The 288,358-nt window shown below is 34.6% G+C and overlaps 1 protein-coding gene across 2 annotated transcripts; it reads left to right on the forward strand.

The window, feature by feature from the left end:
- The first annotated feature begins 119,508 nt into the window (after nucleotides 1–119,508).
- LOC149548225 (hydroxyproline-rich glycoprotein family protein) lies at nucleotides 119,509–237,448 on the forward strand. Of its 2 annotated transcripts, XM_089792272.1 has the most exons (4): nucleotides 119,509–120,594; nucleotides 140,876–141,025; nucleotides 169,268–169,453; nucleotides 237,016–237,448. In XM_089792272.1, exons 1-4 carry the CDS (start codon nucleotides 119,653–119,655, stop codon nucleotides 237,109–237,111), a joined length of 1,374 nt encoding a protein of 457 aa, XP_089648398.1. In that variant the 5' UTR covers nucleotides 119,509–119,652; the 3' UTR covers nucleotides 237,112–237,448. The 2 variants fall into 2 exon arrangements, with proteins under 2 accessions (XP_089648398.1, XP_089648399.1); XM_089792273.1 differs by lacking the exon at nucleotides 169,268–169,453.
- The last annotated feature ends 50,910 nt before the right edge of the window (nucleotides 237,449–288,358 follow it).

Raw genomic sequence — 288,358 nt, forward strand, 5'->3', positions numbered from 1 at the left:
TGAAGGCTATGGATTATGACATAGAGGGCAATCTCCCGGAGAAAGGTTATGAATTGGATACTCAAGATGATGCAGAGGGGGGTTATGAGAGTCTAAAAAGAGGATATAGGTGTAGCTGTCAGAAGAAGAAGAAGAAGATTGTTGAAGGCAGTGACTCTGAGCATGAAAGTGATTTTGTGGAGGAAATGGTGAGAGATTCCAGTAGAAGAGGAGTGGGGGTAAAGGAAAGGGTTTCAAGGGTCACAATGATGGTAGGGCTTCTACCCCAATTGATGACGAACCTCTTGCTCATAAAATGGAGAGGAAGAGAAAATATTTGAGGCTTCAAGGGGAGAAAAGTCAAAATGATTTGAAGATTGTGGAGCCTGAGAAAGAGGATGAGGGGGATCACGAGAAAAATCTAGATTCTAAGGTTAAAACAGAGTGTGATTGGTTTTCCCAAAGGTTTTTTAGGAAACCCAGGGACCATTCTGAAGGAGATTGGCATCCTCAAACAAAAAATGCAATTTATTGGCAAGGAAGTGAAGCAGGTTAGCAAACTGGCCAGAGGAGAGCGTACCTTAGGACAACATATTGGCTGGCTCTTGGAGGTAATTGGAAATGCTAAAGAGGTTAATAACCTTATGCACAAGATTCCTCAGCTTGAAGTTAAAAATAGGGTGTTGGAGAAGGCTAATAGTGATAATCAGGTGAAATTTATTAGACTAGAAGCCAAACTGAATAATATTGAAAAGATGATCAAGCAAATGGTAGACAATAATAGCAAATCTCTAAAGGCTATGGCTGATAAGGTGGGCTATCTTCTAAAAAGGTTTGAGCATGAGAAATATTAGGATTCCCCTTCGGTGGTAGAGAACCAAGGTCCTAGTAAATGCATTGGAGCTCACTCTAAGAAGAATGAGGAAGTGAACAAGATGGAAGAGGTGAAGGCCACTATAGAGAATATACATATTCTAGTAGACTAGGTTGTTGACCTGACAAAGACTATTTAACTAGTCGAGTCTTAGTCTTTTGTTGTCTTTTGGTTGTCCTTCATAGCTTGGTTTTTGGTTGGCCTACTATTTGCTCTTCTTAGAGGCCTGTCTTTTGTTGATATGTGAATTTATTCTCTATTGTTAGATTTTTGCTTATCCTTTTAGACTTCTATTTTTTGTATAAGGTTTTGGGTCCTTTAAAACCTATTTTTACTTAATCAAAATAGTACTTTTGGTGGAATTTGTGACCTTGCTCCAGTCAGATCTAGGGTTTCTATAATGGCAGGAGTCAACTTAAAATTTGGTGCCTTCCATTCCATGCCTTGAACCAACATGTTTGAACCTCTTTTTTTTTTTTGCTGGTGGATGCTATCTTTGCTCGGTAGGGTTTGAGAGAATACAAAAACTTTGCGCAACAATTCACTCAAATTTCTTGAATGCTCTAAAGATCGCTCTAGAGAGATACTTCTTGAAAATTTATGGTGAGAAATGACATTGATTTCACACTTTTATCAAATTTCTCCTTTCAAACACCATAAATACCTAGTACAATTATTTTCTCAAATGACGAAATGTCATCCACTTCACTCACATTGAATACTCGGTAGTCCTTCATGACTTGGTAACCATACAAAAATTAGTTACTCCCGACCTTGCTAGGTAGAGTCTACAACCCAACCTTGCTTGGTAAGTATAGTAACTTGGTAGTGACTTCTATCTCTTACTTGGTGATCCCTTTGCATCTTGAATGTTGATATGGATCTTTTATTTTGTCAACTAGAACTGATATTAGATGTCTTCTTTAGTATCCTAGTTCCAATTCTCCTTTGAGAAATCAAGTGGAAATGGTGGAGTCACCCAATTCTTGAATAACGTGATCATCATTTCTCAAACTTGCATTTTCAGAAGATTTTGGAACCCATTGTTGTCTCATCTATTTTCTTATGTTATTAGCTTTTGCCTTCTTTTCATCTTTAATTCTTCCAGTATTCATACAGTCCTTAGTAAGATGACCAAGTTCTGTACAAATGAAACATCTTCTGGTAGTATCTCTTTTCTTCATGTGATGTTTTTAAAAATTCATTCAGATGTGTCCAAATTCTCCATAGTAATCACATATGCACCAAGTGTTATAGTCCCAACCAAATATAGCTTTTACAATTTGTCCTGTTGGATTTAATATCTTAGTTTTGCATTTTGATGAATTGTGCCCATGCTTCTTACATTTGTGACATTTGCCTTCAAATTTTGGTTTCTCTTTGTATTCATTTGCTCTATGACCATGCTGATTACAATTGTAGCATTTTCCATTGAATTTTTCTTTCCCATTGCTCCAACATCTATTTGATGTATGACCTATCTTACCATGGCGACTACAAGTAGATCTTTGATTCTTTTGAGCTCCTTGCTTGGATGATTCACCTTCTTTTGTATATCCAATTCTAGCTTTTCCTTTTTGTCTATAATGACTTTTCTCATTCAACTAATTCATGTCTACTTGATATTTCATTATCCTTTCATTGATTTTCCTTTCAGTGTTTGGATCATTCTACAATCTTTCATTCTCTAATCTTAGATTCATGATTTCTTCATTTGCATTGGTGAGTTGATTGATGAAGTCTACTTATTGAATGGATGGGTGCTAAATTTCATTGTTCTTTCCTTCTATCTCTTCTTTTATCTTGTTTTTCTCTTCTATGACTTCACACAACCTTACTAACTAAATTTCTTGCTCTCTTCTTAATTTTCTTACTTCTTCTTGAAGAGTATTATTCTTTTCCAATAGTTCTTTGATTGCTTCATCAGCTTCATCTAAATTGCTTGAATGGATGTCTTCAATTCTTTCTTCAATGTAGAGTGGATCATTCATCTGTATTGCAAGATCTTTTCTTCTTTTTAGGGATTGAGAGAGTTTCTCTTTTGCTTTCTTGAGTTGTCGAATAGCCAATTCCAAACCTAGCTTCTCATTATCAATAGCCTTGTCAAGTTTGAATACCTCCATTGCTTTTGATCTTTGCTCAAGTTGTTAAACTTTTCTTTGAGAACCACAAAGCTCTGATTCCAATTATTGGAAATATTATGATAGGCTAAGTTATTAAGAGGGGAAGGTTGAATCAGTTACTTATAAAATTTAATCCATAATTAGAAATTAATCCTTCATGTATATTCTGATCTAATTGCATGCATGAGAAACTGAAAACATTAAAGCATTCATAACACTTTTGACACACAATTTTAGTGACCCAGAAACCTTCCAAATAGAAAGTAGATCTGGGGTGGGGATGATACCCACAAGCTTAAGTACTATAGTATAAAGTTATCCTATTAAGGCTTACAATGATCACTTCTGATGAACTACCCTCTTAGGAGCAATAAGGACTGCTAGGTCCACCTTGCAAAAGGATTTATGAACATACAATGAAGTATGCACTCGGTAAAGAGATTTACACAAGACTATTAGGTCTACCTTGTTAAAGGATTTGACTGATCCACCTGTTAGGATATAGTAGTAGTTAATCTTTGATCTACAACTTGGTTTGTTGAATGAGATTCCTCTGAGTGTACAAATCACCTTGCTATGATGGATAAATCTTTGTTGCTCCTTATATTGTTGGTAGCCTTTGCAATTCACTCTTTTTCTTCTTTGATTATTACATTACTTTCATGTCATGTCATATATTTAATGTGACACAATACATTACATATATTCCAATTCAATTTACAAATTACAAAATTGGCTTCAATACAAGTTTACACAAGAATCACAAAGTCGGCCAAAGTGTAGAAACTTGGGTTCTGAAGACTGACTCGGTGAGGTTCTGATTCTTGGCATCCACTGTCAATGCTCAGCATCATCATGCACTTGGCATACATAGAAGCTCAATCCATACTAATCACTTCTAATTATTCTTGAACTTAGTCTACACTAGTGACTCAACAAATACTATGAAACTTGGCATATAAACTGAATCACTTAATTCACACTACATAGCTTGGTCAATGCTATCACTACAAGCTTGGTATAAACTAAGTCACTTGGTTAACACTGAGTAGTTCAATTAACACTAGACTCACATCACATCAATTGTGAACTTGGTAAGCACTACATAACTTAGTTTGCACTGGTAAACTTGACATAGACTGAAATGCTTGGTTAACACTATTAACTGCTCGATAGATACTTAAAATCTGAATAAGTGTATGTCACTATTAACAAACATGAATGGAATATCAACACAACTTGTTGAAATTTCTCACAAGCATATTGAGGAAATGGATGGACAAGATAAACTTCTACAGAGGGCAAAGAGAAAATTTGAAAATAAAGTTTGGAGAAGGTAGCATAGAGGATAGCTAATTATCAAGTAGAATTATCTACTATTCTCGCAACATTTGGAATTTATGTAAATAATGTTGTTTCATTATTTATGAAACTAGATGATACATCTAAATTCACTAAGGAAATAAAGGAAACATTATTTAAGATAGATGTTGACATGAAGGTAAGTGCACATCAGTTGTCACTTGTTCCTAACTATAGTTTTGCACATTTTGTAAAAATTAGATATATGTGATATTGCAATCAAGATTTAACTGTGTGATTTTGAGTCAAACTCATTGACCCATGTTTCATGAGTAGTTATTCAACATGAATCCATATCTCATGAGAATAAATGGAACACTTAGCACTCATTGGATCTAGGTGATGCTCACAGGGGTGAAGCACCAAGACTTCTCGGGAAGTCCCAGTGCTTCACCCCTATGAGCATCACCTAGATCCAATGAGTGCTAAGTGTTCCATTTATTCTCATGAGAGATGGATTCATGATTAATCACTACTCATGAAACATGGGTCAATGATTTTGACTCAAAATCACACAGTTAAATCCTGATAGCAATATCACAGTTTGACTTGCTATGGAAATTACCTCCTACTTATCAATTAAATATCTGATAGATCTCCAGGCAGAATTATTGAGGGAAGAAGATAGGATAAGGGCCACACTAGAAGAAATACAAGGCATAATACTTCCCAACATGGATGCAATGGAAAAACATATTGAACATACAAAAACATTGATCCATGACAATAATTTCTCTATAGCTAATCACATGATGGAACTATTAGTGGAGGTACAAATAGCTTTGCATGCATCAAAAGTTTTGCAAGAGAATTAGGACAAGACAATGTTCATAATTTTGAAGATACACAGTGATTTTCTTTCACATTTTGGTGTTATCTTTTAGTTATGCATATTTTTGGCATTTGTGTCAAAAAATGGGGAATATAGAATGTATATCATATGAAAATTAAGAAGGAATGTATATGGGAATGTATACATACAAGAAGGAAATACATGTATAGTATGAAAGATGAATATACAAAGCAAAAAATGTGTTTAAAAAAACAACTTGGAAAATTAAAAAAATAGAGTCAGAGGGTACCGAGTAGCGGGAGACAGTAGTCAAAACTGAGTTCCAGACCCAGACAAGTTGATAGGGGGAATTTTGACTTGAATTTTGAGTTTTCAGTATTTTTGTATGATAAGTGTTTTTTTCACTAATGCCAAAGGGGGAGATTATTAACATTAAGGTCAAACCATTTGTCTATTAGTGACTTAACACTTAGTCAATTGGTTACATTACTACCGGACTCTACAGTTGCTACCAATCTTATCATACTACTAGCAATGCAAACCAAGTGTTTCAACTACTACCAAGCCAACCGGTCTGATTGTAGTTCATGTCAAGTTTCATAATTTCTACCAAGCACCTAAGATAGGATATAGTGCTAACCAAGCTCTGTAGTGCCTACCGAGATCATAGTGTTAGTGAAGTGAATAAAGGTAGTGTTGACCAAGCATTTCAATGTCAACTGAATCTACCAAGTTCTTCATTATTTGTTGAGTCATCTAATGTTGATCGAGTTCCTATTAACCCAAGTGATCACTATGGACCAAGCATCAATGTCAATTGAGTGCCAAAGTTTATCAAGTGTTGTAAGTGTTGCAGAGTATTAGAAAATCACCTGAGTGGTCTTTAGAACCCGAGTTATAGTAGGTAGCCAACTTTGTGAAGATTATTTGAATTTAGTATTGTAGCCGACTCTAGAAGGTAATTTATTGGATTGGTATATATATGTAATACATCTTTTCATATCCAATGAGATATAACATGGAAGTGAATGAAGAAAGCAGTATGAGTGTGAATTAAGAAGGCTACATGAAGTATAAGGAAAAGAAGAGTATTATCTATTACAATCATGTGTCATTGTATTTCAAAGGAATCTCATCCTAATAGGTACATCAGTCAATCTTCCAACAATGTGGACTTAACAGTCTCATTCTAAATCTCCTAATAGAGCGCATACTTCATTGTATGTTGTAAATCCTTTCACAAGGGGGACCTAACAGTCCTTCTTTCTCCTAACAGGGCAGATCATCAAAAGTGATCAATTGTAAGCTTTAACAGGTTAACTTTATACTACAATAATAAAGCTTATGGGTGTCATCCCCACCCCAATTTTACTTTCTATTTTGGAAGGTTTCTGGATTACCAAATATTGTGTCGAGTGTTATGAATATTTTATTTCTTTTAGTCTTTCATGCATGCAATTAGATCAAATTACACGGTGAATGTTTAATTGGTGAATTAAAGTATAAGATCTATTAGTTCCTGATTCAACCCCCCCCTCTCTTAATCACCCAATCTATAATAAATTTCCAACAAGTCTATATGCCCTTATGCTCAATGAATTAGTAACCTTGTTTGTTTTCCCTTTCTTGTACTTAAAGGTGAATGTTAATCTTGTAGGATTTCTACCCACTTCTTATGTTGGTGACTCAACTTATCATCTGCATTCAAGAAACTCAATACATGATTGTTTGTGTAAGCAATAAATTATTTAGGTAAAAAATAATACATCTATTCATTTAAGGCTTGAACCATTACATATAGTTGAATATCAGAGGAAGAGTACTTCCTCTTAGCCTCATTATTTTTTTCACGCAAAAAATGCTATTGGACTTCCTTCTTGGCTCAAAATTACACCTATAGCCATATTGGTTGCAACACATTCTAACATGAATGTCTATCTTCTTGAAATAAGGTAACACCAAGATATGATAATGTACCATTAGATCTACTATCTCTATAGCTTCCTTTGCAACTTGAGCCTCACATTTTCTCTCCATATCTAGACTCTCCTTGGGACCTTTAGCTTGGATTCCTTCATCCAAAACCACCACTTCCTCTGAAGTTCCTTCCTCCTCTACCTCTTTTATTCTACTCATCTTTTCTTTTCAGATTCTCTTCTGCCCTTAGGGCCAATTGAAAACACTTGTTTATTGTCTCTGGTTCTAGGATGCTAATTTCATCCTGAATGCATATTCTTAAACCTTTAAAATGTTTGGTTGCCTTGTATGATTCTTCCTCTTGTCTCGACCACCTGAGACTTAACCTATCACAGCCGATTTTTCCTTATCCTGATAAATTGGCATTATTTTTTCCACTTGGATTTGTCCATAATTTTATCTTTTATAAAATTATTGAATGAAAATTATTTTTGGTGGAGTCTTTGTAATGCAAGAATTAGTTATAAATTATTGCAGACCACTATCTTTTTATTTATTTTTATGCATTGGGTTGCTAGTGATTATTGCGGAGTTATGGGTGACTCAGGGGGAGAAAATGATGATGTGTAGCCATAATGAGAGGGATGATGGGCTGAATGAATGGCATAAGTCTATGGGTTTTTATGGTTTTAATGGGATATTTCATGTTTAAGATGAAAAAATGTTTACTATAATGCTCTATATAAACCTATAAATGCCTTGTTTTTCTATAAGTTTCATGACATTATATAGCTTCCTGGATATACTAGTATGGTTAAAACTTTATAGAGAAATGGGATTATATGTGTGTAAACTATAGATGTGCATACCTTTTTCCTTTCTTACTTTTAAATGTGTAGGTTCCTAATAGCTATGTATTGTGACCAAGGATTGATGTATGCATTATATGTCTATCATAAATTAATGGAATGAATATGTGTTGTGAATAATTAAAAGTGTACTAATTGATTACAGGAATAAGTCAAAAGAAGGAGGGAATATGAAGGAGTTAATAGCATTTTTATGTAGCCACCTGATATTTATGAACTGTTGAAGATCAAGTCAGCTTAACTACCAATTGTTGCACAAATTCAGAAGTCATTATGTCTTTTATTTGCTAAAAGATTCATTCCATCAAGATGTGTACCATGATGTTGTAATTCATTACATTACTAAGTTCTCGTTGTTGAAGCTAGATCTTAGGAGGTTAGTTTTTTGTAGTTGATTTAAATAAAGTTGTTGAATTCAGACCTTGGATATAGCTTAGTGGAGTTTGTAACTGCAATAGCATTTGTCAGATATAGACTATCATTTTCAATTTGTATTATTCTATGAGTTGATATCTATAAGAATTTGGTATAGCTCTGATACCATGTAAGCATTTGCCTAACGGCAAAATTCACCCAGGAACTAAGAACTCAAACACAAGCACAACTGTAGACCAAAAATGGACATGATCAATTAATCAAAGTATGTCCTAATACATTGCTCTATTTAGTATGTGATGAATGTACACACTAGGAGTGCCTATCTATAAAGGCCTCTCAGGAAGCACCTAGAATGTCTCTAGAAACAACTAGGAGATAAGATAAGCATTGACATCTAAGCACACACCTTATCCAACATTCTAGATGAGTGGATAAGATTAGAAGGTTGTAAACACCATGTGCTTAATTAGTGTGCTAACTCCTATGTTGTAGACAACATGTGCATAAAAGAGGTGCAGACCCCTATGTTGTCAACATGACAACTCACAAGAGTACACAAACTCCTAGGTGAAAAATAAATAAATAATAATAAATATGCATAAACCTAAGTAAACTTAAGTAAGTGTAAATAGTAAATACCTATTTACACAAACACCCCCCCTTAAGGCCCTTAAGCTTATGACTACTAGGATGAATGCAAGATGGGTCCCAGCTACTAGGCCATGTTAGGTACCCATGTACATAATGAAAATGCAAATCTCTCATAAAGTGAAGAAAGAGGGAAAACCTCATGGGAAAAACCCTCTCCCAAAAAGAGAGATGAAAGAAGGATGCATGGATGGATGGAGTGATCAAGACTGCCCAATTACAACATACATCCAGTATATACAAAAAAGAAATGGAGAAGAACAAAACCCCTAAGAGGAAAAAGTCCCCCCCCCCCCAAAAAAGAGAAGAAAGAGACAAGGTAGTCCCCCCCCTAAAGGTAGTGTGTCAATCAATGAGAAATGCTCTAACATAGAAGCTAATTCATGACCTTTGAATGATGTTCCTCCCTTTTGGAAGAAACAAATGTAAGGGTATAAAGGAGATGTGTCCTCTGTATGGAGAAGGAATCTCTAAGATGAATGGAGAAGGTATAAAGGAGATGTGTCCTCTGTATGGAGAAGGAATCTCTAAGATGAATGGTGTCTCTAAAACCTGTTCAAGTGTTCCTATGTTGATGTCAATGATGGCTTCCTCCAAAACTACTGAGAAGAAGTGTAGATCAAACAAGGAGTGATTGTGAACCTATCTCAGGAAACCAATAGTCTTCTCAACAAATGAAGAGACCTCTTGCAGATGATATACATAAGTATCCACAATCATGCCAACCTGGAAAGATTGATCATGTAGAGCATGGACTTGAGGGTCAGAGTGGGCCCTCACAAGAACTATAAAAGAATCATCCTTAGCAAAGAGAAGTGGTAGATCATCAAAAAAGTCTTCCATATCTATTGTGTGTGACTCCAAGAACAAAGCTAAAATGTTTGGCAAGAAATCATCACCTGGAAGACCATGTGTACCCTATAGTGCTAAAGTACATGAATCTATTATTGTGGCAAAAGAAGAAGTATCTATCTCAAAAAGAAGATGAATATCATCAAGAATGTCTCTCACATCTTCAATGTGAGACTCCATGAACAAGCTTGCAAGGGTGGGAAGGAGGTCTTCACATGAATGTAGTATAGGAAGAAATAAAGTATCCTACTGCATTGAATCTGAAGCATCTGTGGCTGGAATAGGATCAATAGGAGCAATAGGAGTTGGAGGTGCGATCTCATATGGAGTTGAAGAAACCATAGTGGAGTGACTGGATGTAGAATATTCTCTAGAGATGGAGGATCACATGGATCTCCATATGTTTCCCAAATAGACAACCAAATATCATAAGGAAAATGTGCCAATCTAAGAGGAGCAAAAGATTCCTTACTCATACTGTTAGATAGAAAGCAATGAAGGTTGACAACATATGTCCAATTAAAATGTGGTGGCAATGTAGAGAGATAAGGAAGCAATTTTTGATGTCTTCTTAAATGATCAACTATCAAAGTACTCCATTTGTGATAGTTCCTTGTTGTCAACTGTGGTCTAATACCAAACTAAAAAATCTGACAAGACTCCATGAGATCAATCAATGAACCTCCAAGAAATCAAAGAACCCCCCTAATGTATGATTTAGGCACTTGATAGCCACTTGCCAATTTAGGGCATATTTCTAAAAGTAGTATTTTTGTCCACAGAACCTATAATCTAATTATAGATCTAGAAAGTAGACAAAAAAATGCACTTTCAAAAAAAAACAAAACCTGATTTGGAGTCCAGATGAGCTTGTACTAAGCATTTTAAGTGGCAAAATTTGGGATTTGCGAGTTGCAAAAAAATTCAGGAATAGAGATGTCAAACCACTTGCACCAATGTGTAGATCATGAAATTCTACTCCAAAACAAAAAAAAATTGCTCACAAAAAGGAGTCTATATGAGCGAGATATCGCTATTTGAAAATCATTGCTGCTGTTATTTTTTCTGAATCGTCGTCGGGCCTCCAAAAATCAAATGGCTCTAGATTTTACCTCAGATGTCCGATTTGGATGAAACAAAATTTGATCTGGGGGTTTTTTGACCTTCTGAATGTGATGCAAATATTTGATTTGCACCAGCAAGCTTCAAGCTTCACCTACAAAAAATCTCTCCTATGGCCCTATGGCCAAAAAAATTATAGAAAATAATGCAGATCCAAAAAAATAGTAGAGATGCAGATGAAAAAAATGTAGATCTGAAAATCAAATGTACAAATCTGAAATGATCATACCAATTCTGAAAATTATTCCTTCAAGTGCCAGTTTGCAAAAAAATTTGCCTCACAATCGACTTTGGCCTAGGGTAGGCCACTTTATAGCTAATTTTTACTAAATCAGCATTCTGGACACAATGACAAGGTCAGATCTGGCTCTAGACACTCCCAATTTTTGTGGTATTCTAGAGTCAGGCTATGGTGACGAAGCAAGAATGGTCTTGAACGGCTATGTGATGAGAAAATCTCCAATCGCTCTGATACCATTTAAGAATTTGGTATAGCTCTAATAACATGTAAGAATTTGCCCAAGGGAAAAATTCACCCAAGAACTAAGAACTCAAACACAAGCACAACTGCAAACCAAAATTGGATATGATCAATTAATCAGAGTATGTCCTAATACATTGCTCTATTCAGTATGTGATGAATGTACACACTAGGAGTGCCTATATATAAATGCCTCTCAGGAAGCACCTAGAATGTCTTTAGAAACAACTAGGAGATAAGATAAGCATTGAAAACTAAGTACACACCTTATCCAACATTCTAGATGAGTGGATAAGATTAGAAGGTTGTAGACACCATTTGCTTAATTAGTGTGCTAACTCCTATGTTGTAGACAACATGTGCATAAAAGAGGTGTGGACCCCTATGTTGTCAACATGAAAACTCACAAGAGTGCACAAACTCCTAGGTGACTAATAAATAAATAATAATAAATATGCATTAACCTAAGTAAACTTAAGTAAGTGTAAATAGTAAATACTTATTTACACCAACAATATCAATACAAGTTGCTATTGTTGTGTTTTAGTATTTGAAATTTACATATGTAGTTGTTCACTCACCCAAGGGGGGCCACTTGGCGAGTGAACCTAGTTGGTAGAATTAGCTTTCATTGTGATAGGATTAAGTTAAAACTTTGTTGTTCTTGCAGCCATTGGTAACAAAACCAATAGTTGTTCCTATAGCAAAGGCAAATAGTATATAATCTTATTTGTATTTCATTTCTATTGGTTAGCTAAAAGTTTCTTACACTTGCATATAGATTAAGTGTTTATGTTCTTTGTTCTATATGATAGAAATGATAGTTAAGGAGCTTTAAATTATATACTTTGTGGATATAATTTCAAGTTTATGTCCCCGATTGATTAAGTAAATGGGTCTAAAGAGTAGTTTTGGATGTTATGTTGGATGTACAATCCATATGCATAAACCTTAGTTTCTATTCAATCATTTTACCAAGTATTTTTGGCATTTTTGTTAGGGATGGTGTCAATTTAAAACTTTTATCAGGATTATTTTTAGGAGTTTCAATGCATAATCATTTGTTCAAAGTTTCATTTAAAGTTCAACTTAGTATTACTTTATCTACATGCATAGGTGAAGAGACCGTCTTGTGATATTTCTTCCTCAAAATGACCCATTCCAAATAGAATAAATTGTGCACCCTGAGCAAGAAGACCAACACCCTAAAGAAGATCAACCCCTTGAAGAAACCCAAGTTGTTGCAAAAGAGCCTGTTGGTGCCTAAATTAGTAGATTAGGTTTCCTATAGAATGATGATCCAATTATGGAATTCCTAATTTAATTTTGCAATTGATAGGTTCCACTCAAATGAATGTGAACCTCTACAATTATGGTTGTACAGAACCAAGGCTGGTAGGCCCATACCTCACACCCTAGAGGCTTTTTAGAGCAGATAATTTGAGGATCTGGGTATTTTATAAGATTTTAAAAGTTGATAAAAGTTTGTAGTAAATGATTTGTTGATATTTTTCACTTGGATGTATGTCCCTTATGCTATCAACATGAAGACTCAAAACTATAATCTATAGACTAGTGCCTTAACCGATGGATTCTTTATCATTATTTTATTAATCATTCACAATATTTAACGTAACCATCATAGACAAATGATAAATCCCTTTGAGATAAATTGTTATCACCTTAATGATGTATGAATTACTAAAATTCTTAAGAAAATTCCAATACTTAATCTTATTAAATTTAAATCCCCTTAAGAGCCCAATAAGATAGCAATGCAAATTAACTAGTCAATACAATATTATAGTTTTCCAAACACCAAAATCCCTTAATGCATTCAATCAATTGGATAGTCAATTAAAAAAACTTGTAAATTTGATTAGAGGAAACAAAATTAAAGATAGGTAAATGATATCACCAAAAGACCAATCAAGCACATGAATCCTTGTATTGAACTTGAAATACTTTCACCACAAATTATATGTGTTGCTGGTGCATATAGATGACAAAATTCAGAGTGGACAATAGAATTGGTTTCTCTCTATAAAACTATATAAACAATGTCTGGTAATGAAAAACTATCTTTTCCAAATTTGGACCTTATAATTATAGACATTGAATTGGTTACAAAATGAAAGGTTATGACCCTTTGTTTAAAAAATTTGAAATTATCGACTAACTAATAATCAACTATCGAGTAAACAAAACAAGTTTATAAAAGAGATTCATAATGTTGAATTTGATGATGATTCCTTAATGAAATTATTGTATTGTTTAATTTGTTCATGATATTTATCATCTTCGAGCAAATTCGCATCATTAATCACCTCTCGGGCTTTAATTTCAATCTCAAAAGAATTCTTCATCTGCTGGCTTATTTTTGTCATCTCTGGGTCATCATTTGTTGCTACTCCTAGGGCCTGGACCTACATCACATGGCACATTCCCATCCATGTCCCCTAGTCAATTGTATTTCATTGTGCATCATGCCTTGATATAATACCCCATATTCTATCACCAATTCTTCAAACAAAATGAAAAGTGGCTTTGAACTCTTGCAAATATGCAGTGTGATATTTGAACAATTTTTCTACTTCTTGTATGTCTTCATCCTCTACAAGATTATTCTTTTCCTCAACCAAATTTCTTGTATATCTTATTATGTTATAAGGTCATAGGTTTATATGCATTATATAGATCCCAAACGTGCCCTAATCTAATTAGCAACATTCTAAAATGGTTTCTCAATACTGTGCCAAATATCTCTTTGTGAATCATAGACATGTCCTTCAGTTTTTTATTTTCTTCTTATAACCTTTTCAATTCAACCCTCAAAGCATCATCAGATGACTAAATCATAGGTTGCACCTGTGACTTTCTTGATTTGAGCATGTTTTCATGCAATGCTTTCCAATTGTCTCTCTCAAATGTCATTTGCTTCATTTGGGCTTGATTAAACAAAGCCATGTAAACTTGCATACCTATTGCTTTATTAGGGTGTGTCATGCCTACCTTTAGTGTCATCAAATGTCCAAAAGTATGGTCTATATCAATAATATGTGGCCTTTTGTGTGGAGGGTATAAAACCCACAATAACATTAATCTTTCATCTTCTACAAACCTTGAACTAGTAATTACATCTTTGACCCCTTGCACATCTAACTTTGCATCTTATTTCCCATATTCAATTAGACTATCAAAAATTTCAGAGGCACTCAAATCCCATCCAAGAAAAACCATGATCCCTATTTCATTTTAAAATTATCTCCCTCTATAGTCAAAATCATGTGTTCTACTTTCCTCTTAATATCCTCCAAATTTGTCATTAGCTCCTATTCATTTTTTGAAAAGATGTTCTTTAGATTTAATGAAAGCATAATCACTTACAAATTTACTACATTCAAGGATTCTCTTATCCTTTTCAATATCTACCTTGTCAAGCACTTGAATATCATGTTCCAAGGCTTGAAGTATTGGCCTATCCATAGTCCTTTTTATTGGAACAGGGGAGTCTGGTATACTTTGAATGTCATCTTTAAATTGTTCCTTTGCTTGTTGTCTTTGCTCTTCCAATTCTCTGTTTTGATCTTGAATCTTTTGTTGTACTTTCATCCATTCCATGTTCTTAAAGCTTTCTTCATACTCAATACCCTGCTTAATGTAATCACCCAACTTTTGTGATTTTCTACAAGCATGAGTATATCCTTCTGGATCATAATGACTCCATGGATCCATAGTCTATACATGATACTCATTTTGCAACTTCTCACCAATCTTATCATAAGATTCTTTGGCACAAATAGTAAAGTCTCCAAAAGACAAAGTGGCTAGGATAAAAATTTATTTTCTTTACTTCCCTCTAAAATGTTGTTTACTGTACTCAAACATCTTCCTTACAATCTCTAGATATTCAATCTTTTCAAGCACTAATGTTAGCAATCTGAATGGTTTCCCTTCAAACCCAAAAACTATAAAACAAGTGAAGTAATCATCGACATACCAATCTCCCCAATTATGTTTGATCTTATCTCCCAACCCATTGTCTTTAGGTCTCAGGAATCTCTTAATATTAGAGCTAATAGACAGAAAAGATTGATCTCCAAATAGAGTGTATAGAGGCTAGACAAAATGATCCTCAAAGATGAGGTAGCAAAAGGCACTGTATCTATAATCTCATACTGGTGTCCACATTTGAACTAGCCTCTCTTCCCCATTAGTTTCCCTCACATTTAATTTAAAATTTGCACCCCACGATCCTCTTAATTGACCATAGTACAAAATCATATGCATAAGTAGAGATTAATGCCCAAAAGTAGGATATTTAACATCATCAAAATTGACAAAAGAGGTATGAATGTTATCAACAACATACTCTACATAATCATAAGGTTTTGGGCTCTAGCATTTGAATGTCAGATGCTAACACCATAGGTCCAATCTCCATCAAATTAGGAACTTCCATTCCTCCTACTTATCTTCAAGATTGATATGACATGAGTATGTCTTGAACATATTGATATTAAATAAAGGTCCATCTATTGTAGTCAAGGGCTTTTTGACTATTTTGTGCAACATAAGTTTCCACTACATATATGAGATATCTGATCTCTCATATTCATTCTTCAATTCTATGAATGATAAGTTTTTAGTGAGACTGTTTGTTAATCTAAAAACTACATTCAAATAATTAATTGATATCTCCATGAATTTATCCCTGGCATTATCATATATGCATCTATCATTAGCATTGTATTTGTTGATGGTGACCTTAAGAAACTCCATATTCACAATTACATTAGTTGTTGTCAGCTTCCCTAAATTCATCTCCCAAGGATGAAAAATAGGTGCCTTATAGTTTATTCTAACTTAGTGATAAAGAAAAATCTCATATCCCCTAGTCCCAGTCTAAATATATCCAACTTCACTATATTTGTCCTCTATTTTGTCTGGAGAATCGAACTTCTTCTTCTAGACTTTGGCCTAACAAAATCCAATTGCTCAATTAAATATTCATTCAATTTTATAGGTGGGACTTCATCATCTACTTTTTGCTTCTTTTATGCCTTTCCCTTTTTCACCTTCTCATTTTTTCTCTTTTGTGTTGAACTGGAGCTTTCCGTGTTTCTTCTCTAAAATTCCCTCTATAATGATGTTCTATAAAGTTTGTATGTTAACAAAAAATCTAACAGCTTTCCTTTGAAAGTTTGTGTACAAAACTAGGAATGATTTCCCTTTTATTACAAAACATCCAGCATTCATGCATTTAATCTCCCACATGAATCAAAATCATAAAGCCTTTTTTGATCATTGGAACACTGCATTGACTGTCAAAAGTCACTTCATATAATTACCTTTGCACCTTATAAAATGTATTCAAACATTCAATCATTGTAACTCTTACCAAAAAATACATGCATACCTCTAATCGATATATTTCAATTCTAAAAATAGAGAACTATTTTTATTTTTATGTTTTATCACTATAGCAATGACAATAATTCTATTGCTTATTACTATACTAAAAGCCATCTGTCTACTATCTCCAATAAATGTTCTCACTATTAGATATGGTGATCAAAACCCTCAATCATCGATACAAGTTTTACATTATCGCTATAACATACAATGATATGCCAAAGCTCATCACTAATCACTATATCTCTATTGCTCCAAATGTGATCCGCGATAGACCTATTGCTATAATACATGGTGATGCACTCTTAACAATTTACCTTTTTTTTTTGTATACTATAGCAATCATTTAACTTCATCACTCATCGTTGTAGCACAACTTGTCTTCTTTTGATCACTAATAACATTGATCATTGTATCCTATAGTATCAATCTTCAATGTATCACTAATTGCCAAGACTGAAACCTTATTACATTGATTAGTGATAATTACTGAAAGTTATAGCTATTGACATTAAGGTCAAATCATTTGTCAATTAGTGACTAAACACTTATTCATTTTTTCATAGTTTCTACCGAGCTCCATATACAGAAAGAATAGTCTCTTGAGCATAGCAGAGTCTACCAAGCTTCAAAAGTAGATATCAGTTGCTACCGAGCTCATTAATGTAATTGATGAAGATTTTAGTGCTAATTGATCTCTATAGTGTTTACTGAGTTTATCAATGTCTACTGAGTTTATCAATGTCTATTAAGATATAGTGTATTAATGAAGAAAAATGAAGGTAGTGTTGACCGACCTTTAAGTTCAACTGAGACTACCAAGTTCTTCAGTATTCATCAAGGTACCCAATGCTAACTGGGTTCCTACTACTCTAGAATGATCAATGTGGACCTAATAGTCCTTATTGCTCCTAACATGGAATATCACTAGAAGTGATCAATTATAATATTTATCAAGCTAACTTTATACTACAATACTAAAGCTTGGGGGTACCATCCCCATCCTAGTTTTACTTTCTATTTGGAAGGTTTCTAGGTTACTAAATATTGAGTCAAGTGTTATGAATGTTTTACTACTTTTAATCTTTCATGCATGAAATTAGATCAGATTATATTATAAAGGCTTAATTGGTTATTTAAACTACAAGTTTTATTGGTTCTTGATTCACCCCTCCCCCTTTCAGTTACCTAGTCTATACTACATTTCCAATAAGTGGTATTAGAGTATTGGTTCTTACATCAGAAGTTTAGTAACTTGAAAAAATATCAGAGGCAATGGAAGAATATAGACTAGAGAAAGCTATTGAAAATGAAAATTTGGATCTATAATTAGCCATGGAACAATTCAAGAAAACAAAGGAGCAGCTCTTTCAATCCCTAAAAAGAAGAAAAGACCTTGTAGCACAAACGAATGGCAATCCCTACATTAAAGAAAGAATTGAAGATATTTGTCAAGATAGAAGTTCAGATGAAGCTGATGCAACAATCAAAGATCTACTTGAGAAGAATTTTACTCTTCATGAAGAAGTTAGAAAGGTTAAAAGAGAACAAGAAATTCAATTAGTCAAAATGTGTGAATTCATGGAACAAAAGGACAAAGCCAAAGAAGAAATAGAAGAAAAGGACAATAAAGTTCAACTGCTATCTCTTCAGCAAATAGATCTGACTGATTAACTCAATGACATAAATCAAGAGATTATCAACTTGAGGACAAAGAATGAAAGATTGTAGAATGATCTTAGCATAGAAAAGTAAACCAATGAGAGGGTGATGAAATATCAAGAAAGCATGAATCAATTGAATGAGAAAAGTCAATTTAGATAGAAAGGAAAAGCTAGATTAGGATACGCAGAAGAAGTTGAATCATCTCGGCAAGGAACTCAAAAGAATAAAAGACCTACATGTAATTCATGTGGAAATATGGGACATACAAAAAAATAAGTGTTGGAGTAATGGTAAACCAATATTTAATGGAAAGTGTTACAGTTGTAACAAACTGGGACATAGAGCAAGTGAATGCACAGAGAATACTAAGTTTGAAGGAAAGTGTTTCAAATGCAACAAACAAGGGCACAAATCTTCAAAATGCAAGACCAAGAAATGGAACCTATCAAAACAAATTATTAAAGCTATATTTGGTTGGGATTACAACAAATGGGATAGATGTCACTATTGTGGTGAGTATGGGCACATTGGAGAAAATTGCATAAAACATCACACAAGGAAGAGAGGCACTAGAAAGAGATGTTTTATCTTTACAAAACTTGGACATCTTGCCAAGAACTGTATAATCCAAGGAAGAGTTGAAGATTAAAAGAAAGCAAAGGCTGACAATATCATAAGTCAAATGAGGTAGAAATGGGTAAAGAAGTATCCAGAGAATGCAAGCCAAAGTAATGAAAGTGTTGATACCCAAGTCAATGAGTTGGGTGACAACCATTTCAAACTATTTATTTATGGAGATTACTAGAACTATGATTTGGAAGGAGATATCTCACATTAGTTCCAATTAGCAAGCAAAAGATCCATATCAGCATTTTAGATGCACAAGGATCATTGAGTTAAGATGATAGCTAAAGTGATGTCTTAGATCTTATCGAGCATGGTCAGGTTGCAAGACCTAACTAAGCTTAGATTTAGATGGTGAGATTAAAGTTCTTGCAAAGTTGAAGAATCTATCGAGTTGAAGACCCTACCAAGTTTAGAGACTTTGCCAAATTGAAGGTATCTTCTGAGCGATGAACACTTAACTAAGCTGGATAGCCTATCACTGAGATAACTATTGTATGATGCATTAATGATGAATTTAAATTCAAAATTTTGTTAAAAAGGAGAAATCAAAGGTTTTTGTTTCATCGCAAATTTTCAGAGCTAAGAGTGAAGAGTACTCTAGAGCCCCCAAGTGACTTAGAGCAATTTCATCGAAGTTTACTCCTACATTTGAAGTATTATCGAGTACTATGGCATCTTCTAGTAGCAAAGTGAAGGAAGGCTTGGAGATCTTGGTCTGAGGTGTTGACTTTAAAGCCCCTGCATTCAAATTGAGTCCAATGATTATAGAAGAGCTTGACCCAGTTGGAGCTCAATTGCAAATTCCTCCTAAGGTACTTCTAATTCACAATATTCATTCGTATTATCACTATTATATCCAAGAATTAGGAATTCTAGAAATGAACCAGGCATATAACGAGTTGTGTGTGGATGGGAATTTGAAACCTAAGCACAAACATTTGTAAATGAAAGGTTTAACACATATCTTGCACATGCCAAGAGATTTTCAAGGAAAGTGGATTAGATTTATTCTAAGCTGAGTTCATGACATGCATTTATGGTTGGATCAACCAATTTAGATCACCAAGAAGATGATTCATAGAATTATAAGGTTGCCTATGCTTAACAAGGAAAAAACTATCAAAACCCTAGGTCAGGTCAAACTAGTTAAAAGGACTCTTGCTAAGTGGGATTGTAGAGGGATGAAATTAAATGGTGTAACTAACATGGAGATCAAATTTGGCATCCATTTTATTGCTCACAAGATCAACATCTCGAGCCACCTGAACAACATTTTGTGTGAAGCTATTGACCTGTCATACAAAGTGGTGAAGAATAACTTGTCTTTCAACCTTGTCGAGTTGCTATTGAACCAACTAAGCAAAAATATGGAGAGCATCTGAGTTTTGAAGAATAATCTGTGTAAGTTTGGATCACTTTTGACCTATTTGTTCTTTTATGTACAAAATATTTTCCCTTCCAAAGGAACTATGGCATGAAAGAAGGATACACCTATTATATATCAAATTAATGAATTCATATCTGAGATGGGTGATAATTTTGAAACATTTATGGATGCATATTTTGAGACTTTTAAGGAGAAAATGTAAAGTAGATACCAAATTCCCAAGAAGCTAGTGGAAGACTATGAGCAAGGTATATGTTTTCTTGTGGATTGTGACAAAGTACATATCTAGGTAGTAAGGCCAAGAGTGGCATGGGTTAAGCCTCTTGGATATGAGGTTACCAGTGATGGTATAGGGGATATAATTAAGGCTCTTATAAATGAGCCAGTGGACCCCAAGACACCATATTTTGGTACCTATGAAGAAGCCAAGGTTAGGATTTTATTGGAGATCAAGCTTCCTCAAGCCTTGAAGAGAGAAAGAAAGAAAGTTGAGAAAATCTTGAAGGAAACCAAGAAGACCAGCTCTCCTCTTTTGCTAATAGAAGGCAAAGAAGATGACATTGAAGAAGAGGAAGGAGAGGATGAACATGCAAAGGAAGAAGAACTTGAACAGAAGAAAAAGGGGAAGGTCATCATAACAAAACTTTTCAAAACCTCTCCTGCAGTCTTCACAAGGTGATCTGCAAAATCCAGAAAGGAATTAAAATTGTAGGATGAAGATGAAGAAGAGGAAATAGTCTTCAAGAAGTTTGCCCCTACCTTCAAAGAAAGACTAAAAAGGCTGCAAAATGGAGGAGGCATGGTAGATTTCAAATTCCTCAAGTATGAAACAAGAACTAACGAAGAGCAAAAACTAGTTAAAGAAGCCTTAGTGGCTAAGACCGCAAAATGGAAGTACTCTCTAGAGGAATTGACCAAGCAAGTTCATGATGTCTTACTGAAGGCAATTAAACCACAATGGGATAATATAGTAAACATTTCCAAGGACATTATAGAACAAACCCTAAGAAAACTTATGTCAAGTTTATCTAATAAGGAAGTGAAGGAATCCCTAAAGAAGAATGAAGAAAAGATGACCCCTAAGTTCAATGCATTCCTGATCCTATCAAAAGACATTGAATTTGTTGTGAAATCTAACACAATTGCATGGAAAAACATCTATGAATACACAAGCCTATTGAGGAGGTTATGCAAATAGATGATGTCAAGAAAGATAATGAGGAGATAAGTGATGATGAAATTGATGAAATTGATAATGTGGATGAAGAGGTCATTATTGAAGAGGATGAAAGCGATCGAATTACAAGTGGAGATCTTCCTAAAATTCAAAGTATTGAAGATGCAGATCTTCAGAAGATAGTAGCAAAGGTAATGACCTCCCTTCCACTCTCTTTGAGCAAATCCATGGTGCAATCTAGCTCAGAGAAGGCTACTACCGAGTCAATTGAGGTAAACACTATTTTACCAAACATCTAATTGATTGTTGGAACAACTCTACTAAGTGAAATGATGAATTTTATCACTTCATCTACTAAGCAATAGGCTCCAATCATCTCAACAAAATGACAAATCGAGTCCCAACAAGGTACTACAAGTATTTCTACTATTAGTGTTGTTTCTACTACAATTTATATTATTTCTACTATTATTTCTACTATTGCAAGTGCAATGATAGTTGAGGTTAAGCCTCAACCAAGCACAAAGGAGTTGAGAAAAGGAAAAGAGATTTCCTTATGCTGAAAAGGGTCAAGAGGTAGAAGCCTATAATGAGGAAACTGATCTAGAGGAAGATATTGTAATGCCAGATTGGGATCTTTCCAATCTAACCCCTGATCAAATGGATACCCTCGGTGAGCCATGGAAGAGAAGGGCTAAACAAAAAAAGCTTAGAGAAGAGAATAAAAAGGAAAATCAAGTTTATGAAGATATCAAAGGCATATTTATTGATGCACTATACATTGAAGTTGATAAAAAGCAACCAATTTTGGATCAACTTGTTAACATTTTTTACAAGTATAATAAGGAAGTGAATGGACAAGAAAAACAAGTCACCCAATTCTAACTAAGTTTCTACTACTCTAGAGTGATCAATGTGGATTAAGCATCAGTGTCAAATGAATGCTAGAGTTTTTTGAGTTGATAGTGTTATCGAGTGTTAGAATACCACTCAAGTGGTCTTTAGAACCTTAGTTACAATAGTAAGCTGACTTAGTGAAGGTTGTTTGAATTAGGTATTGTAACTAACTCTAGAAGGTAATTTATTGGATTAGTATATATGTAATACATCTTATCATATCCAATGTATCAAAGTGAATCAAGCCAAAATTAGTATGAGTGTGAATTAAGAAGGCTACAAGAAGTATAAGGAAAAGTAGAGTCTTATCTATCATAGTTAGGTGATCATTGTATTTCAAAGGAATCTCATTTAGAAAACCGAGTTGTAGATTAGAGATCAGTTACTAATTTATCCTAACAGGTGCATCAATCAAATCCTCTAACAAGGTGGACTTAAAAGTCTTTTCCAAATCTCCTAGCTAAGTGCATACTTCATTGTATGTTGTAAATCCTTTCACAAGGTGGACCTAATAGTCCTTTTTGCTCCTAATAGGGAAGATCACCAGAAGTGATCAATTGTAAGATTTAACAGGATAACTTTATATTACAATAATAAATCTTGTGGGTATCGTCCCCACCCTAATTTTACTTTCTATTTCGAAGGTTTCTGGGTTACCAAATATTGTGTCAAGTGTTATGAATGTTTTATTGCTTTCAGTCTTTCATGCATGCAGTTAGATCAGATTATATTATGAAGGTTTAATTTGTGAATTAAAGTACAAGTTTTATTGGTTCATGATTCAGCCCCTCCCCCTCTTAGTCACCTAATCTATACTACATTTCCAACAACAACGACATCCTTCTTTTATCACTCATCGCTATATCCACATTATGTCTTCCCCATATAGCGATAAACCTAGATCACTATATGACATAGCAACACCTCAGCAAGTTTTTGAAATTGACCCTAGTGTCATCACTATATGATATAGTGATGCCAAATGTTCCATTGTTGTAGCTATAGAAATATGCACAAAAATTAGGATATCTCTCAAAATTTCAATAAGATCATAATTTGGATCAATTAGTAGGGATTGTCATGTGATAAGTAAGCCCTAGGAGTGAAATTTGAAACATGAGCCTTTGACTTTAGATGGTAAATTGTAATTTTTTGCCAACACAAAGAAATGCAGTAAGTGATTCTTTTATTTGATCATAATCATACAATCAACCTAAGGCAGGAAAATGGTAAATAATTAATAGTAAATACATAACGATCAAAGCAAGTAAAAGGTGAAGAAATTTTTGTAAAATATTGAGTTCCACTAGTGGCTCTAATTGGGGACATGCACCCATTGTGGGTGCATTGAGAATTTAATTATCTCTGGAATAAGTAGACCAATGATTAGACTAAGAGAGAAAAAACAACAACATAAACAAAACAAAACAAAACAATAAAAAGAGAAAAAGGACTAGGAGTACACTTTATTTTCAAATTTCAAAGAAGAAATTTTTTAAGTATTGACCATGAGTAGATAATTCTTGATCATATCCATCAATATCCTGCAAGTAATAAGAATCCTCACCATTTTTACCAGTGATAACATATGATCCAAGCCACAAGGCCTCAAATTTTCCATGTTTTCCTTTGTCTTGGTTTTCATTCCATTTTAAGACCCAATCCCCTTCCTAAAATTTTTTGCATTCTAGTCTTTTTTCATGTAATATCTTCACTTTCTATTGCTGCCTCATATTTTGCTCATGAGTTGTCCTCCTATTCTCTTCAAGTTCAGCTAATGCATTCAATATTTCATCCAATGGATCCAATTCTTCCACACCCTCTTGATTTATAAAATTATAAATATGTAGTAAGTTATGTAATGGCATTCTTGCTTGCTTTCCATATACCATTTCAAAAGGGGGGAAATCAGTAGATCTCTTAACTGTTATTCTATCTGCCCATATAGCCAAATTGAACTTGGAGTCCCATGCCTTTTTATTCTTATCCAAAATTCTCGACTTAAGTATGTTATTATTGCTAGATTATGCTTTTCCATTCCCTTGTGGGTGATAAGGAGCAAAGTAAGATATAGTAATACCATAAGTTTTATAGAATTCAGCGAGTTCTTTTTCTCTAAAACACATAGCATTGTCAAGAATACTTTGTGAGGTATTCCAAACCTACAAATAATATTCTCCATCAAAATTTTCATGACTACCTTATGAATAGACTATCTTACTGGAATAGCTTCAACCCATTTTGAAAAATAATTTGTTGCAACTAAAATCCATCTATGTCCTCCACTTGATTTTTTTTTAATTTCACCTATAAAATCAATTCCCCAAATTTGAAATGGTTCTCCTAACTGCATAGGCCTCATGGGTAAGACAACATTAAACTTTAATTTTCCAAAGAATTTTTGACATTCCTCACATCTTCTAACAAAATCATAACTATCTTTAAATAGTATTGGCCAAAAGTAACCAACCCTTAGAATTGTATGTGTAGTAGTTTTAGTAGAGAAATGGCCTCCACATACTCCTCTATGCATTTCAAACAATAAATTTTTAGGCCGATAAGGATCCACACAAACAAGTAATATACCAACTCTATTTTTCTAGTAAAGGTCACCCTTAATAAGAACATATTTTTCAGACTGCAATTTTATAGTTCTTTTCTGACTGTCTGTCTTTCCTTCTTTAAAACCCATAGTTCTTAGGAAGAAAAAAACATCAGTATACCAAGGAAATCTTTCAATACTTATTTTACTATGATCTACTTCAATATGATTCACTTGATTAGCTTCTAATTTTGATTCTTCCATTAGTCTAACCAATCCCTATCCTTCAACTAGTTTAGTAATTTGTATGTCTATATTAAATTCTTACACCTAGTTAATCCATTTGAATATTTTACTAGTAACTTCAGATTGCTTAAAAATGTCTTTAACAACAATATTAGGAACATATGCCAGTATTTGAGCACTTACCAAGTATGGCCTACAAAACTTTACAACCTTTACTAGGGCATAAGCTTGTTTTTTAGTCATATCATAGTTTAACTCATATGCTTGCAAACTTTTGCTAAAAAATGCAATGGGTTGCTCATGACCATCCTCATTTTTTTATAATAGGATAACTTCTATAGTATGAAATGATGCAAAGGGAAATAGTTGGAATGGTTTAGAAAAATTAGGGGACCTTAACACGGGAGCCTCTTTAATAGCCCGTTTTATATCTCCAAATGCTTTCAGGGTTTCATCATTCTAGGAAATCTTTGCATTTTTATTCATGATTTTAGAAATAGGCTTGACTAATTTTGAAAAATTTGAAACAAATCTTCTAACCAAATTAAATTTTCCAAAGAATGATTGAATTTCCTTTGGAGTTTTTGGAACTTTTATCTTATCTATGATAGCAACTCTCTCTGAGAAAATTCTTACCCCTTCTTTGGATACAATATGACCAAGCAACTTTCCTTTTGTAATAGCAAAAGGACATTTTTTAGGGTTCAAAGACACTCCATATTCCAAAGCTCTTTCAAAGATTTTTTTCCAAATGTTTACAATAATCCTCCACTTTCTTAAAAAAGGTTGTGAGATTATCTTGGTATACTACCATGATAAAATGAATCAAACCATTAAAGGCTACATCCATAGCTCTTTGGAAAGTAGTCCCTACATTTTTTAATCCAAAAGACATTCTTGCATACACATGAGTTCCCCATAGTGTAGTAAATGTTGTCTTGTATTATTCCTCCTCCTTCACCTTGACCTAGTTATATCCTCAAAATCCATCCATCATGGATAATAATTCATTCCCTATAACCTCCTACAACAATGCTTCCATATTAGGGAAAGCATAGTTATCTTTAAGAAATGAGATATTTAGGTTTCTAAAGTCCCCACACAATTTGATATCACCATTGTTTTTTCTTACTAGGACCAAATTAGAAACTTGTATTGAGTGTCTAATTGATTTAATTATCCTAGCATCCCTCATTTTGATCAACTCCTCCTTCATCTTGGGAGAAAGAGTAGGATTTATAGGCCTTTTTCTTTGCCTAAAAGGCTTGGCATCATAATTTAATTGTACTTCATGTTGCAAGAGGTCTTCTCTATAAGCTTTAAGGTCATCATATGACAATGCAAACACATGTATGTATCTCCTTAATAAATTAATGATATCTTGCCTAATCTTAGAAGTCAATTTCTTCCCTATAAACACTTCCTTAGGGGGCATTCAATCCCTAGATTTATTATTTCAACATCTTTTTCATCTTTAATAGTAATCTTATCTTTTTCTTTAGCATCTTTGTTATTGAATACCCTTTCGAGTGCTACAAATTCTTTAGGAATTTTGTTGGTTTTCAACTGAATGATCCATTTACCAAATAACATTTATTTCCCATTAAATTCTTCTACAAGATTATTAAATTCTATAATTTGGTTTTTATACCTTTCTTCACATGTAAGAGAATTGATAATGTCCCTATCATCTTCAAACACTTTCCAATTGTGCACATTATCAAAAAATGTTGCCATATTCTTTACTTCTATCTATGTGATATCTGTGTAAGGAATACTACCTTGTCTAACTACCAAATTAGCCAAAAAATCTGCTAAAACATTTTTAGATATGTCTATCCAAGTTATATTAAATGCATCAAATAGTTCAATAGTACCCATTCTTCATTCTTGTATTGCTTTGTCTTATCCTTTTCTATAGCAAATTTATTTCTAACTTGAGACACAATTAAGTCAGAATCACCAAAGACATTTAAGATTTTAATATCATTTTTATTTTCTATCCTTAATCCTAATAGAAAGGCTTTATATTCAACTATAATATTGTTAGTACACTCAAAAGATAACAAAAATGAACACTTGAAAGTTTTACCTTCAGGAGAAACAAATATTGTACTTGAACTATTTCCTTCTTTGGAACATGAGCCATTAAAATTTATCCTCCATATTTTCTCATGATCTATGAAAATGCATTCATAAATGGCACCCACCTTTTGTAAATCTTCCTTAGTGATACTTACTTTAAAATTGTGTATATCTGTATGGCAAAAACAAGTCACATAATCTAGATTTATGTATTCCACCAAATATGTTGACCTAAGTTCACTGTCTATCTTGACATTATTGCCATTCACTAGGATAGTTGCATAAGATAAATCCAATTGAATATTTCCTCATACTAAATTAGACCATTGTTTAGACAAAAGCATACCATACATAGCAGGAACCTCCACTATTGTAATATCAGTTTTATAAACCTTTTTAGGACAAGAAGGTAATCTAAAATCAATATCTTTTATAACTCCCACAACAGGGACAGATCTATTATACATGGCATAAAATTTACCATAAGGAATATCAACATCTAGATTTGAACTTTTCATCAGATCAATAGCCATAGTATTAACAACTGCTTCTAAATCAATCATGTAATTTTTTACCAATTTATCATTTATGAGCAGATTTAAATAAAATATATATTTTTTAGGTGTCTTTTGAGCATCTTCTTTTTCTTCTTTATGACTTTGTACTTTAGATATCAATTTAAAGCTTATTTCTTGTAATGTGGGAATATCATAATTTTCATTAGGGGAACAATGAATTTTACTTGAGATAAAGCTTGAGCTATGAAGGAATTATTGTTGGATACAATTGTCTAATTGTGTGTTGCCTTTGATGTTACACAAATGTCATATCAGTTGTTTGTCTATGCTTACCAAGCTCACTTGGTTAGAAAGATAGTTTCTCTTGTCTACCGAGCATTCCTGGAGATTACTTTGCAAAGACAATGTCTATCGAGCTCACTCGAGTGTCGAAGGAAATTATAGCTAGAAGCAATGTTAACCAAGGTCTCATGGTTAATGAAGGAAAGTTGGTCAAAGTTAGTGTTCACCGAGTTCACTCGGTTGCCAAAGGATTTTGCAAGTTCGCAGTGTTTACCAAGCATCTGTTGGTCAACACAGGAAATCTTTTTAGGATCAGTGTTTACCAAGCAAGGTCGGCCAATGAAGGATTTTGTTGTTTTGGCATAAGAAGTTTAATTATCTTAAGTAATATTTCTAGCCAATTGAGGTAAAAATTATTGGTTATTATAAGTTGTAAATGAGCTGACTTGATAATCTAGATGATATATATTAAAGGTCAAGTTGAGTTTCTAAAGTACGAGCAAGTGTGCAAGTGTATTGATTGATTAAGGAGGAAAGTGTGTGAGCGAACTTGAAGGATGGTCAGCTATCCTTGTGGAGCAACAAAGTAATATTTGATTAGGAAGGATCTAATATCAAGAAGAATAGAGATCTATTATCATCAATTCAGTTGCATCTCAATTAGGTCATTTCATTGTTACTTTCTTACCATAGTAGCAGTGATTCCAAATCTCTTAATAGAGTTGGTTTAACAACCAGTTGTAAATCCTCTAACAAGGTGACAATTCCATTGAATTATTTCAATACCTCTTGCTAGGCCACTCCTAACAGGGTGATTAAATCCTCTAACAAGGTCACACCTAATAGTGTGTTTTGTAACCTTTAACCAGGTTGGCTCCTAAGAGGGCTCACTTCAAAAGACTAAAATTTTGTAACTAGTTACACTGGTGGTTTTTCCCATATTGGGTTTCCACATTAAATCCTAGTGTCTCATGTGTTCATGTTACTTCTTTTATTCTTGCAAGTTAATCACTGTGAATTTTTAAGTTTGGTTAAAAGTAAAACATACTCTGCATTTATCGAGTTATAGCATCTTTCAGTATGTTTACCGAGTGACAACAATAATTAGTTTTATTAGACATCTAAGGAATCTATGAGAAATGTTTTTGTGCTAACTGTTTCACACCCCCCCACCTCTTAGTTACTCCATCTACATTTCCAACAATTGGTATCAGAGCTTTTGGTGCTTGTAGTAAAGGTTTCAAGGACCTAAGCTAAAGATTAGGATGTCTTATAAGAGAGAAATTCCAAAGCTTAATAGAGAAAAATTTTCAGCATGGCAAGGACTCATGAGACTTCATTTGGCTTCCATTGGTGATTCAGGATGCAAATATTTTGATGAAGAATACACAACTCCTACTGGTACATTATCTGTTGGAGACATTGCTGAGAAAAAGAACCATAATACCATGATGATAGATATTGCATCTACTCTTAGCTATGAGGAATTTGATGATATCAAGGACTACAAAACTGCTTTTGAAATGTGGAACAAACTTAAAGAAATTTATGGTGGTGATGACAATGTGAGGAGAGCCAAAGTTGAAAGCCTTAGAGGATAGTTTGATCATATGAGAATGAGAGAAGATGAAAATGTTGCCAAATATGTGGAAATAATCAAAGCCAATGTCAGTGCAATCAAAGCATCTGGAGGAGAAATCAAGGAAGAAACTGTTATAAGTAAAGTTCTCAGAACATTGCTTCCTATCTATGCAATTAGAGTATCTTCTATTCAAGAAAGGAGATGTGAGAAAAATCATAAGATAACTTTGGACACCTTAGTGGGAAGATTGATAGCCTTTGAGCTAGACAATTATGATAATTATGTTCCAGCTTTCAAGAATATTGAATCTGCATTTGCGTCCAAGCTTTCACTTAAGGAGAAAGGAAAGAAAATAAAGGACATTTAGTCAAAAAGTGAAGAAGAATTAGAGGAAAGTTTTGATAGTGACCTTGAAGTTGTTGAAGCTCTACTTGCAAGGAAATATTCTAGAGGCAGAGGAAAATACAAAGGTAAAGTTCCCTTAATTTGTTTTTCATGTAAAGAAGTTGGTCACATTGGTGCCAGGTGCCCAAACAAAGATAAGGATGAAAAGAAGTCACAAGTACAATTGCAAGAAGGATTTCAAAGGTCATAAATAATTCAAGGACAAAGGTAAGAAAACTTGTTTTATGGCTAAATATTTTGATAATAGTGAAGATAAAATAGTTTACATTATTGTGAAAGATGAATCTGATGATGAAGAAGATAAGATGGCACTTATCTCTCATGTGAGAAAAAATGATACATGGAAAATAGATAGTGGATGTTCACATCATATGACTAGTGGCAAAACAAAGTTTGAACATTTTGAAGACTATGATGGTGGTAGTGTAAAGTTTGGAAACAATGAACCTCGTTGCATAAAAGGGAGAGGTCAAATCTCATTAACCAAAGTACTTGTATGTGACAATGCCTATTGGGTTGAAGGACTAAAACATAATCTACTAAGTGTGGCATAGCTAATCAACATTGGATTCAAGGTGGAATTCATGCATGGAAAAGCAAGACTTTTGGATGACAAAGGGAAACTGATTGGATCAGGCAAACAAACAAAAGGCAACCTATTCTATCTTGATCTTGGTGATTGCTCATGTTTTATTGCTCCAGTTGATGAAAGTTGGTTATGGCACAGAAGGTTGTCATGTAAATTTTGATAACATGGTGAAAATAAGAAAATTTAGGAAAGTAAGAGGCATTCCTAGTTTGAAGAAACCAGATGTTGGTTAATGTAAGAATTGTCAAATTAGCAAAATGGGAAAGACTAGTTTTAAAAGCAAAAACTATCAATCTGAAGATATGTTGGAAATTGTGCATACTAATTTGTGTGGACCTATTGGAATAGAAAGCTATACTGGAAAAAAAATTCTTTATTCTTTTTGTTGATGACTATTCAAGAATGATGACTGATATGTATCTTAGAGAAAAGTCTGAAGCATTTAAGAAATTCAAATGGTATTTGGCAAGAGTAGAGAAAGAAACAAGGAAAAGACTGAAATGCTTAAGATCAGACAGAGGTGGTGAATTCATCTCCAATGAATTCAATAACTTTTTCATTGAAAGAGGAATCAAAAGATAGGTATCATGCCCTAGAACTCTTGAGCAAAATGGAATAGCTAAAAGGAAAAATAGATCCATCATGGATTGTGAAAGAACTTTGATGATTGAAAAGAACATTGCTATCAAATACTAGAAGGAAGCTATCAGCACTGTAGTTCATACCTTAAACTGAGTACAATTGGAGAAGGACTCATATAAAACTCCCTATGAATTATGGTATGGCTACAAACCCAATGTAAGTTACTTGAAAGTATTTGGAAGAAAATGTTATATCTTGAAAAAATTTAGAAAAGGAAAGTTTGATGTGAAAGGTGATGAAGGTATATTCTTAGGATATTCTTGTAGAAGTAAGGCATATAGATGTTTGAATTTGTCTACTCATAAAATCATAGAAAGTGCACATGTGAGAATTGATGAGTTTGCAAAAAGGACTAAAGAAGAAAGCAAAAAGGAACTAGAAGATTACAGGAGATTTGTTTACATTGAACCTAATACATTGCCAGACACATCTGTCAATAAAGAGGCTTCTACTCCTGAGTCTTCTATAGTCATTGAGTTACAAGAAGTTCAAATCGAGTCACAAGGACCTAAGTCATAGTCTAAAGCTACCGAGCCAATGCCTATCGAGTCTAAAGGACTCGAGCCACAAACAAAACAACCAAAGCCAGAAGTTGAAATTCAAAATGAAGATAGTGGAATTCAGTCAAAAGGCAAAGAACCTATATTAGCCAAGTATGTCAGAAGGCATCATGCACCAGACTAGATTACTGGAGATAAATCAGAAGGTACTATAATAAGAAATAAGCTAAAAGGTACATGTTTACTTGTTGATTTTGAAACCAGAAATGTTAAAGATGCATTGGAAAATGAAAGTTGGATTAAGGCTATGAATGAATAAATAAAGAAAATAGAGAATAAAACTTGGACCCTTGTACCTAGGGCTAAAGATAAAAATGTGATTGGAACAAAATGGGTATTCAGGAATAAGTTGAATAAAGATGGTAAGGTATCAAGAAACAAAGCTAGATTGGTATGTAAAGGCTACTCTCAAGAAGAAGGCATTGATTATGGTGAGACTTTTGCTCCTATTGCAAGATTGGAAGGTGTTAGGACCTTACTTGCATATGCAGCACATAAAGGATTTAAGATATATCAGATGAATGTTAAATCTGCATTTCTCAATGGTATTCTTGATGAAGAAGTCTACATTGAACAACTAGAAGGTTTTGTTGATCCAGACAGAAGGGACATGGTCTTCAAATAACACAAAGCATTGTATGGTCTGAAACAAGCTCCTAGAGCATGGTATGAGAGGTTGCATAACTATCTTATACAGACTAGTTTCTAGAGAACTAATGATAACAACAGTTTGTACATCAAGGAAGGACCAGATAACAAGATTGTATTGGCAAAAATATATGTGGATGATACTTTATTTACAAGGAATGATGATCTATGCAAATAATTTTCAGAGAAAATGAATAAAGAGTTTGAAATGTATGTTTGGTGAGATTAAGTTCTTTGTTGGATTGTATATACAGAAAAGCAAGAATGGTATCTACATTACTCAGTCTAAGTATATCAAGGAGATACTCAAGAAGTTTGGTATGGAAGATTCTAAACCAATTGGAACCCCCATGTGTACTGGATTAAAGCTTACCAAAGATGATGATTCAAAAGAGGTAGGTCAGACCTTATATAGATCAATGATTGGAAAATTACAATATGTGGTTCATACAAGACCTGACATTGCTCTTGCAGTTGGTATAGTAGCAAGATTCTTAGCTAAACCCACAGAAAATCATATGATGACAATCAAAAGAATCTTGAGGTATTCGAAAGGTACTGAAGATTATGGTCTATGGTATAAACTTGGAGGATATCTGAACTTGAAAGTGTTTACTGATGCTGATTGGGCTAGAAATCTAGATGACAGAAAGAGTACAAGTGGTGGAGCATTCTTTCTTGGTAAAAGATTGGTATATTGGACAAGCAAAAAGCAAAATTGCACATCCCAGTCCATAGTAGAGGCATAATATGTTGCAGCAGTAGTGAATTGTTCTAATATTGTTTGGTTTAAATAGTTGTTGGAAGGCATGAAGGTTGAGATCAAAGAACCAGTTGTCATGTTTTTTGATAATGCAAGTGCAACTAACATATCTAAGAATCCAGTGATGCATTCCAAAACCAAGCATATTGCTATAAAATATTATTTTGTTAGAAAATTGGTGTAGGACAAAGAAATCATATTGGAATATGTGCATACAAAAGAACAGATTGTAGACATATTTACCAAGCCATTACCTAAGGATGCATTCTTGTATCTAAGAGGTAAGCTAGGGGTCATTCCCCTATCTAAATCTCACTAAGTAAAGATTTAGTGATGCATCAATAGGAACTAATTTGAAGATCAATTAGTTGATGTTGCATAATCAAGAGAACATTGCATATGAATAAGTACTCAAGGTACATTAATACTCATTTGGTATGTGTTTTCTTTGGCATGTGTTATCAAAGAGGGAGAGTTTACTGTCATATCTTTCTGAAATTTGTTTGAAGAAAGAAAATATGTAATTCCTTCACAGAGGGAGATTACTGTATATGAAAACCTTGTGGTATAAATATCTAAGAGAGAAACTTTCCATCAAATAAAATCTTGTTTTCAAATTTCATTGTGCTATGACATGTTGTGTTGCCATCAATGCCAAAGAGGGAGATTGTTGGATACAATTTTCTAATTGTGTGTTATCTTTGATGTTACACAAATGTCATATCAATTGTTAGTTTGTGCTTACCAAGCTCACTGGGTCAACAAGATAGTTTCTCTTGTCTACCGAGCATTCCTAGAGATTACTCTGTGAAGACAGTGTCTACCAAGCTCACTCAGGTGTCGAAGGAAATTATAGCAGGAAGCAATGTTAACCGAGCTCTCATGGTTAACGAAGGAAAGTTGGTCAGAGTTAGTGTTCATCGAGTTCAATCAATTGCCAAAAGATTTTGCAAGTTCATAGTGTTAACCAAGCATCTATTGGTCAAAACAAGAAATCTTTTCAGGATCAATGTTTATCGAGCAGGGTCAGCCAATGAAGGATTTTGTTGTTTTGGCATAAGAAGTTTAATTATCTTAAGTATTGTTTCTAGCCGACTGAGGTAATAATTATTAGTCATTATAAGTTTTAAATGAGTTGACTTGATAATCTAGATGATATATATGAAAGGTCAAGTTGAGTTTCTAAAGTATGAGTGAGTATGCAAGTGTATTGATTGATTAAGGAGGAAAGTGTGTGAGCGAACTTGAAGGATGGTTAGATATTCTTATGGAGTAGCAAAGTAATATTCGATTAGGAAGGATCTAATATCAAGTAGAATAGAGACCTATTATAAGCAATTCAGTTGCATCTCAATCAGGTCATTTTATTGTTACTTTCTTACCATTGTAGCAGTGATTCAAAATCTCTTAACAAAGTTGGTTTAATAGCCATTTGTAAATCCTCTAACAAGGTGACAATTCCATTGAATTGTTTCAAGACCTCTTGCAAGGCCACTCCTAATAGGGTGATTAAATCCTCCAACAAGGTCACACCTAACAATGTGTTTTGTAACCTTTAACCAAGTTGGCTCCTAATAGAGCTCACTTCAGAAGAGTGAAAATCTTTAACTAGTTACATTGGTGGTTTTTCCTATATTGGGTTTTCACGTTAAATCTTGGTGTCTCATGTGTTCATGTTATTTCTTTTCTGCTTGCAAGTTCATCACTATGAATGTTTAAGTTCAGTTAAAAGTAAAACATACTCTGCATTTATCGAGTTGCAACATCTTTCAGTATGTTTATCGAGTGACAGCAACAATTAGTTTAATCAGACATCTAAGGGATCTATGAGAAATGTTTTTGTGCTAACTGATTCACCCCCCCCCCCCCCCCCCCCCCCCCGCAACCTCAATTACTCCATCTACATTTCCCACAGTTATAGTCAAGAAAATTCTTACTAACAGATTTCTTGTCATCTATTGTCTTTGTAAACTTTGGTTGCTCTTCCTACTTATTAATATTCTCCAAAGATAAAGCAATCTTGAAGGCTTTTTGTAGGGTGGTAGGATTTTCTTTCCTAATTTCATAGTTCATTTTGTGATCCAAAGCATCTAAGTAAAAGTCCATAAGAAAAATGTCAAGTGGCCTAATGTCTCTTGGCACCTTATTTAACATTTTATTGAATCTTCTATTAAATTCAAGTATAGTTTCATTTTGATTTTTCTTGATACTAGTTAATTCATGTGACACAAAAGAAGGATCATTATGGTTACCAAAGTGTTTAGTGAGTTGACCAACACATTCCTACCAACTTCCCAAAGACCCATCAAATAAACTTCTATATCATTCTATTGCATCTTCAGTTAAAGATTGGACAAATAACTTCATTAGGACATCCTCATTAGCTCCACTCATTTCCTTGATTACTACCTTCAAATTTATACAATGAGTTTCAACTGACATTGCCACATTCCCAGAGTAATTCAAAATTGGAGTTATTAAATCATTTGATATGGGATTAGGAAATCCAAATATGCTATAGAAATCCAACTATCTATATCACTCTAATGGGAAAAGAGCCCTAACATTCTGATTGAACCTATTTTGTTGTCTTTTTTTTTTGCATGTTCTAATTATAGTTCATATTTATTCCTCTAGGTTGCCTATTATTGTGCATATTATTGCAATTGTATGCATTATCGTTATTCTAATTATTTGCAGGTTGTCTTGAATTTCTATCAATATCTCTTCTTCTTTCAGCCATATGTGGATGATTACCTACCCTTATCCACATCATTTTCTATTCTATGTCTAGGATGATTATCAGGGAATCTATGAATACCATTCCTACCTATTCCAAGTCTTTCTTCTTCTCTCTTTGGCCTAATTCTTTATGCTTATGAAGTAACACATTGATCCTTGATTATTCCAATCAATCATAGGACCTCACTAGGTTACTTTTTAAAGCTCTTACTGCTCTCTTAGTCCTCATGAAATTTGTAACTTCTTTAATCATTTTGCCTGCTTTAGCATCACCTTCTTCATAATCTTTAAATTCATCATCTAAGGACTAGTTTTCTAAGAGGGTTTCATGAATTTGAAAGAAATTAGTCCTTCTTTGAAAAGGGACATGTTCTTGAAATTTATTTTCATTCTTGAGATTATTTTCTTCTTGGACTTGAGTCCCATTAACTCTATCATCAGGAGAAAGGTCTGTCAATTTCTTAACCACTTTTCCACAATTTTCCAATATCATGTTTGATACATTCACTACTCTTCTATTATGCTTCTTAGGAGTATATTCTTGATGTTCACCATTGTGTGTAGATCTTCTTCCCCATATAAACTTTATTGATACTCTTATGAAAACATCCTACTTTCTAACTACCACTAGCTAATTGTTCGTATACCTTTTAATTGTAGAGTTGCCACCTCTATTACAGAGGAAATTTTAAGATTTATTCTTTTGGGTTTTATCTCTCTAGTAGGGTGCATAAAAAATCCTTTCTCTATATGCTTGATCTTGAGAAACCAATAACTTTTGGGTTACTTTACAATGCTTGATTGTGCAAACAACTCCCTAGTAGAGTTGCCAATTTTTTGGTGTGCAAATTAGTAGAATATATTTCCTATAGAATGTTGGTCCAATTATGGGAATTCCTAATATCAATTTTCCAATTGATAGGTTCCACTCAAAACAATGTGAACCTCTACAATTTTAGCTCTACAGAACCAAGGCTGGTAGGCCTATACCTCACACCCTAGAAGCTTTTTAGAGAAGACAATTTGAGGACCTAGGTGTTTTAAAGGACTTTAAAAGTTGATAAAAAAAATTGGTTGTAATAATTAAACATATAAATGATTTATCAACCTTTTTCACTTGGATGTAGGTCCCTTTTGAAATCAACATGAATACTGAAAACAATAATCAATAGACTAGTGCCTTAACCAATGGATTCTTTATCATTCTTCTATTAATCATTCACAATATTTAATGTAACCCTCATAGACAAACAATAAATCCCTTTGAGATAAATTGTTATCAACTTAATGATGTATGAACTACTGAAATGCTTAAGAAAATTCCAATACTTAATCTTATTGAATTTAACTCCCCTTAAGAGCCCAAAAAGACAACAATGCAGATTGACCAATCAATACAATATTACTATTTTCCAATCACATAAATTTGTTAATGCATTCAATAAATTTGACAGTCAATTAAAGAAACTTGTAAATTTGATCAGAGGAAACAAAATGAAAAAGATAGAAATGATATCACCAAAAGATCAATCAAGCACATGAATCTATGTATTGAACTAGAAATACTTTCACCATAAATTACATGTGTTGTTGGTGCATATAGATGACAAAATCTAGAGTGGAAAATAGAATCGATTCCTCTCTATAAAACTATATAAACAATATCTGGTAATGAAAATCTATCTTTTCCAAATTTGATCCCTATGATTATAGACATTGAATTGGTTACAAAATGAAAGGCCATGACCCTTTATTTACAAAATTTGAACTAATCGACTAACTAATAATCAATTGTCAAAGTATACAAAACAAGCTTATAAAAGAGATTCATTATGTTTAATCCGATGATGATTCCTCAATAAAAATTGTTGCATTGTTTAAATTGTTTCTGATATTTATCATCTTCAAGCAAATCTGAATCGTTGATCACCTCTTAGCTTTAAATTTAATCTTGAACATTTGCTCCATTTGATGGATTATTTTCATCATCTCCATATCATCATTTGTTGTTAATCATGCATCACATGACACATTCCCATCCATGACTCCCAGTCAATTGTATTTCCATTTGCATCATACCAAGATAATACCCCATATTATGTCACCAATTCTTCAAACAATGAAAAAGTAGCTTTGAACTCTTGCAAATATGTAATGTGATCTTTGATCAATCTTTTTGCTTCCTCTATGTCTTCATCTTCTGCAAGATTATTCCTTTTCCTTAACCAATTTCTGATATGTCTCATTATATTGTAAGGTTGTAGGTTTATATGTATTATATAGATCCCAAACCTTCCCTAATATAATTAGCAACATTCTAAAATGATTTCTCAATACTATGCCAGATATCTCTTTTTGAATCATAGACGCATCCTTCAGTTTTTTTATTTTCTTCTTGTAACCTTTTCAATTCAACCCTCAAAGCATCATCATATGACTAGATCATAGGCTACACCTATGATTTTCCTAATTTGAGCATGTTTTCATACAATGCTTTAAAATTGTCTCTTTAAAATGTCATTTGCTTGATTTGGGCTTGATTAAACAAAGCCATGTCAACTTGCATACCTGTTGCTTTATTAGGGTCTATCACCCCTACCTTTAGTGTCGTTAGATGTCCAAAAGCCTAGTCTACATCAATAATATATGGCCTTTTGTGTGGAGGGTATGAAGCCCACAATAACATTGATCATTCATCTTCTACAAACCTTGAACTGATAATTACATCTTTGACCCCTTGCACATCTAACTTCATGTCTTATTTCCCAAATTTAATTAGACTATCAAAAATGTAAGAGGCACCCAAATCCCATCTAGGAAAAACCATGATCCCTATTTCATTTAACAATTGTCTACCTCTAGCCAAAGTCATGTGTTCTACTTCCCTCTTGATATCCTCCTTCGAATTTGTCATCAGCTCCTATTCATTTTCTAGAGGGATATTCTAAATACTCTGCCTCGATATTTTCCCTCTATAATTGTATAGAGCAACAATGAATTCTTTAGATTTAATGAAAGCATCATCACTCACAAATTTACTAGATTCAAGGATTCTCTCATCCTTTTCAACATTTACCATGTCAAGAACTTGAATATCATGTTCCAAGGCTTGAAGCATTGGCCTATCCATATTCCTTATTATTGGAACATAAGTGTCTGGTATACTTTGGATATCATCTTTAAACTGTTCCTTTGTTTTTTGTCTTTGCTCTTCCAATTCTCTATTTTGATCTTAAATATTTCATTCTACTTCCATCCATTCCATGTTCTTAAAGTTTTCTTCATACTGAATACCCTAATAAATGTAATCACCCAACTTTTGTGATTTTCTACAAGCATGAATATATATCCTTCTAGATTATAATGACTCCATAGATCCATAGTATACATGTGATACTCATTTTTCAACTTCTCCCCAATCTTATCATAAGATTTTGTGGCACAAATAATAAAGCCTCCAAAAGACAGAGTGGCAAGGATAAAAAAATTTTTACTTTTCTTCCCTCTAAAATTTTGTTTACTGGACTCAGACATCTACCTTACAATCTTCAGATATGCAATCTTGTCAAGCACTGATGCTGGCAATTTGAATTGTTTCCCTTCAAACCCAAAAACTCTAAAGCAAGTGAAGTAATCATAGGCATACCAATATCCCCAATTATGCTTAATCTTCTCTCCTAGCCCATTGTTTTTAGATCTCAAGAATCTCTTAATATTAGGGCTAATAGACAGAAAAGATTGACATCCAAATAGAGCGTACAGAGGCTAGACAAAATTATCCTCAAAGATGAGGTAGCAAGAGGCATTGCATCTATAATCCCATATTGATGTCCACATTTAAATTGGCCTCTCTTCCCCATTAGTTTTTGTCACATTTAATTTCAAATTTGCACCCCACAATCCTCTCAATTGACCATAGTACAAAGTCATATGCATAAGTAGACAATAATGCCTAAAAGTAGGATATTCAACATCATCAAAATTGACAAAAGAGGTATAAATGTTATCAACAACATACTCTACATAATAATAAGGCCTGGGCTCCAGCATTTCAATGTCATATGCTAACACCATAGGTCCAATCTCCATCAAATCAGGAACTTCAATTCCTCCTACTTGTCTACAAGATTGATTTCTCATGTCCAAGTATGTCTTGAACATATTGATATTGAAAGGAGGTCCATCTGTTGCAGTCAAAGGCTCTTTGAATATTTTGTGCAATAATAGTTTCCACTGCATATATGAGATATATGATCTATCATATTCATTCTTCAATTTTGTGAATGATAACTTTTTAGTGAGACCGTCTGTTAATCTAAAAACTTCATTCAAAGAATCAATTGATATCTCCATGAATTTTTCCTTGACATTATCATATATGCATATGTCATTAGCATTGTATTTTTCGATGATGACCTTATGCAACTACACATTTACAAATGCATTAGCTACTATCAGCTTCCCTAAATTAATCTCCCAAGGATGATAGATAGGTGCCTTATGGTTTCTTCTAACATAGTGATAAAGAAAAAACTCATATCCCCTAGTCCTAGTCCAAATATCACCAACTTCATTGTATTTTTCCTCTATTTTGTCTAGAGAAGTGAACTTACTTCTTCTGGACTTTGGCTTGGCAAAATACATTCGCTCAATTAAATCTTCATTCAATTTTCAGGGTGGGACTTCATCATTTTCTTTTTACTTCTTTTATGCCTTGCCCTTTTTCACCTTCTCAATTTTCCTCTTTTGTGTTAAACTGGAGCTTTCCATGTTTCTTCTCGGAAGTTCCCTCTACAATGAAGTTTTGCAAAGTCTATATGTTAACAAAAAATCTCATAGCTTTCCTCTGAAAATTTGTGTACAAAACCAAGAATGGTTGCCATTTTATTACAAAATATCCAACCTTCGTGCATTTAATCTCCCACATGAATCAAAATCATAAAGCCTTTTTTTATTGTTGTAATATTGCACTGACTGTGAGAAGTCACTTCATGTAATTACCTCCATGCCTTATAAAATATATTCAAACATTTGATCGATGTGATTCCTATCAAAAAATACATGCATCCCTCTTATCGTTATATCTCAATTCTGAAAATAGCAAATTATTTTTATTTTTATGTTTTATCATTATAGCAATGATGATAATTTCATCACTCATTGCTATACTAAAATTCATCTATTTGCGATCTCTGATAAATGTTCTCGCTATTAGGTATGGTAATCAAAACCCTCAATTATTGATATAAGTTTTACATTATTGCTATAACATACAATAACATAGCAAAGCTCATCAATAATCACTATATCTCTATTGCTCCAAATGTGATCCATAATATACCTATGGCTATAATACATGGTGATGCCTTCTTAACAATTTACCTCTTTATTGTTGTATACTATAGCGATCATTTAACTTCATCGCTCATAGTCACAGCACAACTTGTCTTCCTTTGATCATTGATTACATTGTTCATTGTATCCTATAGTGATATCCTTCAACTTATCTCTAATCACCAAGACCAAAACTTTATTACTTTGATTAGTGATAATCGCTGAAATTCATAGCGACATCCTTCTTTTATCACTCATTACTATATCCACATTATGTCTTCCCCACATAGAGATGAACCTAGATCGGTAAATGACATAGTGATGCCTCACCATGTTTTCAAATTGACCCTACTATCATTGTTATATGATATAGTGATGTCAAATGTTTCATCACTATAGCTATAGCGATATGCATAAAAATGAGGATATGCCTCAAAATTTCAATAAGGTCAGAACTAGGATTGATTAATAGGGATTTTCATGTGATGAGTAAGCCCTAGGAGTGAAATCTAAAATGGGAGCCTTTGACTTTAGATGGTAAATTGTAATTTTCTACCAACACAAAGAAATGCAGTAAGTGATTCTTTTATTTAATCATAATCATACAATCAACCTAAGGTAGGAAAATGGTAAATAATTAATAGTAAATGCATAATGATCAAAGCAATTAAAAGGTTTTTGTAAAATATTGAGTTCCACTAGAGCCACCATTTGAAATCATGTTGCAACCTATCATGTAAATATCCCTTCACCCTCATCTAATGAATTATTAGGCTTGAATAACCTTTTTGTTGCCCTTGTATATTAGGTTAACCCTTTAGCCATTGTCATTTATCAGCAATGACACCTAGAATGACTCAGCCAACATTTCCAATTCCCATACCTGACCTCCAGGATAACAATAATCTTTAAAATATTCCTATGTCTGCACTTCCCAAGTTTTATGGCTTAATACTAAAGACCTAGAAACCTTTCTCTTTGAACTAAACATTATCTATAAAGGGTATGACTATACAACTGATGCTTATCAACAGAAATTGTTTCCCTCTACTTTGAAAGAGGCAGCTCTAAGATGGTTCATAGGTTTAGGAGCTAATGTTGCAATGGACTAGGATGGAATGAAGAACGTGTTTCTTGCTAAATATAAAGATTATTGTGGAGGGAGTATGGGAGCATATGATATATTCAAGATGCAACAGAAGGAAGATGAGCCTCTTGAAGATTATGTTTCAAGATTCCTTTATAATTTACAAAGGAATACTAAACATTAGCTGAATGAGTCATCTCAAAAGCATATTTTCTTAAGGGGTGTAGAGGAAACTTGTGTGCAAGCCCTAGACTTCATGGCTAAAGGAGATATTACACAAAGTACATGGGAGGATATCAAAAGGTACTACAAGAATTGCTCATGGGCTAATGTTAAGAAAGGAAGATGAATTCATTCTAATTCCTTGAAGAATGGTGGAGTTAGTGTCAAAAATGGATCTTTCAAATTTTCTATCTGATTTCAAGAAAGACATTATTAATGATGTTGCAACCTAGTTGGATGCTAGTTGAGTGTTGCTCTCATTGTCAAGAGAAGAAGTAGAATTGCAAGTGTAATGGTTGCTAATTTAGATACTTAACAACAACATATGTCAGTAGAGTTCAAAGCAATTGATGAAATGGAGATATACTATACATTTCTTAAAGGAGACCATGGGCTTAGAGATAAGGTATGCCTGAAGACCCTCTCCAAAATTTTGGGAATTTTAATGATCAACGGCTGAATCCAAACTTTTTAAACCCAAATCACTAGAATCCTTCTTGGCCTCATCACTCTCAATCTATGTGGAAAAACCAATCTTGGAAAAAACCTCCACCTGACCAATGGAAATGATCAAAATAGTAAGCCCCTCCACAACAACAAACTTGGCAACAGCCTAATAAAAATTGGCAACCACAATCCAATCAATAGCAAGCCCCATAGAATAATTAACAATAGTCATCTCAGTGGTCACCTAATCAATAGTATAATTCCCTGCAACAACCTTAGCAACAAACTTTAACTCCACCTCCTCCTATAACCAATAACCATCCACCAAAACAAACTTAGTTACCTACTCAGCTAACACCAAATCCAAATAATATGACTACTCAAAAGATAATGTATTCTTCTAATGATATTCAATAAAAAACCTATTCAAATAATGATATACACCTTAGGTCTAGAAAAACTCTTCCAAATCCTAAAAGTCTAGTAATTATAGAGGTTACTTAGAGGAAGTCTCGAATGAAGAATCCCTACCTATTCCATTACAACCTCTTGTAGCTAAATCACCACCATTTCCACAAAGACTTTTTCAATCATCAATTCCTCCTTAAAATCTTATTGTAGGATAATTTCTCACTCAATTGAAACAAATGATAGTCAAAATAGCATTTCTAGATGCCCTTAAGGAAACTCTAGCATATAGTAAAGCTATTAAAGAAGCCCATATAAAATAACTTAGTAGAAAGTGTAAGGACCCTAAAAATGTCCATGTTATGGGTCAGTTATCTGGCCTTATGTTGAATAAATCAATAGTCCCAAAATATTTTGATCTAGAGAGCCTTGTTGTCATAGTACACATCAATGGAGTACAGGTACAAAATGCTTTGATAGACTTAGGTGCATCTATTAATATTATGACTAGGGAGGTACTTCTCCACCTTAATATCATTGGTATTAGAGAAACCCCTACCATACTTCATCTTGTTGACAGTTCTACAATTAAACCTAATGGCATGATAGAAGATATCATGGTTACTTTGGATCCTTGGGAGTATTCAATGGATTTTGTCATTTTATCACCTAAAGAAACTGTTGGTGTTTTTAAACTATTAAGTAAAATAATACTTAATACCAAGATAATAAAGATCTCAATAACTTAAGGATTAGCTATTTCCTATAAAAAGTTATTTGTCCTTCAGATCTGGACCCAACTTCAACAAAATCATTGTTACTAAAATTTTCCATATGCGTAAAATTTTAAGTATACATGCAATAAAAGTACAGAAATGTCATTCATTTCATTTCAAAAATGGAAAACGTCCTTGTGTTATTCATTTTCAAATATACATTTGATGTTTTCAAAACAATGAAATAAATTAATATTGCTGGAAAGGAAAAGATCTCACACAAGCCGTGAGTATAGCTACTAAGTGTAGACACCTAAATTTGATTACACTGCTTTAGTAATCCTATTTAGTTATCTCTAAAGGCATCATTAATTAAATTCCTATTTAATTAATCCTTTGCCATCCCTAGCTGATTAATTTAATTAATCATCTATAGTCCTAATTGATAAATCAAATAACCTATTATTTATCAATTAAATCCTTTTCTCCTATCTAATTCCAAAAATCCCCATTTATTAAATAAATCTATTTAATAAATAAAATCCTCAAATCTAAAAACCCCTAACCTATCTCTAATCCTCCATTTAGCCTAATCCACCCCATCCACCCATACTAACCAAGCTTAGCCACTAACTCACCCAACATCATTAATACCATCCACTTGCACATCTCTAACATCCCTAATCTAATCCTAAACCCAAGCCTAATCCACCCCCTAATGTTGTCACATTCCCTAAACAAGTTTAAGACTTTCCTAAACCAAATCAAAGTCTCCCCTCAAAAATCCCAACCACCAAGTCATGAGTGCTATTACAAAACATAAAAGACTCTTACAAGCCCACTCATGACTCTTACATCCATCTTCCACACTCTTCCCTCTTCCACACTCATTCCTCTTACATCTCTCTTACATACTCAACCCCACTCATCATGCCTTTAACCAACCCTTTACCCTACCCTCTCACACTCATCCTCCTTGTGACAAGTGTCACCTTCCCATTGGTGTTAAACAAGCACAATCCATGTGCTCCCCTTTGAGTGCATCTTAGCCCTCCTTAACCATCTCCCCATCCTTGCATCTAAGCCCTCCATCCCTCAATCCCTTAGCCTATAAATTGAATCCAATCCCAAGCCATTCAACAACAATCTTTGAGCTAAAGTTACCATGCTATTTTGAGAACCAAAGCCATCAATCTTACCCTTATAATGCCAAATTGAGAGCTCACAAAGCTACCAATTTGCCATTACCCACCTCCATTGAAGCAGCTTTGAGCATCTTGAGCATACATCCACATCAAAGGACACATCTACAAAATCAAGAAATCATGGAGTGTTTTCTCTTGTGAGTTTTGCACTTCTTGTTTGCTTTTCTTTGTCTAAACATATATGTGAATTTAGTTTTGGTTTGTGAATGTTTACTTTATTGTTAATGTTCTTTGCATACTAAATCTTGTTCTACATTTTGGCACACCCAGTGCATACTACATCATCTAAAGTCTAGTCTCTCCTCTTCTTATTCGAGACTGGGGCAACCTTGTTGCTAAAACATCTTCCTCGTGTCTTCTTCACTCGAACTTCTTTGAAATAGTGTTGTCTCAACACTATGTCAAAGAGGGGCAAAATGTAGACACCTAAATTTGATTACACCGCTTTAGTAATCCTATTTAGTTATCTCTAAAGGTATCATTAATTAAATTCCTATTTAATTAATCCTTTTCCATCCCTAGCTGATTAATTTAATTAATCATCTATAGTCCTAATTGATAAATCAAATAACCTATTATTTATCAATTAAATCCTTTTCTCCTATCTAATTCCAAAAATCCCCATTTATTAAATAAATCTATTTGATAAATAAAATCCTCAAATCTAAAAACCCCTAACCTATCTCTAATCCTCCATTTAGCCTAATCCACCCCATCCACCCATACTAACCAAGCTTAGCCACTAACTCACCCAACCTCATTAATTCCATCCACTTGCACATCTCTAACATCCCTAATCTAATCCTAAACCCAAGCCTAATCCACCCCCTAATGTTGTCACATTCCCTAAACAAGTTTAAGACTTTCCTAAACCAAATCAAAGTCTCCCCTCAAAAATCCCAACCACCAAGTCATGTGTGCTCTTACAAAACATAAAAGACTCTTACAAGCCCACTCATGACTCTTACATCCATCTTCCACACTCTTCCCTCTTCCACACTCATTCCTCTTACATCTCTCTTACATACTCAACCCCACTCATCATGCCTTTAACCAACCCTTTACCCTACCCTCTCACACTCATCCTCCTTGTGACAAGTGTCACCTTCCTATTGGTGCTAAACAAGCACAATCCATGTGCTCCCCTTTGAGTGCATCTTAGCCCTCCTTAACCATCTCCCCATCCTTGCATCTAAGCCCTCCATCCCTCAAGCCCTTAGCCTATAAATTGAATCCAATCCCAAGTCATTTAACAACAATCTTTGAGCTAAAGTTACCATGCTATTTTGAGAACCAAAGCCATCAATCTTACCCTTATAATGCTAAATTGAGAGCTCACAAAGCTACCAATTTGCCATTACCCACCTCCATTGAAGCAGCTTTGAGCATCTTGAGCATACATCCACATCAAAGGACACATCTACAAAATCAAGAAAGCATGGAGTGTTTTCTCTTGTGAGGTTTGCACTTCTTGTTTGTTTTTCTTTGTCTAAACATATATGTGAATTTAGTTTTGGTTTGTGAATGTTTACTTTATTGTTAATGTTCTTTGCATACTAAATCTTTTTCTACACTAAGTTTCTTTTATAAGGAAATACACAAATAGATACATATGAATGAAAGAAAGAAGAGTAGAGATAACCAATCATTGCATGTTGCTTTGACTGGTTATGAACTCTTTCCCTAGTGTACTTGTCTAGCTTCAAGTTCAACGATCTCCAGTAGCTGCAAAAAACATGAAAGCAACTGATGTTAGATCCCGAAGGATCTAAGCAATGACTGCCTATCTCAACAACTACACATACTCTATATGTTGATGCATCTCATTATGAAAGAAAATCAGCTAAAAAAAAAAGTTATTTGTGAGTGTCACGAGCCCGTGCTCGAACCTCATAGAATATTATGCTACAGGATTACAACAATAAATAATGGTTGCTATCGCAAATTTCAAACATGTTTACTACTACAAGAAAGCATGAGAGATAATCAAGGAAAAATACTTCAAGCTATACTGAAAAGTTTCATTGCAAATTCAAAACATGTTGCTAAAGTGTTTTAAAACTTCAAAGACAAATGTATTCAGCAAAAGGATGTACAACTACAGCACAAGAAGACAGGAACTCATATTAATGCAATTGATTATAATGGTCCTAGTTACAAAAATCATTGCATGTGTTATTTCATAGAGTTAGATATTCTTTTGAACCTCTTTTCCATCAACACTTTGGCTAATATTCAACTTAGTAGCCATAGGACTATATAACAGGTGAAACAAACAATAAATAGGAAAGCATCATTTCAGCATACATATATCCTACGATTGAAGGAATATTATTTAAAGCAAATGAGGACCTACATTTAATATGCCAAGACATAAATGTTGCTCACATGTATAGAAACATCCATAAGCATACACTATTTGAACTGAAATAGGAGGGTTGTAGTGGACAGCCTACTGAATTAAGCCGATGATAAATCATACTCCTTAGCTATAGTTGCTACATCATATTGTATTGATATAAAGGAAAAATTTCATCTAGGGAAAGTTAAACACCTTTCTTATGCACTGATAAATGATTCTTCAGAAGAGATTAAAGTGCATTCAACTAGATTTTTTATTATTAAGAGCCTGAACCATCGTAATTTGGAGATGTCAATTAAGAAAGGAATTTGAGCAACTCAAGTAATGAATGAACCTATTTTAGAGGACAAGAAAAAGTGCAAAATATCTATTTATGATGGTCTTTCTTCAGAAAAGGTTTCACAGGGACTATTCCAATGCTGAGGTAGATGGAAAATACATATCCAGCCTTCCATCTTAGGTCAGTTGGCCATTAACTCCGATTATGTACCCATGTACATAGTATCCACCAGTCATTTCATTCAAGCAATACATTCTTCCTAGAGGCATGATATCAAATATTGTTTTTAGCTTCAAAAAAACAAAAATATTCTACATCAAAGCCAGTACAGTACAACAAAAGCCAGAGTAATAGGCTTGATAAAAATGTTGTAAGGGAGATTTTGAAAAGAGTTTCAGTCATAATACAAAATCCTAAACAGAGAGGTAGTATTAATTTCCTACACTGAGGAAGGGCTTGCAACAGAAAATTGTCCTAAAATTAGAGAAGTTTGTTATAGGTGGTGGTGAGCCATTAGATGTTCTAATGAATGGCTTGATGCAAAGGGTTTAACAGGTGTGTATGCTCAATTTCTGAGAGGAATTTCTTTTAAATACTAGCAACATTTCAGTGCACATAATATCTTCAAATGGGAAGATCAACTTTACAACAACACATTAATCTTGCAAAACTAGAAAGAAAAGGAAAAAATATATTTATTGCTCTCCAATTGAAGAAATAGAGAACTCAGGTTCAGTACAGCCATCAAACAAAATAAAATGAAAACAAGTGCATTGATAACAATAAATGTTCATCATTTCATTACCAATGAAAATGGTTCCAACAAAGAACTATGAGTTTAAAATGACAAATAATCAAATGGAGTACTAACTAAGTCGGCTTTACAAAGGAATTCCATGAACACTCTTTCAAAATTATAAGCAAAGGAAAAGTGAAATGTTGTTGTAATCTACAGAAACCCATCTGGATTTGCAAAAAAATAACAACTTCAATACCTTTTATGGTAGCTTAATCTTAGCACATAGCAAATACATTACACAACAAAAAATAAAAATAGTTTGTATGCATATAAGTTCCATAACAACCACTAGATTTGGAAAAAAGAGGATTCGCTACCTAATTATTAGCTCTTTTTAAAAGATTGATCTCAATGAAGAACTAAGATCAAGTCACCTATTCCTTAAGTTGTTAAAAGTTGTTCTAAAGATCAGTAATCAGATGAATGTTGGTACCATTCATGGGGATGCTCAAGCTTTTAAGCTTGACACTTTTCTCAAACTAGTTGATGTCAAAGGAACTAGCTATTGCACTTTGTAGTCCATGAGATAATAAAAGTTGAAGGTGCCAGTGTTGCAAGTGAACAGCCTGTAAACAATTTTGCATCTGATAACATAAATGATAAATTGCACACTCTGGGTATAGAAGTAAAGAGTTGGAATGATAATGAAGAAGAAATGGTTAAACTTGTTGTAATCATAGTAGAACCCATGTTCAAATTTTTAAAAAAATAAACCCAGGTAAGCTGAAGTGTATAGATACCACATGCACAGTAAATACCATGGTGGTTCAAGCAAAAACAACCCATTCGGGTTCTCAAAATGCAACTTACAGGCCGCTGTATGTAAAAGAAAACCAACTCTCATAGATAAGTAAGCAGCAGATACAGCAAGTGTTCATGGCGACAAATGAAAATGAATTCATGTGCAAAAACATATATGCAAAATGGCAAGTGTTCATAGCAGCATCTAGAATACAAATGGAGTTGAAAAGTGTTATAAGATTCAACAAAACAAAAGAGTTGCAATAACTTTCTTACCTCCATAGTCAAGAAAAAAGTAGACCCAGATGTAAAATGGCAGCCATGAACTTCCACAAACCCTCATCTCTCCTCTCCAATATTCGACATCTCCAAAACATAAGAAATGAAATGAGTATTAGGTTTTTTTTTCAACCCTTTTTATGCCCTATGTAGTTTTCCATAATATTTGAAGTTCGCGAGTAGAAATATCATGGGATTTTTATCCCTTTTTCTTATTTCACATGAAACAAAGTGCGAAAGGGGCTTTTATTAAGACTAGATTTTATTCTTTTGCATAATATGTCACATTGTATAAGAAATAATATTAATGTCATTTAATATTATCTCTTTTTTTAAAATGCAAAAAAAAATAAAAGAGGGGAGTTTTAATTTTAATTTTTTCTTTTGCAAAAGTATTACTGTAAAAGAGAAATATTTAAATGACATAATTATAATTCATTGGATTTTTTTTTTTTATTAATGCAAAAGGAATAAAATGGGTCATCTTGTTCCCTTGTTATGGTCTTTAAGTTTTAAAATCAGTTGGGAACCTTTAGAGCAAAAATAGGCTTTATGGGTCGAATTTGACCTTATCATAACAATTAAGTGACATTTGCTAACTATTAAAGCCTTTTTAGAGATATTTTAAGTGATTCATAGGGTGCTTTGTGACTGGATGGAGCTTTGTTGGCAAAAACATCATTATTTCATAAGGTTCAAAGGCCTGATTTGGAGGTTATCTTTCTGCATATGACCCAAGGAGTTGGGATTGTACTTATTGAGTTTGTTAACTCATTTTTGGAGGAGTTCTGATTTTATTATAGAGTTTTTGAGACCTCATTCTGAGTCCTAACCTTTATTGCAGGGTCTATAATTCAACATTTTGGAGATATAATACCAGTGACAGCAGTGTGATCATGCTCTATGGAGTTCATTGTTAAGTATTTTCCTTTCTGCAAATTATGTGTGTGTCTTTTGAATGACTTGATGGTTTAACTTGTGAATGTTTCACTGTTCCTTGTCTTTATGTCTCATTCTAGCACCTTTTTGTAGAAAGGTAAGTTTTCTTGCAGGTTATGATATGTGTTTGTAGGTGAAATTAATCAAAGTGAGGTGTCAGTTTGTCCTCCTTTTATCATTTCAATACTGAAACCTTATCATAAATCATTTGTGCAAGTCTTTACAGGAAGAAGTGTTTTATTTGCATTTCATATAGTTACATAATCCTCTCTGTTATGTGTTTGTTACATCTTCATAATCACTTTTGGTGTATCACCTCCTTAGTTTAAACTTTAGGTTTTAGGTTTGCTTTTAGCAGTTTCTTACCTTTTCCCTGCAAGTTTTCATTGAGTTTTAAGAGATTTTCATTGAAATATTAAATAGGAGCCGGCCTAGAACCCGGAGGTTGCATTTCATTACCGAGTCTCACATAGTGAAATGACTTCCATGTTAAGTAAGGGTTACTAAACTTTTTCAGTTCAGTTTAGGGTGCAAATCCTAAAACTTAACAATCATAAAATATTTTCTACTCTTTGGCTCTACAAAACCAAGTCATGTGCACCTAAGGGATAAAAGATTTTCAATCTAATACTACATACATGTTTCACTCATTCCATGACATTTGACAACAATACCCATCCCTTACAGTAGATTGGTCACAATTCTTCTTAGATTTATAGGTAACTATGGACAATAGCAGCTAACTAAGACTCAAAAATTAAAACATAAATAAGTGCTGACCAGCTTTGAAATTCTTCCAACATTTAAGTAAAATTGATTTGATTTGATTTTAAGCTTGATGCTTATTCATGATTTCTTCATCTATAAACAGATCAGTGCCTTATCCTTTGGGGTTTAGAGTCTATCCAATTTCCAGACCTAATTGACTGCATTACAATAAATGTTATCAGCAATTCTTACTAAAAACTCATTCTTATACACATCCTTCCTACTACCATGGAAATCCTATCAATTTCACTAAAAAATTTACTTAATTCATTGAATTAAAAGCAATAGTGAAAAGACATACAATTCAAGTTGAGTGCATTCAATTAAACAAGCTTTGCTTATACAATCTCAAGACATCTAAGTAATAACAATGGAGACAAGATTCAAGAAGAAAAGATATGGAGACAGTTCATCTTTATATTAATTTCCTTTGAAAATTGTATTTAAATTGTAATAGAACTCAAAAATGACTCAAGATAAGACATAAAGATCCTGTAATATCAAGGTATTCTTAGACATTTGCGAAAAAAATATATCATAAAGTCTGCATCAATAACATTGGACTGAACAATACTTAATAGTGCTAAAATTGTAAATGACTCAGACAATTTCTCTAGCCTTGGGATCTCACTTATGGAGGGTGAGATGCAACAAGCTCCAAGCATAGAGAGCTAACAGTTGTCCTTAAGACAAAAGATATTTACATTTGTTGCTATCATAAAAAACAAAATTTGTGCAACAGGAAAGCTTTACATTATAATATTCTTTTGGTGGGACCACTTTCTGTTACACCTTTTGTTATTATGACTCTTTGGAATATGTATCCATTAGTTTTGTTAGTGATGTGTCTGGATTTGATTACTACATATTTACTTCAATTCATGGCTCTCCATTTACATCATCATTTACTGATAATACAATCATTAAATGTGACTCTTCAGTTGCTATGTCATCAATTGGAATTTTTGTTCTTATCACTGAGGGTGATTGTTCTATTTTGTCTTCTTCTACTGAGGTGTCATTTGTGTGACTCTCTTCCTGGCCCACACCCTCTTTTTCTATTTCCATTTGTTTTGAAGATACAATGTCTTCCCTCCAATTGTTGAAAATTGTATCATCGGGCCAATCAAAATTTAAGATTTCACCTTGCTTTTTTATCACGAAGCCTCTTATTTTGTCTATTTCAACAAATTATTTTCTAATGGTATTCTAGAATAGTTGTACTTTGACAAATTCTTCATTGGTCATTGCCCACAACACATGCCCATTTTCATTAATGACTTCGTTCATTCTGTGGCATAGTAAATCATCCAATGCTTTCCCCCACTCTTCCTTTTGTTTTATTTTATCAATCTTTTTGAGTGCACTAGGAAAAAGATCAAATTTCTTTCCTATATAGTTAGAAAGGAAAATCTTTATTCTCTTTTGAACGGCAACCTTTTCTCATCAAATTCTGTCTGATTGTTTTTTATATCAAAAGTCTTCTCTATTTGTTCACAAGATAAATTGATGACTGAGATACATATAAGAGTAATATATTTATGTATTTCAGTCCATTTTTACACAATGGGCTTCAGGGTATCTTCATCTCTTCTTATCTCATTCCACATATCTAGGATCCCCACCAATTGGTCACAGAATGTTGGCTAGTCAATCTTATCTACTAAATATAAGATTGTTTTTCTGAGTTTTTCTTCATATTGATTATTCAGCTCAACATGCAATTCCCATAACTTATTCTTTTCTTTTTCAAAGTCCTCTGTAGTATAAAAATTAGGCCTTTGTGGAGTATTAGGCAACTCTATAGTTGGAGTTGATTTAAATGGCTTAATTGGGAGGTGAGGGTAAACAATTCTTGGCCTTCTAGATTCTATGACCTTCCTCTTTCCTAGTAATTTATCCATTTGAGATACTTGAGTTTCAAGCTTATGTATCCTATTTCCTCTTTCCTCATATGCTTTTAATATTTCTTCAAATTTTTCATTAATTTATAGGAACTTACATTTTTCTTTTTGAGCAACCACTGAGCTGAAATCCACCACTTCTTTAGTCATTTTGGTCACTTCTTCGCTATCCACTTCATCAGCTTTATATACTGTATGAGTATCGATATGCTCTGCATTGGAGATTTCTTGTATCCTAGTTTTATCTCTTTTTTTAATGGACCAAATTACCAATGCTTGGCAGTCATTGCTATACTTCACTCCTTTATGCACCTACAAGATTTCCTCTTTTGTTTTATACTAGACATCCTTCTCTATTCTAACAGAGTCAAAAATCATAGTATTCACTATGTCCCACTTAGGTAATATCAAAACACCTGACTCTTTCAATAATTGTCTTCCCCACTAGGGGATCAATTGTGCAAATTCATCAAAGAAATTAGCCTTAACCTCTTCCTCAATCTTAGAGTCCAACTTACTTGGTTGCTTTGCTTCTATTGATTTGCATTTAGCCTCAAAATTGTCGATGTTTCTTCTCCATAAAAATTGTGCAAAAGCTCTAGATTTTACAAAACTCTCATCATCAATGAACTTTTGAGAGGCTTGTGCATTATAGGGTCTATCCCCCTACCTCTATAGTCAGCAACAGTAAGGTCAAAGGATGGCATAGGAGGCTCCTTAGGCACTCCTCCTTCAATATCAGCAGTTGTAACAATTGTGTCCCCTTCCCCTCTAATTTGCCTTAGTTGTTCTCATAGAAATGCTTCATTATCTATTCTAAGTGGAGACTGGGATGGTGAGTATTCTCCTACTAGAGAGGATGATCCTTGTTCTAACTTTGGTTTCTTGGGGGCACTTGTGTCAGATGGGCTTTCTGATCTTGGCCTCTTGTAAGGGGGGATATACTATACATTCTGAGCCACAATATATCCAGCCCTTCTTTGCAATGTATACTGCCCTAGAGTTACAATCATCCTACTCTTTAATCTTCTTTCTACCTCAACAACTCTATCTAGATATTGCTTTGTAATAACACTTTTCTACTAATTCAAGGTTTGCATAAATATAGCAAAGTTATTCATTAACATATCCATTTTGGCCCCCAAATATTTCTTATCTGCTAAAGGATTATATGCGGGCTCAAAAGCAATTATAAAGTCAAAGAATTTACTATAAACTATCCACTTTTCTTTTCTGACTTCCTACTCTTGTAATGAAAACACATTTCTGATGACATCCTCTAGGAAATACACAATTTGTGTATGAGCCTTAGCTTTATTTCTTTCCCTAAGGAGGTCATAGAATCCCTCTAGATCAATATAGCGAGCATGTGATTGGGCCATTTGATATTTATCCAAAAAAAGTTTGTAGACCTCTCCATACCTTCTTAACAAACACAAAATCATGCACAACAGTGACCACTGGGAAGAATGTACCTTTGGCTTTTCCTAGCAAATACCTTTCATCAATTGACCCAATCTGCCATAATAATTCTGCAATTCCTATCTTTAAAAGCACCTGGTAGGGTAGCACATGGGGTTTTTCCAAGAAACCATAAACTCTAAAAATAGTAGAAATAGGATATGGGATGATATCCCCCCAATTATGACTTACCAATAGCCCCTTAGCATGATCCTTTGGTCTTATCAGTTCTAATACCCTAGGGTTGTGGTATTTTGAGACTATCCACCCTTAATAGAAATCTAAGCCTTGAAGCAAAATATCTATCAAATCTAACAAAACTGGCATCTGTGACCTCCCATGTCATGTCTGCGCTCCACAAATGTACTAGGAGCTTCTCTCCATCTCTCTCCAATTCCAATTTTATCTCTTTGGAGAAGAAAGTAACCCCTTTATACAGACATATATACATCAACAAAGAGTACCAGCAAAAAGGCCTATTAACCTTACCTTTTGCTATTCCAATTAAACCATTATGAATCTCCTCAACTAAAAAGGTAGCAAAATCCAGAATTGAACTTAACCCAAACTGCAGAGTTTGAGCTATGATAAGAACAATAGAACCTTGAATATGATCTTGCTCATCCATTCCAAAGATCTTGCAGAGAGAAAAATATAAAGCCTGAGCCCGAGGATTAAAATATTTTTTCAGCAATTGTTCAGGGGTGTTCAATGTGACCAAATGCAATGACCCAATTTTAACAAAATGTTGTTGTAGCGGTCCTCCTCTTAGGTATACCCTCTATGCATCATACCTAGCTTGAAATTATTCCAAATCAATTTTCTCATGGACAACATGGTTATGGTTGAGCTTGAACACTTCTCTGATCAATCCAAATGAAACCCTAAAAAGGTTTTCCCCTACATGGTTTTTTACAATTTTGGTAATTGGATCATATTTTTTAGCCATATCTATTAACAGGCCACTATCAAAGAAGACTCCAAGGACAATTAGCTTCCCTATATCAAATTCCCAAATGTTTCTCATAGGAGTATCCAAATTTCCCTTTGCGAACCATTTCTTGAAAAGCTCTAAACCTCCCACTAAAACCGTTGCATCCCTCAAATAATTTGCCTTATCATAAAAGCCCTCACTGACATGTAACCTAGGGTTTTTAGGAATGAATTCTTTACACTTAGTCAATTCATTTACTAATAGAGGTAATTGTTCTAAAAAATCATCATGGATAGACCTTTTCAAATAGTTTACTTTACCAGAAAATTCTTGATGAGGAGGTATTTTCTTAGTCTTACCTTGGCACGGTTATAATTTCTCAACTTTCAAGAGTTTCAAACAACTTACCCACCCTTTTCCTACTAATTTTTCTTTGGTGAATTTACTCTGTAAATCACTGAAAAATCGTAAAGAATTTTGTGCCCTAGCTCTGGAAACACTTGCACTCTAATAATTTTGCAATTTTATAGCTCAATAATGGTGAATTTCAAATTATATCATAGCATTAATCTCACACAAAGTAGCATTGACCAGAATTAATACTGCACAGTCACAAATTTGCTCCATATTATAAAATTTGAATTATAACTCTTGATCCTCAAGCATCGACGACCTTCTATAAAATCTAAAAAGTTGCATTAAAGCTTTTATAAAATTTGCCATGCATTGAACAGGTGCATTCCCACATTACTTAAACCTTGAGCATTTTCATAATGCGATGAAACATTGACCATCAATCTTCCAAAGATCAACGATCATGAAAGATCATTATAACTTTGCAAATAAAGCTTCAAAAAAGTGGCCCTATTGGTACATTCATCTCTAGCCTAGCAAGTACATGTATTATCCTACCAATTATTGTGTTCCATTTCATTACTCTTTTTCACCCTAGTGTGACTTGACAACCTTTTAGCAATAGGTCCCACTATACCACGTGGCGTGCAGACACTTCCCCACTTTGTTTAAAGTTCAATCAATTTGGTAATGTAGATAAGTGCTATCTGTTGATCTATCCAAGATCAACAGTATGATAAATCTTGCCCTTTTTTAGATCCAGTCAACCATGTTAACCAATAAATGCATTATTTTGTGCCAACATGTCTAATAGCTACCCAAAGTACATAAGTCATTATTACCTTTCAAAATTGTGGGCCCATGATATCATCACATGCCACATGTCAAAGAGGCACTTACCTACATTAAAAAAAATTCATTTACTTTCACATTGCGGACATGTGCTACCCGTTGATCTTCTCAAGATCAATGGTATACAACCTGTGTCTTTTGAACTGCGTGAAATATCCTTTGTGACACCATCAAGGATAGGTGTCACCAAGGCCCTTCCCCACTTTGGTTAAAATCCTTGCATCACGATGAAGTGGTAATATGCATGTCGTTGATCTTTCAAAGATCAGCAGTTCAATGACATGATAGAAAAAAGCAACTCGACTACATGGCTCAACCAATGACATCACTGGAAAATTAAACGTGCACTAATAATTCTAGAAAAGTTCTGACAAGTAGTGAAAAAGTACTAACAATTTCTAGATTTTACAGTGCAGTAAAGGCTTAATGTCACCAAATGCTACGTGGCACCAAGGTGCTTGCCTGCATTACATAAAAGTCATACAAATTCACATTGTGGGCATGTGCTCACCATTAATCTTAGAGAGATCAATGGTTGACCAAAACAAACCATCACAGTTAAGATGCTTTGCAAAACACTTAAGAAAGATAACCATAGTTAGAGCATGCTTAAAGTGAAAAAAGTTTATTTCATGAAATTAATAAAATGACCTTGGGAAAAATGAAAACTTAGGATAAGATTTTCCCATGCAACTTCATTGAAATATTACTTTTGATTAATTTTGAGGGCTAGGGCAACAAAACAAAGGTTTATGAAAAAAAGTTAAACATAACACTAGGGTTTTTCAATATTTGGTACAAAAATATTATAAACGGTGAAAAACTAGGCCAAGATTAACTTTAGGAGGTTATCCATTATCCTAGGATGACCTTGGTTAGCCATAGAAGATTGTTGCATTGCTTGTAGATTGAGGGAAATGACCATAACTAATAGATCCAATGTTAAGAAGTTGGCCTTATATTCTCCCACTAAATCACTCTTGCAAGATGATCAAGTTGTGTGGCTTAATTTAGGAGATGGTGAACCTAAGGTAAAATCATTAATTTAGCTCATTATAATTGAAAAAAACCCCTTAATGCTTCCTTACAATGATGATGATGTCCTCGTAGCCATCCTATTCAATGAATATGGTGAAGATTCCACTTTGTGTATTGACCAGAGTTGTTCATTATAGAAAAATCTTCCTCCTAAAGATATACCCCATTTTCTTGCAACCACTAGTTACCTTTATACCTTGTTACCTCATGAAATTAAGTCTTCTAACTTCAATGAGTTAGCCATGGTTGATAAAGTCACAAGACTTGAAGTTAGCCTAGGAGAGGAGCTTAATATCAATAAGAGTCTTATTCCTAACAATTTCTAAAGTACACTTAAGCTACTACAAGAAAACTAGAAAGTAGTTGCTTGGAATTACATAAACATGAAAGGAATAGACCCAAAACTTTGTACTCATAGAATTTTCATCACACTTGAATGTAATCTGTGTTGACATTACAGTCAAGTTTGTTTATTAGTGATACACACACTTAATCAAATGGTTATCAGCTAATGAGCTTATCTTGCAGTTTATAGTGTTAACCAAGTAATTCAAGATCTACCAAGTTCTAAAGTTGCTATCGAGTTCCAAAAATAGTATTCATTTCACACTGAGTAGTATCTACCAATTTGGTGATTATTAATGTAAATCAAGCTTCATAGTGTTTACCAAGTTTCTCAATGCAAACCAAGTTCTCCAGTGTTTACCAAGTTCACAACTTCAGTGACATGAATCTAGTGTTGACTGAGCCAGGATGTGTCAACCAAGTGATTCAATTTATATCAAGCTTGCAGTAATAGTGTTGACCAAGCTATGCAGTTTCAACCAAGTGATTTAGTTTATATGTCGAGTTTCACAGTGTTCACCAAGTCACCAGTGTAAATCAAGTTTAGACTACTTGGAAATGATTATTATGAACTGAGCTTCTATGTCTACTAAGTGCATGATGATGTCAAACGTTGACAATGATCACTGAGTATTAGAACCTCACCTAGTTTGTCTTAAAAACTTGAGTACCAGCAGTTGCACTGACTTTATGTATTTTGATGGAACTTATATGGTAGCCGACTTTGATGAATTGTAATTTGGATTGGTATACATGTAATGTATTGTATCATATCCAAAGAAGCATGGTATGAATAAATAAAAGAATTAAGAGTATAAGTGTGACATAAGAAGGCTACAAGTAGTATAAGGAGCAGCAAAGATTCATCTATCACAGCAAGGTGATCATTACACTACAAAGGAATCTCATTCAAAAAATCAAAGTTGCAGATAAGAGATCAGCCACTAGTTCATCTCAATAGGTGGAATAGTTAAATCCTTTCACAAGGTAGACTTAACGATCTTTTGTAAATCTCTTTGTCGAGTGCATACTTCATTGTATGTTTTGTAAATCCTTTGACAAGGTGGACCTAGCAGTCCTTATTGCTCCTAATAGGGAAGATCATTAGAAGTGATCATTGTAAGCCTTAACAGGCCAACTTTATACTATAATATTAAAGCTTATGGTTATCATCCTTAACCCAATTTTGCTTTCTATTTGGAAGGTTTCTGGGTCACCATATTGTGTGTCAATGCTTTAAGAATGTTTTAATGCTTTCAATTTTTTATGCATGCAATTAGATCAGGATACATATGAAGGATTAATTGGTTAAATATGAATAAGTTTTATTAATTCCTAATTCACCCCTCCCCTCTCAATAACCTAGCCTATCTTATATTTCCAAAAATCCTATCAGATAGCCCCAATGAAGAGTTGATCCAGGATTACGTGATATTGTAAAAATTGAACTGCAAAAACTTTTCAATGCTAGATTCATCTATCTTATTTTTTATAGTCAGTGGGTCTAACCTTTGGTAATTGTGCCTAAAAAGGTGGGTAAATGGTGAGTATGTGTGGATTATAGAGAACTTAATAGAACAACTAAAAGGAATCATTTTCCTTTACCTTTCATTGATCAAATTCTTGACAATTTGGTTGGGAAGAAGTATTTATCTTTCTTAGATGGATTCAGTGGGTATAATCATATACAAATAGCACCAAAAGATCAAGACAAGACAAATTTCACTTGTCCCAAGGGCACATTTACATATTTAGTAATACCATTTGGATTGTGTAATGCTCCTCTTACCTTTCAACGAGAAATAATAAGTATTTTCTCTTATATGTTCACTAACTATATGAAAATCTATATGGATGATTTCATTGTATATGGCTCTACTTTTGATGAAGGTAAATCCAATTTGGATAAATTTTTGAAAAGATGTCAAAAACATAACCTTCCATTAAACAATGAGAAATGTTATATGATGATGGAGGAAGGAGTTGTATTAGGTCACTACATTTCTTCCAGTGGCATTCAAGCTGATCCTCAGAAGATAGAAGTGATTAGAACTTTGCCTACACCTACAAAGAAAAAGGATGTTAGAACCTTCCTAGGTCATGTTGGTTACTATAGGATATTCATAAAATATTTTAACCAAATAGCAACCCCACTCTATGATTTATTAAAGAAAATGTTTGAATTTTCTTGGAATTCAGAACATGACAAATTATTTCAGCACCTTAAAGATGTCTTGACTAAAGCACCTATACTCAGAGGTCTCAATTGGAACACTTCATTCCATGTTCACACCGATGCTTCATATTATGCTATAGGATTTGTGTTAGGACAAAAAGAAGGGACTCTAAAACATGTTATCTATTATATCAATAAAAATCTGCAAGGAGCAGAACTGAACTACACTATCACAAAAAATGGAATTGTTAGCTATGATTTATGCTCTTAACAAGTTCAAACATTATATCATTGGATATGAAATATGTGTGCACACTAACCATGCTACAATCAAGTACCTCATGAATAAACCTACTATTTCAGGAAGAAAAGCTTGTTGTTTATTGCTTATATAGGAATTTGATATAAAAGTAATAGACAAACTAGGAAAGGCTAATGTTGTGGCAAATTTCCTTTCAAGATTGTAGGTCTCTGATGATCCTACAGTTATTGATGATAATTTCCTAGATGAACACTTGTTCTCTTTAATAATACATAATCCATGGTATGTTGATATTACCAATTATTTTACTATAGGTAGAACTCCAACTCATTTCTCTCCCAATCATAAAAGACTTCTAGCTAAAAAGAGTTTTATTTTTTCTTGGATAGTTGGTTGCATGTTTTATATTGGACCTAATCAAGTTATGCACAAATGTCTTAGAGAAGATGAAACTTATGATATCCTATGAGCTTTCCATGATGAACCCTATGGAGGACATTTTGTAGCTAAAAGGGCATCATTCAAGATCCTGAGAACTAGATACTATTGGTCGACTCTACACAAGGATGCAACAAAATATACAAAGAAGTGTGACAGATGTCAATGTATACGAAGACCAACAAAATTAGATGAAATGACACTACAACCACAAGCAGTTGTTACACCATTTGACAAATGGGGAAGAGATTTTTTTGGACCAATTGATCCTCCATCAAAAGGTAAATCTTGTACTTTGGTCTATATTGATTATGTTACTAAATGGGCTGAGGTGAAACCTATAAACATGTTAGGGATAACAATGGTGAAAAAATATTATATGAGTTCATCTTTACATGATTTAGAGTCCCTCGAGAATTAGTGACTGATCAAGGTGCCCAATTTACTTCAAATATGATTACTGCATTCATGACTTAATATACTATTTGGCATGGTGAATCTTCTCTTTACCATTCACAAGCTAATGGATAGGCTACAATAACAAATAGAGAGCTCAAAGCCATCTTAACAAGAATTTTTCAAATACATAAGAAGGACTAGGTAACCAAGCTTTTATAGGCATTATGGGCATATAGAACAATATGGAAGAAAACAACATGACTTACTCCTTTTGAATTAGTCTATGGAAAAACAACCATGATATCAATTGAGTTTGAGCACAAAATACTCTGCACTACATTGGACCTCAATATAGATCTCCATGTTGCTCAACAAGATCACATCCTACAGTTGAATGGACTTGATGAGTATTAATAATCTATGTTTTATAATATTGAATAAATTCAAATGCAATGTAATAAATGGCATGATAAATTTATTAAGGATAAGAAATTTAGTGTGGGTGACTAGGGACTCCTCTATGATTCAAAGTATCAACACAATTTGGGAAAGTTATAAACCAAATGGTTATGACCATATGAAATTGAAGTAGTCTATGATAATGGAGCAATATAGTTGGTTACAATTGATCCTATTCGGTTCCAACTTCTTGTCAATGGGCATCGACTCAAAATTTATAATAAACTACAGACCAGAGAAGCCTTTATGTAGTAGTTTTCTTTTACAAGTTCTCCTACAGTAATGGTACCTAAGTCTCCCACAAAGAATTCCTCATTAATTTGACTTTGATCAAAGTTCATAATAAATCATCTCATTCTCCATAATAATTGCATCTCACCCTCATTCTCTCTCACCTATCCATCTTATTTTTCTACTTCCACAATAGGTATGCAATGATACAATTTTTCAACCCATTGCACAAGTTCATACCATGCACTTTTTTTTCCCATCCTTATTTATCTCCTTTAATTTCATGTATTTAAATTTTTATGACATTTTCATTCTTTGCTCACATTGCAAGGTTGGGCCTATTTTATTTTATGTTTGGAGGGGGGGGGGGATTGTATGTGTTACATTTTTTTTTTTTGCATATAAATCTTATGATTATTTGATAAGTAGAATTTTGTACTTTGAGTAATTATTTGAAGATATGCCATATCATTCCATTTACACTTATCAAGTCAATGAGACACTTGCCTCCTTTTTGGAAAGTATGTACATAACCTACATTTATGGAATAAAATGAGGATGAAAGGTAAAAGTTTAATGATGAAATGACATTATTATATGGTAGGTTGTTTTCCCAAAAGATTTAAACCTTTTTGTTCTTCGTTGTCTCTAAAAGCACATGCTTTGCAAATCTTGAATTTGTTTCTCTATACCTACATTTGTTCTCTGAGTGTGTAAGTTTACATTTTAGCATTCTGCTAGTATAACAATAGGGGTTGACTTGATACATCATGAACCCATAGTTCATCACATCATTCTCCAAGACAATTTTTGTCATCCACTATTTGAAAACCATGGTTAGCTCCAATATTTTTAGAAGCTCACCGCTTGGGATGATGGAGTTGCTTTCTAGTTTATGAATTCATTGAGTAAAGGGGTAGCCATGGTAAAATGGCTCAAGGTCAAATGCAGTCAAGAGATAACCTTTGAAGTCTCAGGGTTTCCATTAGAAGGAGAATTTTTTTAAGAATATATGGATCCATGTAAGGCGAGGGCCCAATTCACCTTACACATAGATGGGCCATTAGAAGTGTATTGGAAGCAAGGAATGAGGAGGCTTTCTATAAAAGAACCCTATAATTAGTGTGCCCTTTATATCATGAAGTACATTACATGCGAGGTTAGGTATCAATGGTTGCAAGGTGTTCCTTTCAAGCTCCTTAGTTGTTTAAGGCATGATAATAGACATGTCAACCTTCTGCACTTCATGTTCAACCTACTAAAGAAATGGGTTGTATATGTGCAAGAAGGTAAGCCTAACCCAGTCTCATTATTTTTTGATTAAATTGATAGTAGAGTGGACTTTAGGATGAATTTCTATTGTTGATGGACAAGTTAATTCCAACATTTGGGGGACATAGGGGTTTGGGATTAAGAAGAAGGGGTTGCTACTATAACTAGCACTGTAAAAATTATAGAGCAGAATGTATCTGATGAACTCACATCTAGGTAGAAAAAGAAGAACATAGTAGAGAGATCACCATCCTTCTATAAAATGGAAAAAGGTAAGGAAAAAGATGTTCAAGAAACCCCCACTTCACCTTAATTCAAAGCTATATAAAAACTAGGTCTTCTACACATAGGGTTGAAAGTGAACCAGTTTAGGAGTAAGAAGTTAACCTATATCACACACAAGAGTTAGGAGATGTTCATGACAATGTTGTCACTCCCTCACCCTCTGTTAAGAGAAAGGAAGTTTAGAAGGAGACTCTTGCAACACATGCTAAAGGGGGATCTTCAAAGAAAAGGAAGAAGGTGTCTAAAATTCTTGTTGAAACACTTGTGAGGAGGAGTGAGAGGATTTCTAAAAATTATGTTTCAATAGATGCCCCTGTAGATAACATTCCTCAAATCAATATCTTTAAAAATGATGAAGAAATTCTTGAGCATGATAAATCAAAAGAATTAAGAAAAGATTTAGGAAGTAAACCATAGAATCCTAGCAAGTACTAGGAGGATGTTGTTTACATTGGGGATGACAGCAGTGATAGTGATCTAGAGCATGATAACTTCGTGATCCAAAGGAAAGGAAAAATCTCTCACGTTGTATATTAATCTAAGAATGGTGGTGTTTTTGTTTCTAAAAATGAATCTATAGAACCTATAATTAATGATCCTCAAAACTTGGATAAAGGTTTTCCTATAGTCAATAAATATAGACAAGAAATTTATTAAGGAAATAACTATTGAAGGATTGGAGACTTTAGTTCAGGCTTCAAAAGAAATGGAAGAAGACTCTTCATTACAAAAACCACCTCCTAAAAATATTGAAAGAGACATTGTGGTATGGAAAGGAGAATCTACTACTAAAACTCTTATTGAAGGAACTGATGGTAATAATGATTTCGAGTGGGAAGATGTTAACAATTAAGGATCAATTCCCCCACTTGACCTCTCTACATGATTAGCAATAGGAATGATTTTATACCAACAATTTTTTACAAAAAAGGCTATGTGGTTAGAAGAGAAGGGATGCAATGAGTTATTAATAATCAATATAGTGAATTATTGGATCAGGAAGACAAGATTATGGTTTTGGAGGAAAAAGTCACTAAATTGACTACTTTGATTATTGAACTTCTTCAATGTAGACCACCAGCTCAAGTCTATACTATGTTCCTAAAGGAGTGGATGTTGAATTATCAGATGACTCAGATAGTTCAAGGTCTTAATTATTCCCTCAATACTCCTCATGAATTTTATTATGCCTTCCAACAATCTCTCGCAACCATTAAGAATTTTCTATGTGAACTATATGCACACAATTTAATTGTTCCTAATGATAGGGAATTGTATCCCTTAATATATGTGGGGGATATCCAATTAAGAGCATTTATGTCTGGATTCAAAATGAGATCACTAGAGAAAATCAAGCTAAACCATATAGAGATGCGAAGGAGTTAGAACCATTGTATCTGAGGCCTAAGGGAAGGGATCGATAGACATATTACTATGAATTTTTTAAAGTTACAAATTCTAAGAATATTGAGAAACACATGAAGTTGTTTAGGACAATTACTTATTCAAAATTTAGAGAGATATAAGCAAATGAGTTACAAGAAGTAGAGAGGTCAATCATTCAAACATGGATAATACTTTATTGTGACTTGCAGGTTAAGGACCACACTCTCCCTATAATTTCATGATGGCAAGTAGGTGAACATCATGGTATGTCATGTTGGGACACACTAGGGCAAGTTTCTAGATTCCACTTAGGTTCCAACCTCCTCTACTAATGCATCCACTTCTAGGGATCAATGAATATTTTTATGCACATGACATGGTTTCTAAAGTACAATTCTAGAAAAAACTTAAAGATTCTAAGGGATATCATTAGAGTTGGTAGAAAGGAGGAGTAGGGTTCAGTGTTGCAGAAGATTTCAAGTTAAATGCTAGGGTTAGGAATTACATCTTGTTTGGAAGAACAACCAATTATAAGTTGGGGGGAATGATGGGCTGAAGGAATGACATAATTCTATGGGTTTTTTATGGTTTTAATGGGATATTTCATGTTTAAGTTGAAAGAATTTTTACTATAATGCTCAATATAAACCTATAATTGCCTTTTTTTTTTATAAGTTTCTTTTGTTGAGTTGCATTTAATATGGTAGGTCGCCCCACCCATTGAATACTTATAATAAGAGGGTGATTTTCTATATTTTATTGACTGTAATAGAGGGATCTCTTTTTTTTTGCCCATACATTTTCCAGCAAGTTTGAGCACCTACAGGCCTCTATTTTTTTTTTGTTGGAGTTTAAGTCTTTATCAAATTTCTCCATTGATCTTGAGACATGGGTGTCAATAGATTGGTGAGTCTATACATTGCATATTACATCTTGAACACAACCATAAATTAATCAAATGATTTGCTTATAACATTTTTATAAACTTACTTTAGTTTCTCTTCCTTTGTTGTTGGATCAATACAATTCTATTTTCTTTCACATACAAATGCAACAACTGTATATGAATCCAAGTTTATACATAATGCAACTAATTACTCTATGGGAATGGAAAATAGAAAGATCACAATGGATGTTTAAATTCTCTATAAATTCATATGCATATATTTTCTCCATACCATTCTAATGTCTATTTGAACTCAGCCTTTCCTAACATAATTCCTTCATATTCAAGATTAACATTCAACACTCTCAATACATCATACAAGATATATGATAACTCAATACATTTTTCCTTTCTTTCTTCAATACATTCCAAGGCTTGAGAGTAAATAATATAGTCTCACACAACCAAAATTCTCTCTTACATATCCCTTTCCATTTTTTTTTACTTTCATCACAATAACATGCATGAACAAAAAGGTGGTGGAATTGGCTATAACACGTTTCACACAATGAGAAGACCATTTAACATACATTACGCAAATTTCCAAGAAACAAGAGAGCAATGCAAGGAAATTCTCATAATCTTTTTTTTTTCTCTTATTATTCATCCTGGTTCAAAGGCTCCACTCGGGAAAGAACCAGTAAGAAAACCCGAGGTCATTGCCCAATACTTCCAAATATCCAATCCATTTTACATCATTTTACAACTCAAATAAATCTCTACAAACTTCCAACATGTGCTATCTTCCAAATAACTTCAAGTTACAATAAATAATAATGGGGAAGACAACACTGAATCAAGGTGGATAATCACAACAAGAAACAATTCAAACATACACCCCAAACCCGGTTTACACAATAGATCCATACATGGAATCAAAATAGGGGGGAGGTGGATTTTCCCAATGGGAGAAGTCAATCACCATTCCATTACATAGCCCTTTCGGGGCTTCAATTTTAAGAATTTCCATTCTATTATAAGGCCCTTTCGGGGCTCCAATCACAAGGGTATTCATTTTCTCTTCATACACATGATTTCACAACATCAATAAGGAAGGTGATGACAAGTAGGGGCCCATACACCCTACCCTTTTTCCCTCCTCTCACCATGAAAGGAGACTCTCACCAATGAGGTCCAACTAAAGCCCTACCCCCATACATGGCCACTTCTTCCCTATCCAAGGGTGAGTAATGCCATCACAATCCCCATGAACTCAAAGAACAAGGTCTCAACAAAGCAAGAAATGAAATCCAAAACAAGATAAAATTCCCTCCAATATCCTCCCAATACACACAAACCTATAAAGACAAGAACCTTTACAACACTATAAACAAGATTCAAACATGATCAATAGAATGAAAGCTAAGCCCATGAGAGAGAAATTCCTACCTCCACAAGTGTTATGGCAACAATGGAAGTTTGAGAAGAGCTTCTTTCCTTTCTCCTTCCTTCAATCTTCAAGCTTGCTCTCTAAACTAGAGATTGGGTAACCCCCCTCCACTTCCTCCAAAATGCCTCTAAATAAGAATCTACTTAACTAGGCTTAAGGTAAACCCCTTGGTGGAGTCAAGGTTACCAACCTATGAAGTGACAGCCAATTTCGAATTCAAGCAAAGATGGAGTGTTTGAGTGACCATAAAGGTCAACCAAGGAGACTTGGGGAGTGGAAACACTCCCAACCCATACCCTTACCCCTAGGGTACTTAATTTTGAAGTTTTAAAGACTTAAGGACTTAATATAGGCAATAAAACTAGGGGAAACAAACTACCAAAAGAAAATACACCTAAAAGATGGACTAGGTAAAAAAAAGAATAAAGCACAAAATAAACATGGGGTTCAGCTTTTGTCTTCCCATTGGATTTCCCGGCTAAATTTTCTGCACACTCATTGCACACGTCAGTAATTCGAGAAGCACATGTACATATATATATAAAAATACGCATCAACAATTTCATGAAATTTAAAACATCCATTCTTCTATAATCTATTCATTCATCTCATTCTACTCATTAAAATTGGAGATTCAAAGTGTTAGTTTGCATTCATTCATTTTATCAGCATATACGTTATAAAACATTTAACTACAGAAATCAAACATCTGAAATAAAGCATCATACATCATAATCAGCAAAATAATGTTCAGTGCCACAATAATGCTCTGACATATCGAGCCATAAGTATCACAAAAAAAAAGAAAAAAAATAGAGTATCATCGAGGCTAGGATGGGTCAAGGCGAGGCCTCACATCCTCCCCCACTGGGCATGAACTTCCTCCTGGAGTTCATCAAAAAGGTATGGGTACTGAGATTGCATCTGTGTCATATCCTCCCATGTGGTCGTGACCTCATCGTAGCAATCCCACTGGACCCTAACCTGGTCCATCTCTCGACCTCGAAGTGCTAGGGTCCGTCGGGCAATAATACGGATGGGCTCCAGCGCTAACTGGCCGTCCGACTCCACCTGCAAAGCATACCAATCTATAATATGAGACTCATCATAGATATATCTTCTAAGTACTGAAATGTGAAACACATCGTGGATGCGTGACAGGCTAGGTGGCAAAGCTAGACGATAGGCAACTGGTCCTATCCTCTCTAGGATCTCGAATGGCCCAACGAAACGGGGTGCCAACTTAGAGCCCTTTCCGAATCGAATCAGACTCTTGTGTGGCCGCACCCTCAAGAAAACTCTATCCCCCACCTGATACTCTCGATCCATCCTCTTCGCATCAACATACTTCTTCTGCCAATCCTGTGCCTCTTTCAGGCGCTGTCTAATCAGAATCACCTGCTGCTCCATATCTTTAACTAACTGAGGTCCAATAGAAACTCGATCCTCGATCCTGTCCCAACTCAAAGGCGTCCTGCAAGGTCTCCCATACAAGGCCTCATAAGGCGGCATACCTATGGAGGAATGGTGCCCATTGTTATAGGCAAACTCAACTAGGTGGAGGTATTCCTCCCACTTGACCTGATGATCCATCACGTACATACGCAACATGTCCTCCAACACCTGATTCACTCGCTCAGTCTGCCCATCAGTCTGAGGGTGGTACGCTGTACTGAAATTGAGCCTAGTGCCCAAAGCTGACTCCAACTCTCTCCAAAAAGATGAGGTGAACAGTGAGTCCCTATCAGAGATAATCTTATGGGGAATGCCATGAAGTCTGACAATGTCTCGCAAAAACACCTGAGCTATGTCCCGTGCTGTGTACGTAGTATGCACAGGTGAGAAGTGAGCAACCTTGGTCAATGTGTCAACTGTCACCAAAATGGCATCATGACGACGAGAAGACAAAGGAAGACCAACAATAAAGTCCATAGATATAACATCCCACTTCCACTCTGGAATCTCATGAGGCTGAAGGAGCCCACCGGGATGACGATGTTCTGCCTTCACCCTCTGACACTCGAGGCATCTCGCCACTATGTCGACAATCTGCGCTCTCATGCCTGGCCAATGATACAACTGCCTCAAATCTGCATGCAACTTCTTAACACCAGGGTGTGCCGCATAAGGTGCTCTGTGAGCCTCAAGTATGATGAGCTCGCGCAAACCCCTGATGGAAGGTACATACACACGTCCTCTATGACGCAAGAGTCCATCGGACTCCAAGGAGTACTCTGAATACTTCCCCTCCAAGGGTCTCTGAGAATGCACAACCTAACTAACCTCTGTATAAAGCTCATCTGCTGGCAAGTGCTGTAAAATCTGCTCTCTCAAATCGGTGCCCGTAGTCATAGATGAGAGCTCATGGCGCCTTCTACTTAAGGCATCTGCAACTACATTCTCCTTTCCCTTGATGTAATGTACATCAAAATCGTACTCGCAAAGGAACTCCATCCACCTTCTCTGTCTAGCATTCAGGTTTGGCTGTGTGAATAGGTACTGCAAGCTCTGATGATCGGAATGAAGTTCAAATCTGTGACCTAGTAGGAAGTGTCGCCACTTCACTAATGCATGAACCACAGCTGCAAGCTCTAGGTCATGAGTAGGGTAGTTGAGTTCATGAGTCTTCAACTTCCTAGACTCAAAGGAAATAGGTCGACCATCCTGCATAAGCACTGCCCCAATGTCATCCAAAGATGCATCAGTGCACACCACAAAGTCCGCCGATGGGTCTGGTACTGCAAGAATAGGTGCACTCGTGAGGGCCCTCTTGAGCTCTAGAAAAGCTCTCTCGCACTTCTCTGTCCATACAAACTTCTTTCCCTTCCTCTGCAGCGATGTAATGGGGTGTGCCAATCTAGAAAATCCTGCAATGAAGCGTCGATAATAGCCTGCTAATCCCATAAAGCTCCTCACCTCAGTGACACTAGTAGGTGCAGGCCAATCCATGATGGCTCTAATCTTCGATGGGTCTACTGAGATACCATCGCCTGATATGATATGGCCCAAATAATGGATCTCTGATCTGAAGAATGCACACTTCGATAAGCTACCAAACAACTGATTCTCTCTCAACTTCTGCAATACCTGACTCATGTGTTCCTCGTGCTCCTCCTCATCACGAGAATATATCAGGATGTCATCCAGGAACACAACTATGAACTTATCCAAGAAGGATCGAAATACTCCATTCATGAGGCTCATGAATACAGCTGGAGTATTTGTGAGACCGAATGGCACCACAGTGAACTCATAGTGTCCATACCTAGTACGGAAAGTGGTCTTAGGGATATCACTTTCCACAATCCTCAACTGGTGGTAACCTGACTTAAGATCAATCTTTGAAAATACACGAGCACCCTGCAACTGATCAAATAGGTCATCAATTCTGAGAAGGGGATATCGGTTCTTGATGGTTACTTTGTTCAATTGCCGATAATCAATGCATAACCTTAGTGATCCATCCTTCTTCTTAACGAAGATCACTGGTGCACCCCAAGGTGACACACTAGGTCGAATATGCCCCTTCTCTAGGAGTTCCTCCAACTGAATCTTTAGTTCACTAAGCTCATGTGTAGTCATCCTGTATGGTGCTCTCGATACTGGCTCCGCGCCTGGCACAAGATCAATATGAAAGTCTACTGCCCTAGGTGGGGGTCTACCAGGGAGCTCTGAAGGAAAAACATCTGCAAACTCCTGCAATATAGGAAAGTTATCAAGGGATGGTTCCCCTTCTGAGTCTTCCTCTCTGTCACTAATGGTGATTGCGAACAGCTGACACCCCTTTCGCATGCACCATCTAAGCTGCATAGCGGATATCATACGAAGGGATATGGGTCTCTTAACCCCAAGAATCACTCTACTGATACCATCATCATCCACACATTCCACCATCTTCTGTCGACAATCCATCTTGGCGCTGTGGGCATAAAGCCAATCTATGCCAAGAACAACATCATAAGAACCTAGTGGGGTAATGCGTAGATCAGACACCGTGAACGTGGCTCCCATCTGAATCGGGCAACTATGCACCATGGATCTAACTGACACTCTAGCTCCTGAGGCTAACTCTACCTCCCAACCGACATCCTGTCTAACTGCCACTAGCCCACAACGCTCCACAGCAAAAGGAGATATAAAGGAGTCAGTAGCTCCTGAATCAAATAAAACTGTAACCATGCTACCCTGTATGATACCTGTAGCCTCAATAACTGTAGCCTGATGCTCAGCCTGGCGGTTGTCAACCGCTGCGAATACTCTGTGTGATCTGCCTACATCACCAACTGTCGGCTCTGAAAATGCCCCTCCCTGAACACTAGATGATTGTCCTTATGGACACTCTCTAGCTATGTGACCCATGCCACCACAAGTGTAGCATGGTCCCCGTGTATAAGGTCGTGCACCCTGTGAACCAGTCTGCTATGGCCCTCCTGACCTGCTAGACCCACTGAAACCACCCCTAGAAAACTGCTGAGACTTCGCTGGCTGAGACTGTGGGGCCTGTACTTTCTGATCCTGCTTCGGACCCTGTGAGTACCACTACTTGGGCTTGGAGCCCTGATAACCCTGTGAGGATTTTTGGTGCTGCTGCTGCTGAGGTTTCTGTTGCTGAGACTGTTGGCCCTTAGAGGACCCTGCTGAGTAGTTCTGATTTCCCTTCCAAGGGGGTTTCTATTGGGTAGAGTTTCGGTTCTGAGACCGATCTTGTGACTCCTGTCTACTCCGAGTATCCTCTGCAACCAAGGCCATCTCAACTACCTGTCTGAAAGTAGTAGGAAAAGCCATACGCACTGGACCCTGGAGAGAGAAATTTAGGCCCATGATAAATCTATGCACACACTGTTTCTCGTCCTTCATGTACTCGACATATGGAAGGAGCTCGAGAAACCTGCTCTCATACTGAGCTACAGTGAGACCTCTCTGATGAAGAGAATGAAACTCCTCTATCTGCTTCTGCCTGAAATGCTCAGACAGGAATCTCTCCAAAAAAGTCTCCCATGTGAGAGTATCCATGCTCATCCCTCCGATCGTCTCCTCCTGATGCCACCAATTGGAGGCATCTCCTCTCAACTGATGGACTGCAACACGTGCCTTCAGATTACTCCCATAGGGACGTAATCCAAAGCACCGCTGGAGGCTCTGCAACCAAGCCTCAGCCACTGTCCCCTCTGTGGAACCGGCAAAAAGTGGGGGTCCAAGACGTATCAGCTCTCTGATGTCATCTGCTATGTGTCTAGGAGGTCTCTCGGGTGGTGGTACTCTCTGATGAATGGACTCCCCCTCATGCTCACCTTGCCCCTCAACCTGCCTCGGTGGGGGACTCCTACTCCTCTCTCTACCATCGGGATCCTGTGCTTCCCCTTCGGGAATCTGCTGAACTGGCTGTGCTACAGGTGGGGGTAGTCTCTGCTGAACTACACCAATCAATGTTTGAAGGGCATCCAAAATGTCCTGATTCGGGTTCTGAGGTGGTGGTGGTGGTGGTGGAGGTGGTGGTCCATCCTCCTGTCTGACTCCACTACCTCTCGCCCTATGACCTCTACCTCGGCGGTTGTTTCGAGTAACAGGAGGCATCCTACACAATGAAAGTTTTTAATTAATTTCAGAAGCATAATGGTTTAGGTTCCTAGTGTTGAAACCTGGCTCTGATACCAAAATGTCATGCCCAAAAATTATAGCCAAAAACACACCAATTTTTTTTTTTTTTTTTTTTTTTTTTTTAAAACTTAAGTGCACTAAGTTGACACTGTTAAGTTCACATGAAACAAGGATGCCAAGAAGACGATTACACGAACTCTTAACAATTCAATTGATTCAGTTAACAACTAATTTTATTTAATTAGAAGGCCCAATTAATTAATAGATTTAACAAACCCCTTTAAAAGATTTACATTCTTAGAACATTAGTAAATTCCTTAGATACAATTTATTTCAATTTTTGCATATGAATTAATCATCAACTTCGACAAAGGAGTAAAAATAAAATTATCATTCAATCTAAGAGTTAATCTGGGTTGCATGTCCCTACAATTGATATAGATCAAATTTTAAACTATATAATTCTAATGTTTAAGACATATAAATTTAAACTACATTTTACTAACCACGAAAATAAACTTCTCATTAAGAATTATTAAACTAATAATTAAACTTAATTAAGTTATCCTTAATTACATTAAATAATAATTATATTTGCATTCACATAAATTAATAATTAACGTTACAAATTAATAATTAATAATTAAACAAATAAAACTATTTAGAAAGAATCTTTAATTAATAATATTCATTAATTATTAAATTTGTTAAGTAAGTATTATTAAATTTATAAATAATAATGAATTGTAAATGAACTTCACTAATACATATTATAAATTAAACTAATAATTAAATATAAATAAATTTAAAAAAAAAACTAATAACAACTATTTTAACTAAACTATATTAAACAAAATTTAATTCTAACAAAAAAAAAAAAATTTAAAAAATAAAATGCGCTGCCCCACGCATTGATAGGCGTGGGGGATCCCACGCAATATATGCGTGGGCCTCACGCATACATATGCGTGGGGATCCCACGCATTTAAATGCGTGGTCCTCACGCATGTGTATGCATGGGGACATCCACGCATACGGGTTATGGGGCCGCCGGGTACGAGCCGCAAGCTCTGCCCGAAATTCAATATTTTATAAAAAAAAAAATTTCTTTTGTTGAGTTGCATTTAATATGGTAGGTCGCCCCACCCATTGAATACTTATAATAAGAGGGTGATTTTCTATATTTTATTGACTGTAATAGAGGGGTCTCTTTTTTTTTGCCCATACATTTTCCAGCAAGTTTGAGCACCTACAGGCCTCTATTTTTTTTTTGTTGGAGTTTAAGTCTTTATCAAATTTCTCCATTGATCTTGAGACATGGGTGTCAATAGATTGGTGAGTCTATACATTGCATATTACATCTTGAACACAACCATAAATTAATCAAATGATTTGCTTATAACATTTTTATAAACTTACTTTAGTTTCTCTTCCTTTGTTGTTGGATCAATACAATTCTATTTTCTTTCACATACAAATGCAACAACTGTATATGAATCCAAGTTTATACATAATGCAACTAATTACTCTATGAGAATGGAAAATAGAAAGATCACAATGGATGTTTAAATTCTCTATAAATTCATATGCATATATTTTCTCCATACCATTCTAATGTCTATTTGAACTCAGCCTTTCCTAACATAATTCCTTCATATTCAAGATTAACATTCAACACTCTCAATACATCATACAAGATATATGATAACTCAATACATTTTTCCTTTCTTTCTTCAATACATTCCAAGGCTTGAGAGTAAATAATATAGTCTCACACAACCAAAATTCTCTCTTACATATCCCTTTCCATTTTTTTTTACTTTCATCACAATAACATGCATGAACAAAAAGGTGGTGGAATTGGCTATAACACGTTTCACACAATGAGAAGACCATTTAACATACATTACGCAAATTTCCAAGAAACAAGAGAGCAATGCAAGGAAATTCTCATAATCTTTTTTTTTTCTCTTATTATTCATCCTGGTTCAAAGGCTCCACTCGGGAAAGAACCAGTAAGAAAACCCGAGGTCATTGCCCAATACTTCCAAATATCCAATCCATTTTACATCATTTTACAACTCAAATAAATCTCTACAAACTTCCAACATGTGCTATCTTCCAAATAACTTCAAGTTACAATAAATAATAATGGGGAAGACAACACTGAATCAAGGTGGATAATCACAACAAGAAACAATTCAAACATACACCCCAAACCCGGTTTACACAATAGATCCATACATGGAATCAAAATAGGGGGGAGGTGGATTTTCCCAATGGGAGAAGTCAATCACCATTCCATTACATAGCCCTTTCGGGGCTTCAATTTTAAGAATTTCCATTCTATTATAAGGCCCTTTCGGGGCTCCAATCACAAGGGTATTCATTTTCTCTTCATACACATGATTTCACAACATCAATAAGGAAGGTGATGACAAGTAGGGGCCCATACACCCTACCCTTTTTCCCTCCTCTCACCATGAAAGGAGACTCTCACCAATGAGGTCCAACTAAAGCCCTACCCCCATACATGGCCACTTCTTCCCTATCCAAGGGTGAGTAATGCCATCACAATCCCCATGAACTCAAAGAACAAGGTCTCAACAAAGCAAGAAATGAAATCCAAAACAAGATAAAATTCCCTCCAATATCCTCCCAATACACACAAACCTATAAAGACAAGAACCTTCACAACACTATAAACAAGATTCAAACATGATCAATAGAATGAAAGCTAAGCCCATGAGAGAGAAATTCCTACCTCCACAAGTGTTATGGCAACAATGGAAGTTTGAGAAGAGCTTCTTTCCTTTCTCCTTCCTTCAATCTTCAAGCTTGCTCTCTAAACTAGAGATTGGGTAACCCCCCTCCACTTCCTCCAAAATGCCTCTAAATAAGAATCTACTTAACTAGGCTTAAGGTAAACCCCTTGGTGGAGTCAAGGTTACCAACCTATGAAGTGACAGCCAATTTCGAATTCAAGCAAAGATGGAGTGTTTGAGTGACCATAAAGGTCAACCAAGGAGACTTGGGGAGTGGAAAACACTCCCAACCCATACCCTTACCCCTAGGGTACTTAATTTTGAAGTTTTAAAGACTTAAGGACTTAATATAGGCAATAAAACTAGGGGAAACAAACTACCAAAAGAAAATACACCTAAAAGATGGACTAGGTAAAAAAAAGAATAAAGCACAAAATAAACATGGGGTTCAGCTTTTGTCTTCCCATTGGATTTCCCGGCTAAATTTCCTGCACACTCATTGCACACGTCAGTAATTTGAGAAGCACATGTACATATATATATAAAAATATGCATCAACAATTTCATGAAATTTAAAACATCCATTCTTCTATAATCTATTCATTCATCTCATTCTACTCATTAAAATTGGAGATTCAAAGTGTTAGTTTGCATTCATTCATTTTATCAGCATATACGTTATAAAACATTAAACTACAGAAATCAAACATCTGAAATAAAGCATCATACATCATAATCAGCAAAATAATGTTCAGTGCCACAATAATGCTCTGACATATCGAGCCATAAGTATCACAAAAAAATTTTAAAAAATAGAGTATCATCGAGGCTAGGATGGGTCGAGGCGAGGCCTCACATAAGAGGAGTAACGGAGGGGGGGTGAATCAGTTACCACTAAAATAAATCCTAGATCCCTTAGATGTCAATTATAAAATTAAAATTGATTACTACTGATACTTGGCAAACACACAAAAATTATTGTAACTCGGTAAATACAGAGTGTGAATTATTGTAGCTTATCTTAAGATGTTATAAGTAATTTACTTGCAAGCATGAAATAAATAACATGAACCCAATAGACACAAAGATTTAATGTGGAAACCTAATTTGGGAAAAAGCACCAATATAACTAGTTATTGTTTTTCACTCTTCTGAAGTGAGCCCTATTAGGAGCCAAACCTATTAAAGGTTACAAAACAAATTGTTAGGTGCATGGTCCTATTAGAGGATTTAATCACCCTATTAGGAGTGGCCTTGCAAAAGGTCTTGAGACAATTCAATGGAATTTCCACCTTGTTAGAGGATTTACAAATGGTTATTAAACCAACTCTATTAAGAAATTTTAGATCACTACTACAATGGTTAGAAAGTAACAATGAAACAACCTGATCGAGATGTAACTAAATTTTTGATTATAGATCTATGTTCTAGTTCATGCTTGATCCTTCCTGATCGAATAATACTTTTCTACTCCACAAGAATATATGCTCATCCTTCAAGTTTGCTTCCTCTTCTTATCTCTTTCAACTCATTCAACCTTCAACTCACATACTTTGAAATCACAACTTGACCTTTTACTTATACCTTTCAGATTGTCAAGTTGGCTCAAATACAACTTAGAACAACCAATATTGATCACCTCAGTCAGCTAGAATCAACAGGTAAAATAATTAAGATTTATATGCCAAAAATAAGAAAATCCTTTGGTAGCTGACCCAGCTTGGTAGAAACTGATTCTGAAGTGATTTCTTGTGTTAACCGACAGAAGCTCAGTTGACACTATAAACTTACAAAATTTCTTTGGTAAATGAGTGAGCTCAGTTAATACTAACTCTGTTCAACTTTCCCTTTGTTAACTGAGTGAGCTTGGTTAACACTCTTTCCTGCTTAACTTCCTTCGACGCTTGAGTGAGCTCAATAGAAACTACCTTTTGCACAGAGTAAACTCAGGAACACTCGGTAGACTAGAAAAACTATCTTCACTGACCAAGTGAGCTCGACATGCACTGACTGTCAACTAATATGACATTTGTGTAACATCAAGGACAATGCATAATTAATCAATTGTACCCAACAAGAGTATGCTCTTCACCCTTGTGGTGAATCAGAAATCTTGACCCTTGATCCAATTTGTGGTAGTTAAAATCCTTTAGAGGGCATGCTGTTGGACAACCTAAGAGGAATGACCCAAGTGGGGACAAGCTAATACCTAACTCTTCCAACCCATTATAAACTCAAGGCTATCAAGGACACAAAACCTTGCTAGATGTATTGTTTGTCTTCAGTTAGTGTGATCACTTGTGGGATTTCGACCATGAGGAGATCACACGGAAAGAATTCTTAAGGTGCTCTTGTGAGTGTCCCACCACAAGGTGGGTGTCCCTTAACTGGGTACAAGAAGAACATTACGAACAAAAGCCCTTTCTAAACAATCTAAGTTAGTAGATACCCTATTTTTCCACTCAACTTCTTAGTGCAAGGATCGATCCTAGTGGATTACCCAGATCACCCCAAGATTTTACACTCACCATCTATGTTCCCTTGGTTGTGCTTATGGCACTTCCATGACAAAGCCAATGTCTCTTTTGGGCAACCACTTGGTGTGAGGCAAAGGAGCATCAAGCATGGGCCAACTTGTTGAGTAATGAACCGTGACTCTAAGGTAGATTGCTTGGCTAATGTTTTTGAATGTGTCAATTGTGTAAACGTTCTTACAAATCAAACATATCAGTAAAATTGATAGGAAGGTTGTTTTGATATCACAAATTTGTATTGGCAAGGTTGTTTTTACCCTTGTTCAATTGTTTGAGCCATGTTAAAAATACCCTACCATTTGCAAATATTGTTGTTACTTGACATGAACTGAAACCTAAAAATTTCTGGTCCTAAAATCATCTAACTGTCAAACTAAAACACAACAAGTTGGAGACAAAACTTGTCATTTTTTTAACATAAAATTGGCACTTTATCACACATTCTCTAGAGAAATGTCATGTGATAGTTTTTTTCAAAAATTGTATCACCCTACTGTTATAGATCTGGTCACCCTACTACACTAAAATCTATCATCCTACCCCATATGAACTATCGCCCAAAGAAAAAGTGTCACACTAGTACTATAAGTTGTGTCATACGATTTATTGTGTTTTCCTACTATTGCCTAGGTTCTGAAAGAATATTGCCTGAGCCTTTTTGTTGTCAAAATAGAGTTTATGTTCCACTTTTTCTAATCTAGGGTCTTGTTGCTTGAGTTCTTCCTGGTCTTGGTCACACATCTGTATGTTAGGTGTTGTACAAAGTTGAAAAGATTAGTTTAGTCCATCATATGTAAGTCTCAAATTGTCATTTATGATCACTTGTTAAAACTCGGTTACCATTCTATGCTAGTTATTCTCTATTGAGCTTCTTGCTTGCTCATTTGGATCAAGTCACTAGTGCTATAAATTCTTGAGCACCTTTGACAAACCATCTATTCTACCTTGACAAGTGATTATTCTTGATTATAAGAGCTTCAAATCTAAAACACTTCTCTCATCCTATTAAGAAAAGATAGATCCTTACATGTCACTCACAACAAGGTTCCAAGTTGGTAACGGTAGTCATTCCCCATTCATTTTCACACAGTCAGAGACTCCACATAGGCATCCTCACGGACAACCTTGTGTGGAAGACCCTAGTTCTAGTTAAACACAGATGACCAACATTCAACACAGTCCACTTTATAATTTTGAGAACCCATTTGGAACACCCTTTGACACACCCATGTGTTAAACACTTTGACGAACATGCATCCTGATGAAATCGAACACCACTTAGAAGAGAAAACATGTAAAAATGAAAGACTTTTGGAAATTATTCATGCTAGGGAAAGAGTGGATCAACAAGTTGGAGCTAACCATCATACACACAATGAGGAAACTAGAGGAGACTATTATTACAATTATTTTGACCAAATTCCCATTGATGGCAACAATGGAAATTAGACACCTCCAAGGACTCCTAGAGTCAACATGGGAGCATATCTGTCACCACCCAGACAATCACAATCACATCATGAAAGTGAGGAGGAGATCACTAGTGAGGATGTTGTAAGATTTCAACAAGATAAGCTTGCCCAAAAACTTATGCTAAAAGCTTTAGAGCAAAATGGGGATCAATACTTCCAGCATATGGTAACAAAAGGATGGAAGATCCCCCAAGATTTCGATGTGCAACAAATAATCCAAAAATGAGAACCTACTGAGGCTAAAATATTGAGAGAAGAAATACAAGAACTAAGGAACCAACTTGCACAATTGCAAACTTCCAAAGAGCCACCTAAAACTTCATTTATCGAATCAATATGTACTCTTCCATTTGATAGGATTTTATACATGTCTCCATTTCCTAAAGATATAGAGGTTCCTAAGTATGACAAATACGATGGAAATGGTGACCCTCACAATCATGTGAGGCATTTCTATGCTAATAGCATGGATTTCATGCGTGAAGACTTCTATCTTATGTGTTTGTTTCCTAGAAGTCTAAGAGGGCAAGCTATGGAGTGGTTCACAAAATTGAGTCCCCCTCTCAAAAAATTTGATGTATTGGCACAATGCTTTATCCAACAATACTCTTACAACATTCAACATCTCATAATTGTGTTGGACTTATGCCAAATCAAACAAAAATAGGGAGAACTTTTTGCAACATACCTTCAACAATGGAGATCGCTATACTCAAGGTACCCTCAGCAAGTTCTTGAAGCTGAGAAAATTGACATTTTTGTCAACACGCTTGTACCTAAGCTATACTTTGACTTAAGAAATAGTTGTTCACATCCCTTAATGCAATGGTTGAGAGTGCATATCACATTAAGGATGTTGCTATCAAGAAGGGTGACATTGTTGTGAACAAAGACAAAAATAACAATGGAAATGGCAAAGACAAAGGCAAATCTTGGAATAAAAACAAATATGTTGTCAATGATGGAGTAGTGAAAACTCCTAAAACCAAGGAACCTACATCTAACCTTTCTAATGCTATCTATGCTACAAAACAACAAGAAGGTTTGAAATCACAAACATATGACAATGGCTCTAAGTTTACCAAAAAATGACATGTTTATACACCAATGGTTGAGCCTTATGAAGTGGTCTTAAAAACCTTAATTGCAAACAAGCTAGTTACTTTACCAGATACTTCCCATCCCTATGACCCACCCATCAGACCCCCGTCATGGAGAAAGGATCACAGCTGTAGTTATCACATAAGCAAGGGTCACAACATTGAAAATCATTTAGGGCTCAAAGACATAATTCAAGATCTCATTAAGGCTGGTAAAGTTTTCACAAATGACCTCATTAAAAAAATTTACCACAAAGATTTTAAGTAATCCTTTTCTAAATACAAGAAAGGTGAAACTTCCAAAGTTACTAAAAAGAATCATGATGCTAAGATCAACCATGTCTATGCTAACACAAACAACATTATAGGCATGCTTGAGCCTGTTGAGTATTTATGCATGGCAAGTTCTAATGATGACAACTGACTTGAAGATGAAAGACCCAAAGTTGTCCTAAAAACATGTAATGTTCCCCAGCACCATGATGACACTAGACCTGGAGTGGTACTCTGAGTGGTCGAATCTTCCTCTTTACAAAGTGAAATGCTTAACATCGTCACTAGGGCGCAATCTAAAGTTGTCCTAAAATTTGCTCATGATCCTAAGAATGCTTCATCTTCTAAACAACCAACTACTTCCAGGATTTGAAACTATGACCTTGTCAACCAACTGCAATGTACCCTGGCTCAAATTTCCCTTTTTGAGTTGTTATAATTATCCCCTTTGCACAAGGATATCCTTGAAAAAGCTTTATGTTCTACCAACATTCCCATGGATATTGGTGTGGAATGATTCCAAGCTATGGTGAACCATATCTCTTCATTTCAATACCTCACCTTTTCTGAAGAAGATGACCAAGCTCTTAGTCATCCCCACAACCTTGCTTTCCATGTCAAAGTCCAAATCTTCCATACTCATGTTCATCAAGTCTTGATAGACAATGGTGCAGGGTTGAAAATCATTTCATTTAATGTGATCCAACAATTGGGCATGTCTAAATTTTCCATTGACCCTAGGTGCAAGATCACTATAAAAGCTTATGATGAGGTCAAAAGACTTTCCAAAGGTCTAATTATACTTCTAATTAGAGTTGGTTCAGTAGATAAGGATATCATTTTCCAAGTCCTAGCCATACCACTTGCATACAATTTATTGTTGGGATGACCATGGATTCATGACATGCAAGCAGTACCCTCTACATACCATTAGTGCATCAAGTTCCCTTTTAATGGTACTAAAATAGTTGTCCACAATGATAATTCAATGTCTATCAACACGCTATCTACTACAAAAACACTGGTTCCACATAATCACTCTTCTAATTAGCTGACATCGTCCTTTACAGAGTGTGAATAGAAATTGAAAATCATGAGCCTTGGTATACACTCTAGAATCTATTGTTGCTTTGCTAGTTTCCCCTTGGTCTTATGGGAAACCTTCTACCAAAAAGAAGCCTTCTCCTTCTATAATGACTCTTTTTGGCACCTTTGTGCAATCTTTAGTTCCCCTAGAAGTGGAAAAATAAGAACAAGCAATTAAAGGTTGGATATATAAGGAAGAGGAAGATGAGGAGGAAGTCACAGTCATTACTCCCATTTCTCCTAAATGCTATGGCAAAGGATATAAATTTCTTGCAAACATGGGCTATCAGGGTTCCTTAACTGGTAACAACAAAGCTCTAGTTGAACCTTTAAGTCTTACTCAAGGTTGTGATACTCAAGATACTGTTGGCCTAGGTCTTGGGTTAGAAGACAACATACCAACATTCGATCAAAGAGCACTCTTGTCTAGCAAATTGAAGGATGATGATCCTCCCTTTGTTGTTGCCACTTCACACGATGAGGACTTTATGCCTATAACTTCTCTTTTTTGGGGACAAAAAACACTAACTACCAATAATGATGATGAAGTTTACACTTCTCGACAACCAGAAAAAGATGAATCTAACCATGAAGACATGAATAGAGGATGAATTAGACAAAATATTGCTCGTCTAATTAGAGATTAGAGTACAGACTCTCATGAGCATGAATGGAAAAACCTATCAGATGCATCTTATAAACTAGGACTGGATGTCATTCACGCCTATGTAACTCAACTGAATGTAGTCAAAGTGTCTAGTATAGGGTCAAAAAAGTTTGGCTCACAACATGCTTTAGTGGATCACATTGATCCCTCTAGGTCTATTCTTGATCTGGTTTCCTTTGCAACATTCACTATAGGCTCAACTTTGCATGTCACCAGAGATGACTCTTTTCATATTAACAACCTTGAAGTTTCCACATCAATCTCATTGATTCACCCTGATCTTATAGATTGCTCAGTTCAAAATCAAGGACCTAAAATACCATCTTTTCAAAATGACTATGAGATCACTTGTTACCTAAATGCCATTGAACCCATCACTTCTTCCACCAGTGAACCCATGGTTAACATGATAGAATCAGATATCAAGTACCTCATCCATAAAATTAAAAGAAAAAACAAGTGGTCAGATGGCAAAAACCACATTGTGGCGGTATTTGAACCTTTAAAAAGTAAAAAGAAAGATGTATATAATGATGAAAATTTCCTTGAGGCACCTGCAAATGAGGTACTTGGTAGGTACTTGGTAGTCTACCAAGCTATTTTTAGGACAGATCTTTAGTTCTCATCGAACCTACACAGCCTATCAACTTGGGGATAGAGGAATCTCCCCAAATTATCCATGTGGCTCAATCATGGTCAATTGAGGAAAAGGATAATTTTGCTAAATTCTTTCAAGACAAGCAGATCAATTTGCATGGATGTATTCAGATATGCCAGGGCTTGACACAGATCTTATCATGCATCATTTATCTATCTTTCCTGGTGCAAAACTTATTAAACAAAAACTGAGAAAGATGCATCCACATGTAGCCCTATTAGTCAAATTAGAGTTGGAAAAACTCCTAAGTGCAAACTTTATTGGAGCTATTGACTATGCAAAATGGATTTCCAACATTGTGCCTATGTCTAAATATGATAAATCCATTTGAGTTTGTACTAATTTTAAAGATCTAAACAAAGCATTCCCCAAGGATGACTTTCCACTACCACACATAGACATGATAGTGGACATGACGACAAGTTATGAAATGTACTCCCTCATGGATGGCTTTTCTGGGTATAAACAAATTAAGATTGCTCCAGTTGATCAAGTGAAGATAGCTTTTACATGTGTCTGGGTTACTTTCTATTGGAATGTCATGCCCTTTGGGCTCAAAAATGATGGTACTACTTGTCAAAGAGCAATGACCACCATCTTCCACGATATGATGCATAAAAATATGGAAGATTATGTTGATGACACATTGGCTAAATCTAGAAAATAAGACACACATCTTGAAAACCTTAGTCTAATATTGGACTGTATGGAACAATTTCAACTTAGAAGATTGAACCCAAAAAAGTGTGTCTTTGGTGTCACATCTAGAAATTTGCTAGGCTATATTATCTCAACAAAAGGCATCAAGGTTGATCCTGAAAAAGTTCAAGCTATCATGGAAATGCCTCCTCTAAGAAATATTAGTCAACTTAGAAGTCTGCAAGTATGTCTACAATCTTTAAGAAGATTCATTTCTTAGTTGGTTGATAAAGCTCAATCTTTTAACAAGAATTTGCATAAAGGCTCTACTCATATCTAGAATGATGAATGCCAACAAAGTCTAGACCAAATCAAAGGGTACTTGGCTAAATCTCTAGTTTTGATGCCACCCATTCTAAGAAAACCTTTGATCTTATATATCTGAGCTACAACTTCTTCTCTAGGAGCATTGTTAGCCCAAAGTGATGAGACTGGTAAGGAACGAGCTATATATTACATTAGTCAAACTTTAGTAACTCATGAAATGAACTACACCAATATTGAGAAATCTTGTTTTGTAGTGGTCTTTTCTTCTCAAAAACTTTGACATTACATGTTGGCACATACAGTTCACCTGATTACTAAAATTGATCCTTTGAAACAGTTTTTGAGCAAAGTTGTGCTTATTAAACATCCAGCTAAATGGATGATGATTCTTTCAAAATTTGACATATAGTATATCGAATGTAAAGCCATCAAAGGGCGAGCCATAGCTAACCAATTCATTGATTTTCCACTTGAGGATACAACACCCATGCAAATTGAGTTTCTAGATGACTCAATTATGTACATCACTGAGAGAACTTGGAAAATATTCTTTGATGGTTCTCATACACAAAATGGCGCTAGAGCAGAAGCCTTGTTTATTTCCCCTCATGGTTATATGATCCCCAAATCCTACAAACTCTTATTCCCTTGCATAAACAACATTGTAGAATATAAGGCATTAACAAAAGGGATCAAATTGGCTCTTGAATAGAGAATCACTAAATTGCACATCTATGGAGATTCTCAACTCGTTATAAACCAAGTGAACGATGAATATCAAACAAAGAATAAAAATTTGATACCTTACAAGAAGTTGATAGATGCTCTAAGGAACTATTTCACGTTTGTGACATTCCAGCAAATTCCTAGAGCAAAAAACAAGGTTGTTGATGCTATGGCCACTCTAGCATCTATCCTCCAACTACAACAACATGAATCGTGATTTGAGTTCCTGGTGGAAGAACTACATCATCTTGCCTATGATTCCTCAGACAACCAAGTAATCTGCATTGTTGTAGGTCATGATTCCTCTTGCTACACAGCTATCTTCTCTTACCTGTATGATCAAGTTACTCCTAAAAGCCTAACATGCAACCAAAAATGCCAACTCCTTCGCAATGCTTCACATTACACTTTGGTCTTCGGTGACTTGTATAGGAAGAGTCTACACGAAATGTTTCTTAGGTGTTTAGATCTAGAAGAGTCTGAAAAGGCACTTGCTAAAGTCCATGACAACATTTGTGGGGCACATTCTAATGGCCTTGCACTTGCTCAGAAATTGCTTAGGGTAAGTTATTATTGGCCAACCATGCAAGTTGATGTCACTCGTTATGCCAAGTCCTATAAAAAATGTCAACTTCATGGCAACTTAATTCATGCTTATAAATGTGAGTTGATTCTCTTTGTGACATATTGGCCATTTCAACAATGGGCCTTTGACTTGGTAAGAAAAATTCATCCAAGTTCATCTAGTGGTCACAAGTTCATCATTACAACAACTGAGTATTTCACCAAATGGGTTGAAGTTGTACCACTATTTGCTTCTATATGCAAACATGTTGCCTTGTTTATACTGAACCACATCATTTGTCATTATGGTATTCCTTCCTCCAATGTTATTGATAATGGAGGATAATTCAAGAACAAGGACCTAAAATAGTTGTGCAAGAAATTTTAAATCAAACAACATTGGTCCTCTATCTACTATCCTCAAGGGAATGACAAAGTTGAGGCCTCCGACAAAACATTTCTAAAGACCTTACACTGCACAATTCATAAGTCTAGGAAAGATTGACACCTACAGATAAATTTGACACTTCGAGCATACAAAATTACCATTTGTACTCCTACAGGGGCCATGCCTTTTTCTCTAGTCTATGACTCTGAGGTCATCCTCCCATTAGAAGTTGATATCCCCTCCTTGTGAGTTTCCTTACATGGGTTCATAACTGATGAAGACCATAGAGCTATGCAAGTACAAGAACTAGAGACTCTTGATGAATGTCGCAAGGTTGCTTTTGATCACATGATGGCTTATCAAAAGCGCATGTCTACTCAGTATAACAAGAAAGTTCACCCTCATGAGTTTCAAGTAACTAAACTTGTGCTTAGAGAAAATCTAAAAAATCAATAACATAGAGAGTAGAAGGGAAAGTTTGAACCTAATTGGTTAGGCCCATACATTATCACAATAGTATTTGGATCTGGTGCTTATCAATTGTCTACTCCTAAAGGGGAAGAACTTGCAGAGCCTATCAATGTCCTACATTTGAAGAAAATCTGTGCTTAGAGGCTCGCAACTCCCCTATCTTTTACATATTTATGATCCTAAAAAAAATCCTAAGAATCAGAAAATGTCATGAAAAATGATCATCTTAGTGAAAACCTAGCAATAGGTGCTTTGATGTATCACCCGAAAAATCCAAAAATTGAAAATTAAAAAAAAAAATTGAAAAAAAGTCCTAAAAAAAATTCTACCAACTGGTGAAACCTGGAAATAGGCACTACTTGAGACCCTTGCACCTATGTCTATTAGTCTCAATCACCCACTTCACAACACATTTCCTAACTTGGGATTGTTTTGTGTCCTCGTCTCAAGTGTCCTTGTGCATTAAGGTTTCTTTGGCAACTCACAAATTAGTGTTTCTCAACACTCCCCCCATGACATCAAGTGTTTCTCAACACTTTAGATAGTTTACTTACAGTCTCTGATGTCACGATATTTCTCACTATTAGAATCAAGTCTTGAATAAATGGCCAAGTGACTTACACACATGCACTTAAACACTTAAACGACTGAGCTATGATGATCTTTATTTTCTTTGTGTGCTATCTATGACAATTTATTTGCTATATGTTCCCTCCCTAATAGTCTTTGAAGGATGTCATTGACTAGAAGACTAGGGGCACGAGGCATGTTTTCTTGATTTTTGCTTGTTGGTATACATTGCTTGTCTATGGTGTTTTCGAGCATTCATGCTTATCCTACTTGACACTTTGACTTACAACGTATTATCCTAACACTTATGTCTTGATACAAGTGTAATCTTGTTATACTAAACTTAGGAAATCTAATTGCATAGCCATCTTGACTTACATGTCTTTGATGCTTAGATTGGATTTCCACGTACCTATCTGATATCAATCATATTCATATCTTCATAGTTATACTAGTGATGGTTGTATGAACTCATGATGTCCTTAATAAATGCTCAATGATTAAATTAGAGTCTAAATGTTATGCACTTCTTACTGTTGAACCACTTTGCATATTAGCTTGCATTATAGGTTCATTCTCTAGCATCGCTTTGCATTCCTGCATATGGGGAGAGCTCTCTCTTCATCTTTTCTCAAACATGTTGACTAATAGGTTTTATTTTTTTTTTGCTTTCTTCTAGATCATGTATTTCCATCTTCTTGATCTTTCACTTCACCTTTTTTTGTATCCTGTCATCACAAGGGGTTAATCTAAAAATCACATTCAATCTATCCAAGTGTTACATGTTTCAAAAACATAAGCCTATATCATACACATGAGAGCTCAACATCATACTAAGAGAGATAGATGAGCATATCCACATAAGTATAAAAGCAACAGATACATGAGCAAGAAACAAAAACGAAAACATCACATGAAAAGTTAAAATGTTGAAACATCCATCAAAATGAGACAAGTACACAAATATGTCGATCAAATTTAGTATCTCATATATATCAATGTGTCACAATACATATACAAATGTGAGATCCAAAATCTGGATATCTGTCTCAAAATACATGGAGTACACTCAAAACGGTCAAAATTGCCAGCCTAGACCTAAGACTGACTCGCACCCTCTACAACTGGTGATGGCCCTAGTGTAAGAGCATCTCTCCTATTTGATGACTATACCACACCGTTTGATCACCCTACCTTCTCTAAATAGTCAGGAAGTCCCTTCCATGGTGGCACCACACCCCAATAGGTGCATAATAGTATGCAGTGCATGCACCATGATGCGACACCTCTCATTTAGCAACATCTCACTCCCTACAAAGCTCCTCTCCTTGCACCCACTCATCCATGAGCTACTGATCTCATACTGCAATGGTGACTTGGGTTGCTTGTAGCTCTACCTTCAAGGTCTAGATCCTCGCATCATGGTCAACATCTCCCCTAGCAGGTTGCTTTGCCTGTGCCTCTATCCACACCACTCTTAGTTACCTTAGTGGTACCTTCTCCTCCTCCTCCACCTCCCTAGCAGCCTATGCCCACATTTGTCTCCTCTTAGATTGGGAACTATACTTGAACTCCATCTGTCTCCCTCCTCTTCTATCACCTTCTCCACATTCCCTTGTTGTGGGCAGTGCATTTGACTCTGTAAATTGAGGAAAAGGATGCCTTTTGCATCTCATATAGGTAAGCTGGATCTTCCCCTACATTAGCTACATCTGAACAATAATCCCATGAAGTCTAAACAAGGTTGTTGTCTCTTGAACAACCATATAATAATCTAGCATAGGTAGCCATCCTCATGTCTCATCTATACGGAAGTGAGCATAAGTAGTAGTCTCCACGAAGATCACCTGTGGCTCTGCAAACTAACGCCTTACCTGGCTAATCACAAATCTCTCCATAATCTCTGAGTGCCTTCCTATTAATGGTCTACTATATTGCATATACTCTAGCTCCAAAGCATCAAACTATCTATGGCACTCTCGATAGGACCACCATGTGAAAGCTGTCAACTCATTAAAAATCTATCAGTAATAGGTGACATCCCTACTGTAGGTCTGTGGGACAAATCCTATGTATCCAAAACTGTAGGGCTAACTATGCTCCTGTGGCTGCACTCATGTTCGAATAATAGCAATGTGCTCTCATGCCCAGATCTGTGCTAACACCACTCTGCATGCCCAAGAGTGACCCTCATGGTACACTATCTCATGAATCTCATGATACATGTCTACAAGAATAGTTGGCCCTTGTGCCATCCTGTGAGGTTGCACAATCAAATTTGCTACTAGTTGACCCCATCCCAGTGGGAAGCCCTTTTGGCTCCTATCTATCACCAATGCCTAAGTAACTAGGAAGCATAATAAACATGGCAATGGGTAATCACTCACATACTCATTAATGAGTCACTTCCAACTCAAATGATAATCTAAGATGGTGACACCATGAAACATATGCTACATTGTTGACTGCCCCTCTATCAAGGTCTTATCATAATACACTTGCAACATATAACCAAACCTGGCATCAGTATACCTCGCATCAATATCAGAGCTTGAAAGCATAACAAAGCAATCAAACATATAACTCACTGGATCACCATGGCAAGGTACTCAGAGGATGCAATATACATCCTCTAAGGTGATCGAGTCCTCTTCGGTCAATAAGTGAAAGGCGTACGCTTGTGGTGCCACCACTTAGTGAGCATAGTTAGTAATTCATGATTCACCCGTATATGGGGCATACATGTGACCAATCTCAAGTCCATGCTAGTTGTGGTGGTAGTCTCATCACCCATAAAATACTCTACAACCCGCAACCCTAGCACTTTGGGGGTTCTGATAAGAAGTGCAGGAAATACCATCTACAGCGCAAGACATGCAAACATCAGTAAGACATCCAAAAAATGATTAACACACACAATTCAATGTAAAAACTACTTTAAAATAAGTTGTGTGACATTTCCTACTATATGCAAGCAATATAAAATGTTGATTAACCATCATGTGATATTACTTGGTATACCAGTGAGATGCATTTCTGTCGTGTGACATTTCACACCAGTTTGTGTGACAAACAGGTATGCTCCATACGTCATAGTTTTGACTACCTGTGTGATATAATTTTCAATGTGAAGTATCATGCAATATTTTCTAAAGTACTTATTGCTCCTAATAGGGCAGATCATCAAAAGTGATCATTGTAAGCCTTAACAAACCAACTTTATACTAGAGTATTAAAGCTTGTGAGTATCATCTCCACCCTAGTTTTACTTTCAATTTGGAAGGTTTTTGGGTCACCATATTGTGTGTCAAAGTGTTATGAATGTTTTAATGCTTTCAAATTTTTTTGCATGCAATTAGATCAGAATACATATGAAGGATTAATTGTTGAAATAAGAATAACTTTTATTCGTTCCTGATTCACCCCTCCCCTCTTGGTAAAATAACCTATCTTATATTTCTAACAATTGGTATAAGAGCTTTATGGTTCTCAAAGAAGTTTAACAACTTGAGCAAAGATCAAAGGCAATGGAGATATTCAGACTTGATAAGGCTATTGACAGTGAAAAGCTAGATTTGGAATTGGATATTGGGAAACTTAAGAAAGAAAAGGAGCAACTCTCTCAATCCTTAAAAAGAAGACAAGATCTTGCAGTACAGATGAATGATAAACTCTACACTGAAGAAAGAATTGAAGATATCTATTCAAAAATTAATTTAGACAAAGCTAATGAGGTAATCAAAGAACTATTAGAAAAGAATAGTAACCTTCAAGGAGAAGTTAGAAAGGTGAAAAGAGAACAAGAAATTTAGTCAGTAAGATTGTGTGAATTCATGGAAGAAAAAGACAAGGCAAAGAAGAGATAGAAAAAAAAAAAGAAATTCAACATCTATTCGTTCAATAGGCAAACTTCATTAATCAGCTTAATAATGCAAATGAAGAAATCATGAATCTAAGACTAGAGAATGAAAGATTACAAAATTATCTAAACACTGAAAGACAAACCAATGAGAGGATGATAAAATCTCAAGCAGACATGAATCAGTTGAATGAGCTAAATCAATATAGATAGAAAGGCAAAGTAGAAATTGGATATACAGAAGAAAGTGAATCATCCAAGCAAGGTGCTCAAAAGAATCAAAGACCTACTTACAATCATTGTGGTAAGTTAGTTAATACATTAAACAAATGTTGGAGTGATGGTAAAGCTAAATCCAATTAATCCTTCATATGTATTCTGATCTAATTGCATGCATAAAAAATTAAAAGTATTAAAACATTCATAACACTTTGATACACAATATGGTGACCCACAAACCTTCCAAATAGAAAGTAAAACTAGGGTGGGGATGATACCCACAAGCTTTAATACTGTAGTATAAAGTTGGCCTATGAAGGCTACAAGACGTATAAGGAGCAGCAAAGATTTATCTATTATAGCAAGGTGATCATTACACTACAATGAAATTTCATTAAGAAAATTAGAGTTGCAGATCAGAGATTAGCCACCAGTTCATCCTAACAGGTGGAAAAATTAAATCCTTTTACAAGGTACAGTTAACAATCTTTTGTAAATTTCTTTACTGAGTGCATACTTCATTGTATGTTTTGTAAATCCTTTGATAAGGTGGACCTAGCAGTCCTTATTGCTCCTAACAGGGCAGATCATCATAAGTGATCATTGTAAGCCTTAACAAGCCAACTTTATACTACAATATTAAAGCCTATGGGTATCATCCCCACCCTAGTTTTACTTTTTATTTGGAAGGTTTCTGGGTCACCATATTGTATGTCAAAGTGTTACGAATGTTTTAATGCTTTCAATTTTTTATGCATGCAATTAGATCAGAATGCATATGAAGGATTAATTGGTGAAATAAGAATAAGTTTTATTGGTTCCTGATTCACCCCTCCCCTCTCAATAACCTAGCCTATCTTATATTTCCAATAATTGGTATCAAAGCTTTATGGTTCTCAAAGAAGAAGTTTAATAGCTTGAGCAAAGATCAGAGGCAATGGAGGTATTCAAACTTGATAAGGCTATTGACAATGAAAAGCTAGATTTGGAATTGGATATTGGGAAACTTAAGAAAGAAAAGGAGCAACTCTCTCAATCCTTGAAAAGAAGAAAAGATCTTGTAGTATAGAAAGAAAGAATTTAAGATATTGGTTTAGAAAGTAATTCAAATGAAGCTAGTGAGGCAATCAGAGGACTGTTAGAAAAGAATAGTAACCTTCAAGAAGAAGTTAGAAAACTAAAAAGAAAACAAGAAATGTAGTCAGTAAGATTGTGTGAAGTCATGGAAGAAAAAGAAAGGCAAAAGAAGAGATAGGGGAAAAAAATGAAATTCAACATCTATCCCTTCAATGGGAAGACTTCATTAATCAACTTACTAATGCAAATGAAAAAATCATGAATCTAAGATTAGAGAATGAAATATTGCAAAATGATCTAAACACTGAAAGGCAAACCAATGAGAGGATGATGAAATCTCATGTAGACATGAATCATTTGAATGAGCTAAAACAATACAGATATAAAGGCAAAGAAAGAATTGGATATACAAAAGAAGGTGAATCATCCAAGCAAGGAGCTCAAAAGAATCAAAGACCTACTTGCAATCACTGTGGTAAGTTAGTTTATACATCAAACAAATGTTGGAGTAATGGTAAAGCTAAATTCAATGGAAAATGTTACAATTGCATTAAGCATGGTCATAGAGCTAATGAATGCAAAGAGAAACCTAAATTTGAAGGCAAATGTCACAAATGCAAGAAGCATGGCCATAAATCTTCTGAATGCAAAACCAATATATTGAACTTAGTAGAATAGATTGTGAAAGCTATGGTTGGTTGGGACTAAAACACATGGTTCAGATGTCACTACTATGGAGAATTTGGATACATTGGAGCAAACTATGTAAAACATCATGAGGTTAAGAGACACCACTAGAAGATGTTTTATTTGTACAAAACTTGGACACCGTGCCAAGAACTATATGAACACTAAAAGAATTGAAGATGAAAAGAAAGTCAAGGTTGACAACATAAAAAAGAAGATGAGACTGTAATGGATTCCAAAATCTTCTAAGAATGCAAGTCCAAGCCATGAAGCAAGTCACTCAGGAATTGGATGACTCAAGCATTTCTACTTGATCTCCCACAGGGATAACTAGAACCAAGACTTTGAAGTGGACATCTTACATTAGTTCAAGTTAGCTAGAAGGAAAGATCCATACCAGCATTACAGATGCAAGAGGGTCATTGAGTGTTTAAAGAAAATCAAGACCTTACCGATCTAGGTCGGGTTGCAAGACCCTGCTGAGTAAGGTCAAGATATACTAAGTCATTGTGTGGACATTGAGTTATGGTTGACTCTGCTGAGCACTAAGACCAAACCAAGCAAAAGACAATATGTCACCAAGAAAGTGATCATACCAAGCATTTATGGCAATTGGAAAGTGAAATTTGTTAAAAGGGAAGAAATCGAATTCATTTGTCATCATGAATTTTTGAAAATTCATTTGCGAAAAGTGATTTATGTGCTTCCAAATGATCTATTAAATTTGTTGCTAAAGATTTTTATGTTTTTAGAAACCCTACCGAGCATGGCATCCTCTAGCAACAAGAACAAGAAAGGATCCAAGATGTTGGTTCAAGGAGTCGATTGGAAGGCACTAGATTTCAAGTTAAGTCTGAGAATTGCGAAAACACTTTATCCAACCGGAGCTCAGCCACAAATTCCACAAAAGGTACTACTTTTTAATGATATTCACTCACATTTTCATTGTTCAACTCAAGACATTAGAACCCTAGAGATGGATGGAACTCTGGAAAAGAATGGTGCATTAAAATCCAAGCATCAACACTTGGAGACCAAGGGTTTAAACCACATTCCACATATGCCTCGAGACTTCCAGATAAAATGGATAAGGTTCATCCTTATCCATGTACACAACTAGAAACTATGGTTGGAACAGCCTATTTTAATAACAAAGAAAATGATTCATCAAATCACAGAGCTCCTAATGTTGAAGAGGATTAAGACTACCAAAACCCTAAGTTCAGTAGAATTGGAAAGCAAAACTCTTGTCAAATGGGATGGAAGAGGTATGAAGATCAGTTGTTTAATTGAAATGGAGCTAAAATTTGGAATCCATGTGATTGTAAATAAAATATATAGCTCCAATCATCTCAACAACATATCATGTGAGGTAGTTGATCTGGCTCTCAAGGTGGTGAAGAACAACATGTCCTTCAACCTTGTTGAGCTTATGTTAAATCAATTCAACAAAAACATGGAGAACATCAAAACTTCAAAGAATAACCTGTGTAAGTTTGGTTCACTCTTACCCTATCTATTCTTCTTTGTGCAAAAAAATTTTCCCTCAAAAGGTTTAGTCATATGGAGAAAAGATGTACCAGTACTATACCAAATCAATGAGTATATAGTAGAGATGGGTGAAAACTATGTCAGTATCATGGATACTTATTTTGATTCATTTAAGGAAAAGAAGAATAACATATTCAAAATTCCCAAAAACTTGTAGAAGAATACAAGGATGATGTTTTTTTATGGTAGACTGACAAGGTATACATTCAAGCAATCAAACGTAGAGTGGTGTGGGTTAAGCCTCTAGGCTATGAGGTTAACATTGATGACACCAAGGACATCATTGAGGCACTATTGAATGAACCTGGATCCCAAGGCTATATATTTTGGTATGTATGATGAAGCCAAAGCTAGAATAGAACTTGAAATAAAGCTTCCTCAAGCAATTAGCAAAGGAAAGAAGAGGATAACAAAACTGAGGGAAGCAAGTTCTACTCTTGTATAGATAGAAGGAAACAAAGATGATGCAGAAGATGAGGTAGAAGAAACTAAATTAGAAGAAGAAGAGCCAGTCAAGAAGAAAGGTAAGGTTATCATAACCAGACCTATTAAGTCATCTACTATAGTATTTACTAGAAGAGCATCTAGATCAAGAAAGAAATTGAAATTAGGTGAAGAAGAAGCAAATGATGTTATATTCAAACAACCTCCACTCACATTTCAAGAGAAACTAAAAGAAATTGATTTAGGAGCTAGCATGGCAAACTTTAAATCACTAAGATATGAGTCCAGGAATGTAGAAGAGAAGAAGCAAGTTGAAGACATGAGTATGTCCAAGTTAGGTAAATGGAAATATTCACTTGATCAACTTGTGCATCAAATTCCTAATGAACTAATGGAAAGAATCAAACCAAGATGGGAACATGCCAAGAAAACTACAAAGGATATATTTAAATAGACTCTGAGGCAGCTCATGTTGAGTCTTAATGATAAAAAAGTGAAAGAATCCATGAAGAGGAATGAAGAAAAACTTGCTTTGAAATTCAACACTTGCTTGATATTGGTGAATGAAATTAAACATGTGGTGAAGACTACTACTACTTGGAAGAATATCTACAATCTTCATCAGAAGAGTGATTTTGTTGTTCATGTCAGTGATAAAGATGATGATGAAAATGACAAGGAAGAAATGGTCAATTTGTTGAAAAAATTGACTAATTGTGTATTGTCTATGATGTTACACAAAATTTCATATCATTATCAATCGGTGTATGTCAAGTTCACTTAGGCAGTAGAGACAGATTTTTGTGTCTACCGAGCATTCCAAAGTTTGCCTAGTTCAAAAGGTAGTATCTACCAAGTTCACTCGGGCATCTCAGGAAATTCTACAGAAGATGAGTGTTAACCGAGCTCACTCGGTTAATGAAGGAAATGTGGGATGGAACCAATGTTGACCAAGCTCACTTGGTTACCAAAAAAACCTTATTGGTATGCAGTGTTGACCAAGTTTTAGTTGGTTAACATAGGAAAATTGTTTTTGAGTTAGTGTCTACCAAGTAGGGTCGGCTAACGAAAGATTTTGTTATTTTGGCATATTAAGTTCAACAGTAGAAATACCTAGAGTTACCAAAATTGATGTAGAGAGAAGTGCTAGCTGCTCGATAGATGAAGTGCTTATCACTTCTATCAATGCAGTGTTGACTTGGATGGGTGCAAAAATTGATTGAGTGCTTGTGCTAACTGTGTTTGCCACAATCAATCCTGTTGAAGCTTTCTTTGGGCTTGATGTTTTTAGAACTTTGCTTGGAGAATGAAGAAGTAAGGTTATGACCATTGCAGCAATTTTTACTAGGTCGGTCTCCTTAGTATCTTGTACATCTGGTAAATCTTCCTCGGTAGCTTCCTGTCCCTGCCCCTCTTCCTCATCATCTACATTATCAAAATGTGTAACTTCTTCAGCATCAATTTCTTCATCCTTTTCTAGTTCATCATCATCATCATCTTTGTCATTGACACTAACTACAAAATCATTCGACTTGTGAAGAAGATAAACATTCTTCCATGTGTTTGTAGCATTCTTCACTACATGCTTAATGTCTTTCAATAGTATAAGACAAGCGTTGAATCTCAAAGCAAGCCTTTCTTCATTTTTCTTCAGAGATTCCTTTACCTCCTTATCATCCAAATTTGGCATGAGTTGCCTTAGGGTCTACTTATATATGTCTTTTATAGTCTTAATGGCATTCTCCCATCTTGGCTTGACATTCTCCATTAGAAAATTTGGCATTTGTTGAGCAAGTTGGTCTGGAGAGCATTTCCACTTACCCATTTTAGTTATTAACATATCTTCTATTTTCTTTTGCTCCTCTACAGTCTTAAACTCAGACTTTAGTGCCTTGAAATTTTTTATGCTAGATCTTGATTCTAGTTCTTTCATCCTTTCCTCAAAAGTAGGTGGAGGCCTCTTGAAGATTACATCTCCTCCTTCTTTATCTTCTTTCTTCTCAGATGATCTTCTAGTAAACACAACAGTAGATGTCTTGGCAAGCTTGGTAATAATTACCTTACCTTTCTTCTTTAATGCATCTTCATCATCTGATTTCTCTTCATCTTATGCTTCATCTTCTTCTTTGCCTTCATTCAATAGAAGAGTGGAACTGGTTTTTAGTTTGGCAATTCTCTTCTTTCCTTTGTTGACTGCCTAAGGGAGTTTGATTTCAAGCTCAATTCTAGCCTTTGCCTCATCATAAGTGCCAAAGTATGCAACTTTAGGGTCAATAGGCTCATTAACCAGTGCCTCAATAATTTCCTTGGTTTCATCTATGTTTACTTCATAACCAAGAGGCTTTACCCATACTATCCTTGGTCTAACTGCTTGAATGTATACTTTGTCACTATCAACCATGAAACAAGCATCATTTTTGTAGTCTTCAACTAGTTTCTTAGGAATCCTGAATCTGTTATTCATCTTCTATTTGAATGCATCAAAGTAGTTATCCATAACACTTGCATAGTTTTCTCCCATTTCAGCAATATACTCATTAATATGATAAAGAACAAGTACATCCTTTCTCCAAACCATTGTACCTTTCGATGGAAAAAAAATTTTGAACATACAAAAATAGACAAGTCAAAAGTGAACCAAACTTACAAGGATTGTTCTTGGAAGTTCTTATACTCTCCATGTTCTTATTGAAATGGTTCAACATCAACTCAACAAGGTCAAGTGGTAGGTTATTCTTGACCACCTTGTATATTGAATCCACTGCTTCACATGACATGTTGTTCAATTTGCTCAAACTATATATCTTGCGAGCAATGACATGTATCCTGAACTCGAGTTCCATGTTAGTAACATAGTTGATCTTTATTCCTCTTCCATCCCACTCGACAAGGGTTTTCTTCTTCAGTTCGACCCAACTTAGGGTTTTAGTCATTTTCAATTTTCTCAACATGGGAAGACCAGTGATCCTGTGGATCATCTTCTTAGTTATCAAAATAGGTTATTCCAACCACAACTGACCATTATGCACATGATTGAGAATATATCTTATCCATTTTACTTGAAAATCATGTGGCATATGCAGAATGTGAGTTAAACCTTTTGTTTCAAGATGTTGATGCCTAGGTTTCAACACACCATTAACACATAGTTCCTTCAATGATTCATCCATCTCCAGTGTTCCAATGTCTTGAATAGTACATTTGAAATGTGAAAAAATATCATTGATTAATAGTACCTTTGGTGGAATTTGTGATTGAGCTCCACTCGCATCTAGAGTTTTTGTAACAGTAGGAGTTAACTTAAAGTCTGGTGCCCTCCATTCCACACCTCGAACTAACATGTCTGAACCTTTCTTTGATTTGCTACTGGTGGATGCCATCTTTACTGGGTAGAGTTTGAGAGAATATGAAAATCTTCAATAACGATTCACTCAAATTGCTCGAAAGCTCTGAAGATTGCTCTGCACAAATAGCTCTCAAAAATTCATGGTGATAAATGACTTCAATTTCACCCTTTTCATCAAATTTTGCCATAAATGTCTAGTATGATTGTTCACTCAAACAACAAAGTGTCATCCACTATGCTTGAGTTGAATGCTTGGTAATCACATAAAACTTAGTCACTCTTGACCTTGCTCAGCAAGGTCTACAACCCAACCTTGCTTGGTAAGACAATAACCCAATCTCACTCGGTAATGAATAGCATCGTTTGCTCAATGATCCCTTTACATCTTGAATGTTGATTTGGATCTTTCAACCTATTAACTGGAACTAATGTGAGATGTTTTCTTCAGAATCATAGTTCCAGTTCTTCTATGAGAGATCAAGTGGAAATGGTGGAGTCACCCAATTCATGAGTGACATCTTCATTAGTGCTCTGACTTGTATTTTCAAAAGTTTTTGGAACCCATTGTTATCTCATCTGCTTTCTGATGTTATCAACTTTGGACTTCTTTTCATCTTCAATTCTTCTAGTATTCATATAGTCCTTAGCAAGATGACCAAGTTCTATACAAATGAAACCTCTTCTAGTAGTATCTCTTTTCCTCATATGATGTTTTACACAATTCATTCCAATGTGTCCAAATTTTCCACAGTAATGACATCTGCACCAAGTGTTATAGTGCCAACCAAATATAGCTTTTACAATTTGCTCTACTGGGTTCAATATCTTAGTTTTGCATTATGATGACTTGTGCCCGTGCTTCTTACATCTATGACATTTTCCTTCAAATTTAGGTTTCTCTTTGCATTCATTTGCCCTATGTCCATGCTGATTACAATTGTAGCATTTTCCATTGAATTTTGTTTTTCCATTGGTCCAACATTTGTTTGATGTATGACCTATCTCACCATAGTGACTGCAAGTAGGTCTTTGATTCTTTTGAGCTCCTTGCTAAGATGATTCACCTTCTTCTGTATATCCAATTCCTACTTTTCCCTTTTGTCTGTAATGACTTTTCTCATTCAACTGATTCATGTTTGCTTGAGATTTCATCATCCTCTCATTAGTTTGCCTTTTAGTGTTTAGATCTTTTTGCAATCTTTCATTCTCTGATCGTAGATTCATGATTTCTTCATTTGCATTGGTGAGATGATCAATAAAGTTTGTCTATTGAAGGGATAGGTGTTGAATTTCATTGTTCTTTCCTTCTATCTCTTCTTTAATCTTGTTTTTCTTTTCTATGACTTCACACAATCTTACTAACTGAATTTCTTGCTCTCTTCTCATTTTTCTTACTTCTTGTTGAAGAGTACTACTCTTTTCAAATAGTTCTTTGATTACTTCATTAGCTTCATCTGAATTTCTTGAGTCTTGTCTTCAATTATTTCTTCAATGTAGAGTTGATCATTCATCTGGATTGCAAGATCTTTTCTTCTTTTCATGGATTGAGAGAGTTGCTCTTTTGCTTTCTTGAGTTGTCCAATATCCAATTCCAAATATAGCTTCTCATTGTCAATAGCCTTGTCAAGTTTGAATACCTCCATTCTTTTTTATCTTTGCTCAAGCTGTTAAACTTTTCTCTAAGAACTACAAAGCTCTGATAGCAATTGTCAAAAATATTATGATAAGCTAAGTTACTGAGAGGGGAGGGGTGAATCGGCAACTAATAAAACTTAATCCTTAATTAGTAATTAATCCTTCATGTGTATTCTGAGCTAATGACATGCATGAGAAATTGAAAACATTAAAGCATTCATAACACTTTTAACACACAATTTGGTGACCTAGAAACCTTCCAAATAGAAAGTAAAATTGGGGTGGGGATGATACCCACAAGCTTTAGTACTACAACATAAATTTGGCCTGTTAAGGCTTACAATTATCACTTCTGATGATCTTCCCTATTAGGAGCAATAAGGACTGCTAGGTCCACCTTGCAAAAGGATTTACAAACATACAATGAAGTATACACTCGGTAAAGATATTTACATAAGACTGTTAGGTCTACCTTGTTAAGGATTTGACTAATCCACCAATCATGCTAAAATAGTAGCTGATCTCTGATCTGCAACTTGGTTTGCTGAATGAGATTGCTTTGAGAGTAGAAATCACCTTGCTGTGATAGATAAATATTTGTTGCTCCTTATACTATTGTAGCCTTTGTAATTCACTCTTCTCTCTTATCTATTTGTTACATTTCATTGTACCATCATATTGGATGTGTTACATATATATCAATCCAATTAAAAATTACAAAGTCGGCCCAAATGAAGAAACTTGGGTTCTAAAGACTAGTTCGGTGAGGTTCTAATACTCGACATCCACTATCAATGCTTGGCATCATCATGCACTCGGTAGACATAGAAGCTCGATCCATATTGATCACTTCCGAGTAGTCTTGAACTCGATCTGCACTGGTGACTCAATGAATACTATGAAACTTGGCATATAAATTGAATCACTTGATTCACACTACATAGCTTAGTCAATGATATCACTATGAGCTCGGTATAAACTGAGTCACTTGGTTAACATTGAGTAGCTCGGTTAACACTAGACTCACATTACATCAACTACGAACTTGGTAAGCACTGCACAACTCGGTTTGCACTACTGATCAACAACTTTGTAGTAACTGCTTAGCGCAAATTGAATATTGTTCAAGGGACTCAGTAGCAACTATAGAGCTTGATAGCAACTAAAATGCTTGGTTAACACTATTAACTGTACAATATGCTCGGTAGATACTTATGATCTAAATAAGTGTATGTCACTAATAACAAACATGATTGAAATTTCAACATGGTCTTCATGTAGAACTCATTTGATACAAAACCATTTTAAAAAAATATAGATTTTTTTTAAAAAAAATTGTAACATTTTTTATTTATTGAACCATTGGGATCACATATGGGGGATCCCATCCCCTTGGTAGAACATTACATTTATAATATCCATTGTTAGACAAGCCAAATTTTTTTCTCTAAATCCACGCCAAACCCAAACCTCAACCATCAACAACGAAGCCAAATATCTCCTTATATCTCCCTAATAACTTCCTTATCTCTTCATATCTCCTAGCATCATCCTTATCACTCCAAACTCCTTATGTCTCCCTAGCCTCCAATCGTTGATGACTAAGAGCAATAGGATCAACTGAATAGAGCACCAAGTGGCTACACCTCCACAAATAACACCACGGGGGGACAGGCTGACAAGTCCACCATTTAACAACATCAAGGAGGCATGCAGAAATTGCACACCAAGCACATCACCGACAAAAGGAAAACACAGGCGTCAACACCACATATAACACATGAAACAAGAAAGCTGTCGAAAATCAAAACTAAGATCTCATGCTACCAAGGCTCGTGACATTACTATCACGTTGTGGGGTCATCCCCCAAAAAATAGATATTTTGATTAAATATAAAGATAACTTATCAAATTATGGTAATTCAAAATTTGAGTTTTAATTAACTGGTATAGACAAATTAATTAATTAACTAAACTTAATTATTTAATTAATTTTAGGAAAATGATTTAGTGATTAGAATATTAGACTATATAGAAATATAAATTATTAACTAATAATTAAATTACAATTAACTAGAAGAATGACAATGTATTAATGTTAGTTTGTAAGTATGCCCTTTTTTGGGTGTCTACACTACCATATTTTAGAATTATATCTTTAGTAATCAATCGAGGATTCATAGGAGAAACCAATAACTTTTCAAAAATTAAAAGGCCAATTAAAAAGATTGAAAATATTATTTTTGGGAATGAATATATATTAATAGGACCTTCCATTTAAAGAAGAAAAAAATGAAGGAGAAGAGGAGGAAGAGGAAGAGGAAGATGAAGATGAAAAGGAAGATGAATAGGAGGAAGAGGAAGATGAAGAGGAGGAAGATAAACATGAAGAGGAAGATGAAGAGGAGGAACATAAACAAGAAGAGGAATATGACAAGGAAGACAAAGAAAAGGACAAAGAGGAGGAAGAAGAAGAAGAGGAGGATGAGGAGGAGTGGTAGAAAGGAAAGAAGAGGACTAAGAGGAGGAAGACAAAGAGGATGATGAGGAAGAAGAAGGAGAAGAGGAATAAGAAGAAGAAGAAGAGAAAAAGGAAAAAGGAAAAGGATGGGGAAGAAGAGCACAATGATGATGAAGAAGAAGAAGAGGAGGAGGAGGAGAAGAAATAATAAAGAGAAGAAGAAGAAATGTCAAGAAAGATCAGGAGACTACAATTGATTTCCCTAGTCTACCCTTTCGCACATCTATTTAAAACTATTTAAATTTAAATTATTTTAATGTTAATTTCTTATAGATGTTATAAATTTGATGGTACATCCATACATGACTTGTGACTTAAAGTTTATTATTATAATTAGTATTTAAATTATTTTACCATTTATTATTTTAATTTTACTTAAAATTAGATTTAATTTTTTCTTTCCTTGTGTTGTCTTGCATTTGAATGATGGATCAATAGTGTGATCCAAAACGCTAATGCTAAAAGATTATCATATAATCAACTCCAAAAAAAAGAAAAAAATGGTAATGTGAATTATGGAAATCTAATAACATTTTTTTTGCTACTGTAAAATTGTTGATGTAGGTAAAATACAGTCTTACTTGATGGCTTGCATAAGGAATGTATTGAATAATGAGGTTTCAAAGAAAAAAAGGCTATTGCTTACATTAGCTCCTACTTACGTATGCACATTCATCATACATGTATCAATAATACATTTAGTGTTCATGATTTCCATTAAAGAAATGCAAACATTGCAAGGACAAGTATTGACAAATTTGAGGAAAAATTAAAGGATGTAAGTTACATCTTAATCGTTGAATTCAACTTCATAATGCCAAAGCTATTATTAAAAATAGACAACAAATAAAGATAGGAATCTCCTCACAATCAAGACATGTACCTTGGAGGAGTGCCATAATCCTTTTCGATGACATTGAAAAATTATAACCTATAATGGATAAGCCTATCTACATACACATCACATTCAATTGCTAGAACATTATGGGGATAATTCACAATAGTAGTCACCCTAAAGAAAATATTTTGATAGAAAGATGAAATTATAATACATGCGCAATTTTTTTGGGATATTGGGTAACACATGAGTAATAAAGCCAAGACAAGAAAACTTATTAGTAGGATAGAGAGGTAGGGCATGACATTCAAATCCATATCAAGGGTCAAGTCGCTAAGAATCCTTTGTACTTAACCAATGTTTTCCTTCGAGAGATACTTAAAAATGCAAAATTATTTGTACACAATTATAATGTAAAATAATAAAGTCCACTTGAAAAGACTTTCTATGTGACAAATCAGAGATTGCAAAGTCAAACAAATCATCTTCTCCATGTACTTGTTAATATGCATTTTACTATGAAAGTAAAAAATGAACATCTTCATTCTTTGATTGGTTTATTGTTTCTTTATGGTTCAATAACATGCCAATTTTATATCTCTTTATCGACATAACCATTACACCTCATTTTAGTGAAAATGCTAGATTTATTTGATCACTTATCATAATTTTGATTAAAAAACTCTTAAATAAAAGACAAAAAACTTCACTCACGATTAGGTAGGAGGTTCAACTAAAAAAATTAGAAATAAATATTTTTTGTAAAATTAAGTATTATTATTAATGCATTGATAAATAGAAGATAGATTCACTTCATCACCTAAATAAGTATTACATTCATTAGTAAATAGATTCTTATGAACCATTATGAATCATTACTTATAAAACATGTGTTAATAAATTTGAGTTCAAAAATAATATCTCGATCTCCATACCTTCCATTCCTCCTTCCACTCATGATGATATTAAGGGGAAACGAAAAGGTACTTTTATTTTTCCCACTATTATTATATATTACACTACCTTTGCTTGTGATTATAGTGAAAAATATCCTCCTTTTGAAGATTTAAAAAATAACTATACTATAGGATATCAAATTATTACTAAACAAGGTTACCAATGCTTAGGACTTGGTATTAATGAACATGGTAGTATAAATCCTATTCATATCCATCCTAAGAAGAACAAACATGGTATAGGTTATTCTTATTCCAATGAAGTAGCTCCTATTCGACCTCCTCTTCATCTTCTCTTACCTACTCTTAGTCTTGATTATCCAAATACTCATCAAGATGTAGCTTTAAAGGTGTATATTCAATTAGTTGTTGAATTGAATTTTTTATCATTCATCTTGAAGAGACCCTTTGTTGGATACAATTGTTCAATTGTGTGTTGTCTTTGATGTTACACAAATGTCATATCAATCATAAAATAGAGTTTACCGAGCTCAGTTGGTCAGCAAGGCAAAAGACAGTTATTACCGAGCTTTCAAGTTTAAGCAAGGAAATTTAGTTGTTACCGAGCTCACTCAGTCATCAAAGGGAAATATGGCAGAGACGGTTCTTACTGAGCTCTCATGGACAGTGAAGGAAATTCAGATCTTACCAAGTTCACTCCAAAACCAAAAGATTTTGTAGATTTTGCAATATTAACCGAGCTGAGATGGTTAACTGGGGAAATTATTTCTGGAAGTAGTGCTTAATGAGCAGGGTCGGCCAATGAAGGATTTCATTGTTTTTTGGAATAAAGTTTATTTGCTAAATGTAATATTTGTAGCCGATTGATGTATGATTTACTGGTAAAAGTAACGTGTGAATGAGTCGACTTGATAATCGAAATGGTATATATAAGAGGTCAAGTTGCAAATTCTAAGTGTGTGATGGATTTGATGTAATGTGAATGTGAAGGAGGACTAATTATTGTGAGAGTGAATTTTGAAGGATGATCAGAGATCATTGAGGAGCAACAAAGCTATATTTGATCGAGGAGGATCTAATGGTGTGAAATAGAGATCTATAATTAGCAAATTCAATTGCATCATATTCAGGTCAATTCATTGTTACTTTCTAACCATTGTAATAGTGATTTCAAAATCTCTTAACGAAGTTGGTTTAACAGCCAATTTGTAAATCCTCTAACAAGGTGACAGTTCAGTTGAATTGTTCTAAAGAACTCTAGCAAGGCCACTCCTAACAGGGTGATTAAATCCTCTAACAAGGTCACACCTAATAGTGTATATTGTAACCTTTAACAAGGTTGGCTCCTAACAGGGCTCACTTCAGAAGAGTGAAAATTGGTAGCTAGTTACTTGGTGGTTTTTCCCATATTGGGTTTCCACGTTAAATCTGGTGTCTCTTGTGTTCATGTTATTTACTTTTGCATGCATGCTAATAATTATGAATGCTTAAATATCAGTAACAACCCACCTCTCCCCTGGAGGTCCCCATTTCGCCCCCAAAAGAGATGATAGAAATCATGGTTGAAAAGGGGGGGGGAGGCCATCAGGAAAAATAAGAGAAGAGCCTGGAGCAATTTCAATATGGATAGTGTCAGTATGGGCATTGTTAGAGAACCTGCAAAAATCCAGGTGTTGGGGGATCTCGACAGTAGCACCCACCCACCTTGACCCAACTCTTCTGGTTCTCTTTGACAATGTTCGTGAAACGGGTTTCAACTTTCTCAACAATGCAAAGAATAGCCTGATTGACAATTTTCGCTCCATTAAGTGGCTTTTTCAAGAAATTGAGACTCTGAAGGACATGTCCAACCAGACCAACAACAGGGGGGATGTCAAGGATCATGACGCCAGAGGTAGTAAAGACCAGGTGGACAGCCAGGAAAAAGACAAAAGCCAGGACCCTAGAGACAATTAGGAGGACAGAATCACCCGGCTCGAGCAAAAGGTCCCAAGGCTGGATTCCATCCACCAGGTTGTGACTAAATAGATTGTGGATACCCTCCATACCTTGAACGAAAAAATTGTTAATCTGGGGGACTATCTGACCAATACCGATCTTGTGGGGAACGTGGAGTAGAGTACAGAGCACAGAACCAGCTGGGAAGATCCTCAGAAAGAGACTGGAATCCAGGAAAGTCAGGGGGACTAGATGCATTTCCTCCCCACGATCCAGGAGGAAGAGGCTAACCAAAAGGAAAGTGACGCTATAGAAACCCTGTAGGCAATGGAAAAGAAGGGACACTAGTCTGCCCGCCAGGCTCTGTTCCTGGCCTTTGTTTCTTAGGCTTTGGGCCTTTTTGTTTCTGGCCTTTTGAGGCAGCTTTTTTTCTGTCTTTTCTGCTTTAATTTGTTTTCTGCTGTAAAACTTTGGGTTTCAGGATCCCTGTAAAACCTGTTTTCCTAATAAAAAAAAAGTTAATCTACCAAGTTACAACATTTTTGTGATGTGTTTACCGAGTGACAGCAGCAACTAGTTATTTAAGACATCTAAGGGATCAGGATTTGTTTTTGTGGTAACTGATTCACCCTCCCTCTCAGTTACTTCATCTATAATTCCAACACCCTTTTCAAATTTGCATGTCCTTTTCACTACGATGATTCTCACATGTTTTCTGATTCATAATTTTGATTAGCCTTTATTCTCACCTATTGGGGTAGATTTCCCTTTTGTTGTCTAGTGTGGAGCCTGATTAGTCCCCAGATTAGAGATTGTTAGTTTGTGATGACTAATCAAGCAAGTACTATATAATGAATTTTTTTTTTGGGGGCTATTTCATTGGCAAGATTGGGCTGACAAATTGTAACAGACTATAACCTAAAGTGGTAAAAATCTTGTATGAAATGGCTGAGGGTTAAGATTTTCGTAATACGTTATGTGATAGTAGCTTCTTGCGATGGTATTGAGTTGTACGGGATTACAAATTGTAATCAGGTTGTAATCATTGGATAATAAAATATTGGACTCATTGTTTGGTGGATGTAGCCCAGGGATTAGGTGAGCCGCGTTAAATATTTGTGCCTTATGTTCTCTTTTGTGCAATTTATTATTTTATGATATTGGTTATATTTGCATGTAATTGATATTCATGTTCATGGTTAATCCTAATACCTTTTTCTTACATAATGTGCATTAGAAATCTCCCAATAGGTTTCTCTTTACTGTCCCTTAATTGGGGAGCAAGGCTTCTTCCTTTGTTTCCTTGTAGGAATCTCTTCTTCCTCCTATACGTGGGTTTTTTTTTTTGTGAAATCTTATGTGGGAGAGAGTTTTTTGTCCTTTTTGGAATCTATTTACTCTCTTAGAAAAAAAATTCTCTCTGCTTATATCTTCTTCTAATTTGGTGCACATTCTTGCACATTGCTTGGTAGTATTTTCTCATTACATGTTTATGTTCTTCTTTCCTTCTTTGGATGCATTATCTCTATATGTTGTATCTCTTTGCACTACATGATTGTCAATTCCTTTATTCACTATGTTACTTGTTTTTTGTAGGATATTCTTTAGGTGCTATAATGACATCATTTGTCTTTCTATTTCATTTCTCTATAGATTTTTATTAATTTATGATGTGTTCTTATCTATGGTATGTCATGCATTGTTACATGAAAGATCCTATGTCTCTACCTAGTAATGCCTTTTCAAGCTTTGGATTTCAATGCTTCTCATTTAATGATCCTCTATAGTTTACTTCATATGTGATATCTTTCCTTGTGGCTCATGTTGTTTATAATTGATTATCCTATGATGTTTCTTGCTTTAATTCTCTTTATTGTGTTGTATTATTTTATGATACTTCTTGTTGGATATGGGGTGTTTGTGTTTTGTGCATGACTATTGGTTTTTGCTTGTGACTCATCCTTATATCTTCCAATATTTTGTTATGTAATCCACCATAGACTTCCTTTTTTTGTGTCACACTTGCAAGGCAGGATGCTTTTTATATTCTTTATCTATTTTTTATAAGGATCTACTTTCCTTAGGCTTAAGTGGAACTTGTTTATTATGTGACATTGTTCTTTATTTGTGAACGATTGAGTATTGACTATGGATTCTCTCTTTTTCAAGAGGTGTATGTCCTACACCATCACCTCTTCTTTATCAAGTAAGGTTATGTCCATTATATACACTTTCCCTAGCTTTGAGTTAAAGTTAGGCATCCTTCATCCAAGGATCCCTATTCCACCTATACATAGGGGGATAGATGCATTCTTGTTCTTCTTACCCTCTTCTTGGAGATGTTATCTTGATCAATAAATCCTCTTTATGTACAAGTCTTTTCATTAAGATTTCTCCCTTTTGAGGATCCTCTTTCCATAACTAATATATCCTTTTTATGATTGATTATGTTCTTGGCTTGTAAGGGTTAAGGGTTGTATGAGGTAGGTATCCTCTTTCTCTTCCTTCTCATGTCTATTATAGATGTGATAAGGAGGGGGGAATACATACAACCTCCTTGTACATAGTTTCATCTCACAATCATGGGGTAGCAAAACATATTTTTGAGTATATCTTGGAGTAATTTAGCCTTGTGAGATTTGTATGCTTTCTAGATTATCCTCAAATCAATGCATTGTTGCTTCATCTCTTTTGCACACACAAGCACACATGTTAAATCTCATATTTGAGTAACACATATAAACTTGTTAAATCTCATATATGAGTAACACGTCTAAAATATATGCTAGATCTTGTATATGGGTAACACATAAGAACTTGTTAAATCTCATATACAAGTAACACGTTCCAGACACATATGTTAAATCTTATATATGGATAACACATAAGAATATGTTAAATCTCATGTATAGGTAATGCATTCAAGCACAATATGTGAAATCCTATACATGGGTAACAAATTCTTATAGGACCATGTTGTGGTGATACAAGGGCGTTGATCTATGGGTGGAACTTTGGTGGATTAACTAGTGGGCTACCACCCCATTAGACCATTCAATACCATCTTTTGCAAGAAGCTCCTCATGTGGTTCATAGTAGGGTGGCCACCCTACTGGGTGAGGTAATCATTTTTCTCTCCCTTCTATCTTTTGCTTTCATGCTAGAAATAGATCCTAAAGCTATGTTGTTAATAATGTTGCACTTGCATTTGTTATGTCATCATTTATGCTCTTGTAATAGCTTTTCAAATATGATATTACTAGGTAGGTGGGATATTTATTCACCTAAGGTCTCTTTCACTGGTTGACTTGGGTTTGTTTTAGTACTAATCCCTTGTTGTGTCTTTGTCTTTTTGGCTTTGTTTCTTTTCTTTTTCTTATTGCACCCTTGTGCAAAAATGCAAAGTTGTAACCCTTTGCCTTGGGGGCTCATGACCCTTTGACTAAGTGACTTTCTATCTCGTTGTGAGTTGTCAAATCCTTCTCTTCTATATCTTCTCTAATTTACTATAAGTGTGGTTGACCCACGCTCTCACTAAAGTGGAGGATAAATGTACCATCTTAAATTGGAAGAACCTCAATTTAATGTTGACTTAACACATTTAATGTGAGGTCGTCATTTATTGGCATTTCCCCCCCTTTATTCTCATTTATTTTCATTTCTCATTGAGGTAGGATATAACGACTTGGATACTCCATTTCCTTCATCCAATCAATTGGGATCTATTTTTTTGCATTATAACAAGCTTTTCTAAAAAAGTGCACATGATTTCTTGGATCTGGAACCTATTTTAGGACCCCAAGGGAATCCCAAGGGTTCTGGGCCTTGATTAGCAAGAACATAGTGCATCCTTGTTCAATTAGGGATGTGTGCATCCCTATAGGTCCAATTAGGGACAGTGTGTGTCCCTACCTGGACCCTATTTTAGGTCCCCTTCTCAAGTCTTGTGTCTAGATTAGTTCGAGGTGTTAATTTTGAGCTATAGTCGACCTGTACGAAAAATTTATTCTAAGATTTATATAAACCCATCCATTTTCCTCATTTTGCATCCATGAATCATATCCATAAAGGTTCAAGGATCCATTATGCATACTAGCACTCAATCATTCTTCAAGCACTCAAGGCATTCAAGCAAATTCTCCATTAAAGATCAAGATTCAAGCATTTAAGAAATTGAAGAAGTTTATGCAAGATCTATCATTTTCAACATTCAAGATCTCCCTTCATACATTCAAGATCCTTTGCAAAATATTCTACATTCATCCTTCCATTCATTCCTAAGGCTAAATTAAAGCACATTCATTCATGAAGGTTTTTATTTATTTAGATTCCCTTTCTTGTGATATTTGAAGTTGAGTCAAGGCTATTGCATCTACATTCCTAATTACAATCTATATTCAGGAGAATATTCGTAGATTTACATTTCTTCGTGTTAGATCTATTTTCACTACTTGGTAAAATTATCAGTTTTCTATCTCAATTGAAGGTTAATTCCTAAACTGGGGTTTGACTAAGGCCCCCCCTTCCCTCAAAAAACAAAACAAAAACTCTTTATTTTGTAGGTTGCATATCTTAGAAGGAAGAATAGGTGGTGGATTTGGATACCCTTTTTGCTGAACTTCAAAGATTTGAAAGTTGTTTCACATTCGGGGACTGCTGAGCAATTTTCACTACATCCTTGTTGGCTAAAGTCATCCCTACTAAAGTTGACTCTATCAAACAATCGAACAATTGTTGGGTTTTGTAGATCTCACAGTTTTCATCCCATAGAAAAAGATTCAACCATTTCAAATATTGTTTGATAGCCCATTTATAGGTTTGTATTTTGAAAGGCACATCATATTTCCTTTTCCATTTCAATACACTTTATCATCTCTTTACATTTTAGCTTTACATTGTATATCTACTTGCCTAAAACCCTCTTAAGGTGTAGGTGAGGGAGAAGTAAGTCCAATTAATTCATCCTCTTGCATTAGGCTATGCATTGACACTCTCTTTTAAGTTTATTAGATCTACATTACGAGGTGAATCTTGGTTTTCCTCCTTCATTAGTTGTTAGTGTGGTTGATTATAATCCCCCCCACACACATAATGATTTCAACATTTGGTCATTTTTGGACTCTTTTGGTACTTGTAATTGATTAGACCCTTGAGTGATATGGTGTCTTATATTGTTGAGTTTTCTATAGCTTCATGTTTTCTATTGTAACTTTCAAAATTAGAAGTCCAATTTGGTCCATTTTGACAAGTGGCAATTGTACACAGATAAAGTATAAAGTGCCAAAACATTTGTTTTGGGGGATTATTTGATTAATTACATTTTGGAGGGGTGTATTGATTAGTACATCATGGATGAAGATGGTTTAATTAAATTGACAATACAAAACTATAAGCATTGGAGTGAATTAGTTCTCACTTATCTTAGTGAGCATAATGCATTGCCATATTTTTGTGGAAGAACTTCCTTACAATAAAGTCATTGTGAGAATAATTTTTTGTACAATTTTTTTTTACATATGAATATAAAGGTTCTGGATTCACTTGAAGACATGATGGCAACTCATCCCCATAAAATTTGGATATATCTTTGGGAGATGTACAAAAACTCACATGTTCCTCCATTCTCAAAAGATCTAGCACCTCTAGTTGCAACTCTTACTTTTCGTATTGAGATTGCATCTATTGTTGTTCTTGATGATGATATAGACACTTACATCAAGATCTCCCTTCTTGAGATTTGCAACTTTCTATATATTGAAACTCATAATCAACTGGTATAAATTGAGCTTTGATTTTAGTCTTCATCCTTTCCCAAGAGGATATCATGTTCTTCCCTTCCTCAATAATTTCTCCTTATAGGTTATTCCACCATGTGAGGGTAGAACCTTTTAGGTTTTCCTCGGATAATTTGACCCTCTTGTCCTTTGGAATGTATGCTTATATTCACAATAGTTATTAAGGGCCCCAATCCAATCTATTACCTCTTCTCCATTCATGCTTCCATTGTACATAGGTACACTTTTTATGGCATCTTTATTTAATAATTGTAAAGATTCTACAAAGACCTTCTGCTCTCTAGGTAGATCCACTACTTGATTAAGAGTCTCTTCCTCCCCTTGCCCCTCTTCTTTTCCATTGGGTTTACCCTCATTTTCTTTCTCCTTACCCTTAGTTATTCTCAACTCCCCAATTTCTGCTTCAAGCATCTCTTCTGTCAATTTCTTGACTGCATCTTGATACATACCCTTGAGAGACATTTTTCTAACCTCTTCTTCTCCTCCTTGTATTGGTACACACCATAATTACACTTCCAAAGTGATCAATACAAGCTCTAATACTAATATGATGAGGAGACATATATACTAAAATGAGGTTTGTTTAGGAAGTCTCCAAACATACCAAAATGGGTTATAACCCTAATCTCTTTGGGACCAAAACTAAAATCCAAGGTGCTTTATAGTGTCTAGAGACAAATTCCAAGACTCCAAGTCCAACCTTCATAAATTTGTATTAAAAGATCCAAGAATACTCTCTCCTCACTCTCACGAGTATGGAAAATATGAATAATTTACCAAGAGAAGTTAGGGTAGGACATTTGAGACTTCACCTCCTTCAAATTAGATGCAAACTATCTAGGTTAGACAATACATTCTTCCTATAAGGTGATACCTTGCTAATTAGATCTGATAGAGACCTAATACCAAGTAGCTCTCCTAATGCACTTTCTCCTATGTAATTCGAATTATTTCCAAACAATATTACAAAAAAATTGTAGATTCTAGTAAAATTTTGGGAGTACTTTGATATTCCAAAGAATTGACTTGGGTTCCTCCTTTTGTTAGGTCAATCCATACCAATTCAAACAAATCTAATTAGGCCTAATTGACACATTTACAAAACAACTACCCTTGTTTCTTCTCACATCTCCAAGACTGTGTTTGGGAAAGTGTTGCCTCAACTCAAAATCACCTAACCACTCTTACTTTGGGTTCACCCACACTCATTCTTTCTCATAGATCAATTTTGCATCAAAATTACAATGAGTCACATGGAGATGCTTGGCTAGGGTCCACTCTTTCTCTCAACCCCACTTAGCTATTTGTGTAAAGAATTTTGGAACATTGAATGTAATTCCTCTACTTGTGTTTTCCTAGAGTTCATTTAATTCCAATGGTGAAAACTCAAGGGAGAGGTATTTTAATGAACAAACCTTGTTAGGCCTGGGGTTTTAGACCCAATCTTGTGAAATTAGACTTTTCTACCTTCAAACCACTTCAAACAATGTTAGATCAGTTTTAGGGGTTATCTAACACATTCATCGACTCTTCTAGTTGTTTTTAGCATAAGTTGTGCAACACCAAGAGTTGCAGAAAAATAAGTAAAACCTGCTTGTTTTCAATTCAAATTTCTTCAACATGGTACTAAATCATAAAGAGCACCTACAAATAGCCTTAGATCAATTTTCCTAATAAAATTTTAAACTTATATTATCTTTGAGTGAATTGAAGTTGTCTCTTATCTTCCAAAAGTTGTTGATGTTACGAAAAAGTTGTCATGCAAAATTTTGACATCTTTTGCAAAATGTTGCAACTTTCGTCAATTTATGCATTAGGACTTCAAACTTGACCAATTTTTTTCTCAAGTGACTAAAAACACCATAAGACCCTATCCACCCCATTTCTAGCCCATCAAGGACCTATTGACCAAGTTTGACCATGATGCTTATACATGCCTATCATGTCATTGGTCTTACAAAAAGTGTCTTATTACATTTCTACTTGGTCCTTAAGATCTTATTCTATCTGAATCCTATTATATCCTTAACACTCATGACATCCCACGAGCCTTCAAGTGCTTATTTGGTCTTCATGAGGCGCTCCTACAACATAGACTCATTTTTAGAATAGTAATTAATTTTATTAAATATAAAAATAACTAGTCAAATTATGTTAAATCAAAAATTAAATTTTAATTAATTTATAAAGACTAATTAATTGATTTTAAAAACTTGGTTTTAAAAATAATTTTAGGAAAATGATTTAGTGATTAGAATACTGAACTATAGAAGAATATAAATGATTAATTAATAATTAAATAACAATTAACTAACAAAACAATAATAATGTATTGATGTTAGTTTGCAAGCATGTCCATTTTTGGGTGTTTATGTTACTACATTTTACAATTATATCTTTGTTAATTAGTTGAGGCTTAATAGAAGAAATCAATAACTCTTAAAAAACTAAAAGGCCAAACAAAAAAGATTAAAAAAATTCTATTTGGGAATGAATATATATTAATAGGATCTTCCATTAAAGAATAAAATGAAGAAGAACAAGAGGAAGAAGAAGAGGGAGGTGAAGGCAATGAGGAAAATGACTAGGAAGAGGAAAAGTAAGAAGAATGAGAGGAGGAAGATAAAGATGAAGAGGAAGATAGAGAAGATGACAATGAGGAAGAAGAAGAAGAGGAGGAGGAGAGGAAGAAGAAGTAGGGAAAGAAGAGGAAGACAAAGAGAATGATTAGGAAGAAGAAGAAAAAGAAAAAGAATAGGAAGACAAAGAGAAAAAAGAAGAGGAAGAAGATGCAAAAGAATAAGAAGGAAGACGAGTAGGAGGAGGAGGATCAAGAAAGATAAGGAAACAACAATTGGTTTCCTTGCTCCACCCTTCAACACATCTATTAAAACTATTCAAATTTAAGTTATTTTGATATTAATTTCTTATAGATTTTATAAATCTGTTGGTGGAGCCATACATGACTTGTGAATTAAAGTTGATTATTATAATCTCTATTTAAATTATTTTACAATTTATTATTTTAATTATAATTAAAATTACACTTACATTTTCTGTCCCTGTGCCCTCTTGTGTCCTAATGATGGATCAATAGTGTAATTCAAAACATTGATGGTAAAAAGAATATCATAAAATTGAATAAAGAAAAAGGCAATAAATAGTAATGCGCATTGTGGAAATCTAATAATATTGAACATTTAATAATTTATTGCTATTGTAAAAATGTTGATGCAGGTAAAAGACATTCTTACTTAATAGCTCACATAAGGAATGCACTAAATAATGAAATTTCAGAAGAAAAGAAAAAGTCAATTGCTCACACTGGCTCCTTCACGTGTAACTACATTCAAGATATATACATCAACAATACATTTAGTTCTCATGATTTACATTAAAGAAATGCAAACATTGCAACGACACACATTAACAAATTTGAGGAAGAATTAAAGGAAGTAAGTTACATCTTAATCGATGAACTGAGCTTCAAAGGACCAAAGCTGCTATTAAAAATATATAGCATATAAAGGTAGATGTTTCCTCAAAATAACACATGTACCTTGGAGGAGTCTCCATAATCCTTGTTTTTGACCTTGCACAATTACCACCTATTATGGATGAACCTATCTACACATTACATTCGACTACGAGAACATTATGGGGACAATTCACAATAATAGTCACCTCAAAGATTATGTTCTAATAGAAAGGTGAATGTACAAGACACGTAAAATTTTATTGGATATTAGTGAACGCACAAGTAACAAAGCCAAGACAAGAAAACTAACAAACTCTTACTAAGGCACACAAATAAACAAGTAAAATTAGACGAAGGAATATTTTGACAACTCAATGCACCTATTTGCCACCAATGAAGTAGTCAAGCTACACAATAGAATGATTTTAAATTTGTTGAAATGACCTCTAGCAATTAACATTATACCAAGCACCATGAGCGTAAAAAAGAACACAACAGACGATGAACACCTTAAGAAATAGACCCTACTTTGTACTTTGTAGAGGCCAACACATCATGCAAACAAAAACCATTTAGACAAAAGTAGGGCTTGTGAATGGTGCTCTTGACGGAATAACTCAAGTTGTTTACCATCTTGGTTCTAGTCACCTGATGTTTAGATGTATTTTGTAGAAAGAATTAAACATTACCATGGGCCACCATGTGATAAAGATGACTTCAAAGTTGCATCAATTATTCTTTTATCGCTAGGAAATCGATGATAAATACCACTCACTATGACATGAGCTATAACCATACCCAAATCCTAATTGTTGACACTATATAAAGCTACAATCGACATTAGTAGGATGGAGAGGCAGGGCATGACATTCACATCCATGTCAAGGGTCAAGTCACTAAGCAACCTTCACACTCAACCAATGTTTTTGAAATTAAAAGCGACCAAAAGCAAGGTGGTCGGCCCTTAACAGTTAAAAGGCTGGTAACTAGCACATTACCAACCAGTAACAAAAACAGACAAAAAGAACAAGAGAACCAGCAGTCAGAGACAAGAACCTAAAACCAGAGAGCTAGAACCAGAAAGGAACCCTAGCAACTAACCAAAGTCCAACGAGGCACCCAGGCCAAATAAAAACTTAATTACAACTGATAACCAACAAAACTATAACTGTCATAACAGTATATAAAGTCTTTGGATCCATGGACCCCATAACTGAACAGAAATAAAAAAAAGAGACTTAGATTTTTTTTTTCCCTTTTCCTCTTGCATGAAGAAGAATTTGGGCCCAATCGTTAGCAAGGAACTTAAAGAGTAATTTATTATCCTCCATGTCCAAGCCAGCTTCCTCCTTCTCTTGTGCCAGCAATTGGAGGGTAGTTGCAGCAGCATGAGTAACTTTAAGTCCAAACTTGGAGAAGGTGAAAAACCCCTCCTCCAAAGCTTTGACTCTTTCCTCCAGGTTTCTGTAATGCTCCTCCACCGTCACCGTCTCCTTTTTATGCTCCTTGACCTTCTTAGCAGCAACCTCCTTCATTTTCTGTCCCTTTGGTTTATCCTGCAGCACCCGTGAGTTAGAAGAAATCTTTGAATTTTCCTTGACAGGGGAAGAAATGGTAATTGGGGAGTTATCCTTTTTGCTCATCTCATCACAAAAAGTAAAGGGTTTAAGTGAGAAGCTAGCTGAAACATGGGTTGTCTCAGTATTCCTTTCTTTGCCATCCGACACTTGAGTTTGAGTGTCATCCATCAAAATGTTCTTAGAATTGAAACTTTTTTCCCCCTCCTCATTATCATCATCCTTTTTAGAGTTGGAAATGCTTTCCTCCTCCCTTCTGTCACTGTTATTGTCTGAGCTATCTTCTTCAACTTCCTCAATAGGGTATCTAATTGACTTCTGCTTACACTCAACCAATGTTTTCCTTAGAGACATACTTAAAAATGCAAAATAACCTATACACAATTTTAAGGTAAAATGAAGTCCACATGTAGAGACTTTCAGTGTGACAAATTAGAGACTGCAAAGTCAAAGCAATCATCTCCTCGATGCACTTGTTAATATACATTCTACTATGAAATTAATAAATGAATGTTTTGATTCTTTGATTGTTTTATTGTTTCTTTATGGTTCAATAACATGCCAATTATATATCTTTCTATTGATATAACCATTACACCTCATATTAGTGCAAATGCTAGATTTATTTTATCACTTTGAACACTTTGATTCTTTGATTGTTTTATTATTTCTTTATGGTTCAATAACATGCCAATTATATATCTATCTATCGATATAACCATTACACCTCATATTAGTGCAAATGCTAGATTTATTTTATCACTTCGAACATTTTGATTATTTGATTGTTTTATTATTTCTTTATGGTTCAATAACATGCCAATTATATATCTCTCTTTATCAACATAACCATTACACCTCATATTAGTGCAAATGCTAGATTTATTTTATCACTTATAATAATTTTTAATTTTAATTTTTTCATAAATCAAAGACAAAAATCTTCAGTCATTCAATAGGAGGTTCAACTAGTAAAATTAGAAATAAATATAAAACTAGAAATAATTTATTAAAATCTTAATATACATTAAAGTATAAGATGGATTCACCTCATAACCCTAATAAGTATGACATTCATTAGTACCATTACTCATAAAACAGATGTAAACAAGTGCCACATAGTGGCTTAGTACTTGCCTTTAGTTTTAATTTAATAAATTTATTATAGTATATAAAATATTTTAATTTAAAAAATGTTATAAAGTTATATTTTTCTATAACAATATTAGTTTAAATTTAAATTTAAATTTTATTTAAAAATATAATTATTGATCTATATGTTCTATTGCATTTCTTAAATGATAATATAATATAATTAATATCATTTTAAAATATTTTTAATTGAACGACAAAAAATTTATAAAAAAGATAATAAAATTAAAATATAAAAATACATTAAAAAATTAATAAAAAAATATTTATATATAAGAGCTAAATGAATTCATACATAAAAATACATTTTTTAAAGATCGCTAAGAGACCAAACCTAAGGTTAATTATTATTATTTGTTGTAGTTAATTATTTTGATTATTAATTAATCTTGACTAGATTTGAACCCAAGACCTTCCAATTTATAGACTCAATTCACCGTCGTTGTGTTGTAGGTTCTTGCCTTTAAACATTAATACATTCACATTAATAAAAAACAAAGTATTAGTTTTACACTTATCAAATTTGATCCATATGAGAGCTAAATAAATTCACCCAATCAAATTTAAGAAAAATATTTTCTAAAAATTGAAAAGTCAAAAAATTTGCATAATTCTACCTCAGAAATTATAAAAAATTTAATCACTAGTTAAACTTAGCCTACGGCAAGTACTAATATCGCAATCTTCATATAATTAAATTTTTTTTTTTTTTTTCAAAAGATGATATGTTGCCACAGAGCCGAGAGTATCCTGCATATGTACACTCCTATGCAGAGAAAAGTATTGGGCGGGATTAATGAGGTCTGGTAATGCCAGGATGCTCGAATCTGATCGGTGTTGCTGCAAATAAATTGCTAAACCTTCATTTTGCTTTTGGTTCTTTCCGTCGTAATGAATAGCATTGGCCGAGTAGTCCTGAAATCAAACAATTTGCCCTCTCACTGTGCAATCTGGAGTGCCCCATTTTCATCCGGGGCTGGCGGAGGCCGAGGGGCACCCTTTCCCTCGTACAGAATCATTGGCAAACCGCCAGACGAGAAAGCAGAAGATGAATTACCACAGTCACCATTGCCTGCTGGAAGAGGCGGCGGAGCCGCATTGCCTTCACAGGACAGAAGAGCCGCCCCTGCGAGCGGCGATGGTAGAGGACGAGAAGAAACGGAGGATTTAAATGAAGCATCCCCACAAACTCCATCATCACAACAACAGGTAGAGGAGACGGATGAACTTTACAGCCATCCACCGCAAACGCCTGTAAAATCGGTCTTTATGAAACGGACATCAGAACCTTCGAAGCCCTGGGAACCTTTAGGGCGGGGGATGCCTGCACGAGAAACACTAGGTGGGCAACGCACGCCCATAGGCGAAGAAAACCGCCATGCCCGGCCTGTAAGAGGGGCGATTCAGGGCGTGGGGCGTCAGGCCCTTAGACGGCCTGTAGCACCCGCATCGGCAGTTCAGAGGCTCACTGGTGAAGATGCTGTCAAGCAAGCCTTGGATATTTTGAAGAAGCGGGCGGAGGAGAGGGGTCTTACTGAGGGCCCTACGGATATGAGGGGCAGGGGGGCAATGAGAGGTAGGGGTAGTGGCAGAGGCAGAGGCAGAGGCAGTGGTCGTGGACGAGGGGGACGTGATGACGAGATGCCTGATATGGAGGATGAACCAGATGCCCTGCTTGTGGGCGACGATGCTGTAGGAGAACGTTTTGTGAAAAGAATTGGGGAGGATAAATGGAAGGAGATTGAAGAGATTATTGAGGACGTTTCCTCGGATATTCTTCCACCAGAATCAGATGAGGATGATTATGTAGAGGCTCTTCACACCAATTTATCGGTAAGGTCGACCATATGCTTGTGTTGTTTGTCAGTTTGATTCGTTTTCTTTCCGTATGCTGTTAGTAGTTCGTGGAGATTGGAGGGAGGTACCGTATACATTCATTGGATCTGATTGAATCCATAGCAATCCTTTGATATTGGCTGAAACTTTGCTTGTTTTCTTTTCTGTTAAACCCTTAAACCCATTCACATTTGGAGATTTTGTTGTAGGGCTATGGCCAAGGCAGATGCCAATTTTGTGGTATTAATACTTTTAAAAGTTGGAAGCAATGCATTGATAATCTCATCTTTCTTAGCCACATCTGGTATGATCATGCAGTCATTACTTAAAAGAGAATAAATTTGTAGCAGTATTCCATGAATAGAATTGAAAGAAACAGACTGCCTCTTCAATGTGGGGTACTTTATCCAAATTCAGTGGAATCCTCAGACCAGAATTCACCAGATCCTGGATATCTACGTTGGGCAATCACTGACAATGTCTACAACATATTCAACAAATTTTCCCCAGATACTAATGGCACTAAAGCTTTTGATGCAGGAATACGAACTCTTAAGTTGCACTAAGTTGCACATCTTCTGATATAAGGCACAAAGACAGAAGGATTTAACCAATCTTCAGTTCCGCTGCTGATTATGGAAGGCTTCAGGCGAGAGAGAATGATTAGGACAGGAACCAAACTTGGATGCAAGCTTTTTCCCAGCTTATTTTATCTCCTATATTGGGACACACCTTCTAACTGCTTTGATGCATCACGTAGCTCCTTTAGAAGGAAAGGATGTAATGTTGGTACCTTCAAATACAATTTTTTTTTATCATAGCATTAACTGTTATCTAAAATGCAGTTGGCTGAGTAACAATCTAGATTCCTGAAACAAGAAAATTGGAATCTCACATAGTTTTAAAACACAGAAAACAGAAACAAATCAGTGTCGCTGAAAGCTTTAAACAGGATTAAAGCTATTCAGAATCTATTACTTGACAATTCATTATCAAGACATTCTCCCGATGGCTGATACAGACTACATATTTATCTTGATGTAAAGTTTTGAACCGAATGGGCCAATTACATATGAAATAATCAGTAGACTGTATGAGAAATACCGGTGGAAAAATTCAAACCTAGTCATTGCACGACGTGCTGATTCTTGTTTATGGCCATTTAGAAAACCAATCATACGATGAACTAAAGCAGTGAAGGCAACTGTGGCACTATTTTGCGCTTCCCAATAATGTGAAGAGAATGAGTATATTGCAATTATAAGGACTTCTGCACAGAAGCCTGAAATATCTGTGGACAGATTTTTATCATGAAAAGCAACCTTCAGGGCATTAAATGCATGTACCATGGGCACCACACCTTCATCTCGCTGCTTAGAAAAGTTTTGAAATTCTTCATTTACCATATGTGTTATGTCTGGCAGAGATCGAAAAGGTACAGAATACATGATTTATTTTCCTCATCCAATCTTGGTGGATCACAGTTTGAGTCACAATTTCCAAAAAGATTATCTGATTTTGACAAAAAAGACTTTGCAAATCAATCAACCACCTCAGTGCTGAAGGAAGAAGCTTTTTGGGTGTACCGTCTGGCTCTGAATGTAAAATTGCAATAAATGCACCTGGAATCCTTGCACTCCTCCTCAACAGGTCATTAGCAGTTTGACCCTTTGCAGTTGTCCTTTCCATAAGTTGTTTCATCCATGTTTCAGGCATCTGATTTAACCTGAAATTTGAAACCATGAGAAATATCATATAAACAAACATAGTTCAAAAAAAATATAGTCAGTTCAGCTCATAAAAACTAGGCTCTGTAACAAAAAATTAATGAGAAGAGAATGAAGAGGAAATTGTAATAATGTTTTACTTTCAACAAAAATATATATAAAAGAATCACAATTATTATAGTTGATCAAGCATAAAATTACAGAACCGGCATATATATATATATATCTGTTTGTAATTTTTCCTGTGCGATATATCAGGGTTTTGTTGTCGGGTCTTCTTACCTAAAACAGGCTAAGGAAGTCCTAAGCTCAACAAAGAGACCAAAAATGCTCTTATCTTAGGATTTCAGCTAAGATACTGGTGCGTCTGGAAAAGTTGCAGGTGTGGGTGTGGGTTCTTTTGGGTGTGCCGGTGCTTTTGGGTGCTGCACTGGTGTGCCCAAAAAGTTGTAACGAATACACCAAAGCCAAAGGTGCATTGGTGCTAAGTTTGGATACTGTTTTTGATGGGTGTATGAGGTTGATATGAGAGGTGATGGTCGAGTTGCCTATCTATTTAGCTAATTCATTGAATAGCCTGCGGTTGGAAGGGCAGAAAACTACTGCGATCAAAATCTTGCTGCTGGTTGACTGGGAAGAGAAGAAAACTGCTGCGATGGAGATTGTGGTGGCCGTGAGCCTGAGTTTGACTTTGAATAACTTTTTGCAGATTGTACTTCTCTTTTGGAGACATCAAACCAGTGTTTAAATTTTTTACAGGAAACTTTTGATAATGGCTGCTTCGATGCAGCTGGTCTTGGGAGTGACGCAGGGCAGAGAAGGGTTCTTGAACTGAATGCTCTTGGTTGACGTGGTGCAAAGTAGGCAATAAAGGCATGGAATAGTGTTGCAGGGAGTGGAGTTATATTAATAGTAATATTATTATTTTTTGATTGGTAACATTATTATTTATTGAAACATTGGGATCACATGTGGGGGACCCCATCCCCTTGGGAGAACATTACATTTCTATAATCCATTGATCAGACATTAATGCCTCATTACATTATATAGCCTGCACAACACATCACATCATACTGAGAAATTTCCTGTAGTCAGTCAACGATCCCTTGTCACTCCATAGCTCCTTCCTCCTTATCCCTCCAACCCTTATCTCTCCATAGCATCTCCTTATCCCTCCAAGGCAATTAACTGCCACCACCTTATGTCTCCCAATGCTAACGACAACACTACTCCATCTCAGCAAGGCGCGAATGTGTCTGAAACAGAGAAGGGTTGAAGATGTGGCACGAATGGCGGAACAGGCTGGCAATGGAAGTCAGCAGTGGCGACAGGGGCAAGGCCGGAACAGCTGTCAATCCAGACATCGGTCACCTCGTGAAACGCACATGGGAGGCAGCAACTCTCACGTGGGACGAACAATTTGAAACAGCAGGCAAGAAGTTTCAAATGCAAGACCTCAATCAACTGACGCTTGTGACATAACTGTCATGCTGCGGGGTGAACCCCATTAATAGTAATATTATTAGACTTATTGTAATAGTAGTTTAATTTTTTTTAAAAAATCTGCAGCAATATATAATCTAATACTTTGAAATAGAGGAATTCAAAGGCAATAAAAATTAGATATAATAAAATAGATTATACACACACACACACACACATACATACAATATACACACACATGCACCCAAATGGACCCAAAATAAGAAAATAAAAATTTCACACATCTGCGTATCAGAACCCTGCACCCGCATCAGCATCAGAACCAGAATCGGTAACTTAGGATTTCAGTGAAACAATAATGGATAAGTTGCACACAACCTGCATGGAGCTCAGAAAATTAATTTTAAGACTTACACAACCACACACAAAACAAATACAAAATTAACCCAAGAATACAGAAGCAGGTGTCCCTGTCCCCAAGGCATTTCGGGAATGGCAGGATGACAAGAACATCCCCTGTCTGGGAAATTACAGTAAATGAGGGAAATGTTCCCATGTCATTCGAGGATGCCTAGCCCTCCCCAGGATGGCTGGGGGACATTTGAGACATCACAAAGACAGCTAGGTGTCCTCCAAGGCTGGGGAGTATCCTAGTAGTTGTGCCATTTTATATTATTGATTTATGCGGTTTCTGATTTTGGACTGCTGTTATCAATCATATATAGCCACACTTTAGCAGATTTTAAGATAATTCCTATGTTGTTTGTAAGGGGTTTAGCCATTAAAACTACTTAAACAATTATTCTAGCCACCATACTACTGTTTAGAATGAGGTTTTACATGAATTATGACTGCCACAACTTCATTCCTGCTTGCATACAATTTGATTTGCTCAAATTGATGAGGTTTTTCTGCTCATTTTTTTTGAAATTCACAGGAAACGTTCTAGGAACTTGGGGGCTTTGGAAAAAATAATCGGGGATGCCCATACATGTTAAAGTTTGGCAGATTTAGATTTAGGAAATTTTAATTTTAAATTTTTGTTTCATAGATGCATAATGTAGTGCTTTCCACTTGAAATGGTATGATATATCTCTATTGTAACTTGTAATATTGATTTCTGTGTGTTTCGAGTTACTCTTACAATGAATATGAATATGATATAAAGAGGCATGTCTCCCGTAGAGACAAGTCTCTTCTTAATATCTTAACTCACATTGGTTATTGCTTTAACATATATCACAAATGATACTTGCTTAATGTATTATCATAGATAATACATACATACATATATCTCATATATATAATATACATACATACATACATACATACATACATATATATATAGAGAGAGAGAGAGAGATAGAGAGAGAGAGAGATCAAATGGTTGAGGCCGATAGGCCATTCAAACATTTGATTTCATCGATTCAAATCATCCAATGAAAGCTACAACATTAACAATACATCCTAGGGACCGTTGGGGATGCCTTGGAAATCCCCGAGACAGATGGGCGTCCCAATTAGATAGGCAATGTTAGCACTTGGAAAACATTTTTCTTGTATAAAACTTTTAAATTTTTTTTTTTTGAAGTGGTCTCGTCCTTCCAAGTTCACCCTAACATGCGTATTGTTGTTTGGCACTTAATTCCTGCTATTTGTGGTCCTCTGATTAGTATTTGACAATATAACATTAAGAATCATGAAATTTAGAATGTTGTCACAATCGTGCTACACGCTTAGAGACGATTTGCAAGGTGTTGTTAAAGTCTGAAAAGTGCATTACAGACCTAGAGCAGATATTTTTATGTCAGTTTGTGGCAATACATTAGTGTTGGGTTGGTCTTGGGTTGATTTGGGTCCTTTGTGGAAGATGGGGTGAATATTGGAGGTTGTATCAAGGTACCATCTTACTGTAACAGACCTATATCATGATTGGAACTGTATAGCAGACCTTTTTATATTAATGTCAATCCACTCACAATGAGTTGGAAGTGTAGTTTTAGGTGTAGTTTCAGAATTAAATTATAATAGTTTGTTTCAATTTGAAAAATAGGCTATTTTTTGACAGTGAATTCTTAATTATGTTTTTTGGGTTTGTTTCAATATTTTATGTTGTTATTATAATATTACATGCACGCTGACAATAACTTCAAATTATGAATGTATATTGAGCATTGAGTTTGACTATTCAAATGTTGTAAGGTTCTATGATGTTTAAATGGCATGTTTATCCATGTTTTCATATGAATGTTGTTAAGTTTGTAACCAGATAATCCACAGGTCTGAATGTGTAGACTGAATGTGCAGACCGCACTTGATCTTCTCATCTTAAATATCATATGTATGGCATTAAGTATATTCCTATACTCTTCTTGTGAGGCGGAGACTTCTTAAAGGGTTGTTGATATTCAATACTAATCTAACACATTGTGTTAGTTAGTGATTAATATGAATTATCTTGCAGATCATCGATTCCTGGGAGAGGTTATATGTGCCAACTTAGGAAGGGACGTCCCTTTGAGTGACATGCCCTTTAGTCATGATATTTAGGGAGGTTATTGTTGTAGTTTTGGGTACACAAGTCTGCTCCTTCAAGCAAAAATATCCAGCCAATTTATTGTAGAGATAAAACTACTTTCAGATCAGAATAAAGATTGACAACTACTTCATCCATCAGAATTTAAGAAGTTCATTCCAATAAAGGATAGATTTACAAGTCTGATCAAAGGCACAGAATTTACAGAAACTTTACATGGTATCAGAGCTTTGGTAGTCAAACCTAGGCTCTGCAAAAATTCAGTAATCAGACTTCATATATATCTAGCAACTATCTCCTATCTTCAATGGCATACACAATTAGACCCGAGGACAGGTTTGATGGGAAATAACACTTTGATGCTTGGAAATTTAGAATCGTGATGATTCTTCAAGAGAATGATGTAAAACAATTTGTTGATAGAGCATCCAAACAACCTCCAGTTGAACCTCATAAATCTATTTGGAGCAGAGGAAATAGAAAAGCCATTCAAATCATATTAGATGGAGTAAAAAATGATATCGTACCCATGCTTAGAAAACATCAAACTACATTTGATATGATGAAAGATTACGAAATGCATATGAGGTCAACAATGCAACTAGGGCTCTTGCACTGAAAAGGCAACTAAATCACATTCAGATAAAGAAAGGAGAATCAATGAATTCTTACTTCCTAAGGGTTGCCGACATTAGAGATGAAATGTCAAGTATAGGAACCCTTATTAGTGACACAAAATTAACACTAATGGCTATAGATGGATTACCAAATTCATGAGAGACTTTTGCACAAGGAATAAGTGCCAGAGATAATCTTCCTGATTTCAACAGACTTAAGAACGATTGTCTTCAAGAAGAATCCATAAAACTAAAGAAAGGAGGGAAACTGAAAACAGAAGATGAATAACTGCATGTCCTTAATACAAACTCCTATAAGGGCAAGAATAAGCATTTCAAGAAGAAAAAGGGAAATCAAAAGAATGGGAAACCCAAGAAAGATCTATCCAAGATAAAATGTTTCAAATGTGAAAAGTTTGGACATTATAGATCTAATTGTCCTGAGAATGCTAAACAACAAGCAAACTATACAAATGTAACTAGGGAAGAAGATACCTATGATCTTGAGAATCGTGTATTGTATTCATCACTATCAAATGAAATCTCAAATAAAGCATGGGTAATTGATAGTGGATTTTTTAGACATATAACGGGATACAAAGAAGCACTAGACTCTTTATCAGAAAAGGTTAATGGCGAAGTTACCGTTGGTGATAATTCGACACATTTTGTTGAAGGAATTGGAAATTACACCTTGAAGCTAAAATCTGGAAATTCTCCTCTTCTCAAAGGTGTACACTACGTACCAAGAATTAAAAGAAATCTAATCTCAATTACAACACTAGAAGATGATGGGCATAATGTTGCATTCGTGGTCAACAAAGTAATAACTTGTGCAAAAAACTCCTCAATCAAGAAAGCAAAGTTGATTGGTCAGAGATAAGGATATATGTATGAATTGAATACAGAAACTAGTCGACCTATTCAAGCCTTAATTCATGAAGTTGTAGACATAAATGAAATATGACACAGAAGATTAGGGCATCTAAATTTCAAAACCTTGTCAACTATGGAGAAGATGGTTACTAGGTTACCTAAACCAAATAAAGACCACTCAAGCATATGCAAAGGATGTGCTCTGGGTAAGAACACCAAAAGTCCATTTCATGATAGCATTAGAAAAACAAATAATGTTTTGGAATTAATTCATTCAGATCTATGTGGACCTATGTTTGTTCCTTCTCTTGGAGGATTCTGATATTATATTTTGTTCATAGATGACTTCTCTAAGAAAACATGGATTTACTTCTTAAAATGTAAAGAATCAGAAGAAATCCTAAAGAGATTTAAAGAATTCAAAACATTAATTGAAAACTTATCAGGACATAAAATTAAAACCTTTAGAACTGATAATGGAGGGGAATACACCTCAGATTTGTTTAAAAGGTTTTGTAAAGAATCAGGGATTAAGAGGGAGTACACTGTTCCTTATAATCCAGAACAGAATGGGGTAGCAGAAAGAAAGAATAGAACAATTATAGAAGCTGCTAGAGTATGATTTTTGATCAAAATCTAGAATATTATCTTTGGGCAGAAGCCTCTTGTACTACCGTCTATATCCAAAACAAAAGCCCACATTCTTACATTAGAGATAAAACTCCTGAAGAAGTATTTACTAAGGTCAAACCTAATATAAGTCATCTTAGGATTTTTGGGTGTCTTGTATATATCCATGTTCCAAAAGAAAAGAGAACTAAACTAGAACCCTCTGGGAAGAAAGATACTTTTGTAGGGTATAGTGAAACATCTAAGGCATATAGGATTTTCATACTTGGACAGAAAAGTATTGAACTTAGTAGGGATGTAATTTTTGAAGAAAATCTAGCATTCAAAAGAGCCCTAAGTTCTGAAGAACCTTCTCCTTTACCTAGTTCTAAAAGAAATAGTGAATCTGGGTCCCAGAGGGAGAACTTAAAAGAAATTGAAGATGAAATTCAAAATCTAAATCTTGAAGAATCTCAAAATTCAAAGAAAAGACCACTTTGGGCCATTAAAATAGTCGAGGCAGCTCAAGACTTTGCTGCACCTTCTGGAACAGTTAGAGAAAGCAAAAGACCTAAAAGATTCTCTAGTTATATTGCAAACATGAGTGATTTATCCAAAACAGAACCAACCAATCCTTCTGATGCTATTAAACATACAGCTTGGAAAGAAGCTATGACAGAAGAATATCAATTTATTATGAAGAATGATGTTTGGGAAATTGTTCCAAGACCTAAACGAAAATTTGTTGTTTCTTCCAAGTGGATATTTAAAATAAAGCATGCCGCTGACGGTAGCATTGAAAAGTATAAAGCTAGATTTGTAGCTAGAGGATTTTCTTAGAAAGAAGGGATTGATTATGAAGAAATCTTTGCTCTTTTGCCAGATATACCTCCGTAAGAGCGGTCTTAGCAATTGCAGGATCGAAGGGATGGAAAGTACATCAGATGTATGCAAAAACAACATTCTTAAATGGAAAGATTACAGAAGAAGTATATCTGGAGCAACTTGAAGAATTTGAAACTCATGATCCTAACATTTTTGTTTGCAGGTTCAAGAAAGCTCTCTATGGGCTTAAACAGGCTCCAAGGGCCTGGTATGAAAGAATTGATAAGTATCTCACCGGCTTAGGATTCTCCAAGAACGAAGCCGATCCAAATTTATATTATAAAAGAGATAAAGATGATATGATAATTCTAATACTGTATGTTGATGATTTACTAATAACAGGTGATGATCATCTTATAGATCAATGCAAGAAAGATCTAACTAGAGAATTCGAGATGAAAGACTTGGGACTCCTTCATTACTTCCTAGGACTGGAAGTACGACAAAATTCTGACAGTATCATACTTAATCAAGGGAAGTATACATCAGACATTTTGAAGAGATTTGGAATGTGGAATTGCAAGTCTATGTTTTCTCCAATGTAGACTAATCTACATAAACTTAAAGAAGCAGCTGCAGAATCACCTTCTATAGATTCTACTCTTTACAGACAGATGATTGGGTCCCTTATGTACTTAGTAAATACAAGACCTAATATTTGCTATGTTCATAATACCTTAAGCCAGTTTATGTGTGAGCCAAAGGAGATTCACCTAGTTGCAGTTAAATACATTATGAGATACTTACAAGGCACTTTTAATTTTGGACTCAAATACGAGAAGGTTGGCTTAGATTTACATGGATTCATTGACTCAGATTGGGGTGGAAGTGTTAAAGATAGGAAAAGTACTTTAGGATGCTATTTCAGTTTAGGATCAGCAATGATATCTTGGATATGCAGGAAGCAGTCTTCAGTAGCTCAAAGCTCTACATAACCCTAATACATTGCAGTAACAATGACCTCTCGAGAAGCAGTTTGGCTAAGGAAGTTACTTGTGGGATTATTTGGGCAAGCCATGAATCCTACGATTATTCATTGTGATAATTAGAGTTCCATCAAGCTTTTAGTGAATTTAGTTTTTCATGATAGGTCCAAGCATAGTGAAATTCCTTACCATTATGTAAGAGATATGGTAGATAGGAATTCTGTAAAATTAGAATATAATTGCATTGCAGATCAGACAACAGACATTCTCACCAAACCTCTATCTAGAGTGAAGATAGACCACTTGAGGAGAAGACTTGGATGGTTGAATTGTAATCCATTTGTATTCTTTGAATTGTTAATAAAATAAATTTGTTTGTTAGGCTATTGAGTGTTATGGGCTCCACCATCTGTATTCATTATTTAAGAGGTGACGATCTCTGAGATAATGAACACTTGTATAAAAGACATTATGAGAGATGACGATCTCTTAGATAATGAGCTAAACAGTAGGGTTCTACTGTAAGATCATATTGTGATGTAGACATTGCTATGTCTATGAGTCACAATTTGGATAAAGGAAGAATTTTATTATTCTTCAGAGTTTATCTTGTGTTTTGGTAGATCTTAACTCAGGATCATGTTGTGATATAAGAATACTAGTATCTATGAGTCACAACTTGGATAAATGAAAAACTTAAATTGTTCTTTAGATTTATCCTGTATCTTATCACTAGTAGCAGTGATTTGTCATATCGCAGGTTTAGTAATATGACATTGTATCATGTGTTCTATGATACCACATACTCAGAAGATTGAGGTAGATATAGAGTATTAATTCTTTCTTATTCATCTTTATTGATGTTGCTAGATATGATATCTCTATGTATGATTATCAAGTTAAGAGGGAGTGTTAAGTTTGTAACCAGGTAATCTACAGGTTTGAATGTGCAGACCGCACTTGATCTTCTCATCTTAAATATCATATGTATGGCATTAAGTATATTCCTATGTTCCTCTTGTGAGGCGGCGACTTCTTAAAGGGTTGTTTGATATTCAATACTAATCTAACACATTGTGTTAGTTAGTGATTGATATTAATTATCATGCAGATCGCCGATTTCTGGGAGAGGTTATATGTGCTGACTTAGTCATGATATTTAGGGAGGTTATTGTTGTAGTTTTGAGGACACACAAATACATTTAAGTCTGCTCCCTCAAGCAACAATATCCAGTCAATTTATTGCAGAGATAAAACTACTTTCAGATCAGAATAAAGATTGACAACTACTTCATACTTCAGAATGTAAGAAATTCATTCTTCAGCAATAAAGGATAGATCTACAAGTCTGATCAGAGGCACAGAATTTGCAGAAACTTTACAAATGTAATGTATATGCGAATTTCCCTATATTTCCCTTTGCTGCTGTCCCCAAACTTGGCCAAAAAAATTACAGTCCCAGAAACTCGTCCCCATCCCAAAAACTTGGGGTAATGCTGGTTGAAACTCAATAAAGTTATTGTATTGCTCAATTAGAGGTTTTATATATTCTTTAGCTCATAATGAAAATAGTATGGTGCAGCAAAAACATGGTGGTAGACTTATAAGATAGCCTTTAGCATCACAAGAGATTGAGGATATCCTCAAGCATAGGAGAGAAAACTCAATTTGCTAACAAATCCATAGGAAGCATAACATGACTCGGCTGAATTCTTTTTCTAAACTGATTCAAGAGTGGAAGGACGAAGTCATGGATCTCCTCCTTTGCCTCCCTACAGTTTGCATTCATTTGTTGATAAATTAAATAATCCTTCGCACTTTTTTATTATTTCCCCTGAACTGATTAAAATGTTTTCAAATAAATGATTAAGTTTCAAGTGCTGCATGAAAATGTTCTCATGATTAATTCATGTATTGATATTGGTGCTATCACGTATTGACACATCTCTCTCTCTATAATATATTTTGAAAATGTCATATGGCCCTCCTGAAGCGCATCGCCTATCCTCATCCCCAAAATGTAGTGGAACATAGAATTAACCTTGTTGTTTGGCAAACAACTATAGTACACCACCTGTCATGCCCCCCTCTGGTCAAGGAATGTACCAGATCACAGCATTAATAAAAGCATGAACATGACCCTAGGATGTAGACCGGTTGCTAAATTGGAGGACACAAATGATCGATGCAGGTTCAATCCTCATCCATGAAAGATCTGGTTTACCCAGCCACACCAGTGCGGGTCCCCTACAGGTTATTGTGCAGCCTAGAGGATTAGTCTCACCTAACCTGGACTGAGTCGGCAACAGGGTTGCAAGCCATGGGGGCACCTCTGAGATAACAAAAAATAAAAATAAAAGCATGCTTACAGCCTTATTGATTAAATCAAACTGAAGCCTTCAAACTGTATTCTAGACAGCTGACTAAAAGATGACAGTGATTTAATTAAGAGTTGTTTTTTATTAATTTGAAAGATATAATCAATAAAAATAAATAAAGAGTATCCTAGAATATAAGATAATTTAACTGTTATTCAAGAGTCAAAAGTTGTGACTCTTTCAAAAGGGCAAAATTATGAAAAGGCACAACTCCTTCCTCATATGGGAATATATAAAAGGGACAAGGATTCATTTGGAATGGGCATCCAAAAAGGATCAAGGAAATAAAAAGAAAATATGTGAGAAATCTGATTGTGAAAGTTGTGTCCCTTTCAAAGGGCAGAAATAATAAAACGCTGCACTCGTTCAAGGGTGCTAATGGTGAAAGGTTGTGCCTTTTGCTAAAACGGAATCTATGATAAAAAGGTGAGACCTCTTCCTCACATTGAGACATATAAAGAGAAGGTTCCTTTGAGGAAAGGGGAAGATTGAAATAAATAAGAAATGGAATACACAGCAGATTTAAATACATATATTGTGGTCTTGAAATATATGCATTATACTGTAATTCAGATTTAAATGACAGTCCTCATTAATTTCTTTTATATGTATATACATTACTAATACATGAAAAACCAATATAATTAATGGCCTAGCACTTAGTCTTCCACTTACATCTTCGAAATTATTGGAGTTGGTGTAAGGAGAAGTAGAGTTATTCCTCACAAGTTGGGTATGTCCCAAGATGAGGGTCAAGGACATGTATTTCTAAAGCCTTGAGGGAGAAGTCTCGAGATGGGTATGAACATGTGTTCCTGAAACCTTGACGAAGCCTGCTTGTAGATGATTTCCGAGCACCCTATCACAATTATTCCACCAACCTTTGTTAGAGTTAGGAAAGTAGTGAGGATGAATCCAAAATATAATTGGTTCTTTATCACATTATGAAGAACTAGATATTTAATAATCTCAATAACTTAACACATAATAATGTTTGATGATGTCTGTAATTATTGGGAAACAAGTAGCCTCCTCCTAGTAGGGGGCATTACAATCGGTATCAAAACTTCGATCCTGCTATCCTATAGGGTAAAGATGAATCAATGAATCATCCTCAATATGAAGGAATTTAACAGCAATTGTTTTCATGTGATGCTCTGTGTTTGCTTCATACCTGATGTATTTCTACATATCTTCCAATGCAAATGCAAATTATGGTGCTGATATCCTCTCAATACAAAACTCTAGTTTGTTCTCTAAACAATTACAGGGGTTGAACAAACACAATAGCAAAACTTAAACAATTACAGGGGTTGAACAAACACAATAGCAAAACTTCTATAAAGAGAAGAGGAACATCAATACCAAGAGAGGACTAATTCAACCTCAAGAACAAAAGGGAAGACCTCATTCTTTAAAAGGATTGCAAGTGTGTGTGACCATTATGTGGAAAACAAACTTCTGATTGATTCACATGAAGAGATACTAAAAAAGGTTGAGAATTGATATAATCAAAAAATTGAGGATCGAGTATGGCTATGGACAATGGACATATATGTATACTAAGCTACAACCATATTAAGTATTTGTTAGAAATAGGGAATACTAAGAGGGGGGGTGAATCGGTACTCCCAACACTTTTTACCCAATTAAGGATTTTAGCTATAAACCATAAACATGCATCAACAAGTAAACTAAATAACAATTAAGAACATCCCACAAAGGAATTCATAACATCATATTTTATTAACTAGGGAAACCATAGGCAAGGGAAAACTTTGGTGGGGATGGTACCCACAAAATGATGCACTAATAAAAAACTAAATTGCCGGTTCTTCCCCATTTTCCTTTAGATACTGGTACGATACGTATTGGAATCCGATACGTCCAAAAAACCCTGTGGAATCAGATAGGGTTTGATTTTTACATCTTTGCAAAATTTGATGACGTGGCGATTTGACTGCGATTCTAATTGATTAGGTGGCAATTTGACTTAGGTTTTTAGTGTTAGTGTTTGTCTTTACCGTGTTGTTTCTCTCGCAAAAGCCCTAATGTGGATGGGGAAAAGTCTTTACATCCTCCGCTGCAGAACAAAACGAAAGCTTGGAAACTGCGTTGTTAAAGTTTTTACAATTACCTCGACAATGACAATTGTAGTTGGGAGGACGGGAATTGTTGCTAACGTCAATTGGGAGGACGGGAGTCGCTATAAAGTCGACTGTTATCAAATTGTAAACAAAAACCTTGCCACGGGAGTCAAAAATTTGCGAGCAACGAAAGTCAAAAAATCTAAATCATATTCAAGCTTGTGAGCGGACAAAAACCTCTAAGTTATGTAAAATATTTATGTTTTAAAGTTGTAAACTATGTTTATTGTTTTAAATTTATTTGAAGTTCAAGAGTTTGAAATATCATATCTAGTATATGATATTTAAGTTTTTACAGTTTGTATATAATATTTAAGTTTTTAAAGCTTTTTTAATGTTAGGTAATATTATTCAAGTATTTTAAGTTTTTATAAAATTGTATATAATATTTAAGTTTTGAATTGTAAGTTATTTTAATGTTAGGTAATATTTAAATATAATATTATATAATGTCTAGAGTATTAAAATGTTAATAATGTATATTTTTATTGTTTATTAATTTAATATTTATATAATAATATTTGTATTGTAATTTTAATGTTATAATAATATAATGTTACTATATATAATATATTTATTATTTAATGTCCAAAATAGAAATTAAATTTGTTTATTTTTATATTTAATAATGTATTATTTAATCATTATTATTCTTTTTTTAACTTGTTGGTTGTTGGCTTTTGTAGACAACATAATGACAACTTCTTCTACTACTCGACTCAAATTCAAGACCGATTTGAATTCACCATTATGGAAATAATTCACAATAAAAAGCCAAGTAAAAGGAGGTGGAACATTTGATTGGGAATGCAATTTATGTCGTGGAGAAAACTAGCTCCTACATCTGTGTGAAAGCCCATTTATGTGCCATTCCCCAAATGGGTATCAAAGCATGCGTAGAACCAGATGAAAAAGGATTACCACCTCAACAAATAGCAGGTTTCATTAGAGAGCAACAAGAAGCAGATGCAAGAGTTGGACGTGCCACAAACCATCCTTTGTTGAAACGGAAAGGAAGTTGTTCAAGGCCCCCACCTTCTCCATCTCATAGTGACTTTCTTGATATCATAGTAGAGAACCACCCGTTCTTGGGCAGAGTTGAAGAAGAACCTCTTATTGGGAAGAGAAGCAAGGGGTCATTGGAGAGAGCATTCTAGAATGATGCTAGGGAGATTGTAGATCAAGTTGTTGGAAGATGTGTATATGCAAACGGTTTGTCATTCAATGTTGTATGCTCACCATATTGGCAGGATATATTGAGAAAAAGCAAATGAGGCTCCGCTAGGGCGGATAGGGCCAGGTTATGAGAAGGTACGCACCACCTTACTAGCAAGTGAGGTAAAAAACATAGACAATGCATTGACTCCCATTAAAAATTCATGGAAACAAACAAGGGTGTTAATTATTTCTAATGGATGGAAGGATACCAAAAACCGGCCATTGATAAATGTGCCCCAAAGGGGCAATGTTTCTAAAGGTTGTGGATTGTGAGGGATAGGTGAAGGATGCACAATTTATTGCTGATATCCTTATACAATGCATCCAAGATGTGGGTCCCAAAAATGTTGTCCAAGTAATAACAGACAATGCAAAGAACTGTTAAGCTGTAGGTATGTTGATTGAGAGATGTTTTGAACACATCTATTGGATACCTTGTGCTGTCCACTCTCTCAACCTAATGCTACAAAAGTTGGGTAGGAAAATAGATTGGATCAAACAAATCTACGCCAAGGCTGAAGAGATTCAGATGTTTGTCACAAATCATAACATGTCACAAGCCATTTTTAGATCATATTCACAGTTGGAATTGTTGAAGGTAATTGAAACACGTCAAATTTTCAATTCAACATTTCACTAGTAATATGAACTTACCCTATAAATTTGATAATTATATCTTTGTATTTTAAATTTGAAATTTAATTCTTGAATAGGTTGTTGAGACTTGATTTGCATCCAACACAATTGTCTTGAGGCGACTTGTGGTGGTGCAAGAGGCACTTGCTGGCATGGTTATTGGTCAAAGTTGGTCTGTATGGAGGCAATCCAATTCGGAAAGGGCAACAAATGTAAAGAGAATGATCCTAGATGACATGTGGTGGGAAAGAGTGGAATATCTTCTTATTTTCACCGAGCCCATCATGAGCATGATCCGTTTTGCTGACATGGATCACCCATGTTTGGGAATGTCATATGATGGCATTGACGCAATGATTGAGTTAATGAGAGATGTCATCAATAAAAAAAAGAAAGATCTTGAAGAAACTTTCTTTAAAGAAGTGAAATTAATGTGTTGAATAGTGCAACAAAATGACCACTCCATTACATCTTCTTTCATTTGCATTGACTCCAAAATTTTATAGTGATGAAGTTCTCTCTCAGCCAACAAGTGTACCACCATACAGAAATGGAGAAGTAAGTGATTGATAATGGACAGCACTCACTAAACTCTTCCCTAATCGTGCAATGGAGGATTTAGTTATAGCTGAGTCTGTTGATTTTGTCCTCTAGCGGTCAAAGTGTTGCTGCTATCTGTGACAAGTACACAGAGGATGCTCATGCTTAGTGGTACCTTAATGGCTATACATCACCACACCTTCAAACTCTTGCAATCAAACTTTTGTCTCAGGCATGTTTCTTAATCTTTATTCTAACTCTCTAACACTGTTAGTTTGTCAATGTCACAAATAAAGTTATTTAACTTATTTTTATAGTTGTAACTCTCTAACATTGGGACAAATTTTTAATACGTTGCTAGTTCTTGTTCAGCTGAGTGAAATTGGAGTACATACTCCTTTATCCACTCAATGAAATGCAACTGACTGGCAGCAAGTAAGGCAGAAGAATTGGTTTATGTGCATTCCATCTTGCGCCTTCTTACTTATAAACAAAATCAGTACAAGGAAGGGGGCACAATGTTGTGGGATGTAGATCCTAGGAGAACTGCTTTAGATTTTTCAGTCACCACACCATCTTTACCTTCTGTGGAGGCAAATAGCCAACGTGCTTCTAGCTGTGGAAGTGATACTGGGGCTGCATGTGGTTCCACTGATCTTGATTTTCTTGATGACCTATACGATACTGATTACTAATCAGTCTAATTGTATTGTTTTGACAGTTGAATAGTTGAATACCGTATAAAAGCTACAACATAGCCATTTCAAGGAGTGATGCAGAGCCAAGAGCAAAGGTATCAGAGTCAGAGCACAATGAATTCGATATCTATCATAACATTCAAGTTTTGACAAATTAATATGAAACTAGACTTATGGTAAATCATGTTATAAATGTGCTACTGCAATATTTATGGTAGTTTTGGTTCTACTCTTCAAGCTGTATACACATGCACATATGTATAATATATACATTTATGATTTTTGTATGTTATTTGTATAGACATATCTAGATGTACCCAAACCCCCTTCCCAGAAAATTGCCGTACCCACGTACCCGTACCCGTACCCGTACCAGTAACTTAGATAAAAAATATCTTGTAAAGGCTTTGGACTCTATTAGGAGTATTACATACATTTAGTACATATGTCCCTGTCAGAGGACTATGACCTTGTTAGAGGCCTCAACCCTATTAGGAGTTTTAATACAAAATGAGCTTATTGGTCTTACAACAATATACAACTATCACAAGTAGTATAAAGATGTTACCAAAACTAACTATACTGATATCTTAAATATCTGATCAGTCATTTGTGTTCCTTGCATCGAATCATGCCCATATAACCTCTACTCTGCTCTGAACATCAAAAGTTCAAAACATACTTATTCCAGCATAAACAAAGATCACATAACATAATCATGTGTTACTTCAAATATCGAAAACTTCTCCTTATATACCTTTTTCCTTAACTCTTTGTCCTGTCAGCCTGAATAACTAACTTACATGTCTCCAAAATATGTTATCACAATCTGCTAAGTTAAGGTAAATGTCTAGGTATACATTCTCCTTTAAAGTTAAGGTATATATCTAGGTATACATTCTCCTTTATTGCATTTATCAACTTGGCTCTGATACTGTGTTAATGTTTGTCTAGAACAATGATAAACAACATTAAATAAAAGAAAAAAATAAGTACAAGAGACACAAGACATTTATCATAGGAAAACCCTTCAACTTGAAGGGAAAAACCCAGGCACACCAGAAAATTACATATAGAATTGAGAGACTCTTCATATCACTACTGAAGGTCCCTTCAATTACCAAAACAAGTCTCTTCTTATTTCCAAATGCATGCCTCTTTGCATGACACATGTCTCTTCATATATATTATCCCAAATATTATCATGAATATCTTCTTCAGCTGAAGATGACCATAATGGTCATATTTCTATTTCATAAAATCAGAGATAAAAATCTCTATTGCAGTTACAATCTTCAACAAATCTTACCACCATAAAAGAAAATAACTTCACAAAAATAAGATAACTAAGTATGCCATAAAGAAAAGTGGATGGATAACTACATTATAATAGAGTTGGAAAGAGAAGTTATGAATGTCACTTCAAGGCTCTATATTTGTCACTTTAAATTTTGTATTAATGTGTGGCTCTGTCTCATTTGTCATGACAAGATGTGTGTACCCCAAAAAAGGTGACATTCATAACAAATAAGTGCCATTCTCATATTCTTTAAAGGAATATGGCGACATCTTGTAAAGAAGCGGCACTCCAGAAATCTTTGCTAAAAGGCAAACAAAAGTGTAGGACAATCTAAATTCATAATTTTAAATCTAATAGTAATCTTAGCCATTTCAAGGACAAAGTCATCTTGAATGTAGGAAAAAATTCACACACAAAAGGGTAGAAAGATTCAATAAGAGATTTCAGTAAAAAATAAATTAATTTATCCTATGGCTTTAGGATCTAATAAGTAAGACTTTATTGACCAGAAAAAATCAATGCTATGTTGCTAATAGACCAATATACAGAATGTCTAATATGAGTCATCGACCAAGGCATGCTTTTTTTCTCTTGACAAAATGCATTATCTCAGGGTGATCTGCATACTGCATATCTAAGATATTTAAACATCTTGTCAAGGAGAAGAGGTTGCATTGATTTTTGCCAATTTTGGATGTATTTGAAATTACTGTTTTGTTTCTACCTCCACTTATCAGTAGAAAAAGTGAAAAAGACAATAGCAGTAACAATGTTTTCTGCAGGCCCAGATTTCAACTGTGCCCCACAATAATTAGTGGCAACAGCATTACTTCTCTTATATCTCAGACTTTCTCAAATTGTTTCCTTTATTCCTTAGCACAGAAAATTCCATCAACTTGCTGTAAAAGATTTGGGATAGAATTGGATTGTATAAGATTACAAGCATAATTACTCCAAACTAACACATGCACGTGCATAAACAAGCTATAAATTTATACTGCTTCCCTTGATGTGTATAACCATCAAGCAATGTGACAACCATCAGAAGATGTTTCAAATGCAATAAACAATATCAGGGTTGAATTCTGATGCCTACTACTCAATTGACAAAGTTTTGAGAAAATCTGGATCAACAAACATACAGCAATACCAAGCAGTGTTTGTGCTAACAGAGGAGTATGCTAATTTATTGATATTTGGGAGATTAATCTTTTAATATTTGATTCTGAATTGGCATAGGCTTAAGTCCATAATGGTTCATTTAATTTGCAATACATTCTAGCAATAATTTTACCATCAGAAGAGGATGCTATAATATCATGACACTTGAATCCCTGATGCTTACTTTTTCTAAATTGGGAAAACTGTAGTTCCCGTTTGTCAATTCCAAACCATCTTTGATCTGAGGAGAATTTGAAAAGCGGCAGCGGCACAAAAGTATCAACTCTGCAATTTCTTGGTGGTAGTCTGTAGATAATATCTAATAATGTTTTTTGTTTCACTACCTCGGGTGTCATAGATATTTATTCACTAATTTGAAGTTTACTTGACCTTGTGCATCTGCTTGCAATACACACATTAAGATTTCCCAATTTCTAGTCATTTTCATTTTGCCTTTTCTTTCCCGTTGCCTGTAAAATATCATACATGGAGTATTACAATGGCTGTCAGCAGTCTGATGAAGCATACACTTTGCTGCTAGTGTTGACTATCCTATGGTATATGTGTTTTGATTGCAGTTGGAGTTTGAACCTGAATATTATATGGAGGACTTTGGAACAAACCCAGATATTGATGAGAAGCCTCCTATTTCTCTTAGAGATTACTTACTGCAAATGAAACCTCTTATAGTAGGAGCAGAGGGAATAGAGAGTGAGGAGGAATGGGAGGTATGCTCATTTTTCTGGAATTGTATGTTTCTGCTGCATTTGAGAATCATTGAAATGTGCTCCTTTATCATATCTGAAACTCTTCCTGCACATATATTCAGTGATGTCATAGACATCATTTTCCTGGAAAAATCTAAACTGCAAACAATTATTAACAAATGTGTCAGTTCATTGGATAATTTCCTTTCTGATTATATTTTTTGATACAGAAGTAGTGAATATGTAGATAAAGGGAGCTTTGTTATGTTCTTCTAAGCTCACTTAATATTTTTACTCTCTAGCCAAGATAGCAGCCTAATAACATTAACATATGATTCAGGATGGCAAAGCTATTTCAAGGTTTATATTTATTGTTGAACAGTTTTTATTCTGCTGTACATCAAGATCTTCTATATTCCATTTGTGAACTTGTGGTTTAAGGACTGTTTCTGATTGTATAAATTCATTTTGATTTCATTAGCTGTAGAATCAGCCTGATAACATTAATTTGTAATTGAGGAACACAGGAAACTATTTCAGGGTATGTTGTTAGTGTTTAAATGCTTTTCTTCTTTCATTTCTTGATTGTGCTCATGGAGACATGCTATCTCATTCTGTAAGAATTTTGCTGAGACCAAATTAAAAGTTGCGTGTTTGGAGCTTTGGGTTACATTGAAACCTTTGGAGTATAAGCGATTCAGGTCAAATGGATGGTTAACCATTATTATGGAAAAGGATTCAGGCCAGATTGATGGTTAACTAATAACTATTATTATGAAAAAATATGTGAAGTAGCATATGATAGTAGAGTTGCTGCACACTGTAAAAGCACATATCCAGGTGTGATTCTTAACTAATAAATATTATTATGAAAAAATATGTGAAGTAGCATATGATAGTAGAGTTGCTGCACACTGTAAAAGCACATATCCAGGTGTGATTCTATTTGTCTTAAAATTTCATGGGAGAATCTGTAGCCTACATTCAACTTATTATTGTTTCAACTCACAACAAAATGAACCAGCAGATGGTTGGGCTGCTTTGGCTTGATAGTTATTTATTTATAGTTACAGGATGTTTTTTCATGAGCTTGTAACTACCAAACATAATACATATAAAAAAATATTCTAAATATTTTTTTGGTATCTAAGTGGGTGTCTTTGCGACCCAGCCCAGTGTCTAACCTATCTTTCCGTGGTCTTACTTATTGCCAAGATGGGGTCAAGAAGGGCCAAGTGGAGGCAAGACTAATCCCACTTGGCCACGCAGTAACCAGCATGAGACCCCCACTATGTGTGAGGGTAAATTGGCTTGGGTAATGTATGAGACTAGAACCTGGATTGATCGTCTGTCTGTCCAACAGCCCGACCAACCAGTCCACACAAAATAATATTGTAATATTTTTGTAATGGTTATCTAAATTGGTATTTATAATCTTCTTTTTATGACTTTTGTCTTTAATTAGTTTGAGGAAGTTTCCTTTCTGTGTTTAGTTCTCGATTGTTTCCGCTATGGAAATATCTTCTTGTAGTTGTTTATTTATGGAGTATTCCTCTCCTTTGTTGTTCAATATTGAACATCAATCGATTATCATTTCAATGGTATCAGAGCCAATATGATTTTTGGCGAGTTTTTAAATTCCCTTTTTTATAGCTGGGATGAATTTCTTGAAGCTTTAAGGATTTTTTATGAAATTTTTTAAAGGTATCTATCCTAGAAATTTTTAGAAGTTTTTCTAATAAAGCTTAGATCAAGTGTTTTCTGCCGCTCCTATGTTTTCTTTGTGTCTGAAAGTGTTGCAACTAGTTGAGCTTCTGACGTGATATGCAGATCTCGGCCTGTGTTTTGTTTTTGCACTGAGAATTTGAAGGTTTATTGCAGTTTTTAGGAGGGCAGCTGTATTTTCTTTCCTGTGACAAAGGATTTCCCATGACGACTTCTTTTTTGTGCCCCTGTCAAGGTTTGCTGCAAAAGGTTTGCAGTGGGTGCTACTTTTTCGAAGAGGATGAAGCCTTCCTGGCACTGTTTCTTAGATGCAATTTGCAAGGATCAGGTCATTACTCAAAGGGTTTCAGTCTAGATTTAAAGGGCTTAAAGTTTTCCTACATAAAGTTTCAACAAACCTTGAGTTTTCTGTGTGGATTTCTTCGACAACTATTGTTCTGTACATTTCTTTCAAAAAACATGGTGGTTTTTCCTGGGTTTTATACAATTTTTTCCACAACTATTGTGATTTTTTTGTAAAAGCTTTTACTCAATTTTCCCCAAAATTGTGGTTTTTCTTTGGTACGGAATTGCTGCTTTCTAACACTTTTTTGACAAAATCGTGTGTTATTTCAGCATCACACTGAGGGTTTGATGATTTTTCCACAAAATCATGGTGCTATATTGTAGCAGCATTTTTTTGATGATTTTTGGAGAAAATTACTCTTGCAAAGCTATTTTGCTGATTTCTTATCAACAAAAAATGATGTTGCTTTTGATAAGCTTCTTTTTATCCCAGTTTCCATGATCTTTGTTACTTGACATCATGTTGTAAGGATTATGGTAAATTTGGTCATATCCAGAAGTTCTGAAGCACCAGGGAGGGTCTCAGCAGTAGGCTCATATCACAGAGCATTCTAAAGAGAAGGGGGCAGCCTTCAATGTATTCATGGCCAGATGACTTGTAGATTATGTGAAGTCTTGTGAAGCATGGTTAGAAGGATGGCCATTAAGGGAGGGCATTGACACTGTAATATTATTATAATGGTAATCTGAGTTTGTATTTAAAAACTTCCTTTTATGGCTTCCGTCTTTAGTTAGTTTTAGGAATTTTCCTTCCTGTCTTTAGTTCTCAATCGTTTCTGTCATGGAAAGGTCTTCTTGTAATTGTTTATTTAAGTAGTATTCCTCTCCTTTGTTTAATATTGATTACCAAAGCAATACAAACATTCCAAGAAGACATGCCAAAATTGTTGAAGTGGGGTTGGATTGAAGCTAAGGAGGAGTACTGCATATATCTTTGAATGAACCCAATTGAAATAGAAAATTTCTAGCTCCTGGATTTAAAACTAAGATCTGATTAATATGCACCAACTAAAATCTCAAAATGCTGAGCAGAAACTTGACATAGAAGTTTGAAATATTTAATTTCTGAGATCTGAAAGACAAAAATAATGTACGAATAAATCTTATGCTACTGTTGAATATTGCTGAAATTTTGCTTGAATTTATGCGACAGTTGAATATTGCTGAAATTTCGTTCTAGTACAAGCAATACATGAACGGCCAAAACACTCATCCAAGCCTTCCAGTTGCAAAGATAATCAATGTGTAGTGTATTTCAGTGATGGTTAATCAACTTTTCACAATTTTAAAAAGTATTCATCCTCTTATCACAAAATGTCTTACCATAATAACAGACAATGAAGGCTCAACAAAAACACTATCCTTGGTATCCTCTTAAAGAAAAATCACCATAATTATAGGCAGTGAAGGCTTTCCAAGAATAACACTATCCTTGCTATCTTTCTAAAGCATTATTTTGCTTTATTCTTTGAATATAGTCTATAGGATTTCCATTACTTTATTTGTATTATTCCAGCCCACCAGAAGAGATTGCTTCTTTATTTTCTATTACTTTTTCAACAATAGCTCTATACTTTTTCTTCATCCTGCTTTTTAGGACAGGTTTACACTTTATTCTCATCCACATTCCTAGAGTGAACTTGGACTCATCTCATTTTCTTATGCAACGTTGGTCTCATTATGTTTCTACTTCTAGATTACCTAAACCCTGAAGCTATTGCTGTGGTTTGCTTGTCTCTATCTTATGGAAACCAAGTATTGGCCAACTCTTAATCATATTCTGTATTTATTTTTGTCTTTGTTGGTTGTCGTGAGTTGGTCTTGACATGTAATTCTTTCATACAATTACGTAAAAAATAACAATTAACTTGCATCGAGCAAGTTTCCAAACAATATTTTGTCCTGTGATTCACATATGCACGAGAGTGAACCTTGATGACTCATGTAATCTTTGGGCTTCTTTTTTAACAACCACCATTGTCAAAGAATTATAGCTAGAATGACTTAGAAGGCATTCAAAAAAACCATATTTTAATAAGTGTCCATTTTGTAATACAATTGGGTTTTATATCCTCAATGCTTCTGCACTTGTTTATGGTCTCCACAAAAAATAAATAAATAAAGTTTCAATAACTACTTTCTTTGATCTTCTTCGTAAAACACAGATTCTATAAAAGACATATTTCATTAGGTTTTTTATTAATAAAGTCTCCATGAGCTTCAATACTGGTCAGGACAGGTTAATTGGATATGTACTTCCCTGAAAACAGATCCTTCTGCTAGATATTTTGGCAACAAAAACAGGGAAGTTGTTATGATACCCCACTAAAATGAGCACAGTTGAAATAGAAGTGCTATAGGAATCATAAATATTGCTACATCAGATACTTTTGAGGAGGATACTTTATGAGTGTGTTTATGATAGCCGTCTAGTTCACAGCATTCAAGTTTGTGCTCATTTTTGTCATCAGAAAGATAGGCTTAAAATTCTTTAGTAAGTTTGTATACAACAATTATACAATTTTTCTTGAATCAGAACATTATGGTAAAAGGAAATTTATATTTCTATACAAGTTTGCATTTTATAAATCCTATTCAAGGGCTGATTGATGGACATTGGAATCATGATTAACGAGATAAATAGGAGGCAACAGCTAAGAAAAGGAGTACAAGTAAAATTGAACTTTTATGATGTTTCTAAAGGTGATTCTGGTTTAGCTGGTGTAGGCTTTGTGGTAAGAGATGGGCAAGGAAGATTCTTAATGGGATTCTCTTAATATCGATAAAGAAAGAAACAATGATGTGGAAGGGTCTGCTCATTTGATAGGTTTGTAGACCATAGCTAAAGATGCTTATAAAAAAGTTTGGAATTGAGAGAGATTCTCAAATAGTGGTCAATATTGTAAGAAGCAGCATACTTTCTCATTGTCAGTTAGGATTGTGTTGGAAGGAATACAGATTTGGAAAGAGAAACTAAACGCACACTCCACAACACATCGCTCAATAGATCAAAATAGGTATCAATTTATTAGCTAATAGTGGTCACTTAAACCATTTCCCTTGACCAGTTTGCACGATGTAAATGATTGGAAAAATCTTAAAAACATCATAATCAAAGAGTGCTCATCATAGTGTTATATGTTTTATGTGATGCATGTTTGTATAGGCATGGCTGATGACATCTTAATTGTAATTTTATGTCGCTCGTGCACAAAGCTCGTGCCATTGAAGACAGCTTGTGGAAGATAAATGATGAACGTGGTTGGCTTCCTCCTGATGACATTTTCATAAGATCTTTTGGTGGAAGAAATTGGAGCAGCTAGGGATTGTATTTGTTCCATGGGTTCAGCCAATTTATGGTTTGAATGACGTGCGATTGTGAGGCTAGGGAAATGATGTCAGACAACATATTGTAGAACACCTTTAATTGCTCTTCATTTGCCTATTTCCAAATTATGAAATCTGTTTTAGGGTCACAGAGTGTTGTGGTTATAGGATTCTTTCATTTATGGGCTATGTGTTGGCAAGTGTATTCTAGGCAGCCATGCTAGTGTTGCCATTGATGGCATCTTTGGTGTAGTCGCTAGTGATGGTGACAAGTTTTGGTTAGTCATGTGAAAGTTGTTTCAGTTCAGGAAGGGTACACGAAGTACAGTTCGACAGTTTTGGTCAGCGATGATAAATGATTTATCAAATGCGTCTAACAACTTGAGGAATATGTTATATGGGATGTTATGGTCTGCTTCTATGATTGCCGGTGTTAGTATGTGACACTGAATAAGATATAGTAGTGCGAAGTGGCACAAGTCGAGGGAGGCAGTGATATAAGACAGTTCTTGGTAATTGGATAAATTGGCTTAGTAAATTGAATTGGTTTACCAATTAAATTACTTAGCACTGAAGGGATGACATCCAATGTCTTAACTCTTCGATAGCATGATCTAGTTTTGTTTTTTGGTAACGGGTATGAACATGTTTGGTAAAGCCTTATTGAAGCTGATTAGAATAAAGAATTGAAGTGGTATAAAGGAAAGTATTTGGTATGAAAGGATATGGATGGTATAAAGGAAAGTATTTGGTATGAAAGGATATGGATGATTATGATATCCTCTTGTGATATGTGAGCCTTGGTGCTGGATGTCAAAATAGAGCAGATGCGCATTTCATTGGAACTAATCAAGCATTGTGATGCTATGTAAAGTTAATTGGGTATAACTCAACTTTGATGTAATATGCTATTTTAATGGACAGTGAGTCCTCTTGAAGGTGACTTTAAACTTCACCCTTCATGAATTGTGCTCAGGCAGTGAGCCTTTTGTTCTCATCAACTCCTAACAGGGTTGTGAACCTTTTAACGGAGGTTCTGTCCTTTTAACATGGACACATTTTCATTAGTGCATGATCTTGTGGGTTCAATCCCCATCAGGGTTTTCCCTTGGCCAAGGTTTCCTCTTACAAATCATGTTGTTATGAGTTCTCTTGTTGTGTATGCTTTAATACAGTGCTTGTTAGCATGAATGTCTAAGGGAGATTGATGAATGATATGTTATTCTTAAAGGGCAGATTGTTAGCATGTTTGGAGGGATGATTGAGTGCTTATGTGTTGCATTCATGACTTGGTTTATCATTGATGTCAACATATCAGCTTTCTGGATTGAACAGTCAGAGTTGCAGGCATAGTTTCGTTTAGTGCAGTTGAAGGATGTAGATTTAAGTTTAGTGGGGTTAGCAGAGTGTTGTTGGATATGTCTTTATGATATATCTATGTATACGAAAAGAGTTATAAAGATTCGAGTGAGTTATAGCAGTTTTATGGAAGACTGGTTGCAGACCAGTATATAGGAAATAGTATGTTGATGTTTGAGTTGTATCTTTCTTTCTGGTATGGTTAAAGCTTGTTCAACACGTTGGATTGGATTTTGGTTAGAGACATGTTCATGATTATGTGTTAGAGGTAGTGGAATTGGAGGATCATTCTGTGAAGGTTGCTGAAAAGTAATGTGTTGTATGTACACTATTAGGACGACTATGTTATGCAACTGATGTAAAATATATTGTAGTGTGTGAAACTTAATTGTAATATCTTATTATGGTCCTATATTACTCATTGTACATTGGGGAAGCCTCAAGGTTGACTCAATTAGTTGTTTTAGGAATCGGTATAAAGGAAAGATGTTTTCCTTGGTTGTAATCATCATGTGTATGATCATTGTAGTATGCAAACTTGATGAGATCAGAGCAGAGGATGATATTGATGAAATGTTGAGAACTTGAAAGGAACTATATTGGCAAGATAAGTTACTATATTAGTTAGTTCATTCTTGGATATGTTATGCTGAATTATTTAGTGAGAGCAGTTCTGAAACAATTTGGACAATGGGTTCAATTGATATTTTATCAGCTCCTAATAGAGTTGAAACAACTCATAACAGGGTTGAAACCTTCTAACAGGGATTCAAAGTCTCCTAACAGGGACTCATATGTACTGATTTTATTGAATTGACCCCTAACAGGGTCATATCATTTCACAAGGAACTTTCGATATTAGTACATCATCTTGTGGGCATTATTCACATCGAGGTTTTTCCTAGTTAACATATCTAGTGTTATTGTGCATGGTTATCCTCTTGTGGTTGGTTTGTCTTTTGGTTATATGTTTAAGTCTTGCTAAAGATTATTTAAAGTGCATAACTGATTCACCCCTACCACCTCTCAGTTATATCAATGGACTTTACTTTTTGACAATTGGTATCAGAGCATTAGGTCCTTGAAGGAAAAGTTTAATAGCTTAAGGAGATCAATGGCTACATCCAGGAAGGAAAGTCCGAAGTTTGATGGAGTAAACTATGACAATTGGAATGAGAAAATGACGACTCATTATGGGAGTTGAACACTGGATGGTCATAAGGGAAAGCAAGACAACAATCGAGGACAAAGATCTGGAATCATGCACAGAAGAGGAGACAAGTCTATTTATGTACAACATGTATGCTAGAGAAGCATTGCTATCAACTCTTCCAAAATCAGAAGATGTTGAGGTTAAAGGTTTATAACTTGCACATGCTATTTGGATTAAGTTACAAAGTCCATTTGACGTGATAGATCTGTAAATAAATCTGAATTTCCGAATTGGAAAGATATGTTTGTTAGTGCTAAGAGCAGGAAGATGAATCAATTAGGGGATATTTTGCTAGGATATTCGAGATTGTTGTAGGGATTAAGAGTTGTGATGGAGTTGTCACTAAAGATGATGTTGTGTGGAAGATTTTGAAATCTTTGCCACCTGCTTATAAGAACAAGGTAGAAACTATTGAAGAGATTATTCCTATTTCACCTAATTTTACCAAAGAAACACTACTTGGGAAGTTGTAGGCATTTGAACAGAGATTGAAAGTGGAACAAGGAGAAACCAGAACGGAGACAAAGTTTAGTGTACAAAAGGACAGAGCTAAATCAACTAGGAGTGTTAGCACAAATGGAGATTATGCTACATAATGGGCAGTCAGGTAAGAAGAAAATAAGAAGATTGATGAAGGACTTGCATTACTTGCATAAGGGGAACCTAAAGGTAGGAAAGCTTTTGCTTGTTGGACTTGCAAAGAACTTGTCATTTTTCATTTCAATGTCCTAAAAGAGAAAAGAAGATAAAACCTAGGAACCCTTACAAATCTAAGATCACAAAAGATTGCTTTTTTGTTGATGAAGATGATGAATTTGATAAATTTCTTAGAAAGTGATAACGAGGATGATGAAATTGGATTTGTTGCTAATAGAGAAGAGAGTCTGAAAAAGAAGAAAAAGAAGGAAAAGAAGAGAAAGCTTTAGTATCACATGTAGAAAAGAAAAAGTTTGATTGGATTATTGATAGTGGATGCTCTCATCATATGACAAGAGGTATGAATAAATTTGTGGAGTTTAATAGTTATGATGTAGTTAGAATTGGAAATAATGCATCTTGTCCTATTAAAGGAAAAGTATCTATTACTCTTGATGGGAAAACTAACATTGAGGATGTCTATTTTGTTGATGGATTGTGACATAATTTTTTGAGTGTTGGACAACTTGTTGATAAAGGTTACCAGTTGTAATTCATAGAGAAGACATGTGCGATCAAAGACAAAAACGGTAAATTGATTCGAATAGGTACACGGACTAGAGGTAATGTTTTTCAGCTGAATCCTATTGAGATGACATGTTTGGTATCAAAAGATGATGACAGTTGGTTTCGACATAAGAGATTTTGTCACATTAACTTTGATAACGTTGTGAATATAACTACTGCATTGTTATGGCAAAACAAAAGTCGAGTTCATTTCCAAGCAAGATGTTTACGACTTCAGTAAAGTTGGAGATTATGCACACAAACTTGAGTGGTCCTACAAGAACTAGAGCATTCTATGGTGAAAGGTACTTTATGCTTTTTATTGATGATTTTACAAGAATGATGTGGGTAGCATTTCTTAGAATAAAGTCCGAAGCTTTTAAGAAGTTAATGTTATTCAAGAATAAAGTAGAGAATGAATCAGGATTGAAGATAAAATGTCCAAGATCAGATAGAGGACGAGAATTTATTTCAAATGAGTTTAACATCTTTTGTGAGGATAATGGAATTAAGAGACAACTTTCAGCTCCTAAGACACCACAACAGAATAGGATAGTAGGAAGAAGAAACAAAGCTATGATGTTTGAGAATAATAATGTCACTTTTTGGAGAGAAGCAATGAATACTGTAGCATACACAATGAAAAGGGTACATATCAGGCAAGGTACTGGTAAGACACCTTATGAACTATGGTTTGGACATACACCTTGATGGAGCTCAAAATTAGTCTCCATTCTTGACCAGGATGAGCCATATAAATTGAACAGAGAGGCATCGACTATGAACACAAAAATGAATTAAGACGGCAACATATTCAGTATGTGTATGTGTAGTCGTGAAAACCCGAGGAGAGAATAAACAACAAACGAGACTATACCATCACGAGTCTGATATGCTCGATAATAAAAGGCTTTACGACAAGGTGTGTAGGGCAAACATCCATTCCATAATAGCTTCAGTCAAAAAGACATCGGAGATCAAAAGGTACGCTTTTGTTAACATAGGAAGTCTGAAACAAACCCTGTCGACAACGTATGCAGTTTGAGCGATACAAAGTTTGGTCCTGATGGAATATAGATAATCGACAATGATCAAGATTAATGAAAATAGTCAGGAATCTCAAGCACTATTGGAGGCATCAATAACTACAACCATCTTGTATCTTTCTCTGAGAATGATATATATTTGTGCTCTAATCATCGTGATTTTTCTTTGTTTGCAGATGAACATAATCATCGTACTGTTTTTCTGCTATCGGGGTCTAAAGAAATTGAGGGGCTTGTTAACAAAGACATCATAATAAAGTCATCTCGGATGGAAAATCACCATGGAAGCTCGTAGGTAGGATATGGCGGATATGCCATGATGACAAGGATCTTGATGCTCGGTTTGTTTTATCTGAATATAAAAGCTTTGAGTGCCTCGATGGCTTTAAATATATAAAATAATGCATACTTAACTAGTGCATTAAAACATTGACTTAGAAGGACCTTGCAAATTATATTTTGGAACTACCTGATTAGTTGCTACAAAAGGGTGTGATGGTTGAAAATGTCTTTTCATTGTTTATAAATACAGGATGTAAAATCAAGATAATATACAATTCATATTCATATACAAATCTCTAAAATTTCTACATACTCAAGTTATACATGCACACTTGATATATTTATATTATATTCTTTTATCGGCGAAGATTAAGTGATTGAACAAAGCTCGTGGATTTGAATTATTGGGTAAATTTTGTGCGGTCCTATATAAATTTGCAGTAAGAAGTGTCTTTATTGCAATTTTATTTCTGGCATAATTATTTATTTTAAATTTTGGAGTTGAAATATTATAGAGTTTCGTCCTTTATAATTATTGTTTAAATTCTATAAATAAATTATATGATAGATAAGTGGACAGGGTTAATTATAGCATTTTAAAATCGATCATCATAGATATTGTGAAATATTTAATTGTTCCTATATCTATGTCTGGTTTGTCTCCCAACCATAGGAGTTAAAGTGCATTCTAGACTAGTTTAAAATTGCGTCTATATATTTGATCCGTTGCGTCTTGATTACTAGATTGTTTATGGTTAAAGTGCATAGAACTTTATAAGGTTGTATGTAATAACTTATAATATTGACTCTGTTTGCCCTTTAAATTTTGCCATTGGTCTTTATGTTATTCATAATTCATAATCCATATGTTGGCAATTATTTCACATCTTTTCTTTGAAGAAGTAGTATATTCATTTGTTGCATTAATCCATAATTATTCTTATTTCAAAACATTCATATATTCATTTATTATTCTTAATTCATTAGTTGCAAATTTTTTTCTATAATCCTTGCCATTTGGGAAGTTTTTATTACATTAAAATTCTAAATCAATCTGTTATAAGTATCTTGGATTGGAGTGATTTGTTCAAGATTAGGTCCACCCGCCTTGGCCTTGCAACGCCAGAAGTGTAGAGAACTCGGATTACACCGTTCAGTTTCATCAAGTCAGCCATAACTACCTGGATATCCCAGCATCGAGTTGGCAAGACTCGTAGGATTCCAATCTGCGGTTGTGGGAATCAACAAATTGGTGACTCTACTAGGGAAAGTTGCAGAACAAACCCTAAGATTTTATGATTTCAGACCATTAAGAGTTAAAATTTATTTGTTTTGTTAAAGTATTTCGATATATTTGAAATCTTTGTAAGTTTTTACTTATATTGAAGTGCATTTGATTTCAAGCTTTTTTTATTTTGTTTCGTAAATTTTTATATGCTATGCGAAGATTTGATCTTGTAGAAGCATCGCATATCTCTTCTTCGAGCCTTTGCTACAGGTTTGATCTTCGATAAGGTGTACTCTACTAGCAAGAAGAACTTAGATTTTTCAAGACGATTTATTTCCCCCATTTGGAGGTGCCGATTCTATTGTGTTTTTATTGGTACTTCAACAAAAGGAGTGTCAGGTCATTAGTGACTTTGCCGAGGGAAGTGACTCAGAGAGATGTACTTTTCTTGTTGTTGAAAGAGCGGACATTGTTATGGCAAAATGTTCCAACTAAAGAAAAGGAAACAATATCTTCCAAGTGAAGATAGACTGCTGGACCTGGGAAGATTCAAATATGATCCTAATGGTTTATATTCAAGACTCACACTTATTGCACCCAAATTCTATGGAGATGTGCTCTCAATCATTTGAATGCTTTCTACGAATTCTTACATGCATACGAAGTGGATTTGGAAAGTCATGCAATGAGGCTTTTTGTTAGAACCTTGAAGGATTTTGTGATGGAGGCATTTAACTTATTGCCTACACAAAGTATTTTATCATGGAGGGAATTGAAGCAGTGGTTCCTTGCTGTATTCCATGATCAGGAAGAAGAGAATACGTATGAAGAACAAAGTTGCAACATTGAAGAGGATCTTGACGTGTCTCCACTTGATGCCTTTGTCAATTTGGAAATAGTTGAAGGGGAGTCTTCAGCACATTTGTTTCTGAGGATGACAAGCATTTATCGTGAAATACCACCAACCATCATGCCTCCATGCAAGGAAATCATATAAAATTACGTGAGTTAGGAGTCTCACCAAATGACTCTGATTTGACTTTTCCTTTTCCCATAATGGAAGAAGGTGGTGACAATGAGGAAGAATGCATTGAAGTAAGGCAAGAACATTATGATATTTTAGATTCAAATATATGAGAAATTTTGGATCCAATTGAAGAAGAATCCAATCCGGTAAGGAATTAGACTATGAGAAATATGGAAATGAGGAAGATGATTCTCTCTGTGTGGACTAGATTTCAGCCTTATTAGACATGGAATATCAATACCATGTTGAAAGGGTGGTCAAATTTTTTCAATATATCAAATTAATGAGACAACAAAGGTGTCCTTTGAAACATTTAATGAACAAGAAAATTCATTCATTTTGGCAAATCCATATTATTTTCATGAGGAAGAAAACAATGAACCAAAAGGGGCATGCATTTCTCAGAAGGATGACATGTTTGTTGAAGATGACAAGAAACAAGGTAAGTGAAGAATAATGTTTGACATCTCAAGTTGAACCTAAGACTGTATATGAAGCTTGTAAAGATGAGTTTTGGATAAAGGCTATGTGTGGATGAGATCTCAGCCTTATTAGACATGAAATATCAAAAGCATGTTGAAAAGGGTGGTCAAATTTTTTCAATACACAGAGAAAAACAAATTGAGACAACAAAAGTGCCCTTTGAAACATTTCACGAACAAGAAAATTCATTCATTTTGTCAAATCCATATTATTTTCATGAGGAAGAAAACAATGAACCAAAAGGGGCATACATTTCTTAGAAGCATGACATGTTTGTTGAAGATGACAAGAAACAAGGTAAGTGAAGAATAATGTTGGATATCTCAAGTTGAACCTAAGGCTGCATATGAAGCTTGTAAAGATGAGTTTTGGATAAAGGCTATGAAAGAAGAACTTGAGCAGATTGAAAAGAACAAGGCATGGGAATTGGTCCCTAGACCTAAAGGCAAGAATGTTATTGGCACAAAGTGGGTATTTGGAAACAAGAGGAATGAACAAGAAGTGGTAAAAAACAAAGCAAGATTGAAGAAAGCATTGTATGGATTGAAGCGAGCACCTAGAGCTTGGTATGCAAAATTGGATAAGCATTTACAAAATTTGGAATTCAAGAAAGCTAGTAAGAAATTTTGAAAAGAAATGAAGAATGAATTTGTATGAGTATGATTGGGTGCAAATTATCAAGCAAGGACGAGTCAACTAATGCAATACAAACAAGATACAAATCTATGATAGGAGGATTGCAGTATTTGACTCATGCAAGACTAGATATAGCTAATGCAGTTGGAATTGTGGAAAGATTCCAAACAGATCCTAAAGAGTCACACTTGGCAGCAGTAAAGAGGATATTTAGATATTTGAAGGGAATATTAGATTATGGCTTATGGTATGACAGATCACAGGACTTTACTTTAGTGCACATATACTGATGCAGATTGGGTAGGAAATGTGGATGACTAGAAAAGTACAAGTGGTGGAGCATTCTTCTTGGGAGGAAGATTGCTTTCATGGTTGAGTAAGAAAATTGCATATCACAATCTATAACAAAAGTAGAATATGTTGCAACAAGAAACAACTGCAATCTAATTATTTGGATGAAGCATATGTTACAAGACATTGGTATTGAATTTCTAGATCCTATTATCATTCATTGTGATAATACAAGCTCAATTAATACGTCAAAGAATACAGTGTTACATTCAAAGACTAAACACATTGCAATAAACTTTCATTTCTTGAGAGAGAAGGTAGTAGAGAAGGAAATCAGATAGGATTATGTTAGCACAAAGGAACATATTACAGACATATTCACTAAACCTTTGGCTAAGGATACCTTTGAATACTTGGGAGCTATGCTTGAGGTTATGCCTCAACCTTCTTCAGAGGAGTTCATGTAGGATTCCATCAGTCCAGTAAATTTAAAGCTTATTCTTACATCTGGACTGCATGCTTGGTGATGCTTCTTTTGGGGGAGTAGTCACTGTTTGAGTAGAGTTATTGAGAACTCTTGAGTATTGTTTAATAGTGTCTTTTGACACTTGGTGGGTTTTTTCAGATTGCTTTAGAGATGATTGAACTTTGACAATTGGCATAATGACACCTTTGTCATTTATGTCAATATGGGAGAGATATATATGATAAACCTTATTCATCTATGGGGAGAGTAACATGAATGGGGGAGAGTAATGTATGATTGAGAAAGTAGATGAGGAACAAATATATTTGGTATTTTTTACACTTTGATATTTATCATCATATGTTGCCATCAATGCCAAAGGGGGAGATTGTTGGCATGAATGTCTAAGGGAGATTGACGAATGATAATGATATTCCTAAAGGGGAGATTGTTAGCATGTTTGGAGAGATGATTGAGTGCTTGTGTTGCATTCATGACTTGGTTTGTCATTGATGTCAATATATAAGCTTTTTGGATTGAACTGTTAGAGTTGTAGACACAATTTAGTTTAGTACGGTCAAAGGATGTAGAAATTTAGTGCGGATAGTAGAGTGTTGTTGGAGATGTCTTTATGATATATCTATGTGCGGGAAAAGAGTTATGAAGATTTGAGTGAGTTATAGTAGTTTTATAGAAGACTGGTTGCAGGCCAGTATACAGGAAACAATATGTTAATGTTTGAGTCGTATCTTTTTGGTATGGTTAAAGCTTGTTCAATGGGCTTGAATTTTGGTTAGAGGATCATTCCATGAAGGTCACTAAAGTGTAACATGTTGTATGTTCATTGTTAGCTGTGTTATGTAATTGATGTCAAATGTATTATAGTGTGTGGAACTTAATTGTAATATCCTATGATGGTCCTATATTACTCATTGTACATTGGGGAAGCCTCAAGGATGACTCAATTAGTTGTTTTAGGACTTGGTATAAAGTAAATATGTTTTCCTCGGTTGTAATCATCATGTGTATGATCATTGTAGTATGCGAATTTGATGAGATTAGAATAGAGGATGATATTGATGAAATGTTGAGAACTTCAAAGGAACTATATTGGCAAGACAAGTTACTATATTAGTCTGTTTATTCTTGGATATGCTATCCTAAATTGTTTAGTGAAAACAATTCTAAAGCAATTTGGACAGTGGGTTCAGTTGACTTCTTATCAGCTCCTAACATGGTTGGAATCTTCTAGCAGGGATTCAAAGTCTCCTAAGAAGGACTTGTATGTACCAATTGTATTGAAATTGGCTCCAAATAGGCTCACATCCCTTCACAAGGAATTATCTACATTAGTACATCATCTTGTGGGCATCATTCCTACCAGCTTTTCCCCTTGATGAAGGGTTTCCCTAGTTAACAAATCTTGTGTTATTATGCATGGTTATCATCTTGTGGTTGGTGTATCTTTTGGTTATATGTTTAAGTCTTGATAAAGATTATTTAAAGTGCATAACTAATTCACCCCTCCTCTCAGTTATATCAGTGGACTTTACATTCTAACTGATGGCATTCAAAATTGCAAGTGAAATTTGATTACCATATTTAGGAGTTTTGCTAAATGAACCCTATCAATGCCTTTTGTGCCTAAGTGTCGGGTTGTCATTTCGAGTCATGTGGTGTGTTTCAAGTGCTTATTGTTGTTCATTAAGTATATTCATGCACCTTAGGTCATTAGTTTGAAGTTTCAAATCATTCGGTGAGGTCTTGTTTTGAGCACTTGTCAAATCTGCATTTTCCTTCTAAGTGTTAAATAGAGTTTGAAAGGCTAGTTTGCGTTTGAATTGGTTGAGTGTCATGATTCGCCACTTTGCGATTGTCTAGTATGCATATTAGAGAACCTATGTTTCAAATTTCAAGTTGTTTCAATATGTTTTGATAAGGTTTTGAGTTCCCCAAAGTTGGTTGTTTATTGTAATCTTGCTGATGCACAATGTTCAGAATTTTGGGAAGCCATGTTTGATAGTGAATATTTTGTGACTTGTGAAGTATTTTGGAGAAATGTTCATACCACTATGTTGCAGTCATAAATGACATCCTATGTTTGCAAATTCAGGGTCTAATGAATCCGTTTGATAGGTTTGCCAAGCTGATTCTGTTTGCAAAAACTTAAAACTGCCCAGTTGTCTTTTATGATAGTTTATCAGTTCCCTGTTTGACTGACCATAACTTTGACCCAGTTGACCCTAATGAAGAGATTCTTTTCCAATTGCATTCTAAGAGTCAGAGACATCCTATGTTCTAATTTTGAGGCTGTGACAAATCCGTTTGACTAGTTTTCAAACGTGATTCCAGATGCAATTCCTGAAGTTTTATTGGTATTAAAATGTACAGGTTGATTGGTAGCCCTGTTCAGGATGTTATAACTCGGAATCCATAATAGATGAAGCCAAACGGATTCACCACTATGTTCTATTCTGAAAATACTTCCAGTATGCCAAATTGCAAATTTTCTCCAATCTGTTTGCATATTTTCCCAAGTCCATTTCATCAAAAATCTTTGTTTTGACTAGTTGTTTGGTTATGTTATTCACAGAGGTCAACTTTGTAGGCTTGCCAAATGCACCCAATTATTTGTCATGAGCCCAAATTAAATATTTATACTCCCCTTATGAAAGCCTGCCAATGACCTGAGATTCATCTCCCCAAGTTGTCGTTTGACTGATTTTCCAAGCCAAATCCAAAAGATTTTTATCGTTTCTAAGATGTTTGAATCCAGAGTAGTTTGGAGAAGGCAACATTGAGAGTTAGTAACTTTTGACCCTGGCACTGTCATGAGATGAGATTTGATAGGGTGAGAGTATGTGGACCAGAGAACATGAATGCAAGGTTTCAGGGCTTGTTGTTTGATTTTATCAATTTTTAAGGTCAATTTAAAGGCTTCCTGGCAGAAAATAATAGTTTGCAAAAAGGTGGAAAATGAGTTTAAAATGACCAAATGGTGATCGATTCTAAATCTAATCAATATGGTGGATCAATCAGAGTAGTTTGATGAGTCAGTTGTTTGAAATGCAATTTTTTTTAGCAGGACCCACTTTGGGGTCCGACTGATTTCATCATAATGCTAAGATAGTTTTGAAACTAAGTTGTCTTAAAAAGACTAGGATGAACTTTATCATTGAAATAACTATAAGAGATTTGAGTAAATGGTAATGTTTATAAGACACAAGAATGATGTTATCACCAAGTGTGTGGTAGATACATACCTAAGGGTGAATATATAATTAATGATAGTGTCATTCTGAAGGGGTCTGAGTTTTGAATAAGGTGTTTGCAATATGAGAAATTGGTCAAGTAACACTATACCGAGTGACTTTGCAATGAAATGTTTTTTGTCCACTATAGCAATGATATCTCATAATAGCCTATTGTATAAAGTTCATTTGTATGATAAAATTTTCTAGCAAAAAGTATCAAGATTGTGTTTTGAGATTGATCGAAATTGAAATGCATGTTGAAGATAGCAAAGATGGGAATCAAACATTATCAGTGAGATCCAATGGAATGCTTTAGCAAGCCCACCTTGGGAGCGGCCTATCACTTGAAACTGTCATTTGAAAACACTCATAGATAGTATGTAATAAGCACTTAAAAGACAGATGGACCTCAAATGTTAAAATCCGCATCATTATCTCTTCCAGTTTTGCACACAAGAAGCAAGCAAATACATGGGTTGTTTTAGATGTCCTCCACTCTTGACCATTTGCAAGATCTAATTTGTGCATTTTGGGGGGTGTCGATGATCACTCTTGCTGAGGCTCACTTCATTGATGCCATATCCAATGAACTACTGTATAAAACGTTCCTCACGCAATCATGTGTGTGCAAGTGGGGAGACATTGCATTGGCTTCTTAATTTTTGTTGAGAGAGCCACAGATGGAAAATACAAATTGATAGCTTTTATTTGCCAATGTGAAATCTGCAGTGATAGGGCGATGAATGCATATGAAGCAAGGATCAAACACAAATGCTGTTGAATATTTTCCAAATCTTTTCGCATATGAACAAGAAAATGATTGAATCGTCTTTTTCTTCCATGATGCCCAAATAGCCATAGTGGATTTGATGTGTGGAAATTTTATTGATTGGTTAAAAGCAACACTTCCACCATTAATGAGTCCTCTTCCCAGCTTGCACACACAAAATAAGGGCAATTAGATGAGCAAATTAGATGGGCCTCCACTTATAACAAAAGGAGATCGAAAGGTTAATAGATTTGAATGCCAGTTTGCAAATAGATGGGCTTGTGGGATGTACACACAGTGAACAACCAATGAAGAAATTGCTAGCATCGATTCAAACAGTGGAAAGCAAATACTAAAAGGAATCTCAGATCACAGATATGAGCTTTTACTTATCTGTTATGGAGATTGATTCACAAATTGGACATAAAGAGACACATTTCCATCTGGTGAGGACGCACAGATCATAGATGAATCCTTTTGTTATTCTCAAAATGGATGTCCCTAGCCTAGCGTGCACATGATGAAACTATGCTACACGAAGTTTTTGTCTTGACAAGGGCGCAAGTATGATAGAAATGACATCCATTTAACTTGGTTGCAAATTGTATTCTCCATGTATAGATGCTTATAAAAGAAAATGTGGAGTTATTTATCCGACATGTTCTATGTAGACATCCTTTTTAGTGTTTTTACACACAAGCATTTCATATATAAGTGTGTTAAGCGTTGCTCACTTAAAGAAGCAACTCTAGTGGTGGGCCCAAGCGATTTGTTTGGCGCCAAAAGCAATATTTTGACCGAGTAAGCAAATGACATGTTTCAACCGTGAGTTTCCTTTCGATGTTATGCTCATGTGACAAATGGCAGTGTAGGTCCCAGTCTAGATGATGTGGCAAAATGAGGAGCAAATGAGATTGCGACACATGGCGCCTAGGTGGCAATTGCCTAGTTGGAGCGGCGATAGGGTCAACTGACGTTTACTGGTGAACCAAATGGATGGTGACACACGACAATCAAATGTTTCACCATGGAGTGAAAGCTTTCAATAAATTTTAGTTTGAAGATTAAAGCTCAAAATTTGAAAGCACAACCTAGGATTTTAGGGATTTTTTAAATTTTCAGAGGGGCCCCACATTTTTAAATGGATTGTGCATGTATTATAAAGTTTTGACTTTATGATAATTTTAATATTTGGGGAAGGGTCTGCAAATTTCTTCTGGTCTGATTTTTAAGCCAACATAGCACTATCATATATGGACGGAAAGGTCTCGGCATCTAGTTTTCAATTTTGCCATCAGAATATGTGCAGGGAGTAGTGGGTGAAAGTTATTCCTAGATTTGTTTGGCGTGCTCCATTTTCAACTGTATTTTTCTTTGATAGTGCAAATTCAGTTTTCATCTTAATGGTGAAGTGGGTAGTCGTCAAATCTGCAGGGGGTCTTGTTAGTGGTGTTGTTTTGTCTCTTAACTAGTTTAGTGTGATTTTTGGCAGCATCTTATCAGCAAATCTGATATTCTTTCCAAGGGGGTTTCCATCATGTTAGTGAGATAGTTTTCTAGTTGTTTGCAGTTTTAATGAAGATAATATTTGGTTTTCAGTTGAAGAGGAGAAATGAGAGATTCTTTGCAGCAACATATGGATGAAGATTCAAGTGGACAAGGGGCAGTTTTAGATCAAATCCATTATTCTTCATTCGCCTATATATTCTCTCTCTTTCTTTTTGTAAAAGGTTGGTTGGTTCCAGTCTATTGAGCAAGGCTCTAGCTGTGTTTCCACCACATTCTCAGCATTTTCTTTCTGTATGAACAGCAATTATGGAGTTATAAGTTATAGTTCTGGTCTTTTAGGTGTTTTATGAGTTATTTTTATGCATCTCAAATGTATTTACTTCAAAGAAATGAATACAAATACAACAAATGAACTTAGTTCCATTTTGATTCTTGTCTCCTATCTTTGCTGTTTGTAACCTTTTGTGATTTATGGGGAAAGAGCATAGATATCAGTTGCAACTCATTTTGGGTTGTATGTTTTGATGCGTTTTGCTATTGATTTAAAGAATCAAGTAAATGCTTGATGTATCTTGACAGGGTTGTAGATTTCATGGAAGGATTTGATGAGTACGAGATTCAATTTGAACATAGATTTCTGATTCACAAAGTGAAAGGATAGATCACTAATATCTTGATGTATGTTGTGATTTGTGGAATACCCAATGGATAGGGCATTGATTAGTCAAAGGATCTATATGCTTCTTGTTGTTTCATATGTGGGTTATGCTGATATCAATTCATAATCAAAATCATTTTCCCTTTTGTGTTGAAGAGCTGAAATGATAACCCTCATTTAGCTTGTGAATATCATAGGTTATGTTATTAGCTATTTCATACCTTTGTCATTACATGAGCATAGAAGAAATTGGGGTTTTTATCTAGATTAGTAAATTTGGTAGTTTAAAGCTTCAAAGGATCGAGTGGTGGTAAAGAATTAAGTGGCCAAGTTACAATCTTAAGTGGGAACAATACATTTTTGTTGGGATCATAGTATAGTGGGTTAAACGTAAATTCCAAAGTGCATCTAAATTTTGGCTAGTCAATTAGCTTGAAATTCCATATAAAGGCATATGTTGTGCATAAGGGCCCTAAAATCCTTATAAAGTTTAATTTTCCACACTTAAAATTTTCTTTTTAAAATGTAATGACACTTACTCCTCAAATGTGTTGTTCACTTTAAAGTCTTATATAGTCCAATCACCAACTTATACTCTACATGGCCTTTTATGCCATGGATAGATTCTCTTTTGCACATGATTTATGTTTGGACCTCTTCTTAAATAATGAATGATTATTGATTGGTATTGATGAATGTTAATAATAATCTATATTTATAGCAGCACTAATGTTCATATATCTTTACTAATTTAAAAGGAAAGATGATTTTTTCAAAATTTAATAGGATTCTTTTCTTATCCTACATAGGTAGTTCTTTTCTCTTTAATTTTCACGTCCCTTAACTTGCACTTATTTCCTCCTTTTGGCTGATCGGTGTTAACTCTTCATTATTTATTTTGGTTTTACTTTATCAATGGTGCATCCCAATGTAAGGAAAATCAGTTTTCTTGTCTTTTATGTTTATTCTGTTTGGATTGGTATTACTTTTGTTTATTGGTGTTGACTATAATAAAACGCTCCTTAACATTGCCTTTAATTTTCTATCTCCCCTTTATGGAATTACATTGCAAACCGAGCTAGCGAATTTCTTTAATCTTGAATGGCTACTACTTTATTTATTTGCTGCTCATTTTTTTTTTTTTACGTATATATTAAACTTTTTTTCACTGTCATTCAATCCCACCAATCCGCTATGTATGGTGGAAAGAGTACATGCGTACTCAACATATGGGCCCAAAAGGTGATGCCCGTTGATATTAATAAAGTGTTATAGATTATGTCATTGATAATAAGTTATAATGTAATAATAATTATACATTATGGATAATAATTTATAATGTAAAGATGTAAATATTATCATCATTTAGAATATTCAAATAGGTAATAGGTTATTATTGTTATTGTGTTTAGAATATATCTTGTAAATAATTGAATAATGATATTAGTTAGTGTATTCAATGGATTATGATCACTTAATGTTATTCGCTATCAAGAATGAATGGTTCCACAATCATATGTGATCACAAAGATTGTTTGTCTATGCTATTTATCAATGTTCATTATTTCAACTAGGGATATCAATATGAGTTAATAATTTTTGAGTGTATAATCATATCATTATATTTTTACTTATTATTTAATATTTTAATCATTTATGATTGTCGGGTCCTATTCTAGGAGGGGTCATGACAGTCGGACCTTCCCAAAATTGCTTGTCCTCGAGCAATCTCAATTTATACAAAACTTTTCATGTGGGGTTAGCATCTCCAATGAGAATGTGACATGGGAAAATGCAAGGTATACAAAAGGTGAACATATTGATGCATGATACCATTTGTAATGACCCATACTCCTCAAATGTTTTATCCACTTTAAAGTCTTATATGGTCCAGTCACCAACTTATAGTCCATGTCGCCCTTTATGCAAGGATAGATTCTCTTTTACACATGATTTATTTTTGGACCTCTTCTTAAATAATACATGATTATTGATTTGTATCTATGCATGATACTAATTTAAAAGGAAAGATGATTTTTTTTCAAAATTTAATAGTATTACTTTCTTATCCTACATAGGAAGTACTTTTCTCAATGATTTTCATGTCCCTTAACTGGTACTTCTTATTTCCTCCTTATGGCTGATCAGTGTTTACTTTTCATTATTTATTTTGGTCTGACTTTATCAATGGTGAATCCCAATGTAAGGAAAATCAGTTTTCTTTATTAGTGTTTGCTATAATAAAACCCCCCTTAACATTGCCTTCAATATTCTATCTCCCTTTTATGGAATTACATTGTAAAACGAGCTAGCAGATTTATTTAATTTTCAATGGCTATTACTTTTATCTATTTGCTGCTCCCTTTTTTTTTTTCTGTATGTATTAAACCTTTGCCCCCCGTCATTCGATCCCACCAATCCGCTGTATGCCTACTCAACACTTGAGCCCAAAAGGTGGTGCCTGTTGAAATTCAGAAAGTGTTATTAGTTATACATTATATTATTAATAAAAAGTTATAATGAAATAATAATTATACATTATGGATAATAATTTATAATATAAAGATGTAAATATTATTATCATTTAGAATATACAAATAGGTAATAGGTATTTAATGTTATTATCTTTAGAATATATCTTGTTAATAATTGAATAATGATATTATTTAGTGTATTCAATGGATTATGATCACTTAATGTTATTCATTATCAAGAATGAATGGTTTCGCAGTCATATGTAATCAAGTAGTTGCAATCACACAGATTCTTTGTCTGTACTACTTATCAATGTCCTTTATTTCAATTAGGTATATAAATATGAGGTAATAATCTGTGGTTGTATAATCATATAATTAAATTTTCACTTAATATTTAAATTCTTAATCATTTATGATTGTCGGGTCCCATTCTGGGAAGGGACATGACATAAAAATAGACAAAATCCGGACATAACATGAATTTCCCTACTTATTTTGATCAAAATCTGGACTCACTATGATTTTCCCATGAATTTCCCTTCTTGGGTGTTGACATCCCATACTTGGTATATTTTCTGACAAAAAGTAGTAGAAATTCATGGCTCTTGGGTTTTGACATCCCATACTTGGTATATTTTCCGAATTTTCAGAAAATATACCAACTATGGGATGTCAAAACCCAAGAGCCATGGATGATTTCAGACTGGAGGTGATTTCCCCCCAAGAATGAGCTTGAAATGTTTTGAAGTCTGAATTTGTCCAAACTAAAGGCCAGTTTGGTTGCCGGAATTAGTGACGCCACAATTGTCCAAATCTGGAATTTCTAATCTGGATTACAGTTTTCAGAATATGGTTGGGACCGTTTGGTTCACCTAGAATTCATAATGAGAAGATACATTTCCTGCATTTGGTTCCATAGACTTGAATTAGAATACTAATTGAATAAGCATTACACTTTTCCAAGAATCCATTACTCCTTAGGATTTTGAACCTAAAAAAAAACTCATATATATTTCTTCCTAGAACATTAATCCGAAGCATAATTAAATAGAAATTTAGATCTTGACTTTTTTCACAATCTCTTCCTTAATACAAATGAAACAAAATCGAACATTGACATTCTACCAAAAAATAAAAAACACCTGATCTGCTGCTCAAATCTTAAGCATTAAACCTACTGCATTTCATCCCAAAAACAACACTTTTGATACAACAGTAGTTTTTTTATTTTTTCCATTTGATTATTGTTTACATTTTACAACACAGAAAAAATATTAGGCAGTCTTTACATTTAATTATTGTTTATATTTGATTATTGTTTACATTTTACATTTGATTATTGATTATTGTTTCCATTGTATGCTTGCCAACATACGTTTGTGTCCTGGTGACCTTGTTGCTCTGACTATGCCAGAAACAATCGACGGGCCCAAATTTATTTGTTCTCTAAAGAAATTGGCAGGGAAAAATAAGCCAATATTAATACAAGTTTATTATTTGCCTCCCATACACTGCTTGGCCTGGCAATACCTAGTGTAAAAAAATGCATGGTACTTCTGCACATTCAAAGCACAGCAACCTCTCTGTTGAATCACTGTCTTTTTCCATGACAGTCCTCTATGTTGCCTATTGCCTATGATCATGAAATAAATCAGCTAAAGTCGCACACAAATCGCTACCACTAAAGAGCAAGCAAATCGTGGGAGCAAGGCGCCAACTCGCAACAGGTAGTTCCTAAGCAAATGCTTCTATCCACTTCCTCGGGTGAGGTTATAAGTAGCAAAATATACCATGTTCTGTAACCTGATTTTCCTCACTCTTCTGTAATGTTGAGATGATCGATGTAACAACTCACATGAACTTTTATGTATACCTTGACTTCACTAGGTGCTTGGATATAGAGGTAAACTCTATGTTGTCTCTCTTTATAAAGTGGCAAGTCAGCTCAAAAAAGAGATATTTAGCCATAGTATATTTCAATGCTTCAGCAGAACAAACATAAATAGAGCACCTTTCTCATGATATTGAAACCATTTGTTCGCCAGAATTTTTCGAACCGCATTAGTTGAACCTTTACAAAGGATTCAAACCATCAGTGTTTACTGCTGACTGCTTTACTCATGTAAATTATCATTGAAATGCATTTCCACTGCACAAATCTTCTCACACTACAAGTGTTTATCTTCTCCAACAACGACCTGTGTACCCTGGGCATCCATAGCTGCATTTGCTGCCCTGCTGGTAAGGCTAGAATCGCTTGCACAGGGCATCCAAACCAAAAAAATTCATACCATATGCCTCTCACAATTCCATCTAACAAGCAGGAAACCAAATCTAGTTATTGAGGATTGTGAAATGAATAGATCTGATAACATATTAGAGATATGGGCAGAGGTTGAAGTAAGAATAATGAAAAATAATATTCATGTTGCTTCCTTTTCATTCGAATGCAAGTTACATATTTATAGGACTTCCATATCCTATTTTATAGGCAACCTCCTATAACAACTATTCTGAACATAGCAGTGTAACAACAGTACTGGGGTATGTCGGGACAATTTTCTAGGACGGGGGAAAATGGGCCTCTTTTTGGAACAGCAGGGGGGTGGCCAGGGTATGGCAGAAAGGGGATGATGGGGCAGGGAGGGGTGTTATATGGTATACATATAGAACTTGAAATGCTAGTTATGAAATGATGTTTCAGAAGAACATACCAAATTAAAATACTTGAATATAGCAAAATTGCAACATGAACTAGAGCCATGAACATTCAACATAGTAAAATATTACTTACCCAATAGTAACATTCAAAAATCAAAATCCAAATAGAAATTCAAGTTCCCATCCCAGTGGCGACATGGTTGCGAAATGGTGGAGGTGAGGGTACTTGGGCACTCAAGTACCCAGTGCAGGGACGTCTCGAGGACAGGTATTTCGACTTTTGGGAGGGGGTGCGAGTCCCCGTGTTACGCTGAAACAAATCCCTACAATACTTTATGGGAGTTGTATCAACTATCACCAGCTCACATTATTATTATCACATAAATCTACACATTATAATATTAAGTTTTTTCTCAACAGCTTAATATTTACATTATTTTATACAATATCTAGTTAACTCACACACCCATGCAAACAGTAATTCCTAAGACTCACAGCCGGACATTCAAATAATTCTATATTATCCTAACCTATACACATGATATTCAAAGTTCATACCATATGATGATTAATTCCTACCAGATAACGCATAGCAGGTGGAACCTACGTTTCAGGCCTTAATTCTGGCTTGTCGAGAAATCAGTCAGAAATTCTTGGCCCAGTAAAGTGGTTAGTCCCACAAAATGTATTGAGGATCTTTCTATATGGTTGTTTTTCATGATCAGAAAAGAGAGCGAACCTGCAAAGAGAGTTGTTTATAAGCAGATGTGGATCCATGTTTCTATGTGCAAGCTGTAACTATGTTATATAGTGAACTGGGCGGATCACTACACAGAATTATACATATTGATCAGCTTCTAGTTAGTGCATTGCAACTATGTTTGAATCCCTTTCAAGGGCTACAGAACCTCAGACAGGATTAAATATGGACTGGAAGCTGAAGTGGACCTTATCTAGCATCTTTTTATAGTGCTGTAATGGATCACTTGAGAATTTTATTGCTTGAAGTCACAAACAACTGGAATCTATGATTGCTAAAGCAGAAATAACAAATTGGCCAATTGGTAATTTGGCATTTTGTAAGCATCCTATTTTAGATTTATTTCTTTGATTTCGGTTTGCCTTATAGTTAGGACAAGAGTATCTGACATCTTATTTTCTGAATATCCTTATGGAAGTCATGTTACCAATTTATCTGATTTTTAATTTTATTGATTATTGAGATATGGATTCTACTGCATCTTTCGGAAGTATGGTGACTGTGCCAGTTAATTGGTTATTAGAACATGGTTATCTTTACGTATTGGGGGACATGGCTGTGATTGTTGCTGCTAAGATATAATTACTGTGTGTACTGATCTTGTTAATGATTGTTATGATATGAAGTCTAATGTATCTTTTGCCAGTACAATGATTATGCTGATTAGTTTCTTATCAGAACAGGGTCATCTATAGTTTTTGTGGATCATGGCTTACAATTGTTGCTACTGAGATATAAATTTAGTCTCTTATAAGGTCTCTCTCTATTTGGAGATATTCTTGGGTGCATTGTCATCTATTGTGTCCTAGATTTGTAAAGCGTTGTATTTCTATACCACATGTTGATTCCTGTGTGATTTTTCATGATTTCACATGCTTTTCATCCACATCAAACTAGGCCAAAGTTGATAAGTTGACCTGGGAAACAGCATATAGAAACCTCAAAGATACAACCTTCCCGCTGTTTGATTTTTCTTTTTCTTTTTTGGCATTATGAACAATATAATATATCCTGTGGAGAATCTGAGAACATTAGGTCTGTAAACTCTATGGTTTGTTTGATTAAACAGTGAAATACCCTAATGTTGTATTAGTCGTGATTTTTTCTCGTCTGAAAAAGGTTCACATTTGCACTTTTGAAGAGTGTGCTTATGGGAAGCCCCAGTGATAATCTTTTATGTTGCTGCATCCTCCGTATTCTCAATTCAACATTACAGTTTTTAAACATCCTTAAATAGGAACTAATGTATGGCTATCCTAAATTTATCATGTGAACTCCTCAGTGACAGCTTAAATCTTTGAGAAAATTATTTGGATATTTTGGTGCCCTAAATATATATCTGGTGTATTGATGCAATTTTGTAAGTCTCTTATAAATTTTGTTGCCATTTTATGCAGGGTTTCTTGCTCTATGCTATTGTCCATTTCTACTTTATATTATTCTGTCCTAGAGTTTGCATTTCAAGTACACATTAAAATTTAGGGTTCAATTACAACTTTCCCATTATAGCTTTAATTGATGTTCCTTTTGGCAACTTTCAATAGGAATTTCTGGAGGATACAATGAGGAGAGCTCCGTATTTGAGGGAGCTTCTACATTGTTATGCTGGTTATGGCAGATTGAGTGCTCGAGAAGAACAAGCACATCTGAAGAGGCTTGCAAAATACATTCCTGATAATGCACATCAGTCTGTGAAAAACTTCACAGAGCGTGCTATTTTATCCCTTCAGGTTTATTCTTATTTACAGTTCTTATATGGTACACGTTATTTGCAAAAGAACCTTGCAGATAGCCTGTACTCGTGTTTCCTTTTGCTAAAGAAATTCATCTGCTGATTTTTACTTTTTTTAGAGTAGTTGACTAGTTGAGTGCTATGAATTATGATACTAGCAGGACTGTTGTGGCCCATAGATTTAAAAATATCTGGCATGGGATATACTTGAATTAAATTATTCTGCCTCAAAAGTGGAATAGCACACATGAGAAGGATAACCAGCAACTGTGGAGAACTAGTGTAACAGTCTTAGTGCCTTGAGGGGGGAATCCTTACCTGAAGTGCTAGCAAAGATATCTACTGTAGCAATCTTTTCAAATTTGATGCCGCAGTTGTAGGAAATATGGCTTCTCTTTTAGGACATATCCATGTCCCTTTTAATATTATCTGGCAAATTGTTCTAGTGCCTTGAGTGGGCGGTCCTTGCCAGATGTACTAGCAAAGGTATGTATAGGTTGTAGCAATCCTTCCATAATTTGATGCCTCAGACCTTAGTTACCTGTTTGGGTGGGAGAATCCAGTACGTGGGCACATGCAAATATTTTTGGTGTTTGGGTACGTGTGTGTGTGTCTGTATATATCAATATATATAATTATATATACAAAAACATTAAAGAAACATACAGATATGTAAAACTATGATAGTATGATACTTTCTCATGGATCAATGGCAAATGCCAAAGATGAATTCTAAATGCCAATTGATAGTTTAACAATATTCAAATAAGCCATATAATATATTTCTAGGCTCACAATTGAACGGCGTTTTTGGGATGGGGATGTTTAATGGGACTGGGTTGTGTTTCCAGTACAGGTATGGGTCGAAACCAAAATTTAACGGACGGGACCTCAGGGGACGACGATTAAAAACTTATGGAATTTTTTTACATATAGAGACAAAATTCAAATATCCATATCATAACATTGATAAACCATTTACCATAGACATTTTAGAAGATCAATACATGAAAATTTATCAAATGACAAATACTAAGTACTTCCATTAAACAATATCACATACATATATAGCAAAAGTCAAAATGCCTAAGGGCTCCAAGTATCATGCATGATATCAGAATGAAATAAAGAGTAGTTCAACTAAAATAGTTAGTAAATATTAAATGCAATCTTTTCTCACTCCTAGTGTTGCTCTATGTTTTTTTCCTCCCTCTTAGCAAATATGTCAAATTTAAAAATCAGTAGAAGAGTTAGTGTTTTAATGGACCAAATATAGTTTGCATGTTTTTATTATGTCTTTACGACAACTTGGGGCCCATGTGAACAACAAAAATTGATTTTTTTTGGGGGGTCTTTTGTCTTTACTAGATTGGCTGGAAAAAAGGGGATGGCTAGTAGTTTTGGGGATAGAGAGGGGACGGCAAAACAGTCCTTGGTACTGCTGGCCGTCCCCAAGTTTCTTGCAAAAAACAATTGGCTCTTTTTGAAGCCAACCAGTTAAATTTCAAGGAGTGGAGAAATGAGCATGTTCTTCAACTTTGTTCAGCCACATAAGAACTTGCAACTTGGAGAGAACCAACAAAATAAAAGATAAGAAATGCAAAATAAATTAAAGAATGTTTAAGTGCTAAATTCTACAACACGGGTGGTAAAAAAAATTGTGAGAGGATTTTGATTGCAATAGGTTAGAGGCACATATAACCTTGACTATGGAAGTACCGCCATTTAATGACATCCATTTTGGAATGGTCATTTACAACACAAGAAGTGTGACTTATTCCTAAGACAAACAAACCAAATTCTCTCATTATCTTTTCTCCACTTTTGGATTCTAGAAGACTACTAAATGCTTGTTTGTGCTCAATAGCAACTTTAGAATCTCTATATGGCGGTAATTTCCTTAGCAAAGAATGTACAACATTGCTATTGTACCTTGGAGATAGGGCACTTGTAAGGAGGTGCAATGGTGTGATGTCCCCCATTTCAAAATAGGTTTTGTTAGAAAATAATAATTATATAATAATATTACACCATTATGATAATATAAATATTATTATCTATTATAAGATACAAATATAATTTAGTATATATAAAATATAAAAATAGATAAATAAATAAATGATATAAAATAATATCAATATATCATGATAGTATATTATTTTAATATATTAAAATAATGATTAAAAATAATAATATTAAAGTAAAATATAATCTATCGTTAATATTATTTAAAGTAATGATACTTGACAAATATTAATAATTATTATATCATATATAATGATAGATTTGCAACAATACATAAAAATAAAAATATAACAAAATTCAATATAATTAACATTATACTATATATATTATATAGTTGATCTTAAAATATAATAATATTTAATATTACAAATATAATAATATCAATATTAATAAATATTTAATAATATAAACATAATAATATTAATATTAATAATATAGTAAAATTTAACAAAATGGAATGATACTATCATGAAAATAGATATGTGGAAACATTTTATATCTGTTAATAATCATAGCTTCAGTTAGATAAACATGAATGATAATTATCGATAGAATGATCTATGGTTCTATGCATGCATGTTTATAAATATACATTGAGTATATTGATATACATACATACATAACTAAATATTAAACCATAAATTATTATATCAACCATATGACAATTTAAACCACCATTCATGCTAATCAACTTGATTACCATTACTCTTATTTATTCTAATTATAAATCTGTACTTAATCAATATTGAATATCATTATCTTTGCTATGTAAATGAGTATAGATTTAATCGATATTGGACATAAATCACAGCCATTGATAATGTGTATATTGCAGCGATTATAGAACAGATTCATATCTCATTATGTTTGCTATATCACCAATAACAATCGGTTATTATTAGTTTGATTAGAAATACTGATTATGAAATGGTATGTATACATAATGGTGGAGAGACATGTTGTGTCTGTCCATCATCATCTGATCGATGAAATGACTAGTACCAAAATCATTAATGCAAGTCATGTGGAGTTCAATCTCTCTTTTCTATATTCAGAAAGTTGTGATACAAAATTCAGAAATAAATAAAATATTATCAATATCTGAACTATCTACATTTCTTGGGACATAGCATTGTCTCATTATTCTTATACTGATCTGCAAAGAAATATAAGTTACTAAGAGCATTATCCAAGAGACAATAAAATTGAAAATAACTATATTCCTAATCAACAATAAATCTAATCTACTTAAAAATGGTATCAGAGCCTAGTTAAGGTAGATCCAATGAGATTTGAGATAGCAGATTATCTAGAATATCAATTTGCTCTTAAAGGAGAAATCTTATTCCATTTGTTATAATGACAAGCAGAATCAAATTCGAAGATTGTCTTGAAGGAGCATTAAACTTTGTATCATTGAAGTTGAAGATTATGCTAATCTTGAAGGAAAATGAACTAGATTCATTTGTAAAAGCAAACACACCTGAACCAAAAAATGATCCCGAGAAAACTTAATGGAACAAGAACAATGAAAAGGCTATGAAAATGATTGTGGATGCAATTAGGGACCACATAGTTCCAATTATATCAAAATGTGACACAACATACCACATGTTCAAATCTCTTGAAGATACGTATGAAATAAACAATACCAACATAGCTCTCACATTGAAAAGATATCTCTATCACTTGAAGATGAATAAGGGAGAAATTGTCACAACATACTTTGAGGATCACTGAATTGAGAGACCAACTTTCTATAACTGGTCATCAAATTGACAATAAGGAGTTAACATTGATGGCTCTAGGTGAACACCCATCATCATGGAAATCATTTATTCAAGGAATAAGAGCATGTTAAAAACTCCCTAAGTTTGATTGTTTGAAAACAGATTGCATTCAAGAAGAATCCAGATCGATCACTAGGGGGATTAACCAAAATACCACCAATGAAGATATTCATGTATTGAACGCTAACTCTCATAAGAAAGGAAAGAAAAAGAACTGCAAAAGAAAGAAAGACAAAAGTACTATAGAAAAGACTTTTCCAAGAAGAGAAAGGACACATCTCAAATACAATGTTTCAAATGTGATAAGTATGGACTTTATGCCATAAAGTGCCCTGATAGGGCAAAACAACAAGCCTCCTTTGCTGAAGTTGGAAAAGCTAGCAAGGAAAATGACTAAGAGAAACTTGTCTCCTATTCATCCTTATCAAGTCGAGTTTCAAACAAATTCATCACTTGAGTGATTGATAGTGGATCCCCACGCCATATTACTGGATTCAGAGAACACCTAGACACTCTGGGAGAAAAGTCTGATGAGGATGTAACTATTGGGGATGATTCTAACTACCCAGTCAAAGGGATTGGAACCTGTACCATAAATTTGAATTCAGGCATATCTCTTCAACTCACAGGAGTATTATTTCTGCCACGAATAAAAAAGAATTTGGTCTCCATTATTTCCCTTGAAGACAAAGGGTGTAGAACAACCTTTATGGAAGGCAAAGTTCTAGCATGGCCAAAGGACTATTATCAAGAAGGCTCATACTATAGGAATTAGACATAGATGTCTTTACTAACTATCCACTAATCCTACTTAGGCCCTAATTCATGAGACTTCAAACTCAAATGAGATTTGGCACAAAAGATTAGGACAACTCCATTTTCGTGCTTTTCGATAGGAAAAATGGTGATTGGTTTGCCCAATCTAAATCAAACTCATGAAGTAACATGCAAGGGTTGTGCCCTAGGAAAGAATACAAAAGGAACTTTCCAAAAGAGTGTTAGCAAATCTAAAAATGGAGCAGGACTAATTCATTCTAATTTATGTGGACTCGTGTCTATAACCTTTATAGGAGGATTCTTATACTTCATTTTTTTTGTAGATGATTTCTCTAGGAAAACTTGGATATACTTTCTTAAATTTAAAGACTTTGAAGAAACCCTTATGAGGCTTGAGGAATTCAAAGCTCGTTTGGAAAACATGTTTGGGAAGAAAATCAAAACATTAAGGTTAGATAATGAGAGGGAATATACTTCAAACACCTTCAAAGAGCTCTGTGTAAATTAAGGGATTAAGAGGGAGTTCTTGCACATCATAATCTCCAACAAAATGAGGTAGCAGAAAGAAAGAATAAGACCATTGTAGAAGCTGCTAGAGCTATGTTGTATGATTAAGATATGGAAACTTTATTTTGGGTTGAAGCCTCTAGGACAATTGTCTACATCTAAAATAGATGTCCTTATTCACTCCTAGACAATAAAACCCCTGAAGAAGCATTCATCGACACTAATTTACTGGTTCGGGTTTGGTTCCAAGTTCGAAGTTCAAGAACCGGTTGGAAACTTCCTCAAAATTTGGGAAAGGGGTTTGGGTTCATTAGTACAAAACATATAAAAATTATAAAATATATATGTATATATACATATTTATGAAGTATGAGTTAGAATTAGAATGTAGCATAGTAGCATAAACACATTTAAATAACAAAAACACCATAAACTTGTAATCATAGTGATCTTACCATCATATAGTCATAGTGCTCATACCATCATATAGTTCAACATCAAAGATTCAAAACACTAAAAATAAATTGTAGCATCAAGTTCAAGTATCATTGTTTCACATTCATTGTTCAACTAATGGAATAAAAATCTATTAATACTTAAGTTCTTCTCTCGTTATCTTCTTCTTCATATTCATCTTCTTCTCCTTCTTCATTTTCTTCTTCTCTAGCATTAGTTGACTCAGCAATAGAGCTAAGACCAATGAGATCAGCAGCAGCAAAAATGCTGTTGGCATCAAATTCTTCAAAAAATGACAATGAGAGGCCACTTAAAGAATTTCGTAAGAACCTTTTAGGGTTGTGGATGCCAACAACTTGATAAATTTTACAAAAAAAACACTTTTTTGCCGTCTGCGGGGCTCAAAAAGCATGTGGTTCAAACTTGATTCAATCTTTTTGGCCTGGTTCTTCACTTGGGTTTGAACCAGATGAAATCAGTAGGCAAATTTTGGAACCCGAGTCAAACCAAGTTCGAATTGGACCCGAACTTCAAACTGGTTCGAACTTTTGTAGGTCACGGGGGAGGGGGGAGGTACCCATGCAACTTAGATCGACATCAAACCTGATATAAGTCATCTAAGAATCTTTGGTTGTCTTGTCTACATTCATGTGCATAAAGAAAAAGGTCTAAGTTAGAACCCTCAGGTAGGACAAGTGTATTTGTAGGATACAATGAAACTTCTAAAGCTTATAGAATATATATATATATATATCTAGACAAAATTAATTGAACAGAGCATAGATGTCATTTTTGACGAAGACTTTGCCTTCAGGAGATCCAAGAGCTCTCTTGAGATAGAAGATCAAGATCCTCCCCAAAATATGGAAGAGGATCATGTTCCTGAGGCCCAAAGGGAGTCTTCTGAAGAGATTGAAAATGTAAGTCAAACTGCTCACTTAGATTAACCCAACAATAATCAAAAGACACCACTTTGAGGTGGAAAAATGATTCAAGAAGCAGAGAAGTATGCATTGCCAAAGGGAACCTTTAGGGAGAACAAGTGACCTCATAGATTCTCTAGTTATGTTGCCTTGATGAGTGAGATCATAAAATCATAACCATCCTGTGTTGGAGAAGCTCTCAAACGTCAAGTATGGAAAGATGCTATGTCAAAAGAGTACCAGCCCATTGTAAAAAATGATGTATGAGACATCGTGCCATGACCCAATGGAAAATTTGTTGTATCATCAAAATGGCTTTTCTAGATCGAACATGTTGTAGATGGTAGTATTGAGAAACATAAAGCCCAGTTTGTTGCTAGAGGTTTCTCTTAAAAAGAGGGCATTGATTATGAAGAGACTTTACACTTGTTGCTTGATACACTTCAGTCAAAGCCGTAATTGCTATTGCAACATCAAAAGGATGGAAGATCCATCAAATGGATGTGAAGACTGCATTCCTGAATGACATGATTGAAGAAGTATATTTAGACAACCCCAAGGTTTTGTCATACATAATGTTGAATTGCATATTTGTAGATTAAAGAAGGCTTTATATAGACTTAAACAAGCCCCTAGAGCCTAGTATGAAAGAATTGATCACCACCTCGTGGGATTAGGGTTTTCAAAGAATGATCTAGATCTAAATCTCTATTTGAAGGTAATTGATGGTGATATGTTAAATCTTATTTTATATGTTGATGACCTATTAATCGCAAGAGATGATCACCTAATCTCCCAGTGTATAGCTTCAAAATTTAATATGAAGGATTTGGGTATCCAACATTACTTCCTTGGATTATAAGTTTGGTAACAGGCAAACTGCATCACTCTTAATCAAGGAAAGTATACTATTGACAATTGGAAGAGGTTTGGAATGGAGCGTAGAATCATGTCTACACCCATGTAAACAAAGTTGCACGAATTTAAGGAAGCAATAGTTAAACTTGGAATTTGCTGATCCCATGCAGACACATAATTGGATCCTTGATGTATTTGGTCAACACGAGACCTAATATTTGCTATATAGTGAATGCTCTTAGCAATTTATGTGTGAACCACAGGAGATACATCTTGTTGTAGAAAAATGTATTTTGAGATATGTTGGAGGTACAATTGGATATTGTCTCAAATACAAACATGCAAACCTAGATCTACATCGATAGACAGACTCAGATTGGGTCAGAAATGTGGTTGACAGAATAAGCACATTTGGATATTGTTTCAATTTAGGATCAACCACAATTTCATGGTTTAGTAGGAAATAATCCTCAGTTGCACAAAGCTCCATAGAAGCTGAGTACATTGCAGGCTCCATGGGAGCAAGAGAAGCAATTTGGCTTAGGAAATTGCTCGTAGGACTGTTTGGTGAGCCATTCAATCCTACTATTATCAATTGTGACATTCAAAGTCGCATCATGCTTTCAACGAATCCAATGTTTTATGATAGATTAAAACACATCAAAATTTCTTATCACTATGTTAGAGACATGGTAGAAAAGAATGTGATTCAGTTGGAGTATATTAGTACAAATGATTAGACAACTAACATTCTCACCAAACCTCTCTCTAGGGTAAAAGTTGTACACTTTCGGGATAAACTTGGTATGGTTGAAAATGTAAGTTAAATTTGAGACCTTCTCAATTATTCCTTAGTTGTATTATTATCAAAAGATCTTTAATGTGTAAACTCTTTTGTTGTCATGTGTGTGACTCCATGACATTGTTGAAAGGTGATGACTTTTCAATATTTAACACTTGTATTTGATTGACATTGTAAGGTGACGACTTTACAATGATCTATTTTACTATGATGATGGATACCATGTGACTTGATATCCGTGGACATGTCATGATAAGTGACATATCTTAGACATTATGGTAGATATCACGAGACTTGATATCTTTGGTAAGTCATAATGATCTTTAAGAGATAATTATGGTGGATAATATAGCCATGGATATGCCATGATCTAACATCATATGGTAGGCATTATGAGACTTGATGTTAGTGCACATGCCATACTATAGATAATTTTTGAGTTATGGAGATGTTAGTGAACAGATTGTCCTTCGAGAAAATGTATGCAAACCCGACCCTGAATGCCCAAGTGAAAGGACAAACCAGCACCAACAGTTGGATAGGTTATCATGGATTGATAACCTTCCTCTGAATTTTTATCGGGTACAGCTCCTCGTGCAAGATTTACAGTGAATTAAATGTGAGTGCTTTTACCAGAAAGCACAAAAGGATATCTAACATCTACCTGTAAACACAGAGTAGATGCGAAACCTAAGAACTAAAAAGAAAGGAAACAGAATAAAATAGATTACACAAAGTTAACCTGCTGTATACTGCATTACAAAGGATAAAGTCAAAGAACAATTTCCATTCTCCTGAGGAAAAACGAATCAAAGCTTCCAAAAGATTCTGATATCAAATGCATACAGAAAATAGCACACCTGATGCACTTAAAGAAAACTGAAAGTTACAGCAACATAACCATCAGTGGAAAGAAAACTACATAGACTCAAAGTTCTAATTTGCAGATGTCTTTCAAACCTCCCCTCTTTAAGTTGTAAAAGACTACAAAGATCCTATTACACATGCATCAGAAAATGAAAACCATCTCTCCTACATTACATTCAAAATCAAAATCCCCTTTAATCACTAACACAAAGTCTAGCAAATAAAGCTCTGCTCTGCTACAGCTTCAAAGTCTGTATTCCTTCCCTCAGAACTGAAGAATCTCCCCCTGCCCACAACACACAGTCTGTAGTTGCCGGAAGAACCCGTGAAAAAAATAAAAAATCCCCCTTTGCACCATTGCTAAGATGTATTTATCTTTCTCTATTGTCGGTAGCTGTTCAGTTTCCGTAACCGATTCTTGAAATTACTTCTTGGATGTCCAGTCTTTTCACCTTCTAATAATACCATTGTGTGCTAAATGATTTTCAAAATCTTTTAGAAAGGAAGCACCACGATAATCTTGATATCTCCTTTGTTAATGCTTTGAGATTTCGGCTTTACACCTTATGCATTAACTTTGGAGGCAACTCGAGTTTGGAAGTTAGTATCAATCTTCATGTTTTGGAATGCTCACCTCATGATAGACCCGATGCCTTTGCTATGCACTAGTTCGTATTATCTCCTTGAAAACCCGTGGCTCAATTACCTTCAATTTGAAGGTCTCCTTCACGTCTGGCACTATATCTAATGACTGCCAATCTGCCTGTGAGGAATAAATTGCGTACCCTTTTCATAACTTGCTGCCAACTGTCTACATCTGCACTATATTATTGCCGCTTAATGGAGATTTGACAAGAATTGATTCATGTTCCTTTGTCAAACTGTTATCGGGCTTGGAAAGAATGCAGGACCTCTATTTGCGTTTTATATTATCATTCGTGTTATCATTTTGTGAAATAGACATGTGGACTGCCGCAGCTCACCATTTGCTTTGATATAAACCTTCCACGCATATATATCTGCATCTCGTGTATCCTATTGTTATCGGCATCTATCATTACACTTTGCAAATGTTTTACTAAACAATTGAGGTTGCTAAACAAAGTGTCTTTATGGGAGTTTGTAACTACTTCCTTCTTTCATGTGCCATAAACATCTTACTTATATCCAAGTCCACGATCCTCTATACGGAGATGCCCAAGCTTATGCTTTGAGCAATTATCAATATAGCATAATAGTCTCAACTAATGCTCGGGTCTTTGAGATGTATGATGTCGCAGGCTCCATGTGTCCATAGGCGAAATGTTGAAGAGTGATGCATTCCCATATTGCCTATTCCATCGAGTTCTTCCTCTTTCTCATAGCATTTGTCGCAGATCTGGAAATTAATGCACTGGTTGTAAACTCAATGTTTTCCTGACAATATGAACAGGTGACAATGATTGCACGAATGATGTATATGAATCTATGCGGATTTGAAGAAATTGATAGAGCTCAAATGTAAGTTGATAACCACCTTTATGCCCGTTGAGTTATTATGAATCAGAAATTTCCCAAACTTCTGAATTTGATCCTTTAAAAGGGACTGCATTCTTGAATTAATAAGCTCACCCCTTGAATCAGATTTTGAACCTATGAAAACTATGATTAACTTCAAATGTAGATACCCAAACAGGTTTGAACTTGGGAGAAGTTTATCAAGTCGTTCTGAATCCAATTTAAAATATCCCTCTAAACCAATGAATTGTGACTGGAACTATGAATTGTTGAACTCCAATGGGTCAGAAATAAGCCTTTGAACCTTGAGTCTGAACTTTTCTTGTGTTGAACTTGCAAGACGGGCTACCTAAACCATTGAACCTTTGAATGAACTTCTCATAATAAATCATTGAACCTGCACTTCTGATAACTTTTCGTTGAACACTTCTGCTATGAATCAATGGAGTTGACAGTTTTGAGTCTGAGATTTTGAATCTACATGTTGAACTGATGTGAACCATCGAACTATTTTGAACTTCAGTTCAAAGTGATTCGACAAATCTGCACTTGAAGTTTTAAAACCATATCGGGCACTAACAGGGACTCCGAACTTTATGAACTGAAAAATCTGCATTTCAAATCCAGAATCTGAACTTCGCTTAATCTGCACCCTTGCACTTTCTTGAAGTCATGGGACTAACAAACCGAACCTAGCGAATGCATTGAGACAAAATTTCTGAACTTTTCTAACCGTTCTGCATTTTTGAACTGAACTGCTTTGAACTGTCGAACTACTTTGAACTTCAGTTCGAAGTGGTTCAAAGAGGTTCAACCTCTAAAACTAAAAGTATAAAAACTAAGACCACCTTGGGTACTAACAGGAGAATATCATGTGACTTGATATTCTAGTGTATACCATATCTCCTGATATCACAATGAGGTGATCTCTCTCTCTCTCACGATAAATGGATCTATTGTGTTAGATACTTGGATTGAGTTTATCTTCCCTAGTTAAGAGGGAGTGCTAATAATGAGAGCTTCAATTTGATAAACATGAATAATAATTATCAATAGAATGATCTGTGATTCTATGCATGCATGTATATCAATATACATACATACATAATTAAATATTAAACCATAAATCATTATATTGATCATATGAGAATTTAAATCACCATTCGTGCTAATAAACTTGATTATTATTACTGTTATTTATTCCAAGTATAAATCTGTACTTATTGATCTGCATTTAATTGATATTGAATATCATTATGTTTTCTATTTAAATGAGTATTGATTTAATCTATATTGGACATAAATCACTGCCATTGATAATGTGTATATTGCAGCAATAATAGATTAGATTCGGATTTGATTATGCTTGCTATATCACTGATAAAATTGGTTACTATTAGTTTGATTAGAGATACCGGTTATGAAATGGTAGGTAGACATAATGGTGGAGAGACATGTCTCCATGTTGTGTCTATTCATCATCATGTCCCTTCAAACCTATATATCTAAGTCACAAGGTCCGAGTTCGAGTTCAAGTTTGAGAACTATGAAGTTTGGATGAAGTTTGGTAAGGTAAAAAAAATTCGAAAAAACATTCGGCAGTAAATTCACGTTATATAACTTTTCAAAAATATATGAATATATCCAATAAATTATCAAAATAGTTTATCATTGCCAAATGATTTGAAATAAAATTATTAATAAACATTAATAAAACTATTCATGAATAAACATATAAAATAATAAATATCAATGTTTTAGTAGAAATATATCTACATTACAGTAAACAAAATTAATAATAATAAAAATAAAGTAATCTAGCAATAAGTAAAATAATAATGAATAAATATACAAAATAATAAATACTTAACATTTTAAACAAACCTGAATGCTTTAACAATATAAACACATAAAGACAACACAAATTGAAGTGTGAAAATGGAACAACGACTTTCGAAAGAGGTGAGGAATGGAACTTTGAACAGGTTGAATGTTGAGGCGAGGCGACAATGATTTATTAACACGATAGGCAGTGATGATTTGCAGGCAATGATTGCAAACTAGACCCACGAACATTGCGGACAATGATCCACAATCCACTACAACCTACCATGATGTTTTGCAGACAATGGCGGCCTGGATCTAATGCTAAAAATGACAAACAATGGCTGCCCCGATATTCCCTAGCCGTTCAGAAATTTTCTTCGTTGGACGCATTTTGTGTATGCCAAAGACATTTATTTATAAGAATAATCGCCAAAAACCTTAAAAAACTGCCACTATTGTTTTTAAAGAAAACGACAACTATTTTTTCGGCCTTATGAATTTAAGCCGATTTTTTTCGAACTTTTTAAAAAAAATTTATGAATTTGCCGAAATTCAACCCTAAGGCCAAAAATTCGGCGAACAATGTGACTCAGCTATATATGTATGTATGTATTCAAATCTGATCGATGAAATGACAAGTACCAAAATCATTAGATAGATAGATAGATGAGATTTTAACGTCCATGAAGCATAGCCTATGGGACATGATATTCACTACACCGACTTTCTTAATTCGGTTCGATCTCTCTTTTTTATATTCAGAAATTTGTGATACAAATTAGGAAACAAGTAAAATATTATCAATATCAGAACTATCTACATTTCTTGTGACATAGCATTGTCTAATTATTCTGATAGCAATCTGCAAAGCAATATAAGTTAGTAAGAGCATTATTCTAGAGACAATAGAATTGAAAATAACTTTATTCCTGATTAACAATAAATCTAATCTACTTTAACAATATCAATAAAGTTTTAAAAATCAAAAGATCCCCTAAAGGGACATTACAATTGGTATGAGAACCATCATCCTGCCATTCTGTTCATGGAACAAAGTCAGAAAGCCCAAAGAGCATTAGAAATGGAAAGAAGAAAACACAACAATGCAATGGGTGAATCAGTAAATGATGAGTTCAGAGCATGTTCCTGCCAGCCTAGAGAAATGACAGACATGGAAGATATTACAGGAAGCCAAGGGAAAGATTAAGGAGTTCGTATGGGAAGACTATTAAGTTCCGCTAAATAAGTATAATGATTTGAAAATAGTAGTGATGAAGTGAGTTGAAATGGATATATTTGTTCAAGCAGTAATGCAAATGAAGTGAAAACTGTTTCAATGTAATCGAGACATGAAATACATTTCTGTAGTCAAAATAGATACCAAATGAATGTGACTAATTTCCATTGTACATTGGGAGCTACAAGTCTTAGGCAGAGAATACCCTAATTTATTCTTAAGAAATTTTGCATTGAATTGTCAAGGTGGAGTGGTAGCTTCTAGGATTTGGAATGCTGCAAATATACACTAGCGACTATACCAGAAAATTCCACTTCTTATACTCTGCGAATGATTCTAGTTTCGCTTATTATAGGAGATTGGAAGCACATAGAATCACATTTGGGTACAAGCTATATTAATCCTAGGATATTTGGAGATTACGATATAAACCAGAGAATCTCTTTGGCATTCACAGAGTGATTTGGATATAAAGACATTGACAACACTTAATGGATAAAAATGATACAATTTGTCTAAGAATTCTGAAACGAGGGGCAAATGGTGAGAAATATATACCACATCGTAGTAGTATGACTTAGAGATTATGGTCATCAGTTAAAGATTAGAACATCTAATCAAATAGCAAATGGTTGGTTAGAGAATACAATGTTATTAAATTGTTGACTCATAAATAAATCAGATATGAAAAACAAATAAATCTAACTAGTGATTAGATTAAGAATGAGGATACATTGATGATCCAGTTCATATATGATAATGCAGGGATGAAGATAATCATTGAGAAGTGCAGAGAAAATGAGTGTTTTGAGTCATTATCATAAGACTTTTAATACAGGATGAATCCAAACTTCCTCATGACAATATCTGGTATAACTTTTTCAGGTATCACCATATATCATTGTTGATATTGAGAACTATCATCAGGTTTACAAAGGGGAATACAATTGCTTCTACTATATACAACTTTTAGGAATTCGTTTGGTTACAATAATTTTAGAACATCTCACCTTTCAGATGTTTGCAATAACATTTTGAGTGTCATGATGCAAGTAGACACCAATGACATATAAGGTCTGATGTGGATCGGAAGATACCAATGACATATGTATTAACATTCGAAGAAACACTATGTCAATGAATGGCAACATTGAGGAGTTAAAAAGACTGCTTTGAGATAAGTATCAGCAAATTAAAGGTTTGAGGAATGATAAACAACAATATGTTTGAGTTGACCTATATCGAGAATTTCCACACCACTTATTGATAAAGGGATTAATTGGACAAACTGAGTCAAAGAGACAAGTAAGCATGGCTGGGTGTTATATACTCCTCAAAAGGGAAAAAAAATGAATTGATGTATGATGTAAGGAAATGATTTGTAAAAGAAAACAAAGGCAAATCTTAATTCTAACCCATACATTCGAATATCTTCTTAAACATTTTCCTATTTGACTAAATCAGTTACAACACAAGTCGTGTTATTATATAAGTAATAGGAGAGTCAAATCCATAGTCATATATCACAGCTTAGTAAAAGTAATCATGACGTAATTGCTGAAGTCCATTAGAGATAGCATATCTTCATTATTCCTGGAAACCATAAAGTGATTAAGATAATTAGGATATTTTCTTTTACAAGTGGTACATTATAAAATGATTGAAATCATCAGTGATATCTATTGTGCCCCAAAGATAATCAATTGTAAAGTAAATCATAATATATCATTCTTATACTAAGGGGCATTAATTATCATCAAACGAAGTTTGATATGGAATTTTTAGAGTCTTATTTGGAAAGAAACCTGTACCAAATAAGTTCATGAGTTTATGGTCCCTTATTTCATAGAACTTACGTAAGGCTTTATTACAAATTATATCAAGTACTGAAGATGATAAATAATGAAATACCTTCCCACACAGTAAGTACTAGAGATGACAAATAAAAAAAAACCTTCCATTTGGTTTAAGGTGCTGAAAGAGGACGGAAGTAATAAGTTATTGCCCTTAACCTTGGGAAGGTCAAAAGGACATATATGAAGGGGGCTTCAAACATTGAAAAGACTCATAGTTGTTAAGGGATAATGATTCGACTGTGTGTATATTGTAAGTATATGTTTACATTATATTATATTAATGTTGATATCTATTTATCACATCAGATTAATAATTATGACAACTATACAGTATTCATATATTTTATATTAAAGATTAATGTAAATTAATCTTTACCGTATTTGAACTTATATTTCCAATAAATTTGACCAATCTAAAATAATAATTATTAATCAATAATGTTATGAGTAATTTGGATAAGTTTATAGGAGGACAAAACAATATTCAGTAATTGAATCTATAGATTGAATTGGAAATATATAATTTAATACTTAATTGAATTTTGGCAATCTATAGGACATAGATCCATTATTGCAGCAGATGAAATGAATACAGAAGATTTACTTGTTACTCTTCATAAGGAAGAGATTAGGAAAGAAATGAATCCTATTATTATCTATATATATATATATATATATAAGAATGTACATACTCAAGATCTATTAAATAGTTACAATTGTAAATAGAACGTTATCATCAATATTATTATTTGATTTATGCAAGGAAGTGTCTGGTGTTACCAAGGAGGGGCTTGTATAAATCTAAGCAATGGGATCTTGGTCCCAAGATAGAGTAGGGGTCAATGTTCTGTAAGCCTTTGGGATGTAGAATTGGACTTGTAAACTTTGAGGGAATCTATTGCAAAGTTGATCTAGGCAACTTGGATAAGACCTACTCATTTCTTCATTGTGTGAAAATAGTAACATGATTGGATATACAAGGGTTAATGTTACTTCCTATTTATGAAAATATATTGATACTAATTCTATTGCTACTTGTCTAAGAAGGGAAGATTGTCATGTTACCAAGTGTTAAAACTATAACTTCGATCCTAATACTGGTCTGACTGTGCAGATCGCATGGACCTCATCTTTGATATGATACCGTTTTAAAGGCTATTTATACATTACTTCTCAGTTAGGCATGATCAGCAGTCCTTGATGGTGACTATATGATTAACATTAATATCAACTAAGTTAGTTATGTTTATTGTTAAACTACATCTCCTTGAGGTGCCGATTATGAGAAGGTATTGTGGGCCAACTTAGGTAGGGTCATGTCCCTTTAAGGGACATGCTCTTTGGTTATGGTATATAAGGATGGTGTGATTGTAGTTAAAGGACACACAACAATATATCAAGTCTGCTCCTTTAAGCAACTCTGCCACAAGTCAAATACTTGTTGAGATAAATAATTATTTGAGAGTCGAGACTAACAATTAATATTGTCATCTCATTTCAAAGGTCAGGAATTAAGGAAGATCATAATAGCAAGTTGTAAAGGTATTATCTCAGATCTAATTAGTATAGAATTTGCAGAAATTTTACATGGTATTAGAGCTTTGGTAGTTGAACCCAGGCTCTACAAATTAAATAATCAGACTTGATATATATCTAGCATCATTCTCCTATCTTCAATGACATACACAATCAAACCCGAAGACATTTGATGGGAAAGAACACTTTGATGCTTGGAAATTTAGAATCATGATAATTTTTGAAGAAAATGATGTAAAACAATTTGTTGATTCAGCATCCAGACAACCTACCGTTGAACCTCATAAAACTATCTGGAGTAAAGGAAACAGGAAAGCCATATAGATCATATTAGATGGAGTGAAAAATGAAATAATACCCATGCTACTGAAACAGCAAACAACATTTGATATGATGAATGCATTATTAGATGCATATGAGGTTAATAATGCAACTAGAGTTCTTGCACTAAAAAGGCAACTAAATCATATACAAATAGAGAAGGGAGAATCGATGAATTATTACTTCCTAAGGGTTGGTAGTCTAAGAAATAAACTTGCAAGTATAGGAACCATCATTAATGACACAAAACTAACACTAATCACTGTAGATGGATTACCAGATTCATGGGAAACGTTTGCACAAGGAGTAAGTGCCAAAGACAATTTTCCTGATTTCAATAGACTTAAGGGAGATTGTATCAAGGAAGAATCCAAAAAACTTAAGAAAGGGGGAAAGTAGAAAACTGAAGATGAAGAACTTCATGTTCTTAACGCAAATTCTTATAAAGGCAAGAAGAAGCACTTCAAGAAGAAAAAGGGTAATCAAAAGAATGACAAACCTAAGAATGATCTATCCAAGACAAAATGCTTCAAATGTGAAAAGTTTGGACACTACAGATCTAATTACCTTGAGAATTCTAAACAATAAGTGAACTATACAAACATTACTAGCGAAGAAGATAACTATGATCCTGAGAATCGTGTATTGTATTCGGCACTATTGAATGGAGTCTCAAGTAAGGCATGGGTGATTGATAGTGGATCATCTTGACATATTACAGGATACAGAGAAGCACTAGACTCTATATCAGAAAAATTAATGGCGAAGTCACCATCGGTGATAATTTAGCACATTCCGCCAAAAGAATTGGAAATTGCACCTTGAAACTAAAGTCAGTCAATTCTCTTCTTTTCAAAGGAGTACTCTATGTACCAAGAATACAAAGTAATCTATTCTCAATTACAACACTTGAAGATGATGGACATAATGTTGGATTCATGGACGGTAAAGTAATAACCTGGGCTAAGAACTCATTTAAGAAAGTGAAATTGATTCGTCAATGAAAGGGGTACTTGTATGAATTAAATTCAGAACCGAGTCGACCCATTCAAGCCTTAATTCATGAAGCTGCTCATATAAACGAAATATGGCATAGAAGATTAGGACATCTGAATTTCAAAACCTTATCTACTATGGAGAAGATGGTTATTGGTTTAACTAACTTAAATAAAGATCATTCAAGCATATACAAAGGATGTGCTTTGGGTAAAAACACCAAAAGTCCATTTCATGATATCATTAGAAAAACTAACAATGTTTTGGAACTAATCCACTTAGATTTATGTGGACCTATGTTTGTTCCTTCTCTTGGAGGATTCTGGTACTATATACTTTTTATAGATGACTTCGCTAGGAAAAGTTGGATTTACTTCTTAAAATGTAAAGAATCAGAAGAAATCCTTAAGAGATTTAAAGAATTTAAAACTTTAATTGAAAACTTATTAGGGCATAAAATTAAAACTCTTAGGACTGATAATGGAGGGGAATATACCTCAGATTTGTTTAAAGAGTTTTGTAAAGAAATAGGAATTAAGAGAAAGTATACTGTTCCTTATAACCCACAACAAAACGGGGTAGCAGAAAGGAAGAATAGGACAATTATAGAAGTTGCAAGAGCTATAATATTTGATTTAAATCTAGAATATTATCTTTGGGCAGAAGCCTCTTGTACTGTTGTCTATATACAAAATAGAAGTCCTTACTCCTACCTTAGAGATAAAATTCCTAAAGAAGTCTTTACTAAGGTTAAACCTAATATAAGTCATCTTAGGATTTTTGGGTGTCTAGTATATATACATTTTCCAAAAGAAAAGAGAACTAAGTTAGAACCCTCCAAGAGGAAAGGTATTTTTGTTGAGTATAGTGAAACATCTAAAGCATATAGGATTTTCATACCTGGGCAGAAAAATATTGAACTTAGTAGAGATGTAATTTTTGAAAAAGATTTAGCATTCAAAAGAGCTCTTAAGTTCTGGAGAACCCTCTCCCTTACCTAGTTCTGAAGGAAATATTGAATCTGAGTCTCAGAGGGACAACATTGAAGAAATTGAAGATGAAATTCAAAAACCTCAATTTTGAAGAAACCAAAAACAAAGAAAAGACCACTTTGGGCCATTGAGATAGTAGAGGAAGCACAAGACTTCGCTGCACCATCTGGGACATTCAAAGAAAGCAAAAGACCCAAAAGATTTTCCAGTTATACAACAAATATGAATGATTTATCTAAATCAGAACCAACTAATCTTTCAAATGCCATTAAAATACAACTTGGAAGGATGCCATGACAAAAGAATACCAATCCATTATGAAGAATGATGTTTGGGAAATTGTTCCAAGACCTGAAGGAAAATTTGTTGTTTCTTCCAAGTGGATATTTAAAATCAAGCATGCTGCTGACGGTAGCATTGAAAAACATGAAGCCAGATTCGTAGCTAGGGAATTCTCTTAGAAAGAGCGGATTGATTATGAAGAAACTTTTGCTTTTGTTGTTAGAGACATCTTTGTAACAACAGTCCTAGCTATTGCAGCATCGAAGGGATGGAAAGTGCATCAGATGGATGTAAATACAACATTTTTGAATGGAAAGATTACATAAGAGTTACATTTGGAGCAACTTAAAGGATTTGAAACTCATAACGCTAATGTCTTTGTTTGTAGGCTCAAGAAAGCTCTCTATGGGCTTAAATAGTCTCGAAGGGCATGGTATGAACGAATTGATAAGTATCTCACCGACTTAGGATTCTCTAAGAATGAAGCTGATCCAAATCTATATTATAAAAGGGATAAAGATGATATGGTGATTTTGATACTGTATGTTGATGATTTACTAATAACAGGTGATGATCATCTCATAGATCAATGCAAGAAAAATCTAATAAGAGAATTTGAGATGAAAGATTTAGGACTCCATTACTTCCTAGGATTGGAAGTATGGCAGAATTCTGACAACATCATACTCAATCAAGGAAAATATACACAAGACATCTTGAAGAGATTTGGAATGTGGAACTATAGGCCCATGTCTTCTTCCATCGAGAGTAATTTACATAAACTTAAGGAAACAACAACAGAATCACCTTTCATAGATTCTACTCTCTACAGACAGATGATTGGGTCCTTTGTGTACTTGGTAAATGCAAGACTTGACATTTACTATGTTGTTAATGCATTAAGTCAGTTTATGCGTGAACCAAAGGAGATTCACCTAGTTGTAGTCAAACACATCATGAGATACTTACAAGGCACTTTTAACCTTGGGCTAAAGTATGAGAAAGTTGAATTAGACCTACATGGATATGCAGACTCAAATTGGGCTTGAAGTGTTACTGACAGGAAAAACACTTTAGGATGTTGTTTTCGTATAGGCTCAGCAATGATATCATGTATATGTGGAAAGCAATGTTCAATAGCACAAATTTTCACAACAGCCGAATACATTGCAGCAACAATGGCCTCTGGGGAAGCAGTTTGGCTTAGAAAGTTACTTGTGGGATTATTTGGTCAGGCCATGAATCCTACTATTATTCATTGTGATAATTGGAGTTTAATCAAGCTTTTTGTGAATTCAATTTTCCATGATAGGTCCAAACATATTGAAATTCCTTACCATTATGTAACTGATATGGTAGACAGGAATATTGTAAAATTCGAATACATTTGCATTTCAGATCAGATAGCAGATATTCTCACCAAACCTCTCTCATGGATAGGTCCAAACATATTGAAATTCCTTACCGTTATGTAACTGATATGGTAGACAGGAATATTGTAAAATTCGAATACATTTGCATTTCAGATCAGATAGCAGATATTCTCACCAAACCTCTCTGAAGATAGATCACTTTAAAAAAAGTCTTGGTATGGTTGAATTGTAATTCATTTTGTATTCTTTAAACTATTGATAAAATAATTTTATTGTCAAGCTATTGAGTGTTATGGGCTCCACCATTTGTATTCATTATTTTAGAGGCGACGATCTCTAAGATAATGAACACTTGTATGAAAGACATAATGGGAGATGACGATCTCTTAGATAATGTGCTAAACAATAGAGATCTATTGTTAGAGCTAGATGAGTTCAAGATCACATTGTGATGTAGACATTGTTATGTCTACGAGTCACAATTTGGATAAGGGAAGAATTTTGTTATTCTCTAGAGTTTATCTTGTGTTTTGGTAGATCTTAACTCAGGATCATGTTGTGATATAGGAATGCCAGTACCTATGAGTCACAACTTAGATAAATGACGAATTTAATTATTCTTCAGATGTTATCTTATATATTGTATTCATTGCAATACTATTATTACTAGTATAAGTGATATGTCATATCATAGATATAGTAGTATGACATAGTATCATGTGTTCAATAATACTACATGCTAAGAGGAAGATTCAGATAGATATAGAGTATCATTCTATGCTTATTCATTGTAATTGATGATGCTAGATATGTTATCTCTCAGTATGATTATCAAGTTAAGAGGGAGTATTAAAACTATAACTTCGATTCTCATACTAGTCTGACTATGCAGATCGCACGGATCTCATCTTTGATATAATACTGTTTTAAAGGCTATTTATACATTACTCCTCAGTTAGGCATAATCAGCGATCTTTGATGGTGACTATATGATTAGCATTAATATCAACTAAGTTAGTTATGTTTATTGTTAAACTACATCTCCTTGAGGCACTGATTATGAGATGGTATTGTGGGCCAACCTAGATAGGGTCATATGTCCGTTTACGGGACATACCCTTTGGCTATGGTATATAAGGATGGTGTGATTGTAGTCAAAGGACACACAACAATATATCAAGTCTGCTCCTTTAAGAAACTCTGCCACAAATCGAATACTTGCTGAGATAAATAATTATTTCATAAAAGCAATTAATAGTCATCTCATTGCAAAGGTCTGGAATTAAGGAAGATCATAACAACAAGTTATAAAAGGTATTATCTCAGATTTGATTAATATATAATTTGCAGAAACTTTACACCAAGGACGGGCTTGTATAAATCCAAAGAATTGGATACTTGTCCCAAGATAGGGTAGGGGTCAGTGATCCATAAGCCTTTGGTATGTGGGCATGGACTTGTTAAGTTTAGGGGAATCCATTGCAAAATTGGTGTCTAGGCAACTTGGATAACATAAACTCCTTCGATCCTTTTGAGGTTGATATGAGTGTTAAAAGTGGACTACTAATTCAATTAGGGAACAATATAATTGATATTAAGTCTGAGGAGAGAGAACAATGGTGTATGCAGAGAGAGGCTAGGGTAAATCCAGCCAACCGGTTATCCTAAGGTAGGGTAGGGGTTAGCGATCTGTAAACCTTCAGGTTGGGGACTTGGACTTGTAAACTTTTAGGGAAACTGTTGGGTTTAGTGCCTAAGCAATCTATTTACAACTTAGGTATTGTTCTCGACTAGAATAATAATAAGAGTAAAACAAAATAAATCATTCCAAATAAATATGGAAGCAAAACAAGCATTCACTAAGTAGGCCATCTCGTGTGGATGCTTAACACCTACCATCGAGACTAAGGGGGTTAGAGTTCTTCTCTTGGGATTAGTATGAGATTGGCTTGTAGTAATTTATCATGACTCACATTTTATCTGAAACTTATATATAAACATGTATTAGTAATCATTCGTGGTTGTAGGATTCTATTGAAGGAGTTAATTTTGTAAATCATTTTTCTTGACCCTAGCTAATTATAAATTATAAGGATGTGTATACATTGTGTATGCTTTGTCTCTGTATGCATGCATATGTCTACTTTGTGTTTGCATGCATTTGTATGTCTACTTTGTGTTTACTCTATGTCCTCATGCATTCATGTGTCTACTTTGTATCTGCTTTGCGTCTTCATGTATTCATGTGTCTACTTTGTCTGCTCTATGTCTTCATGCATTCATGTGTCTACTTTGTGTCTTAATGCATCAATATGTATACTTTGTGTATTCTTTGTACATCATATTTTCCTATATATTAATCTTATAGGGAGATATTTATATATATTGTCCTTGTTTGAGGACAACCAAATTTTGAGAGGGGAGGACTGTGATGTCCCCCATTTCAAAATAGGTTTTGTTAGAAAATAAGAATTATAAAATAATATTAAACCATTATGGTAATATAAATATTATTATCTATTATAAAATACAAATATTATTTAATATATATTTATGCATATATATAGATAATAGATATAGATAAATAAATGATATGAAATAATATTAATATATTACAATAATATTATAATTTATAACAATAATGATTAAAAATAATAACATTAAAGTAAAATATAGTCTAATATTGTTTTTATATTAATTAACGATACATGACGATATATTAATAATTATTATATGACATATAATGATATATTGGCAACAATATAAAAATATAAACATAAGAAAATTCAATATAACTAATCTAATACTATATATATTATATAGTTGATCTTAAAATATAATAATATCAATTTTAATAATAGTATAATATAAACATAATATTGTTAATATTAATAATCTTATAAAATTTAACAAAATGGAAAGACACACCCCTTATCATGAATGAATATAAAGGGAGAGATATTATCAGGAAAATAGATATGCATAAACATTTTATATCAATAAAGCTGTAAAAATTTAAGGATCCCAAAAAAGGGACATTACAAATGGCGTGCTCCAACAATGATGAATGATTGATTCCAGTTTCTTTGGAAAAATATTTTTTTGGGTTATTCTCTTTCTTTGTATTACTAGTTTTATTTTATCTATTATTGTGTCCAAGCCATCATTGATATCCCCCAAACATGGTGCATCTGTAATGACAAACAAAAGCATAATCATGATAGGATTGGTGAAATCGAATACATATTCTACAAAAGCCCACCATATGTCCTCCAAGATTAGCGAATTGACCTTTTGAGCTCCTCTGTACTTAACCCTATTAGTTGCTTATAACCATATGACCCAATGTCTCTTTCAAAAGTTGGCTCATAACAAATGAGAAGCAAATTGAGTCTCAACAACCTAGGATCATGTTAATAGCTAGTTAATAACGCATTAATAAATATATATTGATATTGAATCTGACAGAAATAAAATAAAATTCACCTTTGACAATTCCAATTTTGAGAAAGTTCTGAAAATTGTTTGTGACATATGGTGATTTGTCACAAAGATCTAGATCTCCTCGCTCTCTTGCTATAATTCTTTCACCCTTCTATTTAGGTGCCAATTGCTTGTATCACCAAGTTGAGGGAGTGTATAGTGTATGATGTCCAAATAATATGCTCATATCTTGTCTCAACCAAAGCACTTCCAACCCATAATGTCTTGCATTGTCTATAATTACTTGGACTACATTCTCATGACACACCACCTCCATCGAGTCAATGAGGATTGTGGAAATGAACTTTGCATCTTTGACATATCCTTCCCAATCAACTACCCTAAAAACAATTGCCTCTCTCTAGGCAATTGGAATAACATTTATCAATGGATATTTTTGCAATCTTTCCATCTACCGGAAACATTGCAAATACCTAATTCAACCTAAGAATCTCTAATTTTTCCAGTGAGGTCTCTACTTAATTCTTCTCTCTTTGCATAAGGTGGTACACACCTTTTCTTACTTAGGATTTGGGAAACCAAGAGTAACACTATTGATTATTGACACCATGCCTTGCCAATATAGTGGTCTCATCCAATTGAATGGAAGACCATTTGCTAGCTGCAATGTGCAATATTTGTTCAGCAATATCTCTTACTTCCATTTTAAATGCCTTGTCCAATGGACCTCTTATGGGTGGGGATTTTAATTTCATCTTCAACTTCCTTAGAGGGTACAGGCAAGAAGGGGCGTTTGGAATCTGCTATTGTATCAATGGGCAAATTCATTGTTATATTTTCTTTCCAAGAGTATAATAACTTTGTTTTCTTCTTGCAACTAGTTTGATAGTATCTTGTTGTTCTTTTATGAATCCCCTACGGGAGACAATCCCTTCTTATTTGGACCCTTACACATTCCAATTCTTTTACTAGTAGGGTCCATAAAGTGAAGTTTCACTGGAGAATATTAAATTGTGTATTTCAAAAGTTACAATTCCAAATATATCAACCACCTCCTAGAATTTGTGAAAGCCTTTTGCTATGTTTCTATAAAGCAAATCCTTTGTCAACTTTGAATCTTTTGTTTCCTTCCACACCGATTGAACTTTGACTATTGCCATTGACCATTTTTGTAACAACCGGTTTTTCCGAGTCTAATTTTAACATCTATCATAAGCATAGAATACAGTTTTAACTTCGACTTCATAAGAAGGCAGTTACATCATTCATGTTCATGTGAAGAAGATTACCATTAAAGTCAGTTAAAAACAAATTTTCTTAATTAAATACTTAAAATACTTTTTAATGAAATTATTTCAGAAATTGAAATCACATACCTCGGGAAAATTGAGATTGAAATTCATCTAAGTATGCTTCTGCAACCACTCGGGTTAGTCCACAAATATACTATAACAATTTCTCAAATCGACTGCTATCTCAAAAATCATTTGATGAATACCAATATAACTTAAATTAGGGCATCACATATCATCTTACCAATTAGGGCATCAATTACCATCGGTTTATTTAGGGCTTCTAGTACTACTTTACCACTTAGGGCTTCCGCGTCCACGGATTCAATTTAGGGCTTTCGCAACCATGGATTCAAGTAGGGTTTTCGATACCACGGATTCAGTTAGGGCTTCCAATACCCCCATATCAATTAAGGTTCCAGCTGTCACGCAATCAATTAGGGCTTCAGATTTCTTTTCCTTCCGATGGCTTATTTGTGACAATTTCTCAAGATTAGATAATTACTTATATTCAATATTCATTTATATGAAGTAAAATGATGATAACAATGAAATACCTCAATTTAATCTTACCTTCTCATAAACAAAAATGATAATACCTGTTTCCGATAAACAATTGATTTCATGGCTTATCTCTGTTTGACGCATATCTGACATCTCGAGAGAGGTGTGAAACATTGCCAGGGGCGTTACCACCCAACCTCGGACCACAATATATATATCCCCACATGATCTCTAACGAGAAAGGCCCTCCCTACTCGGAATTGACAGGGAACATTTTACCATTCACTGGGCATCATGATATATAACACGCCATACGACTTGGTAGCATGAGATCATCATAACAGGAATAAGCATGAGCTATTATGATATATATTAAAATGTCATAACTGATATTACTGGTTCTTATTGTTGATGAATCTTTCCTCACGCCCCCTCAACCTCATTAGGCCTCCAAGCCCGTGATTTCTAGGTGCTTGTTTAATATTAATAAATTTACTCTTGCAGGGTATGAATGTTTCTAATACATTCTGAACTGAATATCCATATCTTTTATACATGTTTAATACTCTCTTATGAATAAAGAAACATTTATGGTTTAAGGCAGTTTTCCAAGAACAAGAATTCTTTTACCGACCACCCCGATTCAGTTTGCAATTATATTAATGAAAAAGAGACACATTGAACATTCTTGATTCAATAGTTGAATTAGAAAGAAAATCACGATTGGCCATTCTAAATTCGGCAATTTTCTTACTTGTCTCCTACGCTTATATCTTCAACCAATTTTCAATATCTATATCCTTGAAAAACAAATTCTCAATACACACAGATACAGCTGATGAACTTATATTATAACCAACTTGCAAACTAGAAAAGAACAACTCATTGCACTCACTAACCATCAACAGATCTTTAGATCGGTGTCTCCTTGGTGCCTGAACCGTTACATCTTATACTTATTCATAAAATTAAGACTCTACATTCTCAAAATTTCCTTGGTATTTAGAGTTGATCATTTTTACTGTTTTTGTTTGTTTGAGAACAGAGCATTTCATGACACAATCTACAGACTAAAGACAGGGTTTGATAAAGGTATAGTCCTTATTCAAAAGTATTCTTGAATTAAGTGTTGGAAATTGGTAATATTAGACAATGTATAAGATGAGAACATAAGTTTACTACTTCCTTAATCGGCTTCTATCATAAATATCATCTACTTAATTTAATAGCCATGTAATCAAGCTCTGTTGGCATTTTTCTATTATTTTGAGCACAAGATAAACAACAAGACTCTAATCTGTGCACACAACTCCTTCACTTTGTATCAACCCGACTCAACAAAGAAGACAGAAAAAGATGAAAGACGTGAGTGAAAGAAAATAAAATCGATTTTAGTACACCCTTACTTGGCTACAATTTATTGTTGCGCCTTGCCTGGTGAATTCTTCAAATATCTGCTGAATTCCGTCGCTTAGGGATGTGCAAGAATGGTTTCGCGTATGCTCAGATATATGGTTTCGTGACTAATCAGGATGATGTTGCAGGCGATGAATGTTTGGGCAGAAAGGTCGACGGATCTTAGAAGGGCGTTAAATGTATTTGGAAAATGGAAATCTTGAGACGGATATCTCACGGCAGAAAGACTTTCAATGATGGACAAATTCGAGTTACTGAAAGACAAAGTTCTGAGACTATGGCGGAAAGCATGAACAGATGGGAATGTTGTTTTTGGTGTCCGAAAACGACAAAGGCAACATATAAAAAGATATTGAATGGCTTTACAACTTCTGCCGTTACAAGACTCATGCAATTTGAAATTCCATCAATTGGAAATATGAATCGTTGGAACAAAGGTGAAAAAGTTTTATTAATATTATTATAATTCGAAAATTTATTAAAATCTTATAAGTACTTTTTAAAACATCATTCTATTAATTTATTAACATATAAAGATGCCAAAATATTTTTATATTCAAATGCACATATATAAACTATTATTAAAAAATAATACGATGAAAGATAATTTAAAATCTTTTAAGAATACGTTTATATTTAAACTTAATTAATAAAATTTAATTAATTATTAACAACTCATGCAGTTCCAGAGACGAGTCTTGTTACAAATCGCTTGGTCCTCTACCTGTCTGTCCAATGATGGTGATGCCCTGCCTAATTCTTTTCTGACAATGCTTCCACCCCTTCGACAAGCTCCTTGCAAGAAATTTCTCTGTAATTAAATTATAAATTATAAATAATCATATTAGTTAACCTTTCGTCTTAATTCCATGAATTCGTGATTAACGAATAACTAGCATTTCATCTTCACTTGAAATCATAACGACTATCTATCTTACCATTTCGCCAGATTATATCAAATTAAACTACCAACTGACTTCATTTGAACTTCAACGTCTATATTTCAAGCTAGGTCAAAAAATTGAAATCTAATAGTTTTTCTATCTAATATTTTTGCTATTATAAGAAATTAATTCATTTTAAATTTTAAAAACTAATAAATGCAAGCATATATGTGCAAAATGAAGATACAAAAACATTATAACAAAGAGTAAAACTTTTTTTTAAAAAATTAAAAAAAAACTTGGAAAAATTCATCACACACTTAAAAAATTTCATCAAAATCTACTTTTAATTCATTAAAAGACTAAAGAACAGGGTTAAATGCTTACCTAAGATGCTTAAATCTCCTTTATGAAAGCTATTTGGCACTTTTTGGACAATCTCCTTTAAAAAATTCACTTGCCCTTTGAAATGCAAAAATGGAGACAAATAAGTTAAGAGTAAAAGTGCAAACAAAATGATATGTTTTTAGGTTGAGTGTCCTCATAAGGGCCATTTTATGGTTTCTAGCAAAAATATATAATAACAAACAAAAATTTCAAAAAGAAATGTTTTCTCACTCACTTCAATTTTTGGTCCTACTATACTCGTCGAATGTGTCTAGGATGCGTATCCTGGACTGAGAATGTGTTCCGATGCACATGTTCATGCTTTCAGATGCATCCACAATTTAGGATGTGTTAAGTGTTTTGTAGCTGCATAAGAGATCATTCTCACCTACGATGATCTGCTTCAAGTTTTCTCAAGAATATTCTACAGCGATATTATCTTTCTCTGGACTATGCTGTAGCATTTCCTCTATTCAGTGTTCATGTTTTATCATATTGTACGGCTTTCATTATTTATTCTCTTGGTGATTGTGCATGTATCGCAATTGGTGTTGTGTCTATGTTGACATGACACTGTGTTTGTCAAATGTTTATGACGAACAATTTTCGTAGTTGTTTGCATCATTTATGGAGTTTGTTGACCCTCTTTGTTGTGGTATTGTTTCATTTTAATGTCCCTGTGTATTGTTTTTAGATTACGGTAAAAACATGTTTTGAAGGGACCCCGAAACCCTTTCACATCCTCAAAAAGGAAAAAGCAATATAGCCATCAGGAAAAGAGTCCTTAAACCTACTAGAAGCAGCACCAAAATCAGGTTTTACAGGGACTTGAAACCACATACATAGTCCAAATAAAGTACCTAAGTTTTACAAGGACCTGGAACCTCCAATACAGTTTAAAACTAAAAACTAGAAAACAGGACCAAACATAGGAACCAGATGTAACAAACAGCAAAAAGGACCAGAACAGGAAACCAACCAGAAAAGCAGACCCAAAGAAACTATTGCAGTTTCGTGATCATCTTAACTGCCTCCTTACCAATCTTAGCCGTATCTTGGATGGAGTTAGCAGTCGAAGAGGTAGCAACAATCAAAGCTTTCTTCCTCGAACTCTGTCTTGTCCTCTTGCTAGGGCCCTTCGAAGATATTTTTCCTTCATTTGCTCTTTTGCCCAGGCTTGCCACCGCAGGATAGATGCTTGAAGTTATTTGCTCCATTTTTTTTCCACTTTCCTTGATAAGCATTCTAAGATTCTGCTCATAATCCTTAAGTTTTTTTGGGATGTCTCCCATTTGCTCCTCCAAGTGTTTGATAATAACCTGGTCAGCCTCCTGGTTATGTTGCAAGGTTTCCACTTTCTTCTTCAACCCCATTATTTCATTATAAATCCAAGAATCGACTTGGAGGAAAGAATTAGCTTTAAGTTTGGTAGAATGCAGGAAGGAGAGCTTGGTTTCCCTCTCCGGGGAGTCACCCGCATCTTCAGCAGTGGTATGTGGTGGGGACCCAACTTTATCAATTTGCTCCTCCCCATCCAATGGCTCCTCCTCTCCAGTCTCCACGGGGTCATGTTGACTATGGACCTCCTTATCTTGTCCCTCAGTCTCCTTTGCGGGAGTGGAAGCCTTCCCCATGTTTTCCTCCTCACTCATAATGGCAGGACCATCAATTAAATTCTCTTTATTTTTATCACCTCTCCTGGACACAGTCTGAGTACCCTCATTATCAGACTTGCTTTGTTTCGAGTTATCCTCAGTTGTTTCTTCCTCTCTCCCTTTCTCATTTTTGCCTTTCGTTTCTGGATAGCCTTCCACGTTAGAGCTAAACTCCCCAACATCCGTCCCTTCCTCTTCCTCTGGGACTTCCTTTTTTGAGCCTTCAATACTCTCCACCTCAGTATCCTCTTCAACAATTTGTCTCCGAGAGCTAGAGGGTTTCAGTTTTGTCTTATCTTTCCCTTTAACATTCTCATCAATTTTACATTTTAGGGACTGAGAATCCTTATGTTTGCTAGTGGAGGGAGACGAAGCAATGGATTTATTTTTACAAAAACCCTCTATGAGCAATATCAGACCTTAATGTAAAATGGGTCGTGACTCTTTCTTTCTATGGGCATGCAAGCTTTGAAGCAAAGAGAAATGTAAATAGAAAGGGAAGGAAATTATGTCCTTATACCTAAAATGGTTAGGAAAGACAAAGTGGAATTTGTGCACCCTTTTATTCCTACCATCAAGGATAAAGTACTCACGAATACAACCAAGCACATCACGCCAAATACCTTTAATCTGTTGCACATCAAAGAAGTCTCCATTCTTCTCCAATTGCATCTCCTCTTCATTCGTCTTCAAGAATTTTTTGTAGGCCGCATTGAAGATACTGGTCTATTTCGAGAATTTAATACCTTTCATAGGGAGCCTAGTAACCTCGGCTATGAATTCCTCAGTGAGCTTCACAGTGACTCCGTGGAGAGTAACTTTGTCATCGACCCAATTTTTATGCCCCTGTGTATTGTTAATAATGTCTGTCGTTACATTTTACCTTGATGTCTCTACTTATTATTGTGATAATACTCTTGTATGCAGTGTGGTCATTCAATTTGTTGTTTTACGGTGATTGTGTTGTATTTATCATATGTTATTGATATTTTCAATCATAGTTCAAAATCTCGTTCTTTGCCAGTTATTGACGAGGCAAAAAAATGATTTCTTGGCAAATATTGGAGATAAATCGGTAACTTATCAGGTAAATATTGGGAATTTTAAAATGACTTAAATATTGGGTAACTTCTAGGTATATATAAATGCGATAAGTAACAAAATCGCATCCTCATGTGGAATGCCGATGTAGTAAGAGCCTCTAAACTTTGAAGTAGGCTAAAAATAGCAAATTGTCTTTGTAAAGCCAACTTTTCATTTTTGCAACTCCAAGCCAACTTTGATCCTTATCGCCAAATTAGTGTGCTAAATGCAAATAATACAAGCACAAGTAGTAACTAAAGAATATGGGCCAATTCAAGTACGATGAATATGAGACGAGGAGAATGTGGTAAAGAATATTTGTAAACTTAATCAGGACATCTGAACTTTTCCCTAGACCTGACCAACAATAAGATGATGGAGATCGTACCCATGCATACTATGAAGAAGCGAAAGATGAAGATCTTCCTCCAATAAAATGATCTAGTTTTGCAACTTACAGATTTGACAATATTAATGAAGCTAGTTACCAAGTATACCAATTGGTGGGTAGATTAGAGAACAAATTGATGGAAATGAATATTGCCTTATTATTTGATAAGCGACATGGAAGCATATTCTTCCAATGATGATAAAGCAACCTGCAGTGCTGAGAAACTTGAAAGCGTAAACAAAAAGATACAACAAAAAATTCAGCAAGATCAAGAAGAAAGAAGGTTGCAAATGAGAAAAAGAAATCAATTTAGGTTCATTCTTTATTTTGCACTTCATTCATAAAGGAGATTGATTTCATGAATCAAATCAGAATATCAACTGCTGAAAATGTACAAAGTGGAGATGAAAATTCCTCCAATTCATGAATAGAACGCAAAACTTATTGAGTAGGAAATCCAAGAAGAGAAAACAATAAGTTATTGTGAGAAGTTTGCAACTTCTCACGAATATATTGCCAACTACTCGGTGTGAAGTTTCAAATTTCTTAGCCGAGATTTTGGCATGGAAAACATGTTATTTCTTGCTTGGTAAATGTTCTTGTGAGAAGAAGGTATCTCTGCCACTTCTCAGTGAGATTTTAAACTATGTTTTCAATAGTGTGGAGTTTTGTGCTTTATCTCAGTTAGTGTAAAAGTGTAGTACCATATACATTTTTGTATTACAATGATATGTTTGAATCTGGCTAATGATTGTTGGGCCGATTCTGTGAGTCTTGATGAGAGATCTGATAAAATAAAGACATGCTTATTAATTGAAAGTGTGAAGAGTTTACTCATAAGCAAGAACTACTGTATTGATTTGAGAACTGATTAGAGGATCTTTTTTCATGCGTGGTTGGGTTTTCCCTCGAGTAGGAGGGGTTCTAAGAGGGTAAATAATTGTGTAATTTGTTCGTATATTTTTTTAGTTTTTTTTTTTCATTGCATGTGACAATATTCTGGCTCAAAACATTAACATGGTGTCAGAGCGTGTATAAGAAAAGACCAGAACCAAAACTCTTAAGCCTCGAGATATTCTATTCACGAAGATGTTTATGGCCTTCGTTGTGCGAGATAGTATGCATGTAGTGCTGTGATCATCATATGAATGCCGGTTTGCGTTTATTGTTCAATATTCTTAACAGAGATAGCTGTCTATTTGCCCATATCTATGTGCATGTTGAGATCCTTCTTAAGGAAGATTAGACAACAAAGAGATAAGTATTTTATTATTATATAGTCAAATATTGATCTCGAATTTTTGTTATAACATTGGAATAGTGAATGCTTTTAGCATTGATCCATATATTTCTATTCATGATGGATTGTTTCTATGAATTATTATTAATCTCTCCTGGTTGCATGATGGATCAAGAAGCAACGAGATGATGAGAGATACATGCAAAGTCAAGGCTGTTGAAATGAACATGGAGATGCTACTTGCAGCCATGGGACTGAATTGCTGATACATATCTTCATTAAAGACGAATATCATATACAAGTTGTTATTATGATTAGGTTTTTTGAAGAGGAAGAAGCGATATTCTGAGGAAGTTTGCATGGCAGAGGGAGAATACAAAAGCTCCTTGTTTGGTCAAAATTGAAATCAACTCTCTTATTGTGATAATCAAAGCTGTGAGGATGCTGCCCCTACTAAGAGGGAGTCTCTATTAAGAGAGTATCCCAACCATTCTTATGCATCATTGTTAATGAGTTATGTGAGAGAGTTCAAGGTGAAATCCCTTGTTAATGAGCTCTTCTCTGCGAGAGAAATTCGATGTGAAACCCCTTGTTCCACCCTTTGTGACTAGGTATGGTGGATCTTCCCTTTGCAAATAGGTATGGTGGAAATGCATTCTTCTTTGGGAGAAGCATGAGGTGAAAGCCCTTGTTCTACCCTCTACAATTACGTATTGTGGATCCACACTCTGTGAGTTGGCATGGTGGAAGTCATGTGTGAGACTCCATGACTTTATTTTTTGTGTTTCTGATTCACCCTTTGAGAGTAGTCATGGTGAACATCATGCTGAGATGACAATATTATGTTGAGAAAGTCTATGTTGAGATTTTGTTATTGACATTTTTTTGGTTGCAGCATCTCTTACTTGTCATGTTAAGAGATGGAAAGCCATATGTTTAATCTCCCACTTCGTAAGAGGGATTAGTATTTTGTACTTGCATGAGAGAGCATTCTCACTTGCAGTGATCTCTTCAAGTTTTCTCAGAAATATTCTGCAATGATATTATCTTTCTCTAAACTGTGCTGTAAAATTTCCTCTATTCACTGTTTGTATTTGATCATATTGTGTGACTTTCATTCTTTATTTCCTCCTAGTGATTTTGCGCGTATCACATTAGGTGCCGTGTGTGTGCTGACATGGCACCATGCATGTGTCAAATGTTAATGGCCGACAATTTTTGTAGGTGTTCACATCATTTATGGAGCTTGTTGATTCCCTTTGTGGTGGTATCAGATCATTTTAATGTTGCCCTGTATTGTTAATAATAACACCTGCCATTACAGTTTACTTGGGCATATCTTCAGTCTTGACACATGGTCTCGACTCTCTACTTATTATTGTGATACAAACTCTTGTATGCAGTGTGGTCATTCGGTCTTTGTTTTACGGTGATTGTGCCTTGCCGATCTGAAGATATAGGTGATGTATTTATCATCCATTTAAAATTTTTTCAATAGTGTGGAGTTTTGTGCTCTATCACACTCAGTGTAGAAGTGCTGAGTACCATATACATTTTTGTACTACAATAGTGTTTGAATCTGGGTACTATCATTAAGTCGATTCTGTGAATCTTGATGAGAGTCTAATAAAATAAAGACATGCTTATTGATCGAAAATGTTGAAGACTTCAATCATAAGCAAGAACTATTTTGCTGATTCGAGAACTGAATAAAGGATCTTTGTTGACTGTGGCTGGGTTTTCCTAGGTTAAATAATTGTGTCATTTGTTTTTCTGAGTTTCTGCTCATTACATGTGTTGCTCTTCTTGTTTAAAACATTAACAGGGCATCCAGACTGGTTAGCATCTGGACCAGATGCCCAGGGGCAGGGTGTACATCCTGCAACTAAGTTGTTAATGCAATCATTTCTTGATTCATATAATGGAATCATGTGCATAATGTATTTATTTAATTACTATGATATAGCAACGTGTTGCATAAACACTGCTACATTGGCTTATAATGGCTTGCACAAGGCACAAGAAAGCTAGAATTAGGATCTGAATATTTTTATTTCAGGTCATTCCCATGTGCCCTGGTGCAAGAATGAACGTTGGAGTTGAAATGGTAATTTCAAGACAAGGAATGAATGTGTGGAAAAGTAATTGTGAATTATAATACAATAATGATAAATGTATGGGAAAAGTGTGTGAGAGGCAAATAAAGGTGAACGGGGATTGGGCTATGACCACACAAGCATAGGAGAATGTATCTTGTGAATATGTCATTCTATTTAAAGCATTCCACAGAGAGGGGAACAAAGCTGAATGGTACATTGTACTGAGTATGCAAATTTCACTGCTACAATTAATAAATAAACTCAATATGTTTTCATGACATACATATGTAACAATATGTTCATAATTGATATCAACTTGTCTTCTAAGACCCCGTATCTCTTTAATTGGGAACCAAAATCTGTAAACTATTTGACTTTCAAGCATGTGATCTTTCTGTAGGGAAAAACAAATCCAAAAGTCATCAATAAATTTGAACATATACTTGAACCTACGGTTTGTAAACTTGGGATATGAAGAAACTTGATAACTCAATAATTCTACTTGTTGGAATTGAAAATACCTACCCAAGAAAATTATAATTACACAAAATAAACTTAAATGACTATATGCGTCTCTCAAGTATTTATTTAGAGAACGTGTCTATTATAAGTATCATGCCATATCACCCTAAAACACACAAAATTCAAAATCCCATAGTTTTGAACATTGAAAATTGGTAAATTAGTGAATACAACTTCTGTCACTGAAACAAATTTAATTTGAATATGAATTGATACCTGCCAACAACCCTCTACCCTTTTGGTTTGAAGGTGAAAGGCTGGGACAGAACATAGATAACTAGCTTTTGAAGATTCAATGTTCTAGTGCTAAAAGTGTCCCATTACAAGTTTATAAAATAAAACTTTTGAAAAGTTATAAAATCAAGAAAAAGATATAAACTTAATAGTATTAAGCTAAAAATTAAAATTGCATTTATTAGGTAGTATAACTATTTTTTTCCCCTTTACTCTTGGATGTATAAAAATTAAAGAAAAGAGCCTCTATTGACCATTTATTTAAGGTATTTGTTTGGTGTCAATCTCTGAATGCGTGTAGTAAGGTCTGTTTGACCTCCTTATTAGTGTTAAACATATTACTGGTACATTGGCATTTAGATAGCAGGCTATTGCATTTATTGGTTGATAGAGCTGGTTTTTTCTTATATGAACAATAATGCACAAAATGATTTGTTTATTTCTGGCCACGACCATAATAATGCAAAATAGCCTCCTTTGCCCTAGCCATGTTTTAAAAGAGATAAGCCAATTGTATGCTATACAGTGATACACATTGACAGTGATACGCCTCGTTTGTAGCGCCAAGCGCCTCTCGAAAAAGAGTACGAGGTAGTCCCATATCACTGTCACCATACGTAAACCCAAAAACTATGGCATAGTGTCGTGGACTATAAAACCCCCTTTCCTTTTTTTTTTTTTGACCCAAGGCTCTGTCACGTTAATAAACTGAAAATTAATAAAAACCTAAAAAAAGAACCAAAAAAGTGCCAAATACAAGATTTTGTCCAATATTTGGTGAACATGGTGCTCCTCACAAACATCTACTCGAGAGAAGGTATCTCCTTTCCAAAGGTTGAAGAAGTAATCAGGTCTGTGCTAAATCTTGCCAACTCCAATTGTACAAAGTGCTTTTGTGTGCTATCCCATGAAAATAAGGACCTAAGTAATGGTTGTATGTAAATTTGTTAATATTTCTAAGATATTCAATGGCATTTTTGGCCCATTCAATCTTCTTAATTCACTTAAGTAATAAAATGATCAAATGGCTCCAACAAATGGTAGGGCACCTCACTTGACTAAGTTTCATTATGGCTACATATGTAGGTATCTTGATTGCAATACTTTGGGTGAATTTCTCCAACCAAACCTCTTGGAATACATCCTACAAATTGCACAGTTGCATTCATGACTATGCAAGGCATATATGAATTTCAAGAACATGAATGTGCCACTTGAAGCCCTTAAAAAGTTTACCTTTGTCCTATTCTTTAATTTGTTGACCCCTTTGATCATTAAGTGCTGCAGTCCTTTGTTCACTGTATGTTGCTTTGATCTTCTATTAATAGTTGTGCATTTTGACATTTTCCCCAAACAATGGTTCTGTAAATTCATACAAAATTGGTGCCTTAAACATTGCATTGCAACTACTAATGTATTTACTAGGCCATTCTAATATGGAATTCTTCAAGAGACTTAGGGGTGGCTGTGGAATTCATCATTGACACAATTTGCTTCCCTTTGTAAAGTTTCTGCAAATTCTTCTTCAAATCAGACAGATATAATGGCTTTTCTTTTGCTGAAGATGGTCTTGAATATGCAGACCTATATATGGAAGTGTTACTTGGAGTATAATAGCTATTTTGGAAATGTTCTTATCCCTGCAATAAATCATATAAGGCAGTAATGTAGAGGAGCAGACTTAATTGTATATTGTGTGTTCTCTATTCTCATACTTACCTTATGTTTATATTGCACCCAAGAGATATGTCCTTACAAAGGACATGGCTCTTCTAGGTGAGCCCTTATGAATAAACAAATCATAATCTTCCAAGATCGGCGTCTCTTAGAAATTATAATTAGATAGTAATTAAACTAACAACTATGCAAAATTAACATTATTAAATGCTCCTAAATAAGCCACCGATAAGGGTAATTATATAAGGTTATAAAAGAGGCAAATCCGACATAAGGATATCCATGCTTTATTGAATCTGTACGATCTGTAGTTCAGATCAGTTATGATTACCAGAGTTACAAAATTAACATTCCCTCTTAACTTGATAATCATCCTGAGAGATAACATATCTAGTATCATCAATTAAGATGAATAAGCATAGATTGATACTCTATATCTATCTGAATCTTCTAAGCATGTGTTATCATTGAACACATGATACTATGTCATATTACTACATCTGTGATATGACTTATCACTTATACTTGTGATAACAGTATTGCGCGGAATGCAATATATAGGATAAAATCTGGAGAATGATTAAATTCTTCCTTTATCCAAGTTGTGACTCATAGGTACTGGCAGGCCTATATGACAATATGATCCTGAGTTAAGATCTACCAGTACACAGAATAAAATCCGGAGAATAATTAAATTCTTCCTTTATCCAAGTTGTGACTCATAGGCATAGAAATGTCTACATCACAATATCATATTAAACTCATCCAAGTCTGATAGTATTTCTCTACTGTTAACCACATTATCTAAGAGATCGTCATTTCTCATAATGTCTTTTATACAAGTGTTCATTATCTTAGAGATCGTCACCTCTTAGATAATGAATACAAATGGTGAAGCTCATGATAGTCAATAGCCTGACAATAATAATTCTAACACAATAATTTTATTAATAATTAAGAAATACAAATGTATCATAATTCAACCATACCAAGTGTTTTCCTGAAGTGATCTATCTTCACTTGAGAGAGGTTTGGTGAGAATATCTGCTGTTTGATCTGTAGTTCAAGTGTATTCTTATTTTACAGTATTCTTGTCTTCCATATCTTATCTCTTACATAATGGTAAGGAATTTCAATATGCTTGGACCTGTCATGAAAAATTGGATTCACAGAAAGCTTGATGGAACTCTGATTATCATAGTGAATAATCATGGGATTCATGGGTTGACCAAATAATCCCACAAGTAACTTTCTAAGCCAAACTGCTTCTTGAGAGCCATTGCTACTGCAATGCATTCAGCTTTTGTGGAACTCTGTGCTACTGATGATTGCTTTTGGCATATCCATGATATCATTGTTGAGCCTAAACTGAAACAACCACCTGAAGTTCTTTTCCTATCATTAACATTTCCACCCCAATCTAAGTCTGTGAATCAGTGCAAGTCCAAGTCAACTTTCTCATACTTGAGCCCAAGGTTAAGAGTGCCTTGTAAGTATCTCATAATGTGTTTGATTGCAACTAGTTGAATCTCCTTTGGCTCACACATAAAATGACTCAAGGCATTAACGGCATAGCAAATATCAGGTCTTGTATTTAGCAGGTACATAAGAGACCCAATCATTTGTTTGTAAAGAGTAGAATCTATGGAGGGTGATTCTGCAGCTGCTTCCTTAAGTTTGTGTAGATTAGTTTCCGTTGGAGAAGACATAGGTATGCAATTCCACATTTCAAATCTCTTCAAGATGTCTAATATATACTTTCCTTAATTAAGTATGATGCTGTCAAAATTTTGCCATACTTGCAGTCTTAGGAAGTAATGGAGTCCTAAATCTTTCATTTCAAATTCTCTGATTAGATCTTTTCTTGCATTGATCTATAAGATGACCATCACCTGTTATTGGTAAATCATCAACATATAGTATCAAAATTATCATATCATCTTTATCTTTTTTATAATAGAGAATTGGATCAGCTTCATTCTTGGAGAATCCTAAACTGTAGAGATATTTATCAATTCTTTCATACCATGCCCTTGGAGCTTGTTTAAGCTCATAGAGAGCTTTCTTCAGTCTACAAACAAAGACTTTAGGGTTATGAGTTTCAAATCCTTCAGGGTGTTCCAAATATACCTCTTCTATAATCTTTCCATTCAGAAATGCTGTTTTTACATCCATCCGATGCACTTTTCATCCCTCTCATGCTGCAATAGCTAGGACTGCTCCTACGGGGGTGTATTTGGCAATTGGAGCAAAGGTTTCTTCATAATCAATACCCTCTTTCTGAGAGAATCCCTTGGCTACAAATTTGACTTTATATTTTTTAATTTTACCATCAACAACATGCTTGATTTTAAATATCGACTTAGAAGAAACAATAGATTTTCCTTAAGGCCTTGGAACAATTTCCCAAACGCCATTCTTAAAAATGGATTGGTATTCTTCCGTCATAGCATCTTTCTAAGTTGTATGTTTAATAGCATTTGAAACATTGGTTGGTTTTGATTTAGATAAATCACTTATGTTTGTTGCATAACTAGAAAATCTTTTGGGTCTTTTGCTTTCTCTGAAGGTTCCAAATGGTGCAGCGAAGTGTTATGCTTCCTTTACAGTCTTAATAGCCCAAAGTGGTCTTTTCTTAGAATTTTGAGTTTCCTCAAGATTAAGATTTTGAATTTCATCTTCAATTTTTTCAATGTTCTCCCTCTGAAACTCAGATTCTTGATTTTCTTTAGAACTAGGTAAATGTGTGGGATCTTAAGAACTAAGGGCTCTTTTGAGTGCTAAATCTTCTTCAAATATTATATCCCTACTAAGTTCAATGTTTTTCTGACCAAGTATGAAAATTCTATATGCTTTAGATGTTTCACTATACTCGACAAAAATACCTTTCCTCCTGGAGGGTTCTAACTTAGTTCTCTTTTCTTTTGAAACATGCATGTATATTGAGTACCCAAATATCCTAAGATGGCTTATATTAGGTTTAACCTTAGAAAAGACTTCTTCATGAGTTTTATCTCTAAGGTGGGGGTAAGGACTTTTGTTTTGAATATAGACAACAGTACAAGAGGCTTTTGTCCAAAGATAATATTCTAAATTTTGATCAAATATCATAGCTCTCGCTGCTTCTATAATTGTTCTATTCTTCCTTTCTAGTACCCCGTTTTGCTGTGGGTTCTAAGGAACAATATACTCCCTCTTAATTCCTACTTCTTTACAAAACTCTTTAAACAAATCTGAAGTATATTCCCCTCTATTATCAGTCTTAAGAGTTCTAATTTTGTTTTTTTATAGGTTTTCAGTTAAGGTTTTGAATTCTTTAAATCTCTTAAGGATTTCTTTTGATTGTTTACATTTTAAGAAGTAAATCCATGTTTTCCTAGAGAAATCATCTATAAAAAGTATGTAGTATCAGAATCCTCCAAGAGAAGGAACAAACATAGGTCCACATAAATCTGAGTGGACTAATTCCAAAACATTGTTAGTTTTTCTAGTGCTCTCTTGAAATGGACTTTTGGTGTTCTTACCTAGAGCGCATCCTTCAAATATGCTTGAATGATATTTATTTAACTTAGTAAACGAGTAACCATCTTGTCCATATTCGATAAGGTTTTGAAGTTTAAATTATTAAGATAATATCTTATACTTTCTATAACGGTCAACTACTTGTCTGTAGTCCGTCTTTCAGTCTAGACAGGAATGTTTCCTATCCTGTCTCTTTTGTCTTCAGTCTAGATAGGAATGTTTCCTATCCTGTCTTCAGTTTTGTTTCTAATTCCGTCTTCAGTCTACATTGTTTCTTTTAGAAACAACGTCCTTGTAATTCTTTATAAGGAACACATTTGTTCCTCTGTTTATCAATCAATTATTCGAAAATCCGTTAATTTGCCAACTCTTCTTGAATCTTGTAACATGGTATCAGAGCCAATACTTGAAAAATTTATAATTTTTTCGTGAAATTATTTGTTTAAATTTTTTCAAAATTATTTCTGTTGAATTTCTCTAAAATCCGCTTAGGGTTTTCGGCCTAGAGAAATTCCCGAACTCGGGTCTGCCTGTGTTTGTTCAGCACACTCTAGCCCCATTCGTCCATGCACATCGATCCTTGGAAAAAAATCTGCCATTTTTATCAAGAAATCTGAAGTTTTTTCAAGCCTTTTTCAGCCAGGGCCTTTTTTTTCGAAACCCTAATTTTTGGGGTCGAAAAAATATTTTGTTTGCAAATTCTTGGTGGGTTTTTCGAGAGCTCAACTGGGTTGTCGTCCGTTTTTTTTGGGTGCCTCAATTTTTGTGCCTTGATTTTTGAGCCAGCGGATCCAGAAAACGACAGCAGATTTCTTTTGAGTTTTTCGAGCTCTCTTCTGGGTCATTCTTTGATTCTTTTGGGTCTTTTGTATTTTTGTCTCGAAGAACGTGCCTTCATAGATTTTCACAGTTTTCATTGAAAAACGTGCCATGGCATCTCTGACAAATATTTTGCTCGAGCATAATTCCAAATTCAATGGTCACAATTATGGAACTTGGAAGTAGCGCATCATCGCAATCTTCGAATATCGAAACACCGATCAACTTGTTCTGGGTGTTACGCAACGTCCGACTTCTCTGGGTCTTGATCAAGATACATGGGATCTGAACAATCGAGAGGCAGTAATGCTTCTCAAACTATCCGTAGCTGATGACCAGCTTCCTGATCAAGGCGAAGCTGCATTTTTCGCCTTCTGAATCTGTTTCTGTTTTTTATGGGTTTGTTGATTTTCTCCTCAAAAATCATTTCAAGTTGTCTTTAATACGCAAGGTTGTGTGAGATTCTGGGTTTTACCGTTTTTTCCACAAAAACAAAGTTTTGTAATTGCAACTTATTTTGAGTCATAGCACTCTTCTGGCAAAGCTTCTTGGTTTCAGCATTCTGTAGATCCAGGGAGGGTCTCAGTTATCCCAGAATGTTCCGACATTCGTACGTTGACCATTAAGGGAGGGTATTAAGATAATATCTTATACTTTCTATAACGGTCAACTACTTGTCTGTAGTCCGTCTTTCAGTCTAGATAGGAATGTTTCCTATCCTGTCTCTTTTGTCTTCAGTCTAGATAGGAATGTTTCCTATCCTGTCTTCAGTTTTGTTTCTAATTTCGTCTTCAGTCTACGTTGTTTCTTTTAGAAACAACGTCCTTGTAATTCTTTATAAGGAACACATTTGTTCCTTTGTTTATCAATCAATTATTCGGAAATCCGTTAATCTGCCAACTCTTCTTGAATCTTGTAACATAAATGTCCTAACCTTCTATGCCACATTTCGTTTATATCAATAGCTTCATGAATTAAGGCTTGAATAGGTTCTATGTTTAATTCATACAAGTATCCCTCTCTTTGACTAATCAACTTTGATTTTTGAAATGAAGAGTTCTTAGACTAGGTCATTACTTTACCGTCCATGAATGCAACATTATGTCCATTATCTTCAAGTGCTGTAATAGAGATTAAATTCCCCTTTGTTCCTGGTACATAGAGTACTCTTTTGAGATGTAGAGAAATACTTGACTTCAGTGTGAAGGTGCAGTTCCCAATTCCTTTAACTGAATGAGAGGAATTATCACCTATGATAACTTCACCATCAACTTCTTCTGATATTGAGTTTAATACTTCTTTGTATCCTGTAATGTGTCAAGATGATCCACTATCAATTACCCATGCTTTGCTTGATACTTATATGATAGTGCAGAATACAACACACAATTATCAAGATCATATATTTCTTCTTTCCTAGTAACATTTGTACAGTTTACTTGCTACTTTGTATTTTCAGGGCAATTAGATCTATAGTGTTCAATTTTTTCACATTTGAAGCATTTTATTTTGGATAAATCTTTCTTAGGTTTTTCATTTCTTTGATTACCCTTCTTCTTGAAGTGCTTCTTCTTACCTTTACAGGAATTTGTGTTGAGAACATGAAGTTCTTCATCTTCAGTTTTCAATTTTCCTCCTTTCTTAAGTTTCCTAGATTCTTCTTGAAGGCAATCTCTTTTAAGTCTATTGAAGTCTAGAAGACTGTCTCTAGCACTTACTCTTTGTGAGAATGTTTCCCATGAATCCGGTAACCCATCTATAGCCATAAGTTTTAGCTCATTGTCTTCGATTATGGTCCCTATGCTTGCAAGTTCATCTCTTAGACTAGCTACCCTTAGGAAGTATGAATTCATAAATTCTCTCTTCTTTATCTGTATATGATTTAGTTGCCTTTTTAGTGCAAGGAATCTATTTGCATTGTTAACCTCATGCATTTAATAATGCATTCATCATATTAAATGTTGTTTGATGTTTCATTAGCATAGGTACTATTTCATTTTTCACTCCATCTAATATCATTTGCATGACTTTCTTGTTTCTTTTACTCGAGATAGTTTTATGAGGATCAATATCAAGTTGCTTGGATTCATTATCAACAAACTGTTTCACATCATTGTCTTCAAGAATCATCATAATTCTGAATTTCCAATCAACAAAGTGTTCTGTTCCATCAAACCTGTCATCGAGTCTGATTGTGCTAGCCATTGAAGGTAGAAAGATGTTGTTAGATATTTAAAGTTTGATTGTAAATTTGCAGAGCCTAGGTTTGACTACTAGAGCTCTGATACCATGTAAAGTTTCTGCAAATTCTTGTTCAAATCAGATAGATATAATGCCTTTTCTTTTGTTGAAGATGGTCTTGAATATATAGACTTGTATATGGAAGTGTTACTTGGAGTATAATGGCTATTCTGGAAATGTTCTTATCCCTGCAATAAATCATATAAGGCAGTAATGTAGAGGAGCAGACTTAATTGTATATTGTGTGTTCTCTATCCTCATACTTACCTTGTGTTTATATTGCACCCAAGAGGCATGTCCTTACAAAGGATATGACTCTTCTAGGCTGACCCTTATGAATAAACAAATGATAATCTTCCAAGATCGGCATATCTTAGAAATTATAATTAGATAGTAATTATACTAACAACTATGCAAAATGAGCATTATTAAATGCTCCTAAATAAGCCACCAACATGACTCTTCTAGGTCGATCCCTATGAATAAACAAATGATAATCTTCCAAGAGCGGCGTATTTTAGAAATTATAATTAGATAGTAATTATACTAACAACTATGCAAAATGAGCATTATTAGATGTTCCTAAATAAGCCACTGATAAGGTTAATTATATAAGGTTTTAAAAGAGGCAAATCCTACATAAGGATACCCATGCTTTACTGAATCTGTACGATCTGTAGTTCAAATCAGTTATGATTACCAGAGTTGCAGAATTAACACCCTTGTCCTCTTCCTTTGGATTTCTTTTTCATAAATAGAAATTAGGGCATTCATTTTTTTCTTCACTTCTTGTGCTTGGCTACAAAAATTGAGATTTTCTGGTGTCCCTCCAGTGTCACTAACAAGTGGGGATGTCTTTGAAAATAGAAATATTATTAAATATAGTACATATGTACTATATCTAGTAATATAATTATAATTTATATATCAAATATATAATAAATTAGTATCTATGTTGTTTTGCGGGGTAACACCTGTTGTTGATCTCTTTCATTTTAGACTTTATTTTAGCTTTCCATATTGGATTTTTTACTTTTTTAAATGTATAATCTGGTTGTGAATGTTGGCAAGTGACCGGATATAAGAGCATGATTGTTGTCATTGATGACAACATAATCATTTGGTGAGGTCGCATACAATGATGATCAGTTTTGGTTTTGGTTGATTATAAAAAATGACTAAGTATATCACAAGAAAACTGTTAGCAGTTAGATTGTTTGATCAGTGAGCTTAGCAAAGCAAGTCTTGTTGGCCACAATTTTGGATATGGTTAGTATGATGTCTTGATATAATACAAGAATGTTCACCTATGCTATTATGTGAGTTGGCACATGTTTTGGATGAGAAATATCAAGACAGGTTTATATCATGGAGTATAGGGCAAGTGCCAGAATCATGCATTTTGGCCTAAGGAATTAAATTGTCTTGTCAATTCAATTACTTGGCAATGTAGGGACAACCCTCGACGTTAATCTTCAGTTAGCAAGTTTTAATAATCAGTTTTAGAAATATGCCATATGTTTTATGATCAAGGTTGACTGGATAAAAGAATTGAAAAGCTATTTTAAAGGATCAGTTTTCACATGTGAAGTATGGCAATGATATGCTTATGTTATACGGGCCTTGTGGATGATGCTATGATGGTGTTTTGATGATCATTTGCGAGTTTTTGATGTATGGCTAGAATGAGATATGAGTTACTCAAAGGACTAATTAGATATTGAGATATTAGTACAATCACTTTTTGTATTGTATCTAATACATTGTATAGGCTAAATATCATTGTAGAACAATGAGCTCCCATTTTAATACAAACTCCGAATAGTGTTGAGACCTCTAACAAGGTTTAGTCCTCTCACAAGGACTTATGTACTAAATCTATGTAAAGGACTCGTAACAAAGTCAAAACTCCTAATAGAGTATTTTCAGATTAGTACATTGTTATGGGTACCATCCCCATCAGGGTTTCCCTTGTCTAGGGTTTCCTCGAAAAAAAATCAAGGTGTTATGAGTTTCTCATTGTTATGTGCTTTACTTTGCAGTATTGTTATTTCTGCATGTGTATGGTTAAGTTTTGAAATATATAGTTGGTGTAAAAGTGTTGCAATACTGATTCACGCCCTCTCTCTCCCTTCTCAGTATTGCCTATTCCGAACAATAAGTATCAAAGCCTGGAGTTTCTCAAAAAAAGTTTCACAGCTTGAGGAGAGTCCTGATGGGTAGAAATAATTTGCAAGGCAACTTTGAAGCAACACTTGAAGATCTAGACAGAGCTAATCAAGAAAAATAAAGATTAAAGATGAAGCTCAAAGATGCACATGACTACATTAAGAAACTCAAAGATCAGATTGATATTTCAAGGACAAAAAGAAAGGAACCAGCTGCACAGATCAAGGAGCTTAAATCAGACAATGAATCAGATTTGATTGCAAAACTCAAAAAGGAAAATCAGGTACTCAAGCATGGACTTGGAGTCACATCACTTCAGCTGGCTAAGGAAGCTAAAGAAGGCAAATCTCACAAGGAGAAACTTGAAGCAGATCTAAAAGGTAAAGTTAATGAATGCAAAGATCTGAACACTCAACATGGAAAGGTAAACTCTGAACTTGAAGATTCATAGCTTAAATATAAGGAACTTGAGAAATACACTAATAATGTCAAGGTTGAGCTTTTTGAGACTAAGTTACACCTTGAGAAGTTATATTTAAGTACTGACAAACTTGATGAGCAACTGATGCAATAGAAGCCTACGGGAGATATGAGAGATATTGGATATGTGGAAGGAGAATATTCCAAGGAATCAAAAAATATAGTTGTGCAAGATCTTAATCAATCGACAAATCAGATTGAAGAACCCTAAGAACAAAAAAAAGACAATTTAGAGGAAGATGTTATGCATGCAACAAATATGGACATATGAAGAAAGATTGCAAAGTTAATAGAAATACTAAACCATATTGTTTCAATTGTTGGCTTTATGGACATAAATCACATGAATGTAAAAGACATAATTAACAAACTAATGGGAGAGCAAATGAAAAACCTAACATGACTACAAGAAGACCTTTCAAAATCAACAATGTTATATCTAATGGTGTCACATCCTACAAGTATAATAACTTTGGACACATAGCCAGAGATTGTGGATTGCCAGTGAATCAGAATGGACCAAGGTATGGAAACTCTATTGTTACATGTTACAATTGTAATAATTTAGGACATACTATTAGTTATTGTAGATTCAATGGATTTGTAAACAATATGAGAACGCCTAATGTCAGAAGGAACATGTATGCTGGAAATTGAAATAAAAGTATTAATCCGACTCAGTATGAGAACATAAATAAGACATTTGTAAAATAAATCAATGTTGGTATTGACAAGGTATGGAAAGAGAAAGAGTAGATTAGTGCAGATAACCAAGTGGAAATAGTGCCAAGGACTGAGGCCTCATTAATCTAATTGGCTATCATAGCCTTAGGGGGAATACTTCACCAGTAAATCATCAGACCCTGAAATCACAGTATTAAGGTATGCGAGCTTAGTATAAGGTATGAAAAATTGTATTTGTGACAGATCTATGATTGCAGATGTTTACATGATTATCTAGATGATCGCTCTATATTTGAGCATATACTGTTAAATATGTTAGCTTTTGTATTATGCAACCTAACACATTTATGGCAATAAAGAATTGTTAAAAATTGAAGGGGAAAAAATAATTTAATCTTCACTATGAGCAGCTAGAGACGTCAGAGAGCTTGAAGAAGGAGATCAGAGTGAGTGTGCAAGGATTTCAAAGCAATTTGTGCAAACCCTAATTCGATCGTCATAAGGTATTTACATAAATGACAAATTTTAAATTTGAGGTTTTTTACGGTAGTTGAGTCGTGAAAACATGGAGAAACCACAAGTATATGATAGACCTAGATATCAGTTCAAAAAGCATCCATTTAAGTGTATGGAGAATGACCCTCAGGGCGCACTCTTGCAAACCCTAGAGGGCGCACTTCATGTTGAAGATATAAGGACATATATACACTGCAAAATTGAGTAAATAGGAAATGAGCATATCTGGAAAGATTTGAGTGAGATCTATAATGATGACAAAACCTTAAAAGATGAGTTCAAACAATTGAAAAACCTAAATATATTACAGTATATGGATTGTTAAAAATTTGATGAACATGAATGGATTAAGATAGTGGTGAGTAGGTTTCATGACAATCTTTTGTATAGGAGGTGAACCTGTACGGAGTTGATACACCTTTTTACAGGCCTAGATAATGCAGCATAGTGCTAGTTGCGACCAAAATGGTAAAAAAGGAGGCTAACACTGGAACTAAATGGGATAAATGTGCCATGGCAGTTTTTGATATAAGACAACAAGATGTTAGAGTGATTGCTAAGATTTTAGGATACAAGATGCACTATAATAGCAGGTACAATTCAGTTGCAACACGGGTAACTCAAACAACCTATAAGATGGTAGTTGAACATGAGCACCTTAACATATGTGAAATTTTGAGACAGCAAAACCTTAAGGAGAATCAAACATGAAAAGACACAACCTTTTAGGTTTGGATCACTGATTTTACATACGTTCTTTCATATAATTCACAAGTTTTCAAACATGCATCCTCACGATTGGACAAATGAAGTACCTATAATGGCAAATCACATAACATTATCATATGCAGTACATAGGTAAAATTACATGTGACTTGTTTGGCTTATTTAAAGAATTTTAGAAAGAACTGAAGTAGGAAGTTAGAATTCCAAGGACAATAGTAGAAAAATATTAAGAGATTGTTTGTTTTATGGTAGAGACTGATTACACATGCCTTGAAGTAGTTGAGCCTAGAGAAATTTGGATTCAACCACTAGGATATGAAGTTGTTCTCGAAATGATTGACCAATATGCAGAGGTAATGTTGGCTTCACCAAGAGATAAAAGTACAGAAGGATGGGGAACCTACAAAGAGAAGTTTAGCCAAGTCAGGGATGAGCTATATAAGGGATCTAGGAAAAGAAAGGTTGATAAGAATTTTGAAAAGATCACAGAGAAAGAAGGCATAACTAAGGAACAATGGACAACATTAAAGAAGGGCATTGAAGATACTGCCGAAAAACAGATAGGCAGCACCAGTGCAGAACCAACAAAGGAAGGAATTATAGAAAATATAGCGGTTTAAGATACACCTACTGTTGAGATATCGAAGGTAGAGGTTACACCTCAACCTCACATGACCGCTAGAAAGTCTACAAAGACTACCTACTATCAAATTTGAAAAGCCAGTACAAACTACAATAACAAGGACCACCAGAGAGAAGTCAAAGGAACAAGGGCCTTTTCCAAAGAAGGCCAAGATAGCCAAGCAAAAGACAACAGAGAAAAGTAAGGACAAATCAAAGAAAGAGGAAACAAAAGTTGCAGAGGTTAATTTGGAAGAAGAAATAAATAAGTGGAAACTAGATTTGAAGAGGATAACAACAAGAATAGAGAATGAAGGTAAAGTTGATCAGCTTGAAAAGTATTGCATAAGATATGAAGATAATGATCAAGCATTCACTGGCAATTCAATTGCTAGATAACTTTTGAATTTCAAAACGAACTTTGTAAGAGCCCCTGCTGGTTCTAACTTGAGAAACACCAAATTGCTTTACCTTTTTAGATGTTTGACATTTTTTCAAACACTTTGCATGAAACCTTTATCTCACTATCTTTTATTTCCTGATTGTATTTGCTTGCTTGAAATGATTTTAAATGCTTTCAAATACTTACTACAAAATCCAGGTAAAGAAATGGAATACGAATGCAATATTTTTTAACCATTTGAATGCATAAATATGATTCTTTACATGTTAAATATGGATCTACAACCAATAGACATTTTCACAAACAATTGAAATACAATCTAAATTATTAAATAGAGAACTTGTAAATGTTGTTGGTGTCTGATATATAACAGTAGGAACAAATTAGTCTTGATGCCAAACTCCGATATGTGACAGCCAATGGTATAGATGTTGCTAAAAGATGTAACGGAGCTGCTGTAGAAAACCCAAATGCTACTCTATTGAGGAAATCCTTTCTCCTCAAAAACCCCATGATACTTCTCAGATCAGTGTAGAATCCAATAACAGATCAAATGCCAAATTGCAACTTATAAACACCTTAAAAGTAATTGTATTTCAAAAATAAATGAAGGCTAGAAAGGGGAGTCCAAACCAGTCACAAATCGCAGAAAATAATGTGATCAAATTGGTATACTTCAGCAAATGTTGAAACCCTCGTGAAATTCACAAAGTTGTAAAATGAATGATAAAAAATGAATAAATCAAAGCTAGAGACTTGCTTTGACAACAATCAAAACCAAAATCTTCTTCAACACACCAATGACCAATAGCTTCTTCCATACACTTTTCACTTAAATCCAACTTTGCTTTTGGTTGCATATTTGAATTTGTTATAATATAAAATGATAATTATTTGCTTGAAAACTATAATTAATTTCTTGGCATAGGCTTCAATGAATTAATTAAATAAATGATCCCTTCCAATGATGACTCAACCCTCAACTTAATTGAAATTATAAAGTTAAATTATAACTTTATAATAAGCTATTTAATGATTTAAATTATTTAATAATAATTTGGCCACATAAATAATAATAAGTCCCAAAATACTTATCCTTTAAATATGCAATCTAAAATAGGAGTCACACCTATTATTTCCCCATGTGACCAAATGCACTTTCCTAAAATAGAAAGGGCCCCTCTCAGCCATCACCAGACTTGTCATAAATAGCAGGTGCATGAATCTAAGCCCAATCAAAGTCCAATCTATCTCAGACGAAGACCAAACTGAAACATACTAAATTTTGAAGAAGAGAAGACTCTCCCATAACCGAGCCTCTACCTCAGAAGGCCCTTTATCCACAATAGTTAGCCTACAAAGATCACAATAATAGGCTAATCCCTCAAACTCTAATGCTAGTGAAAATTGGGACATTACTGTCTGCCCTCCCTATGAGTGTGTGTCCCCAAGCAATCTCAGAAACAAATAATAAATCAGTCCATCCGAACTCAAAAGGTAAATCGTGTAATGTCCCTCTGATCGCTAACTAGCTCCTGTAGCATCATCAGTAATTTGACTAATAGAACCGACCAAAATGAAATGAATTTGATTGTAGATGTCGCAAGAGTAGGGAAGCAACTTAGAAAGATGACAACGCTTGTTTCCCCGAACTGTGTAAAGGGAGCTGCCATGCACACTATCTGACAGATGCACAATTGAACTGAGCACGTGAAAAAGATCATACACATGAGATTCCAAAGTAAAAGCATATGTACTTGACACCATATACACATCCCAAAACTCCTTTGGAGCTCTATCTGAAATCTCAATGCAGTAGAAGGATCCCAAACAATAAACAAAATCCCACCAAGAAGAACATCCTCTGACACTCAACTCTGAACTCAACTTCACCAAGCTCAAAGTGGTGAAGCCAATCAATGAGACCCAACCAAACTTCAATACTATCCATGTCAACACTAGGGACTCAAAGCACATTGAATGCACATCCATCCGTGCTATGGATATCAGAACATCTTAGAGTGGCTGTATCACTAGCACCATTTCCATCCTCTACAAGGCTCCTATGGATGTGCTCACTCTACAAGTAATCCAACTTGCAACCTCTAATACCATCTATTGCAGATGGCAAATACTCACCTTCCAAAGGATGGTACAACCTCGAATCCAGTTGACATTGATGCCTCATCAAAACCTTTGTTTATGGATCCGAGAAGTAGTAATGAGTACTCCTCCCTATTTAATCCCAATAAAAGACTCCCACCTTGGTCAAACACTAATTGTCATAGTACTGAAGATAACCTCTGTTATTTGACCCATCATCAACAACCCATGCAAAAGACCTAGCTACAAGAGAACCTGGTGCAACATGTGGTTTTTTGTCACTCTCAACAAATGCACTCATCCCAACTGTATTGACACACCTGTAATTGCAAAGGATGTAGCCACATCCTCATCATAATCTGTGAATAGAGGAACATCACCAATTGGTGCTATAGGAAACTGAACTGTGTATGTAGATGGTGTAAATTATGCCCAACTCCACTCAGGTGAGTGATCAACATCAACCTCAAAAAGCGGATTGTCATACGACAATGTTGCATCCATCTTGACCATAGGATTGTCCACCAAGTGAACCTCACCACTGTGCTGATTTGTACCATAACCCGATGCTAACTTTACATTACTCACCTCATAATCAACATGTGTACTATCATCATTGCACACATCAATTAGTACATGCATACTGCTAAACATCTTAACAGATGGCCCAACCGACATGGAAGTAGTTGCTAATTTGATAGTATCATTGGATGCTCTCAGTCCAACTATCACTGTATTTCCATCAAATGGACAATCTTGGGAACTCATGCTACTAACTGCATCATCCGACTCGACCGGACATGAATTCCAATCACACCTCACATCCAATGTGTCCAACACTCGAGCATTGACATGTGGTAACTCAAAAGGAATGCCTTGCACATCTGTAGCTACCACTGTATCATCATAATACCAAAAATTCTCACTGCTGTCATGCAAACCAGAAATAATGTGATTATTAATATCTATGTTACCTTTCTTCGTATCATCAATAACTTGCGCACTATCATCCATTACTCTATGAACAACATTTTCAGACTTTGCTATGACAACAGGTGCAACTGTAATCTCATGTGAGCAACTTTTGATATAAAATTCAGACTTAGAGTTTTTAGTGAAAATATTTTCTTGCTCTCTAATGGTGTCCACTATAGCATCACGTTTCTTCCTTTGAAAAAGTGATATCATTTTCTACTCAAATTTTGGATTTGAAATCATCTTTATCAGCCGTTTGTGGTTTTGATTCAACTCATTCACTAGCACATTCAAATGTTTACAATATCATCCCATTGTTTTTGATTATTGGCCATAATTTTGATATATGTGCAATAAACTTTATTTTCCTACCCCATAGGATGGCAAGAAACCGCCCTAATACCACTGTAAGAACCCCTGCTGGTTCTAACTTGAGAAACACCAAATTGCTTTACCTTTTTAGATATTTGACATTTTGTCAAACACTTTGTAGGAAACCTCTACCTCGCTGTCTTTTATTTCCAGATTGTATTTGCTTGCTTGAAATGATTTTAAATGCTTGCAAATGATTATAAGGAAATCTAGGTAAAGAATTGGAACACAAATGCAGTATTTTTTAACCTTTTGAATGTATAAATATGATTTTTTACATGTTAAATATGCATCTACAACCAATAAATATTTTTACAAACAATTGGCATGCAATCTAACTTATTAAATACAGAACTTGTAAATGTTAGCATCTAATATATAGCAGCAGAACAAATAAGTCTCCATGCTGAACTCCCATATATGACAGCCAATGGTATAGATATTGCTAGCAGATGCAACATAGTTTCTGTAGAAAACTCAAACACAGCTCTTTTAAGGAAATTACTGCTCCTCACAAACCCCACAATACTTCTCAGAATTGGTCGCTCAGTGTAGAAACCAATGGCAAATCAAAACAGCAAATTGCAGCTCATAAACACCCTCAAAGTAACAGTATTTTGAACAGAAATGAAGGCTAGAAAGGGGAGTCCGAACCAGTAGCAAAATAATGTGATCAAATTGGTATACTTCAGCCAATGTTGAAACCCTCATGAAATTCACAAATTCATAGAATGCAAATGATAAGAGATGAATAAATCAAAGCTAGAGACACACTTTTATAACTATTAAATCCAAAATCTTACTCAGCACACCAACGGCCAATAGCTTCTTCCAGATACTTTTTACTTAAATGCAACTTTGCTTTTGGTTGCATATTTGAATTTTTAATATCATAAAAATGATAATCATTTCTTCAAAACTTTAATTAATTCCTTGGCATAGGCTTCCATGAATTAATTAATTAAATAAATGGCCCCTTCCAGTGATGACTCAGCTCTCAACCTAATGAAATTATAAAATTAAAATATAATTTTATAATAAGCCATTTATTGATTTAATAATAATTTGGCCAATAAAATAATAATAACTCCCTAAATACTTTTCCTTTAAATATGTCGTCTGAAACATGAGTCACACCTATTATTTCACCATGTGACCAAATGCATGTTCCTAAAATAGGAAGGATCCCTCCCAACCATCACAAGACTTGCCATAAATAGCAGGTGCTAGAAACTAAGCTCAAACAAAGTCCAATCTGAGTCAAACAAAGACAAAACTGGAACATACTGAATTGTGAAGAAGACAAGACCTTCCCATAACCGAGCCTCAGCCTCAGAAGACCCTCTATGCACAATAATTTGCCCACGAGGATCACAATAATGTGCTAATCCCTCAAACTCTGATGCTAGCAAAAGTGGGACCACTACAAACTTATTGGGAATTAAAGGCAGTATTCCAGATACAATTAATGACAAACTTGATGTGAGAAGGAAGCTTGCATTGGAATAAAACCAAAGAATACGAGAAAAGACATTATGCAAGCTATGTACATTAGTGACAAACAATGATGAAGAGGATTCTGGACAAAGCAAGGCCAAAAATGAGATCCAAGATGAGAATAGTGAAAGTCATGGCTGGATTAAATGAGGAATTTGCAAAAGAAACAAGTAAAGCAATAGCAGAAGTATTGGATGAGCCAATTGATATGTCAGATCATGTGAGAACACCTATACATAAGCTAGTTGGGAAAACTCTTAAAGATCAGACAATACAACTCCCTGAAGAATCTGAAGATGTCAACTAGTTTTTAAGCACAGTGAGGCAACCAAATTTCTTTGTCACTGCTGTACTGATTACACTTGATGCTACACCAGAGAAAAAGGAGCAAGAACAAGAAACTTTTATGGATAACTTTGTGTCAAATGATGAGATTCAAGACATTATGATGGAGGCTACTACAGAAATTGAAGAAATGCAAGAGGAAGAGGACCAAGATAAAAAGAAGAAAGAGAAAGAAAGGGAAGATATAATAACTGAGGAAGACGTTAGAAGGATGAGTAATGAAGATAGACCTTCATTTATCATGACTACTCAAGGTGACATTCCATGAATCACACCTTCTGATCAGGGCACAATAACGCAAGTGAACATCGCAACTACATTAGAGGTAAAGGACAGGGTATTAGAGACTGTAACAGTTACACCCACTTTGTCTAGCGTACAAAAATTGTTGGCAAGTGATCTGATAAGAGAAATTGCCAGTATCGACAAAGATGATAACTTGGATGGAGATGCGCTTATGAAGATATCATTGATGGCTTTTGCCAAAGCCGAGGAAAGATCAAAAAAGAAGTCAAAGAAACATGCAAGGATCTTAGGTAATGCATTAGACAGATTGCAGAAAGTACTACCTACTAAGAGCACAACTTAAGGAAATGATGTTGTGGAGAATTTGAGTATTATGCTTGTGCTTGATGATTTTGATACTTACTTCACTTTGCTTGAAGATCTGCCAGGGCTAAGGCAGAACAAGAGTATGTTATAGAGAAATTTTTGAAGGTATGTGCAAACGTTGAAAATGATGTCAAAGTTATTGATGAAAACATCAAGGATATCAAGGAGTGTGGTGATAAAGGTAAACAATTGTAATAGTCCCACTTTGAATAACTTAAATAATCACCTTAATTCATTGCATTTATTGTTTTTCATTCCCACCCTTGACCTAAATAACGGAAGATATGGCCAATATCACTTCTACTTCAAACTCAATCAATAATATATGTTCCCTTGTCAAATATATTAACTTCTAATATGAATAAGTATATCAAATTGATTTATGGATATTCCTAATATCGCCATGGACTAGATATGAGTTGTTATATATTGGTTGTTATTACTGTGTATCCCTATCATTTCACTGATTTTTGGATTCAATTTCCCGATGATTATGCAATCAGTATCATATGTTTTTACTTTCTCCTCATTCAATTAGAGGCATCAACCTTTTCACAATTCTTTGGTACAAATGACTTTTGTTTTCTGCTGTAACAACTGTGGTAAATCTCAGTTAATTCTGATTGATTCTTCACAACTTTTCCATACACAGAGACTATCTTCCTTTTCCTCGCATTTGCATTTGAACTCGATACTGTTGAGATTCTTTGAATGGAATACTGATAGCTCTCTGATGATATCACTCTTAAAGCATCCCCCCTTTTTATTGGTAGTCCATAGTGGATTAATCTTACTAGTAACTGTTATATAATTCAGAGTTCAAATATATCTGATCCCCTATTCTGATCTAAATATCATATGTATAAAACATGTGACATGTCTGTTGCTGTATGATTGGTTTGATAGATTCATATTTGACCAGCATATTCTTGTGAAGTAGAATGGTAGATTACATTGTTCAATATACCCTTATGTCCAAGTTAATTGGATGCTTCATCCGGTAGTGCATCTAGATCCAAGATTGGCTTAACAAACAATTACTCCATCTGATAAACTATGCAGCCCCAAAACTCTAGTTTGATGAATCTAGGAATTGCACTAAGGCTTTGATGCCCTCAATTAATAATCAAGGAGAATCTATTGGGGTGAGAATTGAATTTGTATGAGAATATACTATAATATCCACAATTCGATGTATGAAGTTACTTATGGTAGCTTTGAACTACACGAACAACAATTCACAGCCCATGAGTTCCCCCGATGTTTAGCGACGGCGGTGATATCTCCACGAACATACTTGTATTTCTTTTTATGACTATCATCTGAAAATCTATTCGATATCATTTGATATCAACTTACTACTACATCATTTGTTTCACCTATTTTAAAATATGAATTCTTAATGCTGTTCGTATTTGGAATACCCCATATCAAAGTAACGAGAATAGGAATCAGATTGGAAGCGGCAAGGCCGAATCGAATCGTGAATCGGCCATGAATCGGCGATGAATTGGCAAATTTGAAAAAACCGTTTAAATTTAGAGATTTTAACAATTTAAAACCTATTTCATACACCCTTTATTGAATATAACTTAAACACACTATAACATCATCAAATAGAAGTTAAAACTTAACATACATAAACATGGAACATAAAATCTATCACATATGTAACTATGTTATGTAAAATGTAAATTTTAGGCTACCTGAAGGCTGAAGTAAATAGAAATCAAAGTGCCTGCACCAAACTAGTCTCCAAACCACGTTGCATCTGTAGCCTCTGCTAACACAATACTGTCTCTTAATCAAGCTAACCTTGATAGCCACCCGTGCTGCTTTCTTTGCTTCCAACTCTTGGGTACCCTGAGCCAAGTGTCGTTGAATTGCCTTCAACTGGATGATCAGCTCTTCCCGAGCTCTCTATGCATCCACCAAGGCAGCTTCACTTCCAACACCTACTCCAAGTGCCTCAAAGCGTATCACCCCTCTCAAAAGGCTTGCTCTGGTGCTCTCTCTACCTGTGGTACACTATGCCTGTAGCAGCTCCAGGTCTCATCAATTGGTCTCTCCCTCCTTCCTCTCTGTATGATAGAAGAGATAACTTGGGTATTGTCGAATAGTTTACGCCTAGTCACTTGTCAATTAGCATATGCATCTATTGAGAGCGATCCTACATGGGAAGGTTCATATTATAATTGATCATATTTCTTGAAATTACTGTCCTTGAATTTTTTTATCTCATTTTTAGATCCTTCCTTGTCTCATTTTATCCTCTTGAATATCTCCTTCCTTTCTCCCCAATCTTTACTTATATGCTTATTTACCAAAAGTCACGTCTTTCAAAATATATATTTGTTTATTAATAATATATAATGTACTCTTATTAATGTATTATATTAACTTATTATTAATAATATGTTACAGCATATTATTATAAAATATATACTTGCATTTATAATATATGAATAATATATTATATATTTATGTTGACATATTATATCTGATTATAACATTATAATATTTATTATTGGATACAATACAATATCTTATTATATTCTTTCTTTATTATTTATTTAATGATTTATTATTATTTATTCCTTTGTTAACTATTTTTATCATTTATTAGTAAATCCTACTAGAAAAAGGGGAACATTAGAACAATTGTATATTGTTTGTACAAATTTTGTCAACTATGTGAAAGATGTTGACAAGGGCACTAAGGAAGAAGAGACCAAGCTACAAAGATTGTATATGACTTTGCTAAGTCAAATCATAGTGTTACAGAAACTGATTAGACAGTAAGTAAGGCATTTGAAGCAAAGTTTGCTATCACCTGAATTAGGACTTATGCAAAAGCAAGTGGATCTGTTGGAGACTTCAAAGAAGACATATGAGACTTTTATGCCGACAGACCTTCATGCAACAGAAATAGGACCATATGCTATCTGTGGTGAAATTCAGGTAGCTGAAAACATGAAGAAGGTATAGGATATTGATTTCGCAACATTAAAGATGAATTTTGCAGATATTTTAAGATCTGTGTAAAAGGTTTTTGGGAGAATCAAGTTTTTGACTTGTATATAGTATCTTTTCATTCTTGCCATTGCTATTGATGTCAAAGGGGGAGTATAGCAATGAAAAATAGAAGTATATAGAAGTCTTAAAGGAAGTATGGTATGTATACGGTCACAACATGTACAAACTTAGTTGAAAAAGTTTTAGATAAGGATATTTTGGCATTGGCATTTAGTCAAATTTTCACTCGGTTTTTCCATGAATGCCAAAGGGGGAGATTGTTGGCAAGTGGCCAGATATAAAGGCATGATTGTTGTCATTGACAACAACATAATCATCTGATAGTTTTGGTTTTGGCTGATCATGAAAAATGACCAAGTATATCACAGGAAAATTGTCAAGTCCCCTTTCTAGAGTGGACATTAGAGACGATACAGTTGGCCTATCATTAGAGTCTCATAGGCTGGCAATGGTGTTTAGGGACTCAATCAGGGTATACAGTGTTCGGATCTGGAGTTTCAAACAGTAGGAGGGCAATTGAGAGTAGTTCCTTAATTGTAGGAGGAGTTTCCTACATTTTAGGAGGTGGAGATGGGCTATAGTCTTGAGTCTCTACAAGATCATTCTATGGTTTTAGTTTCGAGAGATCCAGAGACGTTCCTATTTTTTAGGAGTATCCCTAATTTTGAGGGAGGAGACTATCAGTTATTTCAGATTATCCGACATTAGTCACAGGAGGTGATGAGTTCAGTTTCACCTTGTAGAGGTGTTTTGGCTATTAGTTCGCTATTTGGGAAATATTTTAATATATTAAAATATTCTCCTAAGTTAGCATTTTAATAATTTAAATAAGGCTATAAGGGGTTTTTTGGCCTCATCTGGGTGAATATCCCTTGGTGTAATAGCTCGTTGGAAAGGTCTTGAACTTTTCAAAATATTTCTCTTTTGACTCAGAGCATTTCGGTGAATAGATTTCTTTTTGTTGGGAAAAAGGTCATTTTCTGGATACTTGACCACTTTAAAAATGAGAAATATATTATTTTATAACCCAACACCACATGGGGACACTTTTAGGGTTCGAGCTAAGTTTGGTGGGTTCTAAGGAGATAAAGACAAAGTTCGAAGGCATGATTGACATATTACATCTTGGATTTGTGATTTGGGCTCTGATTGAGCTTTTAGCACTTGGGACACCAACTCCACTTGCTTTGCTTGTTTGGGACGTAGCCCCAAAACAATGGTTTGGATTTGTTGTAGTCAGCAGCATCTTGGAGATTGTGCATTGTTTCTTTTGGAGAACGCAGTATTGAGTGAGTTTTAGCTGGGGTTTGGGCATTCTATCCACATGTGGGCACTTTGCAACTGTATGGCAACACCTGACAACCATATTCCTTCCCATGTGCAGCATTAGTGAGCTAGAACCTGGCCGTAGCTTCCTTTTGGGCTCATATTTCTCCTTCACGTGTTCAGGTTGGGTTTATCCTTGGTTGTAGTCATCTGGATATTATTGTAAATCTTCATCTAGTTACAAATTAGGTTTTATATTCAAGAATCTGCTTGAAGCGAAATTGCTTTGATTGTATTTGGAATATATTTTCAGAATTGGTTCATGTTATTGTACATCTGTTATTACTTATTGAAAAATCATCAAAACATAAAACAATCAAACTCTTCGGCAACTTCCATCTAGTTTTGCAAGAAAATTTTAATAAACAGGGAAAACAAATTTAAAAATAATAAAATTATAGTAGATCTCTAAATCATCAAAACATAAAACAATCAAACTCTTCGGCAACTTCCGTCTAGTTTTGCAAGAAAAATTTAATAAACAGGGAAAACAAATTTAAAAATAATAAAATTATAGTAGATCAGCAGAAGAGATCCATCAGGGATCTTTCAGTGGTATCAGAGGCTAGAACTTGCCAACCTGTTGGAAAAGAAATCAGTTCAGTTACAGGCCAATACCATGGCTAGAAATAAAAAATGGGTGCTCTAAGGTTTCATCTTCATTAACAAGCACAAGTAAGATGCCTCTTGCCAAGACATTCAATATTGCAGTTATGAGTAGCTACCATCAGTATTGTTCTCTTGCTAAGGAGATACGCAACCTGCTTTCCTTTACAGAATTTATGGGTGTACCTGAAGCAGATGATAACTGGGTATCTACAAGCTCCTTTCAACAGCAAAAAGAGAAAGAAATATTAAATGATAATAAAGAAGCCATTGGTCACAAATTGGAAGAGATTACAATCAAGGGACAAACCATTAGAGATGTTGGAAATGTGACACCAAGGTGTGAGGCCAATTCTGAAATTTGTAACAGCAGTTCAAATCATGAGGTAACATTTATTTCAAATGGAGGTAATGATGTTGATGATGGTATTCAATTTAAGAATGAGCTGACAAGTTTAGTATGCAAGCAGTCTGATTTTGAATCTCATAGAAGCCAAGTTGAAGACTTCTTTGAGCCACTTCTATCTAAGCATGTGAAGAATCAAGATGGGGTGTTGTTTGATGATTGGAATGGAAGCATGGAGGAGGCTCCCACAACTCTGATTTGGGGCAGCGATAGCTTACACCCTCCTTCTTGTAATATGGTAACTCTTTCACTTGGGAATAGTCATTAAGGCCTGTATGCAAGTGGTGGCCATGAGGCTTTCTATGATAATACACTTAAAGGGGTCAAAAATATAACACATCATAATAATTCTGAAGTTCATAACAGCAGTGACACAACTTCGTTACCTCAAGATGTGGCATCCTTTGGTCAAGAAGAGAACAATGATTTGTATTCTATATTTGAGGGTACACATGGTGCAAGCATGAGATGTGATGATGGGAATGGTATAAGTCATCATAAGCCTAACTTTGTGTACTTTGGGGTAGATGATATAAAACATTGTCAAAGATTGAATAAATATTGGTTAGATAGAACTATGCAAGCAAGACAATGTCTCCAAAGAGTCAAAGAATGCCATAATCAGTTAGATGATGCAAGGAAACAAAAGGAATCATCCATTAGATCTTTATTTCTTCCAATGGAAGAAGAGGCCAACGTTGATTTGGATGGAACAAGTAATACAGAGCATCAGGATTATTTTGGTGAGTTTGCACAAGAGAGTAATCCGGACATAGGTATTTCAGAGGCATTGGGTGATGAGACTTCATGTCATGATGAGTCTGATTTCTTAGACCATACCCTAGAAATCAGAGTAGTGTGTACTCATAGTGACACTGAATCCCAAGATCATGATTCGGTTGTATGTGTAGACACATGGGGAGTTGATGAGAGTGAGCATAGTGTGGTGACAATAGTTTCATCATTGACAGAGGAGGTTGTTAGGAATAAGGTGTCTCAACCTTGTATAATTCCTATTCTTATTATTATTTGTTTTGTAAAATGTATTTTTGCAAATAATATGTAAATGTGAGTGTACATGTCTAGTTGGCATGTTGATCACTTACATGTGTCGGCATCTTGAAGTGTGTAAAGGAGATCATGGCTGAAATGGTTATGACGGATTCCTATGACGCGTAAGAGCTATTTAAGGAATAAGCTATGACAGGTGTAAGAGCATCTTATGACATGAGGCCTATTTGGGCGCCCAAGAATAAGTGGTTGGTGTGTGCAAGAGAATATGCCAAAAATAGGTTGGTATGACGGATTCCCTTACACTTCTCTTGTGACCGCTATTTTTGGCGGATTCTATGACAAGCTGTCATTGCCTATTCAAGGGATGGACGCCTTTTTCTTGGTATTGGATGTACATGTGGCATTGTGCATGTTTCTTGGTGGTTGAGCCATGAAAAACGCCCAACTCCTTTGTGGGCATTTTGTTGGGTCCTAAGATGTTCATAAAATAAGTATTGCATGTTGTAATGCAATAGTGTGATAGATGAAAGTTTGCAGGTACTGAGGTGTTGCTGGAGTCTTCTATTGTTGATGTTGAACTTGCATTGGAAGTGTATTGTAATCTTGTGTTGAAGATAATACATTGTGTAGGTTCTGGAGGGGTGGGGTTGTTTTACCGAAAGGTTTTTCCCCACCGGAAAATCTTTGTGTTTTGTGTTTCTTTCTCTATCTATTTTCTGTATGCATGGTTGGCTGCTATATTGTTGTTTACATGATATTGAATCTGTAAGTGTAGAAGATTTTAAAAGGATTTGCACCATACTTTCCTTATGAGATTAGTGTAGGAAGCTGTTTCCGCACTTGAGTTTCCTTATAGAGGTGGTCTCAGAGGTACAAAGTTGCAGTATTATAAATAAGGATACATGCATTAGTGAATGCATACTGGATACTCCTTACATCGATGTACATGACTCCGACACAATATTCTACCATAGCGCAGATTCAAAGGTAGTACACATGCCTGAGAACTATCATTTTCAGACTCCTAATCGCTTGATTAGACAACTTAGGGTTGATGACAGGAGGGTAGACATAGTGGTTGAGCACTTTGATATCACTCAACAGATGTTATCTACACTCAGTTGGAGTGCTCTTATGACTGATGAGCAGGATAGTGGAGGATTTTCCATGGCAGATTTCCATGCTCTTCATAAGGCTATGGGGATATTGAAGCAGGACTTATACTATCTGTGTTGTGATAGTGCGCTCCCATCTTCAAAGGATAGAGTTACCGACTGTAGGCAGTTGACTCAACAATTTGGGAGGATTGGTTGGTGGGACCAGCAAACGATCCAGCATTATGTCAAGTAGTTTCCGACATGGGCTATCACATTTATATCACAGAGACTTCATTCGGGATCATGGTTACAGGATGATGTGGGTATTAGCAGACATGATGCTTTGGATGATTATTACTTTCGTGGTGGTATCACAATGGTTGCAGAGAGATATAGCATGATAGAGGTCTCCAGTTATCCCTATTTATACCTGATGGATGGGTGTTGGTTTAGATGGTGTTGGAATTCGGGTGTTGTTTTGTTTGACGTCTTGTCTCACAGGGGTTCCAGTATGTTACCACCTTAATTGTGGGAACACTCTCATCCAGTGTGGGATCCTGATATTATCCTGTGCAGTGCATTTGATTAGGTGATCCTTGATGTGTTGCTTCATATCACACACCCCAGAGTGTATATTAGAGTGGCGCAACATGAGTTTGTTCATTGCTTGTGGACAAGCAATCTCTGGGAAGGAAGATTGTCATGTCCCCTTTCTAGAGTGGACATTAGAGACGATAGAGTTGGCCTATCATTAGAGTCTCGTAGGCTTGCAGTGGTGTTTAGGGACTCAGTCAGGGTATACATTATTTAGATCTAAAGTTTCAGACAATAGGAGGGCAGTTGAGAGCAGTTCCTTAATTGTAGGAGTTTCCTACATTTTAGGAGGTGGAGATGGGTTATAGTCTTGAGTCTCTACGAGATCATTCTATGGTTTCAGTTTCGGGAGATTTGAAGATGTTCCTATTTTTTAGGAGTATCCCTAATTTTGAGGGATGAGACTGTCAGTTATTTCAGATTATCCAACATCAGTCATAGGTGACGAGTTCAGTTTCACCTTGTAGAGGTGTTTTGGCTATCAGTTCGCTATTTGGGAAATATTTTAATATATTTAAATAGTCTCCTAAGTTAGCATTTTAATAATTTAAATAAGGCTAAGTTATAGCCATTTTGGAGTAATAAGGGTTTTTTTGGCTTCATCTGGGTGGATATCCCTTGGTGTAATAGCTCGTTGGAAAGGTTTTGAACTTTTCTAAATATTTCTCTTTTGATTCAGAGTATTTCGGTGAATGGATTTATTTCTATTGGGAAAAAGGTCATTTTCTGGAGACTTGACCACTTTAAAAATGAGAAATATATTATTTTATAACCCAACGCCACATGGGGACACTTTTAGGGTTCGAGCTAAGTTTGGTGGGTTATAAGGAGATAAAGACAAAGTTCGAAGGCATGATTGACATATTACATCTTGGATTTGTGATTTGGGCTCTGATTGAGCTTTCAGCACTTGGGACACCAACCCCGCTTGTTTTGCTTGTTTGGGACGTAGCCCTCAAAACAGTGGTTTGGATTGCAGTCAGTAGCATCTTGGAGATTGTGCATTTTTTCTTCTGGAGAACGTAGTATTGAGTCAGAGTTTTAGCAGGGGTTTGGGCATTCTATCCATGTGTGGGCACTTTGCAACTGTACAGCAGCACTTGGCAGCCATATTCCTTCCCACGTGCAGCATTAGAGAGTTGGAACCTGGCCGTAGCTTCACTTCTGGGCTCGTATTTCTGCTTCACGCCTCAGGTTGGGTTTATCCGTGGTTGTAGTTGTAGTCATCTGGATATTATTGTAAATCCTCATCTGGTTACAAATTAGGTTTTATATTAAAAAATCTGCTTGAAGCGAAATTGCTTTGATTGTATTTGGAATATATTTTCAGAACTAGTTCATGTTATTGTACTTCTGTTATTACTTATTGAAAAATCATTGAAAACATAAAACAATCAAACTCTTTTGCAACTTCCGTCTAGTTCTGCAACAAAATTTTAATTAACAGGGAAAAGAAATTTAAAAATAATAAAATTACAACAGATCAGCATAAGAGATCCATCAGAGATCTTTCAAAAATGTTAGCAGTTAGATTGTTTTGATCAGCGAGCTTAGTAGAGTAAGTCTTATTGGCGATAATCTTGGATATGGTTAGTATGATGCTTGGATATGATGCAAGTATGTTCACCGATGTTAATATGTTGGTGCATGGTTTGGATGAGAAATATGAAGACATTTTTATATTGCAGATTATAGGGCAAGTGGTAGTGATTGGGCATTTTCGCCTAAGGAATTGAATTGCCTTGTCAATTCAATTACTTGGCAATGTAGGGACGACATCCTAGATGTTAACCTTCAGTTAGCAAGTTTTAATAATCAGTTTTGGAAATGTGCCACATGTTTTATCATTAAGGCCGACTGGATAAAATCATTGAAAAGGTATGTTAAAGGATCAATTTTCACATGGGAAGTATGGCAGGGTATGCTTATATTATGTGAGCCTTGTGGATGATGCTATGTTGCTGTTTTGATGATCAGATGCGAGCTTCTGATGTATGGCCAGAAGCAGATCGAGTTACTTGAAGGACTAATCAGATATTGACATATCAGTAGTCACTTTTGGTATTGTAGCTATTACTCATTGTATAGATTAATATCATTGTAGAGCAACAAGCTCCCGTTATATTACAACTCCTAACAGGGTTGAGACCTCTAACAAGGTCTAATCCTCTCACAAGGACCAATGTACTAAATGTATGTAAGGACTCCTAATAGGGTCAAAACTCAGAACAAAGTATTTTCAGTTTAGTACTTTCTCCACCAGAGTTGGCTTCCTCAAAAACAAATCATGGTGTTATGAGTTTCTCATTGTTATGTGCTTTACTTTTTAGCATTGATATTTATGGATGCATATGGTCATGTTTTGAAATATTTAGTGTAAAAAGTGCTGCAATACTGACTCACCCCCCTCTCAGTATTGCCTATTTCTAATAGTGAACAGTCTTATCCAAATGGGCATTAAAGAAGCTCTTTAAGCTTTTATCATCTTACTTTACTTAAATGGTGTTGACTACATTTTTTCTATGTATGGTTCATATCTTCTATTTGAAATGTTAGTGATGATGTCATCCTTTCCACATTTTTGTTTTGCTTCATTGGACTTATTGAATTGCAATAGCAGTTGATGTCAGATGACTTTTGATGGTCATTGATGATATCCATGTGGCCAAGCTCAGCTCTCATTTTGAGGCAAACTGAGGCTAGACTAATCCCTCAAGGTATGGGTAAGGGCCCATACATTACACATACCATTTAAAAACCGGATTTGGGGAGTTGAACTTGAGATCAGTGGGTAGCGAACCCACTGCCCAAGCCAACTCACCTACCTGTCGCGGGCCCTAAATTAAATATTATTATTGGCTATCACAATTATTATATTCTTCTTTATAAATACACAAGGGCAGTGGTTGACAAATTCTACCAACTGCATTGGTGATGCATTTGATCCCTTGGTTTCTATTGTTACCAAAATCATTATGTTATTATTCTTTAAAAATATATGAGAGCACTGTTTGACAAATCCTTCAACTGCATTATCTAATGTGATGTATTTGATAATTTTGATCCATTGGTTTCCTACAAATGCTGTGAAGTAGCTTTGACAGTTAAGATTGTAGTTAGTAGACAAATCCAATAACATTGCACAGCTAGGTGTCCCCTCAAAATGAGTGAGGCTTCTTATGCTGCCTGTTTTTGTGGTAATCACGTTCACCAGTTATTGTCCGTGGTTGACAAGTCTTGAGATATACTTTTCACCTTTTCTTTCAGATGGAAAGAGTTCATAACTGTTTTGTTATAATTTTATTTTATAGTTTGATAGTGCATTAAACGTTATAGTAAATTAATAAAATTATCAATGAAGGGAAATCTAGATAGATGATAAGAGTTATTTGCTGGTAAATGTGGGACATCTGAACATGGAAGTTTATTTTCAGAAACCTTTATTCACGCGCAAAATTATATGTAAATTTTATTTGGAAAGGTTTGCCAGGTTTTGTTGGGTGTGAAGAACTTAATAAAACTGTTAAGACCACAGAATCTTTTGTATACTTTTATTTATTTACATAATTTTGTATATCGGATAAGCTTGCTAATTATATATTTTTACTAAATACTTTAAGTTGGTTGCTTCCTAAATGTTTTGCAGAGCAATCCTGGATGGGGTTTTGAGAAGAAATATTTATTCACAAGAAAGTTAGTTGAGGACGTTGCTCAACATTACAAAGAAAAACAGAAAAGATGAGTAGCTTTTGTCTTGAAGACAAACTTTGTACCTTGGCATTCTCAAGGAAGCAAGATATTTGATTTGGGTGTTATCCAGTTAGTTGCAGAAATCTCGAGGAAATCTAAAATGTTTTGATGATAAGTGTACATGAATTCATTCTACTCTTTTTTGAGGCCTGTTAAGACTTTCAATGACAGAGGTTTATCTGCCTCATTAGACTTGAAATTTTTTGGGTTGTGCCAACCATCCAGAAATTTAGGAGTTGTCTTAGCATGGTTGTTGGTTTAGCAGGATATAAAAAAGTGTTATTCTTTCATTTATGAGAATACCAGAAATGTTTATTTTGTGATGAGTATGGAATGTGTACCATTTGAAGTTAAGGAGTTTTAAAATTTGTTTCAGTCCCCCATACATATTATTGTATTCACAAAATTGTAATTGAATAAATGTTTGAAAATACTCAAATAAAGACTTTAGGATGCTCTACAGTACTTTTTCCTAGTTCCCCATTGCCATTTCTGCTATTCAATGTTTTTAGGTTATGTATTGATGTTGTGAGTCTTTAGGCTAGAGATGCTCCTCCCTGGAAGACTGGATCCCATTACAAGCATACAACATTCAGGCATTGCGTGGATGGAAATCTGATCTAATACACTACTAGTGTTAAGGGACAAATGAGAAAATGTGATGGTCATTGCTGCTATTCATTGTTTTTTTTCCGGCTGGAGATGCTCAATTGTAAGATCCCATACCATTCAGAAATTGCTTAGAAGGAAACTGGATCTTAATACACAGTTAAAGGTACAAGTGGACTTAATGTTATTATGAATATGACTGACACAACGCTTGTGTTTGTGTTTGAGGTTGGCCAAGATTAAGACTATTTTTTTTGAAAAAATTCAAAAAGTACATAAATAAATACTTAAATCAGAGTTATTTAAATTTTATTTAAAAATAGTCATAATAATTTCAAGTAAAATAATACCATGTTGAGCATCTGTTTTTGTATATTGTGCTGTCCTCTCCATTGCTAAATTATTGTATCGTAAATTGTTAGGGTAAATCTTTATATAATAATAAAATTGTAAAGTACTCCTGCTCACACAAGTATGATGACAGACATTTTAATTTACAGTTTCATGATAATATTATAATAAAATTATGCAACATTCGTTGGTTATCGATTTTAGTGTTGTCATGCTTGGTTACTACTCTGAAGCTGACTTCATGCTTTTGCAAGGTGTTGATGTGAGTTTTATTCAATTATAACATGCAAATATAAAGTACCCAATGTTTTGAGATGAAACATCAACTACTCAATCCTCTCTTGGTATAAGGTCATCTCTTATGCCAAGCTTGCAATGCAAGGTCATGAAATGACTTAAAGATTTATTCTTAATCATGGACTTCACTTAGTTTTATTATGTGATATGCTGGTTATCCCAAAGGGACTTACGCTATTCATTTTATGATATCAACTGCTAGCACTTCTAAAGTTTTAGCTTCACAATGTGTACTGAAAATATATTTGGTTTTCTGATTTCCTTTTCAACTTAAAGTTCTACTTCTACTTCTAACTAGGAATAATAAGAAGCATGGACAATAATAGGAAGCATGGATGACTTTGGACTTTACTAGATGTAGCTTAATTAGTGACTCCACCAATTTAGTGCAAGCTTCTAAAGAATACTCAAATGATTTTAAAACAAATGTCTCCTCAATCCCATCAAATGGATGCAAAATAAAGTATCAACACCAATTCAAGTTAAGTGCATTCAATCATCGACTTACCACACAAGGTACTCGTACCATCAACAAGAGGTTAGTAGCCCATATTTGTTCAAGTTAAGCAAATAGACATCCAAAACTTTCATCTTGTTGGTTCCCACAAACGCGGATTGGAATCATATGATTCTTTCCAACTTGATGCAGGATATCCAACCGGTTATGGCTAACGTGACGGGATTGATTGATGTAATCCGAATCCCTTGCACTTTTGGCTTTGTAAGGCCAAGGTGGGTGCACCTAATTTTGAAAAGATTACTTAAGTCCAAGATAATTATAGCAGATCGATTTGGATTGGAATAAAAGTTTCCCAACTGGTAAAGATTATGGAAAATTTTAAAACTTTGCACAAAATTGTGAAAATGCTGAAATTACTATAACTTCACAACTTTCAATGATAACTTCAAAATGTAAATGTTTTAAACTTGTAGATTTTGAATTAAAGACAAACTAAATAATCATATAAATATGAGAGTATTTGAAATGAAGGATACTTGTTAATTATTTTGGATTAAGGTAGAAACTAGTTTTGGGGGGACTTGAAACCTCATACAAAAACCAAAGATAAGCAATAAAAAGTCCTCCCAGTTTTACAAGGACTGGAAACTTACAATAATGACATCAAAACACTAAGTTTTACAAGGACCAGAAATCTATAAGTAGCATTGTAACAACACAAAACCAATTGGAAAGAAAAAATAGTAAGAAACAACTAGCTCAAAAGTACAAAACTAGAGCAGAAACTCGAACCAACAAAAAGTAGTAAAAGAAAATGGGGAAAACCCTGTCACTGGAGCTCCTTGAAAGCCTTTGTCAGATCTTTGACGGTATCAACAATCCCTTGAAGGAGATCCTTAGCAACAGAAATAAGGGGCAACTTCAATGGCCTTTTAGTACTTTGCCTTGTCCTTTTGCAAAGCCCACTAGACATGTTGGTGTGTATAGGAGAGATTATTTCCTCATTTCTCCTCTTGTCCAAACTAACTATCATCGCACATAAGCTGGTTATAATCATGTCCATCCGTTGTCCGCTATCCTTAACTAATTGCCTAAGGCCAGCTTCATAGGCCATCAGTTTCTCAGGAATGTTCAATTATTTTGTTTCTTTCAATATCCATATTCTTCTGCAAATCTTTAACATTTTTCTAATGTTTTTCTTTAATGAAATGATTTCATTATAGAGCCATGTGTTAGCCTACAAAGAAACATCCACCTTCATCTTAGCTTTGTCAAGAAAGAAAAGGCTTCCATTGAATTTCTTCACCTGAGTCTCCTCATTCACACTCTTCAGCTCATGGTGACCAAAATCAATGTGGGTCTCTTTTGAAGTAGCCCCTTCCAACTTTGAATCTGTCTCCCCAACAAGATACTTTTCCTCGTTGTCCATCATTTGGGTCGAATCAGTAACATTTGGCTCGTGTTTAGTAAGCATAGTTTTGTCATCCTTCTTGGTTTCCAGTGGCCCCTTTCGTTCATGGTGCCCTTTTCCTCTTTCGAGCTATCTTCTTTAGCCTCGGGTTCTTGCTTTTTCTTTCACTTTTAACCTTCCAATTTTTCTTTTTCTTTGCACTTTCCTTTTCACTAGTCCAATCGCTCTTTGACCCAGTTTCCATGTCCTTAATCTCCTCAATTTTGACATTGTGTTTTGATCTTTTTAACACTAGATTTATCCAGAAGCTCCTTCCCAGAAGACTTCTTTCTTTTACCAGTCGATAGATTGAGCTTGATAGCATTCTCCCTACAATATTCCTCAATAAGAAGGATCAGTCCTTCATGAAGAATAGGCCTTGAAATTTTTTTCCTATGTGCATTGAGGTTGTTTAACAAGGAATACTTCATGTAGAATGGAAAAGAAACCATGTCCTTGTATGTGAAGTGATTTTAAAAAACAAAATGAAATTTAAGTACTCTTTTGGATCTCTCATCAAGGATGAAATACTCGTGAATGCATGAGAGAACATCTTGCCATAGAACCTTTGGTTCAAATCAAAAAAATCTCCTCAACCAATTTTCTCTCTTCTTCAGGGTTCTTCGAATTTTTTTTGAGGGCAACATTCAAAATTTTGGTCTCTTTCTTGAATTTTATTCCCCCAACAGAAAGCCCAGTAATTTCAGTAATAACTCTTCCATAATATTCATAGAGACCCTATGCAAAGTCACACCATCCCTAGCCCAGTTTCTAAAAAATTCTTTCGAAATATGGGGTTTGTAGCCATGCAATCTTTCAAGGTAATTAGTTACCTTACCTTTATGAAGAACGTTCCAGATCTCTGTTTTGTCCTTCCAATGTTTATAGCTCACTGGCTCTTGCTTCCTTGGCTCACCACCCATTCTATAACTCATGGTAATCACCAAACTCCTACAATGAAAAAAGATGTTGCAATAACAGGAAAGGCAATCTCTCATTACAATCCGAGATGATCCATAATACGTGCCAATCTAAAAAGTTAATAAGTAAGAGGCACCTCCTCGAAAATAGAAAACCATAATCATTAAATTTACAACCTCCTTCGATCTTTAGTGAAATACTTAATTAAAGTTTGCCATAAATTTAGCTTCAATTGCATTTGTCACATCAAGTTGAATAATCGCCTTTAAATCTACTTCCTTTCTTAGGTCATCCATCCATGATAGCAGTCTGTTCGTACCCCTAGCTTTGTTGGCTATTTAGTCAGCAACCCCATTCCCCTTACAATAATGTGGGTAAGAATGACTTTTTCAAAATTATTAAGAAGACTTTTGATTTCTTCAATAATCATTTCAATATTCCAAGTAACCAAATAATTATTATTAAGCATATTAACAATATTCAAAGAATCCCCTTCCAGCCATATATTCCTAATACTAGTTTCCACAGCCTTGCGAATAGTAAACAAAGCTGCGATCACTTCCGCCATGTGACTAGTAGCAATGCCAATAGGAATAGCCACAACATCCACCACTGTACAGTTATGATCTCTGAGGATTCCCCCACAACCAACTTTGCCTTGGTTATGTTTAACATAACCATCAAAATTAGCTTTTATCCATCCATTTGGAGGTGGTTTCCACATCACTCCCTCTCTGCTAGTATTGTCTTTAATCTCATTGCATCTCAATGGATAATTAATATCAAATTGACCAATATTGTTGTTTTGATTCAAGAAGTTTTCCTTAAGAGCCATAAGGATTCTATGGCAAACCATCCAAGCAAGACATTCTTTCTCTAAATATTCTATTATTTCTTTCTTTCTAAATTCCCCAACACACATGTGGAAGAGAATAGTTCCAAAGAGATTGAGATAAAGAACCATTAGTAGGACATTTCCAACAGAGAAAACAATCCATAAGGTCATTGGTTTGAACCCATTGAAGATTCCAGTACTCCAGAAGGATATTCCAAACACCATGACTATAACTGCAATGAAGAACATGGTGATCACTATCTTCATTAGCCTTTTTACACATAATACATCTATTAACTATATAAATACCCCTTTTATGGAGATTGTCTATAGATGAGATTTTATTTTGAAGAGCAATCCAAAAGAAAATTTCAATTTTAGGTATAAGACCCTTTCTCCAAGCTTTTGACCAAGGAGTGTGAATAGCATTAGTGTCAGATTTGAAGACAAATGCCACTTTATAATTTCCACAAGGGTCAGAGCCCCAATTAAGGGAGTCTTCCTTGTCTCATTTAAGGCAAAAGACATTGAGAGCATTCTAAATAACAATAAATCATGCTTAATCTCCACAAGATTCAAACATCCACCATTCCTCCAATAGCTAGAAATATATCTCCCATAGGCCTGTTTACTTCTTTCAATAGTAAAGGCATCAAAATAGACCCGATTCAACGAAACATCCATAATCTAGATATCTTCAAAAAATTTGGCCATTCTACCATTTCCCAATTTCCATCTGCAACCTCTTTGAAGAGTATCTTTTACTCCTTGAACAAAATTCCATATAGTAGAAGAGTTAATAATCACAAGAAGGTTCAAATACTCAGAGAGAACACTGGCATTATTAAGATATTTGTGCTTCCATATAGTGCTCCATTCCTTGCCTTCTTGATAGAGTCTCCACCCTTGCTTAGCTAACAGAGCTTTATTCACACTCTTAATTTTCTTGATATCAAGACCACCTACACATTTAGGTTGACAAATATTATCCCACACAATTAAAGGAAATATTTTCCTGTCTTCTGATCTAGTCCCTAAGAAATTCTTTTGAATCTTATCAATTGCCTCTGCATATTTGCCTAGGATTTTAAAGAGGCTAAGGGCATAGGTAGGAAGGCTTTGGAGAGCTGACTTAAGCAGGGTTAGTTTACCAGCTTGATTGGGCCTATTTCCTTTCCAACTTGCCAATTTTTTATTAAACTTCTCAACAAGATTCTCCCAAAAAGAGTTTGGGGGGTTTTTAGCCCAAAGGAAGGCCAAGATAAGTTCTTGGTAAATCACCAATAAAACAACCCCAAATATTAGCAATCTTCCTTTGCCTGGGTAAGGGAGTATTAAGGAAGAATAACAATTTTTCTCCCAATTAACTAGTTGCTCCAAAGCATCGAAGTACAAATTAAGGGCCCTTTTAAAACTTCTAGCCTCCTTGTCAGTTGCAAGGCCCAAAACAACATTATCATCAACAAATTGTTCATGAAAGAAACTTAGATGATGAGAGGAAGGTTTAATACTATGAATATCTCCCTTAATCAAAAGAGCCCTGATATACCTTCCTAAACATTTAGCCACAATAGTGAACAAAATCAGAGATATAGGATCTCCTTGCCTCAGCCCTCTAGAAGGTTTGAAAAAACTCATGGAGACCTCATTAACTAAAACAACCACATAAGTTGTAATCACTAATTGAGACATCAATATCAGGCATCAGTCACCAAGACCAAAAGACTTCAGAACTCTGAAAAGAAAACTCCATTCCACACGGTCATAGGCTTTTGCAATATCCACTTTCACCACAAAACCCTGAGTTTTAGAAGAAGCCATAGAGTGAATATTTTCATGAACCACAATTATAGGATTCAAAATTTGCCTTCCTAGAACGAACCCATTTTGTTGTTTAGATATCAAATTCTTAAGAATATTTAAAATGCACACTATCAAAACTTTAGAGATAATTTTATAAATAGAATTGCAGAGGGTAATAGGTCTAAATAACTTCGGAGCATCCACTCCCACTTTTTTTGGAATCAAGTATAAAAAAGTAGAGTTTATCTCTTTTACCTTTTTTCTAGCTCCAAAAAATTCCTTAATAACATTACATACATCCTTTCCAACTATCTCCCATAACATCTGGAAGAAAAACATAGGAAAATCATCTAGGCCTAGGGATTTATCCCTTTCAAAAGATTAGACCGCCTCAAAAATCTCCTTCTAAGAAGGAATAACAGTTAACCCTTTATTATGCTATTCAGAAACAACTTTAGGAATCGTACTAAGCAAATCTTCCTACTTATTCCTATCAATATTTTGATTAGCAGTTAGGAGAAAAGAGAGAAAAGAGACCAATTCATCATCAATCTCCTTCCCTTTAGTAACTTCATTCATGCCCACCTTCAATTTAGTAAGTCCATTGGCAGCCCTATGTTTCATAGTAGTCAAGTGAATAAATTTGGAGTTTCTATTTCCTACCTTAAGCCATAACGCCCTAGACCTTAGCCTCCAAAGGGTCTCATCCTTTTAGACAATGTTGTGAAAATTAACCAGTTTTACATTTTCTTCAGCAAGAATGACCTGAGAATAACCTTCCATTTGAATTCTATCTAAATATCTTTTAGTTCCATTAGCACATTAGATTTTCCTTAAAGGTATCTCCAAATTCACTCTTATTCCATTCTTGGACTTTCCTTTTAACATGCGTAGGTTTATTGGCTAATCGATAGAGAACAGTCCCATCCACCTTTAAATTCCACCAACTTTTGCATATCTGAACAAAATCTAGGTGCTGGGTTCGCATTTTTTCAAATCTAAAAGGAAAGTTTTTCTTTTCCTTAATCAAATCAGCCACAAAAACTCGAGGAAACTGGTCAGAAGCCACCTTAGAGATATGAGACAAAGAGCAAGAGAATTCCTGTGCCCAATCAAGAGAGATAATGACCGTATCCAAGTGAGCTTGAATACAATTCTCTCCTATTCTCTTATTAGTCTAGGTATAACAAATCCCTTGAAGATCCATATCCATCATCCCTTCACATTAATAAAATCCATTAGATCCAATCTACCATCAGGTTGGCTTGGATTACCTCCCATTTTTTCATGTTCATAAAGAGGAACATTGAAGTCTCCCAACATAACCCAACTATCATTCTAATCCTTACTCTTAAGATTTGACCCTCTATCCCAATTTTTTCCCCCTCTGATTCTTTCTATAAGGGGTGTAGATAATAATTAGATTCCTGTTGACACCCAAATGTAAATGCTGAAACTTAACCACTAAGAAGTTCTTATTTGAATCAATAAGTTGTTTAGAAACAACAACTGGATTCCACATAATCATAGTTCACCTTGAAGCCCCTTCAGAACTACTAGCCAACATCTCACAATTTTTGAAAACCTTAACTTTTTCACTTTTTCCTTTTCCATCGTAGTCTCTTGAACAACTAAAATATCAGGTTTATGATCTCTAACTAGATTTCTAACCACCTCCATCTTATGAAGGCTATTAAGCCCCCTTATATTCCATGAGATAATCTTCAATTTTTTTGGGGTATATTCTAGAATAGTAGCTTGCTTTCCATCTGCTATATTCTACAAAATATTCATTTCCCTCAAATTCTTAAGGATTTTCCTTCCTGCTTTACCTGAAGATCCAAAATATGCCTTCAATTTAGGAGAGATCTTCTCCATTTTCTTCTTCCTAGTGGGGACTCTAGAAGATGACACTAAAGGGAAACCTTCCTTATCAGGTTTCTTCTTTGATCTTGCCTTCTGTTTTTTCACATCTTTAGCAATTTTTTGGTCCTCTTGCTTGGGAAAGTCCTCTGAGTCAATGTTAGGTACCAAATCATCCATAAGAGAATCTTCAGTAATTGGTACAGACAAGGGAGGTTTAACATCATCAAGAAAGATATGCATGCTCATTCCCAGTGTCTCAATAGGGTTCTCATCCCAAATTTCCCCATCCTCAAATTCACCCTCCAAAGGAAAATCATCTTTGTCTACGAACAATATTTGGGACAAACAATCTAGTTGAGATTGCTCCATATCTATCTTTGAATCATTCATGGGAGGGGAATGAAAAGATGATACCACCTTTCTCATGGCAATGTTAACCAGATCTTCCTTCTCGACACATTCTGTTTTCTCCTTCCCCATTGAATCAGTTTCATTGTCTTGCTTCTCAACCACATTACTATTAGTTTCTTTCCCCGTGTTCTCTTTGTCCTCCTTATTATTTGTTACATTGATAGCATTCTTCACAATTCCTTTTGGATCCTTCGGTTTCCAGACTAGAGAAGAGGGTTTCTTCTTTTCCTGCATCACCTTATTTTCTTGGACCACCTTAGCAATTTTTTTGATTTTTTTGGGCAGTTTTTAGCCAAATGGTTCACTTTCTTGCAGAATAAGCATTAGGAAGATCTTCATATTCCACCTCCTAAGACCTCTTTCCCAGTTTTGAGAAAATGTCCACTTTTTGAGGCAAATCCTTAAACTGAGAAACTTTCACACAAATCCTAGCATATAGAAGTATGGTTCTAACATCAATCATATTATCAATAACTATAAGCTCCCCAAAAGAATCAACAATCCCTTTAAAAACATCTTCATGCTAGAATTCCATTGGAAAACCTAGAAGTTGGACCCAAACAGGTGTTGTAAGGAAGAAGGCATAAGATAAATCCAAATTAGGTTCCCACTTCCTAACTGTAAGGGAATTGCTATCAAATACCAGAGTCCCCCACAAAGAATCATATTCAAGTCCTCCTTACAAGTAAACACAAAGGAGAAGAAAGCTTTAGGAAAAGCCACTATGTCCACTTGACCCTGGAGGGCCCATTTTCTCTTGACCATATTCCTCAAAGAATCAATATCCAGTTGAGCCCCCTCTTAATTTACCAATAATTGTTAAGTTTGTATAAGAGATTGAGAAATCCAAAATGGGGTTCGACACAAATATTTGGAACTCAACTTTCTCCCAACAACATTTCAAAATACCAAGGGGAAACAATGACTTATCGACAGGCTTTTTACCAAAAGGTGATGACCATTTTCTCCCCTTAGCATCCTCTACTTTTATCTTCTAGGCCAAAATCACGGGGAACCTCGATCTCTTGATTGACTAGGTGTAATAGATTGCCTCTATTTTGCTAAAGTGGGTGCCCAACATTACCTTGGTTAGCAAAACTGTAGAGAGCATCACTCCGCGCTTCCTGAGATTCCCCATCTGACTTTTTATCCTTACTATCCTTCGATTCCTCCTTGATACCTTGCAAATTGTTGTTCCCATCTCCATTGTCATGCCCTGCATCCACATTCCCGCCCTTCTTGCCCAACAATTCCAGATTGTAAATTATTAGTATATCTCCAAATTATCTAGATTGTAATTATTGAAGTAAATGAATATATTAATTTTCAAAGGAAAGATATGAAATAATTGCCAGCGTATAGATTATGAATCAAAAGTAAAATAAAGACCAGTGCTAGAATCAAAAGGGCAATATAGTCAATATTATAAGTTTATAATGTACAACTTTATAAAATTCTATGCACTACAACTATAAACAATTTAATAATTAAGATGTGACAAATCAAATATATAAGACAAAATCAAACTAGTCTAGATTGCACTTTAACTCCTAGAGTATGGAGACAAAATAGACATAGATACATAAACAATTAAATATTTCACTATATCTATGATAATTGAGTTTGAAATGCTATAAATGACCCAATCCAGTCAGGTAGTTCAATTGCTTACAAAAATCTAAAAATATTTATAAAGAACATAACTCTATAAGATTTTCAGTTCTAAAGCATTGAGAAAATAAATAAAATAATCATTCTTATAGATACACTAGAAATGAAAATGCAATGAAGGCACTCATTACTGATGATCTATCCACTAAAATTTGATTCCAAGGTCGCATATGAAAGTTTACTAAATGGTTCAATGTCCACAAGCTTACTTCAAAAATGTAATCTTTGCCAAATGAAAGAATAATATATTAGGACTATATAGCTTCTTATATGCAGAAGAGTTTGTGTGACTGTAAAAATTGTATCCATCATTTAATTTTACATCCCCTATTTATAAAGGATGGAGGGACGTTTACTCAACCATTGCACCTCTTCAAAACAAATAACTAATTAATGTAATAACTTTAATTCCTAACTAAATATAACTGGCAATTTAATGATTGTATGCCTTATATTCTTAGTGATGATAAAACCCAAAACCAGTTTGAATAGTTTGTGAATACACATGAATCCCTATGCTCTAAATCCACACAGGTCCTTTCCCTTTACTTGTATGTTGATTAATACTGGAATAAAGTCAAAACATTTTAAGATATAAATTATTGAAGAATGACCCTTAAACATCACACACCAAGGAAGAAATTTATCTTGGAAAAATAAGTCAACTTTGACTATTTAACATTTTTAGCTTAGAAATTGAGTCTTAGAGTGTGACGTTTAAGCCATCCCAAGAATCAATAACAACAAAATAAAATAAAATAAATTCCATGTTCAGGCGGCTTTGGAAACTAAAAAAAATTCATCATCAGGCATGATAATAAAGTCCTCAAAAGCATCCCCTTTTGTTTGTTGCGGGTAGTCGCTTATTCAAGGTATCTGTTTTACATGCACTTGTATATGTGAAATGTGGGCCTTAGATTCTCACATACACTTCAACATGGTCATTACTTGATAGATCATCCCAAAATAAATTAGAGATTATTCATCCGAGTAATCTAACAACACAACTTGTTGCCTTCTAACTAGAAGGATTTTGCCTTTTCTCTCAGACCGAGAAGCGGGAAACTAAACCTTTTAGTACGAAGGATTTATGCAACTATATGAGAGTGCATTTAATCTAAATGATATGCATTCTAATCTAATAACAATAAAATAAAATTTCACTATGAGTGCATTTTAGTCTATCTGATATGAAGACTAAGAAATTATAAAAGCTATGAAAGTATTAAGAAAATGAGAATCTATTTTGAAAATAATTTGATGCAATTCAGTTCAACCTTTTTTAATGAAGAATTGGAAGCCCCTTAAATAGAATTCCTGAGATCAATTGATATGAATGGTTGAGATTGAAGTTGAGATTTAGTCAAGAAGGAAGATTCTCAATGCAAGTGAGGTTAACTAACTTAGATCCCGAGTGTAATGAAGATTTAATTGAAATTCACTTGAGTGTGAGAACAAGTTCATAAGGTCAATTCCAATTCGAGAGCTAGATTACTAAGAATTCCCTTTCCTGAACTAAAGAGAAGATTTGAGGAGATTATTTAATTTAATAAAATAAGATATGATCTCATAAATACATGTTTTTAATTAATTGAACAATTACATTCAATAATTAAAGTGAGGACATTATTAAATTAAATATATTTATTTCCCTTGCACATTAGCTAAAAAAGTAATTTAATTTAATCAAAGTATGAACACTTTCAATTTAATCAAATTTGATAAATAGGTTTAATGAAGCTAATTTGAGTCAATACTTAGGAATTAAATAAAGAGTAGATTAATGCAGATTAGGATTCTCTGCATTTGATACCTAGGTCAAGTAGCGATTAACCAGAATTAGAATTGCCTAGTAAAATAGGATTTAGGGTTGATAAAAATAGACCAGAATTGGCTAACATGGCAATGTGCCAATTTTGGGGTATTACATTTGCCCCTCTTTGGATGAATGTGCGAGCAAAACATTCAATTCAATGAAATTAGAAGTATGATGCAAAGATCAAGAAATGAGATTGGTTTTGAAATTGATGATACAGAGACCAATTGATAAGCTTTTAAAAGTTATCTCCAAAATGAAGCTTAACCTTAGGGAATCTAGATAGAACACCTAGATACCAAAGTTGATGAGATCAATAAGCTTTTAAAGATTATCTCCAGAACGAAGCTTAACCTTAGAGGATCCAGATAGAACACCTAGATATCGAGATGATAACACAAAGATTGTGAAATTTCATAGAATTTTTCTCAGAACGAGACTCAATCTTCAGGAGTCGTGGTTTAGACTATCCTAATACCTGTCCATTTAATAGTGATTGAAAGCAAGAGCCTAGAATTATCCCCAAAACAAGGCTTAACTCTTAGCAAAAGTTAGGATTATCTCCAGAACGAAGCTTAATCCTCAACAAGAATTTGGAATTATCTCCAAAATGAAGCTTAATCTCCCAGAGTCCAGATAGAACACCTGAATAATGGTCCAAAAAGATAGCAAGATCCAATCATGAGTCGTAGAATCATCCCTAGAATGAGGCTTGATCGTCAGGAGTCGAGGTTTAGATTGTCTTGATACTTGTCCATCAAACTTTGACAATAAAAGTTATCTCCAAAATGAAGCTTAACCTTAGGGAATCTAGATAGAACACCTAGATACCAAAGTTGATGAGATCGATAAGCTTTTTAAGATTATCTCCAGAATGAAGCTTAACCTTAGGGGATCCAGATAGAACACCTAGATATCGAGATGATGACACAAATATTGTCAAATTTCATAGAATTGTTCTCAAAATGAGACTCAATCCTCAGGAGTCGAGGTTTAGACTATCCTGATACCTATCCATTTAATAGTGATTGAAAGCAAGAGCCTAGAATTATCCCCAAAACAAGGCTTAACTCTCAGCAAAAGTTATGATTATCTCCAGAACAAAGCTTAATCCTCAGCAAGAATTTGGAATTATCTCCAAAATGAAGCTTAATCTCCCAGAGTCCAGATAGAACACTTGAATAATGGTCCAAAAAGATAGCAAGATCCAATCATGAGTCGTAGAATCATCCCCAGAATGAGGCTTGATCGTCAGGAGTCGGGGTTTAGACTGTCTTGATACTTGTCCATCAAACTTTGACAAGAACTATTAGAAGATGTGATTAACTAATCAAAAGATGGGATAGATGACATAGATGCCAGATAGAAAGGGAACAAGATGCCCCGAGTGATGAGGACACAATATTCCAAATGAGTTAAAATTAAGATTCAATGATGTAATCATCCTACCCCCTTGTGAGTGAAATCAAAAGATGACACACCATAAATATGGTGTAGAGCAATATATCGAGAAATACTGAATAAATATGAGATTCCAAAGAATATAGAAGAGATCAGAATAGTCTAAAGAAAATTTGGAGTCAATTTGAAGTGATTTCGAGGTCCAAAATAGCATGTTTGACCAAAGTTGACCATAGTTGACTTTTTCAAAAATTTGGAAAATTTGAAGAAAATGTGATTTGAAAAGATTCCAAGATACACAAAGTATTAGCAAAAATTGGAATACACAAGGCATCGGTCCCAAAATTTTAAAATACGTTTTCAAGATGTTTAAGTGTGTCAAATTTCAAATTTGATATTGAAAATGGATTTAGAGCAGTCAAATTAACCATGGGGTGATTTTCACGAAAATTAGAGCTCTTTGAAAAATTAGGTCATAACCTATATAAGGGCCCAAAAGGTTATTTTCAATTCATTTGCACTTTTGTCTTTTGTGGAGAAGAGAGCTCTGAGGCAAAAATGGTAGTACGTTGTCTTCACATCGATTCGAGTGCTCTCGATGACATAGTTGGCTGACAGAGTACAAACGATGGAGAGGAGAGCTCTGAGGCAAAAATGGTAGTACCTTGTCTTCACATCGATTCAAGTGCTCTCGACGACATAGTCGGCTGACAGAGTACCTTGTCTTCACATCAATTCGAGTGCTTTCGATGACATAGTCGACTGACAGAGTGCTCTCGACGACATCGATAACCTTGCTTCATTTTGAATTTGGCACACATTTTGAGATGTTTTAGGCCATTTTTAGGCATTTTTAATTGTTTGTGTTGGTTCTCATGTGAGGATGTCTCTCCTTGTGCAAAGCCAATCTCTTCTCGTGCAAAGAAGTACCAGGCATGTACTTCTTTGCCTAGTATTATGGGTTTTCTCACATGGGAGATGCCCATGTGTCATGTGAGAAACCTTAATTTTTTTCATTATTCGTCTACAGTTTAATCACTTCTCACGTGAAGATGTGTATTCTCGTGTGAGAACATGAGATTTCATGCAAATTTTTGGTGTTAAATGCAAGTTTTAAAATTTGAAATTTGATTTTTTCATTATAATTTTGCACTTTCTTTCGTCTTATTCATTGAGTGGACACTGATTGTTTGCATTTTGTGTTTGTGTGTGCAAGTTACATTTCCCGATGTCAAATTTTGATCCCATTACCCACCTTATGGAGCTTTGTTGAGACAGCTCGATGATGCCAACATGGCACATGTTGACAGGCTGGGATTGTCGCATCTTTTTTGGATTCCACCAGTGTTGGTGAATCACGACCTTTTGATAGCACTAGTAGATCATTTCCATTCAGAGACAAACACATTCCATTTGCCATAGGGGGGAGATGACAATCACCTTGAAGGATATCTATAGGATATTGAGGATCGTATTCCATGGAACACGAATGGTATATGACACAATACCATGGACCGGGACAGAGGCACTAAGGGCCATCTTTTAGGAGGACCTCTTCATGGGAAAAGCCATCACCTAAGAGGAGTTAGTATAGACATACAAGCCCACTCATAGACTATCATTAGTATTGGCTATATTCATCAGTTGTTTCTAGATTCCAGGAAGAGGACAATGTGGATTGGAGTGTGGATGTGACCAGATGCTCTAGATGATGTTGGAGACCTCGGAGAGGTATGGGTGGGGTTAGTGCATGCTCATGCACATGTTCCATGAGATGCATGAGATTGTCTATCACAAGAGGAAGAGCATGGTTGTTGGGGTCTATGTTCTTTAGATCTGGGCATGGGAGCACCTGCCAATCACTAGACCTATTTTTGTAGCTGAGAGACAACCCATGAAGCCATACATTTGTAGATATAGAGGCCAACTTACCCAAGCAGCTCTAGGGAAGATTGACCAATGGAGGGTGCGATTGGATGACTTGGTGGCCATAGTGTGGAGACCATGGAGAAAGAAAAAGGTTTGGGATGATGCATAGTTAGAGCTCAGATATATGTTTGCCTCCCAACCATTGATTGGTTGTTTGATATAAGTCATTGAGAGGTTTCCCTTGACTCGTGTGTGGTGACAACACGATCGTCAACATGATATTTCACAAGAGTATTGTTCATACACGCAGCTAGCAACAAATATGGAGTGAGGATGGTCGCCAAGATTAGATCTAGGATGATCGATGATTGATGTACGCACCATAGTGGCTATCTAGTGAGACTATTTTTTGGTAGTAGTGGATGGTGGGATGATTCCCACATATCAAGCCCATTTTGTGAGTCATCCTTTTCCACAATTTACAGATCCAGTGGGGATGGTTGCACCCAAATAGCTAGTATAGGCACCCCCTGGACCACCACAGAAGCCCCAAGAAAAGGGAGTGAGATACATGATATGCCAGGTTAAGATTCCACCTCAAAAAAAGAGAGTTGGCCTAGGTGCTAGAAGCAGTAGTGCAGGGTAGAGATGACCTCAAGGAGAGATGGGTTCCTTGGGAGCCATTAGAGGAGATGCACAGAGGCTTCACACAGAGGCAAAGCAGATGACAGAGTAGGTCGAGTTGGGAGATGAGGAGATGCAAGATCAACTTGCTACAGGAGCCTTGGGTGGAGATATTCTAGTATAGACTCAGGAAGCCCTAAGGAGAGCTAGAGAGTGGATACATATTGCACAGTGATAGCTAGGAGAGCTACAGATACAGATAGTTGTTAGAGACTCCTGGATTGTGGACTGGGAGTGTGAGATTAGTGGGCTATGAGAGTAGTTAGATTGAGAGGGCTAGAGATCCAAGAAACAATAGGATGAGATCCGACCACATTCAGCTATGGTAGTGTATTACTTTATAGCATATGTAGTGGTTGTACCAGATGAGGTTGAGCAGGTGCCTCAATTTTCTTGATATGCCTGAGAGTCAGGGGGAGCATGACCTACAGTGAGACTTGATATGCCTCCTCCTAGGTAGAGGAGAGAGTTAGATTCACATTTACATTGATTTTGAGTTTGGCTATGTATCCATTGGTATGCCAACACCATTTTGTACCATTTTGAGATCAATAATGCTCAAGTAGTGTCCAATTTTGCATAGATGTACACTTTTGATATATATATATATATATATATATATATACACACACACACATACATACACACACAAGATTTTTTGAGTCAAGAATCATTTTCATTTGTCATTTTCTCTTTTTATAGCTTGTTGTACATGAGATTTTTATGCTTATATTTATGAATGAAAATATGATGTGATGTATGGATGTAGTGTAGATGAGATGAATCATGGAATTATGTATGTAATGCACCATATGAATGAACTAACATCTCATGTAGTGTTCTGTTTGTGGTTGATAGTGACAAGTTTTCCATGAAGATCGAGAGGATGAACCAAAGGACCGAATGCTTGTGCAACCACGAAGACGCATGATACTCTAAAGAAGCCAACTATCCCTCATCACAAAGGATGCAAGTGAATTAGTCATCAAACCATATGTGTGCGCAATGCAACCCTATGCTAGATCCAACCTTAGGCTAAATGCAACCCTAGGTTTGGTTACCAAGCTTCAATAATTATCATCACCAAGCATTTAACAAAATCTCTAGATGTCATACAATTCCCATTGAAATTACAATCATAGGAATATGAATAGGACATCTATTCTAGTTTTGTTAGGATTAAATGTAAGCATTCGAGGCATAAGAAGCCAAAATGACTAGAACATTTGTCCCTTTTAATGTAGTAAGTTAACATAAGCATCAAAGCATAAACACTAGGATGACTAGAATGTTTCTTGCATGCAGACACACTAGACACATGAGAGATCCTTCTTATGCTAAGTAATCAGTAAGTATTCTGTTTGAAATGATCCTTGCATTCATAACCTAGGACAGAAGTGTGCTAGGTATACTCGCAGTGATCCCTAGTTCAATTAGTAGGACGAGTATTAATATTTATTATAGCATAATGATTTCGCTCCAATAAGCATGAAAAAGAACTGACCTCATTGATTTATCTATATAAGAGGAGCCGAGGTACACATGACCATCCAATACAAGATGGAGGCTCTTATAGTGGACACCCCTCTTTATATGGATGCTTCAGATCAAAGGAACTAAACCACAAATAGAAAGCCAAGAAAAGATCATGCCCCCAGCCCTTGCTTCTCTAGTCGAAAGAGGCATCATTGAGTCACTCGAAGAGACATGATAAAGAAAAAGTAGAACAAATAAAGAAAATCTCAGCATATCCAATTTTTTTTTATCGTTTTGAGTTTAGTTTTTATGTTGTAGGATTGATGTCAAGTGTTAATGTTCAAAACATGTATGAAAGAAATCTCTTCAGTAGGGTGATGACAGTAGACAGACATAGTTAGAACAACTGGTGACTGAAGTCAAAGATAAATCTTCAATAAGAAGAACCTTGGTAGGTATTGAGTGATAATAGACAAACACAATTAGGGCAACTGGTGACTAATGCTTAATAGATTGTCTAAAAGAGGAATCTCAAAAAGTGACACTAGTGATAATATGCAGACAGAGTTAGAACAACTAGTGACTGATGCTTAAGAGATTGTCCAAGAGAGGAATCTCAAGAAGTGACACTAGCAATAGTAGGCAGATGCAGTTAGAACAACTGGTGACTAATGCTTAAGAGATTGTCCATGAGAGGAACCTCAAAAAGTGATACTAGTGATAGTAGGCAGATGTAGTTAGAACAACTGGTGACTGACGCTTAAGAGATTCCTACGACACTTTAGGGTGTTGCCCCTAAGTTATGACATGATTCAATCCATAGATACATGAGTGAAAACAACTATACAAGAGCCAGAAGATATGCTGTGAGATATAACATTTGGAATATGAGATGCCTGTTTACCAAGTTTTCACCTTCTTGGCAGAGATTCTTTTTTTGCTACCCTGATGCCTATTTCCAAGTTTTCACCAATGACACCTTTTTTTGTTTTCAATTTTTTTTTGTAATTTCTCTTTTTGATTTTTTTTGGATTTTTTCAAATGTTTTTGGTCTTACCAAGGTGCCTATTTCTAGGTTTTCACCAAGGTAATAATTTTTTTTCAGGACTTTTTGCAATTTTAAAGATTTTTTAAAGGATATTTAGATATATACAAAGAGCTTTTAGAACTAGATTAGTTGTAGAACTTCTTTAGGTGGAGAGTGTTGATGGGATCTTTGAGCACCTCTCCCTCTACTGTAGAAAGTTTGGAAGCACCAGATCCAAAAACTGGAGCAAATATGTAAGGACCAAGCCAATTAGATTCAAACTTCCCTTTTTGTACTCATTGTTTCTGATTCTTAGGGTTTTCTCTCAGAATGAGATCACCTAGTTGGATGTCATGTGGCTTAACTTTCTTATTGTAACTCCTAGACATACGCTGCTGATAAGGTCGAAGATGATTACACACCACTTGTCGATGTTCATCTAACAATACTAGCTCTTGAAGTTGAGATATTCTATAGTCATTGTCAGTAATGAGGCCCTTAATAGAAATTCTTAGAGTAGGAATCTCAACCTCAATTGGAAGCACAACATCCACTCTATATACTAAAGCAAAGGGTGTTGTACCCATTGGAGTTATGATACTTGTTTTGTAAGCTCATAAAGCTGTATTAATCTATAGGTGCTAGTCCCTTCTAGATTTGCTAACTGTGTAATGAAGGATCTAAAGGATCACCTTGTTGGATTCCTTCACTTGACCATTACCCTGGGTCTAATAGATAGAAAACCAATGTTGCGTGATTCTGAAATTTTTGCATAACTCCTTAAGGTCCTTGTTTTTAAATAGTCCTCCATTGTTGGTAATAATGGAGGAAGGTACACCATACTTGCATATGATATAATTCATGATGAACAGAGCTACAGTCTTTCCATTTTCTATAGAGAGAGGGACTACCTCTACCCACTTATTGAAGTAGTCTGTAGCTATAATGATGAACTTATGTCCATTTGAAGAAGATGGGTAAATTAGACCCACAAGATCAAAGGTGCATTGTTGGAATGGCCACAGTGTGATAGATGGAATTAGCTCCTTGGCTAGAGCATGAATCAACTTTCGATGAAGCTGGCATTGTTTACAAGACTTGGCATATTTGATTGCATCTTGCTCCATATTCGGCCAATAGTATCCAACTCTAATAATTTTATGAGCTAGTATCAAGCCATTAGAGTGAGATCCACAAATGTCTTCGTGGATGTCGATTAAAGCACATTTGGACTCATCAGGTTCTAGAAACCTAAGGAGTGTTCCGTTGAGACCTCTCTTAAACAAGTCATCAACAATAATGACATATTGTGAAGCATTGTGGATAAGGTGACATTTTTCATTCTAGGTTAGGCCATCCAGAATGGTTTGGTCACATAGATAGGAGTATATATGGTGGTAGTAGGATGAATCATGTCCTATAATAGAACATATCATTTAAGATTCAGGGGTATCATAGGCAGGGTAGAGTAACTTTTCCTCTAGGAACTCATATTGAAGATCATTCTTTGGCATCTATAACAAGGAAGCAAGAGTAGCCATGGCATCAACCACTTTGTTGTTTGCTCGAGGAACCTATTGAAAAGTGATATGAGCAAAGTATTTCTTCAGATCATCTACCATGCATTTATAAGGGATCAATTTCTCATCTTTCATTTGATATACATCATTGACCTGGTTAATTATGAGTTATGAATCCCCAAAGATGTTCAACTGATCCATTCTCTATTCAACTGCAATCTTCATGCCACTAATGAGAGCTTCATATTCTATAGTATTTTTTGTACAAGGAAACTAAATCTTGTATGCCTTAGGCAGTGAGTACTTCTATGCTGTTATAAACAATAGCCCAACACTGGATCCCTGTTGTGTGAAGGAACTGTCAAAGAACATCACCTAAGTTTGGTGTGTGGGTGTCAGAATTGATTCATTAGGGAAGTCAATATTTAGTGAAAGAAGACTCTGCATGGGTGCCTCTGATAACTGATCAAAAATTTCTTTTCCTTTGACATACTGAATGTCAAACTCACTCAAGATCATGACCCACTTAGCCAATCTCCCTATTAGAGCTGCCTTGCTAAGTAAGTACTTTAATGGGTCAATTTTAGAAACTAGTCACATAGTATGGAAAAGCATGTAGTGTCTCAACTTTTGGCAAGCAAAGATGACTACCAAGAAAGCCTTCTCGATAATACTATAATTCCTTTCATAGGAGATCAATGTGTGACTCAGATAGTAAATGGATCTTTCCTTGTTATCATTTCCTTCTTGAGCTAGCAAGATACCCAAAGATTTCTCTATTGCTGAGATGTAAAAAATAAGAGGCTTTTCATGAAAGGAGGCATCAAGATCAATGGATTAGAAAGGTATTACTTAATCTATACTAGACTTTGATTGCAATCTTGGCTCTAGTTATGTTTCACACCTTTATGCAGAGTCTTGGCAAAAGGTTGTGACCTATCCACCAACTGTGAGATGAATCAGTGAATGGATTGAAGTCTTCCTTGTAAGACCCTCATCTGACTGATATTACAAGGTGGAGGCATGTCCATGATTGCTTGAACTTTCTCTAGGTCAATATTGATTCCTTTTGCAGACATGATGTAGCCAAGTAATTTCCCATATGTTACACCAAACACACATTTCTTGGGATTAAGTCTCAGACTGAATTTCTCCATGCGATCTAGGATATGTCCCAAATCTTGAAGGTGAGTGTTGCGTTTTGCGCTCTTAACTAGAGTATCATCTACATAGTCTTCCATTGTTTTGTGCATCATGTCATGAAAAATTGTAGTAACTGCTCTATGATATGTAGCACCAGGATTTTTCAAGCCAAATGACATCACATTCTAATAAAAATTTCCCCATGAACAAGTGAAAGCAGTCTTTTCCTGATCTTGTTGTGCAATTTTTAACTGATTATAACCAAAAAATTTGCCCATGAGTGAGTACATCTCATATCTTGCGGTCATGTCCACTATCATATCAATGTTAGGGAGTGGAAAATCATCCTTTAGACATGTTAAATTTAGATCACAGAAATTTGTACAGACTCTAATAGATTTCTCATGCTTAGAGACTGGACCAATGTTTGATATCCATTCAATGTAATCAATAGCATGGATGAAACCAGCTTTTAGAAGCTTTTCCAGTTCAACTTTGACAAGCAATGCAACATGAGGATGCATTTTCCTAAGTTTTTATTTGACTGGTTTAACCCCTAGTGCAATAGATAAGTGATGCATTATGAGATTAGGATCTAATCTTGCCATGTCTGAATATGTCCACAGAAAGTTTATCTTTTTCTCTTGGAAGAAGGCGATGAATTCATCTTTTTCTTCTGGAGATAGCAACTATGCAAGATGTATCATGTGAGGTTGTTCCTCTATTTCCAAATTGATCAGCTATGTTGGCTCTATCAACACTGATGATCTTTCCTAAAAATGAATAGGAAGTGCATCAAATATCTCATTTGTAGGTGCCTCAGAGAGGTTTTCACCCTTGGATACATCTTTTATTTTACTATTTTAGGTTCTAACACTACCACAATGTGGTTTTCATCATCAGACCTTCTATTTCTTTTCTTTTTGATTGTATGACTAAGATATTTGATGTTAGCTTTAGTCATGTTGATGCTTTGTTTACTAGTGGAAGACGTTACATGTTCGACAATGTTTAACTAGCAGGCAAGAGCATAGTCATTTTGGAAATTTAGGACTTCACTAGATGCATTGGAATTCTAGTCTATAAGCTTAGGATAGGTGAGTGAAAGAGATGTGGTTGGTTCAATTTCATTCATAGTATAATCATTAAATGCTTGGACAAGAAATTTGAGACTTAGAGCGGCTTCGTCCACAAGTGTGTTTGAATTCCTTTGAGAACTAATGTCATTAATCAAATATTTGAGGACACTAGTTGGATGGGACTCATATGACCTAACCCTAGACAATTCACCTACTTTGAGGAGGTTTTCATAGACATGAACTTGATCTATGTCTTTTGTAGTTGCTTATGAGAGAAAGTCAAATTCATACTCTCGAGAGTGCATATTGCATGGAGATAGACTGTAGAATTCTCCCATAGTGATAAGAACAAACTCTTCTTCATCATCTAGATTTTTACAAAGGTACTCAATGTGTAAAGCATGAGTTGAATCTTCTTGTTCTTGTTGGGTATGATGTGAATTAGTAGTATCCTTATAAGAATCTCTATCATAATCCATGGCGTTGACACGTGGTACAAAGTCATCTAGTTCTGCAAAGAATTTAACTAGGTCATTAGGAATTGGATAAGGATAAGGATCCTCATCATCAACCTTGTCTTCATGGTCATCAAAATCAGCTTGTGACTCATGTTTAGATGAACTCTCAGGTTTTGGTATAAATTTTTTATTTCCTAGATGGAAGGGAATATTCTTGAATCCAAGGCTAGATGTATCTTGATTCCTTTTAGCTATTGCTTTGACAGGATCAATTAGAACATTTTTGTTACATCCAATAGGACTAGTCCCCTTGTAGCCAAAGCATTTCATGAGTCTAAGTTTGGAACCATAATTATCAAGAGTAATTTCATGAGACTATTCTATGAGGTCAATTGGAGTTTCATCTTTGTAGATCCATGCAACAATAGCTCTGTTTTCAGCTTCGTCCTCAAGTGGAATAGTAGCTTTGACAAAAGTACCATCATACTTAGTTTGATATGTCAACACAAAAGGTCTTTTCACTTCAGATGGTCTCCCATAATGATAGGGAGACTCAAGAAGAAATGTTAGAGACATCATTGGTACTATGTGGTATTCACCAATTCTAGTTTCTTTTAGCTTGAATGACTGCTCAATTTGTTTTAGCTTGTTATCATGATGGTCTGTAGATTCCATATTAGTAGGTACAAAGTTTTCAGTGGATTTCAACATGTTACAAGTATAGCTAGTACTTGTAGGTACGGTGACTTTAGAGCCATGAAATGAGAATTTTATGCATTGATGGTAAGTGAAAGGCACAACTAGCATCTCATGTATCCATGGTCTTCCTAGAAAAATATTATAAGCCAAGGGAATGTCGAGGATTTGACAAGTGACATCCCTTTCTACAAGACCAATGTGGAGAGGCAACACCACAAGACCTAAAGATTTTTGCTCAACTTCATTATATGATTTGATAGTTATCTTATGACAGGGATCGATGGACTCTTTAGAATAGTCCAATTATCTGAGTAGAGCAACAGAGATAATGTTTAAACCTACTCAATTATTGATGAGCACATGACATACTCATTTATGGTGTATCATGACCTCAATGTGTAGAGGTTGAATATGCAGATGACTTAGTGAATTGTCATCCACCTCAGAGAAGGACATATAATAAGGTGAGGTCATATGACCTACCATAGATTGGAACCTCTCAAGATCAAGATCTTGATGTGCATTTGCCTTAGTGAGGGCTTTGTCGAGAATCTTCCTATGAGTAGGCAAAATTTTGAGCAGCTCAAAGATTGTGATTTGAGCATTAGTTCACTGTAACTGATTGAGGATACTATAGCTAGTAGCCACAAAAGTTGTTGCAAGTTTTGTTCCTTTGCTAGAAGGACCAACAAGAGGTTTATCTTTGTGTTGTTCGAGATCAAGAGCAAAAGGCATAGGGCCTTGGAGAACTAACTTAGCCTGGGAACACATAATAGTGTTAGCACAAGATTATGATGGTTCATTGTCAGATGTATTGGGAGAAGGCCTCCTTAGGAAAAATGGTGTCTTAGGTTTAGTTTTGTCTTGTTTTCCCTTGATTGTAATAACATCATAGTACTCAACATCCACAGGTTCAACAATGTTGACTATCTCATCATCATCATTAGAGTATGTATAGTTGATCTTGTTATGATATTTATATTTTGAGGTTTCTCCTTTTTCATAAGACGTGAATGGTTCTTTGAAAGCCTTGTGATCTATGTTCTTGTTATGTCCATACACAATAATGTCACCATCATCAACGAGGGCTTGGACTTTGTGACACAAATTGATGCAGTTATTAGTTCTGTGACCTCTGTTTTGGTGATATTTGCAAAATGCAATTCCATTCCACCATGGTGGTCATGGTTGTGGATCATAAGGATGAGAGTTATCCAATGGAGAAATAAGCGTGTTTTGCAGCAAGGTCTTGTAGACCACATCCAAAGTTTCACAAAGAGGTGTATATTCTCATTTTGGATGTAAGACCCAAGATGTGTTCTTTGGTTTGTTTCCAAATGTCTTATTGTTAGAAGGAGGTTTCTCAACATTCTTGTTTGCTTTGAGATTGTTTGTAAGATTGAAGGCTGCCTTAGTAGGTTTAGGAGTAATGTTGTCAACAACTCCATCATGCACAACCTCTTGGTTTTTGTTCACATACTTGGATTTTTCCTTATTAGAGATGGATCCTTGTTTAGTTTCCTTTTGAAGGGTTAGTTCACCCTTTTTTACCATGAATTCCTCTATCCAGATAGCTAATGTGACTATATCTTCAAAGGTGCATGGACCTTGAATTTGAACTCTATACCCAAAATCAGCCAGGAGATTATTAGTGAAGATGCCAAGCTTTTCCATTTCAAGAATCTTTCATGAATATTTGGTGTAAAGTTGTCTCCATCTCTGAAGGAATGTTAGGAAAGGTTCCCCAACTTTTTTTTAAGGTTACACAAGTCTCGAATGTTAACTGGGTATTGTATGTTGTCAGAGTACTGTTGGACAAACAAGTTAGCAATCTCATCATATATTTTGATATCAATAGACAAGTGTGAAAACCACTCCATAGCCTAAGCACCTAGACTTCTTGGGAATAGACACATGAGATATGTCTGATTACGCATAAATTCCATAGACAATACACCAAATTCCCACAAATGAACTTGGGGATTGGTAGTTCCAAAGTATTTATCATACTTAGGTAACTCAACTCCTCTTGGAAAAGGAGGCATGTATATACTCTTGTCAAAAGGGAATGGACAAAGAGCATCTAAGGTGTATGTTTTCGTATGTTTTTCTTTATCACACATCAGTTGGGCTAACTATTCTTGCATGATCTTCAATTATTTTTGTAATTTGGAAGTTTCAATTTCCTCTTTAGGTGTATTGATAGTCTCAACATTAAAGTGATGAGGTAGCTTGGCTCCCTCTTGAGCAAGTTTGAGAAATTATTTCTCTTTCTCTTTGTTAAGCAAGATTTCCATGACTTTTTGGAAGTTTTTGTCCTTATAACATTTTTCAATGTGTTTAGGAAGTATTTATACCTCTTTCTCATTCTCATCAGTGAAGAAAGGTTCCTTATGTTTTTCATTCCTATTTTGATCTTGGTCTCTACTATGTTCTCCATGTTTGGGTTCTTGATCAGCTATTATAGGAATGTGATAAGTTTTAGTGTGTTGAAAAGGTCCTTTGAATAAGAATTTAGCCATGTTTTTTGGAGATGTATGACCTTTTCTAGTTTTGGGATTTGCTTGATACAAGGGGTTCCTGGTTTGTTGTAAGTTTATAGAGAATATTCTCTGAACACGAGGTGATTTGACAGGTGAAGGAGATCATAGAGACTCCTTACTAGATGAACTAGACATAGATTGTGTACAAACTAGAAAGCAACCTCTACCATGATTATGACCCCTATCTCTATCCCATCTAAGTCTAAGGGGATAAAACACATTTTTTCTTCTTGTTGCCATAGTCATAGACAAGGACAAAAAGAAAAAACCTAGACAAGGACCACACCTAGAACATAGTCTCAAAAAGCAAGATAAGGGTGTTGTATACTAAGGTACAAGTTGTCTAAGTAATGGCTAGAATAGCCAAAGATTATGACCATCATGACACAAAGTATGACAAGCACAAAAGGACAAGGACATGATAGACAAGAGAAAAGACTAGTTTCTGTAGATCACAAGTTATTAGCTAAGCAAGATGCCACTATTTGACACTATTTGTAGACAAAAAAGTGGTAAGATGTTGTAGATAATAGACCAAATTTAGAGCACAGATAGATTTGATAGAATAGGTTGACAATTTTAAGACAAGATTTCGCACGAGGATTCCTAAAGAACTATGCAAAATGGCATAAAGAGTTAGAAAAAGATTTAGAACAGTAACTTTTGGAAAGTTATCTCATGCAAGGACTTGTAAAAATTTGTATGAGGATGTGTTAAATTGACAAAAAGATAGGATTCTAACATAAAAGGACAAAATTTGCAAGATCTCACATGAAGATTTGTACAAGACTACATGAGGACTTGGACAGGGCTGTGTGAAGAAGTGTTGACCAAAAGGGTTCTCATGCAAAATGTCACAAAATTGGGCACAAAAATAGGGACCAGACTGACAACTGAGATATAATTTTGAAGAGATTTTGCGGGTTTCAGATAGTTTTGGACAAATTGTGAGTTTTTTTGATAGATTTCAGATATATAGCAAGATGGTTTTCAATTTGTTAAATAACATTTTGGTTTTGAATAGTTTGTTTTCAGATAACACAAGAAGCAAGCGGTAGTCACAAAAAATCCAACTGAGGACAAAGCAACTTGGAGGGATGGGGGAGTCTTGACCTTCAATTTTTTTGATAGGTTTGGACAAGTTTAAGGCTCTATAACAAACACACTTTATCCCTATAACCAAAAATGGTAGAGGAAGCAAACCCTTTGTCCCACAACTTATGTGCATGCGTTCACCTCACAAAGTCATGTCACCCCACTAGAGGGTGCCCATGTTTTTGGTGTATTCTAAGGGCTCAATAACATATACACTAAATGAACACCCTTGTAGTAGGGGTCAAGCATGCTACCACCTTCCAATGCCTAGGTACATGCCTATGGTGAGTTTTGAAGGAGAGATTTTTCCCCCTTCTTGTACAAAGATTATGCCCCCTTTCAAAGGTGAACCCTTCTTGTACAAAGATTATGCCCCCTTTCAAAGGTGAACCAAGTAGTAACTAACTAAGAGCTTTTTACTTGGATTCCATTCATATTACCCTCGGTGGCTTCACAAGTGAAGTTGAGGCCAATAGCCCACACCAAGATCTGAAAGTGCACACAGTTGACTAGTAAGACTAGGGCTGGCATCAACCAGTACAACAAATAGAGCCTCTTCTTGATATGCAATATCAAAATGAAGAAGAGGAAATTAATATGGCTTTGGAGTCTTTTTCTCTACAAAGCTTCTTTATTATAGTGGGTTGAGATCTCTGGTGAAAGGAGTGTGCTCACTTGGGTCATTCCCAAATGTTGGATCACTCTGGTAGACCCTCTAAGAGTTGACTTGGATTGGTGGTTTAGATCTAAGGGTTTGAGTTTCTAATTTCCCTCAAGGGGAAAGAGCATACTCCTCTACCTCATCATCTTGCCCAAACATGCAAGACATATTAATCACCAAGTTACCTTAATCAATCCAGACTTATCTTTTCTCAAGATTTTGATTCCCTAAAAGGAAATCATCATCCCTTCATAGAAAAGACTTGTACTAAAGAACTACTAACTTGCTTGCCTCCCTTAGGTGCCATCTTTTAGAGGCTTCTAGGCTTCTGATTTGCTCTTGGGCATCTCTTCCAAATAGTAAAGAGAATACTCCCCAATTCCCTTGTCTTGCACCCTACAAAATTCACTAGCTGTAATTATACTATGTGTGGAAGGAAAAAAAAAACATGACATTTAAAGTGCGTTTGAAATAAGTCTTTGACATACATTTCTTTGATGAGTGTCCTGCAATCACGTAGTCAGTACATGTTTAAAGTATTTAGATAAAGGTGCCTTCATCAAAAGATCCTGCAAACCACTGATAAGCTACAAAAAAACTAGAAATCTAAAAGAAAATGCTTCAAAGAAAATTGGTAGTCAAACATAATGATAAATTAAATTTTGGAAAACTGTATTTTGCATGTGCTATTGCAACATTTTGCATGAGATCTTGCACAGGCCCACATGAGAAAATGTTGTGCACCACACAAGAAACCACATAGTTATGCACTTTTTCGTGTGAGGAAGTACAATGCAAGTGGTGAAATCTTCTATTCTTCACACAAAAATGAGATTTCTCGTGCAAAAATATGGAAATTTGTATGGATGAATGTGACATAATCATAAAAAAAATAAGAAAGAGAGTAGATGAGGCCAGAAAAATTAATTTTTGGGTCCCACGGTGGGTGCCAGAAATGTATATGTGAAATGTGGGCCTTAGATCCTCACATACACTTCAACACAATCATTACCTGATAGATCATCCTGAAATAAATATGAGATTATTCATTCAAGTAATCCAACAATGTGACCTATTGCCTTCTAACTAGAAGGATTTTTCCTTTTCTCTCAAATTGAGAAGTGAGCAACCAGACTTTTTAGTATGAAGGATTTATGCAGCTATATGAGAGTGCATTTAATCTAAATGATATGCATTCGAATCTAATAACAATAAAAGAAAATTACACTATGTGAGTCCATTTTAGTCTATATGATATGAAGACTAAGCAATTATGAAAGCTATGAAAGTATTAAGCAAATGATTATCTATTTCGACAGTAATTCGATGCAGTTCAATTCAACCTTTTTTAATGAGGAATTGGAAGCATCTTAAATAGAATTCCCAAAATCAATCAATAGTCGAGATCAATTGATATGAACAACCAAGATTGAAGCTAAAATCCGGTCAGGATGGAAGATTCCCTATGTAGGTGAGGTTAACTAACTCAGTTCTTAAGTGTAATGAAGAGTTAATTGAAATTCACATGAGTGTGAGAACATGTTGATTAGGTCAATTCCAATTCAAAAGATAGATCACTTGGAATTCCCATTTTGGAAATGAAGAAAAGATTTGAGGAGATTATTTGATTTAATAAAATAAGATATGACCTCATAAATACATATTTTTAATTAATTAAAATATTACATTCAATAATTAAAGTGAGGACATTGTTAAATTAATATATTTAATTCCCTTGCACATGAGCTAAAGAAGTAATTTAATTTAATCAAAGTATGAACACTTTTAATTAAATCAAATTTGATCAATAGTTTTAATGAAGCTAATTTGAGTCAATACTTACAAATTAAATAAAGAGTGGCTTAATGAAGATTAGGGTTTTTTTCATTTAACACCTAGGTCAAGTAGCGATTAATCAAAATCAGAATTGCCTAGTAAAATAGGACTTAGGGTTGATCAAAATAGACTAGAATTGGTTAACATGGCAATTTGCCAATTTTGGGCTTTTACAACACTTCTCCTAAATGTGATTCATATTAATTATATGGTTCCATCATTCCAAGCCTTTCTAACTTCTAATTCATTTTATTTGTGAATAGAATAGAAACATGTGATGGGAGCATCATTGATAATAAATCATTCTCTTTATCATTGTCTATCAAAAACATCACTACTTCCAAGTATCACTTCTATTTTGTTGATTTTGATTTCCCTTTTTCTCATACTTGCAACCTTTCATGTTGACCGTAGTTGCTATTGTCTTGGCCACTTGATCCATTTTGTAACAAGAAAATATGGGATCACAAATAGCCAATTCTAATTTGGATGTCATTATGGGAAAAAAAATTGCAAATCATTGTACAAGTAGAAATGCCTTTCATTTTTGACTGATGTAGAATTGTCTGAAATTGCACATGATAACAGAGGATCTCTATAAAAGTTTGTCCAAAGTCTGTGTCTTTCCATTGTCAAACATGAATGCTATTGAAAGAAGTAGTTTACTACATATTCCTTGGATAAAAGATCATTGCACTCAATTTCAATCAAGTTTTGCAATCCATTCTAAGATATCTATAAAATGAACAGGTGAATTGATATGGTTAGAAGCATCAATTCCAAGACTTGAAAAATATATCTCAATTTCATCTGCCTATCCATGAGACACCATGCATCTAGCCAACAGTACCAGATATCTTGAACAATCCATAACTCAGTTGATTAAGTACTATAGAAGTATTTAACCTTATAGTTTCACATATCTTGAACAATCCATAACTTAGTTGATTAAGTACTGTAGAAGTATTTAACCTTATAGTTTCACATTTAAGAGCCTTCAATAATAATTGTGAAGAAGCACCATCTAATCTAGATGTTAGTTCATCTAAGATCATAAAAGAAGATTCTATTGCCATCTTGAGCCCAATATTCACTGATTAATTGCTGCTGCTTCCTTGAATTTGGTTCTTCTTCAACATTTTCTTTCCATCCCTGATTACACTTTTTAATAAAAATAAAATGGAATCTTCTAAAATTTAGGGTCCATCACATCCAACTAGCTACTTGAACATGAAAGGAAATTCTAATCCAAGTGAAAGATTGAGGAAACCATGCAACACTCCAAAGCAATATTAAGTAATCCACCATAAAGAACCAGCAATGAATTATCCATTACTTTGATAGCATCATAGCAACAATTTAATCAAGTCTCTCCCTTATCAAGCTTAATGTACTTCTACTACTAGCTCTTCTAGCTTCTACTTCCTCCACTACTCTCTAATGAATCTAACTTTCTAATCCCTTTAAAAATGATAAGGTCTTGACATTTTATAGATGTCCAATCATAGCGAGGGCCAAGATCGATTAAAAATCAAGGGTTGAGATTCATCGCCACAGGAACCCTAATTTGGGTTACCAATTTTACAACCAATTACACAAGGGTGCTAATTTATGGGCCAAGAAGAAAATAAGAATGATTAAAGCCAATGAGAAAATTGGACACTTGTATGATTTGATTGCTTGTGTTTGAATCTAGAATTTTATAGTTGGAGAGAACAAGTGGATGCCAACTCATCACCCTTATCTTGTAGATCTATTTAAAGCATAACCAAACATCTCAAAATGAGTTACAAAGAAAGAAACGATTTGATATGGTTAGAAGAAGAGGGAACTCAGTACTGGCAAGATCAACCACTTTGCGATAGAATTACTAGTTCCATGCTACCTCTTCAACATGGTTATTTGCAATGATATGGAAAAATGGCCTAATTCAAGCAACATCATGTGTAAAACCTACAATAGGAAAAGTGTGGTAGATTATGTCATATGCTCTCAAGGCTATACCACAAAAATAATTAATTTTTAGATAGGGGAATGGCCCATTGGAATAAATTTTGACCATAACCCAATTTTACTAAGGTTGGGCACTCACATAAAAGGACAACATAATGTTCAATCACTTACCAAAAGAGAAGGGGGCCTCCAGTTGGTAGAGTTTTAAAGACAAAGGAAAATAGGAATATTTTCAAAGAGACCCTTAACAAGCTATCTAATAATCAAGGAAATTATATTAATACTTTAAAACAACACCTCATGAAAAAGGATAATCTTGTCCTTATTATCCATAAGGCTTTGGAAGAATGTAAAAGATTTAGGATCAAAAGAGACATTAAGAACACTTTCTTGACTAATATGTGGTTTGATGACAAGCGCAAGAGGGCTAAAAGATGTATAAGAAGAAAAATGAATAAACAAAACAAAAAGGAGTATGTAATGCATAACCTTGAGAAGGCTCGAGTTGATCAGCCTTGGGAAAAATAGTCCCAAGGAGTTCTAGAAAACAAAAAAAAAGAAACAAATAGAGAATAACATCACAAGGGCTTAGTGGCAAGAGTATGTCAAGATACTCTATGAATGCGAGTCGGGGGAACATAGTACCATAGTAACTAAGTCCATAGGTGACCTTTTCAACAAAGAAGATATTATACATGAAATTAGGAGGTTAGCAACAAGTAAAGCCCAAGATATTGATGGATTGTAGGCTGAATATTCAAAATGGGGTACTGATATTTACACCTCATGTTAATCACATATTCAACAATGTCAATGGGGAGGGTTTCCTTATAAAATGGACCATGCATGGTGATTGCTCTTCACAAAAGTGGAGATAAGCAACCCTTCAAATTATTGGACTATTATGGTTAGTCTACTCTTTGGCAAGCTATTTGGTAGCATGGTAGAGAAAAAAATCAGTAAGTGGGCTAAAATAGAAAGAAAAAGAGAAAAGGGGCAAGCATGTTTTAGACCAAAACATTCAACTATAGATCATGGGGTTACTCTAAGATACTTGGTTGAAAGAATATGAGACACTTCAGGGCATGAGGCCTTTTCCTATTTTGTGGACTTAAAAAAAGCATTTGACACAATGCCACGCAACAAACTCTAGGATAGGATGAAAGAACTAGAAATTCCTAAGGAGCTTAGGCCTACAATGCATAGATTGTATGACCATGTTAAGGCTAAAATTAGAATTGCAGCTAGGCTATTCAAATGTTTTGGTAGCAACATTGGGGCCAAACAAGGATGCCTATTATCACCAACCTATTTGGGCTTTACATTGACAAGTTAGAAGAATGGTTAAACATGACTAGTGGCGAGGGCGTGCAACTAGATAACTATGGGATAAAGTTGCTTTTATATGTAGATGATCTCATCATAATTGCTAAGACAATTAATGGTTTGAGAAAACACTTTAAGGAATTGGATTTTTTTGTCAGGAGGTGGGAATGCAAGGGAACAATAGTAATACCAAAGTTATGATCTTCTCATTGAAGAGAAATAGGAGGTCCTTGGACATGTTTCTCTTTGAGGGTGACTCTCTAGAGATAGTGAGTTAATATAAATATTTAGGAATCAATTTTAAAAAAAAGCTCAGCTAAGAAACATGAATATCAAAAATAATTCAAGGAGGATGGAAGATGTTGTATTATTTGTAGAATAAGTGCAAGAATGCAATGTTTTGAGATTGGAAGACCAAGAAAATACTCTTTGGTCCACTTATAACCCTAGTGATCTTGTCTGGGTGAAAAATTTGGGGCAACATATGTCAGATCAGAAATGGAGAGTGTGATATTCCCATTTTGATATATAATAATAAATAATTAATATATTATTAAAAAGATTAATAATGTAGATAAATTGAAAAATACAAATTATATATATACCATAAATATTATCATATAACTATACGTGTATATAATAAATATATATACTGCTATATATATTAGATATTAAAATACTATATTATTGAATATAAATAATTAATATACTTACACATAAATCAACCATTGACAAATATATCTTAGTTACTTATTAATAGTATTATTAATTACAAGGAGTATGATTTATATAATTTATAATCTTATTTAATATAATAATATATAATATAGTTATCTTATTATTATATTTAATTTTAATAATGAAAGGACATGTTACTTGGAGATACACACACACACACATATAGGATATAGAAGGCATTGGAAAGGATATCAAGAAGAAAAAATAAAAAAATGTACACACCATTAGGGTTAAAAAGCTAATGGCCTGAAACAGGTCATTACAAGTGGTATTAGAGCATTCAATCTTGCCATCCTGTGAAGTTTGTTGCTACTAATCATTTGAGATGCTCCAGTTACAAATCCATTGTTGCTTGGTGTGGTTGCAAATTTGAATAAATGAATGAACCACTAATCCATTATTTTTATGATCATCTAACAATGTTGAAAACCAACAAGAAAGAAGAAGAATATATGGGACAGAAAGAGACCCTTAGAAGGGAAGCCTTTGGAAATGTCTTTAAAGAATAGTATGGCAGAAAAACAATTCAATTTACATAACTTGATTTCACATCCTTAATTGCCTATGGGTGGATAGCTATAAAAATTTCTAATCATCTCTAATCTGAGTTTTAAAATGTTACCAATCTCTCAATTTCTTCAAGTTTGTACAAACATATGTTTAGGTTTTCTTTGGAACACTTAATATTCAAGGCTTGTGTCTTATGGGGATTTAAGAGCTAGGGTTGTTCTTTTGAATGTCTATGATTGCACTACATTGGGCAATCCATATTGAATATAGGTCTGTAAAAAATATAAACGTCTATGATATCAACAGGTGACCCCCTTATAACCTTTCAAGCGCGGTTCAACATTTTGCTTTCGCATAAGGAAAGATGGGTAGACAAAAGATTTTAGTTTTGTGTTGCCTGCTCGCGAGTACATTTTGTTCAAAGCTCAAGACCTTCATCCTGGTTGCTATATTTTGACTCTTCATTGTAAAAAGTTGGGCTTATTTTCATCATAAGTTTTTCAAGCAATTTTTGCATTAATTTTGATAAACAAAGGAGAGAAAAAGAGAAAAAATGGAGCACAAAAGAAATAAAGAGATCAGAAAGAAATATTGAAAAAATGCATATAAGTTAGAGAAATATTATAAGAGACATTGGATTATTTCATATCATTAAATCAACAAGTTGTATATGGAATATTGATATCTAAATTATATGAATAACTCCTTGATATTGTCAATTTCTATTGAATTAAAAGCTATTTGAATCTCAAAGATTGAAGATTATAAGAGAAAATTGAATCAGTTTGTCTTATCTACACCATTTGTATTGGGAGAAAGAGGAAATAACAATCAGTTGCATGATAGGTATAATTCTGAATATACCAAAGAAAGGAAAAATAGAGGAACATGCATGCATAGGAATGTACGTTGAATTTTCCAATCAACAATAAGTGCCATGGAACAATTATAGACATCTGCCAGAGAATTAAAAGTTATTGTTATAGCTTCCCAATATATGTGATACAAGGGAATCATAATAACAATCAAAAAACATGAAGTACCTTCCCCCTCAATATATCATCAATCAAATAGAATCTACTAGCAATAATTTCCAACATGGATAGAAATAAAGAATTTTCCATTGAATCAGGGGGGAAATCAGAAAAGAGAAGCATATATAGGAGATAGCTATAAAAGTCATCCTTTTCCATCTCATAGATAAAAATATATAAAGGAGGAACGAAATACCAATTTCCATAATGACCATTCAAATGCATACGAAGAGGAGAATATTATTTGTTGAGTATAATTAGAAAATAATATGTTTTAGGGAGATTATAATCTATGTGTAATAATATATTACAGTCATAAATTCAAAGCACACAAAATAAAGATCCAAAATCTCATTTATTAGATGATGTCAGTGGACAACATGGTTAGGCAGATAAAAGATAAAAAGACATATTAAATAGTGGAAGACCTATTATGGGGGTAAACTTGCATGTATTTTCGTAGAAGAAAGAAAACACTTTGGTTATTGTTTATATTAAATGAAGGTATTTTTCAATATTGCCATTGTGGAGAGTTCAACAAAAATCAAGGAGGGGTGCGAGGAATAAAACCCCATTCTATTATTATATTGATGTTAGTAGGTATGACATACTCCTGCATTAAAGGAAAAATTCCATCGAAAGGGGGTTAGAAAGAATTTATGCAGATAGTAGCTTGAAGGAAATTACTGACATAGCCAAGGTATAGACTGCATTACCATAAGACAGTGGTATATTATGAAAAGGTACTTTAAATCATAGTGTTACTGTTGTTAACATATATATTGTATAATTCTATATATATATATATATATATATATATATATATATATATATATATATATATATATAGAGAGAGAGAGAGAGAGAGAGAGAGAGAGAGAGAGAGAGAGAGAGAGAGAGAGAGAGAGAGAGAGAGATTACAAAAGTGTACTAATAAAAAGGGGTAAATAAATGAATGACCACAAAGGGTCATTACAAAGGGTTATTAATGATTGGAATAATAAATCTGATATATTGTACATTATGATTATAGATAATTACATATATGTGGGCAATAATGTTTTGTGTGATAAATGTAAACTAAGTTTCTTCCTAAGTTAAAAAATAAAACTATAAAAGAAGTTGATAGAAATCCCTCTTGGGTCTAAGAGAGAGACACTATTCAAAATATTTGTGTTTAAATTCATGATGGATAGGGAGTGTGCATAGGGGGAAGAGTAAATCGGCTGCATTGGGGCATGAGAATCCCAATATGGATTAAAAATTTGAGGGAGCCCCAAGTTGAGCGTGTCCAAACTCAGAGTTACAGTAAATCTTCCATCCACTATGGAATGATACACCCTATTATAGTACTAGGTATAGAAAATATGCATTTCCAATCTAAATTTGATTTTGAGACAAGGGAAAGGAGCACGAAATTCACGATCAAGGTGGTAAAAAATTTCCTTACTTTTTCTTATTTCAATTTGTAAGAAAGGTTTTAACATGTACACTATGTCTACATTGTGTATTCATCAATGTGTTTGCTTCTTGTCTTCTTGGTGTCTTCCTATATTCATGTGTCCACATTGTGTTTGTATTGCGTCTTCATGCATTAATGTGTCTACTTTGTGTCTTTATACATATGTTCTTGTAAATGCTATTATATACTAACATATTTACTTTGCAAGTATCTAACACATATGCAAGAAAGAGAATGAATCCAGAATATGAATTAACGAGGATCAAATCAATTGCTTAAGGACAAGCAAATTCAATAGGGCAGGATTGTGATATTCCCATTTTGATATATAATAATAAATAAGTATTATATATTATTAACAAGATTAATAATGTAGATAAATTGAAAAATATAAATTATATATACCATAAATATTATCATATAACTATATGTGTATTTAATAAATATATATACTTCTATATATATATTAGATATTAAAATACTATATTATTGAATATAAATAATTAATATACATACACATAAATCAACTATTGACAAATATATCTTAATTACTTATTAATAGTATTATTAATTACAAGGAATATGATTTATATAATTTATAATCTTATTTAATATAATAATATATAATATAGTTATCTTATTAATATATTTAATTTTAATAATGAAAGGACATGTCACTTGGAAATACACACACATATATAGGATATAGAAGGCATTGGAAAGAATATCAAGAAGGGGAAAAAAAAAATGCACCATTAGGATTAAAGAGCTAATGGCCTGAAACAGGTCCAAGTTGAAATAATTCAAAAGCACTTTTTTATCAACAACCTCAAAATAAAAATTACTTTGCCTTATGAGATCTTATTGGCAGAGATTGGTTCCTTCCTATTAGAAGACATTGCTTTGGTTCAGATGCTAGGTTACTTAAAGAAAACTTAAAATATTGAAAGTCATCACTAGCCTAAGTTAGTCATTGTATTGTCCCCTTTTTGGGACATTGAGGATTCTAAAGTCAAATTCATAAAATATTAATTTTTCCTTAAGGGAGATTAATGAAAAGTTATAAAATGGGTCAAATTAATATTATTGAGTTAAAGGTGACAGAGAGGAAAAATATGAAAAGATAGAAGCTAGTTTAAGAGTCACCATTGAGATTTAAAAGGAGTCTCATTCTTTCGCAACTACGCTTGGATTATTGCTTTGTTTTGGAGAACTTGAGTTTCTCTTGGAGAAACATTGGGAGAATTTACATCCTCCATTTCATATGTGAGTACACAAACCTTTAGGCCATTTTTGGTGGATTGGACATAGCCTTAGTTCATTACTACAGTGGATTCAAGATAGAGTTCATGTTGGGTTTTACATGTTCTTTTTATATGTTTCCAATCTATTGTTATTGTTGTATTTAAGATTGCTAGTTATGGTATTGTTGATATATAATGCAATAACATTGGAAGTATTTCAAATGAGCATTTATCAATTTATTTGCTGGTTTATATTACTGGTCTGGTTTATATAAGTTATCTATTGGTGCTGAAATATGTTTCTGATAAAAATTAGTAGAATATCCATTTGGGATATTATAGTGGTATTAGAGCAATCAGCTTGATATCCTATTGGATAGATTTAGTATTTTGAGGTTGTACAAACTTTGGTTTTAAGATACCATGCCTCTATATATAGTGGAAGTTGTTTGACAACATATTTTGATTAACACAAGGTGAATATTAGTCATAAAATATTTGGTGTTGCTATCAGAGTATTTCGGGAATTCTATGTTTTAATTCCTTTGTCATGAAGAGTGCTTGGCATAACTTTGGTTGGAATAAATTTTCCCATCAATCATTTCAATGGAATGAAAAGTTTTCATTATTTGCAAGGTTGGAAGCATTTTTTATGAGAGATTTAACAAATGTTTATTTTAAAAGGGGTGGATATAAATTGACAACCCTTTAATATGAACCCAAACTATAGTTGGATGAGATATATAGTGTGGATGAAATTCATTTGATATTATAGTCCCTTACAATTATTGTTGAGGTAAAATCCTCAAAATTTAATATCAACGCATTATGCCAAGTCTCAACCACTTAGGGCTCATTTGGTTGTTGGAATAGGAATAGGAAATTAGGAATACATTTTCTATTTTCTATTTGGTGTGCTAATTGGAATAGGGAATATGAATATATATTCCCATTTTTCACCTAAATTAAGCTAAGTCCATTCCATAAAATAGTTGTTAATGGAATAGCCATTCCTATTCTCAATTCCTATGCTTGCAACCAAAGAGGCCCTTATGGAAGAATACGACATTTTTCAAAATGTTATTAAATACATATTGTTTGAATTCTAAATAAATTGAAACTATAGTGCAAGGATTTTTTATTAAATTAAGCCTTCCCATTAGTGAAATCTTTTCTAGGGATTGTAAGGCACTTAATGGTGTTGGTCTCGATTCTCTAGAGGATGAGTATAGTGCTGTGGTAGAGGATGTAAAACATGTTGTTGAGGCAAAGTTTTTATAGTCTTCTGGCTCTCATCTTTGTCCAAATATTGTTAATGTAGATGACTTAATAGTTGATAATAGATTTCTTTCACCATTTTGGAAAAACAAGCCAATAATATATCTATCATGACGAGTTGTATAGAGGAGCTATCATAGACTATAACAAAAATTGGGGAAGCCTATTGGGGTGCAAAGAATATCATGAGGATTTTTATTGACTACTCGAGTAAAGATTTTGAATGAGCCAGAAATATATTTGAAACACATTGTTTTTATTTGAGATAATTATTAGGAAAGAAGTTCTAGACTATAGCCCCTAAATTTTTATTAGCTGAATATTATTGTGAGCCACACATATAATATCAAAGAAGGAAATTATTTCACTTGTTTGTGCCAAGAATGGACATTGATGTTAGGATATTATAACACACCCATTTGTGTCACTACCAAATATGCCTCTATTTAAAGGTATATTTAATGTATTCTCTTGAAGTGGCATGAATATGATGGATCGGTAAGATTGGAAAATTTGAGCTTGTGTTGAAATTATAAGTGGATTTTGAGAAGCTTAGCAAATATTCAAACTTTGGAGTAGGTCAATAGACTCCACCAGATTTCTACTGAAATGAAAACACCCGAACATCTTGTTGTACATTACCAACTATGCTTTATCCGAAAGTAATTTGATTGTAGATTGACTTTAAAATCATTTAGTAGCTGTGAAACATTTGGAAGTTGTGAGTACCTACAACAACAAGGTTTGTAATAACAACTTCTAAACTAAATGTTAATTAAATGCCATTGTCCAACATCATAAAACCCTAATATTAAAGGATATTTAAGAACAAGGAGTTGCTAAAAAGGCTTCCATGTATGCCTAATCGGTGAATATAGACAAAATTGTTAAGATGTCTACTTTAGTTTGGTAGCAACAAAAAAAAGAGAGTCAACTAGAACAGTGAATTGACTATTGTTGGGAGTTGATTGCATATTGTTGACCATTTTTTGAGCTAAAGAAAAGAATATAGTAAACACTTTGTACACTCACTTTCAGAAATAGGTAGCCTATCTATGGGAAAATACAAGGCTTGGATAATATCGAGAAATATATTATGAAGCTACAACAACAATTAGCCCAAAATTTTGAGCCTAGTATAAGAGCTAAAATAAGGAGCATATATGATGAGTACAACAAGCTCCCTCCATAGATTCATAAAGATTTTTTCTTCATTGGTTTTATGGACTTTCATCCAAAGCCACAAAATAAGATTGATATGACAAAGAAGAAGTACTCTGAATTGGCCCAGGATCTTCTTGCAAAGGTTAGGTGCAAAAATTTGTATGAAGAGTTTTCAGTAGTCAAAATCTAGGTTACATGTAGTTTTGAGAAAGAACAACCAACTACCAGTTATTTAAAGCTTTCACATGATCATGAGATAGCTATTAATAGTGGCACATGTTTGTTGACAGGCAGTTTGGATATACTAGAAATTTACAAGTTTTCTTGCATTAATAACCCCTATATAGAAGTTGACCAATCAACTAATGACATTGACTCCCCATCTTATGTGATTATGGATGCTGATTTTGATTCAGACTTAATATTCTATACATAGGGTATGGATTCTTTGTGTGATGAGTTTTCTTTTGAACACAATCCTGTCCCTAGTTCCTATAAGCAACTGGATATGAAGGATGACATTGATGATGTGGACATGTATTATGAAACACTTGCTTCCACTTCATATGCATTTGACTCATCTCATATGCTTGTTAGATCACCTTATTTGGAGAGTCAAATGAAAGTAATTGAAAATAATATCATTGAAACCCTATCACATTTTGATAACATATATGAGATGGTTGAAAAATATTTTTGGAAGGAAAAATTAAGAAGAAGACAAAAGGGTCTAAAAGAAGAGTTATCACATTTGCAAGTGATTAAGGATGGGCTGAAAATAATGAAAGCAAACTATCTACATCTTTTACATAATGATAATCTTCTCAATCTCAAAGAGATCTATTATGAGGCACTAAAGAAGAAGGAAGAAAGAAGAAGTGGACACTAGTGAGCTCACAAGTGGTAAGGACATCCTAGAGGCTTGCTTCATAATATTTCATGAATCATAAAATCAGATCATTGAGTTTAATCAAGAATTGAATTTGACATGCTCTACCTTGGCTCAACATCTAGATGTAGGAGTTGAGGAGATTGACAATGTTGACTATAAGAGGATTGAACAACATGAAGACATCCATGATAATTCTGATTTTTGTCACAATAGTTATATATCTACATAATAGCATGTGGATAGAGATGAAACAAATAAAATTGATTCAAATATTTCACTTGATGGTGATCATTTGATTGATGAAGACGTTGATTTGAATGTTAGTATTTATGGTGAAGTAGATAGATATGTCGAGAGGGTTGTTACAAATTACCTAGACATTTATCACCAAGTTCTTATGATATGGAAACTACCTACTTATTAACTAGTAATTTTATCCTTCTACATACTCCAGTTATCAGTGGCTGCCTTGCTTGGACTGTTACTATATTTTTAGATTTGGCTCAACTTTTGGTAGATAGTGAGTTGCAGTTTGATTTCCTCTTGAGGCACATACCTCATAAGATGGTTTTTATCCCTATTTCATATTATGGTAGTAGTTCATGGGGGTCTTACGAGTTGGACTTCCTACATATGGGAGATGTTTATGGTTTTGGTTGGATGATCTATTTGTTCAGTTGGTTGATCCAGGGTAATAGGTTATTAGATACCTATTACTCCTCCTAGGATTGTAATGATACAATGGTTTGGGATCCAGGTGTTGACCAAATGTTTGTGTGGCATTTTGAGGATTATGTTATAGTACTACACAATTTGAGTTTTGACATAGTTATGACTAGAAGCATGCAACCTATAGACACAATGGTACTTGACAAATTAACATGGGATCCAAAGATCTTACTGATAGTTGGGTTGCATTCTCACTTTTGGCACTACAAGATAACATGTCTTGACTTTAGATTTACCAGTATAGACCATAGAGATGCTAGAAGATGGATATGGGACCTTGGTATTGGCTATGGATCCTTGATTACTTGAGGACAAAAAATCTCAAGGACGGAGGACTTGCAATGTCTCCTTTTTGGAACATTAATAATTCTAAAGTCAAATTCATACAAAATTAATATTTTACCTGAATGAAGCTTAATGAAAAATTATACAATGGGTCAAATTAATATTATTAAGTGAGTCAAAGGTGAAAAAGAGGAAAAATATGAAAATATATAAGACACTTGAAGAGTTTTAGTTGAGCTTTAGAAGAGGGAGTCTGATTCTTTTGCAACTATGCTTGTATTATTGCTTTGTTGGAGAACTTGAGTTTCTCTTGAAGAAACATTGGGAGAGTTTACATCTTCCATTTCAGACCCAAGGACACAAACATTCAAGCCATTTTTTTCCCTAATTCATCACTATAGTGGATTCAAAATAGAGTTCACGCTGGGCTTTACATGTTCTTTTTATATGTTTCCAATGTGTTTGTTATTGTTGTGTTTAAGATTGGATTTTTATGTCTTGTTATTGTACTTATGATTTATAGTGCAATAAAATTAGAGGTATTCCAAATGAGCATTTATTTATTTGTTTGTTGGTTTATATTACTGGTTTGGTTTGCATGAGTTATCTATTGGTGCTAAAATATATTTTTGAGAACAATTAGTAGAATATCCATTTAAGATATTATAGTGACAAAAGAGAAGCTTGATAGGAGAAAAAAACAATGGATGAAGCAAAACCAAAAATGGATGCAAAAATGGGATATTAACATTCATGTGTTTGGGTAGTAATGAAGAAATAAAAAAGTACATGTGTGAATTTTTTTGTAATATCACATGGACAAGACACAAGGGGCAGGAATTTTTTTATTATATGAAGAAATTTAATCTAGCTACTAGTCATGAGAAAAAAGTGCATATTGGTGCTACTACTAAATGGAAAGAAAAAATGCTTATAGCTCAACTTAGAACTAGCTCTCATTAGCTAAGATGTGAAATGGGTAGATGGCGGGTGCCTAAAGAGGAATGGGAAAACAAGACATGCTTATTCTGTGATAGGGAGGCTGTGGAGATGGCGCATCACTTTTTTATGGAGTGCTCAACGTACAAGGACATCAAAGATGGGTATGCAGAGATTTTAGGAAGAGGCAACCAAAACTACTTATTTGAAGAAAAATAGTTTGGCAAAATGAGTAACCTAATTATTAAAATCCACCAGCAAAGACAGGAGTTAGTCAAGAGCTTATAGCTTTGGCTTTTTCCTCTCTTTGGGGGTGTGTGCTGATTGTGGGTCCCATAGGCTATTGTGGTCTTGTGGACACTATTAAAATCATTCATTCTTTCATTTAAGAGCACGTGTTTTGAATCTTGACTTGTGGAATGAGTTTTCTAGAACTATACATATTTCTTGCTCGATTTTTAGAAAGTAACTCTTGATGAAAGAAAGATATCTCGATGCCCAAATTTTCTAACTTTGATAAACCTTTCCAAAACTACTCATCTCCTTGACGATGACTTAGATGGTTCATGTTTTGAAATTGCTTCCATATTCTTAAATTTACTCATGGCCTAAATTGAATTGGCACACTTGAATCCTTCTTATCTTTCGTCCTGCCTTCAAGGCCTCTCCAAAATTGACCTTGCAAAAGTGAAGAAGAAAAATGTATTAAGCTTTGTAAAATTGATAAGCAAAATAGAGGAAATCTAAAACTTAAGAATGGATTAACATAAGCTAGAGGCTAGACCTATTCATATTATCTTCACCTTGCAAGACATGAGAGGAAGAGGTATTAAGATCATGAATTGATAAGGAGAAGCAAAATGAAAAAAAACTTAGAATTTCAAGAAACAAAGTTTTTTCTAGATTCCACTTCCCCCATTAACCTAAAAACATATGAAAGTGAGTGATAAAAATCATGCCAAAACATTTTCAGAATTAAGTCATTTTACCTTCCAATTAGACCTACCAAGAGAAAACATGCTTGCCTTGCCAAAGATTATTACCTTCTTCAAATTTCAGATTTGATAGTTGATGTCATTTGTCACTATATGGAACTACTTAATGTCTTATTAAGGCTAATTCTCTGCCATATCAAAAAAAATTGATTTTCCAAAATTGCTGCTCATTAGGGGTAAATTTGCTATCTATTTGTAGAGATCAATTTATTTTTCAATTTGGTTAAAAAATAATTTAAAATTAATCCTCTTCAATAATCATTGGAAAAGAAAAAAGGCACACCTCCCTAGGTCGTCTGACCTAGTCTTTAGCCATTCAAAATTAATTAATTAACTCCAACTTCTTGGGCAATCCCATCAACTTCATCTTCAATCTTCCTTACAATAGTACTCCTTGATCAATTTTTTACTTTAAACTTCATGTCTATATCAATTTGATCCATGCCCCCACTTTGAGTCAGAAATAGGATGTCATAAATCTTGGAGATTTGGGCACTAATGTCCAAAACAAGGCTGAATTTGACCTATCTTGGGAAATTTGAGCCCACTTAAAAGTTCTAAGTTATTGAAACCACCAAAATTTTTTATTTTCTAAGTTGTTTTCACCAAATCCTGCCAAGGTCAAGGCAATTTTTGAGCAATTTTAATGTTTTGGGCTAAAACGAAGGGTCATTAGGTAGGATTCTAACCTTATCTAGGCATTCCCAATCTTATATAAAAAAAAACAAGTCCCAAAATCTCCAAATCTTTGTTTGTTCAAGTCATCCCCTTATAATTTCATGAGGTTTCCACCATTTAAAGCATGATGTGAACGATTAGAGGAAAAATAGAGGATCAGAAATTCCCATATTTTTGGCATTAAAGCCCAAGTTAGGTAAGAGTCTGATGATCTATTTTGGGCATTCCCAATCACCAGCATAAAGTTCTCAAGTGTCAAACTTGCCAAATATTGAATTTTGAGTGGAAGTGCCCCCAAAAAGGTTGGATTCTAACTTGTTTTGGGCATTCCCAACCAACCACATAAAACTTATAAGTCCAAAAATACCCAAAGTTCATTCCTGTCAAATCATTTTCCATCAAATGCATTTTCAAATAGATTTTCAAATAGACTTCAAAGCCATCAAAGGATTTTCCAAGAAGGGAGGGGCAAAAATTATCCAAGTTGGGCATAAATTCCCAAAGAGAGTCAAATTCTAACCCTACTAGGGAAATCTTGACAACAATCCAAAATTTTCTAAGTGTTAAAATCATTAAATTTGACTTTCCTCTACACTATTCGCGATCCAAATCAGAAAGTGTTCATCATGTCATGCATTGGAGGCTTGATTCTAGGGGCCAATTTTTTCCTATATTGGGAAATAATTCCCGAAGAGGGTTGGCCTCTAACCTAGATTGGGCAATCCATTTGCAAGTTTACTTTGAAATTCGACACTTAATCATTTTCAGCTTAAAGGAGGAGAGGATTTATACAAATATAACATTTAAGTATAAGCTACAGTTATTTTGTTTCTCATACTTTACTTTAAGTTATATTGATTTAATGTAACCTAAATTATAATAAATGAAATAAATGTAACTTATATTTGTATAAATATTGTCAAGATGTTGGGGATAGGTTTTAACTTCATAGGAGTTAAGATGCAAAATCTAGATTTTGGGATTTTTTCAAAAAAATATAGACTCAGCCAAATTCTAGGAATCAATATGCCTTCAACACTCTAACCCCCCCATTATCATAGCTTTCTAAGGTAAAATTATAGCTAGAACAAGGATTTTCTAAAGGTTATAACTCATTTCATCCAAATTGGTATTTGTTGGGTGGATATTTTGTAACCGACCATTTATGAAAATTCAATCACAAATAGGTAGACTAGCCACAACGTGTGAGACAGAGTCTCTCCTACCTTTAAGGGAAGGCTCCCCCTTCTCTCTATTCTTTGTATCAGCTCAAGGTAAGAAAGAATTTAAGAGATGCATTATATGGTGATATTCTTTCCTCTTTCATTCAAGAAAGAATTCACTTACTTGCGGAGTGGGTAATGGGAAAGTTGTATCTCTTACACTATGCTTCTATTTAAAAGCGTGAAACAATGATACCAATACCAAACACCAACTTATAGGTTGGTTGAAAGCGTACTGGCTTAGATCTACATCTATTTAAACTAATCTATAAGAATAATCTCTACCATTGGGGTGCATAGACTTCCAGAAATAGAGAATTTCTCAACTATAATTCCAAATGGCATGAATGCAAGATAGTAATATAAAACCATAGTTACAACTTCCAATTTATATTATTGCAATCGCTTCTAGTCACAACTTTGAATTCAATTGCTTCTTGTACTCACTATGTTATAAAACATATACAAGATCACCATAAATAAAAGATAATAAGCCCTAATTGTAGTCAAAAATTCCATTTTGGTTCTATCACATGTTTTTAGAAACAACTTCAAAATAAATGTTTTCTTTGTATTTACTTTTCTTTTCAAAATTGCACTATGCAATCATAGTTATGCTTGCACAAGTTTGGTAGAGCTCTCTTGCATATAATAAAATATGATTTTTACAATGAGGGGAGCACTCCTTATATAGGGAAAAAGAGTGAGAGAAAGGAGAAAAAGGTGGCAAAACTCAACCACCTTGACTCAATCAAACTAGTAAAGAAGATTTATTGGATTACATGACTGAAGATTTGTGTAATCAGATCACATGTAATTGGATTACATGTAATCTATCTTGTGCAACTACAAAGTTGAAAATACACTTGAAGAAAATGTTGAAATTGTTGATTATGAATGAATCAATCTTGTAGTCAACAAAGGACTTTTACTTGGTGATACAATCATGGATAATCATAAGATCAAGAGTTCCTATATTTTGTTATTGCATTCATCTCGAGAGCCTTCTGATTCCCTTTTATGAATTTCCATTTGTCTTTTGAAAACTTGATATGATCAAGTTATGAATCTCCTTTGTTAGATTTGCACATTTTGGAACTCCTGACACTTTGAAAACTTTCTCAATGATGTTCAATCTAACCTAGAACAACTTTCCCATCAACGTCTTTAACTATTTTTTTTGTTTTTTTTAGGATCAAAGTTCTTGGTGCATTCCCACACAAACTTGGGTTCCAAGATTTCCATTCGGAAAGAGGACATCATGTAAATATTGCTTATTTAGATTCAAGGCATGTATGGTCAAGAAGATGTCTCTATTCTTTGAAGAAATTCTAACATTTTTTGACTTGAAGAGTTAGTTGCAACATTAGAATTCCAAAGAGGGAAAACATCTTTCAATGGGATTGAACCTATGAGAGTTTCAAGATCCAGACAATTGATGGAAGATCCATGGAGGATAAGTGTTCTAGGTCTGACTTAGATACTTTTTGAACACTTTTGAATGCTGGAAATGAATGTAATAGCTTGTATTTAGAGAAAAATGGCCAAAATTGGGCTTTGGATGGTGGATTGCATGTGGACAAAATGGGGCTTTTGTTTTAGATGGTTAAGAATGAAAGTTGGAAGCATATGGATGTGGGAAAAATGAGAGTTTTGGCATTTAAAAAGTGTTATTACCAAAATTAGGTTTACAAGATGCAATTACATGTAGTAAAAGCTCATCACTTTTACTTCATGTAAATGTGTAAATGGGTTTGTAGAATGCAATTACAGTAGGAATATGGAGTTCATAAGTATTTGGATGATGGATTGAAAATGAAAGATGAAAGTATGGAAAAGGTACTTACATTTTTGAGGGAAGATATCCATCTTTTCTCCATAAAGAAACAAAAAAAAAGCAACAAAGTATATACAAAAACTAAAAAGAAATAGAAAAATACACCTCTTGCCTTGACACAAAATTTGGTAAAATCCAAAACTTTATTTTGGATGCGATTTCATTTTTTGAAATGAGAGATCTTTTGAATTTGAAAAAAATGAAACTTTTAACCCATTAAATAACTTGAAGCAAAAAAGTAGGGCTGCATTTGAACAAATGGAAGATATAGAGGTAAACAATGCAACAATAAGCAATTTGATCAAGAAATGCAAGCAAGATGAGATTCTTATACTACCCTAGAGAGAAAAGAGAAAATTTTGGAAAAAAAGAAGTTGGAATTAACTTGTCTCCAAAATCAGGTTCTCCAAGTGTGTTTGCATGCAATGACCAAATACCTTTGAAAAATTCAAACATTATCTTCAAATTGTGGTCACAAGATGCAAATGCACGTGCAAGATGTAGGCAATGTTGTTGAAAATGTCTTCTTAAGTGCATACCACACTTTCTGGAGTGTTTTCCATGTTTGAAAATGTCTCCTCAAGGAAAATTGGGTTCTCCAACTTGCATTATATGTGCATGTATTTGATGCAAATGCTCTTGGAAAGCCTTTTTCTTCAACCGATTTAAGGCAAAATCGAGTTTAGAAAGCCTCATTGCATGAAACACATCTTCTGATTACATGAAACACCTCTTCTCCAATTATACCAAAATTGGGTTTAGAAACTTTTATTTCATGGATGGTTTTGCCTTGGAAGAGCAAAACCGGGTTCTCCAAAGATAAATGTATCTTTTAAATGGGCATTGCAAATGCATATAACTCATTCCTAAGACAAAATAAAGTTTAGAAGTGTATTACATGCAGTGTGTTTAATGCAAATGCATTCCTAAGACGTTATCTTTTTTATGCCCAAGGAAAATTGAGTTTAGAAGATGTAAATTCATGCCACATTTTAGAGTTGAAGACCAAAATCAGGGTCTCCAGACCCAAACACATGTTTTAAACATGTAACATGAATGCATGTAAATTATATTGCAACCAAAATCAGGTTCTCTAGAATGGAATGTGTGTAGCATTTTTATTAGTCTTGAAGTCCAAAATTGGGTTCTCTAGTGGAGATTAAATATTTAATATGTAAACACATGTAACTCATCTATAGACCAAAATTGGGTTCTCTAGATCCCATTGCATATTTTAAAATGCAGTGTGAATGTATAAGTCCCAACATTTTTCCTCTTTACCTCAAATTGGGGTCTCTAAGCCCTTTTACATGTTATGCATTTGCAACTAGATCAAAATTGGGTTCTTCTAGCTTAAACACATGTTTTAAATGAGCTAGGAAAATGCATGTATTTGACTTGGAAGAAGAAATCAAGTTCTCTTCATGCAATTACATGCAACCATTTTTGTATGCAAGGCTCAAATTAGGTTTAGCAAGAGGTTTTACATGTAATAAAATGTATGTATTTGACCAAAACTTTACCTCTTTACAAAATCAAGGTCAGAAGAGGTGAGATTACATGTTTAAAATATACAATAAATTTGGGTACCGAAGCCAAAATCGAGGTTAGAAAGGGTCTTTGCATATTTTCATGACTTACATTTGCATGTATTTGAAATCCTTTAACAAATTGTGATTACAAGATGCCATTACATGTAATGTATTTACATGCAAAGACAAAATTTTGGTTCTCTTGGACACATCACATGTATTTCATTTCTAATATAACATGTAAGAAAGTCGCATATCTTAAGTTTTCTATTTGCCACATGCATATTTGAAAATATTACTTAAAAGGGGTCAAAGGCATATTTAAACTATATATTTTACATATTATGTGTAAAAATGTTCAAAAAGTGATATTTCATTTAAATGTTTTAAATTTAAACATTAAAGAAAATCTCAACATCGCATTAGAATGTAAAATGCTAAGTCAAGTGATAAATTAAAAAAACAACTCATTATCAAATTATAACATAAAGTGCACTATAATGACTTTAATCACTTAAGTGATAAATTTAAAGTGATAAAGTAACTAAAAAACATAACATAAAATCATTTTAAGTTATAATTTTCAAAAAGAACAACTCAACATTAGAATATAAGACCAATATTTTAAATATACAATTGAACTTGGAGAACTCACCTTTTTAAGGCACTTAATCCTTTTGTATTTTTTGACTAACAACTCCATTTAAGTCCCTATATATCTCGAATCGAAGGGAAAATCTTAAGCAAGAGACTGAAGAAAACAAAAGAACTAAAAAACTCAAAACTAACACTCAAAAATGCAAAAGGGACTTTGAAGGCCTAAAAAATCAAGTATAGGCTAACAAATTTTAAAAAAATGAAAAAGACTTGATGAGAACCTTTAGTTGAAGGACTCACTATATGAATTGGGAATTATTAGTTGACCAATCTTGGCCAATCAAAAAATGTGGAACTCAATTGGAAAAGTCGCATACTGTTACCTCCATTTTGTGATGACAAGTGTGGGATAACAATATTAATTCCATGATCTTGACAGACTTAGCTCAACTCTTATTTGTACCCTAGTCATACATTACTTTCTAGCTAACCAAAATTTCTCAAAATCACTTTCTCAACTTGGAGACTTGAAAATTATTACCAACTAAAACCACCTAAGACCTCCTAAGAAAACTATTACTATTACTACAAAAATGAAAAGAGGGGTTCCCCATTATGAATGTGACAAGGTAAAAGCACAGATCTGTGTCACCGTTTAGGATACCAAAACCCATTTTGGTCAATTCTCATTTCTCTATCAAAACTGTTTTTTTTTTTTTCAAAAACTAAAAATACCCTTTTATAGATCTCAGATTAGATATCATCATTATATAAATTCTTTTAGTGTTTTGATTAGTTATAATATGTTATAATTTAAATATATTATAGGTTGATATTTCAAC

This window comes from Cupressus sempervirens, chromosome 7, assembly GCF_028749045.1.
Source record: "Cupressus sempervirens isolate cs-2001-9-10 chromosome 7, ASM2874904v1, whole genome shotgun sequence".
Classification (NCBI taxonomy): Eukaryota; Viridiplantae; Streptophyta; class Pinopsida; order Cupressales; family Cupressaceae; genus Cupressus; species Cupressus sempervirens.

Excerpts from the sequence above, each read along its gene's own strand:
- LOC149548225 (XM_089792272.1), top strand. The coding sequence starts at position 119,653 with ATGAATAGCATTGGCCGAGTAGTCCTGAAATCAAACAATTTGCCCTCT. Across the intron at positions 120,595-140,875 it reads CTCTTCACACCAATTTATCG|TTGGAGTTTGAACCTGAATA; the intron begins GTAAGGTCGACC and ends TTTTGATTGCAG. Across the intron at positions 169,454-237,015 it reads GTGCTATTTTATCCCTTCAG|AGCAATCCTGGATGGGGTTT; the intron begins GTTTATTCTTAT and ends AATGTTTTGCAG.